Source organism: Tubulanus polymorphus, chromosome 8 (assembly GCF_964204645.1).
Source record: "Tubulanus polymorphus chromosome 8, tnTubPoly1.2, whole genome shotgun sequence".
Lineage (NCBI taxonomy): Eukaryota > Metazoa > Nemertea > Palaeonemertea > Tubulaniformes > Tubulanidae > Tubulanus > Tubulanus polymorphus.
Window position 1 is genome coordinate 13,680,665 of NC_134032.1, and position 288,358 is coordinate 13,969,022.

Here is a 288,358-nt window from a genome sequence, read left to right on the forward strand (position 1 = left end):
CACCAGTGACAGATTCTGCAGCACTCTTGAATCCAATTGTGGAATTTGTGAATGATTCTACACCAGGGGTTTCTGAATCAGTACAAAATTGCATAAAAGGTGAATATTTGCAAAAAAGGGAAGCCAAAAATGGGAATAAATGGTAATGGCTGATATCAAAATATGCTTTACTTTATCGGCATCAACGCTGAAGGAATGTTCTGTTTGTGAAGAGATGTTGAGAGAAGATATTTCAGCATCTAAAAACATGTAATAGATGGAAAACTCATTTCTAAAGATAATTGATGAATTCTTTAAAAGAAAATTGAATTTCGGTCAGCATACATACCACATTTCGATTGTAATCAATGATGAACTGTAAATGTCAGGGGCTTCTGCTGCTGCTGCTCAGACTTGATCAAAATAATGTTCTTTAAGGACTTGTTCATTACTTAGAGGATCAACCTTTTACATCAAGTTGAACTGAAAATAAAATAAATCATTTTTCATTAATTCATTTTCAAACATAGAAACCAATAGGAAGATATTCAAATTTCACTCTTTTCTACTCACATTCTGCAGCACTTGGATGTTAAGTTTACCAGAAAGTGTTTCACAAAGGGTAAATTCTGCAGCACTTGAAATCCATCTCTTATCGGAATGAACTGAAAATATAATGATAGATTCATCACAAATATATTTTCACACCTAGAAAACAAATGTGGTCCAAGATTACACATTTCTTCTCACATTGCGAAGCACTTCAATGCCGAGTTCATCAGTCTCTCACTGAGAGTTGATTCCACAACACTTGCATATCAAGTTGATCAGACAGCGTCTCACCAGTGACAGATTCTGCAGCATCCCGAATCCAAATGTGGAATTGTGAATGATTCCACACCAGGCATTTCTAAATCAGTACAAAATTATATAGAAGGTGAGTATTAGCTAAAAGTGGCGGCCAAAAGCGGGCATAATTAATGATGGATATCAAACTTATATGATTTACTTGGAATCAATGTCACATAAATGATCTGTTTGTGAATAGATGATGATATCGCACCACATCTGAAAGAAACAAATAAATGAAAAATACACTTCAACACATGATTAATGATTTCTTTTAAAACAAAATTGATTTCGGTCTGAATACAAACCACATTTCTATCGTAATCAACAATAGACAGTAAGAGTCGGGGGCTGCTGCTGCTGCTCAGGCCAGGTCAAAATGACGTTCTTTATGGACTTGTTCATTACGAAGAGAGGATCAACCTTTTACATGATGTTGAACTGAAAATAAAATGAATCATTTTTAATTAATTTTCAAGCATAGAAACCAATAGGAAGATATTCCAGTTTTACACTTTTCTACTCACATTCTACAGCACTTGGATATCAAGTTTACCAGAAAGTGTTTCACTAGGGGTAAATTCTGTAGCACTTGGAATCCATCTCTTATCGGAATGAACTGTAAATATAATGAAAGATTCATTTTTCACACCTTGTAAACTAAAGGGTGGATTCTGAATTTCCATTTAAAAATTTCTTCTCACATTCTGTAGTACTTAGATGCTGAGTTCACCAGACAAAGTCTCCCTGACGGTTGTTTCTACAATACTTTGATATGAAAGTTGCTAAGACAGCTTCTCACCAGTGACAGATTCTGCAGCACTCTGAATCCAATTGTGGAATTTGTAAATGATTCTACACCAGGCATTTCTAAATAAGTACAAAATTATATAGAAGATGAGTATTAAATGTGGTGGCCAAAAGCGGGCATAATTGATAATGGGTATCAAATTCATATATGATTTACTTGCAATCAATGTCGCATGAATGATCTGTTTGTGAATAGATGATGATATTGCAACTCATCTGAAAGAAACAAATAGATGGAAAATACACACTTCAATCAGATGATTAATAATTTCTTTAAAATGGAATTGAATTTCGGTCTGAACACAAACCAGTTATATTTCTATCACAATCAACAATGGACTGTAAGTGTCAAGGGCTGCTGCTGTTGAGGTCCCATTGATCAAAATAAAAATTTCTGTTGACTTGAGAGAATAAACCTCTTTCATGGTACTGTAAAAGAAAAGATTCTCAATAAATACATTTTCAAATTTAGAAACTGATAGGTACGGGTTTTCAATAATTACACTTTTACTCACATTCTGCAGCACTAAAATACCAAGTTCACCACATATTGTCTCAGTAGGGGTCGATTCTGTAGGAGATTCTGTATCCATCTTACATGGTACTGAACATAGAATAAGAGAGTTTTCACGAATTCAATTTCAAACATAGAAACCAATGGGGTGGATTTCAAATTCTTTGCATTTCTACTCACATTCTGCAGCACTTGGATACAATGCATACCGGACAGAGTCTCACTTGGGGGTTGATTCCGCAGCACTTGGAATCCATTTCACACGGCATTGACAACTGAAAATAAAATGACAGATTCATTTTGAATATATTTTCAAACTTAGAAAACAAAAAGAATTTTTAATTTCCAATTTTACACATTTCTCCTCGCATTCTGTGGCACTTCCATGCTGAGTTCCTCAGACAGTCTCACTGAGGGTCGAGTCTACAATACTTGCATATTGTTGATCAGTCAGCAAGTTGCAAGTTGATCAGCTTCTCACCAGTGACAGATTGTGCAGCACTCTGAATCCAATTGTGGAATTTGTGAACAATTCTACACCAGACATTTCTAAATCAGAACAAAATTGTATAAAAGGTGAATATTTGCAAAAAAGGAAGCCAAAAATGGGAATAATTGGTAATGGCTGATATCAAGCTGATATCAAACTTTGAAAATATACTTTACTTTATCGGTATCAATGTTGAAGGAATGTTCTGTTTGTGAAGAGATGTTGAGAGAAGATATTTCAGCACCTAAAAACATAAAATAGATGAAAAACTCATTTCTAAAGATGATATGACTTCCTTAAAAGAAAATTGAATTTTGGTCTGAATATACATACCACTTATATTTTGATTGTTATCAACGATGATTAGTTTCGGGGGGCTGCTGCTGCTAGACTAGATCAAAATGATGTTCTTTATGGACTTGTTCATTACATAGAGGATCGACCTTTAACATGACGTTGAACTGGAAATAGAATAAAACATTCTCCATTTATTCATATTCAAACATAGAAACCAATAGGGAGGATTCCAATGTCACACTATTCTACTAACATTCTACAGCACTTGAACGTCAAGTTTACCAGAAAGTGTTTCACTAAGGGTAAATTCTGCAGCACTTGGAATCCAACTCTCATGGGAACAAACTGAAAACATAATGAAAGATTCATCACAAATATATTTTCACTCCTAGAAAACAAAATGGGGTCCAAGATTACACATTTCTTCTCACATACTGTAGCACACCGATGCCGAGTTCACCAGTCTCTAACTGATGGTAGATTCTACAACTCTCGGATATCAAGTTGATCAGACAGCGTCTTACCAGCAACAGATTCTGCAGCACTTTGAATCCAATTGTGGAATTTGTGAACGATTCTACACCAGTCGTTTCTAAATAAGTACAGAATTATATAGGAGATGAGTATTATCCTAAAGTGGCAGCCAAACGAAGCATAATTGATAATGGATATCAAACTCATATATGATTTACTTGCAATCAATGTGGCATGAATGATCTGTTTGTGAATAGATGATGATATTGCACCTCATCTGAAAGAAACAAATAGATGAAAAATACACACTTCAAAAGATGATTAATAATTTCTTAAAGATGAAATTGAATTTCGGTCTGAATACAAACCAGTTATATTTCTATCATAATCAACGATTGACTGTTAAGCATCAAGGGCTGCTGCTGTTGAGGTCCCATTGATCAAAATAAAAATTTCTGTTGACTTGAGAGAATCAACCTCTTTCATGGTACTGAACTGAAAATAAAAGAAAAGATTCTCAAAAAATACATTTTCAAATTTAGAAACTGATAGGTATGGGTTTTCAATTCTACTCACATACTGCAGTACTAAAATACCAAGTTCACCACAGATTGTCTCAGTATGGGGTCGATTCTGTAGGTGATTCTGTATCCATCTTACTAACATGGTACTGAACATAGAATAAGAGAGTCTTCACGAATTCTATTTCAAACATAGAAACTTATGGGGTGGATTTCAAATTCTTTGCATTTCTACTCACATTCTGCAGCACTTGGATACAATGCATACCGGACAGAGTCTCACTTGGGGGTTGATTCTGCAGCACTTGGAATACATTTCACACGGCAATGAACTGAAAAATAAAATGGAAGATTGATTTTTGAATATATTTTCAAACTTAGAAAACAAAAAGGAGAATTTTTGATTTCCAATTTTACACATTTCTCCTCACATTCTGTGGCACTTCCATGCCGAGTTCCTCAGACAGTCTCACTGAGGGTCGAGTCTACAATACTTGCATATTGTTGATCAGTCAGCGAGTTGCAAGTTGATCAGCTTCTCACCAGTGACAGATTCTGCAGCACTCTGAATCCAATTGTGGAATTTGTGAACAATTCTACACCAAACATTTCTAAATCAGAACAAAATTGTATAAAAGGCGAGTATTTGCAAAAAAGGGGAAGCCAAAAATGGGAATGATTGGTAAATGGCTGATATCAAAATATGCTTTACTTTATCAGAATCAATGTTGAAGGAATGATCTGTTTGTGAAGAGATGTTGAGAGAAGATATTTCAGCATCTAAAAACATAAAATAGATGAAAAACTCATTTCTAAAGATGATATGACTTCCTTAAAAGAAAATTGAATTTTGGTCTGAATATACATACTACTTATATTTTGATTGTTATCAACGATGATTAGTTTCAGGGGCTGCTGCTGCTAGACTAGATCAAAATGATGTTCTTTATGGACTTGTTCATTACATAGAGGATCGACCTTTAACATGACGTTGAACTGGAAATAGAATAAAACATTCTCCATTAATTCATTTTCAAACATAGAAACCAATAGGGAGGATTCCAATGTTACACTATTCTACTAACATTCTACAGCACTTGAACGTCAAGTTTACCAGAAAGTGTTTCACTAAGGGTAAATTCTGCAGCACTTGGAATCCAACTCTCATGGGAACAAACTGAAAATATAATGAAAGATTCATCACAAATATATTTTCACTCCTAGAAAACAAAATGGGGTCCAAGATTACACATTTCTTCTCACATACTGTAGCACACCGATGCCGAGTTCACCAGTCTCTAACTGATGGTAGATTCTACAACTCTCGGATATCAAGTTGATCAGACAGCGTCTTACCAGCAACAGATTCTGCAGCACTTTGAATCCAATTGTGGAATTTGTGAACGATTCTACACCAGTCGTTTCTAAATAAGTACAGAATTATATAGAAGATGAGTATTATCCTAAAGTGGCAGCCAAACGAAGCATAATTGATAATGGATATCAAACTCATATATGATTTACTTGGAATCAATGTCGCATGAATGGTCTGTTTGCAAATAGATGATGATATTGCACCTCATCTGAAAGAAACAAATGGATGAAAAATACACTTCAAAAGATGATTAATAATTTCTTTAAAATGAAATTGAATTTCGGTCTGAATACAAACCACATATATTTCTATCACAATCAACGATGAACTGTAAGTGTCGAGGGCTGTTGCTGTTGAGGTCCCATTGATCAAAATAAAAATTTCTGTTGACTTGAGAGAATAAACCTCTTTCATGGTACTGTAAAAGAAAAGATTCTCAATAAATACATTTTCAAATTTAGAAACTGATAGGTACGGGTTTTCAATAATTACACTTTTACTCACATTCTGCAGCACTAAAATACCAAGTTCACCACAGATTGTCTCAGTAGGGGTCGATTCTGTAGGAGATTCTGTATCCATCTTACTAACATGGTACTGAACATAGAATAAGAGAGTCTTTACGAATTCAATTTCAAACATAGAAACTTATGGGGTGGATTTCAAATTCTTTGCATTTCTACTCACATTTTGTAGCACTTGGATGCAATTCAGCGAGTCAGCGAGTTGCAAGTAGATCAGCATCTCACCAGTGACAGATTCTGCAGCACTCTTGAATCCAATTGTGGAATTTGTGAATGATTCTACACCAGGGGTTTCTGAATCAGTACAAAATTGCATAAAAGGTGAATATTTGCAAAAAAGGGAAGCCAAAAATGGGAATAAATGGTAATGGCTGATATCAAAATATGCTTTACTTTATCGGCATCAACGTTGAAGGAATGTTCTGTTTGTGAAGAGATGTTGAGAGAAGATATTTCAGCATCTAAAAACATGTAATAGATGGAAAACTCATTTCTAAAGATAATTGATGAATTCTTTAAAAGAAAATTGAATTTCGGTCAGCATACATACCACATTTCGATTGTAATCAATGAGGAACTGTAAGTGTCAGGGGCTTCTGCTGCTGCTCAGACTTGATCTGAATAATGTTCTTTATGGACTTGTTCATTACTTAGAGGATCAACCTTTTACATCACGTTGAACTGAAAATAAAATAAATCATATTTCATTAATTCATTTTCAAACATAGAAACCAATAGGAAGATATTCAAATTTCACTCTTTTCTACTCACATTCTGCAGCACTTGGATGTTAAGTTTACCAGAAAGTGTTTCACTAGGGGTAAATTCTGCAGCACTTGAAATCCATCTCTTATCGGAATGAACTGAAAATATAATGAACGATTCATCACAAATATATTTTCACACCTAGAAAACAAATGTGGTCCAAGATTACACATTTCTTCTCACATTCCGAAGCACTTCAATGCTGAGTTCATCAGTCTCTCACTGAGAGTTGATTCCACAACACTTGCATATCAAGTAGATCAGACAGCGTCTCACCAGTGACAGATTCTGCAGCATCCCGAATCCAAATGTGGAATTGTGAATGATTCCACACCAGGCATTTCTAAATCAGTACAAAATTATATAGAAGGTGAGTACTAGCTAAAAGTGGTGGCCAAAAGCGGGCATAATTAATGATGGATATCAAACTTATATGATTTACTTGGAATCAATGTCACATGAATGATCTGTTTGTGAATAGATGATGATATTGCACCACATCTGAAAGAAACAAAAAAATGAAAAATGCACTTCAATAGATGATTAATGATTTCTTTAAAAGAAAATTGATTTCGGTCTGAATACAAACCACATTTCTATCGTAATCAACAATGGACTGTAAGAGTCGGGGGCTGCTGCTGCTGCTCAGGCCAGGTCAAAATGACGTTCTTTATGGACTTGTTCATTACGAAGAGAGGATCAACCTTTTACATGATGTTGAACTGAAAATAAAACGAATCATTTTTCATTAATTTTCAAGCATAGAAACCAATAGGAAGATATTCCAGTTTCACACTTTTCTACTCACATTCTACAGAACTTGGATATCAAGTTACCAAAAAGTGTTTCACTAGGGGTAAATTCTGTAGCACTTGGAATCCATCTCTTATCGGAATGAACTGTAAACATAATGATAGATTCATTTTTCACACCTTGTAAACTAAAGGGTGGATTCTAAATTTCCATTTAAAAATTTCTTCTCACATTCTGTAGTACTTAGATGCTGAGTTCACCTGACAAAGTCTCCCTGACGGTTGTTTCTACAATACTTGGATATGAAAGTTGCTAAGACAGCTTCTCACCAGTGACAGATTCTACAGCACTCTGAATCCAATTGTGGAATTTGTAAATGATTCCACACCAGGCATTTCTAAATAAGTACAAAATTATATAGAAGATGAGTATTAAATGTGGTGGCCAAAAGCGGGCATAATTGATAATGGGTATCAAATTCATATATGATTTACTTGCAATCAATGTCACATGAATGATTTGTTTGCGAATAGATGATGATATTGCACCTCATCTGAAAGAAACAAATAGATGAAAAATACACACTTCAATCAGATGATTAATAATTTCTTTAAAATGGAATTGAATTTCGGTCTGAACACAAACCATTTATATTTCTATCACAATCAACGATGCACTGTAAGTGTCGAGGGCTGCTGCTGTTGAGGTCCCATTGATCAAAATAAAAATTTCTGTTGACTTGAGAGAATCAACCTCTTCCATGGTACTGAACATCTGAAAGTAAAAGAAAAGATTCTCAATAAATACATTTTCAAATTTAGAAACTGATAGGTACGGGTTTTCAATAATTACACTTCTACTCACATACTGCAGCACTAAAATACCAAGTTCACCACATATTGTCTCAGTAGGGGTCGATTCTGTAGGTGATTCTGTATCCATCTTACTAACATGGTACTGAACATAGAATAAGAGAGTCTTTACGAATTTATTTTCAAACAAAGAAACCAATAGGATGGATTTCGAATTTATTGCAATTCTACTCACATTCTGCAGTACATGGATGCAATGCATACCAGAAATAGTCTTGGGGGTTGATTCCGCAGCACTTGGAATCCATTTCACACGGCATTGACAACTGAAAATAAAATCAAAGATTCATTTTGCATTTATTCTCAAACTTAGAAAACAAAAGGGAGAATTTTCAAATTACACGTTTCTCCTCACATTCTGTGGCATTTTGTCACATGAATAATCTGTTTGTGAATAGATGATGATATCGCACCTCATCTGAAAGAAACAAATAAATGAAAAATACACACTTCAATCAGATGATTAATAATTTCTGTTAAAACAAAATTGATTTCGGTCTGAATACAAACCACATTTCTATGGTAATCAACAATGGACAGTAAGAGTCGGGGGCTGCTGCTGCTGCTCAGGCCAGGTCAAAATGACGTTCTTTATGGACTTGTTCATTACGAAGAGAGGATCAACCTTTTACATGATGTTGAACTGAAAATAAAACGAATCATTTTTCATTAATTTTCAAGCATAGAAACCAATAGGAAGATATTCCAGTTTCACACTTTTCTACTCACATTCTACAGCACTTGGATATCAAGTTTACCAGAAAGTGGTTCACTAGGGGTAAAATTCTGTAGCACTTGGAATCCATCTCTTATCGGAATGAACTGTAAATATAATGAAAGATTCATTTTTCACACCTTGTAAACTAAAGAGTGGATTCTGAATTTTCATTTAAAAATTTCTTCTCACATTCTGTAGTACTTAGATGCTGAGTTCACCAGTCAAAGTCTCCCCGACGGTTGTTTCTACAATACTTTGATATGAAAGTTGCTAAGACAGCTTCTCACCAGTGACAGATCCTGCAGCACTCTGAATCCAATTGTGGAATTTGTAAATGATTCCACACCAGGCACTTCTAAATAAGTACAAAATTATATAGAAGATGAGTATAAGCTAATTGTGGCAGCCAAAAGCGGGCATATTTTATAATGGGTATCAAATTCATATATGATTTACTTGGATTCAATGTCGCATGAATGATCTGTTTGTGAATAGATGATGATATTGCACCTCATCTGAAAGAAACAAATGGATGAAAAATACACTTCAAAAGATGATTAATAATTTCGTTAAAATGAAATTGAATTTCTGTCTGAATACAAACCACTTATATTTCTATCATAATCAACAATGGACTGTAAGTGTCAAAGGCTGCTGCCGCTTAGGTTCCATTGATCAAAATAAATTGCGAGAATCACCCTCTTTCAAGGTACTGAACTGAAAATCTGAAAATTAATGGAAGATTCTTAATAAATACATTTTAAAATTCAGAAACCGACGAGAAGGATTTTCCAATATCACACTTCTACTCACATTCTGCAGTACTAAAATACCAAGTTCACCACACATTGTCTCAGTAGGGGTCGATTCTGTAGGAGGTTCTGTATTAATCTTACATGGTTCTGAAAATGGAATAAGAGAGTCACTTAGAATTTCTTGCAATTCAACTCACATTCTGCAACACATTGGATGTAATGCATACCAGACAGTCTCACTTGGGTAGATTCTGCAGCACTTGAAATCTATTTCACATGGCAATGAACTGCAAATATAATGAAAGATTCATCACAATGATATTCTCACATCTAGAAAACAAAAGTGGGTCCAAGATTACATTTTTTCTCCCATACCGTAGCACTCCGATGCTGGGTTCACCAATCTCCAACTGATGGTAGATTCTCTTGCATATCAAGTTGATCGTACAGCATCTCACCAGTAACAGATTCTGCAGCATTCAGAATCCAATTGTTGAATTTGTGAACGATTCTACACCAGGCGTTTCTAAATCAGTACAAAATTGTATAAAAGGTGAGTATTATCCAAAAGTGGAAGCCAAAAATGGGAATAATTGGTAAATGGCTGATATCAAACTTTGATAATATGTTTTACTCACTCAGAATCATTGTCAAATGAATGTCCGGTTTGTGACAAGATGTTGAGAGAAAAGATTTCAGCATCTAAAAACATAAAATAGATTAAAAAAACTCCTTTCTAAAAAGATGATTGATAATTTTGGTGTGAATAAATACCACTTATGATTTCGTTTGTAATCAGCAATGGACTGTAAGTGTCAGGGCTGCTGAAGCTGCTGCAAGCTAAATCAAAATGATGTTCTTCATGGACTTGTTCATCGCATAAAGGATCGATCTTTTACATGGTTTTGAACTTAAAATAAGATAAAACATTCTCTTTTCAAGTCATTTTGAAGCATAGAAACAAATAGGTTAGATTTCCAATTTGACACTTTTCTACTCACATTCTGCAGCGCTTGGACGTCAAGTTTACCAGACAGTGTTTCACTAGGGGTTGGATTCTGCAGCACTTGGAATTCATCTCTTATGGGAATGAACTGAAAATATAATGAAAGATTCATCGTGAATACATTTTCACACCTAGAAAACAAAATGGAGTATTTCAATTTCCAATTTTACACATTTTTTCTCACATTCTGCAGCACTTTGATGCTGAGTTCACCAATCTCTAACTGATGGTAGATTCCAAAATACTTGTATATCAACGTTGATCAGACAGCGTCTCACCAGTAACAGATTCTGCAGCACCCTGAATCCAATTGTGGAATTTGTGAATGATTCTACACCCGACATTTCTAAATCAGTACAAAATTATATAAAAAGTGAGTATTATCCAAAAGTGAAAGCCAAAAATGGGAATAATTGGTAAATGGCTGATATCAAACTTTGATAATATGTTTTACTCACTCAGAATCAATGTCAAATAAATGTTCTGTTTGTGACAAAATGTTGAGAGAAGAGACTCAGCATCTAAAAACATAAAATAGATGAAAAACTCATTTCTAAAGATGATTGATCATTTTGGTCTGAGTACATACCACTTATAATTTCGATTGTAATCAATTATATGAACTGTAAGTGCTTCTGCTGCTGCTGCTCAGGCCATATCAAAATGATGTTCTGTATGGACTTACTTGTTCATTACTTATAGAATCAGCCTTTTACATGGTATTGAACTGAAAATAGAATAAAACATTCCCAATTAATTCATTTTCAAACATAGAATCCAATAGGGAGGATTTCCAATTTAGCACAATTTCTACTCACACTCTGCAGCACTTGGATATCAAGGTTACCAGAAAGTGTTTCACTAGGGGTAAATTCTGTAGCACTTGGAATTCAACTCTCATAGGAATGAACTGTAAATATAATGAAAGATTAATTTTTCACACCTTGTAAACCAAATGGTGGATTCTAAATTTCCAATTAAGAATTTCTTCTCACATTCTGTAGTACTTGGATGCTAAGTTCACTAGACAAAGTCTCCCTGACGGTTGTTTCTACAATACTTTGATATGAAAGTTGCTAAGACAGTTTCTCACCAGTGACAGATCCTGCAGCACTCTGAATCCAATTGTGGAATTTGTAAATGATTCCACACCAGGCACTTCTAAATAAGTACAAAATTAAATAGAAGGTGAGTATTAGCTAAACGTGGCAGCCAAATGCGGGCATAATTCATAATGGGTATCAATTTCATATATGATTTACTTGGATTCAATGTCACATGAATGTTCTGTTTGTGAATAGATGATGATATCGCACCTCATCTGAAAGAAACAAATGGATGAAAAATACACTTCAAAAGATGATTAATCATTTCATTAAAATGAAATTGAATTTCTGTCTGAATACAAACCACTTATATTTCTATCACAATCAACAATGGACTGTAAGTGTCAAGGGCTGCTGCTGTTAAGATCCCATTGATCAAAATAAAAATTTCTGTTGACTTGTGACAATCAACCTCTTTCATGGTACTGAACTGAAAATCTGAAAGTAAAAGAAAAGATTCTCAATAAATACATTTTCAAATTTAGAAACTGATAGGTACGGGTTTTCAATAATTACACTTCTACTCACATACTGCAGTACTAAAATACCAAGTTCACCACACATTGTCTCAGTAGGGGTCGATTCTGTAGGAGATTCTGTATCCATCTTACTAACATGGTACTGAACATAGAATAAGAGAGTCTTCACGAATTCAATTTCAAACATAGAAACCAATGGGGTGGATTTCAAATTCTTTGCATTTCTACTCACATTCTGCAGCACTTGGATACAATGCATACCGGACAGAGTCGTACTTGGAGGTTGATTCTGCAGCACTTGGAATCCATTTCATACGGCAATGAACTGAAAATAAAATGAAAGATTGATTTTTGAATATATTTTCAAACTTAGAAAACAAAAGGGGAATTCATATTTCCTAATTACACTTTTCTCCTCACATTCTGTGGCACTTGCATGCTGAGTTCATCAGACAGTCTCACTGAGGGTCGAGTCTACAATAGTTGCATATCAAGTTGATCAGACAGCGTCTCACCAGTGACAGTTTCTGCAGCAATTTGAATCCAATTGTGGAATTTGTGAACGATTCTACACCAGGCGTTTCTAAATCAGTACAAAATTATATAAAAAGTGAGTATTATCCAAAAGTGAAAGCCAAAAATGGGAATAATTGGTAAATGGCTGATATCAAACTTTGATAATATGTTTTACTCACTCAGAATCAATGTCAAATAAATGTTCTGTTTGTGACAAAATGTTGAGAGAAGAGACTCAGCATCTAAAAACATAAAATAGATGAAAAACTCATTTCTAAAGATGATTGATCATTTTGGTCTGAGTACATACCACTTATAATTTCGATTGTTATCAATTATATGAACTGTAAGTGCTGCTGCTGCTGCTCCTCAGGCCATATCAAAATGATGTTCTGTATAGACTAACTTGTTCATTACTTAGAGAATCAGCCTTTTACATGGTATTGAACTGAAAATAGAATAAAACATTCCCAATTAATTCATTTTCAAACATAGAATCCAATAGGGAGGATTTCCAATTCAGCACAATTTCTACTCACACTCTGCAGCACTTGGATATCAAGGTTACCAGAAAGTGTTTCACTAGGGGTAAATTCTGTAGCACTTGGAATTCAACTCACATAGGAATGAACTGTAAATATAATGAAAGATTAATTTTTCACACCTTGTAAACCAAATGGTGGATTCTAAATTTCCATTTAAGAATTTCTTCTCACATTCTGTAGTACTTAGATGCTGAGTTCACCAGTCAAAGTCTCACCGACGGTTGTTTCTACAATACTTTGTTATGAAAGTTGCTAAGACAGCTTCTCACCAGTGACAGATTCTGCAGCACTTCGAATCCAGTTGTGGAATTTGTAAATGATTCCACACCAGGCATTTCTAAATCAGTACAAAATTATATAGAAGATGAGTATTAGCTTAAAAGTGGATGAAAATGGGTGAAAAATACACTTCAAAGGATATTTAATAATTTCTTTAAAATGAAAGTGAATTTCGGTCTGAATACAAACCAGTTATGTTTCTATCACAATCAACAATGGATTGTAAGTGTCGAGGGCTGCTGCTGTTGAGGTTCCAAAATAATGTTCATTATGGAGTTGTTCATTACTTAGAGGATCAACCTTTTACATCAAGTTGAACTGAAAATAAAATAAATCATATTTCATTAATTCATTTTCAAACATAGAAACCAATAGGAAGATATTCAAATTTCACTCTTTTCTACTCACATTCTGCAGCACTTGGATGTTAAGTTTACCAGAAAGTGTTTCACTAGGGGTAAATTCTGCAGCACTTGAAATCCATCTCTTATCGGAATGAACTGAAAATATAATGAAAGATTCATCACAAATATATTTTCACACCTAGAAAACAAATGTGGTCCAAGATTACACATTTCTTCTCACATTCCGAAGCACTTCAATGCTGAGTTCATCAGTCTCTCACTGAGAGTTAATTCCACAACACTTGCATATCAAGTTGATCAGACAGCGTCTCACCAGTGACAGATTCTGCAGCATCCCGAATCCAAATGTGGAATTGTGAATGATTCCACACCAGGCATTTCTAAATCAGTACTAAATTATATAGAAGGTGAGTATTAGCTAAAAGTGGCGGCCAAAAGCGGGCATAATTAATGATGGATATCAAACTTATATGATTTACTTGGAATCAATGTCACATGAATGATCTGTTTGTGAATAGATGATGATATTGCACCTCATCTGAAAGAAACAAATAAATGAAAATTACACTTCAACACATGATTAATGATTTCTTTAAAAGAAAATTGATTTCGGTCTGAATACAAACCACATTTCTATCGTAATCAACAATGGACAGTAAGAGTCGGGGGCTGCTGCTGCTGCTGCTCAGGCCAGGTCAAAATGACGTTCTTTATGGACTTGTTCATTACGAAGAGAGGATCAACCTTTTACATGATGTTGAACTGAAAATAAAACGAATCATTTTTCATTAATTTTCAAGCATAGAAACCAATAGGAAGATATTCCAGTTTCACACTTTTCTACTCACATTCTACAGCACTTGGATATCAAGTTTACCAGAAAGTGTTTCCCTAGGGGAAAATTCTGTAGCACTTGGAATCCATCTCTTATCGGAATGAACTGTAAATATAATGAGATTCATTTTTCACACCTTGTAAACTAAAGGGTGGATTCTGAATTTCCATTTAAAAATTTCTTCTCACATTCTGTAGTACTTGGATGCTGAGTTCACCAGACAAAGTCTCCCTGACGGTTGTTTCTACAATACTTTGATATGAAAGTTGCTAAGACAGCTTCTCACCAGTGACAGATTCTGCAGCACTCTGAATCCAATTGTGGAATTTGTAAATGATTCCACACCAGGCATTTCTAAATAAGTACAAAATTATATAGAAGATGAGTATTAAATGTGGTGGCCAAAAGCGGGCATAATTGATAATGGGTATCAAATTCATATATGATTTACTTGGAATCAATATCACATGAATGATTTGTTTGCGAATAGATGATGATATTGCACCTCATCTGAAAGAAACAAATAGATGAAAAATACACACTTCAATCAGATGATTAATAATTTCTTTAAAATGGAATTGAATTTCGGTCTGAACACAAACCAGTTATATTTCTATCACAATCAACGATGCACTGTAAGTGTCGAGGGCTGCTGCTGTTGAGGTCCCATTGATCAAAATAAAAATTTCTGTTGACTTGAGAGAATCAACCTCTTCCATGGTACTGAACATCTGAAAGTAAAAGAAAAGATTCTCAATAAATACATTTTCAAATTTAGAAACTGATAGGTACGGGTTTTCAATAATTACACTTCTACTCACATACTGCAGCACTAAAATACCAAGTTCACCACATATTGTCTCAGTAGGGGTCGATTCTGTAGGTGATTCTGTATCCATCTTACTAACATGGTACTGAACATAGAATAAGAGAGTCTTTACGAATTTATTTTCAAACAAAGAAACCAATAGGATGGATTTCGAATTTATTGCAATTCTACTCACATTCTGCAGTACATGGATGCAATGCATACCAGAAATAGTCTTGGGGGTTGATTCCGCAGCACTTGGAATCCATTTCACACGGCATTGACAACTGAAAATAAAATCAAAGATTCATTTTGCATTTATTCTCAAACTTAGAAAACAAAAGGGAGAATTTTCAAATTACACGTTTCTCCTCACATTCTGTGGCATTTTGTCACATGAATAATCTGTTTGTGAATAGATGATGATATCGCACCTCATCTGAAAGAAACAAATAAATGAAAAATACACACTTCAATCAGATGATTAATAATTTCTGTTAAAACAAAATTGATTTCGGTCTGAATACAAACCACATTTCTATGGTAATCAACAATGGACAGTAAGAGTCGGGGGCTGCTGCTGCTGCTCAGGCCAGGTCAAAATGACGTTCTTTATGGACTTGTTCATTACGAAGAGAGGATCAACCTTTTACATGATGTTGAACTGAAAATAAAACGAATCATTTTTCATTAATTTTCAAGCATAGAAACCAATAGGAAGATATTCCAGTTTCACACTTTTCTACTCACATTCTACAGCACTTGGATATCAAGTTTAATAAATACATTTTAAATTCAGAAACTGACGAGAAGGATTTTCCAATATTACACTTCTACTCACATTCTGCAGTACTAAAATACCAAGTTCACCAAATATTGTCTCAGCAGGGGTCGATTCTGTAGGAGATTCTGTACTAATCTTACATGGTACTGAAAATGGAATAAGAGTCACTTAGAATTTCTTGCAATTCAACTCACATTCTGCAACACTTGGATGTAATGCATACCAGACAGTCTCACTTGGGTAGATTCTGCAGCACTTGGAATCTATTTCAAATGGCAATGAACTGAAAATATAATGAAAGATTCATCACAAATATATTTTCACACCTATAAAACAAAAGTGGGTCCAAGATTACACATTTTTTCTCACATACTGTAACACTCCGATGCTGAGTTCACCAATCTCTAACTGATGGTAGATTCCAAACACTTGCATATCAACGTTGATCAGACAGCGTCTCACCAGTAACAGATTCTGCAGCACCCTGAATCCAATTGTGGAATTTGTGAACCATTCTACACCAGACATTTCTAAATCAGTACAAAATTATATAGAAGGTGAGTATTAGCTAAAAGTGGCGGCCAAAAGCGGGCATAATTAATGATGGATATCAAACTTATATGATTTACTTGGAATCAATGTCACATAAATGATCTGTTTGTGAATAGATGATGATATTGCACCTCATCTGAAAGAACACAAATAAATGAAAAATACACTTCAACACATGATTAATGATTTCTTTAAAAGAAAATTGATTTCGGTCTGAATACAAACCACATTTCTATCGTAATCAACAATGGACAGTAAGAGTCGGGGGCTGCTGCTGCTGCTGCTCAGGCCAGGAAGATATTCCAGTTTCACATTTTTCTACTCACATTCTACAGCACTTGGATATCAAGTTTACCAGAAAGTGTTTCCCTAGGGGTAAATTCTGTAGCACTTGGAATTCATCTCTCATAGGAATGAACTGTAAATATAATGAAAGACTCATTTTTCACACCTTGTTAACTAAATGGTGGATTCTGAATTTCCATTTAAAAATTCCTTCTCACATTCTGTAGTGCTTAGATGCTGAGTTCACCAGTCAAAGTCTCCCCGACGATTGATTCTACAATACTTTGATATGAAAGTTGCTAAGACAGCTTCTCACCAGTGACAGATTCTGCAGCACTCTGAATCCAATTGTGGAATTGTGAATGATTCCACACCAGGCATTTCTAAATGAGTACAAAATCATATAGAAGATGAGTATTAGCTAAAAGTGGCGGCCAAAAGAGGACATAATTGTTAATGGATATCAAATTCATATATGATTTACTTGCAATCAATGTCACATGAATGATTTGTTTGTGAATAGATGATGATATTGCACCTCATCTGAAAGAAACAAATAGATGAAAAATACACACTTCAAAAGATGATTAATAATTTCTTAAAGATGGAATTGAATTTCGGTCTGAACACAAACCAGTTATATTTCTATCACAATCAACAATGGACTGTAAGTGTCGAGGGCTGCTGCTGTTAAGGTCCCATTGATCAAAATAAAGCTTTCATGCTTTCATGGTACTGAACTGAAAATATGAAAATAAAAGGAAAGATTCCTAATAAATACATTTTCAAATTAAGAAACCGATAAGTAGGGCTTTTTCCAATAATAACACTTCCACTCACATACTGCAGTACTGAAATACCAAGTTCACCACAGATTGTCTCAGTAGGGGTCCATTCTGTAGGACATTCTATTTACATCTTGGTACTGAACATAGAATAAGAGTCTGCATGCATTTCATTTTCAAACATAGAAACAAATAGGATGGATTTCGAATTCTTTGCAATTCTACTCACATTCTACAGCACTGGGGATAGATTTTGTAGCACTTGAAATCCATCTTTCACAGGAATGGACTGTAAATATAATGAAAGATTCATTTTCACACCTTGTAAACAAAAGGGTGGATTCTAAATTTGCAATTTAACATTTCTTCTCACATTCTGTAGCACTTGGATGCTGAGTTCACCAGACAAAGTCTCCCTGACAATTGATTCTACGATACTTAGACATAAAAGTTGATCAGACAGCCTCTCACCAGTGACAGATTCTGCACACTCTGAATCCAATTGTTGAATTTGTGAATGATTCTACACCAGGTTTTTCTAGATAAGTACAAAATTATATAGAAGGCGAGTATTAGCTAAATGGGGCAGCCAAAAACGGGCATAATTGATTATGAATATCAAATTCATATATGATTTACTTGCAATCAATGTGGCATGAATGGTCTGTTTGTGAATAGATGGTGATATTGCACCTCATCTGAAAGAAACAAATAGATGAAAAATACACACTTCAATCAGATGATTAATAATTTCTTTAAAATGAAATTGAATTTTGGTCTGAACACAAACCAGTTATATTTCTATCATAATCAACAATGGGCTGTAAGTGTCAAGGGCTGCTGCTGTTGAGGTCCCATTGATCAAAATAAAAATCTCTGTTGACTTGAAAGAATCAGCATCTTTCATGGAATTGAACTGAAAATCTGGAAATAAAAGATAAATACATTTTCAAATTTAGAAACAGATAGGGAGGATGGATTTTCCAATAATTACACTTTTACTCACATCTATACTGCAGTACTAAAATACCAAGTTCATCGCACATTGTCTCAGTAGGGGTCGATTCCGTACTTGAAATCTAAACATGGCAATGAACTGAAAATAAAATGAAAGATTCATTTTGAATATATTTTCAAACTTAGAAAATAAAAGGAAGAGTTTTTAATTTCTAATTTTACACATTTCTCCTCACATTCTGTGGCACTTCCATGCTGAGTTCCTCAGACAGTCTCACTGAGGGTCGAGTCTACAATAGTTGCATATTGTTGATCAGTCAGCGAGTTGCAAGTTGATCAGCTTCTCACCAGTGACAGATTCTGCAGCACTCTTGAATCCAATTGTGGAATTTGTGAACGATTCTACGTTACACCAGGCATTTCTAAATCAGAACAAAATTGTATAGAAGGCGAGTATTTGCCAAAGAGGAAGCCAAAAATGGGAATAATTGATAATGGCTGATATCAAAATATGCTTTACTTTATCGGAATCAATGTTGAAGGAATGATCTGTTTGTGAAGAGATGTTGAGAGAAGATATTTCAGCATCTAAAAACACAAAAGAGATGGAAAACTCATTTCTAAAAATAATTGATGACTGCTTTAAAAGAAAATTGAATTTTGGTCTGAATATACATACCGCTTATATTTTGATTGTAATCAATGATGAACTGTAAGTGTCAGGGTCTGCTGCTGCGCGGACTAGATCAAAATTGATGTTCTTCATGGACTTGTTCATTTCTTAGAGGATCAACCCTTAACATGGTGTTGAACTGAAAATAAAATAAATCATTTTTCATTAATTCATTTTCAAACATAGAAACCAATAGGGAGATATTCCAGTTTCACACTTTTCTACTCACATTCTGCAGCACTTGGATATCAAGTTCACCAGAAAGTAGGGGAAAATTCTGTAGCACTTGGAATACATCTCTAATAGGAATGAACTGTAAATACAATGAAAGATTCATTTTTCACACCTTGTAAACGAAATGGTGGATTCTAAATTTCCAATTAAACATTTCTTCTCACATACTGCAGCACTCCGACGCTGAGCTCACCAGTTTCACTGAAGGTTGATTCTACAATACTTTGATATCAAAGTTGATCAGACAGCGTCTCACCAGTGACAGATTCTGCAGCACACTGAATCCAATTGTGGAATTTGCGAACGATTCTACACCAGGCATTTCTAAATCAGTACAAAAATATATAGAAGGTGAGTATTAGCTAAAAGTGGTGGCCAAAAGCGGGCATAATTGATAATGGATATCAAACTTATATATGATTTACTTGGATTCAATGTCACATGAATGTTCTGTTTGTGAATAGATGATGATATTGCACCTCATCTGAAAGAACACAAATAGATGGAAAATACACTTCAAAAGATGATTAATAATTTCTTCAAAATGAAATTGAATTTCGGTCTGAATACAAACCACTTATATTTTCATCATAATCAACAATGGACTGTAAGTGTCAAGGGCTGCCAGTGTTCAGGTCCCATGGATTGAAATAAAAATCTCTGTTGACTTGAGAGAATTAACCTCTTTCATGGTACTGAACTGAAAATCTGAAAATAAAAGAAAAGATTCTCAATAAATACATTTTCAAATTCAGAAACCGATAGGGAGGATTTTCCAATATTACAATACTACTCACATTCTGCAGTACTAAAATACCAAGTTCACCACACATTGTCTCAGTAGGGGTCCATTCTGTAGGAGATTCTGTATCCATCTTGGTACTGAAAATGGAATAAGAGAGTCTTCATGAATTTATTTTCAAACATAGAAACAAATAGGATGGATTTCGAATTTATTGCATTTCTACTCACATTCTGCAGCACTTGGGATGCAATGCATACCAGAAATAGTCTTGGGGGTTGATTCCGCAGCACTTGGAATCCATTTCACACGGCAATGAAAACTGAAAATAAAATGAAAGATTCATTTTGAATATATTTTCAAACTTAGAAAACATAAGGGGAGTTTATGATTTCCTAATTACACGTTTCTCCTCACATTCTGTATCACTACAATGCTGAGGTCACCAGTCTACAATAGTCGCATGTCAAGTTGATCAGACAGCATCTCACCAGTGACAGATTCTGCAGCACTCTGATTCCAATTGTTGAATTTGTGAACGATACCACATCAGGCGTTTCTAAAGTACAAAATTATATATGGAAGATGAGTATTAGCTAAAAGTGGAAAAATTGGAATAATTGCTAATGGCTGATATCAAACTTTGAATGTGTTTTACTCACTAGGACTCAACGTCAAATGAATGTCTGTTTGTGACGAGATATTGAGAGAAAAGATTTCAGCATCTAAATACATAAAATAGATTTAAAAAACTCCTTTCTAAAAAGATGATTGATAATTTTGGTGTGAATACATACCACTTATAATTTCGATTGTAATCAACAATGGACTGTAAGTGTCAGGGCTGCTGAAGCTGCTGCAAGCTAAATCAAAATGATGTTCTTCATGGACTTGTTCATCGCATAAAGGATCGATCTTTTACATGGTTTTGAACTGAAAATAAGATAAAACATACTCTTTTCAAGTCATTTTGAAGCATAGAAACAAATAGGTTAGATTTCCAATTTGACACTTTTCTACTCACATTCTGAAGCGCTTGGACGTCAAGTTTACCAGACAGTGTTTCACAAGGGGTTGGATTCTGCAGCACTTGGAATTCATCTCTTATGGGAATGAACTGAAAATACAATGAAAGATTCATCGTGAATACATTTTCACACCTAGGAAACAAAATGGAGTATTTCAATTTCCAATTTTACACATTTTTTCTCACATTCTGCAGCACTTTGATGCTGAGCTCACCAATCTCTAACTGATGGTAGATTCCAAAATACTTGCATATCAACATTGATCAGACAGCGTTTCACCAGTTACAGATGCAGCACCCTGAACCCAATCGTGGAATTTGTGAATGATACCACATCAGGTTTTTCTAGATGGGAACAAAATTATATAGAAGGTGAGTATGAATCAACAATGCCAGCCAAAAATGAGCATGATTAATAATGGATATCAAAGTCATATATGATTTACTTGGAATCAATATCGCATGAATGGTCTGTTTGCAAATAGATGATGATATTGCACCTCATCTGAAAGAAACAAATAGATGAAAAATACTCTTCAAAAGATAATTAATAATTTCTATAAACTGAATTTGAATTTCGGTCGGAATACAAACCAGTTAAATTTCTATCATAATCAACAATGGACTGTAAGTGTCAAGGGCTGCTGCTGTTAAGGTCCCTTTGATCAAAATAAAACTCTTGTCGACTCGCGACAATCAAACTCATTCATGGTACTGAACTGAAAATATGAAAATAAAAGGAAAGATTCCTAATAAAAACATTTTCAAATTAAGAAGCCGATAGGTAGGGCTTTTTCCAATAATAACACTTCCACTCACATACTGCAGTACTGAAATACCAAGTTCACCACAGATTGTCTCAGTAGGGGTCCATTCTGTAGGAGATTCTATTTACATCTTGGTACTGAACATAGAATAAGAGTCTTCATGCATTTCATTTTCAAACATAGAAACAAATAGGATGGATTTCGAATTCTTTGCAATTCTACTCACATTCTACAGCACTGGGGATAGATTTTGTAGCACTTGAAATCCATCTTTCATAGGAATGAACTGTAAATATAATGAAAGATTCATTTTTCACACCTTGTAAACAAAAGGGTGGAATTTGCAATTTAAAAATTTCTTCTCACATTCTGTAGTACTTAGATGCTGAGTTCACCAGACAAAGTCTTCCTGACAATTGATTCTATGATGCTTAGATATGAAAGTTGATCAGACAGCGTCTCACCAGTGACAGATTCTGCACACTCTGAATCCAATTGTTGAATTTGTGAATGATTCTACACCAGGTGTTTCTAGATAAGTACAAAATTATATAGAAGGCGAGTATTAGCTAAATGGGGCAGCCAAAAACGGGCATAATTAATAATGGATATCAAATTCATATATGATTTACTTGCAATCAATGTCGCATGAATGATCTGTTTGTGAATAGATGATGATATTGCACCTCATCTGAAAGAAACAAATAGATGAAAAATACACACTTCAATCAGATGATTAATAATTTCTTTAAAATGAAATTGAATTTTGGTCTGAACACAAACCAGTTATATTTCTATCATAATCAACAATGGACTGTAAGTGTCAAGGGCTGCTGCTGTTGAGGTCCCATTGATCAAAATAAAAATCTCTGTTGACTTGAGAGAATCAGCATCTTTCATGGAATTGAACTGAAAATCTGGAAATAAAAGATAAATACATTTTCAAATTTAGAAACAGATAGGGAGGATGGATTTTCCAATAATTACACTTCTACTCACATACTGCAGTACTAAAATACCAAGTTCATCACACATTGTCTCAGTAGGGGTCGATTCTGTACTTGAAATCTAAACATGGCAATGAACTGAAAATAAAATGAAAGATTCATTTTGAATATATTTTCAAACTTAGAAAAGAAAAGGGAGAGTTTTTAATTTCTAATTTTACACATTTCTCCTCACATTCTGTGGCACTTCCATGCTGAGTTCCTCAGACAGTCTCACCGAGGGTCGAGTCTACAGTAGTTGCATATTGTTGATCAGTCAGCGAGTTGCAAGTTGATCAGCTTCTCACCAGTGACAGATTCTGCAGCACTCTTGAATCCAATTGTGGAATTTGTGAACGATTCTACGTTACACCAGGCATTTCTAAATCAGAACAAAATTGTATAAAAGGCGAGTATTTGCCAAAGAGGAAGCCAAAAATGGGAATAATTGATAATGGATGATATCAAAATATGCTTTACTTTATCGGAATCAATAATGAAGGAATGTTCTGTTTGTGAAGAGATGTTGAGAGAAGATATTTTAGCATCTGAAAACATGTAATAGATGGAAAACTTATATCTAAAGATAATTGATGACTGCTTTAGAATAAAATTGAATTTTGGTCTGAATATACATACCACTTATATTTTGATTGTAATCAACGATGGACTGTAAGTGTCGGGGGCTGCTGCTGCTGCGGCTGCTCGGACTAGATCAAAATTGATGTTTTTCATGGACTTGTTCATTACCGGTTCTTAGAGGATCAACCTTTAACATGGTGTTGAACTGAAAATAAAATAAACCATTTTTCATTAATTCATTTTCAAACATAGGAACCAATAGGAAGATATTCCAGTTTCACACTTTTCTACTCACATTCTGCAGCACTTGGACGTCTGTAGCACTCTGATTCCAATTGTGGTATTTGTGAACAATTCTACACCAATAAGTACAAAATTAAATAGAAGGTGAGTATTAGCTAAATGTGGCGGCCAAAAGCGGGCATAATTTATAATGGATATCAAACTTATTTATGATTTACTTGGAATCAATGTTGTATGAATGTTCTGTTTGTGAATAGATGCTTATATTGCACCTCATCTGAAAGAACACAAATAGATGAAAATTACTTTTCAAAAGTTGAGTTATAATTTCTTTAAAATGAAATTGAATTTTGGTCTGAATACAAACCACTTATATTTCTAATCAACGATTGACTGTAAGTGTGAAGGGCTTCCAGTGTTCAGGTCCCTCGGATTAGAATAAAAATCTCTGTGGATTTGCGATTATCAACCTCTTACAACCTGGTACTGAACTGAAAATAAGTGAAAATAATAAATACATTTTCAAATTTAGAAAGCGATAGGCAGGATTTCTAATCTTACACGTTCTGCAGCACTAAAATCCCAAGTTCACCAAACATTGTCTCAGTAGGGTCGATTCACTAGGAGTTTCCATCCATTTTATTTGGTACTGAACATAGAATAAGAGAGTCTTCATGAATTAATTTTCAAACACAGAAACAAATAGGATGGATTTGGAATTTCTTGCAATTCTACTCACATTCTGCAGTACATGGATGCAATGCATACCAGACAGTCACTTGGGTAAATTCTGCAGCACAATGGATGTTCACCAGACGGTGAGTTTCACTGGGGAAAGACTCTGTAGTACTTGCAATCCTTTTTTCATGGCGCTGATCTATGAAATAGAATTCAAAATTCTTCATGAATACATTTTCAAACATAGAAACCAATACGGAGGATTTCCAATTTTACACAATTCTACTCCTCTCCTCACATTCTACAGCACTTGGACATCAAGTGCACCAGAAAGTGTTTCACTAGGGGTAGATTCTGCAGTACTTGGAATCCATCTCTTATGGGAATTAGCTGAAAATATAATGAAGGATTCATCAAGATTATATTTCCATATCTTGAAGACAATAGCAAGCATTTTCAATTTCCAATTTTACACATTTCTTTTCACATTCTACTAAATTCATTTTTCAAACAGTTAGGGCGGATTTCCTATCTCCAGTTTGACTCAGTTCTACTCACATTATGCAGCACTTTGAAGTCAAGTCCACCAGACAGTGTCTCGCTGGGGATAGATTCTGCAGTACTTGGATGTCAAGTTCACCAGACAGTGTCTCACTGGTGGTAGATTCTGCAGCACTTGAAAGTCAAGTTCACCAGACAGTGTCTCACTGGGAGTTGATTCTGCAGTACTTGGATGTCAAGTTCACCAGACAGTGTCTCACTGGGGGTAGATTCTGCAGCACTTGGATGTCAAGTTCACCAGACAGTGTCTCACTGGGGGTTGATTCTGAGCACTTGGATGTCAAGTTCACTGGACAGTGTCTCAATAGGGGTAGATTCTATAGCACTTGGATGTCAAGTTCACCAGACAGTGTCTCACTGGGGGTTGATTCTGAGCACTTGGATGTCAAGTTCACCAGACAGTGTCTCACTGGGGGTTGATTCTGAGCACTTGGATGTCAAGTTCACTGGACAGTGTCTCAATAGGGGTAGATTCTGCAGCACTTGGATGTCAAGTTCACCGGACAGTGTTTCACTTGGGGTAGATTCTGCATCAGTCAAGTTCACCGCACAGTGTCTTATTTAGAACAAATTCTGTACTTCGGATGTCTCATCAGCGTTGATTGCATCATCAGAAATTTCACAATTTGCAATTTTTCGCCGTGAATGAAATAAACGGAAGAGAAATCATGTAATAAAATCACAATCAATAAATATCCCAAGACTTTATAAGTGAACAGTAAAACTAAGTCAAGTTTGAATCCTTTAGCGCTAGAAGTAAGTCTCAAATATACAAAATGTCTGAATATCTGAAAAAGCCGACAATATGGATCGACAGAACATTTTGAGACGTGCATATTTTTAGCAGTTTTAAAACAAGTAAAAAGCATCACTCTGGTACATCCCATCCCAGGAATTGTCAAAATTTCTGACTGTTAAGTGTCAGTTCTTATAAATCTTGAGTTTTATTCCAACGAAAATACATTACACTGAGGCCACAATTTTGAATTGGATCACATAAAATATTCAAATATTTCTCCCTATGATTTTTATCCGTTATAACTTAGAAATTTCGAATATTCATCTAACATTCCAAATTCCTCGTCCGAGCTAAACTTATTCCAGTGGTTTACAAAGACGGCCGACACCTCTTTCTTTCTGTTTTGTTCTTTTTTGCGCCCGTGAATTACGCTTAAACATGTTCGAGGTGATTTTTTCAAACTGTTTTAAGGTGCGTCCCCGCAGACAACTGAGGCTAGGATAGAAATGCCCGTATCCCTTGACGCACAGGACTACCCTATCGAGTAAGTGATCATACACACGATACTCTCAGGCCCCGGAGTCCGCGGTTCAGTAAAGGAGCGTCCGATGCCCTGATGCTATCGTCCTCCCCGGGCGGCCTTTCGCCATCCCTGTCACCGAGCATATTCACTTTAAGGGCTACCACCCCCCTTACCGCCACCGCTATTTTTCTTCCCGCCGACTCGCAACCACAGAAATTAAGTTTAGCTCGGAAAAGGAAGAACCCGAATGGATTCAATCGGATTTATACGTGTGGTCAGGTTTGGGTTCGTATCCCGAGGCACCGAGCACGACGTATTTCGATGTGACCAGTTTGTCACTAACGTCACTGATTCTGAATAAGTTCCCGAAGTGAGATTAGAAATGAATCAGCGAAAATAGAGAATTTTGAAATCATAAGAATAAATATCTGCATTTTTATGTATCCAAAATAGAAACCAGTATTATTAGACCTCGTGATTGAACAAATGAATTTTGAATTTTGATAGTTATAAATTGGAAAAAGGTTTAGAATATTGAGCTATTTGACAACCACACGTGTGTCGATGTATTTAGTTAGAATTCACTCAAAAACAGTCAAAACACCTCATCGACAACTGGTCAAATTGTTGTCTTCACAGCATATCTTTTGATTCCTAGGTATTCGAAATCAAAAGGATTCAAACCTGACAGAGAAATTTATATCAATGATTCTTTGAATGATTTTACTCACCTTCTGCAGCACCTGGATGTCGAGTTTTCCAGTTCATCAGAGTTTAGCATCACACTGGAGGTAGATTCTTTAGCACTTTGGATGCCAGGTCAATCAGCAGTAAGTTCACTGGTGGAATAGAAATAGAAAAAAAGCTTAATAGAATTCAATATCTTGGAAATCTGGAAATTTTCACCAGATTTCACTGCATATACTCACCAGCTCTGGAGTCAGCTAGGGCTGTGGATGTATGACTCGAGGTCATATTGTTCAAAATGTGGACAAGTCCATACTCTGAAATGCCAAAAATACATTGGTTCAAATGTAAATATTTCTTGAGTCTGATTAGGGTATGCCCTTAAGAGTACCTATAGTATTTCGAACCTACACTAAGCATGAGTAATTTGTTCACTTATTTCTCCACAGTTTGAAGAATGTTTGTTCTCTCATCTTCGTTAGTAATGAAAAGCGTTCCCATCCGCGTAACTACGACATCACTACATTCCCACTTCTCTGACTGTAGTGTGGATTAGGAGAGGGAGGTTTTGGTTTGGAATGGGGAAGGGTACAGGGAGTTCACAGGTAGGGTAGAATGGGGCAATGTGATAAGGTTAGGTCTGGGTTGGATAATGCAGGGTGTTTGGTATGGCTGGGTTGTCGGATGATGAGTTTGCTAGAACTGATCGGGGGCGGTGTATATGGTAGGATAGTTTAGTGTAGTTAAGTAGGTGTGTGATAAGAGAGAAAGGGTGATGTTAAGGCAGTACAGAAGTGATGGTGGTAGGGTTAGGGTAGAAGGATGAAGCGGGGTAGGGTAATAGGATAGAGTAGGACAGGATGTGGTAGGGTAAGGTCTATTTTGGATGGAGTAGGGTATTTTTGGTTTAGTTGAGGAGAGGAACGAGTTTTCTGTGGTTGGGTTGGGATGATTGGGCCGTATTCAGCAGGGGGCAGGGATGGGGACCATTTTTTTCCCTTTTGGGTTCCTCTGCCCCCTATAAGTCAAAATCTTTGTACGGCCCTGGATGAATGGAGTCCTTAGAAGGGTATAGGGTAGTGATATTTGATAGGCATACGGTAAGAGGCAGTGTAAGGGTGTTCAGGGAGTGAAAGCACTGTGTGTTATGGGGCAGGGTTTGTCGATGGAACACAAATAGCATCTTGCACGCGAGTAGCAGAGGAGATCGCTGTATGAGGGTCCTCTGTGGATAGAATCACCACAAACGAAGTAGCTAACACAAAACCAAAGGAACCGGAGGGAATGGAGGGTGTATGGTAGGCACCTTTACCCTCAGACCAAGAGCTTATCTCGACACAAAGGAACACGCAAGATATCAAGAGATGATCCCTGGAAGATTCTGAATTCAGAGGCATAAAGAAACACCAGGAATTGACAACAGGAGAATCGACATCACTCATTGAGGCAAGTGAAGGATTTTTGAAGCAATGACGACGCAGATCTAAATATCCGAATATCTTTTATCCAACCCTATTACAAGCCTTGTAAGCAGCAAATGTTGAGAAAGAGAATTTCATAAGCCAAATATAGATTGGTTGTTTCGTTCAAGGTTTAACGCATAGAATGATTGATAACATCATTCAATTTATTTCTACCACTTCCATCCAGTGGAACATGAATCGCTCTCCGCTCTCATTCTATCTCATTTGTCATGCCATTTTTCAGCACATCGTGAAGAGGCAGAAGTACGCAGACCACTGCCCGCCATCTTAGCCTAGAGGGGACTACCCCACTTTTGTGCTTGGTGGCTTTAAGCTCACCTTTTTTTGAGTCGAGGTAGGAATAGACCACTGCCTACCCGCTAGGCGGACATTGCACTAAACCTTCGAATTGCTCTCGGACCCCACTCTTTATATTTTCCTTTTTTCATTTTCCTTTCATGGCTGGCATTCCTCGCTATGCATCAGTACCAACTGGCAGTAGTGTATAGAAATAGATTGAAGATGTTTGATACCAGAAAGAGAACTTGGCTTGAAATCCCCCTCAACAATTTTCTAAAATCAGTAATAGAGTTATCGTGAATAAATCATTGCCGATCAGAATCACTGGCTGCTGATATTTTTTGCATTTGCGGCATCATTGCTCCAACAAAAAAAGTCTCCATAACTTATTAATGAACTTATGAATTCAGCCTACTTATAATATATTCATCATCTGAATAGCCAACCTTCAAGAGCATCATTCTCAGCTTATCTTGCATGCTGTGTGTAACTAGAAAGGACTCAGGTTTCTAGATCATACTCGAGATATAGTTTATGAAATATTACGAGTAATGGAAACTTTTACAAATTAAACTCTAAAGACAATCAAAAAGCTCTGATCACTTAGTCAAATAAATTGAACTATACCAGTGGCAGATCCAGACGTGCAACCCGCCCCCTCATATTTTTTGCCGAGCAAAGAATTTTTTCAAGCCGCTATATAGATGTATATGAAAAAACTATATTTGCTGGATGTACCCGCAAATGTATGCGTTACGGAGGATTAACCGAATGAATCATTTTCTTTCTATTATATTGCAAAAGTACTGAATGCACCTCATTGCATCTATTTTTCCAAAATTTTCTGGGGTAGGGCCCCAGACCCCCCTAAATCGCTTTGGATTGGCTTCGCCATCCTGTTGTTGCTTTAATTTGTGCCAGCTTCCGCCTCTATCTTTATGCTCCATCGACTGTTGTGGTGATTTCCAAGTTATGGAAACTTTTACAAATCACCTCTAGACAATCAAAAAGCCACATTTAGAACGCGATGAACTCGAACAAACAATATATCTACTAGTAGTCGAATAAACACGCGTGTATACTGTATCATAATTGTATCATAAGAAATCCCGTTATTCGAATATTAAATAAAATCTGTTATTTTGAAACCACAATGTTTCGGATATTGACTAACAGCCATCGTCAGGTGGAATGATCAGAAACACAAGTAACAAAGTATATATAAACTCACAGAATGAAAAGTAGTAGAAGCTATGCGTCAGAATCAAAGAATAACAGACCAAGCAATAAAAACACAAGGGATACACCGTAGAAACCACAGAAATTCTAAACAGTTCGGAAAGTGTACAAATTATAAAACTAAAGCTGCGATCACACTAAGCGTTTTTGGCCTCAGCCAAATTTTAGCACTTTTAGCCTCTTTACACGGGTACCAGTTGCAATTCAAACACAATCATTTATCTCTATACTTTGGCTCGAGCCTGGTCAGTCGTTTAAGGCCCGGGCCAAATTTAGCTCGAGTCTGATCCATGCCAATTTGGCCCGGGCCAAATTGTCTCCGTGTGATCGCAGCTATAAGCCGCGATCACATGAGCATTTCTAGCCCGGGCCAAATTTGGCCTAGAACAACTGTTCACATGGGTGCCAAATGGGCTGAGCCTGTTTGGCCCAGGCCAAAGAGGTTGGACCAGGCCCGAGCCAAATTTTAGCACGAGACTACCGTGTGAACAGTTGTCCCGGGCCAAAAACGCTCATGCGATCGCGGCTATAACTTAGCACGAGACAATAGCCACGATCACACGAGGATTTTTAGCCCGGGCCAAATTTGGCCCAGAACAACTATTCAAACGGATGCCAAATGGGCCGAGCCTGTTTGGCCCAGGCCAAAAAGGTCAGACCAGGCCCGAGCCAATTTTCAGCACAAGACACCCGTGTGAACAGTTGCCCCGGGCCAAAAACGCTCGTGGGATCGCGGCTATAATCTAGCATGAGACAATAGCCACGATCACACAAGCATTTTTGACTCAGGCCAAATTTGCCCGAGCCTGTTTGGCCCGGGCCAAATTTGACCGGACCAAAAACATTGGACCAGGCCGGAGCCAAATTTTAGCATGGGACAAATGATTGCGTTTGAATTACAACTGGTTCAGGAAATGACCGACTTTGTTTCTGTGTGATCGCAGCAATAAGCCGCGATCACACGAGCAAATTTGTCCTGTTCACACGGGAACCAGTTGCAATTCAAATGCAATCATTTGTCACGAGCTAAATTTTAGCTCGGGCCTGGTCAGTCGTTTTAGGCCCGGGTCAAATTTGGCTTGAGTCTTGTCTGAGTCAATTTGGCCCGGGCCAAATCACCTCCGTGTGATCATAGCTATTAGCCGCGATCACAGGAGCATTTTTAGCCCGGGCCAAATTTGGCCCAGAACAACTGTTCACACGGGTGCCAAATGGGCCGAGCCTGTTTGGCCCAGGCCAAAAAGGTCGGACCAGGCCCGAGCCAAATTTTAGCAAAAGACACCTGTGTGAACAGTTGTCCCGGGCCAAAAACGCTCGTGCGATCGCGGCTATAATTTAGCACGAGACAATAGCCACGATCACACGAGCATTTTTGGCTCAGGCCAAATTTGCCCGAGCCTGTTTGGCCCGCGCCAAATTTGACCGGACCAAAAACAATGGATCGGGCCCGAGCCAAATTTTAGCATGGGACAAATGATTGCGTTTGAATTACAACTGGTTCAGGAAATGACTGACTTTGTTTCTGCGTGATCGCAGCAATTAGCCGCAATCACACGAGCAAATTTGTCCTGTTCACACGGGTACCAGTTGCAATTCAAACGCAATCATTTTTCACATCTAAACTTTGGCTCGGGCCTGGTCAGTAGTTTTAGGCCCTCGCCAAATTTGGCTCGAGTCTAATCTGAGCCAATTTGGCCCGGGCCAAATCGTCTCCGTGTGATCGCGGCTCAAACATTTGTCTCGTGCTAAAACTTGGCCCAGAACGAGGGTGCCACATCGGCCCGAGCCTGTTTGGCTCGGGCCCATTTTTCAGACAGGCCTGAACCAAATTTAGCACGAGACATTAGCCGCGATCACACAAGTATTTTTGGCCCAGAACAACTGTTCACTCGGATGACAAATGGGCCCAAGCCAAACAGGCTCGGGCCGATGTGGCACCCTCGTTCTGGGCCAAGTTTTAGCACGAGACAAATGTTTTTTGGCCCAGGCCAAAAAGGTCAGACCAGGCCCGAGCCAATTTTTAGCACAAGACACCCGTGTGAACAGTTGCCCCGGGCCAAAAACGCTCGTGCGATCGCGGCTATAATCTAGCATGAGACAATAGCCACAATCACACGAGCATTTTTGGCTCAGGCCAAATTGCCCGAGCCTATTTGGCCCGGGCCAAATTTGACCGGACCAAAAACATTGGACCAGGCCCGAGCCTTAGCATGGGACAAATGATTGCGTTTGAATTACAACTGGTTCAGGAAATGATCCACTTCACTTCTGTGTGATCGCAGCAATAAGCCGCGATCACACGAGCAAATTTGCCCTGTTCACACGGCTACCAGTTGCAATTCAAACGCAATCATTTTTCACATCTAAACTTTGGCTCGGGCCTGGTCAGTCGTTTTAGGCCCGGGCCAAATTTGGCTCGAGTCTAATCTGAGCCAATTTGGCCCGGGCCAAACCATCTCCGTGTGATCGCGGCTCAAACATTTGTCTCGTGCTAAAATTTGGCCCAGAACGAGGGTGCCACATCGGCCCGAGCCTGTTTGGCTCGGGCCCATTTTTCAGACAGGCCTGAACCAAATTTAGCACGAGACATTAGCCGCGATCGCACAAGTATTTTTGGCCCAGAACAACTGTTCACTCGGATGACAAATGGGCCCAAGCCTGTTGGGCCCAGGCCAAAGAGGTCGGACCAGGCCCGAGCCAAATTTTAGCACGAGACTACAGAGTGAACAGTTGTCCCGGGCCAAAAACGCTCATGCGATCACGGCTATAACTTAGCACGAGACAATAGCCACGATCACACGAGCTTTTTTAGCCCGGGCCAAATTTGGCCCAGAACAACTATTCAAACGGGTGCCAAATGGGCCGAGCCTGTTTGGCCCAGGCCAAAAAGGTCAGACAAGGCCCGAGCCAATTTTTAGCACAAGACACCCGTGTGAACAGTTGCCCCGGGCCAAAAACGCTCGTGCGATCGCGGCTATAATCTAGCATGAGACAATAGCCACAATCACACGAGCATTTTTGGCTCAGGCCAAATTGCCCGAGCCTGTTTGGCCCGGGCCAAATTTGACCGGACCAAAAACATTGGACCAGGCCCGAGTCTTAGCATGGGACAAATGATTGCGTTTGAATTACAACTGGTTCAGGAAATGATCCACTTCGCTTCTGTGTGATCGCAGCAATAAGCCGCGATCACACGAGCAAATTTGCCCTGTTCACACGGCTACCAGTTGCAATTCAAACGCAATCATTTTTCACATCTAAACTTTGGCTCGGGCCTGGTCAGTCGTTTTAGGCCCGGGCCAAATTTGGCTCGAGTCTAATCTGAGCCAATTTGGCCCGGGCCAAACTGCCTCCGTGTGATCGCGGCTCAAACATTTGTCTCGTGCTAAAATTTGGCCCAGAACAAGGGTGCCACATGGGCCCGAGCCTGTTTGGCTCAGGCCCATTTTTCAGACAGGCCTGAACCAAATTTAGCACGAGACATTAGCCGCGATCACACAAGTATTTTTGGCCCAGAACAACTGTTCACACGGATGACAAATGGGCCCGAGCCTGTTGGGCCCAGGCCAATGAGGTCAGACCAGGCCCGAGCCAAATTTTAGCACGAGACTACCGAGTGAACAGTTGTCCTGGGCCAAAAACGCTCGTGGGATCGCGGCAATAATCTAGCACGAGACAATAGCCACGATCACACGAGCATTTTTGGCTCAGGCCATTTGACCGGACCAAAAACATCGGACCAGGCCCGAGCCAAATCATCTCCGTGTGATCGTGGCTCAAACATTTGTCTCGTGCTAAAATTTGGCCCAGAATAAGGGTGCCATTTTTCAGACAGGCCTGAACCAAATTTAGCACGAGACATAGCCGCGATCACACGAGTATTTCTGGCCCAGAACAACTGTTCACTCGGATGACAAATGGGCCCGAGCCTGTTTGGCCCAGACCAAAAACGTCGGACCAGGCTCGAGCTTAATTTAGCAGTAGACAAATGATTGCGTTTGAATTGCATCTGGTACCGGAAATGACCCACTTTGCTTTATTTAGTATCAAGTGAGTGCATGCATGTGGGCGCGCTCGGTCTTATTAGGCACAGGCCAAATTTGGCTCGGGCCTAATACGCGCCAATTTGGCCCGGGCCAAATCGGTTCTGTGTGATCACGACACTAACCAAAATCTAATAGAGAGTTGATAATAATTGCTTATGTGGAGAAAAACCAGTATTTAAATTAGTAGATAAGTTGGATTTCGAAAGTTTAGAAATAAGGGCTGATTGCACAATTAGTCTCCTATGAATGTCTTTACAGGGATAAAACAAGTTGGCTATATTTCGAATTCTGAAAGTCAAATCGGTGATTAGATTAGTTGTTGAAACATGATTTGCTATCCTACCCTTCCTGTCTCTGGCTTAGGTTGGTTATGAATCAATTTCTTCTTCAATAAGCTGATTAAGATTACGTCCCGTCTCAACGGTGTACATCATATTGCAGTCTTTATACGGTAGGCCTATCTTATAGACCCCAGCCTCAATTAGCTCTATGTGGGGTGGGTTTTTTGGTTAAAACCCATCAGGTGGCGTGGTCACTTGGGGCGTGACGGCGAAAATTTTGAGATATCAATATTGTCACCTCAGGCGTGACTGACCTACTGACCTAATTGTCCGCTAGATGGCGAACTAGTTGTATGTGCACTATAGCATGCTTTAGAGCTGTCTTACGGTCGTTGAGATGCCCAAACACTGATGAAAGGTGGCGGGAATTTTTGTGCCAAAAATATTAAGAGTTTTTCTTTATTCCCCACCGAAAGCGATTTATGAAAAATTGGTGAGTTTCTTCCTGTGCCGATGGTGCTTAATGTGGATTTAAAGCGTTCCAAAGTAGGTAAATACGGGATTATTCTTTTGAGCTCTGCGTTTTGCCTAAGGTCATATTACCTCCAAAGTGAAAAATTCGGGCTGCGAAATAAGCTTTATTCAAAATTTTGTCTGGATAAGCTAGTTTCTTGACGGCAGTTGCCATGTGTTTGATTTTTTCATCTGAAAACATTTGATCTCAAATACGTAGAGCTCGAAGATATAATCCTGGGGCTATTCAAATGGCAATGTTCAAAGGAGTAAATGAGAAAAAATGAAGATAAGCTTCAGCATTAGTCGGTTTTCGATATAAAGAGAATTTCAAATTTGTTTTGAAAATATGAGTACATCGAGAAACGGGATGCGGTTATTTTCTTCCCACTCAAAATCGAAATTTAAAGTAGGATATGAAGAGTTCAAATAATGTAAGAACCCGTTCAAATTGAAATCGAGGGCAACTAAACAGAGATATCACCAACGTAACCGCGCAAAAGTTTGGATTTGCAATCAGTGTAAAGAGGAAGAATTTCACTTTCAACGTATTCCAAAAATAAACCAGCTAAAACAGGGGAGAGTGGATTCCCCATAGCCATACTAAGGTATGTTCAAAGAAATTAGAACCAAATTGAAAATGTAAGTTTTTTGTACGAAGTTCGATTAAATCCAAGAGACTATCAAAATCTGTGGTTTCTAGAGTATCCCTTGTGTTTTTTTTCGAAATGAAAATCAGAAGTAGGTTTCAACTCTCTCCTAAGAAAATCCAAAGTAATATAAGAGAATAGCTCGCAACATCAAAAGATATAGATAATTTATCATGCCCAGGACTAAGATTTTTTGACATTCTAAATCCTGATTATGACGCAAGTGGGCATTCGAAAATGAGCCAAGAACCGGTGAAAGCGTTCTAGCCAAATATTTAGAAAGTCCTAAGATGGTGAATCGCAATTAGATATGATCGGTCGAAGTGAATACGCCCAACATCAAAAGATATAAATCTATCATGCCCAGGAATAACTTTTTTTTACGGATCCTGATTATGACGCAAGTGGGCATTCGAAAATGAGCCAAGAACTGATGAAAGAGTTCTAGCCAAATATTTAGAAAGTCTATAAGATGGTGAATCGCAATTCGATATCATCGGTCGAAGTGAATACGCCCAACATCAAAAGAGATAAATCTATCATGCCCAGGAATAACATTTTTTTTACGGATCCTGACTATGACGCAAGTGGGCATTCAAAAATTAGCCAACAACCGGTGAAAGCGTTCTAGCCAAATATTTAGATAGTCTATAAGATGGTGAACCGCGATTCGAGATGATCGTTCGAAGTGAATACGCCCAACATCATTCGATATAAATCTATCATGCCCAGGAATAAAATTTTTTTACATTCTAATAAATCCTGATTATGACGCAAGTGGGCATTCGAAAATTAGCCAAGAACCGGTGAAAGCGTTCTAGCCAAATATTTAGAAAGTCTATAAGATTGGTGAGTCCCAATTCGATCCGTCGTAGCGGAGTTATCCTTCTTGTGAATTTTTTGAAGTCCACAGAGATAAGGAAGCGACGGTAACCGTTTTTGAAACATCGTAATCTTTGTAATTCGCAATAATGTCCGAAAGTCCTTTATTGAATTTGCTTTGCATAATTTCTGAGTTATTAGTATACGTCTTGGTTACTGAGGAGATCTCGTATTTTAGAATCATATGATTCAATATCCATAAGCACATTGCGGTTTCAAAATAATAAATTCTATCATATAGAATTAGAATTGTGGGATTTCTTCAATTATTAAGTTATCCACTTTTTACAGATTCTACAATTTGAACTGTAGCCAAAGATCTCCATTTCCAAAATAGGATCGTTTCCAAAACAGGTAAACCTGCTTAACTGAAAGCAATCATATCAAAACAATCAAAACGATTTTGATACTTCATTTCCCTTTCTGTCTTCAAGATGCGGAAAGAGTTTATACATCCAACAAAAGATGCGCCAATGAGTTTGATCTTGATTGTCGAATCGCGTTAAGACTATTCAAAGCAATAGTATTTCGACCTATTGCATACTTTGGAAATATGGCCCAGTTGATATCAAACTCTGGGAAAACCTGGGTCTCAAAATCCTTGGTATTAGTATAACATGCTAACTTGGTATTAGCGGCATTTACTATCTGTATTTCAAAAGGTTGTTCGTAACTTTTTGTGGCCAACCTTCCTTTTCAAAATTTGTGGCTTAAACTTTAAAAGCTATGAGTCCTTCTTGAAAGTATTGAGAGCAGATCCAGATACGTGCTGTACCAGTCATCATACTATATCGAAATGGTTGATGCTGGTACTAAACTATTTGAAATGACAATTTATGGCAACGTCTGACTTTCAAAAACATTGCCACAGTAAGGTTCCATGCGTTAGATAGCATTTCAAATTGCTATAGCATTTACACGTTCACTAATTAAAGAGCAAAATAGTATGAAATGATTAGATTTTCTGCGTTATTTTATTTTCATCTCTTTCATTTTTCGGTGATAGCAAAATCTATGATTTTCTCATTGCGTAATTTCTTTTTTGATCAGATATCTGAGTTCGGTCCATTCAAGTTCAACACGTTCTACCCTGCCCCATTTCACCTGGTCCTACAATGTCCTACCACCACTTACACTGCCTATTACCATACACCTATCAAACATTGTACTAGCATACCCTTCCAAGAACTACACCCATCCCAAACCCAACCACACGACCCTACCCCACCCAGAGACCTTACCCTATCGCATCCTCTCCTACTCTATCCTATCACCATACCCCACCTCACCCTCCTATCCGAACCCTACCACCGTCACTTCTGTACTGCCTTAACACCAGCCTTTCTATCTCTTATCACAGACCTACCGAACTACACTACCCTATCCTACCACATACACCACGCACCCCGTTATCAGTTCTACCAAACTCACCATCCAACCCAACCACACCAACGCACCCTGCACCATCCAACACTCGACCTAACCTTATCACATTGTCCTATATATCTTACCCTACGTGTGAACTACCTCTGTACCCTTCCCCATTCCAAACCAAAACCTACCTCTCCTAATCTATACTACATTCAGAGAGGTAGAAATGCTATGATGTCGCGGTTAAACGGATGGGAGTGATTATCAATACTAATGAAGATGAGAGAACAAACATTCTTCCAAATGAGGAGGAATAAGTGAACAAATGACTGTGAAGGCAATCAGTGTGACATGTACATCAACAATGAGTGTGAAACTTCTACACGTAAAATCTTACACAAATCAGACTGCATTGAAAACCTTTACAGCTCCTAGTGATAAATATAACTCTACTTATCTTTTTTTGAGCGATTCATTTTCTGTTGCTTCTTTTTGCTCCTTTTTTGCTCCTCTGTCGCTCCTGTACTGCTCTTGTTGCTCCTATGTTGCTGAAAATGTTTGAATGAATTAATTGGCTTGAATGGCATCATTGGCAAAAACAAATTAGTTTGTGAATCTATTATACTGCGCATTAACGAAAGCTATGAAGCGATCTCTATCGTTTACCGAAAAATTTTACAAAAAAACGATGTATAAAAGACTATCGAAATAGAAATTACTGAATTATATAAACCACTGTTTGGGGATGTCAGGAGCTCCTGGTGGTATCATCTCGCGGTGGAACTAAATCCCGGACCTCTGTAAAGGTTGCCAATATTTTCTCCAGTCATAATCTTGGGAAAATCCTCACGCTCTGAAAAATCTTGACAGTTGCCGGTTCTGTATTTTTAGCTAAGGGGTGAGAAACTTATCTTTGAACTTACTTATCTTTAAACTTTTGATGCTGCTTGGATCCCATGTTCCCATGTTGATACCATATTTTACTAATTTCGTGCTGCTGTTGCTGTTGCTGCTCCAAAGTCGACAGATGCTGCTCCTATTGACAGACCACTTGCAGATCCTGTTACACATGATGAATACCCTTAGTGAAACGATACCAGAAAACTCAATTAATTATTTCGATTTTCTGTAATGGTTGAAAGATCTTAATTCATTCTGATATGAAATGAATACTCACCAAACCATTCAGATTAAATGAAGATGCTGTTTTAATGTTAACTATTCAATCGATTTTGTTTCCAGTGGCTATCAATCTGAAATAGAGATACAAATTATTCTAAAAAAAGAAATCTTCACACTTAGAACTAACGGCAATGAAGACAATGAATACTTACTGTTATAACCTAAAAGTTTTTCGAAAATACCTTTCAGACTTGTCGAGACATCTATCAGTAGGGCGTTTTTGGTATCTGAAAACGAAAATTAAAGATTTTAAGATTTCCAAACGAAAATGTCAATTATCAGAATGAAATCAATTGAACTTAATGAGCAATTAAACTAGGCCAGAAATACAAGATTTGAAAACAAAATTCATTTCAGTTTTTCAGGAATGGTACTTTACACCTCCAACAAAATCTTACTACAAAATCATTAATTGTCACTTAAAATGAAAAAAAATTCACGAAGACACTGTTTTTAATACATTTCATATTCGTTGTATCTTAATTATATCTAAAACTTACCAGATATGTTAAGATTTTCTGACTTGGCTTTTGGCGGGTAATTATTTCTCACTACAGACTCTTCGCTGTTGTACGTGCGTTATACGTGGTGGCTGGTCGTCGAATGAAGCGGTGCGCTCTAACCATGCGTTACGATAAATCCGCTGTTGGCACAATACAATTTGGGCCGCGGCTATTGTGCGGAAAGTCGATCAAATCGTGACCCAAAATGGACACAATGATCGGACCGAAGGAGTGCCAAACTGTTCGAATTCTATTGGCAAACTATCTGTTTCATTATTTTATGCTACGGACGGATTTGATAAACCAGCTTCAGCCGGTTCAGAACTCGGCTGCAAGACTGAATAAAGAGGCAGAAATAAATATATTCACATCACTCTTTTTTCTAATAACTATATGTATTCTAGATTTTATGATATTGCATAAATAAGGCCTTATTAAATTGTGGTCGTTTTACATAAAACAATGTAATTAGTTACTTTATGCAACGGCACGAAAATTGACGGCCATCCTCGGATCAAGGTCTCCTTAATGCCAAATGTTATCGTACAAAAATATATGATGGTTTCTATATTTGCCTCTGTTTTGTCAGTGAAATAGTGTTCTCAGTTTTATTTGGTGGCTGTGGTAGTGTTTTCAAAACTCATTTCTATAAAAGACAAAACTGTATGTTGCCGTGTGTGTGAATAGTCAAGTTTTTCAAATGCTGCAGGGCCGAGACCCCGGCGGGATAATCGGATGGGAATGGGATAATCGGAATTTCTTAGGTTCATCCTGGGACTTAGGTCTCATGGGTCCGTTTCCACGTAAGGAAATTAGAATTCTAAATTGTTTTTGTTTGTTTGAGTGAGGATTACTAATTACTCGGCAGCCGTAGAACCTAAAGTCCAAACTACGTGATTTATTGTTAACAATTTAGTCCGAAAAGCGCGATTTAGTGTATAAGAATTCCCAGGGATACCGGAAGCGATCGAATTACGGTTGTTAGGGTAGTGCGTTTCGATTATTGCAATCAAGGATCAGATTCAGTTTTAGTCACAAATTCGAGCGAAATGTCGAGAACGTCATCAACTTTCCGCAAGCAGTCGCCTCTTAGGTCTTCCAAATCTGCACAGAAATCATTAGGAGGTCAGTAATTAGTCTAATCAACAGTTTTAACACACGTTTAAACCCCGTTTCTAAGGAGTACTTGACACAAAACGGGAACCTGCTCGGGCACCTGCTAGCTATACGATTTGACAGATCGCGAGAATTCGGGTTAAAAATATTCGATAACTGTCGTTAGAATAGTGGTTGCGATCTGATAGAGCGATTAAAGCGATTAAAATGCCAATAACCAGAGAGATTTCGCAACCAATCGGGGACAAGAGTCCCGATGTTTTGCAGTGGAAGGAGACTTTAAGGTCGCCTTCCCCGACACCGAAAATGGATCAAAAACTTCGTTCTTCATCGAGATCTGGTAAGAATTAATTCAAGCTGGCAAATCTTTCACCATCAATAGATTATCACTGCTGTATAAAAAACAATAGTTAAAGAAATTATAACAGATTTTGTCGCTATTATACTAACCATGTCACTTTTATAATACAGATAATAGTTTTGCCATCACAAATCTATTTTTCTAATAGATGTCGTAGGCCCTATAATAGTAGATTTCTCTTAATTGTTGGGATCATCAGAGGGCCCACATCGATGGACAGGGGATAGCAATTAGGTTTTATTTAATAAAACACATTGCTTTCTATTAAGATGCTCTGATGGGTGCATGGGTGTGTCCACTCACTCAAATGATCAGGTCTTTAACAATAAGTTGAAGAAATGGTGACTGACTAAAACTTCCGAGTTATCCTCATTTTCACTCCCCTCTTCCTCTAGCCTTTTCTCTGCCTCCTGGCCTGCACATTCAAGTTTTTCTCACTCCCTATGGGTCCAGTACCACAATTAGGCCCTATGGCTTAGTCCAAAAGAAGTCCACAAAGTTGGTCTTAATTGTAAGATTGGCTTAATACTAAGAATGCTCCGCTAATCCATAGCTGTTTGCTGGTCGTTAAATAGTGCTAGTTGCGTGATCAGTATTTGAGGTGCTGGTTTTCTATATGTGTTTATATTGAAGGTACATATTCCACTGATGTAGGTTTAAGACGCAGCAACAGCTTTGGAAGTCTGAAACGCAGCAACAGCAACGGAAATCTGAGAAAATCGGCTGCTTCGTTCAACGGTAGCAGGTCAGTATCGAAAACTGTTCATCTTTAAATTGTTCCGCAATTAATTTCTTCAAAAATTTTGAAAATTTGTTCTTCTTCAAAGCTGCAGGATTTTCATAGATCAGGGAATTTCGGATTTATTTAGCCTATTTTTCCTGCAGGAAATTCTGACTTTTCTTGAAAATCAGGGAATGCGAATATTTGGTGTCTCGTTATTCATGTGGGGAAACTCTTGATAAAAACAGCCCCTATCTCGTAATTCAATCGGGGAATTTTGGAATCCCTGATCTGTAAGAACCTTGCTTAACCTTTTTTATTCCAAAACCAAAATTTCAAAAAGAAAAACATCACTTTTTTAAATTTTGTATTATTTGTAGCGGTAAACTGAATAAGTCGATGGAGTTGTCGAACATCGAAGGGGAATACATCAAAAACCTTCAGAAACAAATCTATTTCCTCGAACTGGAATCAAACTATCTATATCCTTTTACCGATAAACGACTTCACAACTATCTCCACAACCTTACGAAATCTATAAAACATCGAAAATATTCACAAGTTTGTTTCCTTGACCGAGAATATCTACGCGGGAACAAGCTCGTAAAGCGACCAGCATGCATCCGATAATGACATCGGAGGCAGAGAGAATGCTTAGTAAACTCAGAGTAAGTAAATCAACAAGACTTTCCGTGTATATAGAAACTATTCTTCATATGGAAATATTTTTCTGACCTTCCAAATTATATACAAACTCTCAGTTATCAAATCATAAAAATTGTGTCCTGTCCAAAAGGATACATGTAATCAATAGCTCAATATTTATTGTACCTTAATGGTTTTTAGGCTAAAATAAAATGATATCTTGTTTCCTCTAATCGGCCGGTCATTTTGTAAACTGCAATAAAATCAGTTCATTTCCTATAACTGCCGGGTCTGTTATCGTAAAGCTTGATCATGATTGAAAAAAAAGTAATGTACAGGTTATAAAGGTGGCCAGCAGTGTCAACTGTTAAGCCCAGCATAAATGAGAAACAAGGTATCAATTTCCTTTAGCCTTACTTTGTCATCTTCACCCGTCAAGGGATTCGAACCCACTACGCTAAACCTGTTCGCCGAACCCCTTGACCTCACGAGTCGTTGGAGTCGTTACTAGCCGACCAGAATCCGGTTGTACCAATCACAGCGTTTGTAACAAACGATTTAAGGCTTCTATTGGGTTTCCCGTTAAATAGACCAATCAGCGAACGTTTTACTGAACAAGGAAGCATTTCGCAAATCGATATATGACGTCATGCGCAACAGCGCCAGTAATGAAATCACGCTTCGTTAGGCCAGGGGGCTGGTGGAAGCGAGTTCGGGAGTGATGCCGGTACCTGGCAAGCGAGGATGTACTTTCTGTGAAGAGCTGTGATGAAATTCATCTAGAACAGCGCTATGAGAAAATAATTTACTCTCACAGGGTCCCTACAACTACTTGAATCCTTGAAAACTCCTTGATTTTTGAATATACTTTTCAAGGTCCTTGAAAATCCTTTAATTTTGAGAAATATCCATAAACTCCTTGAAACTCCTTAAATTCTGGGAAAGTCCTATTGAAAATTTTCAAAAGGTCCTTTTCAGAAGACAGTGTATTCTATTATTCTTCATTGTGTGACTTGTGAGTGAAAGTTGTTTCACTTTGAGATTTAAAACATTTAAACATGTAAAACCAAAACGGCATACACAACAACTGATCAAAATTTGAGAAAAACATGGATTTTGTTTTTGAATTTTCGACTTTTTTTCCTTATATATGACCGCGAAAACCTCCTTGAATTTTGAAAATTACTCCTTGAAAATTCCTTGAAAAGTCCTTGAATTCTGGATACCAGGAATTGTAGGAACCTTGTCTCATATATTATTATTATCATTATTATTATTATTATTATTATATAGTAGATTAAATGAAATATACTCATGTCGTATAATTGATTTATGTTCAGACAATGCAGACAGAGTTAGACGGGTTACACCTGGAGAATCAGCGCAAAGAATCGAACCTCGATCAGCTCGGAACGGAGAAATACCGTCTGATGGACCGAATCAAAATCGACACGAGCACTTTCGCTAAAGAGCGCCGCCTATTGACCGAGGAGATCATCCAATTGAAGAAAGATAATAACGCGTTGGAACGCGAACTATCGCAGAGAGACGCTCAGATCGGTTTGCAACGCGACGAGTTGGAGAAAAACTCGACCGCGATTCGAGCCTCGGACGAGAGAGTTACTCTACTCCGTAACCAGGTAACAGGCAATAATCATTACTCTACTCCGTAACCAGGTAACAGGCAATAATCAATCGATGTTACAATGAATCAATTAGCTGTTGATCTGTAGGTTAATTAATTACCCATCAATTAGTCTGTAAATGAAAATCAATTGGATAGCTAATTACTCATCAATGAGTGACTAAATGATAATCAATTGTGGATTGCTAATTACTCAATGTTAGTAAGGTGAATTGACCTTGCTTAAGTCGGACAATCTGGCGAAAGTGATCCAAGTTAAGTGAAAGTTTTGTTTAAGAAACGAAAGAAAAATGTCAGGAAGTCGGAAAATAATTTTGTTTTGTCTGAATAAGTCAAAAGTCAAAGTTGGCCATATCTGAGTTAGGTGAGATTTACTGTATGTGAAATTATATTGTGAATGTCAATTATAATTGTGCATATTTATTCGTAGCTGGATCAAAGAATCGAACAACACAAAATGACGCAGTTAGCTTTAGAAGAGAAGAGAGCGGAATGTTTGAGAGTCGAAGCTCAACTGCGAGAAATAGAGGAGAAATACTACAGCAGTAGTTCAGCGTTAGCCGATAAAGCTACGAAAGATCTGAGGGTAAGCGATGAATCTCTTGTCCCACCCCATTAGAATTTCATACACACCGCTGCCAACCTCTGCATTCGGCAACGAATTGAATCGGTAACATTTGAATGAAATATGTTTGAATTATCAGAAATGAAAGTTATGATAACCATTGAAGAAACACTATTCCGTGTTGTAACGATATAGTAGAGAATCCCACACTGATAAAACGAAAGCCTATAACCTAATAGTCATCTTGATGACAATGAGGTTATAGTCGAAACGTCAAATGAATAAAAACACATCAGCTATATAGGAAACATTTTTCGGACTTCATCTTTCGTTTCATCAGTGTGGGATTCTCTACTATAGAAAGTTATGATCTTCGGTTACATATTTCTCATTTCCTACACATCAAACGTCTGAATCACATCAGTATTTTTTGGGACAAAATACTGAAAATCAGGAACAGTTGGCAGCTGCGCATACCCGGTACTCCCTCGGCAGTGCACTGGTCCACTAGGGCAGAGTTAGTCTCATGATGTCATCAGGTTCAAATCCCTGTGAGGAAGGATCTGTCTATGAAGGCAGAGTCTCATGACGTCCCTATAAAGGAGGTTATATTGACTAGAACAGTCTCAATATGTCATCAGGTTTGAATCCCTGCTGAGGGAGGATGTGTCTACTAGGGGCAGCAGTTTGTACTGTGACAGAATCTCACGATGTCATCAGGTTTGAATCCCTGCTGAGGGAGGATGTGTCTACTAGGGGCAGTTTGTACTGTGACAGAATCTCACGATGTCATCAGGTTTGAATCCCTGTTGAGGGAGGATGTGTCTACTAGGGGCAGCGGTTTGTACTGTGACAGAATCTCACGATGTCATCAGGTTTGAATCCCTGCTGAGGGAGGATGTGTCTACTAGGGGCAGTTTGTACTGTGACAGAATCTCACGATGTCATCAGGTTTGAATCCCTGCTGAGGAAGGATGTGCAGGGGTTTGTACTCGGGGCCTATTCTTGCGATGTCATCGGGTTAAAAATATCGAAATTCTAAATTGTCTAATTTTTCGACAGGACGAAATTCGAATGTTGCGACAGAAAATGAAGGAGACAGAAATGGCAGCCGATCAGGATCGGTATCTACGCACTAAACTGACCGATGACAGCAGCCATCTTGTACAAGAGAACGCTTTACTGAATCAACAAGTTATCGAACTAACTCGAACTATCGATCGCGTAAGAATCTGGGAAAAACTTTTTTTCAAATCACAAAGTTAGGCGAAATCTCTTAATTTAAGATTTGAGATGTCATTTATTTGACGAGATCGATGAAATTTGAATGATTTATTTCGATCTGATTCGATATTTTGTAGGAGCGTGATTTGAGAGAGAGTCAGGAGACTCGACGCAGCGCCGATTTCACCGAGTTATTGTCGGCTAAAGACGGTCAGAAACATTTACAACTGGAGATGAATCAAATGAGGGACGAGTTACAACGCGAACGAGAACTCAGTAAACACTACCGAGAACAGGTACGTAAGGTCGCGTGGAGCTCAAAACCTTTTATACCGACTAAAAGCTGCTACAGGGTCCCTATAGATCGGTCATTCCTGGATATAAGGAGTCCCTACAGATCGGTCATTCCTGGATATAAGAAGTCCCTACAAATCGGTCATTCCTGGATATAAGGAGTCCCTACAGATCGGTCATTCCTGGATATAAGAAGTCCCTACAGATCGGTCATTCCTGGATATAAGGAGTCCCTACAGATCGGTCATTCCTGGATATAAGGAGTCCCTACAGATCGGTCATTCCTGGATATAAGGAGTCCCTACAGATCGGTCATTCCTGGATATAAGGAGTCCCTACAGATCGGTCATTCCTGGATATAAGGAGTCCCTACAGATCGGTCATTCCTGGATATAAGGAGTCCCTACAGATCGGTCATTCCTGGATATAAGGAGTTAACAAGCAGGGTCCCTATAGATCGGTCATTTCTGGATATAAGTTTTCAAAGAGAAAATTTCAAATCACTTTCATATCCCGATTACAGCAGACTCCTGAATCAGTACGGTTTATCTCGGTAGACTGATAATTCGGTGGTTTTGTAAGCAGATTTTTATCCTATACACTACTTGAATTCAGTTTCTAATTCGGTAACTGTCTGATTTGGTTTAAATGGATATACTCGATCTTCTAATTCCCTATTTATATATCTTTCCAAATCACTTTCATATTCCTATTACTGTAGACTCCTCTCAGTAAACCATTAATTCAGTGGTTTTGTAAGCGGATTTTATACACCCGACTTGAACTCATTCTGTTTCTTATTTGGTAACTGCCTGATTTGGTTCAAAAGAATAGACTCGTTCCTCAGCGTCTAATTCCTTATTTATATATCTTGCGAAGTGCAGCTCTACAGAAAAATATTATCACACCTGCTTTGCAGCTATATTTATAACGATATCATTTTCTAGTTGGCGAAACAGGAACATTTATCGACGTCGACCGAATTGAACGCATCGACGACTCGATCCCGTCTGAACGAAATCGAGGCTCTACATCAGAACGCTGAAACCGAGAATACTCAGCTACGCAGAGATAAAATGTTGTTGGTCGATCATGTTGCCGATTTACAAAAACAGGTACAGCGCCATCTATAGTCTATAAATGACATCCCCTACATTACCGGTACATCATCCCTGTTCTTGTAAATGCATGACAGCGCCCTCTGTTGTCTGATGAATTTAATTCAGCACCCTCTGCTGTCCCCCAAATACAACATAACCCTGTATTTTCTTCTAAATGTGCTAAAGCGCCCTCTGTTGTCCCCCAAAATACAACAGATAACCTTGTATTTTCTTCTAAATGTGCTAAAGTGCCCTCTGCTGTCCCCCAAATACAACATAACCCTGTATTTTCTTCTAAATGTGCTAAAGTGCCCTCTGTTGTCCCCTAAAATACAACAGATAACCATGTATTTTCTTCTAAATGTGCTAAAGTGCCCTCTGTTGTCCCCTAAATACAACATAACCCTGTATTTTCTTCTAAATGTGCTAAAGTGCCCTCTGTTGTCCCCTAAAATACAACAGATAACCTTGTATTTTCTTCTAAATGTGCTAAAGTGCCCTCTGTTGTCCCCCAAATACAACATAACCCTGTATTTTGTTCTAAATGTGCTAAAGTGCCCTCTGTTGTCCCCTAAAATACAACATAACCCTGTATTTTGTTCTAAATGTGCTAAAGTGCCCTCTGTTGTCCCCTAAAATACAACAGATAACCTTGTATTTGTTCTAAATGTGCTAAAGCGCCCTCTGTTGTTGTTTTTTATAGATAAGAGATAAAGACGATGAAGTGTTGAAACTGAGAGCGATGTGCGGCACTGTCAGTCATCGGTTGGAAGATTTAGATCATCTCCAAACGCTCGATAACATCCGTCAATCACAGAAATGGGAGGAGTTTGAGAAATTAGCCGATACGATGAGATCATTGTCGCATTCGATGGCACTCGCGTCGAGTCCGAGACCAGCGAAATATGCAGAGTATTAATTACCAATAATAGGTGGCGTTAGTAGGTAAACCTACAGGGGTTTTATATTTACGAATTACAATCTATTTTTATCATTAGATTTTGAGGTTTTAGAAAATATAGAAATTTAATCTTAAAATATTAAGAAAATTGTATAGAATTTGAAAGGTGTTAATGTTTATTGTATTAAAACAGGGGCCACAGTTTCATAGACTTATATCGCGTGAATCATTTTGAAAATAAATTCAGCCGATAATTAGGCCAACTGGATTCAATTTGGTCCCCTTGCCTGTTTAGGTCTGGTTTCACAAAAATGATTAATGCCTTGAATCAATTATCAACAGTTGAAACTTTTTTTTTGTGAAACTGGACGCAGACCACTCTCACAATTCGAGGTGAAAATTTGGCTAGGGTCGAAACCGTCAAATTGAACAGGAAACTGCGGTCCTTATGTTTATAACGTTGTTTTTGTTGGTGCTTGTTTTATTGTAACCCGTCCAACTGTTAAGTAGTAACCAGTCCAATTTATTATTTACCATCCAGTTTTAATAAAAATATATAATTATCTGTTTATATCGATACATAGCTTGTCTTCTATGTAGTATATTGTATTAGTTTTATTGAAATCTATATCGAATCTTTACATCCTTTTAAACAGCTGAAAAATTTATTTATTTCAAAGTGGATGCTATTTTACTTGAGAGTCAAAAATATGACGTCAAAATTTGTTCGATTGAGAATTTAAATAAATTATTTGAATCGTGAATTTATTTCTTTGTAATCGTGGATATTATTCATATTAATATAGATTTATATTTTACGATAAAAAAAATTGTTGTTTCAAGAAGTTGTTTTTGGTCTTTGGAGAGGAAAAATATGTTCAACGTTTCAACGAAACGGCTCCGACTGAAGACATCTACAGAAATTTGAACTTTTGGTGTCTTGTTTTTACTCATTAGGGATCATTCATTTATTACGTACGCATAAAATTTGAATTTTTCCAACCCCCCTCCCCTCTGTACGCAAAATCGGCCATTCTTTCATATTCATTAAGCATTACAATACGCAATTGCACTTAACCCTACCCCTCCCCTAATGCATACGTAATATATAAATGATCCCTTAGTGGATAAGAAACAGCCCCCACTGAAGATATCTTACAATTTAATCAGGGAATATTTGGTCATCGACGGTCAGAGAATTATCAGGGAAACTGCATTCTCTATTCTGTAAGAACCATGAGTATATATGGCACCAGTCACGAGGAGACGAGCAACAACAACAGAAAATAAAAGTGCTTTTGATTCCTTTTATTCTTTGCATGATTCATTGTTAATATCATGATCAAGATCACTTTCGATCATCGCGATTAAAAAAAATATTCCACTAAAACGAGTCCCTGGCAAATACGCACCAGATTATAGTTTATCACAGAACTAACTACACGCGCGAGGGGTGTTTATTCTCCCAAATAAACACCAGAGGGCGCTATTACGATACAGTCTCGGGTCCGTGAGTCCAGTTCGGAGGTCGTTTCTCTAAGAAAGCTTTGATTCCTTCCTGACCATCTTTCAAGGACAGATTCGAAACCATAACTTGCTCAGCAGTTCTATAGAAAATATGATTTTTTAGATTTTAACAACGACCGACGGGCGGGAAGAGGGCAGGAGTAGGAGAGGGGTTTACCTGTAAGCTGATTCCCGATCGAGTCCGACCTGGGAGTAGAATGTAGCTTTACCCAACGCGACGACCATTCGACTCGTTTCACAAATACGATCGGCGATTTTCATCGTCTGAAATATCGTGAAAAATATCCATTTATCGCAAATGAATAAAATATCAACGACTTCTGTAATATCAATATTCGTATTTCACATATACCTCTGCATCTAATCTATCATTAGGGACGACTTTGTTGACCAAACCATGAATTAAAGCTTCTAAAAAAGAATTTCAACAATTTCGTCATCATTAAAGTCTAATGATGAGCGGTAAATGGCGCAAGTTCGATTTAATACCAACCCTGAGCTGTAATCGGTGTACCGGTCAGTAACATCTCCATGGCAACCTTACGCGGTACAGCGCGAGCGATGGCGACACCTGGCGTCGAACAGAATAAACCGATATTCACTCTTAAAAAAAAAAAACAGAAAAAAAGCGCTACTGTACAAAACCGCTGAAATAAATACTACAGGACTAAACTAAACATGGCAATTCAGAGGCGTAGTGTTGCAGAGATATGTGACTCTTAAGACCAAAAGTGGTCTTAACTTAATCGGGTCTTAACTTTTTAGATTGTTTATAGAACCAAAATGAACTTAGACTGGTCTTAAGTTGTTAGATTTGTTAGGATTAAGATGAGCCTAGACTGGGCTTAAGTTAAAGGATTAAGATGAGCTTTAAACTGGCCTTAAATCTTAAAACCATGACTGCATGCCCTCGACTGAATTTCGGACTATATCTTCGGAAGGATTTCGGGGTAGTAGTGTCTACGACAGCCACTGGGGGTCGCTAGTGTGAATACTAACCCCGGAGTCGCGAATTGAGCTGATTCCGAAACGACGGCCAAATCACAACTAGCGACGAGTTGACAACCGGCGGCTGTGGCTAAACCACGTACCTGAGCTATAACTGGAACCGTCACATCCTGTCAATAGATGAACATAAAATACAACACTATCGGTCTTCTAAACACCCTCCCCCTAATCACCACCCCCTAATGAATCATGAATCATGGCAGAATACCTGGACTAACTTCATTAATTCCGTACATCTCTGAAACAATTTCACGTGGAATCCTTTCCCTGATTCTGAAGTCTGAAAATAATTTTTTTTTAAATATATCATATTGAATATCAACCTCCAGGGTTCTATCTAAGGAATGAAAGCCACTTGCCCGGGGGCAAGCATATCTGGAATTTCGCTTGCCCCCTCCAAAAGCCACTTGCCCTTCACAGGCAGTCCGATTGGTGGCACTATCATCCGTTGTATCAAGTGGGGAAAAGGCTTTGTGACAACTTTTGCACGACTAGCCCTGCGGACAAGTGATAATGATTACCTACTTGCCCTGATGAGAATATACTTGTCCCGGGCGATCGGACAAGTGCTTAGATCGGACCCAGGCCTCAGTCAAGCATGTAAAGGGCAGAGCAAGAGACTAGGAAAAGTATATCGCTTTAAGGATGCATTCTAGGGTGGCTATTTCAACATAATTTCGAAACATCTCTTCAAAATTGAGGTCTGTTTAGACATAAATCACCCGTCCATTTATTAATCAAGGGAGCACATGAAATTTCAAAGTTGTGATAGACGTCTCAAAAGATCTATCGCCAGACCTGAGTACCTGATATCTCTAATTTGGGAAATTTTCACCAAAATTGAGACTCAAATAGTTGTTTGATTGAAAATGAACCGATGAAATAAAAACCCGACCGATTTCGAGAGTAGGACACATATTAGTACAATATCCATACTCAAACGTGGTAAACAGATAATAAGATAAAAACCCACAATGCACTAGTTACACCTGAAGATGATGTCTAGGGTGTCTATTTTATATTCTAGATTTTTTGAATAAATAAATTCTCGATTCTAAAATTCTTTTAACTTGCACATAGTGAGTTTTTATCTTAGTACACACAAATTATGATATTTTGGGGGAAGTTGGGCTGTTAAAATTAAACTACTCTTGAATAGCAGTTGTACTGGCGTCTGCTTTGCTAGATCCCCGGCCCTAAATCTCGGATATCTCAAATATTTACGATTACCAATTCTCTGAGATCGTGCCCCGATGAAAAAACATTCTCTTCAGCTTTGATAATGATCACTCTCAATTCCTCGCTGTCCATATTCTTCCGTATGTCGGCGATTAACGCCTCGATCATCGCTATCGACAACGCGTTCCTAAAATACAACAATACCATCCATCAATCAACCAACAAGATCATTGTCTGTGCAGATCGGTCATTCCTGGATATAAGGAGTTTACAAGCAGGGTCCCTACAGATCGGTCATTCCTGGATATAAGGAGTTTACAAGCAGGGCCCCTACAGAACGGTCATTCCTGGATATAAGGAGTTTACAAGCAGGGCCCCTACAGATCGGTCATTCCTGGATACAAGGAATTTTCAAGCCAGGTCCCTATAGATCGGTCAATCCTGGATATAAGGAGTCCCTACAGATCGGTCATTCCTGGATATAAGGAGTTTTCAAGTCAGGTCCCTATAGATCGGTCATTCCTGGATATAAGGAGTTTTCAAGCCAGGTCCCTATAGATCGGTCAATCCTGGATATAAGTTGTCCCTACAGATCGGTCATTCCTGGATATAAGGAGTCCCTACAGATCGGTCATTCCTGGATATAAGGAGTTTTCAAGTCAGGTCCCTATAGATCGGTCATTCCTGGATATAAGGAGTTTTCAAGCCAGGTCCCTATAGATCGGTCAATCCTGGATATAAGTTGTCCCTACAGATCGGTCATTCCTGGATATAAGGAGTCCCTACAGATCGGTCATTACGGCATATAAGGAGTCCCTACAGATTGGTCATTCCTGGATATAAGGAGTTTTCAGTGTCGTAAGGCGCTTATATCGCTATTAGCAACCAGTTTGACAACCAGTGGATGCATTGTTGAACCGAAATCTAAGGAATTTTGTGATGAGTGCTGACCTTTTCTTAGGGTTATTCAAAGTGATAGTTCGGATGCCATTTTTTTCAGTTGTCAAGACGATGGGTTCTTGTTTCGTAGTTTCGGCAGTTGACATCGTTCTGACTGCGCTTGTGGGACCGGCCGCCCGACTTGCCGGGCCTGCCGCCCGATACCAACCTCCAACAACTACCTAGATATTCACAAAAAACACAGCTTTTAACAAGGACTGTTTAGCAATCCCCGGAAATAGTGAAAAATGAATTAACAATGGACGTTTTTGTTCAACTGCGTGTCGTCCATTCTAATGTCTATTTCAACCTGACTTGAGAGCATTCCGGGTGGCCTAACTCGCTAATCTCTGGTAGTACATACCTGATAAAGGTCTTAGTGGGACCAGAAAGGACAGGCAGTCGACCTAAACCATCACTTTTTAATCCATTTGCAACTGTATTGAAGGATATCCAAAAAGTCTTCACTGAAAGGGGTTAAATGAAGAGAAGTGACTCCATGATTTGAAAGTTTAACAATATGTTTCCATGCCTACATACCAAATTTCAGTTGGTAGGCATGGAAACATATTGTTAAACTTTCAGATCATGGAGTCTCTTTTCTCTCATGAACCCCTTTCAGTGAAGACTTTTTGGATATCCTTCAATACAGTTTCAAATGATTAAATAATTTTGATTTAGGTCCACTGCCAGTCCTTTCCTGGTCTTACTAAGACCTTTATCAGGTATGTACTACCAAAACTGAGCGAGCTAGGCCACCAGGAATGCTCTCAAGTCAGGTTGAAATAGACATAAGTCAATGATCAATGGAAAATTTGATCATTACTTGTCGCTCTCCCCCTAGACTAGTAGAATGATGATGTCAACTTTGAATGTGGCTTTCCAGGCAATGTGTAGTAACAAGTTGAAATAGACATATGAAGTATCTAATTATCAGATGTTGTAAATGTAAAGGACCACGTCTTGGGGTCCCCTTATTACCGAGATGACGTAATTTACCAAGATGAACCGAGATGACATATTTATTTATTCCTAATCGATTTTTAACAATTGAAATCATATTATATCAGTAATTAATACCTTCTAGAGTCATACTTTTCCGGATATACATATTTATTTATTCCTTATCGATTTTAACAATTGAAATCATATTATATCAGTAATAAATACCTTCTAGAATCATTTTTTTCCGGATATTTTGTAAAAAAAACTTTGACTTCAAATACGTCATCTCGGTTAGCAATAAAATTTCAATGAATTTGATTGATCGATGATCTCATCTCGGTAAAGTTAAAAGTTATTTTTCTACAAAAATATCCGACAAAATATGTAAAATATGACTCCAGCAGGCATTTATTATTGATATTATATGATTACAAGTGTTAAAATCGGTAAGGAATAAATAAATATGTTATATTTCATGTCATCTCGGTTGATCTCGGTTCATTTCGGTAAATTACGTCATCTTGGAGGACCGCGTCTGGTATTCAGACTAAATGTGTTTCCTCGAACACTCAGGCTATTTTTACGACCCTGTAAACGGACGACACTAGCTATATTTACGACGTTTCATTCTGATTGGCTATTTCACGTTGCGCATGCGCACTAGGGTGCATGACTTAGAAAAATCAAGAGTTAGAGAAAATAGAGCGGATAGAGCGAGACTCGAACCCGGGCCAGTAAATTACTAGCACAGCATCATACCACTAGACCACCGAGCTCGCTGAAAACCACTCGAATGTTTTAACTAAATATAGCCTCACCTTACCCTAATCCTATCCCGAGGGGGTAAAACGGACCCTTACCCTAACCCTAAAACCCTCTGGACCCTCTTCTCACCCTCTTGACACTAATCCTCTCCTCTCTAGACCATAATCCTAAATTCAATATAAAACCGTCGTAAATATAGAATTTACGACCGCTTTACGACGCCGTAATATAATATAGCCACTTTGTTCCTCGAAACTGCTCTTCTATTCAATGGCAACTCCTCTTCCTTTCAGTTTAACTCGCACTCTCTCATTCCGTTGCCCTAGATGCCAAATATTGGCCATGCAACGTAGGTAACTAGAACTTGAACTTGAACTTGCTGCAAGTGCAAACAACCGGCGGTACCATATTTTCATTGAATTGATTATTAAATCAATTTTATTTCGTCTAATTACACAACATTTCGAAGCGGTTTTTGACTCGAAAGATTCTTCGATAGTTCAGACTTACATTGAATTTATCTACTTGAGTTGTCAAGCGCCTCAAACTTCGTAAACTCGCGGAGAAAAAAGACATTTTCTCTTGCTGTATGACCTGCTGTGTGTGATTGAGTTGACATCGATTGATTTGATCCAAACAACTAAAACGCGTATGACGGACTTTAAGTCCACGATCGGAGTTTTAGTGTCGGCTGGCAGTGCCAGTAGTCCGACGTCATTGTAACGGCGGGGATAATAAAACATTAAATCTGAAGAAATCCATTGCCATTTTCTATCATCTCCTTCTCTCAATTCTCCATCTCTACAATCTCAAGCTTCCCGGCTTTCACTTTTTTGAACGACTTGAAGAAATGTAACGGGCTCCTGGACTCGCTTTAAACCCAGGGGCGTGGGCGTACGCCCAAAGTGGGCCATGAGTTGGAGATCCTTGCATATTTGTGGATATATTTCTAATTTAGGTGGGGCGGCCTATCGGTGTCGTTGCTGCTCTATCCTCATTCTGAGTTTCCGCGTTCGATCCATCCTGGTATTGAAAGTTTTTTCAAAAACGAGTCGCGTCGTCGGCCGAATTAAAGTTAACCCGTCGCCACAGACGTCTTACTCAGCCTAATAGTTCCATTGCTAAGTGCCTTACTACCTACCGGTACATTGGTTAACAACCAACTAATACGTAAGCTTTATGAATATGGCTGCCGGCCTTCAGTTAAAATCTTTTGCTTCCTTATTGCCTCGAGTGCGCCATAACCAAATGACGTTTGATCGTGTCGTTCCTTAGCTTTTATGCAGGACCCAGTTCCACAGTTGTGAGTTAGAGTTAACTCCGAGTTAAAACTAGTTTATTTTCAATTAGTTGACTCTGAGTTAAATCTTAACTCAGAACTGTGGAACTGGCTCCAGATTAGCAAACCATCGAAAAAGCGTTAAATTGCACGGTCAATGAAAAATCGTTAGAATGATCATTTCGAATCAGAAATTGTCGTTTTATTTTTCGATCAAATACTTCATCAATGAAACTGGATCAAATTTTTCACGATCAGAATTTATTTCAAGATATTCGGATGATTTTTTGTTGATTCAAACATATGTAGACTCTGATTTATGTACTTATAATATCGAACTTTCTCATAAAGATCCTGTAAAGAAAATAGTTTCCGTTTTCGTTACTTCGCCAGTTACTCGAAATTTCGAGATATCGTTTACAAGTTTCATCTTGGGTTTTCCCCGCGCAATGCGCGCTCCATGTTCAAGTTTCAAAAATCCCGGAGATCGACGCTCATGATTTGCGAAGGCTTATATTCACTAAGCGTTTTTCGAAGTTCAGTAAGCCCCCCCCCCTTGCCAAGAAATTTGTTAAAAGTAGATGTTTATAAGTGATACCCTTGTTTCTTTGGACAATCATCTATGTCAAAAGGTAATAGAAATTGTGCTTGGTGAAAAATACGAATACGAATACGAATATTTATTACACTCCAACCATTCCCATGGTATATGGAGGAAAAAAAGTATTTACAATTATTTACAAAAACAGTAGATAAAAGCACTTTGAAACATAACAAACGTTATTACAACATACTATTTACACACTACCGGAGGGCCCCATATTTTCTTCAAATGTGCTAAAGCACCCTCTGTTGTTGTTTTTTTTTTTATAGATAAGAGATAGAGACGATAGGAGGCCCGGGATACTTGCGCCCCCTGGATTTGTTTGTGTCTAGCTTTGATTCGACTTACTTTTCACAACTTGAATCGCATCTTGGGCAGATACAACATTTACTACCCGGGGTAGTGCATGTTTCAGAATCGCGTGATTTACCATCACCAAAACAGTCAAGATTTTCTCTTCTACAATAATAGTAGTTATCGTCATCCTGGTAATTACATTCTTCACCGTCGACTTCAACGATACCACATTGCAACAATGTAATCATCATTACTAAACCAATCACCGTCGTCAGTTGGTAACTAACCATTCTGAAAAGAGAAAACACACATGGCTGCCAACCTCTGAAAAGTGCTATCAGTAAAAAATTGAATTTTTTTCAGGAAGATTTCATTGAAATATGAAAGAAAATGTTCAAATTAATCAGTAATCAACAGTGAGACCCTCAGTAACATTCATATATCTGTTCAAATTAATCAGTAATCAGCAGTAAGACCCTCAGTATCATCTTCCATATTTCTAATCTGCATCAAAAAAATCTAATCAGTATTTTCTTTTATAAAAAAGTAACAAATACTGCAAATCAGGAACTGATGGCAACTCTGAATACGTTAAGCTTGACGAAGGTTTAAATCCATAAACCAGCGCTCGATAATAATTCACCACTCCAATTTCTAATCAGTCGCTTTCATCGGTTTTTATCGTTTTGACTGTGTGTCAGTACTGTGCACGGAAACACGGAAATGTGGAAACAAACATCCATGCTTGGAAACTTTAATTGTTCCCGAAGAAACTATGTTTCTCGTTGCGCGAAAACGCACACGCCACAGGGAAACGCTCGCAAACATAGTCGACAAAAACCCACGATAAAAAAAAAACTATCTGGTAGCTTAACGTTTCAACTCAATTCTATGAGCCATTTTCAAAAACAGTATTTGAAAATGGTATTTGAAAAAAATATACAGTTTTTGAAAATGGCTCATAGAATTGAGTTGAAACGTTAAGCTACCAGATAGTTTTTCTTTTTATTGTGGGTTTTTGTCTACTATTGATATTGGACAGCCACTTGTCTATGGAAACCCAACTCGGAAACATATAACTGTTTCCGCGTTTCCTTGACTTAATGAAATAGGAGATGAGTATCACTTTATTTTACAACGTCCTGTTTTAAAAGATTTAAGAACGCAATTCATACCGAATTTATTTGTTTACCAGACATCCACAAATATCATGTATTCAATTGTTCACGCAAGTCAGTAAGAAAACTAGTTATGTACATGAGAACATGTTCAAAACTACTATTATAAGATATTGTTATCCTTTTCTTTTCCTGTTTTATATGTAAGGAAATATTGTAAGAAATTTTATCTGTGCTCATATGTGGAGCAAATAAAATCTGAATTTGAATCTGAAATAGTTGACAGATTCTTTATTGCTACGGATTCTTATCGCGCGATAGCGATAGTCCGGGCCGATAGTCGTACTACCGAAAAAAACTTTCTCGAGTCACCGACCTGTGTAGACGGTGCACGATATAAATACCGCATTAGCGAAAGGCGGCTTTCCGAAAAGCGGCTTATCTGGTTAAAATGTAGATTAAGTAAGTGACAAATAGTGTCTGTCAAGAACGACCTTAGAAGAATCGTATCAACCAGGTTCAACTGTACAAAGCTCTTTTATACAAAAAAGAGACAGAATAGGAAATAATTCAATAAGTTACACCGATTAACAGCAAAATTATCATAATTTCACCCCTAAAAATTGTCATACCATTTTCATTGAAGTTAACGGTCATCATAAGGGATTGACAAAATTTAAGACCTCGTCAGAAAAAAATACAGAACGGTTTCCCGACTGCTGAGTGCGGAGTCTGGTTTTTAGAAAAATAAACAGATTGATTGCAAAGTTGTTGATTGACTAAAATGAACGCAGAATCGTCACTTCATAAGTTTACCATATACGTGAGCTTGTCGCGCACTCAAATTCAGTTACATACGGCGCCAGTCTCAGTAAAAATGGACCTACCTGCTTAATATTTCGTCGTCGTCGAAATGTTTTCAGTGATGAACGAGAGAGAGTCTTCCTGCGTCAAACGGCTTTCTCGATTTACACCGAAATACGACGCCTTCTTATACACATTGGCGAACAATCATGATTTTTGGTGTCAATATCTTGATTTCTGATTTATGTCAGTTGCTCCGCCTCCAGATGACAGATCATAAAATGACACGAAACACACTCACAGAATAATTTTCACCATTCATTCGATATGAATCAATTTTCTAAAATTCATTATTTCATATATTTACAGTAAAATGTTCACGAAAAAGAAATGTACACTCTTATATGCAATTATGAATAATGCATGTAGATAATATGGCATTTGTATATTTTTATATCATTCTGTGGTCTTGCAATGGCGAATATAACAAATTAATTTCTGTAAAGGCCCTCGGATCTTCCAGTGGATCCGCTCATATTGCCGAATCAGTTTTTAGATTAGTTCATTTTGACTGTTTGGAACTGAGAGTCAAATTTAACTCAAAACGGTAGAACCGAGGCCTTGAACCAGTTGTATGTACGGTTTCATCCAAATTTTATGAGTTAGAGTTAACTCTGAACTCATGATCCAGTTCTACAGTTATGAGTTTGAATTAACTCTGAACTCATTATCCAGTTCTACAGTTATGAGTTAGAGTTAACTCTGAACTCATGATCCAGTTTCACAGTTATGAGTTTGAATTAACTCTGAACTCATGATCCAGTCCCACAGTTGTGAGTTAGAATTAACTCTGAACTCATGATCCAGTTCTACGAGTTTGAGTTGACGCTGAATTCATGATCCAGTTCTACAGTTGTGAGTTAGAGTTAACTCTGAAGTCAGGACCAAGTTCTACAGTTATGAGTTAGAGTTAACTCTGAACTCAGGATCCAGTTCTACGGTTGTGAGTTAGAGTTAACTCTGAAGTCAGGATCCAGTTCTACAGTTATGAATTAGAGTGAACTCTGAACTCAGGACCCAGTTCTACAGTTATGAGTTTGAGTTAACTCTGAACTCAGGAAAAATTCATTTTGCGAATTATTCGTTCGTTCGTGCACATCGCAGTCCGAGAGAATCCGGAACAGCACACAACATACAGTATACACTTAGTAACCGAGTTGTGCTAAGGATTTCCATAACTTAATCAAAAATCTAGAAATTTTTTGAAAATAATTTGTTTTATCTTCATCATCTTAAATCTTCTTTTACTCGGTCACTCGATCGGTTCTTACTGGCCTGATTCGTATCGCTCAGGACAAGTTTGACCAAGAAAGCGCAATAGCCGTGTGGTAAAAGCCATCGGTCAAAGGTTTTAACAAAGTCTACATCTGTTTTCAAAACTAACAACAAACACAAAATGCAAAAGCGAAATCTGAAAATGGCGATCAGGTACATTTCTTCGCAAGGAAAAGGAACTTTCTTCTGACAAAACTTGGATGATATCATTTTCAAATTAGTTTCCGTAAAAAGGCCCTCAGATCGTGCCGTGGATTCCCGGGTTCAGTTTTCAAATTAGTTCATTTTCACTGTTTGGAACCGAGAGTCAAATTTAACTGAAAACTGTTGAACCGAGGCCTTGAACCAGTTGTACGGCTGTGAGTTAGAGCAGTGTCGTATAGAAGAGTTAGTTAGTTGTGAGTAAGAGTTAATTCCGCGCGAAAAATTCGTTCGATAGGTCATCTCTTACTGTGGAATTTGATCCAGGGATAGAATAGAATAGAATATATTCTATTGCTCACAAAAATACATTTGCTAAGATCGCAAAAAGACAATGCAACATGTTATACATTATCAGAAACAAAATTCTGTGTTATATTGGATAGATGATAGCTAAGGCTAATATTTATCCAAGAATTCACAAACTTTGGGATGTCTGTCGTGAAATCACTTCATTGTGTTTGGCCACCAATATGACACGTAGTCACTTGGTTAAAGCACATAAGCCTGTATATAGCAGGCCTATAGTTCTCTGGGAGCGCTAGAAAAATCGATGCAGTAAATGACAGTGACAAGTAATCGAATTGCGGAGATAGAAAATCAGAAAACACCTGTTTTTGTTTTTCATCGTCGCTAACTGATGATGTAGGCTTTTATCGCAGAGATCGAAATCATTCCCCGATTTCCAGTAAACGCCGGTCGATTGGGCCGCTCTGTACCGCTCAATACCAGCCCGGTGGATTGCTGCTACCAGCCCGGGTGGATTGCTGCTACCAGCCCGGGTGGATTGCTGCTACCAGCCCGGGTTGATTGCTTGCTACCAGCCCGGGTGGATTGCTGCTACCAGCCCGGGTGGATTGCGGCTACCAGCCCGGGTGGATTGCGGCTACCAGCCCGGGTGGATTGCTGCTACCAGCCCGGGTGGATTGCGGCTACCAGCCCGGGTGGATTGCTGCTACCAGCCCGGGTGGATTGCGGCTACCAGCCCGGGTGGATTGCTGCTACCAGCCCGGGTGGATCGCCGCTACCAGCCCGGGTGGATCGCTGCTACCAGCCCGGGTGGATCGCTGCTACCAGCCCGTGTGGATTGTGGCTACCAGCCCGGGTGGATTGCTGCTACCAGCCCAGGTGGATTGCCGCTACCAGCCCGGGTGGATCGCTGCTACCAGCCCGGGTAGATCGCTGCTACCAGCTCGGGTGGATTGCTGCTCCGATTTCAATCACTCGTGAAATGAGAAACATGGTTTCGGGAAACTTAATGATCCAAGATCAAAAATGTTTGATTCCGTGTTCTGTTTTCGTGAGTCATGTGCGTTTGAACGAAGTCATCATCATCTTTTTGCAGTTCAACTTACATTAATCGCCATTTCTAAATGTCTTCTGATTTGATCAGTATCATAACTGTATAAAGATTGAGAAAATATTCTCATGAGACAGAATATAAGTCGTAAGTCATGTTCGGATTCGAAGAGTTCTAACACATGCCTATACGTGTACATATAATTGTGATGACACTTTGACAGGTGCACGTCACATTCTTTCGTTTTCAGTAAATCGATTTCGAAGCGAATTGTAAATGAATTTATGAAATGACATGCGCTTCCATTAGAGGAGAATGCATATTGCATCCTCGCTTGCCAGGGTTTGATTGTCGCCCGTTAGGCCTGGGGTTGTGTTGGCGTGAGCTTAGCGGGCGCAATCAAACCCTGGCAAGCGAGGATGGCATATCGTCGATTGATGAACTATACAGTGACGATATTAATCGGCCGCATATCTACCAAGTGAATAACATCTCTTGACCCAGTTCCACAGAAGTGAGTTAGGATTTGACTCATTGAAAATGAGCTGATTCTAACTCAGACTTAACTCCAACTCACAAATGTTGAACTGGGTACCTTCAGATTTAACTCACAACAGTGGAACTGGAACCAATTGTTAAGAATTGGTTAATTCAACCGTTTTGTGATTAAATTTCTTTTTCACATGAAAGTGGACCCTGCTGGATACCCACAAGAAACGTACGTAAAGGTCCTGCCATCAGTCATGCCATATATGCGCCTTACCTACCCCACCCCCATATGAGATCATGGGCGGAACATGCACAGGCATACGAGTAAATGCGGCTCCCCTCCCCGTCCACGTAAGAATGAAATTGACGGCCATTTGAATTCGGCCAGACGAATTTGTGATCTTCGATGACTGATTCAAAAAAGGTATAGCATATTTTCAAATTGTTTCCAAAGCAACATAAAGCGAAAAAGAGATATTAATTTCAATGATTAAAAAATGGAGAAAAAAAAATTCGACAATTAATCTTGAAATTTCGACGGCTGAAAAAATGACTTGGAGTTTTGCCATAAAATGATAACAAAAATGAAAATAATTTTCTTTTCAGAGGATGGATGAAACAGGCGTTTTATTAACCTCGATGATATCTAGTTTATTTGCAATTAGTCAACCGATGTGGTGGCGCTCATGGCATCATTCGTAACGGCGGAAATATTTACTATAACATTGTTATTTTGCTAATCTGGTATCTATCGGATGTAAATTGGTCAAGAAATAAATGAAATTAATTTCATCGCTTTCTGCAAATCCTCTCCGTCTCCACAGCCTCCATCTCTACAGCCTCCATCTTATACAACCTCCATCTTTACAGCCTTTATCTCTACTGTCTTTGATCGATTTACTTGAATTGTGATGATCCCTAAATAAACCCTAAAAATCTGTTGTGACAATTCTGTCAGAAATGCAGACGCTCACGATGGACAGCTGTGCAAAGTGAAAAACAACGGCTACTTTACAAAATCTGATGATAAAATAAATTGAATTGATTCCGGGTTTAGAAGCTTCCAGTTGATGTAAATCGAATAGAGTCGTAATACTTGGTTCCTCATTGCTTCTGTTACAGAGTTGAGCTATGATTATATAATCATTAGTGCATGTTTAAACATAATTTCGCTTCAGTTTTAAATATAGACCTCTAGAGTAGCCAGTAATCCTATAGCTGACCATATTTAGTTACGCAGTACAGTATGAGTACTGTTATTATACGACTCGTGTTGTTGACGCTGATAGCCGCTTCGGTCGTACTTCTTCTGAAACCTTTGACAGGTTTGGAAAGTCCAGAGAGACAAGATGATTTGCTCTAAATTGCGTATCGTAGTTTATTTCCAACTTGGAACTCCAAACGGTGTATGCTAGCTTGTAGCTAAGACATATATTCATCTTCTGTTTACATTTTTAGTTATATTTATATGTACAAGAATAAGTGATGAGTGCAAAACTATAACAAAGGTTGTCGGGTGACGAGACATGACATGTTTTTCACAGGTGCAACAGATAGAACAGTTTGAGCAAGACAGAGACATAGTTGGACAAAGACAATGAATGAGGTGCGACAGACAGATAAATAACAGGCTAATTAATAATTCACAGGCAACATGTAACAACAACTATAGACAAAGAAAATATGAATCTTACACTATAATACTGAGTCATGTAGTTTACCTCGGGAGTTGCGTAACCATCAGGCTCCGGGGAGAGATCTTACATCGAGTCTCTCCTCGTAAATAATCGGTCAAATGAAATACTAGTATGTAGAAACCAAAATGGAATACTTATGTGTTGTTTCTCACGGAGATGGCATCGGATTATTAATATATACACGATAAATGCGCATTTAAAGAGAATGAAAAGTCATCTTTAACAAAACCAATTCGATACAGAAATACTCTATAAACATTTCTCGGTCAAGTAGGTCTTCAAAAAATAGTTTTGATGATTCGATAAGATCGTAGATTGTTTACTTTATTTCAAGATATTCGAAAGATTTGTGTGTGATTTTCAGATTTTTCTTAATTCGGAGGTTACTTAAGAGGTCTCTTCCTCCATCCATCCTCTGAATAGAAAATAATATCCATTTTCGTTATTTTTCAATAATCGAAATTTCCGATAATTTTCTTAAATTTGGGAACCGCGCTTTGTTGTTCTGTGTCTGCGTAGCTGCGAATCTGACAAATTTGATTGTAAAGTGATCGAAAACGAAATTCACGGAATAAAGCGTTGACTTGACTTTACTTTACACAACCTGTTCCTTTCGGACATATATAACATTGACCAGGCTTGCTAGTATCACAGTAGTTAGCATCGAACTTTTCATGTTTAAGCTCATCAGTGTCCAATAACAATCACCTTTTTAACAAACATAGTAGTTTTTCCATCTTCATAGAAACAATCTCTTTTGGCTTCAACGATGCCAGATTGCAACACACATATCACCATTACTAAACCGATCACCGTTGTCAGTCTCCATCACAGTCTCCATCTCTCCAGGCTCTGGTAGATTTACTTAAAAATTGCGAAGACCCTTAAATGAAAATGCCCTACAAGTCTGTGACAGTGATTGTTGATAGACGGCCACCCCGTTCGCCCAGGGATTCTTCTCTCTTCGCACGTATTTTTAATTTAGGGGCTGCCTTTCTGCGTTGCTGTTCCAACTCCATCCACGCTTACCAGGTTTCCCAAAAACCTTGTGTTTAGATAATCCGCGTCACTACTTTTACATTTTTTTGAAAGGTTTTTCTCAAAACAGTTTGATAGATAAGTTATTTTAACTGAAACCAAAATCTTGTAACTAAAATTCTGTAACAAAGGTTGTAACGACTATGATGAAATCTAAATCCGAAATCTAATGATGAGTAATTAGTATAGTTTTCATTGGTGATTGATTAATTCCAAAAAATTAATTCTTCTCTAATTGAAATGTAGAAGAAATTAAATGCAGAAGACTGAATAAGAACTAGTGAACATTCTATGTATAACTATTGTTTGTTGCATCGGTCTATGTTGATGTCATTAACTTTTCGCCGATTAGAAAATTATTTTAAAAACCGGTAAAATACATTTCCATGACATTCGAATACATTAGAATAAATTTCCATTCCACCTGATGATGGCTGTTAGTCAACAGCCAAAACGTTGTGGTTTCGTTCTAACAAATTATCTCATATAAAATTGGAATTGTGGGACTTATTCAATTCAGGTAAAATACCCTTGTTCGAACGTCAAAAATAACGAATACTCTACACCTTGAAAATACCATTTGGGTTCAGACATTGCTTTTTTTATTTTTCAGTCAAGTTCTTCGATAATACGATAACACCAATTACACCAATTATCAGATTATTCGTTCGAAGTCTTTTTTAATTTCGTCATGAAATGTCTGAAAAAAAAAGTCTTTCGTTTAAGGTTTATTTGTCGGTGAGTCGAGCTATTTTTGTCAAATTTATGTTGTTTTATTTTGCTGACCACGCGATGCTCTTTCGTCTCTAACGCGGTTGCGCTGACAACCACAAACGTAAAGAAATGTAAAGTTCACATAGAATACAATGTTTGACTTGACTTACCTTTTACAGCTTGCGCCTATAGGACAGATACAACATTGATCTCCGTAGGAATCGCAATCGCCCTCCCTAGTTTCATATTTATGTTCCTCCGAGTCCCCATAACAATCACCGTTTTTACAAACATAGTAGTTATCATCATCCTGATAATTGCAAGGTGCTTTGGCTTCAACGCTGCCACATTGCAACAATGATAACACTATGACGATACCGATCACCATCGCCAGTCGATAACTAACCATTCTGAAAAAAAACTGAAATGATTAAGTCAGTAAGAAAACTAGTTATGTGCACGAGAACATGTTCAAAACTACTATTATAAGATATTGTTATCCTTTTCTTTTCCTGTTTTATATGTAAGGAAATATTGTAAGAAATTTTATCTGTGCTCATATGTGGAGCAAATAAAATCTGAATTTGAATCTGAATTAGTTGACAGATTCTTTATTGCTACGGATTCTTATCGCGCGATAGCGATAGTCCGGGCCGATAGTCGTACTACCGAAAAAAACTTTCTCGAGTCACCGACCAGTGTAGACGGTGCACGATATAAATACCGCATTAGCGAAAGGCGGCTTTCCAAAAAGCGGCTTATCTGGTTTAAGTGTAGATGAATTAAGTGACAAATAGTGTCGGCCAAGAACGACCTTAGAAGAATCGTATCACCTAGGTTCAACTGTACAAAGCTCTTTTATACAAAAAAGAGACAGAATAGGAAATAATTCAATAAATTTACACCGGTTAACAGCAAAATTATCATAATTTCACCCCTAAAAATTGTCATACCATTTTCATTGAAGTTAACGGTCATCATAAGGGATTGTCAAAATCTAAGACCTCGTCAGAAAAAAAATACAGAACGGTTTGCCGACTGCTGAGTGCGGAGTCTGGTTTTAAAAAAAATAAACAGATTGATTGCGAAGTTGTTGATTGACTAAAATGAACGCAGAATCGTCACTTCATAAGTTTACCAAATACGTGAGCTTGTCGCGCACTCAAATTCAGTTACATACGGCGCCAGTCTCAGTAAAAATGGACCTACCTGCTTAATATTTCGTCGTCGTAGAAATGTTTTCAGTGATGAACGAGAGAGAATCTTCACTGCGTCAAACGGCTTTCTCGATTTACACCGAAATACGACGCCTTTTTATACACATTGGCGAACAATCATGATTTATGGTGTCAATATCTTGATTTCTGATTTATGTCAGTTGCTCCGCCTCCAGATGACAGATCATAAAATGACACGAAAAACAGACACAGAATAATGTTCACCATTCATTCGATATGAATCAATTTTCTAAAATTCATTATTTCATATATTTACAGTAAAATGTACACGAAAAAGATACTCTTACATGCAATTATGAATAATGCATGTAGATAATATGGCATTTGTATATTTTTATTTCATTCTGTGGTCTTGCAATGGCGAATATAACAAATTGATTTCTGTAAAGGCCCTCGGATCTTTCAGTGGATCCGCTCATATTGCCGAGTTAATATTGCCATATTATCCAGTTCTACAGTAATGAGTTTGAGTTAACTCTGAACTCAGGATCCAGTTCTACAGTTATTAGTTTGAGTTAACTCTGAACTCAGGATCCAGTTCTACAGTTATGAGTTTGAGTTAACTCTGAACTCAGGATCCAGTTCTACAGTCATGAGTTTGAGTTAACTCTTAACTCAGAATCCAGTTCCACAGTTTGTGAGTTTGAGTTAACTCTGAATTCTTAATCCAGTTCTACGGTTGTGCTGAACTCAGGATCCAGTTCCACAGTTATGAGTTTGAATTAACTCTGAACTCTTAATCCAGTCCTACGGTTGTGAGCTAGAGTTAACTCTGGACTCAGGAAGAATCCATTTTGCGAATCGTTCGTTCGTTTGTTCGTACGTGCACATCGCAGTCCAAGAGAATCCGGAACAGCACACAACATACAGTATACAGCTAGTTATCGAGTTGTCCTAAGGATTTCCATAACTTAATCAAAAATCTAGAAATTTTTGAACATAATTTGTTTTATCTTCATCATCTTAAATCTTCTTTTACTCGGTCACTCGGCTCTTACTGGCCTGATTCGTATCGCTCAGGACAAGCTTGAAATAGCCGTGTGGTAAAAGCCATCGGTCAAAGGTTTTAACAAAGTCTACATCTGTTTTCAAAACTAACAACAAACACAAAATGCAAAAGCACAACGTAATCAAACTATTCGCTGTGATTTAGGTTCTCGTTGAAATCTTGAACACCTAATTCTTTTCGAGCGGATCCAGTGTCAACTAAAGGGGACCAAAAAGTGTCCATTTAAGAAATAAAGAACCTTTTTCTTAGCTTCATCGCGATTCCGTTCACACGTTCATGATGACTGTTTAAACTTCTTTGATAGTAAAACAGCTAATTAGAGCGACTATCAAATCTAAAAATGAATATCAAATGCGTAAAAACCTCACAATTTATGATTGAATCTAAAAAGTTTATTCAAACATTAGAAATATTTCGGGTGGATGCTACCACCCATCTTCAGTCTAAAAATATATCGTCCAAGCTATAGTTTGACTTTTCTGCTGAAATTATTCAGTTAGGAATGTTTGGGGATGGAATTTTCAAGGGTCGTCCAATTTTTAAGGGTGTTCGGGTCCCCATGGTCACCCCTGTACCGCCACTAGGGCATCTTCTGAAGAACAAAGGCATAATTTCAAATATTCTGGAAAATGACCACTATATTTTCTGCGAATCTGACCTTTGATTCAAATTTCATCTGTGGAGCTGTGCCACGCCATATTGTTTTCAGTTTGAGTTACTTTTAAGCGTCGGGTAAGTTTTTTCTCAATGGATTGAACTATCGAATCAAATCTCAACTCAGAATTAGGAACCGGGTCTAGGGAGTTTACAAACTTCGAGGGTCTGACACGTTAATTATTTATCGTGTTAGTCAAAATTTTGCTCAACTACATATTTCATATTGCTATGGAGAACTGCTAACATTTGCAATAAAATGACAGTGACAATAAATCGAAAACGAGATATGACTAGATATGAGGACACGGATAGAATTAAAATCAGAAAAGACCCGATGTATCCACGAAGGGTACTTGAACAATTAGCTAGCTCCACCCTACGTACTTAACACTGACAGGAGAATTATTTTTTTTGCCGCAGTAAATCGATATAATCGTACTAGGCGACCCAGTACGATGTGGAAAAAGCTGATTATAGGCGCCCTCGAGCATGTTCCAACATCAGCAATGCCACACCACACGGCAACATAATCCCAGGACCCGGTTTTATAGACTGGTATTAACCCAGGGGCTAACTCAATTCATTTTCAATTGAGTTAACCCCTGGGTTAAAAGATAATACCAGTCTACAAAACATGGGCCCAGGATGATATTATTTTGATTGTGTTCGTTAAAGGCGTTCATGATTTTTGGCGGCCGTTTGGAAATGTGGCTCAAGTCTCCGAGTGCCCAAACGGCCGATTACTACTAAAATACGAAATCATTGCAATCATGTGAAGATATTCATTAAATCCACATATAAAAAGAAAGGGCTGTGATTGGTATTAAAGCATGTTATAAAAGTAATTGAAAGATTCCTGAAAGATAGTGGAGATGGTGAAGTGTGCACAGGGAGGCGAACTGACCCGTTCGTGAAACCGGGCCCAGTGGATAGATACCATAGCAAATATGGACTTTCAATTGTCACCATGGTTAACTATAACCAATTTCTTTAGCAACTGACCGCTGTTCCGAAGACTTCCCAAAAGATACTACGGCAAAGGATGATCAGGAACCAGTCCAAAAGTTAGGAGTAGTTCATTTCAATGGATCATGAATTCTAGAATCAAATATCAACTCAAAAGTGCGGATCTGGGTCCAGGGAATTCACAATTCGATGGTCTTACACGTAAATCGCTTATTGCGTTTGCAAACCAATATGAGTTATGCATGTCGAAAAAGCACATGGTTGCAAGAATAAATGGAACTGATACCCGAGCGTTGGAATAATCTCTGCACACATTGACAGTGGAATCAAACGATGTATCTGCTCAGATAGAAAATCAGAAAACACCTGATTTATATCAATACACGTAAAGGATACTTAAACAATTAGCTAGCTACAACTACATGGACAGGTGGATTGTTTCACTGCGAGCTAGTAAAATCGATACAATCGTACTAGGCGACCCGGCATGATCGAATGATTAATCTAAAAAAGATTGTTGGTATCCACGACACACCACAAAATATCCCCAGGATGATACTATTTTACTTGCATTCGTTAAAAGGCCGCATTCATCACATCGGCGGCCGCGTCTGGTGCCAGGCCAAGGTTCGGGACACCGAGTATACGTCTCCACTGAATGAGAGGCACGAAATAAATCATGCAATATGTGAAGATATTCATTAAATCCACTTATGACAATACAATAGAATTGGTTGGATTGGTATTAAAGCGAGTTATAACGCAATCGCAAAGTTATCGAAGGATCCCACAAGCGCCGGACGACATGGTGATCAGGAGCTGACGAAGTGTGCACAGGGAAGCGAGTAAAATGGAGCAGCATAGTGTGCACAGGGAAGCGAGTGAAGTAGACGGCGCTACTGGATAATTTCGTCTGTTTCCGGGAAAATTTAAATTCACTCAAAATCCTCGTTTTAAACCTCATTTTACTCGTAATTAAGTGGCCTTTAATTCTTAATAAGCTCGATATTTAATTCGACCCTGTGTTTTTGATAAATTGAATTATGCTTCAATCGAAAATATGCAGTAAATCGCTTTGAAAATCACGAAAAGTAGAAAAACAAGAAGGCCAAATATCAATCATCGTACTACCTAATTTTATTGAATCGGTGACCGCGTCGCTCCGGCTGTTGTGCGGTGAAGATGGCAGTCAGTAGTGGAAGAATCAAAAGGAAATCTCTAAAACTTCTCGAAGCAGAAGGTCTTGGAGTTGAAGACATTTTCAGTACAGTAAAGTGAGTGCAATGTCGATGATGTTGTTTCCGCCGGTTGTTTTCAGTTTTGCAGTAGGCCTTGTTGCCTACCTGAGCTGAGTTTGAGAATGCACAACCTAATCGCAGCACCTTTCCCACTACTAGGTTCAGATGCTGTATCCTGAGGATTTTCAAAAAAAATACACCTACACTTCATCTAGAGGCGACCCTACACAGGCTACATATTGTAGTAGGGTGTATTTCAACTTTTACTTAGGCTGTTACCTGTCTCTGGTTTAGTTTTATGAACCGATATTTTCATTGGTAAAGACTCATCCAATTATAAAAGCTTACCACCAACGATTATGTTAATAATTTCAACTTAGCTTAAGAGAACGTTGAATGTTGCCCTTGCTCAGTCAGTTTCTGATTAGTCTTGTACCTAATGTCTATTTCAACCTGACTTGAGAGCATTCCGGGTGGCCTAGCTCAGTCAGTTTTGGTAGTACATACCTGATAGAAGTCTTATTAGGACCAGAAAGGACAGGCAGTCAACCTAAATCATCAGTTTTTAATCCATTTGAAACTGTATTGAAGGATCCAAAAAGTCTTCACTGAAGGGGTTAAATGAAGAGAAGTGACTCCATGATTTGAAAGTTTAACAATATGTTTCCATGCCTACGTACCAACTTCAACTTGGTAGGCATGGAGACATATTGTAAAACTTTCAAATCATGGAGTCTCTTTTCTCTCAGGAACCCCTCTCAATGCAGATTTTTTGGATATCCTTCAATACAGTTTAAAGTGGATTAAAAAACGATATTTTAGTTCAGCTGCCAATGCATTCTGTTCCTAATAAGACTTCTATCAGGTAGTTACTACCAAAACTGACTGAGCTAGGCCACCCAGAATGCTCTCAAGTCAGTTTGAAATAGACATTGGCCGTTATTCTCAAACAAACGGTGGTCAAAGTGCAGATCCGCACCTCTCGTGATTGAAGCAATCTGCTGAATGACAGAATCCAGGCTAAAATCTTTCTACTCTCTCTAGTGAAGATATCTTAAAATTAGCCGATGGCAATGTACTGAATTGCTGATGACATTTTGAATCTGAAACAATGATATTTCGTGTAATTGATTGAACCGTTTACGCGGAGAGGTGCGGATCTGCACTTTTACCCAAACGGTTGTAGGGAACCCGTAACAATAACTGGTATTCAGACTTCATACCCGTCTTAATGGGACCAGTGGGCAGTTGAGTTAAAGCATCGATTTTCAATCCATTTTACACACTGTATTTAAGGATTGCCAAAATATCTTGTTGAAATATGTGGTGGCTTTTTTGAGATTTTACCTGTGACCGTTTGAATATTTCAGGAAAGACGCGAATAAATCGCCCGCTGCGAAAAAACCGATCACAATCGCGTCGAAATCATCGGAACCGGAGCGAAAAAAACTGAAAATCAAATTGACACCGACGACGCCGAAACAACAACCGACTGCGGCGAGCGAGGATTCGGGTAAAAAATCGGCCGAGAAAAAAACGACGAAGAAAGTTAAATTGAATAAAGACGGTACGCCTAAAGTGCGCGGGGCAGAGGGCGCCGCGTGTTCGAATTTGAAATGTAGTATAGCGCCGACGTGTGGAGCAGCAGCCGTTCCTAGGTATCTATCTCTCCATCGATCTATCTCCCTCTCTTCCATATCTCTGATTTGAATGTGATGATTATATTTCCGTTGTTGTTTTAGTTGTTGTGGAAGTGGAAAGACGTCTCGATGGTATCACATCTCGTCCACCGATCATTATTGTAACATGTGTTTCGAGTATTTCTACCGACCGTAAGTCTCTTCAGCGTCAAATTGAAATTTTACGTGAAATCTTTTTCTGCTCGATTGATCTGATAAAGACCATGCTCGATTCAATATGGCCGCTTTAATATTGAATGGGTAGAAAATCGAGGTTGGGTGTAACAAATTTGACTACGACTTCTATTTGAGAGTCTGTATAAGAGGTCCAGACATCAAACTGCTCCCAAAAAATACAAATATGAGACCTGGGACCAGTTGCTCAAAAGTTGGTTAGAGTTAACCATTGGATAGTTGACATAGTGACAATTAAAAGTTCATTGTTACTTTGGTATTTATCTGCCGGTTATCTTTAACCAACTTTTGAGCAACCGGCCCCAGTAGTACTTTATAGGTTAACCATGTATGGAAAGTGTGTAGTAGCTTCAGCAGGTGATGAAAAGCTACTACAGTAGAACCTTATAATAATAATAATAATAATAATAATAATAATAATAATAGTAATAATAATAAACACGAATTTGTAAAGCGCCTCTTTCCCTGTGTACAAAGTTCAGCTGTGCTGTCAAACCTGATTATTATTACCCAGCTTCTGTTACCATTCCATAGCAGTCTTACTCTCTCTGGGGAGATACAACACCGATCAGCAAATCACGATCAGGCGTCGTCAGCCGGTAGCAAGTGTGAATTAATGCCTTGCCTAAGGACACTACAGCATAGCCGGGGTTCGAACACTGGACATCTCGATTGAGAAGGCAACGCCTTTAACCTTTAGGCCATGCCACTCCACTATAACCAACTCGGATACAACGATTCATCGGATTCTAACAAATATGAAATTTCGTCCTTAGTAAGACTAATTTCATACTGGATATAACGAACGTATCGGTTATAGCGAACATATTTTCTGGTCCTGTAAAGTTCGATGTAACGAGGTACAACTACACTAATACTATGGGTCTAGTTCCACAGTTCTGAGTTAGGATTTGACCCTGGGTTAAAACATTGAAAGTGAACTAACTTTAACTCAGAGTTAACTCTAACTCACAACTGTGGAACTGGGTCCTGGTAGTGTCTGAACTTAGTACTATTCGTCTGGTTGTATTTTTTGTAGGAATAAACGTGGTTATCAGGAGTATCTAGACTGGGTTCAGTTGTGGTGTAAAACGGCTAAGGCCGACGCTTCGCTTCGTATGTACATGACCGATCAGTTACTGTTAGAATGGATCCGCTGTACGCGCTGTAACAAGTGGCGCCGTCTGTCTAAACATAACGAACTAACCGAGCAGTTGATTCGTACGTACGTCTGTGAGGAACCGGAGAGGCAGGCGGGCGCTAAAACAACGGATTCATCACCGTGTGATACTCCGGAAAGCAAGGTAAGGAGAGTCAGGGGCAGGTGTACATATTATAGGAGTCAGCGGAAGGTGTACATATTGGAGTCAGGGGAAGGTGTATATATTATTGGAGTCAGGGGAAGGTGTACATATTATTGGAGTCAGGGGAAGGTGTATATATTATTGGAGTTAAAAGGTGTTATGTTATCAGCTTGGCAGGGTTTAGTGTTTAGTCTGAGCAGGTTCTGTAAAGAATCGGGGGAAAGGTGTACAGAGAGTCAGGCGATGGTGTAAATTGATGTAATTATCTGTATATTTTCAGTTTGTGCAATATTGTAAGGAACCCAGTTGGTTGAAGGGGTTGAATTTACCGTTACTTCTACACTATTCGCCGGCAGCGCCGTTCGTTACTAGCTACAAACCGGATCTAATTGGACTCAGTGCGACGTCTAATAACTATACCACCGCGCTGAAAAATGGTCACTTAACCAAAGGTACGTATGAGGGTGTATCATACAGTAAAACCTCCCTTTGTGAACACCTCCTGTTGTAAAAACTCTCTTTGCCTGGCACCAAATTTTCCTTAATCATTTTCAATAGAGCAGAACCTCCATTTAATGAACAGTGAACACCAATTTCTAGTACCACATGTGCATTTTACGTACCGGCACCTCTCTATAGTGAACAGTGGCGGTCCCATTCCAGAATGTCTACACCGTTAAAATTTGTGAATAGCTAAGGCTATCAGTATAGGTGTCATATACCATATGTGCATAACTGATGGTCATTTCTGTTTCTGTATCAACAGTTGTGAGTTTGTCCTGATGAGGCACTTGGCAACGAGGAGGAGAACCGTTAATCAAATTACATGGTTCCCACAGAACAGGGAAATTGGGAAAACCTTTGGGAATTTTGAAATAATAATTCCCAATTTGGGAATTTGAGAAATTTTCCTCAAATTAGGGAAATTCATTTACTTTTCACGTATTGCATTTGGCAAGAGCAACTTACTTCAGCGATTTCCTTTGAAAATCACCATTACCAACCAGTCACCGCTAAAATGTTGACTAAGATGATGGTATCTGTTCGTTTTATGAAGGTCTGATTTTCCATTTGGGAAAATTGAAAAATCACCTGTGAAATACTTGGGAAAAACCTGGGAATTTTAATTGATGTAACCGTGGGAACCATGAAATTAATCATTCTTACTGAATAGCGTCGAGTGACGTGGATATTAACCACTGAAATGTTGTCTATTTTTAGAATCGGGATTAAGTCCGTATTTCAAACCGTTTAACAAAGAGAACGAAACGGAGAAAGCTTTACGTTTAAAACCCGATAAACTTCACATAGAGGAATTGATGGAGTTTCCCGAGTACGAGAAATATCCGACCGTATACCTCGGCGTACGTAATTTAGTGTTATCCCTCTGGAATCTGAACTGTAAGGTAAGTTAGTTGTCGAGTCCACTCTCTTATGATTTATCTGTCAATCATTAGTTTTGTCATCAATAGTTCCGTCAATAGTCTCATGGTATAGTCTCAGGGAATAGCAAATCATAGTGGCCACCCCATGGTTGTGTCATGTGCTGTCATTCATTTTGAAGCTCCACCCACTTGTCGTCCAGAACTGCTGCCAACAGTTCCTGATTTTCAGTTTTTGTTATTATTATTTTGTTACATCGACAAGAAATACTGATTTGTTTGATGCGTACAGAAATATGAAAGATGTTACTGAGGGTCTTAATGTTGATTACTGATTAATTTGAACAGAAATATGAAACATGTTACTGAGGGTCTTACTGTTGATTACTGATTAATTTGAACAGAAATATGAAACATGTTACTGAGGGTCTTACTGTTGATTACTGATTAATCTGAACATTTTCATTCATTTACTGAAAAAGATTTAATTTATTACATATAGCACTTTTCAGAGGTCGGCAGCCATGCAATTATTGGTATGGTTAGCTCTACCATGTGTCATTCATTATTAAGCTCCGCCCACTGGTTGTATTTGTAGGAGTGGTTAACGGCCGAGGCGTGTGAACCGTATCTGATTTGCGGCGGTACCGTGCGTATTCACGTGTGTACGATACTGTTAGAGCGTATTGTACGATACCTCACGTATCGAGGTATCATCAATACGGGCGTGTTGATACCGCCGTCGTCGTGGTCACCGGTATTAACCGCAGATACGAGAAAGCGCCACCGTGTGGTGATAATCGGAGCCGGTGCGGCGGGACTCGGAGCCGCAAGACATTTACAGAATTTAGGAGCCGAGGTAAAACATTTGATTTAGAGATGGATATTTAATTTGATTTAGAGATGGATATTTAATTTGATTTAGAGATGGATATTTAATTTGATTTAGAGATGGGTATTTAATTTGATTTAGAGATGGGTATTTAATTTGATTTAGAGATGGGTATTTAATTTGATTTAGAGATGGATATTTAATTTGATTTAGAGATGGATATTTAATTTGATTTAGAGATGGGTATTTAATTTGATTTAGAGATGGATATTTAATTTGATTTGGAGATTTGATTTCTGGAGATTATTTAATTTGATTTCAAGATGGAAATTTAATTTGATTTAGAGATGGATATTTGATTTGATTTAGAGATGGATATTTAATTTGATTCAGAGATGGATATTTAATTTGATTTAGAGATGAATATTTGATTCTCTGCATTGATTCTCTGTGAAGAAAAACACAACACATGAGGTGGAATTTTTGAAATTTTCAAATCATCTCCAGGGCCCAGTTTCATGAAAAAGCGTAAACCTAAAACGGTTTAGTTTGAATTGTCGTCCTCATTGAAGACATTAAGTAGCCAATAACGATTACACCAAAAATTTGTATTAAACTTTTTTATGAAACCCAGCGTTTACAGGTATCAATCAATCAGCACTGAAAGGGTTAATTTTTCTATTGATGTTGCAGGTGCTGGTGTTGGAGGCACAGGATCGAATCGGAGGACGAGTTCACGACGATCAATCGCTCGGAGTCTGCGTCGGACGTGGAGCTCAAATAATCATCTGTTGCATTAATAATCCATTCTCAATGATGACCGAACAGGTAATTATCATTATATCTACTGCGGCAAGTGAGGATCCACCAGGTGGTGCTAGTGTGCAGTAGGACATTAGAAGCCTTTTTATGAACCAGCATAATCAGAATAGATTAGCTATTTAGATTATATAGCCGATTAGTATCAATTATCATAACCGGCTATGTTGGTTGATAAAAACACGAGGTAGAAATTATCCAATTATGGTGCACTCAGCAGCAACTCACTACGGAGAACACCATCTTGGTTGGATTAGATAATCGGCATGCTTGCTCGCCGAGCGAGTATGCTGGGTATGCTAATCGATTATGATAACCAATGTTCATAAAAATGACAGATTATGACATAATCCATGCTCATAAAAACGTTTGCATAATCGTGTACACTAATCGAGTGTTCATAAAAAGGCCTCAACTACTGTGGAAATAGAGGATTTTACTTGTAGATAGTGAAGATCCACCAGGTGTCGCTAGTGTGCAGTAGGACATCAACTACTGCGGCATTTGAGGATTCCACTTGTGTCAGGTGGCGCTGATAGTCTTCAATTTCTTCTACATTGCAAATTAATTAAATCAAACCAAAGATTGTCACGAGTGTTAAACCAACCGTCAGTCACCCCATCTGGTGTTACTGACACCAATTAAACCAATTAATTCTAGGTTGAAAGATAACTAGTTTGTAATTGATGTAATTGTTTGTAGTTGGATTTACCGATGAAACATATCCGCGAGAAATGCGATCTGATCGATGACAAAGGGAACGTGGTCGGCGATACGATCGATCGACGAGTTGATTTCCATTTCAACGCCATGTTAGACATCGTCGCCGATTGGAGGAGAGATAAACGTTTAAACGATGATTCAAATCTTTACGGTGATTATAACCTTTAATCATTACCTTCGTTAATCAATGACTATATATTTGATAAACCTTAATCCATTAATTGTTTGTTTCATCGATCAGATAAAATTGAAGAGATGCATAAAGATTTCCTATCAGAATCGCAGTTGAGTTTCTCAGAGGTGAGTTTCTTCTTATTGGAGTCAGGGAAAGGTGTACATATTATTGGAGTACCTACTTGCCCTGATGAGAATATACTTGTCCCGGGCAATAGGACACGTGCTTAGATCGGACCCTGTGTCATCTTTATTTTAACTCTTTGTAGGAAGAGCGTCAACTGTTTCAGTTTCACATCGGTAATTTAGAATACGCGTGCGGCACCGACTTGCACAACGTCTCCGCGATTCACTGGGATCAGAACGAAAGGTATCCGCAGTTCACCGGCGAACACGTTTTACTCGTTAACGGATACTCGCCGATACTCGATAAACTCGCCGCCGAGATCAACATCGAACGCGGGTGCCGAGTAACCGATATCGATTATACCGGCTCTGTTACCGTAGTAACGACAGCAGACGGCAAAGAATATAAAGCAGACAAGGTAAAAGATTCATCGGTATTCAGGTTCCCTACGACTCCTTGGTTCCTTTAAAACTCTGTCAGACAGAAAATACTTTCAGCGGTCCTTTCAAGTACTTCTTTGTCCTTCTTATGGAAAAGGTTTGGGCAAACATCATCTTTGTCCTTCTTGGAGTAATTTGCAAAAGAAAATGGTCCGCGAAAAATACATAAAAATGAAATTTGGAAGAACTTTTTCATCTTAAGGAAGGACTTGCGATCATAAAGAAGGAATTTGTGAAGTACCGCTGGAAACCCTGAGGGTGCTTGAAACTCCTTTGAATTTAACAAAATGCTCGAGACTCCTTCAATTTTGAGAAATAGGCAGTTAGAAATGTTTGTCATTTTTGTAATTGTACAGTAGACTTCGCCAAAATCTGTTCAGTTGAGATCAGGATTATTTTCAATACCCAATTAGGCGGTTACCAAATTAGAAAACGAGTTAATTGTGTAAAGGATAAAAATTTGGTTATGAAAGCTCTGAATTCTGAAAATTACTGAGATAGAGTACTGATTTAGGAGGAGTGATGAAAGTGATGCAAACTCTTCTCTAAATTTCGAAATTTTCTCCTTGAAAACTCCTTATATCCAGGAATGACTGATCTGTATAGATACTAAACACTAGAAACTGTTTATCTATTGTTGTTGTAATTATTAGGTGTTAGTGACGGTTCCCGTGACGATACTGAAACAACGAATGATTAAATTCAATCCCGAACTACCGAAACATAAACTGAAGGCTATTGATCAGATTGGAGCTGGAATTATCGAGAAGGTAATAAGATAGCGTCAGCCCTGGAGAAATTTGGGGAGATTGGGTGTTGGACCCTAATACTCGGGAGAAGGGGTTACCGTCCTTGAGGATCAAGGACAAATCTAGGAATTTGGGATTTAAAAAAAACTGGGAATTTTTTTTTTTGTTCGTCGGGGTTTTGTTTTTTTATAACATGGAAAAATCAGGGAAAGTTTTGAATTTTTGAATGGGAGGTAAAAGTGGCGCCGTCCTGTGATAGCTGTAGTTGTGTATGTATTATTTATTTCAGGTCGGGTTACAGTTCAGTAAGAGATTCTGGACGGTGAAAGACGGCGATTTCTTCGGTTATTTACAATCGCAGCAGTCTCATCGCGGTCTGTTCAACGTGTTCTGGGATTTAACTCCGAAGGTAACTGTCTAGAGAATATTCAAACACGGTCCCTACAACTCTTTGATCACTTTCAATTAAACTCCCTTCTTAACTGACAATGCTTTATTAATTAAAATGTGCTTGAATCTCCTGTTGTTTGAGTAAAATGCCTGAAACTCCTTTGAAACTCGGTCAATTTTGAGAAATAGGCGAAATACGTAACTCATTTTTTACTCGATGATTTTGTCTCTGAGAGTTTCTGAGATGTTGATTTGTTGTATTTTTAGGATTGTAAATCGTTTTTGTCTCTGAGAGTTTCTGAGATGTTGATTTGTTGTGTTTTTAGGATTGTAAATCGTTTTTGTCTCTGAAAGTTTCTGAGATGTTGATTTGTTGTATTTATAGGATTGTAAATCGTTTTTGTCTCTGAGGATTTCTGACATGTTGATGTATTGTATTTTTAGGATTGTAAATCGTTTTTGTCTCTGAGAGTTTCTGAGATGTTGATGTGTTGTATTTTTAGGATTGTAAATCGTTTGTATTGATGACGTACATCAGCGGTTCAGCGGTTCAGTTCATCAAAGATAAAACCGACGCGGAGGTCATCGAACTGTGTATGAAAACTTTACAGTCGATGTTCCCAAAACAGGTCGGTGTATATTTTATTGAATGCAGATGATAACATGAAAATTGTCCACGTATTTTTGCAACTTTAGGGCAAAAGGGCATTTTATGAATGTCCAAAAAGGCAATATTTAGAGTAATCCTGCACTGGAATGCACCAGTGTTATCTTCGTTGAAAAAGGGTACTAAAAATCGGATGCATGGTTCCCACAAACCTGTTCCCGAAACTGGTCGGTGTATTTTATTGGACGCAAATGATAACTTAAAAATGTCCACGTATTTTCGCAACTTGTTTTAAAGTCCCAAAAGGGCACTTTCTGTCAATGTCCAAAAAGGCAATATAATACTGAAATACACTGGTGTCATCTTCACTAAAAATCGGATGCATGGTTCCCACAGAACGGGGAAATTGGGAATTTTGAGATAATAATTCCCAGTTTGGAAATATTTGGGAATTTGAGAAATTTTCCTCAAAACAGGGAAACATTTAAGAAATTCATTTACATTTCACATATTGCATTTGCCAAGTGCATCTTTCATCAGCGAATTCCCTTGAAAATCATCTTTATCGACCAGTCACCGCTAAAATGTTGACTGAAGCATGAATGGTATCTGTTCATTTCCATTTGGGAAAATTGAAAAATTACCCAAGAAATACCTGGGAATTTTGGAACCTGGGAACCATGTGGATGACTTGTAGAAGTCACGTAAGTCCCCCTGGACCTGTTTCCACTGTTTCATCAGTTATTTCTGATTCACAGAAAGTTCCCGAACCGTCGCAGTATTTCGTAACTCATTGGAGATCCGATTCCGACAGCCAGATGGCGTACAGCTACATTCCCGTCGGGCAGACGGGTGAAATTTATGACGATATCGGCGAGCAGATCGAGGATAAGATTTACTTCGCTGGAGAGGTTAGTGTTTCTTGAGGGTGCCAGGCTAGAAGTCTCTACAGTACGAAGGGGTGTTGCAGAAGAACAATGGGTCAACAGGCAACTCCAGGATTCCACTTATGGCAAGCGAGTTACTCTGGCTTTCACGTTCAATTTTTTTTCTAGCTTTCTTTAAATGAATTAAGGATGAAACGATACCAATCAATGAGTGGAATAATGAATTCAATGTAAATTCAAGGGAATATATATTTGACGGGTCCAGTGATAATATATGGATTCGAGAGCCTGAAAATTCTGTTCAAAATTGATTGATAAAGCTAAACAAAAATGAAACCTTGTTTCTCCGAAGCGGTCTTGTAATTTTTGTAGATATGATAGAATTTGTAATCAGTTCATTTCTATGGCGGCCGGGTCTGTTATTCTAAAATAAATCATGATTTGCAAAAATTAATGTACAGGGCAAATAGGCAACCGGCCGGGTCAACTTTAAAAGTGGACAGAGCGGAGAAACAAGATATCAAATTTGTTTAGCCTTATGAACCAATTGCTCATCACGCTGGGCGAAATTCGGTTTTCGTATCTAGTCGACTAATGGCCGGAACTAATAACCAAATGCGCTTGATTTTCGAACTATTTCCGGAATATGGTTCCGACTATCGGACATTCGGTTTCCTTTAGTTCGACTATAGTCGACTAACTCGGATAACCGAAGGTGGCCCTATCTGGCGGTGCTTAGTTAATTGTGATTTTCTTGATTTTATCTTCAAGGCTACAAATCGTCAGTTCCCGCAGACAGTCACTGGAGCGTACCTAAGCGGAATCAGAGAGGCCATCAAAATCACCGAGACGTTACAACGACTCCAAGAACAACCCACCAAACCTACCGGATAGGGAAAAACCTACAGCCTTAACAGCAGAAAGAAACAGAGCCTGATTGAATCGTAGGGCGACCTACTGGATACCTAGACGATAGGGCTGAGCAGACTAAGGGATACACCTACTCACTGGATGGGAAGAGGACCAGATCGGCAGAATTCGACAACCTGGCTAGCAGCCTAAATTTTTTTCGTTTATTCTCGTGAGTCTTTAAGCCTCAGGGGCCAGGTCGCGCAGTCATGACATTAGTCAACTATTCTCTTAAATCCTGTTTTTGAGTTGTTTAATTGCCGCCTGGTTCCAGATCTGTTAAACATTATATTTCTTTTATTTGTTGGTTTACAACATGTGAATATTCATGGAATATTCATGGAGATATATATTTCATTTACAATTCACATTATTAACATTGTATTCATTTGATTCAATGCAAAAATGATGTCGTCGCGCGTCGTGTGTTTTATTGCTATTATTCAGGAGAATTTGCTCACATTATTTTTATCAATATTTTCTGTATCATTTATATCAGTTTATATACAAAACACTAATTGTAAATAAATAAATTTATGATCAACTGCATATGATAACGTATTTGTGATTTTTATTTAGGAAGTTTCCAGGAATCGGTTGCAGCCCTCAAGGCTGGACTCATATAATACTAGAAAGTAACTAGTTTGGGGTTATGAGGCACTCCACTGTCTTAAAGTTTGGTATCAGTGGTTTGTAGCAACTCGGCTAAATGCTAATTTTGGAGGAAGGCCCTGGGTTTCCAGCGGTCCTTCCAAGTCCTTTTGGAAAAACTTTACACAAACATCACCTTTGTCCTTTTTTACTCTTAAGTCCTTCCTTTTGATAAAAACGTCTTCCAAATTTGATTTTTATGTATTTTTCGCACGAAATTTTGTCACAAATTCAACTGTTGAAGTAATACTACTAAAAGGGCTCTTTAAGTCAGGCCTGTTAATTCAATTGTCAGTAAGATTGAATTAGCGTAAAAATAATTTTTTTAAATAATCTTTGGAGAGGATTTTCACTGTTTTTCAATGGCTTTGTTTCTTTGCAAAGACCTGAGGGTAAAGCGTTACTTCATCCAAGTTTGTCAAATTTGTAGTAAAAAATTGCCAGCAATATTTTGATCGTCACGTGCTGCCCCTATGTATGGCGATAGCGGTGAACGTGCGAACTAACTTGATAGAGCACAATTCCTACTGCGGCATGTGAGTAATAAATTAGTTCACAAATTCACCAACAACGATCTGTATAGAGGCAGCACTTGACGGTTATGATTCATCCCTCGATAGCTCAGTTGGTAGAGCGGAGGACTGTAGATTCAGACTAAAGTTTGCGATTAGTTCTTTTCCTAGGATATAAAGAGCCACGATGGTTCGAGCCCGGGACACCCCAGTACATCCTCTATTCAGCATCAGGAGCACTCTGAACCAGGAATAGGATCATTAATCACTGGGTTCGAACCCGGGACCCCCCTGTACATCCTCTTCAGCATCAGGATCATTCTGAATCAGTGTCAGTAATAACTGGGTTCGAACCTGGGACACCCCATGTACAGTATTCAGCATCAGGACTGACTCTGAATCACTGTCAGTAATTACTGGGTTTGAACCCGGGACACCCCTGAACATCCTCTATTTACCATCAGGACCACTTTGAATCACTATCAGTAATCACTTGGTTCAAACCCAGGACACCCCTGTACAGTATTCAGCATCAGGACTGACTCTGAATCACTATCAGTAATTACTGGGTTTGAACCCGGGACACGCCTGTACAGTATTCAGCATCAGGACTGACTCTGAATCACTGTCAGTAATTACTGGGTTTTCGACATTGTCACAACTGTGCAACTGGGACCAGTATCATTCCTTATACTGAGATTTTAAGACAATGCAGAGTGGGCTATCCTTGCTTGCCAGAGCTTGACTGCCTCCAACCAACGGAGTCGCACGAGGCTATACTGACAACAAACTTCAGGAGAACTGGAAAAAACCTCTGCAAGTGATAAGAAAAACCATTTAATTCATTGTATGCATGAATAAGTAATTTATTAGAAACGATTTAAACAATAGTGACAGGTGACAACTGACCCCGCCCTGATCCCTTAATGACAGAGACAGCCCCACCCTTATCCCTTGATGACAGTTATAACCCCACCCACTTATAACATCTCGCGCCTACGCATACGACACATTGTATCCCACCACCTTTCGTGACAATGAATCCCGCCCATTTATGACGACACAGAATCGCTGTACCGCTTAATTGAAATCTCATGTTTCCAAGGCGACAATGATCTCGATTACAACAATGAGTATTACAACAATGGCTTCGGTTCATTTAAAAACTGCGTTTATAATTCTACCAAAGCGTAGAGAAAATTTTGCGACATGATTCAACGACGTGGGAGAAATATAGTTAATTAAAAACATTCAATTCGAGTATCGTCTAAAAAATAACTAACAGAAATCAATAATAAAATATTAATCATAATCATTAATATAAATGCAGAATCGATCTGTATAATATGAATAATATTCATAAACACCAGATCGAGAGGAATGTGACCTTTATTATCAATCAACGATGGATATTACAATTAAAACATAATCTGGTTGATTGTCGGGAATGTTGTAACCTTAAGTCGGGCGTAGGTCGAATCGTGACTGGTCACAATATCAAATGCGATTATCAGCGCGAGTAGTCTCCATTGGTGGCAAGAGTTGGTCAGTTGCGGCTAGCAGAGACAAGGCACATCGTGTCACTAGTGGTACGTGTAGAAATTACACGACTGGCATTGCTAGTAGTCGCAAGGACGCATAGGTCGATGGTTCTTTGGGACGGGATTGCCACTGCCAGCGATCCAATATTCTATGCTACCGAGTTGCAAGATCGACCTACACCCATCTTTACACGCGGGAACAGTTTTTAAGAAATAGACTTTTCGAGATATTTATAACAACTTTTTAAATTTTATGAATAAATTAATAGATATTTGAATAATAACGATAACTGACCGTCGTTCAGTGATCAACACTTTGACAATTAATAAAACAATAATTAAATCCATAAACAGTGATTAATTAATCTCATAGTGCGTTAAGTATTTAATCTAATCAATAATAGTGTAATAACATAGAGAACCAGTTCACAGCCCTGCTTAACGCCCCTCATATACTAATACTGAACTCCCCTCTTAACCCTGTACTCAAAATTCTACGCATTTGTTGATTAAACACATCATTTAATTCAAATATTATGTCGATAATAAGTTTTCTCCGTGGCAAGCAAATTCTGGGGCAGTCGGATAATGATGATAGGTCATTATCGCATGAAATTATGAGTTGAAAAGTTGAAAAATTTCAACTTTACTTCTACCCAAGACGAGCAAAATTCCAAGGCAAATGTTTTTGCTCTCATCGTAGCAAACTATTGAAATGATTTCATCTATCCTATGGTGGAACTTTCCTTTGGGGATCTATGATAACTCACTTCTTTGCCACTTTAACCAACGCGATCTACTTGATTGCTACACTTTTTCCACTGGTTCGATAAATAAACATCAATAACAACTACCGAGTAATTTGAAAAACAAGTCGTTTCTATGCGGCTCAACAAAATTGTGCGATTTCGTTTTCAGCAAATGAAAAGTCTCGTGAGAAATCACACTTAAAATGCCCTCTGTTGGCAATAGGTGGAACTTAAGTTTACCGGGAACCCACGGAGGGTTAAAACATATATAGGTGATGAGATATTCATTGGTTCATTGTGGATCTGTGATAGGTCGATAAAGCTAACTTAATGCATCGATTGGTCAATTGCAGGTTTCCTAGTCCATGATTGGTCGATTTGTGGGATCCTGCTCTGTGATTGGTTGATGATTATGATATCACATCTTTAATCACCCACTCAGCGTTAGGATTCACATGGTACAGAGCTAACATTCGTGTTTTATGATGTAAACACCTTTCCCCTAAAAATCATCAATCAAAACAAATAATATGATAAATCGTAGAAATTTCCCAACGATTTCGATGTTTTTAATTCTCTCAGTGCTGAATAATTAATTCCTGAAAGTCCTGGTGATAATTTGAACATTTAAAAAAATCCCCACCCAAGTGTGTTGAAAAACGGGAATACTGCTATAGCGCGTCTACACCAAAGCTCGGTGTATCATAAGTTACTAATATTTCACCATTTGATACACCTGCTGCCATCTTTCAATAGAGACCAAATAAAGATGAAAACTAATTACGAATAACATAAATACACTGCGGTGCAGCGTACTAGCACTATCAAAATCCATCACCAATTTATACACTGCACTGCAGTGTAGACGCACTGAAAGGGCTATGGTATAAACGATAAAGCGATTGTTACCTATATTTCCACCAATTTCGTATAAATGCGTTAAGTCTTTAGCGAAACTCGGTCGTCGCGGTCTGACGTTTATTGAGCTGTCAGAATTTGACCGGCTGAAAAATAAAACAATTCATGGACTGTATTTGAGCTGTAAAGTGAAAGGAAGACTGGGAAGAGGGAGTGAGAGAGAGGCATAGATTGCGTTAGAGATGAACATTGAAAGTAAAGAGAGAGAAAGTGAGGACATAGACTGGGTTAGAGCTTAAGAGAAAGAGGAAGATAGTGAGAAGAGATGGGAGAATGAGAGGAATAGGAAAGAGGGGTGAGGAGTGAAAGGGGAAGAGAGATTGGAGATAATAGAGTGTCGAGAAGGAAAGGAGACAGAGAGCAGAAAAAGAGCAGTTGGAAGGGGTTAAGGGCTGGGAAGGGGAGACCAGGTTCAGAGGGGGAGACCAGGAGAAGTTAAGGGCTGAGAAGGGGAGACCAGGTTCAGAGGGGAGACCAGGAGAGGGTTAAGGGCTGAGAAGGGGGGACCAGATCTAATTCAATAAACTTACGTTCCAGCACCATTTTGAACTTTCATGAACTGACGGAATTTCACGATGACATCGAAAGCTGTAGTTTTATCATCGATTTGAATCGGTTTGGCAGTTTTACCCGTCGTCGAGCCGGCATGAGTCGTTACTCGGATTATATTCTTCTGATAATCTTCCTGAAATACACGAACAAACATCAAAAACAAATCAGTAGTATCTGTTTTACAGCTATCAATCCGCAGTTCGTATGAACCCCTTCAGTCAAGATCACAATCTTTAAATGAACTGATTGTCTTACTATATTATTAGTCTTCTGTTTTTAAGCATTTCTATTTAAAAATTACTGTAGATGACTGTATCAGAGTGGCTACTTTTATTTGACTTGCTTTTACCAAATACCAAACCATCACTATTCCCTGACATGCACATTATTTTCCCAGACATCTGCTTAGAATCCAATCAATTAACACAGTCAAATAAGTAAGACATAGGCGGAAACAGTTTGATTTTAGGCATAAAATTTCCCTGACTTTTCCCTGATCTTTAACTTTTTAACAAGTTTCCCTGACTTTTCTAAAGAAAAGAAAATTCCTTGACAATTCCCCGACTTTTTGACGAGAAGTAATTTCCCTAACTTCTTCTCTGATTTCCAGGAAAGTGGCCATCATGCATCAGACAGAAGATTCATTTTGCGCATAAATCATGATAGACTGAATTTATTTCAGAAATCATTACCTCATTTAAAATGGCAGTTTTTTTGTAAGCTTCTGATTTGTCTTTTTTCGTCAATAATTTCATAATCTACGAAAAAACAACAATGAAAAAGTTTCAATTAGAATCATCGCGGGACCGGTTACAGTTAAAGATATATCCCGTAGCGCCGGATTCCCGACCGGAATCTTACCGAACGTGACTTTTTAATTTGTTCGCTTTCGTACTGATGTCTGATTTGAGTAATCATAAAATATGGAACCTACAACGAAACAAATTCCATCTATCAGTCAAAAGGAAAGAAAAGGCATAAAGCAGCCATGTCAAAGGCCATAAGCGAGATCCCACTCTCGCTGTTTAGATATATTTGATGAAATATTCCCTTAAAGATGCAAATTCACAGTATGTGTCAAATTTGTAGGTTTTCTGTCTTCTGAAGAAAAGAGTAGCCTGAATGGGAATGGGAAGGTAGAGGTTAGGAGCCCTGAGACCACCCCCGAAATCCGCCCCTGGTATGCTACTTACGGTCCACAGTATATCCTGATATTTAATCAACATCCGGACGATGTTAGCGGTACCGGCGGCCATATTGATTTCGAAATCTTTAATGACGCTTTTACGATTGCCCTGCGATTGGCTGAGGAATAAGTTCGGAGCGATGATCATCGATACGTTGTTTATGTTCATTTTATTGTTGTCCTCGCAGGCGATCACCTCTGCCAGAAACCGTAGCAACAACTGACAACAAATTCAAAAGCATTTCATTAAATTTCGATTCTAAATAAATAGATATTTCAAATACTCAAGATTTTTCGCGTCAAATCTAGATTAATTCAAAAATCAAGATCCATCAGGTCATTTTCAACGTTCTAACTTTTCAGTCAAATTAATAACCCATCACAAAACATTCAGAAGTTTAGACTTACTTTAAGCATCTCTTGTTCTGTATTTGGCAGAAGGATTATGAGTAAATTTAGGGCTTTAACTTGTTGTTTCCGGTCTGCTATATCTACAAATATAATGAATGCCGTCTTTTAATGTTTCCTGGCACTGAGTATAAGCGAATGCGGTGAGGTACTCCGAGTACTTACTTTCTATCAACGCGAAGGCCTCGAGGTACTCGTGAGTGAGTAAAGGACTGGGTAATTCTCGTAAGTACTGTTTAAGTATAGCTGCCATGTCGTTAGGATGTACGTTCTCCCAGCTGAATGAACCGGTCTGGAATTTCTCTTCAATATCTGTTCTTAGGGCCTGAAAATAGAATCCAACAGAAAACTGTTAGATGATTGATAGAGAGAAGGGATATTGGAGAAGGTTCAGGTCCCCCTCATTATTGCAGTGGTCCAGACTGATGAACTCCTAAATTTTTACTTTTTTTCATATCCTTTCAATTGGCTTTTTTCTCACGAAAAATACAAGGATCACACATAATTTCAACAGATTTTTTACATTCTACGCAACATTCTTTTATAGATTTTTTCAAAGTAATGTTTATCCCGAGACCCTAAAGCAGAGTGTAGGATGATGAAGGGGAAATAGGGTAAAAAGAGGGTTTACGTTCACCTTTATTCTGGACGCTGATCCCGGAACCCTGAGCAACCCTTCCTCATGAAGACACGTGTTCATCAAATTATCAATTATCTGAAACGGACGAAACAATAATCGAAATTTTAGAACGCAACCAATTTTAGAGATGAACGTTAGTTTGGATGAGACGATATTTGTTTATTACCTGTTTAAAGAATAAAGGCACGCGTAGATTAGGCTGTTTACGGCGGTCCTGCTCCAGCTGTAAACCACACGATACACCAAACACTCCTGTATCTACAACAACAAAAAAAATCCTTTTTTAAAATAATGATAGAAATAATCAAACACGTTATACCGTAATCAGAGCGACGAAATTAACCTTTATTCTTTTTCTTCGATTTCCTCGCGTAGTAAACGATGTGATGCGAATCGAACACAGCCGTCAATTCAATTAAAGCCAATGATTTTATTCGACACAAATCTTCATTGCTCAAATCGTTGATTGTCGTACACCCGAGCGGTTCCTCTTTCAATCGAAAAACCTGAATGAAATAAACCATCACACCGTTTTGAAGAGGGGTGGTAGGGTTAAATGGGGTTTGAACTAATTACTGAGGTCATCGACGATCCACAAGGTGTCGCTAGTGCGCAGTAGGACATCAACTACAGCGGTAATAGAGGATTCTATGTGGCAAGTATGGATCCACCAGGTGTCACTCATGTGCAATAGGACATCCAACTACTGCGGCGATAGACGATTCCACTTGTGGCAAGTGAGGATCCAAAATACAGGTGTCACGTGTAGTCATCCGCATTTCTTCTACTTTTCCATTAAAATTGAATCAAATTTACTCTAGATCTTAAGAATCCAGTCAAAAATTGCTACAAAATGAACTTATTTAGACCCTTAACGTAAAACTGACTGCGAATCACGCCATCTGGTGGCAGCTACAGCTGGTATTAACCTACCGGTAAATCGCGTGGTTTTCTATTGCCAAATTCTAGTTTCTGATCGGGAGTAAGGAGGCCGCCGCCCTCGTCGATCTCAAACGATATCTCGTTATCGGTAATCACCGAGGTAATCGCCGATATCGAGTATCTATGCGGCGGTTGGTCGCGGTCTACGATCGTTCCCGTTGGTTGAATACTTATAGTCTCTATACCTACAACAATAATAATAGTTTTTCACAATATAAAATTCTCTCAAAGCTCTTAACAAAATATGGAGAAACATTTAGAATTTCTCTCGAGAAAAAACTATATATTCAATCTCACTGACAAGTGAATTACCAGGCCTTACTAATAAAATACTTCAACAGTCAAATTCTCGACACAATTGCGCACGAAAAATACACGAAAAAATAAAATTTGGAAGGACAAAGATGATGTTTGTCTAAACGTTTTCAAAAAGAAGGACAAAGAAGGACTTGGAAGGTCCGCTGGAAACCCTGAAGAACTTCTCTAAATAATGCTATTTTAACTGCCATTTCATAAGAAAGGGATACAATACTTTGAGTTTAACTGTACATGTTGATAAGGTAACTAACCAGTAGTTGCTAAGGCCTCCTCTACGACATCGTCGCCCGTTGCCGTCATGTTGTACTCGGCACGGTTTTTGAAGATGTGCTGACCTTTAGCGCTACCTCTACGCTTGTGTTTAGTTTGATCGGAGTTACGGAGGAATTCCGGAGAGACCGGAGCGCTAGCACTGTCTCCCGCTTGCACAGTTCCCTACATTAGAATAAACAATCAACTGTAATATTTTGTAGACCTCCAGGGCCCAGTTCCATAGACTGAGTATCAAAGTTATCCCTAGTGGTAAATCTTCAATCTGGGCGACAACCACCATAGTAACAATGAGAAACCATGGTTATAACTGACGAATTCCAAAATATTCCCAGGGACTATTTTTCTTCCACATCTATGAAACCCAGCCCAGAAGTTGTGAGTAGATACTATATTAAGTAGGCCTACATACATATGTATGGAGGTAAGAAATTAAGTAACATTTCAGACCTGCAGAGGTTATGAGGTATATACCTCTGGATCAAGGAGGTAATTACCTCAGGAGGTTGTGAGGGTAGGTTGTGAGAGGTGGTAATTACCTCAGTAGGTTGTAAGGAGGGTAGGTTGTGAAAGGAGGTATTTACCTCAGGAGGTTGTGAGGGTAGGTTGTGAGAGGAGGAAATAACCTCAGTAGGTTTTAGGGAGGGTAGGTTATGAGATGAGGTATTTACCTCAGGAGGTTGTGAGAAGATGCGCCTCACATCGACGTGTCTTTGGCGTTTATTTGAGTGAACGACGTGAAGAGTTTCAAAGCGACGTTTAACGGCCTCCGCCTGCTGACGAGTTAGAGACGAGAACTCCTGATTTAAAACTTCATCGACGTCGACGACAACTCCACTTTCTATTTCCGACACCAGGTGGCCGTAGCCCGCTTCTTTTAACCATTTAGACTCTTTTTCGCCTTCTACAAACGAAAATTTCGTAAGTCAAAAATATGCATCGTCAAATCTACAGCAGCGCCACCTAGTATATGAATATGTAATGCAGGTTCAGACTGGCAGGGAGATCCCACCAAATTCCCCTCATACATCCTTGATCCCTCAGGGGCCCTTCTCCAAATCATAAGATATCCTCAACAGGGACTATTCCTTATCACGAGGTTCCTTCCGCAAGATCCAGATTCCAAAGAACCAGACACAAAAATTCAAATTCCCTGACTTTTCAAGAAAGAGTCAGAATTCCATGATCTTCCTTGATCTATTAGAGCCTTGTTACCTGACAGCGCCACCTAGTGTATAACTAAAACTAAAACACGTACCATCGGGAGTTTTTGAGCCGCTCGTTTCTGTATCCTCGTTTTCGTGTTCGACGTCCAGACGTCCGTCTGTCAGACAAATACTCCCGCTTCGCTCGATATCTTTAAACTCGTTCCAGAAATCTTCGAGTAAATCTTTCGACGGACTCAAACCGGCCGCAAGTGTTTTATTGGACGCCATTTTGCAATTATTCGTAGTTCGTTACGACGGTGTGGAATGTATTCAAAGCGTACTGCGGCAAGTTATGATGATGGACGGCCCGATACGTCAACAAAAAAATGGACGCAAAATCTATCGTCTCCTCTTCCGGAGAATATCACATTCCATTTTGTTGGAAAAAATTCTAAAATTAGAAATAATCATTCAAATTATTTTTGAACATGTCTAGAAAACGTAACGTTAATTATGTATTTAAACAGTAAAAGGTTTAAATGCAGACTGTCACTCTATACTTGATCTCAACAATCAAGTTTCAAAAAATCTGAAATTAATCGTATCACTCTCTCTTCTTCGACTTTTTTGTCTTATCCTCACCCTCGGCTCGGTTTAATCTCCGACTAACCGCTGGACGTTGATGAGGGCTACAATAAGATATGAGAAATTCTACGTACCACGAATAAATCTGTGAGAAAAACATAAAAAACTCAACGGAAAAATCGATGCGAGAACTGTCAAAATGTAGTTCTATTAATTACTGATAGAGGGCACCAGCGGTATTGTTTATATTATTTTGCCCCATTTTTCAATTAAGTTACTGGATTTAAAGTTATCAATAATCACTAAAATTTACAATCTAATGCATATTTTGTCTAAAGGGTGTAGAACAATAATTTATTTCAAAAGAGTGTCCAGGTTTTTTTGTCCGTTTCCAATTCCGTTGTTCCCAGAATCCGAGCCCGTGTTAGTTCCAGTGGCCGGTTTTGCATCCGCGTCTGTTCCCGATGTTGTCCGATATCGATTCCATTTCAGTTCCGACGATCGGGTCCGCGCCCTCGCCATTGAGTCCGGTACGGCGTCATTGCGCTGTATTGTGGGAACCGGGTGACGTCATGCTGGCCGCTGATGACGGTTCTCTCTTTTCACACTTCTAACACGGATTTAACTCGTAAATGTGCCGTTTTAAACCGACAGGAATAATTTAGGATCAGATTTAGATGTTCAATTAGCGGTCATGTTTAAGTGTATGCCGATATTTCGCGCCTGTAATCGGCAGGTTGATTATATAGACCGCAGACACTGCAGTTTAACGAACGTTCCCGACGATGTTTTGCGGTATACACGAACTTTAGAGGAATTACTTTTGGACGCCAATCAAATACGCGATTTACCGAGGGTAAGTTGTCAAACTTCGTCTTTGGAATCGTCTTAAAACGTCAGAAATTCGATTTAAGCGTAGATTCGTCGACTGACAACTCGGTAGTTTCTGAATTGTTTCTGTGCGTGTGATTTTTTGCAGGGATTTTTTCGTTTGCTACAACTTCGTCGGTTGGGTCTAAGCGACAATGAGATTCAGAGAATTCCGCCGGATTTCGCTAATTTCATGAACCTAGTCGAATTCGACATCAGCCGAAACGGTAAGTAACGTCGTTGCGACTGTTTATACCGTCGAAAACAAATAGAGAAATCTTTTTATTTTCATCATATCGAATGTACGACCATTTTGTTTTTCGGCTCGGTTCATTATCGATTACGAGGGGTAGTAGGGTAGTCTTATCAGTCTTACCTGTTCGTATTGATGACATTCGGAAAGACCTGACACGCTTCGAATTTAACGTAAAGCAATTATTTTAAACGTTTTGACTGCGGGGATGGATTTTAGTTTTAGTCATAGTGTGTTTGTACTCAGTGAATAGGAGGTACACACCCCTGAGGCTATAGTGAGTGAAGTGACTCTATAGTTAGTTATGCGTCTAGGCATTCAGGGGGTGTGATAGCGTTTAGTGTGAGTAACTCTCCGTTGACAGCTGTTGATGTGAATAATTGAAAAATAGTTTACATTTGCGACTAACAGGGTTTTTTTTATAGATCAGCTGAAAATCAGGCAATATAGAATTTTTGGTGTCTCCTTGTTTTTGCTGGTGAGGAATGGCACGCGGAACCTCTCGTCAAGAAATGCCCCCCCCCCCCCACTGAGGATATCTTAAAAACTTAATCAGGGAATTTGAATTTTTGGTATCTTCTTGTTCTTGCTGATGACGAGTGACACAAGGAACCTCTTGATAAGAAACAGCCCTCACTGAGGATATCTTATAATTTAATCAGGGAATTTGAATTTTGGTGTCTTGTTGTTCTTGCTGGTGACGAGTGACACAAAGAACCTCTTTAAATAGAAACAGCCCCCACTGAGGATATCTTGAAATCTAATCAGGGAATTTGAATTTTTGGTATCTTGTTCTTTGCTGGTGGTGACCAGTGGCACAAAGAACCTCTTTAAATAGAAACAGCCCCCACTGAGGATATCTTGAAATCTAATCAGGGAATTTGAATTTTTGGTGTCATTTCGTTCTTGATGGTGACGAGTGGCACAAGAAACCTCTTGATAAGAAACAGCTCTCACTGAGGATATCTTATGATTGAATCAAGGAATATCTTATAATTTTAATCGAGTTTTTTGTCAAGGGTGAGAGAAAGTCTTGGAGAAATCAGGGAATTTTGGATTCCCTGATTTGTAAGAGCTCTGGACTAAAATAAGTTACCCCTGAGCCTTCACCCACCTGTCTTGAATAACGTGTAGATTTCGTCATCGCTGTTATCAGCCCCCCGGGGCGCGCGATGACAGGAAATATATTAATAGGATTTTCTTCCCCTCAGCTATCTCCCGCGCATGAACACGTAATAAGATCTTTTGCTCGATATTAAAAGACGAAAAATTAAAAATTCCGATTTTTCAGATCTTCGCGAAGTCAAAGTAAACTGGTTGATTAAAACCCTGAAAATAGATTATTTTCATGTCTTGACTGGAAACGGTTGAAATAAACGTATTAAAGACCTTTATAAACCTATTTTTTAGATCTTTGCAAAGTCAAAGTAAACTGGTTGATTAAAACCCTGAAAATAGATTATTTTCATGTCTTGCCTGGAAAAGGTTGAAATAAACGTATTAAAGACCTTTATAAACCTATTTTTTAGATCTTTGCCGTATCAAAGAAAATGGCTTTATTAGAATTTGTAAATAGTACGTTTTATTGATAATTAGGTTTTAAATTATTAGGTTCTTAGGACCTGTTTTGAGAGAAATTATAAACTGATCGTTAAGATATTGTCACATTGAAGAAAACGGGTTCATTTAAAACCCGTAAATTGATTAGTTATCGCTGTCGGTTAAAAAGGTTGAAATAAACCTTTATTGCGTAATTCGGCGACGATGATTAGTAGCGCTGCGTGTTTCTGGCAGGTACGCTCGGAGGAAAATGATTAATCAACTTCCGCGTAATAACTTACTTAGTTCGGCGTAAATTTATTAATCACGGGTTATTTTATGCTTGAACAATCGTCATCTGCGAATAATAAAAATGAGCAACGTTGACTATGAGTGACTGACGTATCCACCTCTCAGTGTCAGAGAACCCGAGTTCGACTGACGTATCCACCTCTCAGCGTCAGAGAACCCGAGTTCGACTGACGTATCCACCTCTCAGCGTCAGAGAACCCGAGTTCGACTGACGTATCCACCTCTCAGCGTCAGAGAACCCGAGTTCGACTGACGTATCCACCTCTTAGCGTCAGAGAACCCGAGTTCCTCAGATAATGTCGGTAACAAAAAGGTTCAAAATTTAAAATTGATTTTTCTCAGAAGTTCATATATGAAAGTACATATTCGAGGGTTCGCCAGAAAGCCAGCAAATTTATGAGTCAAAAGCCGTCATAATTTTAGATAACGTCTTTCATATCTATGACTATTCGAATGACACTCGATGTGAAAAATAAATAATGACTTGTAATGTGACAACTGTTACATTCTTATATTTTGTAACTAAAGCCGGCACTGATAGGGACTGGGGTGTGGGCTGCGGTGTGTTTACTACCGCGGTTTATTATGAAAGGTTTTTGTTTGTATCTGACATGTTTGACAGTAATTAAACACTACATCATCACGTAATGTTGTGTATGAAATGCTGATAGGTGTGTAACTAGACTACAAACGACTGTCTGTCTGTCTGTCTGTCTGCGTGTCGGATCAGTGGTCCCTGGTCTGAGCTCGAACGATTTTAACTCTCCCTCTGTACCTCACACCTGTGTCACCCGAACCCTCATCATATCCTCGATGCTCTCGTCAACCTCATCTATCCCTCACACCCTTGTCACCCTCCCCGTCTTTGATACCGTATATAGATGAATAGTTTTATCATGTTAGTACTACTGATATTATATGTGTGTGTTAGGACGGATGACGGCGGCCATCCGGTCTCTTTATGACTCTGAATTATGGCGATTACATTAATGCACTAATGCACTGTCATAATACACTCTCCTCTCTCTCTCTCTCTCCTCACTCTCCTATATTCTCTCTCTCCTCCCTCATTCATTCTCGTCTATCCCTCTCTCCTCCCTCTTTCCCCTTCTCTCTCCTATATTCTCTCTCTCTCTCTCTCTCTCTCTCTCTCTCTCTCTCTCTCTCTCTCTCTCTCTCTCTCTCTCTCTCTCTCTCTCTCTCTCTCTCCTCTCTTCACATGAAGGAATGCCGTCACTTTCTGGAATGTATTTATTTTATAGTTGTACAAATATTTATAAGAATCTATCCGACTGTGATGTGACACACAGAGTGAGAGAATGAGAAAGAGCTCCTCGTGCTCGAGTCTACATGGATAAAGATAGAGCAAGAATTTCAGTATGAAGATGAATATTTCATACGTCTCTTCTTTCACAGAGCTCAGTGTTGATAAATATTCAACAAACTCCAGCGTGTGCGTGTAGGGGAAGAGATTCGAGGACAAAGACATTTTAGTAATAAATTCAGATGAATTATTCACTGATCTTTAATGATTAAGACTAAGGGGAAGGGTGGATACATGGTTGGGGTAGGAGATACATCAGGCTGGTGGATAAGCCATAATATCAGCTAAGGTCGATAAGGGGTCCCATGAAAGCCGCGATCGCATAAAGCGTTTTATGGCCAAATTTGGCCCTGAACAACCGTTCACGCGGTGGTCGAGCCAAATTTAAAAACAAACTGACGAGGTCTGAGCCAATTTTAGCACGGGATTGCATTTTAATTGACTCTGCATTGTTTAGTATCGAATTGGTTTACACCTGAGCGCGCTCTAATTTAAGCGCGGTCCAAATTTGACTCAGGCTTGATACGTGCCAATTTGGCCCAGGCCGAATCATCTCCGTGTGATCGCGACATTAGGTCAGTGTTTTCAATAAGAGCCAGGTCCCAGACCCGTCTGTCGCTTGTAAAGAACCCGCCTGTTTTTTCAAACCAGCTTTCATTTCCGGGACTGTGACATATTATGGGACCCTCCTGTTTTTCAAAGGGACCCGGCTTGTTAATTTCTTATTGAAAACACTGTAGGTTCAGGCTTATAAACCAGTACTGGTATATGCATTATGCATGTACGTGTTCTGTGACATCAGGTATAAGCAGCGAGTTGCGTAGATACATCTCTTTTCAATGATAATTTCATTGTCTTTTTCAGATGTTTGCGAGATTCCGGAGAATATAAAGTTTTGTAAGAATCTACAAGTAGCTGATTTTAGCAGTAATCCTATTTCAAAGTAAGTTCCTGCACTTTCATACAGGTCGACTACGACGCTCTGCGGCGAGTGAGGATCATCGCTCAAACTTAGATCAATTAATGATCAGTTGATTAATCAATTAACCCTGTATAATACTAGAACTGGAAAGTGTTCAGTACTCAGGTGTTTGTAGCATTGATTCTGGCTCATATTCCTAATCATTCCATGTCTGTTACATAGTTGCATATGGGTTTAATTTGACTCAGAATCCAGTTCCATGGTTGTGTGTGGTTTATTTGACTCTGAATCCAGTTCCACAGTTATGTGTGGATTATTTGACTCTGAACCCAGTTCCACAGTTGTGTGTGGTTTATTTGACTCTGGATCCAGTTCCACAGTTGTGTGTGGTTTATTTGACTCTGGATCCAGTTCCACAGTTATGTGTGGATTATTTGACTCTGGATCCAGTTCAACAGTTGTGTGTGGTTTATTTGACTCTGGATCCAGTTCCACAGTTGTGTGTGGTTTATTTGACTCTGAATCCAGTTCCACAGTTCTGTGGGTTAAATTTGACTTGACAGGGCCCGATCTAAGGAATGAAAACCCCGTGGGGCAAGTAGTGGCAAGTATATCTGAAATTTCACCGTGAAAAATCAACATGCCATACACAGGCAGTCGACTGGAGGCACAATCATCTGTTGTATCGAGTGGGAAAAAAGCTTAGAGACGAGTGATAATGATAACCTACTTGTCCTAATGAAAATATACTTGTCCCCCCCCCCCCCCCGGGTAATCTGACTAGTGCTTTGATTGCACCCTGTTGTGCGGGTTGCTCTGTAGACCTAGTTCTGGTTCTGGACTCAGTTCCACAGTTGGTTTACTTTTGACTTGGTACCCATTGCCCCAGTTGTGTCGAGTTTAGACTGACTTTGGGTCCAGTTCGACCACGATTGTGTCGGTTGGATCCTGTACTCTCCCTCGGTTCCTCGGGAGAATTCTCTATTTGACCTGTCAACGGTAACGATGATATCTTGAGAGTCAATTATTCTGTATTAGGAGATCCGTACGTACGTCCAACTCTTAATTTATTAAATTGATTTACTCGTTACCGGATGGCCGCCAGATGGACAGCGTTGACGGATTGACACTTCAGTTTGGTGGTCGAGTAGTCAATAATTTACTCATTGAGTACATTAGTACAGTCATATATATATATATATATATATATATATCTGGAGAGAGAGAGAATCTAATCAACTGAAATTCATAGGTTACTCGATACAGGATTGTATTAATCCGCTGTAATGATCTCATGATTATAGATTAACAGCGTTCTGCTGCTCTCGAGTCCATACATACACTACTCTCCCCTCACCAACTCAGCCCCCTCAGGTGCAGGTAGTTGTATCATCTCTCGATCCTTCAGCAGTTTGTTAAGGAACTTCATCCCCTCGCGTTGTGTCATCAGTCTACACGCCCTACACCGAGCGGGGTACAAGATGCACTCGAAACTACAACAACCAAACTGTACTCTCAGACTCGGATAAATATCTCTCAGAACTCCTCCAGTTGGAGTATTGAGGTCTCCAATCCTCCAGATTCAGTTCCGAACTCCGGTCTCCATTCCTCCAGACTCAGCTCCTCTCTCTTTGAACCAGTCCAGTGGGAGTCTTGAGGTCTCCTTCCCTCCAGACTGGGCTCCTCTCTCTCTCAGAACCCCTCCAGTTGGAGTCATGAGGTCTCCTTCCCTCCAGACTCTGCTCCTCTGTTTCTCAGAACCCCTCCAGTTGAAGTCATGAGGTCTCCTTCCCTCCAAACTCTGCTCCTCAGTTTCTCAGAACCCCTCCAGTTGGAGTCATGAGGTCTCCTTCCCTCCAGACTCTGCTCCTCTGTCTCTCAGAACCCCTCCAGTCGGAGTCATGAGGTTTTCATTCCTCCAGACTCAGTTCCTCTCTGAACCTGTCCATTGGGAGTCTAGTTTAACTGATCTGCACTTTCCCAACTACTCTCTGATCAATGACAGCCCTCAACTACTGTTTTTATGGCCTCGTAAAAATCAGCAGACGATCTGAATATGAATTCAGCTGATACACAGAGACTGTCTGTACAGGGTGTCACTCAGTGTGAACCCTTTACCTGCGTCCCTCACCATCTGAATATTGATAGGTATTCCATCATGTGATCCCCTCTAGCTGAGCGCTATCACACGATCTGAATATAAATTCAGCTGAGAGACTTCTGGTGGAGGTGGTTCGGTATATTTCATCCAGCGATCCCCGATCCCTGCCACTCACTGAGTTGATCCCTATTTGGATTTTTATCTAGAAATCTGTTCATGTTGACTGTACAAATTTCATTATCTTTAATGAATATTTGTATGTCATAAACCTTCATACAATACATATATACATACATACATACATGTATGATGTATTTAACCTGCGACAGTAAAGATTATGAGGGCGCGTACCCCTCGTTCTCTCTCTCCCTCCTTCCCTCTCTCCCCTTCCCCTCTCTCCTACCTATTCTCTCCGCTCAGTCCCATTACTCTCTATGCATCACTCTCTCCGTCTCGCTATAAATCGCTCCCACTTTCTCCGTGTCTCTCGTCGAGGCCCGACTCGTAAATTGTGATTGATGAGTTTAAAATGTTTCTATTTAATCAACTTAGCTGTAACAAACAGTTTATTATTTCAACCTATTAGACCCTGAGTGTTCTCTACTCCCCTGCACTATCAGACCCCCTCTCCTAGAGCTATCTCCCCTCCCCAGCACCCTCTACTCCCCTGCACTATCAGACCCCCTCCCCTAGAGCTATCTCCCCTCCCCAGCACCCTCTACTCCCCTGCACTATCAGACCCCCTCCCCTAGAGCTATCTCCCCTCCCCAGCACCCTCTACTCCCCTGCACTATCAGACCCCCTCCCCTAGAGCTATCTCCCCTCCCCAGCACCCTCTACTCCCCTGCACTATCAGACCCCCTCTCCTAGAGCTATCTCCCCTCCCCAGCACCCTCTATTCCACTGCACTATCAGACCCCCTCTCCTAGAGCTATCTCCCCTCGTCCTCCGCTTGCGTCAACTGTTTCTGACTGTTTTCGTGTTTCATCTGTGAATTTATTTCTTCTCAAACACACACACACACACACGAGCCACTGTCGCCAGTCCTCGAGCTGCAACCACCAAGCTATAAAACAATCATCACCACGGTAACCACAATTTGTATATAACAATGCTATTTACGCGCGCGATGATGATTCGATGTTTATATCGGACAATATTCGAAAACAACTCGCAAAAACCTTAAAACCAACAATACGAATATCCGGTTTCTATGGTAATGCGTGCACGTTGGTTTCCGGTAGTTATAACAATAACCGCGTCTGTTCTACGTGTATAATATGCATAGTGTTTTATTCATTACAGATTACCGGAAGGATTTACGCAGTTACGTAATCTGACACATCTTGGTTTAAACGATATCTCGTTGGCGCGGTTACCGTCGGATATCGGCAGGTACGTCATTCATCGGCGGTCGTTTTTTTTTTTCTAGACAGGTCCGCCTTTTGTTATGTATTCGCCGTCAGGAATAATGATTAACCCTTTCAGTGCTGGCTAATTGATACCCTATAGTGCTGAAGATAATTTGAAAATTCTGAAAATATTCCACCCTAGTGTGTTGAATAACGGGTATATCACTATAATGTGTCTACACTGCAGCGCGGTGTATCGTTAGTTACTAATATTTCACTATGTTTGACAGGTGCTGCCATCTTTTCAGGAGAAATATTTAGTAATTACTAATTAAATCAATACACCGCAGTGCGGTGTACTAGCAAAATCCATCACTGATTCGTACACTGCACTGCGGTGTAGACGCACTGAAAGGGTTAATAATTCTTTAGGCTAAAAAGTATTGATCCCTCGTTTCTGCAGGATCCAGTTCCACAGTTGTGAGTTAAATTTGACTCCAGAGTTAGAATATTGAAACCCATTTTAAGTGTTAACTGTAACTCACAACTGTGTAACCGCGCCCTGATCTTTAAAGTTGACCGCCCTGCACATTGCTTTTTTTAAAAAATCATGATCACGGTAACCATAACGCATCCAGCAGCTATAGAAATGAACTGATTACAAATTTTTTGCAGTTTGTAGAATGATGACCCGGCAGAATTGTTTTCAATCTAAACTATTATTTTTCATGTCAAATTAGTCTCATTTTTTTGTGAAAACTACCATGATTAGACTTATCAGGTTAATTCTTGTCTAATTCCTGCCCCTGTTGTTGTTGTAACTGATAAATTACAAAATCGTTCTTATTTTTTTTCTTACAGTCTATCGAATTTAGTGACGTTAGAATTGAGAGAGAATTTGCTCAAGTTTTTACCCAACTCTATTTCACTTCTCGTCAAACTAGAAAGTCTCGATCTCGGCAGCAATGAACTGGACGAATTAGTACGTATATCACCCGCTAGGGGGCGTTAGAATTAGTACGCACATCTACCTCTAGAGAAAGTATTGTCAGGGGGTATCACGTCAGGGGGTATTGAAGTGTAGTATATCTAGCGTTACTAGCCGCAGGGCATGATCTCAATAGCAGATTCAGTAAGAGGGGATGTTAGGATTAGGTCACAACATTTTCTATCCCACTATGGAATTGAAATAGTATATTTCTATATTTCTACCACGTGTGTACTATCAATAATAATCTGTAGTATCTATTAATGATGCTTGATCCTCACAGTAAATCCATGTTTATCCCCCTCGGATTAACGGCGTTAATCCCTTCGGATTAATATCCCTCGAGTCAATGATGACTGCGCGATTAAAACCTTTCAGTGCTGACGAATTCATACCCTCAAGTGTCGGGAGATAATTAGAAAATTTTGAAAAATTTCACGCCAGTCCGTTTAGTAACATGCGTATGATTTCATTGCATCTAACTGCGATGTATTGTTACAGTGGAACCTCGTTACAACGAACTTCACGGGACCAGAAAATCTGTTCGTATAACCAATAGTTTATTATATCCAGTATGAAATTAATAGTTATCTTTCTAACTTGGGATGAAATTGTATATTTGTTATATCCGTTGAATCGTTGCATCCGAGTTGGTTATAACGAGGTTCCACTGTAGTACGTTGACATGTGCTGCCATCTTTTGATAGAGATAGTAATAACTGATTACATCAATACACTGTGATGCGGTGTATTATTAGTAAAGTCCATCACCGATTTATACACCGCACTGCGATGTAGACGAGAGGGTTTTTAAAGACGTACGATGTTTGTTACTTTCAGCCGGAGTGTATCGGGTCGTTACCGAATCTACTCGAGTTGTGGCTCGATACGAACGAGATATCGTATCTACCGCCGGAAATCGGAAATCTCAGGAAACTACAACAACTGGACGTATCGGAAAACAAACTCGAAACGTTACCGGACGAGTTGAGCGGATTAATCAATCTCACTGATTTACAACTATCTCAAAATCAGTTAGAAACGATACCGGACGGAATCGGTAAGTACCCACTATTCTCTGGGAGGGGTGGTAGGTCGAGTAATATCGATAGGGGTGGTAGGTTGGTACTCGTTAACCGGCGATATTCGATTTATTTTTCAGGCGAACTTAGAAAACTGTCCATTTTAAAAATTGATCAAAATCGTCTGCTGACCTTGACCCCCGTTATAGGAAAGTAAGTAGCGCCCCCTGTGGGATATGCCGTCTATTGGCAACATGAGTAAGAGGTATTTGCAAATTTGAATATTTTTTTCTTTCAGCTGTGATTCAATGACTGAATTAATTTTAACGGAGAATCTTCTTTCGGTAAGTGAATAATGAATGATTGAGACTCACAGCAGACTCGGGGTTCTTACAGATCAGGGAAATCAGAGAATTCTGACTCTATTCTAGAATTCCGACTCAATTCTTGAAAATCAGGGAAAAGTTGGGGAATTTAGATTATTGCAGTCTCATGTTGTTGCTGGTGACGAGTGACACAAGGAACCTCTTGAGAGAAACAGCCCCCGCTGAGGATATCGTAAAATTTAATCAGGGAAATTTTAGTCAAGGTTTATATCGTCATGATAATCACGGAATTTTGTATTTCCTGAGTTGGATAAGAAGCTTACATACTTTGAATCCACGGTGGAATTCCAAACTTTCAAGCTTTGCGAAATAAGAAAGATGGTTCAATATTTCGTCGCGATGTTTGAAATATTGATATACGGCTTTGATGAAAAATTCAATAAATTGCTTGTTTCTAACTATTGTAAATTAGCCTCGAGGCGTGACGACTGTCACGCGGCGAGCCATCTGTGTCATAATTACACCACTACGCGCGATGATTTGCGATTTTATTTCGGCGCGGAAATTATTCCGTAATAGAATAAATAGATTGTCGTGAGGTTTCGGGCACAGTTTCCAGGGTTCTTGCAGATCGAGAAAATCAGGGAATTCTGGATTGATTTTTGTTCCCTACAGGGAAATCTAGGAATTCTGATTTGTCTTGCAAATTAGGGAAACGTATTTGAATTTTTGATGTCTTGTTCTAACTGATGACCAGTGGCACAAGGAACGTCTTGATAAGAAACAGCCCTCACTGAGGATATCTTATAATTTAATCTGGGAATTTGAATTTTGGTATCTTGTTATTCTTGCTGGTGACACCACGAACCTCTTGATAAAAAACAGCCCCTACTGAGGATATACATGTATTATATTTTATAATTCAATAAGGGAATTTGAATTTTTGGTGTCTTGTTCTAACTGATGACGAGTGGCACTAGGAACGTCTTGATAAGGAACAGTCCTCACTGAGGATATTTTATAATTCAATCAAGGAATTTTTGGTCAAGAATCGGGGAAATATCGGGCACTTTGGGATGAAACCTGCATTTCTCAGAATTTTCTCTGATTGTAATTGTTACTTTACAGGAATTGCCATCTAGTATAGGAAATCTACGCCAGTTGACGAATTTTAACGTCGACAAAAATCGAATTTACGAAATACCGAACACAATAGGAAACTTAGAGAAACTCGGGGTGCTGTCGCTTAGAGACAATAAAGTTTTGTATCTACCGAACGAGGTCGGCAATCTGAGAGAGCTGCACGTTCTCGACGTCTGCGGTAACAGGTACGTTAATCATCACTAGGTGGCGACACTATGCGACTAAGCTTAATAAATTTGGAAAAATCGTACAAAATCATCAAATTGTGAAAATTTCAAGAAATATGTAAAAATATTTTATCCCCTTTTTATGTAGAGTTCAGAATTTACGCTCAAGCTGTGTTACAGTTGAACAGATTTTGTTTTAACTTTTACCCATTGTGATCAGTAATCGCCAAGGGTTATTGTATATTGATGGGAAAGCTAGAAAACATCCGAAAAACTTTTTTGAAAAAAAAAAGATAGAAAATATTGAACGGAAATTCCAAGTTGTTTTGTTGTTTGTTTTCTAGATTACAGTTTTTACCGATGAGTATAACGCAATGCAACCTGAAAGCCGTTTGGTTATCGGAAAATCAAGCGACCCCGATGTTGAAATTTCAAACAGATTACGACGAGAAAACCGATCAGAAAGTATTGACGTGTTTCCTCTTACCGCAACAAGGCTATCATCCTGAGAGTATGGGTGAGTGTTTAAAACATCCCTTAAAACCCCCTCACAATTCACTCCCCCTCATAAAACAAGGCTATCATCCTGGGTGTATGGCTCAGGGTGTTACACCCCTTAAAAAGTTGGAAAAACTTGAAAATTTTGAGGTAATATTTCTCGGGGAAATATTTCGAAATTTGATGATCAATTTTCCTTTAATCCTTTTGCACTTCACGTATCATACCGGTAGGTCTAGGATGTCAATTGCTCGTTGCCCAAGGACATCTTTCTTCGGGCATTTTCCGTAAATCACCTTAACCACTCAGTTACCACTTGAAGACGTTAGCCCCTGTATAACGATGGTATCTGTTCATTTCCGCAAAATACTCGGGGAAAATTTGAATTCATCTGACTGTGGGAACAATGTGTCTGTTTAACACAATGAATCCACCCCTCAAGGCTACTGCCCCTTTTCATCGACGGATTATATATGTGTATGTTATAGGTCGAAGTGGAATGCTAGTTTGTCTCACTACATTAGGTTTATATCAATATTCTAACAGTAAGATTTCTGCTGCTTCATTTGGGATGTTGGTAGTTTGTTTATTTGTTACTAGATGGCAGTACAGTTGTTTTCTGCATTTTCAATAGCAGTAAAGTCTTCAACAGATTTCTAGATATAGATTTTTAGTTTTATTATGGTTTTATTGGGGTTCTTACAGATCTGGAAAATTGGGGAATTTGAATTTTTTGGTTCCTTGTTGTTCAGGCTGGTGACGAATGGCAGAAAGAACCTCTTGTTAAATAAACAGCCCCTTCTGATGATATGTTATAATGCAAGCGGGGAATTTCTGGTCAAGGGACTGTCGAAATATGAGTGAATTTCAGAACTGTAAGAACCCTGGACCCAGTTCCACAGTTGTGAATTAGAGTTAAAGGGTAACTGACACTTTTTAAAAGATTTTCTACTTTTTACACTAAACGATATATTATAGTATACAATAAGGCTAGGTGATTTCATAATTGGACAAATCTTTTCAATCTAGTCAGAATTGATGATTTTGATGTTCGCGCACCTGTTCAGTGTATACATTGCTTCTGCTGAACGCGTGGTACTGTGTCTATTAATAGAACTACGTCACTAAAGTAACGGCTCGGAAATGATGTCTATAGAAATGAATAGGAAATAAGCTACAAGAGCAATTCAACTTAATTTTATACCTTTTTGGCATTCGAATTGAGACAAAATGCCTCTTGATTTTGAAAGTCTACATATTAATGATTATACTTAACTGTTGAATGGACCATATCCGTTCCAACTAAGCGCAAAAATAGGATTTGAATAGCAATCCATGGCATTTTCTAGTAGACAGCAGGGAACACGGATGTTTAAATCATCGTTTTGTAATATCATTTAGTGATAGTAAGTAAGATCATGGTTAGATCTAAGAATATTTTGACTAATGAACTGATGATGAAACTTAGACAGAATTAGCCGCAAGAATAATTTCAATTCTTTTCTTGAAATATACCTCGTATTGGTAGCGGCTTTGGTCACAAAATAAGAATATTTCCTCATCCATCCTATTTTAAAACTTAGAAATAACATTTGTGAAAGATTTGTGATGTAATCTATCAAAACTCTTCTGCAGCGTGAAACTTTAATCGAAAAACATTATTCCTTTGAATATTTGTTGTAAAGCTGTAGAAATTTATGAAAGTTTTTGTAGAGTTTTGAAGTGTTAGTTTTAAAACTAGGCCTACTTAGTCTTAAATGACTTTGAAAAATAGTAAACGAATATGAATCTATTTATTCTTTAGCGAGATCGAAATCTGTGATTACATAAGACACTGTAGTATGCTTGTGGTGCTGAACTATAGGTGAACTATGGAGCAGCAGTAACAGTGCTGAGAGCTTAGCATAGTGTACTTTAAAATAGCTTCATAGCAGCGGATTGAAATCTGCATCTTCAATTTGATCGATTTAGCCTATTCAAATTACTCATTGATTCTTTGAAATAGGTTTATGCAATAGACAATAGATCCTTTTAACTCCCTGGCCAGTTTCAAAGCTGTAAAACAATCTGGCATTGAGATATAACAGAAAATACACACAGTTTCCTCAAAATTCAACACATTTCTATAGACGCTATTTCTCAGCTCTGCCTGTAATGACGTTGCGGCGCGCACCTGCTGATTTAGCCGACGCTGAACAGAAAGCGATGTAAACAACGAAATGAGGTCAAAAATCTTGTTACAAAATCACAAATTGCGCGTTAACTAAACATTTTGGAACAGAACGGTTGAAGATGAGTGTATAGATCAATAGAATACATCATATTTTGAAATAAAAAAAAAAGCGTCAGTTACCCTTTAACTCTGAGTTAAAATGAGTTCATTTTCAATGTTTTAACTCGAGAGTCAAATCTTAACTCACGAATGTGTAACTGGACCTTGATTTCTAACCGGGACCCAGAGTTCCTCCGATATGTAGAGAATGAATTAAATTTTTTTCTCAGCTCCAAAATATAAGGATCCGATTTAAACGGGCGTTTTTTTTTTTTAAATATCGTTGTTGTTTGTTGTAGAAAATTTACTAAAAGGCAGCACGACGACGGATCAGGACAGTAGAATCAGCTGGAGCGAGGTGAAAGAACGCGCGCCGTCTGCTATCAAATTCGCATCCGAGGAAGAAGAAGATGACGAAAGAGAGGTTCGTGCACTATTATTATGATTTAATCAGGGAATTTGAATTTTTGGTATCTTGTTATTTTTGCTGATGACGAGTTGCGCAAGGAGCCTCTTGATAAGAAACAACCCCCCACTGAGGATATCTTAAAAATTTAATCAGAGAATTTGAATTTTTGGTATTTGAATTTTTGGTATCTTCTTGTTCTTGCTGGTGACGAGTGGCACAAGGAATCTCTTTATAAGGAACAGCCCCCACTGAGTGTATCTCAAAGTTCTATCAGGGAATTTGAATTTTTGGTATCTTGTTATTTTTAATGGTGACGAGTGACACAAGGAACCTCTTGATAAGAAACAGCCCCCACTGAGGATATCTTAAAAATTTAATCAGAGAATTTGAATTTTTGGTATCTTCATGTTCTTGCTGGTAACGAGTGACACGAAGAACCTCTTGATGAGAAACAACCCCCACTGAGTGTATCTCAAAGTTCTATCAGGGAATTTGAATTTTTGGTATGTTGTTATTTTTGCTGGTGACGAGTGACACAAGGAACCTCTTGATAAGAAACAGCCCCCACTGAGGATATCTTAAAAATTTAATCAGAGAATTTGAATTTTTGGTATCTCCTTGTTCTTGCTGGTGACCAGTGACACAAGGAACCTCTTGATAAGAAACAGCTTCCACTTAGGATTTAATCAGGAAATTTTTAGTGAAGGGTCATTATTACAGGTCATCCCCTTTAAAATATGCGAGCGTGCCCTCCACTATAGGTCACTCCCTTCAGTGACGTGCCCTCAGAACAGCTCTGCGAACATTGCTAGAACTATGAAAACTTTCAGAAATCTCAATCCGAATACCTAGAGGTCAGAAATTTCTGATATTTGAATGATGAAACGCTAAAAAAGGCGCCCTTTTGCCCAAAATTTTCAGAAATTTTGACTTTCCACTTTGATAATTAGTGCCTGTTGCCTTCACAAAAACCATAGGGCCTAATTCAATCGATTAAGATAATGAGTTACTGTCTGTCTACATGCGGGGGCAGCCGGGGGATTTGTGTGGCCAAATTCACCCGATTTCAAATAAAGTGCCCGTTGCTCTTTGTCTATTTATTCAAAACGATCCTAAATCCGCCATTATTACACCTTGTTGGAATATTGATACAGGATTTTGAGGTTTTGAATTTTTTTGTCATGTATTCTTTGTCTTTGCAGAGTCATTTCGTTCGGCACAACACTCCGCACCCGAAAGAGCTGAAAGCGCGTCACGCGAAGTTGTTCGATAAAAAAGCGGTCGACGGACAGATGATCCATAAAGTCCACGATAAGAAAAAAGAGGTAAATAAAAAAGATAGAAAGTTACGTCCGACTAATGGGATAGCGGCAACACCAGATGGCGCAACAAATCACTGGGTTACTCGTAGTGAAAATCAGTTCATTTTCAATGAAATCTGAACATTATTTTTAAAAAGCTTCCAAATCCGGAAATTATCAAACGAGTCATCGGATAGATATCAGATTTCCTTCCTCACTCAGTATATGGTATTGATATCACTAAAAAAAATTGATTTACTAATCAGAAAATTTGACTGAAGTTTATTGAAATGTCGAAGAAATTGAAGCGCGGTAACCCAGTGCCACTAGCGATCCTGGCGGATTATCACTGAATCCTCGCTTCCCTCAGTAGCCTTGCCGGTATCCCATTGGATGAAATGGGTTTAGTAAAAACGTTTTTGGACTAAAATCACATAAAATGGTGGAGGAGGGGATAAAATCGATCTTAATTTTGTTTAAATTGTTTTTTTCTAATTTCTAGGATAAATCGTTTATTCCATCGCGAGATCACGAAGTGTCGTTCGATGAAGAAGAGATGCCACCTCCGCCGATAATCAGACCTCTCTCGCGAGCACCGGGACCTCATCGATCCAGTACTTCATCATCGACAGGTTAATATTAACGCCACCCTACCTGTCTGTCTATCATTCCTGGTAAATACACCCCCTACATGTCTATTATTATTCAAATCATGAGAATATCAGTCATTAGTTTTCAGTCAGTCATTCCTCGTAAAAAAACACACCGCTAACATGTCAATCATTCCTCCTAAACGCACCCCTTACATGTCAATCATTCCTAGTAAACACGGCCCCTACTTGTCAGTTCTTTCTCGCTAATACTTCCCTGCGTGTCAATCATTTTTGTGAACTCACCCCTTACCTGTCAATCATTCCTTGCTAACATGGAAACATGGATCATTTCTCAAAAAATTAACCCTCTCCACTAACACCCCCTGTTCATCATCACTCGTAAACACCCCCTAATTCGGTTGTATTTTTGACAGGTGCTCCAGTCTCTCAATCTGTACCTCACGATGAAAAAGTGGCGACACCTGAACAGGAAAAAACGGTCGAATTCCAAGAGCCGTCAACTGCGGCGAGTGAGCCCGAGAAGAGAATAATAAAAGAGGTTCAGATCTCAGAGACGGAGGTCGAGGAGGTTGAAATGAGACCGAAACATCATCTATCATCACCAGAGGTCGAGGAATTTGCGTCAGATGAGGTAACTTCGCCTCGCGCCACCATAACCCCCAGCTTTGAGTTTACATCTCAATGGTAGCATCATTGAAAAAACACTTGTTCCCTTTAACTAACAGCGAATTAGAAACTGAGTTCAGTTAGTGTAAAGGATAAAAAGTTGCTTAAAAAACCACTGAATTAATGTTTTACTGAAATAAACAGTACTGATTTAGGAGGAGTCTACAGTAATATTTGGATTGAAAGTGATGCTGACGCTGCCTCAAAATTTGAAATTAACTCCTAGAAAACTCTTAATATCCAGAGACAAGTGATCTAAAGGATAAACCCTCAAATCAAGTGTTTAGCAGTGATTGAATGGTTATTGATGTTCTATTTATAGAATGGATTGTATTACATGGAGCGACACGTCGGATTTGCTGATCCGGACGCCGATCCGGACTCGGAGGATCACGATCACAGACTGCGTCGACGCGATACGCCGCATCATCTTAAAAACAAACGCATCACGCTCGCGGCCGGCTCGAGCGAGGACGCTCAATCGCGCGTTCGCGAAATCATGAAACAATCGTCGTTAGGTAAAGAGAATCGTATTCCTAGCAACCGCGATTCCACCGCCGAATCGGCGACCGAATCGGAATCGGCGGACGAGAAAATCGAACCAAGAATCAGCACCGACGTAAGTAAAAAAATTTTTGAAAATCTCTTAAAAAGTTTGAATTTTTGTCCCCCCAATTTTTTTTTTTTTTTCGAGAAAATTAGATTTTATGTCGAAATCTTTTTCATGATTTAGGAGTTTGTGTCTCATTTGTTCCCATAAATAAGATTCATGTCGAAAAATTTAGATTTAGTCTTGAATTGTTTTTTTTTGTAGTTCGAAGCGACTGCTAAATTCGACGATGCAGCCGCTCCTCCGCCGCCGTCGGTTGTGGCGCCACCTACCGCAACGATATCGATGCCAGCATCCGTAAAGATGGAAGCGCCGCCGCAACTGAGACCGCCGCCCCCTACGGCTGAATTAACGATTCAAGCCCCGGAACCGGCGTCTGTCGCGATGGAGTTACCATCACCGATATCACCGACCGGTAAAATAACGCCGGTCGCTACGAGCACGATGCGGAAACCGGCAGCAGCAACGGCGCCACCTGCGACGATTAAACCGACGCCAGTGACGACCTCGACCCCGATCAGAACGACGGCGTTACGATATCCGTCTGCCGAGACGACCATTAAACCCCCGACTACTCAACACGTTCCGATGGAAATACAAGAAGAACAATTAGAAGTGCGAATCGTGCGTTCGGCCGGTCAGGGGTTAGGAATCAGCATCGCCGGAGGTAAAGGTTCAACGCCGTACCGCGGAGAAGATGAGGTAAGATACGTTGTTATCCACTAGGGGGCGCTGTTATTAGGGTCTCATGTTAGTCTGATAAGTGCTTACTTAGAATTAGGACAGGTCCTGAGGCCCTGTGGCCGGTTCCAATGTCATGGCTTAGACTTAAGACCAGTCTAAGACCATCTTATAGTTTTAGAGCCAATCTAACAACTTACGACCAGTATTTAGACCACTTTTGAACTATAGTCTTGACTCTGGAACCAGCCCCTAAAGTGCTTAATTTTCATGTAAGATCCTGAAAGCGCGGAAAAGTACTTCCGTTTTCAACTCAATTCATCATGGGCAATTTTGTGATTACGTAGTCTAATCATCGATTCAGAAAAGTTCCATTAACACCAGGAGAACGTGCTCACTTCTGACTTAAACTGGGTGGCCACTTATCTGGAAGTCTGAGAAATTTCTTTTCTTCAAAAAAGTGGGGGAATTTTGTAAAAAAGAAAAAAAATGAAGAAGCTAAAGATCAAGGAAAATTCAGGGAATTTGTAAAGAAGCTAAAAATCAAGGAAAACTCAGGGTGTTGAAAAGTGCAGACCGTTGACTTATAAAAGTGCTGATTATTGCATCAAACCCTGTTTTGTAGATCATCCTATGCACTAGGTTTCCCCAGGGAAGTGTGTCATCACACTTCCCTGGTTTCCCTAATTGCTTAAGGGGTGATATACTGTTTTCCCACTTGAGGGCGTCGTGTGATAGGTATTTGTGTATTTTGTAGGCTATATTTATATCACGTGTAACGGAGGATGGACCGGCCGCTCGTTCAGGAATAATGGTCGGTGATAAACTATTATCGGTCGACGATAAATCGATGGTCGATAGCGAACACCATCTCGCCGTCGCCGCTCTCAGATCGGCCGGATTGGATTTAACTTTATCGGTCGCCAGGGATGTTTTGAAACCTCGCTCTTCGCTGGTGAGTTAAATTTTCTGTTCAATGCGCTCAACTGTGACCTCTGTAGGTCCCTGATTCAACTACGACCTCTTGTTATGGCCCTGAATCATCCGTCTTTTCCTTGATACCCCTTTGGCGGTCGCTCGCCTGGATAACAGGGAAAGGTCTGGGAAAATTGTTGACACGCGTAAAATCAAACAGTTTCCGTCTTATGTTTTCTATGTTTTGTAAATTGATTGGATTCCTAGCAGGTAATGCAGGGAAAATGTCTTACATGTTGCGGAATAGACAGGGAAAAAGTTAATCAAATTAAGGTGGCTACTCTGTCCAATCCATCTGTCTCATTCCGTTACACCCCTCCTGGTCGCCATCTCCTGCTCAGGGAAAAAAGTCGAGGAACAAGCTAATCAAATTACTCCTGGCTTCTATACCCCTGTGTCCTGGATACTTGGTTTTCCATTAATACCCTCCATTGGTCTCTTCATTTCTTTATTTCTGCTCCTCTTGTCTTCCAACCCTTACATCCACCTTACTCTTACTACTCCCTGCCTATTCACCTCCTGGCTCACAGTGCCTCTCTTCCTCCTGGCTCACAGTGCCTCTCTTCCTCCTGGCTCACAGCGCCTCTCTTCCTCCTGGCTCACAGTGCCTCTCTTCCTCCTGGCTCACAGCGCCTCTCTTCCTCCTGGCTCACAGTGCCTCTCTTCCTCCTGGCTCACAGCGCCTCTCTTCCTCCTGGCTCACAGCGCCTCTCTTCCTCCTGGCTCACAGCGCCTCTCTTCCTCCTGGCTCACAGTGCCTCTCTTCCTCCTGGCTCACAGCGCCTCTCTTCCTCCTGGCTCACAGTGCCTCTCTTCCTCCTGGCTCACAGCGCCTCTCTTCCTCCTGGCTCACAGTACCTCTCTTCCTCCTGGCTCACAGCGCCTCTCTTCCTCCTGGCTCACAGCGCCTCTCTTCCTCCTGGCTCACAGCGCCTCTCTTCCTCCTGGCTCACAGTGCCTCTCTTCCTCCTGGCTCACAGCGCCTCTCTTCCTCCTGGCTCACAGTGCCTCTCTTCCTCCTGGCTCACAGCGCCTGTCTTCCTCCTGGCTCACAGTGCCTCTCTTCCTCCTGGCTTACAGCGCCTCTCTTCCTCCTGGCTCACAGTCCCTGCCTATTCACCTCCTGGCTCACAGTGCCTCTCTTCCTCCTGGCTCGCAGTGCCTCTCTTCCTCCTGGCTCGCAGTGCCTCTCTTCCTCCTGGCTCACAGTACCTCTCTTCCTCCTGGCTCACAGCGCCTCTCTTCCTCCTGGCTCACAGCGCCTCTCTTCCTCCTGGCTCACAGCGCCTCTCTTCCTCCTGGCTCACAGTGCCTCTCTTCCTCCTGGCTCACAGTGCCTCTCTTCCTCCTGGCTCACAGTGCCTCTCTTCCTCCTGGCTCACAGCGCCTCTCTTCCTCCTGGCTCACAGCGCCTCTCTTCCTCCTGGCTCACAGTGCCTCTCTTCCTCCTGGCTCACAGTGCCTCTCTTCCTCCTGGCTCACAGTGCCTCTCTTCCTCCTGGCTCACAGCGCCTCTCTTCCTCCTGGCTCACAGCGCCTCTCTTCCTCCTGGCTCACAGTGCCTCTCTTCCTCCTGGCTCACAGTACCTCTCTTCCGCCTCTCTTCCTCCTGGCTCACAGCTCCTTTCTTCCTCCTGGCTCACAGCGCCTCTCTTCCTCCTGGCTCACAGTGCCTCTCTTCCTCCTGGCTCACAGCGCCTCTCTTCCTCCTGGCTCACAGCGCCTCTCTTCCTCCTGGCTCACAGCGCCTCTCTTCCTCCTGGCTCACAGCGCCTGTCTTCCTCCTGGCTCACAGTACCTCTCTTCCTCCTGGCTCACAGCGCCTCTCTTCCTCCTGGCTCACAGTGCCTCTCTTCCTCCTGGCTCACAGTACCTCTCTTCCTCCTGGCTCACAGCGCCTCTCTTCCTCCTGGCTCACAGTGCCTCTCTTCCTCCTGGCTCGCAGTGCCTCTCTTCCTCCTGGCTCACAGTGCCTCTCTTCCTCCTGGCTCACAGCGCCTCTCTTCCTCCTGGCTCACAGTGCCTCTCTTCCTCCTGGCTCACAGTGCCACTCTTCCTCCTGGCTCACAGTGCCTCTCTTCCTCCTGGCTCACAGTGCCTCTCTTCCTCCTGGCTCACAGTCCCTGCCTATTCACCTCCTGGCTCACAGCGCCTCTCTTCCTCCTGGCTCACAGTGCCTCTCTTCCTCCTGGCTCACAGTACCTCTCTTCCTCCTGGCTCACAGCGCCTCTCTTCCTCCTGGCTCACAGTGCCTCTCTTCCTCCTGGCTCGCAGTGCCTCTCTTCCTCCTGGCTCACAGTGCCTCTCTTCCTCCTGGCTCACAGCGCCTCTCTTCCTCCTGGCTCACAGTGCCTCTCTTCCTCCTGGCTCACAGTGCCACTCTTCCTCCTGGCTCACAGTGCCTCTCTTCCTCCTGGCTCACAGCGCCTCTCTTCCTCCTGGCTCACAGTGCCTCTCTTCCTCCTGGCTCACAGTACCTCTCTTCCTCCTGGCTCACAGCGCCTCTCTTCCTCCTGGCTCACAGTGCCTCTCTTCCTCCTGGCTCACAGTGCCTCTCTTCCTCCTGGCTCACAGTGCCTCTCTTCCTCCTGGCTCACAGCGCCTGTCTTCCTCCTGGCTCACAGTGCCTCTCTTCCTCCTGGCTCACAGCGCCTCTCTTCCTCCTGGCTCACAGCGCCACTCTTCCTCCTGACTCACAGCGCCTCTCTTCCTCCTGGCTCACAGTGCCTCTCTTCCTCCTGGCTCACAGCGCCTCTCTTCCTCCTGGCTCACAGCGCCTCTCTTCCTCCTGGCTCACAGCGCCTCTCTTCCTGGCTCACAGTGCCTCTCTTCCTCCTGGCTCACAGCGCCTCTCTTCCTCCTGGCTCACAGTACCTCTCTTCCTCCTGGCTCACAGCGCCTCTCTTCCTCCTGGCTCACAGTGCCTCTCTTCCTCCTGGCTCACAGCGCCTCTCTTCCTCCTGGCTCGCAGTACCTCTCTTCCTCCTGGCTCACAGCGCCTCTCTTCCTCCTGGCTCGCAGTACCTCTCTTCCTCCTGGCTCACAGTACCTCTCTTCCTCCTGGCTCACAGCGCCTCTCTTCCTCCTGGCTCACAGTACCTCTCTTCCTCCTGGCTCACAGTGCCTCTCTTCCTCCATTCCCCTGTATGTATATATAGGCCTATATAATATCCCTTCTATCTTTACCTTTCCCAAGATACTGCCTGTAAACACGTCTTCATTCCCTTCCTCACCCTCTTATCTCCTCCCTCTCTCTCTCACCCTGTTCTCATAAATCATCGAGATGTATAGGTAATTAGTAGCATATTTAGTTAGTTAATGTGTCGTCATTAGCAAGAGTACGGTATTAGTACATATTGAGACCAGCACGTGCTGCCATCGGGTGTAGAGTTGTTTAACTAGTCACCCTTGGTTGTTATTTGTTTGTAGTTTTAAGAGGGGCGATATATATATATATATATATATATATATATATATATATATATATATATATATATATATATATATATATATATATATATATATATATATATATATATATATATATTTACTTTAAGATGAATGCTGGTCCCCCTCTATTTCTCACTCTGGTGATAAATGTATATTTATCTGAAGCTTGTGAATTTGTGAAATAAAAGTTTACTTTGAAATTTCGAACACGTTTGAAGTACGTAGAGTTAACAGAAAGCTGGCTGTTTGGGTATATTTGAACTGTACAGGTCAGTTTACCTAACTGACCAAACTGACCGGTTACTATTTAGAAATGTTCCCAACAGTTCGCGCATAGTTTGTGTATGGCTTATAGAAATATGAAATAACAGAGTACTAGAATATCTTTTATTTTGATTCCTTATCTGAAAATCATGGGAAATTTGTTTGACCAGGTCTAAGTTTATCTCTGAGTGATTTGTAATATGTGTAAAGTCATTGGTGGTCAGCTGACCTGCAGTAATAGATCTGATTGGCTGGATAGAGTTACATGTCACAGGTGGTCAGCTGACCTAGTTAGAGCATTGATTGGCCGGCTAGGGTCATATGTTACAGGTGATCAGCTGACCTGACATTGAGAGCTATGGTTGGCTGGCTAATGTCACAGTAGAATTGTCATCGGTGGTCACCTGGTACAAAGTGCTGGGATGTCATTGGTGGTCAGGTGACCTAGGGATAGATCTGTGATTGGCTGACTATAGGTCTATGATGTCACACACACTCAGTCTCTTGCTGATTGCTATTTAACCCACACAGCTCAATGCTGAGTGTAACATCTTCCATCAGTCCTACTTAACCCTTTCAGTGCTGACTAATTAATACCCTATAGTGCTGGAGAAAATTTGAAAATTCTAAAAAATTCCACCCTAGTGTGTTGAACAATGGGAATACCACTATAGTGCGTCTACACCGCAGTGCGGTGTATCGTTAGTTACTAGTATTTCACTATGTTTGACACTTTCTGCCATTTTTCAATAGAGATAATTACAAATTACTAATTACATCAATACACCGCAGTGCGGTGTACTAGCAAAATCCATCACTGATTTATACACCGCACTGCGGTGTAGACGCACTGAAAGGGTTAATAGAACCAATAGAAAAGTCCTGTCAATGTAATTTCTTTACTCATTACAACTACTATTTCAGAGTAGTTTCTATATAATACTCATTTAAGACCCCAACTACTGATCCCAAAAATATCCAAATACTCTCAAATTCAGAATGTTTTCAAGTTCATTTTCATTCTAACTGCCTGTTATTTTTTAATTTCAAACTAATTTTTTGTGAAAACTAGTGCAATTAGACATTTAACATGACTTGTAACGGGTCTACACAATGTAGTGCCAATTTTCTGATTAAAATATATATCATAATGTTGATAATATGTAATACGAATACTCAATTATGAAGTATTCAACCATTTTAAGCTTAAACTAATTCATGGAACTGGACCCTGAGATCCATTTGGCCTCTGCTACCCTGACTTCTCTAAGAGCAGTACGATATCAGAGGCCTCCTACGCTGAATCAAACTCCTTACACCCTATTACACCTTATAACTGCTCTATTTATTGATATGATATTGTCTATAAGTATATTATTACGTGCTGACAGTAGGCGTAGCGCTCAGTACTGTTGTGACTGTCCTCAGGTAAAATTAGGCCAGTAATAATAAATACAAGTACTAAGGGTGTATAGATCTATAGAATGATATATTAAACACTCTCGACTCTTAGCTATCAGTGTGGGCCGTGTATGTGATAGACTGAGACACAGGTATATTCAGTTCTCATTCTCTGCTATCAGTTTAAAACCGGTAGGGGTTACACTAGAGTGGTCTGTCGGGTACTGGGGGTCGGTGGTTCGACTAGAAGGGTTTGTCAAGTCTCTAGGGGTCGGATTGGAGTGGTCTGTCAGGTACAGGGGGTCAGGTCAAAGTGATCTGTTAGGTACTGGGGTCAGGGACATAGCTATATAATTCTCATTCTCTGGATGGTGGGTTCAGGTTTCTGTTAGTGGGGGGTAGAGTTAGTGAGGGTTCAGACACATTCTCAGGTACTGGGGATTGGGGGTATAGGGGACTATCAGGTACTCGAGGTCGGGGTGGTCGGTAGTGGGTACAGTTGGATGGGGTAAGAGTTCGTGAGGGTTCAGACACAGGGGTATAGTGGTCTATCGGGTACCCACGGTGTGGGTACAGTTGGATGGGGTAAGAGTTCGTGAGGGTTCTGAGGCCTTCCCTCAGACATGAAACACGTGTAATTCATCCATTTCTCATTGTCTCACTGTTTATTCCTGTCAGTCTGATGGGTTTGAGAACAGCTAGTAAACAGGTTGTTATTGTGTTTATAGGTCGGTTAGGAGTTGATGAAAATTGTTGATAAACTAGTTACAGTGTTAAGGTTGTTTATCTTCTGGTTCCTAAACAGTCATTTGGGGAGGGGGTAGGGGGCAGAGTTTTGGGGGAGGGAGGGGGGGTTAGGTGATGATAGTGTGCACAATATTTGGACTTTTGATATCTGACTTGGGTCTCCGGGGTTTGGGATACAATGATTTGTTAGGCCTCAGAATCGTTTAGTTTTAATTATAATGAAATTTTTATGATTTTTAACCCTTTCAGTGCTGACTAATTATTACCCTATAGTGCTGGAGAAAATTTGAAAATTCTAAAAAATTCCACCCTAGTGTGTTGAACAATGGGAATACCACTATAGTGCGTCTACACCGCAGTGCGGTGTATCGTTAGTTACTAGTATTTCACTATGTTTGACACTTTCTGCCATTTTTCAATAGAGATAATTACAAATTACTAATTACATCAATACACCGCAGTGCGGTGTACTAGCAAAATCCATCACTGATTTATACACCGCACTGCGGTGTAGACGCACTGAAAGGGTTAAATGGTTTGAATAATTTAAATGGGATTTTATAAGTATTTACGATAGTTGTTATGTAGCCCTGCTGTTGCCCCCTACCCCTTTCACAGCACGGCAGTATTTGTATTCAGATGGCAGAAACTTAATCATTTCTCTGTTAGCTAAATATTATTACTCTTTCTGTCTCCTCTCTCTCACCTCTCTCTCCTCTCTCTTCTTCCCTATATCTGTGTCTCTGTATATCCTCATATAACAGCGTGGGGGAAAGTGGCTTACAATATCTGAAACCACCGACCGAGCAGCGAGCAGCGAGCAGCGAGCAGTAGCTCTGAGCAGCTCTCTCAGTGTTCTCTTACAGTAGTAGCGCTCCGCTCAACTCTTTCGTCCGTTTCTTAATCACAAATTTCTCACGAACGTTTCGTCGAAACTTTCTTAACCAAAAAATTCACGTCATCGATTTGTCTCTGTGATGTTCAATCGGAGCACGGATTAATATAACCGTCTGGATTATTGGATTAACCGCTGATTTAAAAGGATTAACGCGATGTCTTGGTGTTGTTTTCAGTCTAAAGGAAGTCGTCCTGTCAGTGTGGGCAGTAACGCTGAAGAGATGGATGTACAAGTTGAAGTAAGTATTCGATACAGATATATCTGAGATCTCAGATATATTAAAGATATCAAGGCTATGATATATTAGAGATCTCAGATGATCAGTAGATCTTGTATATCTTGATTTATCGCAGACCTGGCATTTATCAGAAATATCCAAGGATTAATTCGTGATCTCAAATAGGTCATGCATGATAGATCGTAGTGCTTGGATATATCAGAGACCTCTGAAAGGATAAATTAGAGATCTCAGATATATCATAGGCCATGCGTGATAGATCGTAGTGCTTGGATATATCAGAGTCCTCTGAAAGGATGAATTAGATATGTCAGATCCTGATCTATCGAGATATCTATGATCTATCTCACGCCAGTACATAGATGTTGAGACATAATTATCCTAGCTGGGAAGTTTTTAAAATTTGTCGGTTATGACATAATTTTTCATTGTTACTACGGTGGTTATCACCCAGGTTGATAATTTACTCCCTAGAGGTAACATATCGGCTGCTGAAGTAGCAAGGCTTTCAATCCCTTAAAAAATACATGAACCTCAGCCTGATTTCAGTGTAATCTTCTATTTTTGGTAAGGGCAGAGTATCTTTTTATAAGGGATGGTTGATTATCAAAGGGGTAGATGTAAAATGAAACGGGTGGCCGCCCTTCTAAAACATGTTGTGGTGAACACTGATCTTTAAAACGGGGCCCTGGTCTATATATGCTATCTGTATCTTGGAGCTCTTCGATATATCTGAGATCTCTAATTATTCAGCGATATGTTTGATATCATGTATTTTGATATATGCGGTCGATCTTATATTAATGAATACATACTGATGTTGTATATGATATTTCTAAAGCGATATATCAGATATTTTTTTGTTGTTGTTTTTGTTGATATATCCGATATTAATGTGAATTGTGATATATCTGATATTTGCAGACAATTGAAGTGATTTTAAAGCGAGACGATAACGGATTAGGATTCAGCATCGCCGGCGGACGAGGTTCCGTACCGTATAAATCCGATAACGAGGTCAGTAGTTTATAGGTGGCGCTATCTACGTTGTGTTGCGTGTGTTATTTTTTACTAATCTAATTTTTGCCTGTTTTTTATATTTTTATTTTGCTCGCAGCAATACTCATTTCTAGAGGTTAGTATGATTGTATTGTATACGGTATTTATAGCTGTATCTATCGGATAGTACGTACTAGCCGGGGGTTTAGCGTGTAAGAGAGAGAGAGAGAGAACTGTGAGAATTATCAGATATAAAAATAGATCTAAGTTTATTCAACTCGTAAATATTGTACGTGGATATTTGATAGTGTGAGGGGTTAAGGTTTGAGTATGGGGTGAGTGGAGTTAAGAATGGGAATGGTTTGAGAAGGGAGGTGAGTGTAGTTATGAGGGGTATAGTTTGAGTATGGGGGTGAATGGAGGTATGAGGGGGTATGGTTTGAGTAGGGGAGTGAATGGAGGTATGAGGGGGTATGGTTTGAGTAGGGGAGTGAATGGAGGTATGAGGGGGTATAGTTTGAGTATGGGGGTGAATGGAGGTATGAGGGGGTATAGTTTGAGTATGGGGGTGAATGGAGGTATGAGGGGGTATGGTTTGAGTAGGGGAGTGAATGGAGGTATGAGGGGGTATAGTTTGAGTATGGGGGTGAATGGAGGTATGAGGGGGTATGGTTTGAGTAGGGGAGTGAATGGAGGTATGAGGGGGTATAGTTTGAGTATGGGGGTGAATGGAGGTATGAGGGGGTATAGTTTGAGTATGGGGGTGAATGGAGGTATGAGGGGGTATGGTTTGAGTAGGGAGGTGAGTGTAGTTATGAGGGGGATATGGTTTGAGTAGGGGGGTGAGTGAAGTTAAAAGGGGTATAGTTTGAGTAGGGGGGTGATTGGAGGTATGAGGGGGTATGGTTTGAGTATGGGGTGAGTGGAGTTATGAGGAGAAAGGTGTTAGTGGAGAAGGTATAAGTGGGGTGAGGGTAGGCTAGTGCGTTGGGTTAGTGTAGTTATTTTGGGGTTAGGTGTTGAGATATGAATGGATTGAGGGAAGCTATGAGTGGGGATAAGAGTGATGATAGGGAGATGACTGTAGTGAAAGATGAGTGGATGAGGCGTGTGAGTGTTAAGTGGTGAGGGGAGTGTTAAGGGGTGAGGAGAGTGTGAGTGTTAAGTGGTGAGGGGAGTATGCTAGTTGTATGAAAACTGGGGATAGGTATCTGTTTTGCTTACGCTTGGTTTCTTATAAACCCCTCTTAGTCTAGTTCAATATCGGAAACTGTTACGGGCAGATGAATTAACGATAGAATTTTCTTGCCCTTTGAACCGCCCTCAATAAAACTTACATTCGCTTATTTTATTCATAATTCTAGGCTATATATATCTCGAGATTGACAGAAGGTGGCGTTGCTGCAGAGTGTGGGCAATTGCAGGTTGGTGATCGTGTCATAGCAGTAAGTATCACTATAATATCTCGATACTAAAGGGATATATTTGATATTTCAATATTCATGATTTCAATGTTTTGATACATGTATTTCAATATTCACCATTTCAATATTTTGTATTTCAAGATTTCATTATTTTGATATTTTTCAGATTAATGATATCGATATAATCGATGCCAGACACGACCAGGCGGTGGCGCTATTGACCGCGCCTGAATCGGAAATCAAATTAAAAGTATGCCGCGAACACCTATCGCCGAAAGACCAAAAACAACAACGCGACATTGTCCAGCAGGCAGCGACAGTGGCGCCCTCGAACTCGAATGTAGAAACTAAAAATCGTAGAAATGAAGACAAACAAATCAACAGCGACCGCATCGAAACAATTGAGTCGGTTCGACCGCTGTCAACGGCGACGACTTACAGTAAAAAACACGCATCGTACGTTCAACAAGCGCGAGATTTTAATCATTCGTCAAAAATAGATTATCCAACGGAAGTAAGTTCAATCACCAGTCCAAATCCTCATTGTATTCTTATCCACCAAACTACGAATTTGCTTAAACACGTCGGCGGCCACCGTAATGATACGATCCTGCCCTCTGTCAGTGTGACAGGAAGAAACATCTGTCCTTCCCGAGAATCAAACTCTCGATGCCTGGCGTCCAAGGCAGACGCTATACCGCTGAGCCAAAGGGAATATTCCCGCTAGCTGAGCTAGTAGCAACGCTGTTATACTCCCTGTCACATCAGTACTCGGATTTACCTTATTGATGGCAAAAGAGCAAGTCAGCCGTTTCTAAACTGACCAAGGAGTGTTGAAAATGAAGAGGAGTTTGTTTGCAGTGCCAGCCGATTAAGAACTGTGTCATTCCTGGTTGTCATAGGGCAAATATATCTTACTGAGAACAGTTATGAGATAATTTGCCAGCAAACGCAGCTTCTATAGATCTACAAGGGAGTTCTGATTGCGATTTCAACGTGAATTGATGTTCAATATGTTTTCTCTTTCAAATAGAAAATAATCGTCCGTAAGCCGGAAGGAGGACAGTTAGGTTTGAGTATAGTTGGTGGTATAGATCATGCTAGTCATCCGTTTGGTAATATAGATGAACCTGGTGTATTCGTTTCTAAGGTAAGTCGTTACTCCCCTGCTTCGTCCATCCGTTCGTCTGGTCTTAAGGGTCAATAATAACCTCCCTCCCTCGTTGATTTCAGATTGTTCCTAATGGTGCTGCTGCTCAAACTAATCTTAGAATAGGAGATCGTATTATGTCTGTAAGTTAACACGGGTATAAACCTTTTCTCTTGGCAAGTTATAACGAACAAGGGTTTTAACCTTTTTCGTTTCGTTATCAGGTGGGTGATGCAGATCTTACTCAAGCGACACATCTACAGGCTGTGATGGCATTAATAGGCAACGAAGATATTATACTACACGTCAGGCATGACCCGCCACCTACTGGTCTAAAGGTGAACTACTTGATCTAATTGTGATTCTAATTGAAACGTCGATTACGATTACGATTTTATTTACACTCCGTTTCCATGGAGGAAGAATATTGCAGTTATACAAATGTTTACAAGATAATACTTAAGTGATAAGATAAGATAGATAAGATAATTTTATTACTCTCCAACCATTTCCATGGTACGTGGGAGAAAAAAATGATTTTGTTTACAAATATTTACATATCGAGAGAAAAATGAATAACGTCAAAAAATTTTAAAAACTTAACAAGGTTATTTACAATATATACAAAAGTGATGGGAGTGATTACTAGCGACACCTGGTGGATTGTAACCACACTTCGCAGGGTCCTCATACGGTTTGTTTTTAATATTCTAGGAATACACAATACCGAAACAGAGCGGAGAGATTTTAGGAATAAGTATTAAAGGCGGTTCTCAAAGTCCCCCGGCGAACCCTTTGGATAAAAACGACGAGGGTATTTTTATATCGAAGGTACGTACGACACCTCAAGCGCCCCCTGTCGCTTCGTTAATCCTCGATAACAGTGTTTGGATTGCATGGGTAAAACGGGGAAAAACTCACGGGGAAAAACTTCGGAATTTCACAGTGATATTTCTTGGTTACGGAAATCTTTGGCAATTTGATAATTTTTCCCCTAATCTAGGAAATATTTGGAAATTCATTTTACACTTCCTTTAGCTTCGTTCCGGGATATCATACACTTGCCCAAGAACTACATTTCTTAAAAAATAATTTTAATCGGTCACCACTAAAATGTTGATGTTAAATGTTGATATCAATTTAAAAATTAACCGTGAATTACTTGAGAATTTTGAATTCATGTAACTGCCGGAATGATAAAAATAATGATTAAAAATTTTCAGATCAATCCCCAAGGAGCGGTTTATAGACATGGTCGACTGAATGCTGGTCAGAGAATATTAGAGGTATGTGTATATCATGCAGGTAGCATGGTCCTCTCCATCTTCCCCAAGCCCTCCCCTCTATCCCCTTCATCCCAGTTCTGAATTAATCAAACAATGACGTAACAATATTTAAAACTAACAATAGTTGAAACCTCAATATTATTCTACTAAACCTCAGGTAAAATTAGAATATCACTCTAGGGCTAGAATATTGAAATAAAACTAATTTAACTCCTATTGATTCAAAGAAATTTTACTGGGACTGGTCGCATAATCATGGCTTAGATTTAAGCCCAGTCTAAGCTCATTTTAGTTCTATAGCCAATCTAACAACTTAAGTTCAGTCTAAGCTCATTTTGGTTCTATAGCCAATCTAACAATTTAAGGTCGGTCTAAGATCGTCAATCTAATAATCTCAGGCTCGTCTTAAGTTTTGAAACTACTTTGGGACACAAGTCGCGACTGGGGGACCCTGGTTTGCCGATCAAGAAATAATCGCATGATAGTTACGTATATGTATTTAACGAATAGTTAGTGATGTGTTGAATGCATGATGAACTAATTTGTAGGTGAACGGACACAGTTTACTGGGAGCCACTCACGACGAAGCCGTCAAATCTTTACGAGCCGTCACCGATAAGTTAAATATAATGGTCTGCGACGGAATCGATGCTAGTCTATTCGATTTAAACAGTCCGACTGGTGGCGTTACCGCGTCGACCGGCAACAATCGCGGCCGTTCGAATTCGATATCGAGCGTCGATAATATCGACGAGGAAGAATCGTTACTGCATAAACAGGTGTGTAAATTTACCGCTAGGTGGCGCTGTATTTCAACTGTTCCGAACAGGGGCGCTCCGGTCGATTAGATACCCCCGGCTCGGTAAAGTTTTCCACTAGAAGGCGTTGCATGTTTGTTAGTCGAGATAAAGCATGTTTGTGTCGTAAAATTAACTTCAAGTACTTAGGGTTGGGCTAGAGGAGTGTTGAGACCAGAGTTCAGGTGGGGCTAGCAGTATAATCACAGGTACTAATCTTAAACTAAGTTTTACATCTTTATGCCATAAAGGTAGAGAAAAAAGTAAATGTAGCTGCAAAGCAGCGATAACGGGTTTTTTGCCCAGCCTTGTTCCTATTTTTGATCTTGTCTGGATACTGTGTACGCTGACGCAGCCGCACCACGTCATTGAAAATGAAGGGAATTTAGAATCCTGTTCAACGGTCAACGCAGTTTTATAAAAGGAAGGTCGACAAACTGTCAATTAGGCCTACTTGAAACTATGGACGACTAATTAAAGCAGACAAGGGTGAATTTGTTAGATACGGTGGGCGGGGCTAGGCAATAATGACTGACACATTATATGTGTATTAATTTTAGGAGGAGGAGGAATCAGAGTCTGATTTAAATATCTCATCTATTGAGAATCAGTTTAATCAGTGGGTAAATACACTAGTTACTATTTGTATGATATCAATGTGTGGTGTTCTATATCGGATTTGTGGATTCTGTGTTTTATTTGCTGCTAGTAACGCCCCCTGCTGGTCGAGGTTTACACCAACCCAGCTTCTTTGACACCTGTCTGATTTTGTTTCTCTGAGTACGGTAATCTGCTTTATTTCTGGGTAAGGGTTCACCTGTCCCCCAGATTCGGTTTAGTTGCTCATCTGGTTTCCCCCTAGCTGCGGTACACCCCAGCTATACTGTTACTGCAAGAGTTATATTATTTTATATCTGGAGCTGGTTCTGAGCTTTTTTTACTTATATAAAATATTTGGAATAGTTTAAATGCTGATCAAACAATGTTAACAAACAGAACTGGTTCCTGGTATTTGTAGTGTGTTATAGTGTGTAGTTTGATTTAACTGTGTAATCAGTAAAAAAATCCATTAAAAATAGGTTTTATGAAATTCTGACGTATTTCCATCTGAAATTCAAACGTAACCGTTCATATTGTTGTATTGTCGTTGTCTAGGAACAAGAAATCCTGAACGAAGCGGAAGAATTCGAACGCGAGGAAAAAGAAAGACAGGTGAGTTTTTTATGATAAGATTTGATTGATTTATACTTGATTGATAGAATTTAATCAGCGCCCCCTATAGTCTAACCTAGCTTAAATTACACCTGAAAGCATGTCACGAATCTGTCTACCGATCATTACGCAGATAGCGAGCAGATTTGGGCTGGTAGAGCAAGGGGTGTTACTGATCAGAGGGGGGTATTGATTTTACTCACAGCATGTGTTCTATCACCCCCCCCCCCAGATTCTCCAAGTCCTAGGGACGGATTCAGCGGGAGATCTTGCGAGGCTTTCGTAAGACCCTGCATGTTTTTATTGGCAGGCACATTCATTTTAAAGAGTTGCGTCAAAAGAGGCAAAAATGATTGAAAACAAATCCGCAGAATTAAGGCGCAATTTAATTTGAAATCTGGAAAAGTATATTTTTCGCTAAAGGGCACCGTTAATAGAATGCCCAATTCATTTTGGATTAATTTGCCTTTAAAGAATTGCTTAGACTTTGAAGTCATGCCGTGGATCCGTTCCCGACTCCGTCCTCACAGTCCGGTCTATAGTGCACCTACCGTTCGATTCCACCGATTCTCACGTCCTAGAATACTGTTATTATATTTCAGGAATCTATACGAAAGCGCCATCTGGAGTTGAATTCTGATGACGATAGGTCAGAGGTACGTTGAGAGCGCACTCTATAAATACGCAATCATCAACTATTATCGTTTCGGTAGCTCTCAATGGATCGGGGCTGTAACGACTGTACAGTAGCTCCCCCTAGGTCATAATGTGGTCAATAGGGGGCTCTGTACGTTGGTATAAGCGCTCTATTTTTGTGTGTCAGTTTTTCTATCTAAAGAACAAAATTGTGATAAAAAATCTTCTAGATTTTTATGTTAAAGGTTCATATATGGAAAATCTCCTCAGCACGGCCCTCGTCCTAAAAATCCTTCACCACGGCGATGAAACTCGTCTCGGTAGTTATCACTATAAAGAGGAACGTTCCATGCATGAATCCTGTATACTCTCCACTCGCTGTGGTATAAAATACACCTGATATACTGTTACACTGTAATACAATGTATAGACACAGCCAGCAGCAGCTACCCAGTCACACAATGTAGCATAATACGCACGATGTAACACGGCACAATGTAGTGATGTACCTTGACACAATGTAGCGATGTACTTTAACACAATGTAGCTGCGTACCAGAGCACAATGTGGGGGTGTAACATAGCGCAAGAATATTTAATAAGTGACTAGTTTGATGGTATGCAATGTAACTAGTTGTTTGGTATGAGACTAGTTAGATGGGGGTGCGGTATATACAATGTAGCTGGTTGCACAGTGTATATACAATGTAATTAGTCTCAGCAGTGTTTTATATCATGGTTTAGGGATATTTTCGCATGCTTTCGATGAAGGGTCTATGTGTAGAAGTATATCAAATGGTTTTCAGCTTAGCTTTTACTTGCGGTGGATGAAATTTTAGAAATGGTTTACGGATATATTCCTAATATGTAACAATCCAACGTTGCGATAGTAACTCGTAATGATCTAAAGGTTAGACCCGAGTCTTCCTGTTAATTAAGTTTTATTGATCTATGATTCGCCTAGATTCATCTTTTAGTGTCAAATAAAAGAAATTCTTTTAACTCTAAAGCAATAAATGATTATGTTTATTATAAGTCGAAAGTTGACGGGTTACCGTGTAATTTTTAAGACGGTTAGATTTTTAATTCGAATTTGAATTTTTAAAAATTCATTTGCGGAAAATATGAAAAACGGGGTTCGTACCAGTCCTTAAAGTCCCGGAAAAATTATGGAAATAAGTAAAATTTTTCAAGGCTTGGAAAAATTTTTTTTAAAGTTTCATTGTTATTTTTTTTGAAGCAATGGAAAAGCTATGGAGTTTTAGAAACCTGGTCTGCATAATTTTTGCTTTCAGTTTTAAGATTATAGGCCTAATTTTTGTTTTAATGAACTTTTAAATCTGCCTTAGCGAATATAAGGCGCATTCCTCATTAAGTAGTTATATGGAAATTTGGTAATTTGGCCCAGGGAGAAGGTATGACTGCGAAAAAGTACGAACCCTGAAAAATATCTGTGGCTCAATTCACCTAAGGAATTCGTTTAGTGATTGTAGCATTCATTGTATAGGATTAAAATAACTTATTGCATCGTTCCAGAAATGTTAGTTAATCAATATTGAACTTAATAATTGATTGATTATCATTTCGTTGCTTTTAGTCGATGGTTAAAAAGTATTGTACAAAAACGAATAAATGTTATAAATCAAAAAATTAGAGAAATTTTTATACCGACAAAAATTAATTTTATAACTACGTAATATATATGTTATGAATATTAAAAAATATATATATATATATCTAGAATTTATCGAAAAAATGTCTCGCATATGATTATCATCGGAACGGTCAATAGATGGCGCCGCAGTGTATAAACAACAATCTCCGCATAGTAGAATTTTAGATTTGTATGGATTTATTTTAACATAAAAGTACGTTATTTTAATTCCAAAACGGAATCATGATTATGATTTATGCTAAATGATTATGTAAATTTATGTGAATATATTATAGGACGTATACATCGTGGTGTGTGTAAAATGATTCAGTTGAATTTCTGGTCAGGCTGAAAATATACAATGTTAGAAAATACTGATGAGATACAAAGTCGACATCGCATAAACAGCTTTAATTATTATGTAAATGTATTTATAGTAAACTCCGCTTCTTTAGAGGAGACTCCGCCTACGTCTTCATAGTAGACACTGCCGACACTGTCTACCGCTATGGTTGACACTGTCTACCGCTATGGTTGACACTGTCTACCGCTATGGTTGACACTGTCTACCGCTATGGTTGACACTGTCTACCGCTATGGTTGACACTGTCTACCGCTATGGTTGACACTGTCTACCGCTATGGTTGACACTGTCTACCGCTATGGTTGACACTGCCTGTATAGTAGACGCATAGACACTGTCCTTCAATGGTAGACAGTATCAACCTCTGCTGCCTACGATAGACACTGTCTACCTGCCTAATGGTAGACAGTTTATGGTAGACTCTGACTGAATAGTTTGTGCATAGCCACTGTCCATCGATGGTAGATTATATATACCTCAAATACCGGTATAGACACTGTCTACGTCTTTGAATATAGACACGTACAGTCTTCAGTTGGCCTTGTCTGCATCGAGGATAGACACTCTGCCTGTACAGTAGTCACTGTCTACCTCTAATATAGACACTGTCCGTACACTAGCCTCTAACTGTGTCAACACCTCTCAACTCACTGTTTATATCATTCTTTATATCTCAGAAGAAACGGCTTAGTGCGCCACCTTGTATGAATCAGCAGTACCTGATTCCACGTCCGGTCCCGGTAAGTGATGATCACTCGCAGCCCTGCTAGATCCTACTACTAACACACAGCGGTGGAACCGTACGCACGTCGTCCTCGGTTACTGGCCCGATAGTCATGTCGTGCCCCGCTGTTACCATGGTTACTATATTGTTATTTATCGATTATGTTATCTATTAACGCGATTTATTTCGGCTTCTTATGAATTATAGAACAATTTTTTCCGATTATTTATATCTTTTTCATAGGGATACGTATATCCTGCAGGTTTGGAGCACTCCTGGTTCTGGTGGAGCATTCCTCCAGTTCTGAATGGAGCACTCCTCTCATATTGCGGCATGTTCATCACACACACACACTGCTATATCACTGCAACCCTCACTTACCAGTGTATCATTCATTCCAATCTCTGATGAAAGGTTTTTACTCAAAAAACTAACCATGCGCGTTTAAAAAAAATCTTTAAGAGTCATTACTGCATGTTATTTTTTCCTTTTACCGTAAATCTTCTAATATTTCTCAGTATCAAACCGGTATTAACCCTTTCATAACGGAGATGCTCAGATTGCTGTGGCATGCGGGAAATCCTCAGGGACGGATTCTTTATAGTCACTTGGCGTTCGCTCAGATTATCATTATTTTAGATTGTGTTGTATAGACTATTGTATCGTTACCATGGCAACTGCAGCCAGAATTGTTCTCGATGTAGCAGCAGATTCCGTCCCTGTCGATGATGATGTTTCAAATTTCAATAATCGCTCCTATAGTTCGTTCGTCGTCGTAGTAACCGATCATTTTAAAGTTAATTTTTAGAGATTTTTCGAGGGCGCGAAAAAAGAAGAATTTATAATTATTTTCTCAACACTAGTCGTTCTTACTATCTAACGCGCCCTCTAGCAGTCAATATCGGTACTAATTTTGCTATTCTGCATTTTAAAGACGGAATGACACTCACTCGCCTCAGGTGGTGTCTATCCTCATATGATCGATACACGCCGCGTCGAACTGTAAATATTTTTAAATGGAGAAAAAAATATTTGAATATTATTTAAAAATGTGTTACCATAATCATTATTATTATTATTATTACTATTATTATTAATATTATTAAATAATGAAATAAAATGTAAATATTTTCATGTAAAACAAAAATAAAACTGATTTGTTTGTATGATAATTTAATATATTTGATCATGATGTTCAATGCTGGATTTTTCTTCCCTTCCCCTCCACCTCAGGCATGTTGAGACTAAACCTTCCAGATCTAGTTCCGCAGTTGTGCGGTCTTTAATTGACTCTTTTTAGGGCGTCAGATTTGGTTTTGATCAAGCGCAGGGTCCAGCTTCGAGAAATAGTTTTTCTCAAAATTTTAGATCGTTCTCAATGAGGAAATTATAAACTAAACCGTTTTAAGCTTGAAATTTATTTTTCATAAAACTGGACCCAGGCCCAATTTCAAAGTTGTGAGGTTTGCCTCGCGATAGATATATTGAAAATGAAATAGTTCATCTAAAAAGAGTCAAACCTAAGAACTGTGGAAACAGGGCTAGACAAATTTTAACTTGGAAGCGTTGAACTGGATCATAATTAATGATCGACTAATATTTAGACTCTGAAGAAGTGGTTATCCGTAGGAGTGAGGAGTACTGCTGCATGGCGTTTAGTGGTATGCGTTAATCCAAGTGTGCTGCATGTCAGGATCCTGCCCTGGATAGTGAGGCCAATCATCCACAAAATCTACGTCATTTGAGATGTGAAAAGATGAAGACACCAGATGCAGAAATCCGGGATGAAGTTGATTGGAGACTGTTTATGATTGAGAAATTAAGCTTAGATATTTAGAATTTTAGATGAGATGTAATGGTATTAAATCTTTATTTTGATCAAGATGGTTTTGGTTTTCTATTCAGTTCTGCTTGCATGGTTTATTTTGGGTTCTTTTGTGGTTTTTATTTATCTCATTATTGGTGCATGTAATAGATGTTTCCTCTACTACTATTTAATTCATCATCACTTTCCTCCTCCCCTTTATCATCCCCCAGATGAAGCATGTGATACCTTCCTCTCGATGTAATCAGTTGGTATGCAACGAATCAAATTAAAATTTTCTCTAAGTTGCTGAGTTTTCTTTCCAAGTATTTGCAGTAGTTTTATGTAAATCAAAAAACGATAAGAAACATTTAGTCAATCCCCTTCATTTAGAACAAAATATTTCATTCAATTGTAGGATTCGAACCCATTCGACTATCAAATTTCGGATGGGTACTATTAGTTACCACACCCCACAGACTGACCGCCCGAACATCGATCGGGGTCGAATCCTGCATTTTGTATTGAAAAAATGACCTAAATTTACATTGTTGTACAATTTCATTTGATTCCCGGGATAAGTTTTGTGTATGATTTGTTTTATATGTATCTAGTGGAAACCAGGTCGCAATGTATCCAGATACGACGCTTACATGAAAATCAGAAAATCCATGGAAGAAAATCCGCCGAAATTTAATAAATCGGCAAACCGTCCAGCATCTTATCATTCTCCTGCCAAGGTAAGTGGGTAGGCAGTATCATCAGGGGGCGCGTGGGGTTTGAGATAAGCTCGGGCGCTTCTGGGGTGTGTGGAGCCCCATTATCCAGAAATTGCATATAAAAAACAAATCGATCAAACAAAATGCGCATTAATCACCTAATTACCATACAATCAACGGTTTCCTTTGTTACGATTAGAAAAGAATTATTCGAATGCGAAGATTTAAATCAAACGGTCCCCCTTTGGTAAAGTTGACGATTCGAAACTAAATCGCCTGATAAAGAGTTTTATTTATTACAATTGTCAGCTGGGATTTTCTATCTGAAATTGAAACAATCTTTCCGAAATAATGGCCAATCATCGTTTATGACAACGACGTTAAAAATGAGCTGAGTTTTTGATAACGATCTGGTGAAGTCGTGTCGTGATTTAACTGTGACACTGTAAACATGTTTTTACATTGTTACTGATGACGTATCACATTGCGCTAGCTATCACCCCCCATCCTGTAACTGACAATAGACTGTTCCCGGCCGCTGCTGCTGATGCTGTGACGACAAGTAATCTATGCGACAGACAGGCATCTACATCTTCCTAATACACAAACTGACCGTCGTCAAGGTCACCGTTTCTGTTCATATCGGGATTTACTGCGGCGGATTAAGGCGGATTATCTCCAGTTCAGTCCCACATAATTTTCTTCTCGGTGATTTTAAAATCAACACCAGCTTTATGGTAAGAAACAAAAAATCGATATTGTAATTAATCAAAAACGTAAATCAGGGGTTTATTTTTAGAAGCATTTTACGAGATTTAAACTAGATTTACTATACGGCCGGCTTAGCGATGAGTAACAACGTTTTATCCTATTTCGAAATTGTCTTCCGAATATCATGTTCGAAATTATATCTAAATCTATACCAATATATTGTTCCTATTTTCGCATTGAAGGTTCTATGGGAGGGGATGTTGTGGATCCAATTTGGATTCTAGTTCCAATTAGCTGGATAAGATTTGAAGGGTGAATTTATAGTAGAAAGATATATTTTGGAGGTTGATTGGAATCTATATATATATATATAATCATATTGGAAAAATGATAGATCAATATTATACCTCTTCAAACTGATTAGAACTCCCAGTTAGTACGGCTCCATATTCACACAGCTCAGCGGAGGAGCTGAAGTGATACCTGCAGCAAATCAGTACTGAGTGGAATAGCGCGTACCGTACCGTACATCTATCCCTGTCTCATCAACAGAAAGGGGAACGTGGAAGTGGAATCGATGTGGATTTACAACATAATTGGTTGAAATCGTGATCATTTATTCAACGTTGAAACAAAAATGTTGAATTCATGTTAGTTTTTCATCTAATCATATACAACCTTAATTTTACTATACAAACATTGAGTTTTAACATAATTTCAATGTCGTTAAAACCGTTCCTTCTCACTTGGAGGAAGGCAAAATAATATGCCCTCTCCACCGAGCATTTACGGAATGACTATTGGGTCAGAACGATTTACGAAAACCCCTATCCTCTGAGCAGAAAATTAGAAAAAGCCAAACTCCCTTAGTCTGATTATACCACAACACGATGTCTGAGCAGTTTTACAGAATATACTGTCGCGTCAGAAGCCGTTATTATTAGAAGGGCTTTGTGTAACCATCTCTGGGTGTTGATACAGCACGGCTTAGCTCTTCACTCCATCCATCAACTTCAATAAGACAGTTAAATCTTTCTACAATTGTCATTGCATCTTTGAAGGAAAATGAATATATTTCATATATCTTTATTGATAAAATCCTAATTGTCACACAAAGTCGGAGGAAATTACGTTCAGAATGACAGACGACCCACAGAACGAAGTCTGTCCCCTGGCTGTCTCGTGTAGCCACCTACGAATCCTATATGTCTCGCTATCGGAGGAAAAACTGTGATTGAAACCCTTAAAACGTGGATAGATTCGTTTGACGATGAAACCGGTGTTTAATTGATGCACTCGAGAAGCTTCTGTCGTCTGAATATCAGACGATCTTATTCGAGTTACTGCGCCGAGACATCTCCTTCCGCCGCCTACTCAAACATCGTTATATGTGCCAGTTCAATAAAGCTATCCTTCTTACTCTCTCTACTCTTTCCCTCTCTCTCTCCCCGTTTTCTCCCTCTCTCTCCATCTCTCTCTCTCTCCACTCTCGCCCCTCAATCTCTCCACTCTCACTATCCCCCTCAATCTCTCCACTCTGTTCTCACTCTCCATCTCTCACTCTCTCTCCAGCCTCTCACTCTCTCCATATATCCACTCTCACTCGCTCTCTCTCACTCTCTCCAGGGATCAGTAGTAATCCAGTGTTGTATCATTATCTTAGATATCTACATTTTGTGCGGCTTACTTGCCACAAATGGATGAAACATCGATTCCAACTGCAGACGATTCCAGTAGACATGGGAGTCTGCAGACAACAAACACATCAGATTTATTTGAGCAGTGGGCGGGGTGTAGTCTGTTGGGATCTCGACAGGATCTCCGGGGGTCGGGAGAGAAACAACCGGTTCAGTCCGGTCGAGACCTCAGCCAGACCCCGGACGAGCTTAAACCAGTGACTCGTCTCTGATAACTAGGACGTATAGTAAACCTAGTCCGATTCGGTTAATTAGTCATAGTTTAACCGGAGCATCGAGTCCCCGGAGTCTCAAGTCATTAAACACGCGGAGTTAAATACATTATGAGTCACTGAGTCGTATAGACACAGTCTCGAGATCTCTCTCTCTCCCCACGCATACACTGTGTGTTACGCAGTAACATCGTGACATCTGTTTGAATTTCATCCGTCGCGTTTACATTATTACATTATTCATTTTCGTGTCATAATTGCACACTGTGGCTCCAGAAGGGGTGTTGGGGTTACTCTCAACTGTAATCTGGATGCGGATCCGGGGCCAGTAGGGCGCGGACCCAGTATAGCTGTTGCCGTAACCGTAAGATCGTCGGAGTGGGGTGGGCCGCGGATTGTAAGGGATTCCAAATCTCTTATACCAAAAAGGTCAATCCCTACTCCTATCACACAACTATATATGTGCTTCGATTTCCGATTTCAAAATCAAACCCCCTGTTTCGCTCCGGGCTGGTCGGGTGGTGGGTTTGTAAAGGGACACCAATTAGAAAAAAATCAAACGAAAGTCACAGGGTCAATCCCTATTTTAAGATCAAAAGGTTAGAAAGATCGTCTGGACCTAGTAGGAGTTCCACAGTGTTGGGGAGTTAAGATTTGATCTGCATTGTTCTCGCAGTTTGAATATATAACGGGTATGATATACAGGACACGTTTCGACCCAACCATCTAACCCGTAATTATTGAGTATTTCTTTATAATCTCTTACACAGAGTCCAGTACAAGAAAAAATGTCTGAAAACGAGAAACTATCGTTTAAAGATAAACGGAAGTACTTCGAGAAAGAGATCGAACACGCTTCCGGTCCGTCACAACGAGGCGGCGAGAAAAAGTTTTCATATCTATCCGAAGACGAGGTCGCCAAACTGAAACAAGAAAATGGTAAGATTAAAGAGGACCAGGGCAAAATTTTGATCAGTGTGTGGCTTAGCGTCGTGGTAAAGTCCTCGACTGCTACCTATGAGATTGTGGGTTCGAATCCCTGAATTCTGTCACCGTGGCGTCTGTTAGCGATATTCGTGTTATACTCCTAACTTTTTAAAATGCTTTTATTTTTCTCCGTAGTATTTAGTCTTTTTTTTGCAAAAACATTATTTTGTCCTCCACAAACCGTGGAATTACGTATCTCACATTATCTTATCTTTCTCACCTTTTACCCGCGAGTTACTAAATAAATCAGTATTTGCTATTAGAAAATGTATTGAATAAATCATCAAAATCTTCATCTAACCAAAGTAGGAGATCATGATTTTGGGTATGAATTACTGCTTCTTATTGAACTACGCTCATTTCGCTGTGGTTATCCTTACGAGTTCTTTTTACAGATAAGAAAATGTCAAACATGTCTCAAGAGGAGTTGAGAAAACGAGTTTCAGACGAAATGTCACGTGACGAAATGGATAAAATGATGTCCAGGTAAAGTTCATGATATCTCAGATATATCGATTTATATATGATCGATATATCGAAAGTGATTGGTACAATCGATATATCCGATCGATTTATGTAATTGATATTTTTGAAGTCATCGATATACGAAATATCTGAATGATTGATGAAATTGATTGAAAGATAATCGATATTTCAAATTGAATGATTATTCATCGATATTTCTGGTATTTCCGATTGACAAATAATGAAATTTCGATGATTGATACATCTGATTGATTGATTGATTGATTGATTGATTGATTGACCAAATTGATCAAATATATATATTTCTCCAACCCGCAGCTTCAATGTTGGAAAACGGTAAAAGTTCAATCGTGAATGTTGTAAAAAACAGAGTTTTGTGTTGTAGATTTTTGTTGTTTTCGCAAAAAAAATGTTTTTAATGTTTAGATCGATTTTGATGGTGTCGTTATCACGTGGCTGGTTTGTGACAATGTGGGTTCGAATCCTTGATTAATAGATTCATTTCAAAAATTAAGACATTGGAAAAAGGGCTGTCTGCGGTCACCATCCCCCAGGTGGACGCCTCTTTGTGGACAGTCCTAGCCCCATTGGTGCCCTTAAAGGAACCCTACAAAAAGGTTCTTTGAAGACCCTTTAGGGGTTCTCCCTGGGAGGCAAGCCCAAGAAACCATAAAGGTTCTTAGGTAGAACCCTTTGTTCTAAGAGTGTAGGCTGTGCGCTGTGCTCGGGATTGGTCCAAATCTAATAGAATCCAAAAAAACCAGATAGAAATTCGATAGGAATATATATTTTCAGAAATCAATGAAAAGACATATTTTCAATTTTAGTGAAAGCAAAAAATTATCACCTTCGGAAGAACGTCAGAAGGAATTAGAAAAACGCTCTGATTGGCGGAAAGCTCGTATCCAATCGTTAGAAGAGGATGCACTTAGAGCCCAGTTAGTCATGTCTAAAATCAAATCTAGTTCTTCATCAGCTAATCAGCCCGATCATAACGGTTAGTATTGAGTTTTTTAAACTTGGAACTAAATCGTTTTAATAATTCTTTCGTTAATTCAGTTAATGTGAATTCATTGGTTCAACTTTTGTTATTTCTGCATTTTAGATAACGATAAACCTGCGAACATTGTGACATCACCGGATAGTATACCAGACGAACAGGTCAGTATTTAACGGGTGTAGCGAAGAGGGGGTTAATTTCATTATCTATACTCGATAGAAATCGATTCGATGCTTTACGATGATGTGAGCATCGAAATTTTATAATAAAAAAAAAATTAAATGATCTTTTATCTTGTTCACCAAAATTTACTCCTTGCACACACGTACGTGCATGAGCCCAGGGTTCGAACACGTGAACTACGATGTGCAAAGCCCGCAAGTTTCCACTACACCACGGAGTTGATGTGAATAACGAGGTCTGGAAGTTTGTCTTGTATGAGGCCAGTGACCAGTCAATGCAGTGACCAGTCAAGCTTGGCAACTCTATTCACTAACAATACCAAGTTTTCCGCCAATAAAGAAACATTTCGGGCAATTTGAAAATATACAAGATAAGAATGAATGCTGATAGAATCTGATAACTGAAAATAAATCTGTATCACCGACCAGCAAGGTGTTAGATCGCAATTTATTTGAGGGGTCGTTGGAAGGTCCAGTAGTTTCACCGAATGTTTCCTGGGGCCAGTTTCACACTGATGGCCTAGATTTAAGATCAATATGAGATCACGGTTTTAGAGCAAATCTATCCAAGAATAGTCTTTAGATTTAGGACCACTTATGGACTTAAGTCACGACTGTGCAACTGGACCGTCCTAAGTGGAATTATCCGAACAAAATGCTATTCGTCACGGCGTATCGTAAAATCTGAATTCCGAATCGTTCTCTTTTTTTCATTCAACAACAGGCGCCGAATTTTCCTTCCGATTATAAACAGTTAAAAGTGAATCAACGCGAGGGCGAGAAAAAAGTGAAGGAAAAATCGCGAGTGGTCGGCGAGAATGTGGTTCGTAAAATAGAGGAACACATCGACGAGGAGACAGGCAAGAAAACACTGAGAACCGTCGAGTACGTCGAGAAAACTATAGAACATGAGGTAGGTTTAAACCGAAACCCTGTAATGCTGTAATATATGTATATGTGACAATAATGTATTTTCTATCTCTGTGCTCGAAATTTTGTAAAGAAATGGAGCAGCAATGTTAATGATAATAATGATTTAATTCCAACGCTCGATCTAAGTGCTCGTAGCCTTGCTATACGTTTCAAATATTGACCAAAATTGCCCTAAAATGTATCGCGAGCGCTTGGAGTCCCTGCTAGTAATGTAAGAGGTACAACGTTTCGAGTGATCTAAATATAAATGTTAGTTAATGATAATAATGATAATAATTTATTCAGCCTAAAATCCATATAAAATATGCTCATTGGCTTTCCATCATATATAAAAAAGCCTTGTTGCATCATAGTTGTTTAGGTATCATATTTGTTGTTGTTGTTGTTTTCAGGTTGAGACAACAGAACAACAAATCGTCGAGTTAGAATTAGCGAGTGATGTCAATACTAACGGAGATCTGTAACATACAGGTAATTATAAAACCACTTGAAATCTGGATCGGTCAGGTAGGTCGATGGGTCCCTCTCAATACCCTTCAAGATTGCATCGGACCTTCCCCATCGCTGCTAAAGTTTTGCCTAAGACCCCGCGTGTCTCCACGCCTACCACACTCGATCGCGGATCCTTGTGACTTGATCAACCTCGCATCCTCCAGACCAAACACTCTTAAATCTTTATCACTTGTGCCCGTGAGCCTCGACCCTTCAAACCCGATCGATTTCCCCAAGCGCAACTTTGACAAGGAGATCCTCACGAATCCCTTTCAACCCAAACCATCTAACTGGAAGGCGTTGCTGTAACCTACCGATTAAACAACTGTGAAATGGTTTATTGGGATAATAGCTCGTAGCTGCAACTAATTCACTCATTCTTTCTCTATTTCCAGGTGCTACAAACAGAGTTCGAAACTTCTCTCGATTTAGAAATAAAGACTGAAGAATTTCTAATTAAAGCAATATTTGATTAATTAAAGTTTGTAATAATCTAGTCTATAATTCACGCAATATGTATCATCAATTATTATAATTACTTTGTATTCAGTTATTAATACTTTGTATAATGTTTGTTTATTTAATCGATTTTCGATTTCAGATTTTTGGGTTTAAATTCGGGTTTTCCTGGTTTTTGTACAACAAAAAACAAATCGTTGAACGAAATTGGTTTTTTTAGTTCGATCGGTAAAATCGGTAGTATTTCGCCTGGAACGATCTCCCACCCCTTTTTTATTTCGTTTATTTTCAATCAACACCGAGAAGAAGATATCGCGTCTTCTTCATAAATCCTATGATTAGGGGTGGTAGGTTGTTAAAAAGATGTGATGTAGCTTTTTGTAAGATATTAGTTCAAATTTCAGCCCACCCTCGGTTTTGCAACCCTCCCCGCGTCGACTTTACCCCATTCCAAATCAACGTATCATTGTAAATATTCGAAGATCCCAGAATTTTGTAAATAAATAGTCTAGAAGTTCGAAATGTGAATTATTTAAGTTTTCGGGGTGACCTCTGTGTTTTTGAAGGTCATGTGAATCTTGTTATAAGAGGTATGAAGGGGAGGTGAGATACGTAGTCACTCGGACTGCAGCGGTGGATTATTAGCATTTGTAAATCGTCTATAGATTAAAGCTAATTGTTATATTAAAACTAGTCTGTAAATAAAACTATCGTGTGTTTAAAAACTGTATTAAAAACTATTAAACTGACGAATGATCGTGTACGCATGCGCCAAAATAAATTCGAACATTTCCTATCTATAAACAAACCATTTCCGTCTCAATTATGACTGGGCCTGCTGCTATTCCATTTCAACTTGGAAGTTCTCTGGGAGCTAGTTGATAATGACCCAAAAGACTCCAACAGAAGGCCATTCACTCGGCGTTAAGACGCCTGTAGGCAAAGGTCAAATGACAGGATGGAGGCAAACGAGGCTGAATTGTGAGCTCCTGGGCCTACTGGACCAGGATCCGAAACAACTCGACCCCAAACTCTACATCGAGCCCCGTTTTCACTACAATCCCACCAGCCATCACTGGAGCAGGACATGACTTGAGAATGATGCACTGCCGCCCGGCCAACCCTCGCCAAGAAAAAATGAAACCGTGTGCCCGTTGTGGTTGGTGTACTTCTAAAATAGTTGTTTTTGATAAATATTGCTTCGGTGTGGTCGGGTGAAGACTTGCTGTCATGTGCTGCCGCTGTGCATATGGTTAACGGTTTATATATGAACTAAATATGTTCCCTAACAGCCTATAATATGCTTACTGCGGCATGCCGCCTTTTGCACTTGAATAGACTGGTTGCCTGTCCATTTCGTGACCGGTCACCAGTCTAGCAATGGAATTGATCTCTGCCGGATCCGAACGAACCATCACTTCGGTTGAACTATGAAACAATATAGAAAGTTACCTTTTAGTATTACACCAACCTCGCTGAACGAAATAATTCGAACGAAGATTAACTCAAACTGTACAATATATCAAATAAAGCTGTTTCATAATCCGATAAAGTATCTGATAGCAGTGAAGTTTGTGAATAAATACAGGATTCGAACCCTACATTTCAGTGTAGACAAGTGGCGCCACCTGAACTGTCATGGTGTTTTTTATGGGGTCAATGGATTATTGTAGTAGTTTTGTATTTTGACACTGTACGTAAGTAATAATCTAGTACCTAGCTGGGCCGTTACTACGGCTGGTATTCAGACTATGCAAGTAAGGCCTTGAAATAATCTGGAGTCTACTTTTTGTATGGGATTAATTTTTTGGGGATATTTCGCATCTTTTTGAACACGACGGCCGGCGGTTGGTCCTAATCAGTAATCTATCTTATTCTTATTCCTTCGAGATTCGTTTTGGTTTTATCGGGTCGGGTTTCTCTTACTTGACCAGTGGAACCGTGCAGTCTGAATAAACCATCAGTTTTTTTTCATAATCTCGTTCTGACGTTCACACTGTAGGCCTACCCAAGTATTGGCAACAAGTCTATACTTCAAAGAAACTATCAACTAAATCAATTTTAACAATATTTTTCCAGGTCATGATTGTCATAAACCATTTTAAAAATACTACTAGTAAAGATAATGCAATGTGGTGTTTTTCTTATAGAATACAGACAGAATTGAACTGGTACCCGCCCATTGCCAACGTGGTAGAGCTTTACTAGTCTACTGGGATATCAGAGTATTATTGCGGTGTGGTTACTACTAGTCTATGATTACGATTATTGATTATTGATGGTTGTTATGGATTTAGCCAATGATGTCATCGATTCTTATCAGAAAAAGGTAAATTTATGAAACACGCCCACGGCACAGTTGGTAAACCTATCTCTAGTTGAGTTTGGTTTGATAATGATTTTGCTTCTTTTTGTTTTTAGATCGGGACATACGACAAACAGCTATGGGAAAAATGTGTGGAGCAGCAGGTCATCAAGGTGTGTGTCGTACATCATTGATATTGGGAGGGGAGCTGTTTAAAAAGGGAGTGACTAATACTGGGAGGGGAGCTGTTTAATAGGGAGTGACTGATATTGGGAGGGGAGCTGTTTTAAAGGGAGTGACTGATACTGGGGGGAGCTGTTTTAAAGGGAGTGACTGATATTGGGAGGGGAGCTGTTTAATAGGGAGTGACTGATACTGGGAGGGGAGCTGTTTAAAAGGGAGTGACTGATACTGGGGGGAGCTGTTTTAAAGGGAGTGACTGATATTGGGAGGGGAGCTGTTTTAAAGGGAGTGACTGATATTGGGAGGGGAGCTGTTTAAAAGGGAGTGACTGATACTGGGAGGGGAGCTGTTGAAAAGGGAGTGACTGATACTGGGAGGGGAGCTGTTTAAAAGGGAGTGACTGATACTGGGAGGGGAGCTGTTTAATAGGGAGTGACTGATATTGGGAGGGGAGCTGTTTAAAAAGGGAGTGACTGATACTGGGAGGGGAGCTGTTTTAAAGGAAGAGGGTTAGGCCGGGAGCAATGATTTGTTTTGTAAAATGAATCCTTCTAATTTTTCTTTATGCAGAGAATTCGTGGCATTGAAAATGTTCCGAAGAAAAAAAGCAAAGTGAAAGCGGAATTAATCGATGTCGACCTAGTCAGAGGTAACAAATTCCAACAGTGCCCGTCACACAGTTCTCAACTGGGTTCCACTTGTTTGGACTCAGTTTTACAGTTCTGTTACTAGTTCCCTGATTACCAGTTTTACAGTGCTGGACCCAGTTTCAATCAGAGTTCTGGACTGGGTTTCACAGCTCTGGACCCAGTTCCACAGTTCTGAACTCGCTACCAGTTTCACAAAAAGGATTAAGGCCTAAATCATTTTAAGGTAAACTGAATTACCCCCTGTAATGAAGAAATTAAATCGATTTAAGAGGAAACCTTTTTGTGAAACTGGGCCCTGGACCAGTTCCACTGTTCTTGGATGAAATTTGAGTCATAACCCTGACTCTAAGAATGGATCTGATTTTGAACAAGTGGGGAATCTGAAATCCATCTATAAGGTATTAGAATTAAGGTTTATAATTGTTTTTTTTTGTTTTATCACTTTGTTTAAGGTTCATCATTCCCGAAAGCTAAACCTCAGTTCTCATGGATAACGGTAGCACGGATGGGTCTACTGAGAGTTTGTTTACTGCCGTTCTTCTTCAGATGGTAAACTATAAAAATTCTACGCTATCATCTCCGCCGTATTTGCAGTATTTAGAATAATGACGTTTTCTTCCTGTAGGTGGCGTGAACAGACGTCCACAAAGTTCACTTTGTTACTGGTTTTAATGTATTTTGTACAGCTGGCATCTATTTCAGTATTCACTTTAACCAACGATAAATCTCAGGTAAGAATCTCTCTCTTTCTCTCTCTCTATGCCTGAAACCTGCACTCCTTCAGACAATCAGTGCTTAGATTATATCACCATTCTTTTAATTATTGACTTCATCTGTGTTCGGGACTTCTTTTATTGGGTCAACCTTTAAGCTCAGCAGAAATGAGAAACAAGGTATCAATTTTTTGAGCCTTTAATCGAAAATGAACTACAAACATCAAACATTAGACATTTTATCAGCGCACTTTCAAAAACTGATCGTCCACTATTCACATGTGTTCAGAACATCACCAGAGTCATTTTTGATTGCCCACACTTCACTTGTGTTCAGTGCTTCACCTGAGATATTTCTAATTGAAAATAAACTACAAACACCAGAAATTATACATTTCATCAGCATACTTTCAAAAACTGATCGTCCACACTTCTATGGTAAATGTCTGAAGTGGAATAATCCTTGATATTGGCTTATTTCAATGATGAGTACTGAGTAATGCATTATATTTACGCGTTAGTCTAAAGAGTAAATAAATGCGTTGTTATTTCAGAATGTAACCGTCACTGATGTATTAACACCTATTTCAATGATGAGTACTGAGTAATGCATTATATTTACTCGTTAGTCTAATGAGTAATAAATGTGTTGTTATTTCAGAACGTAACTGTCACTGATGTATTAACACCTATTTTACTCATGTTGTTTATGAGTATCGTACACGCTCAAATCGTATCGACTCATTTCAACCATCACCGATCTCACAGAGGCGTTACCGCCGCTAGCAACAGCAGGAGAACGTCGACGTAAGTTTCTGAATCGTTTTATTCTGACAATTTCGTGCTGAAGATAATTATATCGTGTATCCTGCAGTGCGATGTATAGTGCAAGTACTCTGTATAATGCAAGTACTCTGTATAATGCAAGTACTCTGTATAATGCAAGTACTCTGTATAATGCAAGTACTCTGCATAATGCAAGTACTCTGTATAATGCAAGTACTCTGTATAATGCAAGTACTCTGTATAATGCAAGTACTCTGTATAATGCAAGTACTCTGTATAATGCAAGTACTCTGTATAATACAAGTACTCTGTATAATGCAAGTACTCTGTATAATGCAAGTACTCTGTATAATGCAAGTACTCTGTATAATGCAAGTACTCTGTATAATGTAAGTACTCTGTAAAATGCAAGTACTCTGTATAATGCAAGTACTCTGTATAATGCAAGTACTCTGTATAATGCAAGTACTCTGTATAATGCAAGTACTCTGTATAATGCAAGTACTCTGCATAATGCAAGTACTCTGTATAATGCAAGTACTCTGTATAATGCAAGTACTCTGCAGTGCTAAAGTAACAGTAATTGAATTTCTATAGTGCCCTTTTCACTGTGATACATACTATGTTCAACGGCGCTTTCCATTAAATTGGTAATTATTACCCCCAGCCTATAACTCTTAAACATTTATCAATCATCTCTCCCTGATGAGAATTAACATCCGAGCAACTCTATCAATGCTGATAAGTGATATGAAATATTTTGAGTTAATGCGAGAAATAGAACATTACACCAAAATTAAGCTTGAAGTTTCTGTATTCTCTAACTAGTTATCAGTCATCTCTCCCTGTGTGGAGAAGTAACATTCGTAACATTGCGTCAACCTCGCAGTACAGTGTATAACTGATGTACCACTATTGCGTCAACCTCGCAGTATAGTGTATAACTGATGTACCACTATTGCGTCAACCTCGCAGTACAGTGTATAACTGATGTACCACTATTGCGTCAACCTCGCAGTACAGTGTATAACTGATGTACCACTATTGCGTCAACCTCGCAGTACAGTGTATAACTGATGTACCACTATTGCGTCAACCTCGCAGTACAGTGTATAACTGATGTACCACTATTGCGTCAACCCTGCAGTACAGTGTATAACTGATATACCACTATTGCGTCTACCCTGCAGTACTAATGTATAACTGATGTACCACTATTGCGTCAACCCTGCAGTACAGTGTATTACTGATGTACCACTATTGCGTCAACCCTGCTGTACTAATGTATTACTGATGTACCACTATTGCGTCAACCCTTCAGTACTAATGTATTACTGATGTACCACTATTGCGTCAACCCTGCAGTACTAATGTATTACTGATGTACCACTATTGCGTCTACCCTGCAGTACTAATGTATAACTGATGTACCACTATTGCGTCAACCCTTCAGTAATAATGTATTACTGATGTACCACTATTGCGTCAACCCTTCAGTACTAATGTATTACTGATGTACCACTATTGCGTCAACCCTGCTGTACTAATGTATTACTGATGTACCACTATTGCGTCTACCCTGCAGTACTAATGTATTACTGATGTACCACTATTGCGTCAACCCTGCAGTACTAATGTATTACTGATGTACCACTATTGCGTCAACCCTGCAGTACTAATGTATAACTGATGTACCACTATTGCGTCAACCCTTCAGTACTAATGTATTACTGATGTACCACTATTGCGTCAACCCTGCAGTACTAATGTATTACTGATGTACCACTATTGCAGTACAGTGTTTAACTGATGTACAAATATAAGAGGGCGCATGCACTGAAAGGGTAAATGTGCTTCAGAAAAAAGAGAAATTTACAACATTTTGGGGATATTTTGCTAAATTTTTGGAGTACGTTTGATAAATGAAGTTCAAGATTTAAAATATTTATGTTTTTATTTACAGATCTTCAAAATCGACGAAATCTCGAAAAACAAACGCGACAAATGATGTAGACACCGGAGGAGGAGGAACTGGTGGAGGGAATGATGAGAAAGGCAGCAGCAGGAGCAGCAGCAGGCGATATTCTCTCAAAAACAGTAAACTGCATTCGTCGAAGGAATCGTTGAGATTGTCGCGATATTCGAAAAAATCATATGACTCGGACCCGTCGTCTAGTCGGTCGTCGCGGTCGTCACGACGACCGGAAATAACGATCAGCGCGTTGGCGACCGGCGTCGTCGACGACGTGCGTTTGAAAGCGTCGACGAAGTCGTTGATTTTACCGGCTGAAATAAAAAAAGCGGAAAATGAAAATCACGGCGTGGAAATAGAGAGCGAAAAAGAGCAGGAATTGTGCGAGTATAAATCACGCGACGGGGAACAGGAAGTGAGCGGTAACTATGACGAATCACTATCAGTATTAACCGAACCGATTGTTGAAACGGTCGGTGAAATCATTCTGCCTAGCAACGATGACAACAATGATTTATTTCGTTTAAACGATAGCGACGGATTATCAATAGCCGTACGTCATCGTCGCCGTGGCAACAACAACGACGATGACTCGATCGTTAAGACGAATTGTTGCCATAGCGATCAACATAGCGACGAAACAAAAAATGATAGCAGCATCGAGGCGGATCGCGCGGTCGCAACGACGATGACTACGATAGATACGGTGACCGTAGCGACGGTAGCTACGGATGTCGGTAGTCGTCGCGGGACGGTGAATAATGTACGTCGGCGTCGACCTCGCAGTAAAACTAACGAATCAAAACGCATCTCATCGGATAATCTGACGGTCGATGACGACATGAAGGAAAGCTGCACGGGTCAAACGAGTTCGTGTGAATCAGAGATTGAAATACCGGTTACACCTTCATCAGTGCGAGTAAGTGTGTGTGAGTGTGTGTGAGGTCGCTTATTGAGACCTCTCACTGTGAGAGACCTCTACTATTGAGAGGCTGCTTAGGGAGGTCGCTCATTGAGGCCTCTAAACTGTGACACCTGTTATTGAGAGGCTGCTCAGGGAGGTCGCTCATTGAGGCCTCTTACTGTATGCTCTCTTAACCTTTTAATCTGATACCTCTAGACTTTTGAGTGAGGTCACTCATTGAGACCTCTTTGATTGATGAGGTCACTTCATCTAGCTGTGTGACCTCTTAATCTCTCAACTTCAAGACCTCTTTCATTGAGAGACTGCTTAGTGAGATCACTCGTTGAGACCTATCTTTGAGAATGTTTTAAGTGATTTTTCTAAGGGAAACCTCAGTTGAGACCTCTAACCCTAACCTCTCGGCCTCATTACTCAGACGGGATCTCTCAGTGAGGCCTCTCAGCAGCAGGACCTCTCTCGGCCTCTCCCCATTGCGTGTGTGATTCCTGATCAACTGCATGATGCAAAAATTAAATTTTGCTATTGTGACCGTAATTGAATTTTTATCTAATCAATTAATAAACTTATTAATTATAATTTAAAATCAAAAATGAAACGACACATTGCTTTAAACGTTTTAATTTCTATCGTTCCGTTTTATAAATGAATTTAGAATATTTTCTGTTATTTCGAGAATCGTCGTCGTCGTCGTTGCGTTTGTGAATGTTTTGTGTGTTGTTTTTATTTTACAGAAATTTCCTCACGTTGTTCGACGTCACATATTGGATAGTTCATCCGACGTCAGTATTCACACTAATCCTTTAATCCCCTGCCGGATTATAAAAACTACTGTCTCTCTATAATCCTATTTAATCCTCTCCGCTGATGGATTATTTATATTTATACATATATATGTATAGAGAGACGCAGGCGCACAGTAACGCCCCCTATATACTGACTGACTGTACTGACATGCTATGAACGCTCTTCGCTATTTGAAATTAAATCGAATTTGCTTGTTTTCGATGAAGCCCCGGTTTCACAGTTATCAGTTGGATTCGAACTCTGAAAATGAACTGATTTCGACCTTTAGGGTTTGAATGCGATTGTAAGGGTTGAAGTCATCGGAAATGAACGACTTTAGACTGTAGATATTCGACTTTTGAGTCAGTTGACAATGAACTGATTTCAAGTTTGAGTCATTTAAATCTAGAGTTAGGTAATGGAAAAGAACTGATTTTGTTGAGTTTATGTCTTTTGACTGTTGACTTTACATGATTTGTGACTATATAATCGCTGTTACTCGATATTAGTCCAATGACTTTTAACTCTACAGTCAAATGACTTAAACTCTACTGTGAAAATTGGTTCATGGCCAACTGTAGAGTCAAATTTAGTTCATTTTCAATGAAATATTAAACTCACAACTGTGAAATTATGGGTACTGTGATTTTAGCTGCGATGATTCGTTAATATTTTGCTTTGTTGATTCAAATGCTTTGCTCTCTATATCCCCCCCCCCCAAATTCAATCTCTGCCCTGCCCACTGATGATTTGATTAAAATAATTTATAATTTTCTTAAATCTGATTTTGCTGTAAATTTACAGAACAATTTCCGTCGGCCCTCAGAATCCGAGGTACTATTTTCTGGGTGGAAGAATACACTATGTAGTTCGTAGTAGCCGCTTTATGCCTATGGTCAGAAAGTAGATCCTGATTATGCGTATCAATCCACCGCGCTATCGCTTGATGCATGTTTTAATAGCAATCTCGTTTGGTTCCGGTATGTGAAATCTAGGAATTGATGAGGGAAACAATTTTGCTTGGAATTTTAGCCTAGCTTGCTCTATCAACAGTCGAACAAATATTCTAGGATATACTTCTAGGTTTAGGTGACCCTTACTGGTGGTTCTAGGATATAGGTAACCCTAGCTGGCTTTTGCAGGGTCTGGGGTTGTGGGTTAGCTGGCTTGATTAGCTCCCGATTATATGTCACCCGATAAAAAACTGAAATTTCAAAATTTCTGTCGATTACAAACAGTTGTATTTCAAATGGATGATAGTTGGAGTAAAATGTGACCACTCTGATGTGTTGTATATGTTTATAGGGACCGATGTCGGAGAACGAATGGGACCGGATGAATTCCGATATGGCTACGTCGGATACGAGCTCGTGTACGAGCGGCAGTGAACTCTCAGACGATCACGAAACTTCATCTCACGACGATCCGTTTAATTTAGAACATCACAGCAGCGTTCAATTCGTAAGTACCTGGCGTTCAATTCGTAAGTACCTGGCATTCTATTCGTAAATACCTGGCGTTCTATTTGTAAGTACCTGGCGTTCTATTCGTAAGTACCTGGCGTTCTATTCGTAAGTACCTGGCATTCACTTCTTGATAAATAGGTTGTTCAAATTCGTGAGTACCTAGCATTCAATTCTTGATCACTAGGATGTTCTAGTTCATGAGTACTTGGCGTTCAATTCTTGATCACTAGGGTTGTTCTAGTTCATGAGTACTTGGCGTTCAATTCTTGACCACTAGGGTGTTCTAGTTCATGAGTACTTGGCGTTCAATTCTTGATCGCTAGGGTGTTCCAGTTCATAAGTACTTGGCGTTCAAATCTTAGTTTACTAGGGTATTGCAATTTGTAATTTACAGTATCTTGCATTAAACAAGAGTTTTCCAATCTGTAGATATCTTACGTTCAATATCTGGTGTTCAATTCTTAAATATAAGGGTGTTCACATTGCAGCATATCATGTACATATGTTTTATATTGTAGACTGGCACTGTTATTCATAGTTCTCATACTCAAGCGCATGATAGAGGTAAATATATTAGAATTCTGTGTTACATGTTATCGATTGAGGATTTTACTAAAATCCCCGTAGTGGATCGGATACGGAGGGGAGGGGGGTTAAGCTTTTGAGTAGTTTCTCTCCCCAGCGGGGGGAGTGGGGAGTACAGCCACAAACAATCAACAATCAAACCAATAATATAAATAATCCATGAATACATTTTACCTCTTTATCTATGTTTGATGATATCTCATACACTGTAGATGATATGAAAATGTTTGATGAAGCGCTCGGTCCGTATAAAAATCCCGCTCTATGAGTGAAAAAATGTCCGAAAAGTAACCTTGACATGACTGGTATAGACTGATATTATTCTTGGTATTTCGAGTTAATGAACAAGACCCACAGTTGATAATTTAACAATTTATTCTGACGGTTTTCGAAGTTTTTACTTAATTTCAGCATCAGAAAAACATTTCACTGATGATGAAGTTTTGATTAAACTCATCATGAGAAAAATGAAAATTTTCATTGTCGGTGAAAATGAATTTTGTTTCTCCGATGATGAAGTTTAGTAAAAACTTTGACAAAACTGTCAGAATAAATTGTTAAACCATCGACTATGTGTTTAGCTGATTATCACCCTTGAAATAGGAGTTTATTCAATGGTTCAACTATATCCGAAGTATTATCTTCTGTTCAGGAGAATAACGTCTCGAGGAAACTTTTCAGACTGAATTTTTCATTCTCTGCCTGGGATTCCTATACGATATTAGAGAGTTTGAGCGCAATGAAGTTTCCGGTTATTCTAGAACTGTAAGCGCCGCCGCTGAATATTATGCGGTTGTTTATATTTGCAGTGAGTTGTTATATTTGGGAAGATGAAGACTGTAAGAAAGTGGATTTAACAGTTTTAGACATCGGCTGGACGATTATTCAAAGAGTCGACAAAATGCCCGAAACATCCGACTACCTCATACTTGGATGGGTACTATCCGTCACCATGGCAATCATACCGGCGATATTCCGTTGCTACGTTAATCGCGGCCGATTGTTGGAGTTGGACGCTACCGCGGCTGCCGGTGTCGGTAACACTAATAGAGGGTTGATGAACGTGTTGTACGATACGTCGTGGCAAACGTGGTTGTTGATTTTACACGGGATGTTTCTGCGTCTCGGTTTGGGTTTTATATTCTTCTTTCTGTTGTCGGTCGCCGAACGAACTTTCAAACAGGTACGAAAAATTTGTTCTTAAACGCCTGCTCTTGTCGTAGAGGTAACTTCACGGGGTTCCTACAACTCCTTGATTCCTTATGAAGTCCTTCTAAACAGAAAATGCTTTTACAGGTGCTTGAAATTCCATTAAGTTTAGTAAAATGCCTGAAACACCTTTAAAGCTCCTTCAATTTGTTTAGAATTGGCCAATTAGAAATGTTTGTAATTGTTAAGTAAACTCTGCCTAAATCAGTACAATCGGCAACAACATTTTTTTACCCAATCAAAAACGTTAGTTCCGTTAGTGTATAGGATAACAATTTGCTCTGGTTTTCTGAGATAGAGAACTGATTTAGGAAGAGTCTACAGTAATTGAGATTTGAAATCGATGCAGACGCTTCCTATAAAACTCCTTATATTCAGAAATGATCTGTAACGACCGTTTAATTTGAATAATTTCAGCGATTGTTGTACGCGAAACATTTCTGTTATTTGACGTCGTCACGGCGAGCACGGAAATACGATTTGCCTCATTTCCGTTTGAACAAAGTGCGTAATATCAAAACGTGGTTATCATTGAGGTCATATTTAAAGGTAACAAACAATTCTTATCTTCTTATTTCATTTTGAATGATAAATGTTTCTTTTATTATCGAAAATTTTGGTATCGCTCTTCGGTACTCTTCCCCTTCAAACTATGTGCTGATAAAATCTCTTACATCTGGAGCCCGTTCCATAGTCGAGACTTAAGTTGAAAAATGATCTTAAATTTTAAGACTGGTCTTAAGTTGTTAGATTGGCTATAGAACTAAGATAGTCTTAGACTGGTCTTAAGTCTAAGCCACGACTATGGAACCGGGCCCTGGTGTAAAAAATTCGTGAATTTTCGCTCATGTTTGTAGTTTCAATAGATACAATGATTTTCAATAGATGATGTCTCTCAGGTGGAAGTACTGACCACATGTGAAGTGTAGATGATCAGTTTTAGAAAGTGTGTTGATAAAATGTCTGATGTTTGGTGTTTGTAGTTCATTATGAATCAAAAATGTCTCAAGTGAAATCCTGAATGCGTGTGAAGCCTGGACTTTCTAAAATTTGGAGGGTCTAAGGGGTGTACAGTGTCCATCCAAGCTGCTGATTATGATACCTGCAATCTAATATATTGAGCTATGAATGATTAATTTTGAATATTTGTATCTTAACAGAAACGTGGCCCTCAGAGATCCGTAGACGTCATCGTATCGGCTTCATTTCTACTGGCTGTAACTCTTGTCGCCCTGATGTGTGTGCAGGTAGATTATTAACCTTCTCTCCCCTACTTCCTACAATGAACTCCTCTCAACATTAACCCTCTCTCCTCCACTCCCTTTAAACGATGGTTTAAATATAAACTATCAATTCTTTCCTTCTAGTTATTGAAGGAAACAGAATCATTTTTGGACGAACTTTACAATTGGGAACTAGTTCTCTGGTGCTTATCATTGGCGACTTATCTGTTGAGATTCATGACGCTCGGGACGAAAATCAACCGCAAATATAGAAACTTATCAGTTCTTATCACTGAACAGGTAAAAAGTACAATTCAGTTATGGACATAAATATCCTCAAGTCTCGGTGGGAAGATCATTTTTTTGGCTACCCAGAAAATACCGAGATGACTTCGGTGATGTGGTGATGATTTAACGGAGTTTGACAGAATTGAGAAATATTTTTGAATTTGTACTTTCAGATCAATCTATATTTGCACATGGAACAAAAACCTCATAAGAAGGAGGAGCTGATGTTGGCTAATAACGTATTAAAATTAGCTGAGGATTTGTTAAAGGTAGGTTACAAATTTCAGTTTCATTTCTCTTTTCAGATCACTCCACGATTGAATTGTTGATTAACCGGTATTGTCTATTTGTAGGAATTGGAAAGTCCGTTTAAAATATCCGGTTTATCGGCGAATCCGTTCCTGTATAATCTGACTAAAGTAATAATTCTGTCGGCGTTCTCGGCCGTTCTAACCGAACTTCTCGGATTCAAATTGAAACTTTATAAGATCAAAATTAAAACTTAAAACGCTAATGATGATTGAGCAGTTAAAAGAGTGTTTGGCACCGACTGGCGTTCATGTATGTAGCTTGGCGTCAGGGATTCAAACCCGATGGTTATCCTGCTCAGATAGACCCAGTGCGTGTACAGTTGCGCATTGCACATTGTGGTGATGTGTCACGTATCTAAATGGGTTTTTCAGATTCGTAACTGGAGTGTTTAATTCTGTAAGTGGATGTCTTGCATCTGTAGTGGATGTCTTGCATCTGTAAGTGGATGTCTTGCATCTGTAACTGGATGTCTTGCATCTGTAAGTGGATATCTTGCATCTGTAACTGGATGTCTTGCATCTGTAAGTGGATGTCTTGCATCTGTAACAGGATGTCTTGCCTCTGTAATTAGATGTCTGGATTCTGTAACTGGATGTCTGGCATCTGTAATTGGATGTCTTGGATCTGTAACTGGATGTCTTGCCTCTGTAATTAGATGTCTGGATTCTGTAACTGGATGTCTGGCATCTGAAATCGGATGTCTGGCATCTGTAATCGGATGTCTGGCATCTGTAATTGGATGTCTGGATTCTGTAACTGGGTGCCTTGCACCTATAATTGTCTCGCACCTCCGTAGCCGAGGTATCACTGTAACACCTCCAACACACTATAGCAGTATTGTAGATTACAACTACCGTAAGAGCTGTATCGGCCAGTAGTATTGTGACCGCATTTTGTTAAGTAATAGAATTTGTCGCTAAATATAGACCGGACTGGTCATTTGAGATTAGTGTGAGTAATTTATTTAAGCAGAGCCGCTATCTATCAGTGGTTTGTATGTACCTATGTGTCGGTGTAACTGGGGTCTGTTTTGAAGTGTGAACATTGGATCTATTTTGATGCGTGACTTATCGTATGTTTTGATGCGGGGATGGGGGTCTATTTGGAGGAGGTCTCGAGCGAGCGGGACGGGGTATATTTAGTGATGTGTGAATGTAAATGGGGGGATATATTTTCTATTCGAGCCCCCTTTATTTACAACCTATTTGTGTGTTGTTCAATTGTGCCAAACTTTATTCTATCGTGTGTGTATTTTTGTCCAAATTTTGTGACGGACAGTTTGTAACCCCGCCCCCGAGAAAATGTGAACATTACCTTAGTTTTAGGATTGAATTCATTTCTCCTATAATTTTGCTTGTGATAACCCCCCTCCCCCCTCTTTTTGTATTATTCATTATTATATAAACTATGTGTGATCTAATTTAAACCTTGTTCGATGGTTATTATTAAGATAGAGGGCGCCTACCCCCAAATCAGATCTGAGAACATGGGTGCATCTAGGAAAATGGAAGGATGGGGTCCAGAAGAAAATAATAGGCTTTTCTCGGATAAAGCAGTCATGTCGAAGTACACAAATGAGGTTCCATCCTCAATATTAAGATGTTCTTTACGAAATAGTTGCTAAAAAGATACAAATTCCAATGAATATCATATTTGTGGGTTTTTGCTATCTCGGTCTTGCCGAAAAGGGCAAAGAGCGCCACCTAAATCCTTCCCACTGGGGAAAAAATCCTGGACTGGCTTTGAGTAAAAGGGATTTGATTTAAGGCCGACTCAACAGTATTTTTAGAATTTATTCATTTATTTATTTAACAATCAGTAGAACTGATATTTGTGCATTTCATTGTATTAGTACCCTGGTATTTATATTTGAATCAAAATTTAAACAAATGTGCCGACATCAGGGGCACTCTTCATTATTACTACTATTGGGGGCAGACGGACATCAGTTCCCGTTTATACCACCAGAGGGCATGGCAAGTCTTATAGCCCTCTAGTTGTTTAATATTGTATTTATGATTTAATACCTGTAGGACTGTCGTAGGTTTTGTTTGCTGTATTCTAATCAAATAAAACTGTTCAAGAAAATCTTTCGAGTTGTTGAGATTATTTTTTTAGGCTCGAGGAATCAGAAGATATCATTCCAGTGATACGTCGACGACTTATCCAAATTCGTAATTCAAAAATAAAACTTAAGACTAAAAAATAGTGATGGCTCATCCAAAATGATAACTTAACTTAGGCCAAAAAATTGATACATTGTTTCTCATTTCTGCCAAGCTTATAAGTTGAATTGGCTGGCCACCTATCAACCCTGTGTACATACTTAACTTTTAAATTCATGATCAAGCTACCCATATAACAGACCGGGCAGTTTTAGAAATGAACTGATTTCGAATTAATGCAGTAAACAATCGACTCGGCAAGATTTTGCGTCAAACCACCAAAAAGTCAGAACAAATCGGTTTGTTTTAAAAGAATTCTTTAATTTCAACTCGTTTTAAATTTACATCGATCGCCTTTAATGCTTTTAAAACGTTCCAACGATTTATTTTTCTGTTTTAATTTTTGCGTTCGTTTTTCCGATTTGCCGCCGATCGACGTGTACTCGACGTTGATCTTCCGTCCGCCCAACTCTGAACGATGCAACAATAAACCTTGCTGTGAATTTGAAAAAAAAGAAAAATCGAAACCCTTAAATGATGGAACTAAACTTCCTAACTCGAAGAAACTGTGGTCGATTTTCAAATCGACGGGAAAAGCACATTTCGACCCGAAAACGTCGTTCAGCGCGAGAAAAGACGTTTTCTCATCAGATCTTCCCCGTATCGAAAAAAAATGAAAATGTCGATGCGCAAAAGCAAGATTTACTCTATATTTCTTTTACCTTAAATGATTTTCCATCCGCAAATTCGACATAAGCAAAACCTCGAGGTTTCCCGGTTTCCTTGACTACCGGCAGACGGACTTTATTGACTTTGCCTACAACGAAAATAATGGCATTAAATACAGTACACTGAGTTCTTACAGATCAAATTCCGTGATATTTCCCTGACTTCCCAGATTAAAATAATGAAATATCCTCCGACCTCAGTGAGAGTAGTTCTTATCAAGCGGTTCACTGGGCACCACTGAGAACAACAAGACAACAAAAATTTGAATTCCAAATTTTCAAGACAGGAATCGGAATTCTCCGGATTTTTCCGGCAAGGAAAACAAATCTGGTATTCGCTGCTCTTCAAGAACCCATTATACAGTAGAAATTTGGTCTGGTGGCGATCAGAGTTGAGGCAATCGGGGAGTTACCTACAGGAACTCGTACTGACCGGCTGTTTGGAAATGTTTCTCTATTTTCTCGATCGTCGTCGTGAACGGTAAATTCCCTACGAATAAAACGTACAGTAGTTTCGATTTTTGTTTAATAGATGGCGCAGCCGCAGCGGGGGTTTTCGCCTAAAATTTGAAAAAAAACAAGAAACAATGATTTTTTACGATGCCCTGAGTTCATATTCATCTCTCGAGAAATAGTAGTTACCGGCGGCGTTTCTGATGAAAGTTCCGAGGATAGTTCTGATAGTTTTTCCGAGTCTTCGTTCTTCTTCTTTTTTCTCTTTTTCGCTGGTGGTGATGCTGCTGAAGTCTCTCCGTCGCCGTCCGAGTCCAACTTCGCCGGTTTTTTCTTCTCTTTCAGAAAAGTCGGTATGAATCCGCTTTCATTTTTCAGCGGTTGAGTTTTTTTCGATTTTTTGCTTCCTGCCCAAAGAAAATATCTAAAACAATATAACTTTTTTTATGAACATAGTTTTGTTGTCAGAGATCAAAGTTGGAATAAATCCATTGCGTTCATTCAGGCGCTTTGGTGGAAGCAATTTTTGATTGTCACAGCAAAAAACCGATTTTTGACAGGGCAGCGAATTTACTTCAATTCTGTAAAAATATGGTATTCAAAGAAAGAAAAACGTCATTCTGTTATTGTTGGAGCAGCAACTGTTCCAACGCCACTCTCACTAAATGACTCTGAAAACCAATAATATGGCAACGGACGTAACCCTTTGGCTTTGGCACTTCGACATTTTCTCTCTGAAAAAATTAATTATTCTACCTAAATCATAGTTGAAGTTTGTGTCGATATCTTTCTGTTTAGACTTGCTGCTGGTCGTCTGCTCTCCCTCTCCGTCAACGCCTTCTGAATCTCGTTGTTGCTGTTTCTTTTTCTTCATCCAAAATTCTAGTCTACGCTTTTCCCGATCCGTCGGCGGTTTCTTTGAAGAATTCATTTTAGATTCTTGCTGAGTGGGTTTAGTGGCGGCCTTAGTCATCATATTTAACAAGGTGCTGTGAATTTGGGAAGTAATTAACGATAAATAACTTTGTTAATCAGCAAAGTCGTAATAATTTTTCTTTTCGTGCATGCAAATATATAAGAAAACAAAATTGTTGTAACGTGGAGGTTACGATTTGTTCTTTCGTTGAGTGCTGCCGCTATGTATAACGTTAGCGGTGAAAATGTGAACTAACTCGACAGCACTATATTCTTACTGTGGCAAGCGAATAATCAAGTTAGTTCACATATTCGCCGTCGACGATTAGTATAGAGGCAGCACTTGACGGGTAAGATTTTTGTGAACGAAACCATTTCTCGTTAGATATCGCGTATAAAACGTTTAAATATCAAAACTCCGCAAGGAATATAAGCTCCCACGCTATGTACGTGATGACTATGCATAAATAAACAACAAATAGACATAAAACAAGGCTTGGACTTTCGAAAATGTATTATTTGACATGTAAGTCACACAGTCATGATTTATAGCAGTGTGTGGTGGCAGCACCGGACGGTTTAAACGCGGGCGGGGTCCAATTGTTTTTTCGTTCTAGCGAAAAAATGGCCACTAATAACCACAGCTCAACAAAATTGGTCAAATATCCGAAACTGATTTTATTCGGAGATTCGTTGACTGAGGTAAGTTCGAATGTAAACCGAGTTAATTGGGTAATTATCAATTAGTAATTCATAGCTAATTACAATTCAATTAAATTTTTGTGAACACATCACCGGAACGCCGGTGTATTTTCGATTGCAGTATGGTTTTGGTGAAGGCGGGTTTTTCGGATCGCATATCGCGCACTTTCTTCAAGGGTCAGTAAATTTTTTCCATATCATTTGCTCCGTGGTTTTTTAAATCAATTCATAGACTGTCATAGGCTATCAGGCCTACGTCCCATTTTGTTTCTTTTTTGGCCGGGCCGCCGACCGCCGAAGATGACCCGACCAAAATATGCGGCTTTGACTTTCGATTGATCTCAACGTATCCATATTATATTATTTTGTTCATGAATTGGTTCAAACCAAGTTTCTTTAATAAATTAAGTTGTTGCAATTTTTTTCCTCAAAATGTTCCTTGACTGCTCCTTGAACCACAATTTGATCTTGTTAGTATTTAAATTGGATCGATTTCATAGAAATGGATTTTTCCGTTGGTCCGTTTATTACGAGGTTAATTTAGATTGTTTTTCTGGTGCCAGAACTACCGCTAATAACGAACTTTTTTTCTGGTGCCCTGAGGTCCGTTTTAACAAGGTTCTACTGATTTCCAACGATTTCCTCAGTAATAGTAATTTAATTTCTATCGCGTCTTCAATCACTGTGGTACAATGCTCAACGGCGCTTTCCATTAAATTCAAGCCATCAGTCGTCTGGGGGGGGGGAGTATATCATCCGAGAATTTAAGATTTAAGGAGAGGGTTCAGGGGCAGACTTTGACTGGAGCAAAAAGAAATGAAAAGGGCATACATTCAAAAAGGCCACAACTTAAAACAGACAGCCAAAACAAGGGTTTGGAAAATTTCACACAATCTAGGCACTTGAGGGACCTTTATGAAAAAGTGAATTTCGTGCTATGGGCCGCTGTTCTATTAATATTAATTGCGGGTAGATAAAGTGCTCAAAAATGCCATCGTATTGGCGCACTGGGAAGTTGCGACGGGAGCATTCATGCCCCTTGCGCTCCCAGTCTGAACACCATCTCCGCGGTACATGTATCAGACCCATAGTCTCTGTTGAAGACGCTGTGACGTGTAGTGTATATTTTTATAGTCGTTGCGATGTCGTCTGCCGTGGATACTCGGGTTATAATACTCGCTGGTGTAAACTCGTTCTTCCGTCGATCGTTAACCGTCCTATGATGATTGATGATGACGTAGTTGCCGTGGTGATTTTCCTCGGCGCTAACGACAGCGTGGATAAACTGTTGAAGCCGAGCCAACACGTTCCCGTCGACGAGTTCGGCGACAATCTACGAGAAATGGTCGAATATTTACTGGTAAAAAAATTAAAAATTCGATTTAAAAAATTCACAACTGTGGAACTGAGCACGCGTTGTATCGGTATTTACTTAATTGGTGATATCTTGTTGACGCCGTTAGTGGAAATCGAGGGTTCTTCTGTATCAAGTGAGGATCCGCCAAGTGCTGTTGCGCGATGATGGCATCGACTACTACTGCGACGATAGAGCATTCCACTTATGGCAAGTGAAGACCCGCAAAATGATATCGTAGTGATATCGACTACTACTGTGGCAATAGAGGATTCCACTTATGGCAAGTGAGGATCCGCTAGGTTCGCGCTAGTGTTCAGTCGGTCTTCCGCGTTTAAATTCCAATTAAAGCAAGTAAATCATTTGAACCGCAGAATCAGTTCCGCAGTAAGGGCCCTGTACTATGTATGTTGTCAAATCGAAGGATGAACTAATTTTAACCCGCTGTCTCCTGATTATCACAAAGGGGGGATTAGCTGTGTTTCACAGATGATGAAGAGTCTCAAACCCACAATGAAAAAACCCTGAATCTTATTTCCTTGATGATAATGAGTTTTTCTTAACTCAGAACTGTGGAGCCAGGACCTGATTATCAATGTTTTCAATATTTACAGTCAATAGGTTTACGCAGAAATCAAATAATCCTCGCTTCGCTGCCGGCATTTGATGAGAAGAAATGGAAGAAACATTGTGAAGAGAAGGGTAACAAACGATTGTTAACAACCGATAGTTTCATAATCCTTATTCCTGGATCATACGTTTGAGCAAATCAGCAAATCGATAATGCAATGGCCAGTTCGGGAAGGGGGAGGGGGTGTGGTTGGTGTCCTAAATAAAATGTTAAGTCTTTGAAATTCCATGCTCAAATATACCGGTCGGACTGTATATTTTCTGAAGAAAGATCAAAATTAAGATTGAATAGCTGAAAAAATAACAAAATCCTGTTCTGGCAATTAAAGCTGTTGTAAGTGAATTGCGGCGTAGCTTAGAGAAAGGCCCCAAATTTCTGAAGTAGACAACCTCCCTCCTTTCCTTTGACCATGGATCCACCCCTGGTTGGTGCTTAGAATAGCAAAATAAAACACACTTTCGAAATAACCTCAAAACTACTCTGATGTTCACGACTATTTTGTAGGTAAGCCGTTTGGTAAATTTGAGAGCGCCGGACGTGGTTATTACGAGTCTTGTAAACAAGTAGCCGAATCGTGTGGAACTGAATTCGTAGATTTATTTCAGTCCATGCTGAAACAACCGGTAAAATTACATTTGAAAACTACGTCATTTACCCGATCATGGACTCTGTCGATGATCTCATGAATCGTCATTTACCCGATCTGAAACCACTAATGCATTAGTAGCGAAACGTAGTTAATAAATAATTAAATAATTACTATCAGTCTTTACGTTTTACCGATTTATAGCCTTATATACTAAACATTGTATCACATTGAGTATTACATTTCGGTATTAATGGATTGCAAATATTTCACCGGGTTGAGAATCAAGGAAGTAAAAAGTTTTTCCAAATGAATTGAAGTGTTATTTACGACTCGCATGGTTGGAATGAGTCCACCGGTACCGCGAGTCGACCGGCTCCGCGAGTCGACCAGTATCGCGAGTCGACCGCTACCGAGTTGAGCGAAGTCTACTGTAAAAGATGTCGTCATTTCTAGCTAACCCCGTTCGTAAACCCCTCAAGGGACTAACTGGTAAAACTTTCATCAGCGCGTTAATATCCTCGTCATTTTTTTTCGTAGGACTGGAAATCGATGTTGAACGACGGTCTGCATTTTTCCGAAAGCGGCGGGAAATTCGTCGCCGAACAGATGTTGAAACGGATTCCGACCGATCACTTACGGATAATCCATCCTCTGTGGGATACGATCGATAACGATAATCCGCGCGCAGTTCTTGATCAATGGTTACTAGAGATATCTGATAAACAAATAATTAATCAATAATCGATTATTTTCTTATCATTGGATCGATTTTGTTAGACACTAAAAGGTCAATTATTTCCTGATTGATGGCAAATTATTGCATAATTAATAATCAATTGTGAAATACCTCATAGTCAATTATTGACTTCTTAATAATCAATTGGTAGATAATTAGTTATTTGTCAATTATTTTCGAATGGATGGTAAATAACTGACTTTATACGTGTAGTCTCAATCATTCCCTAAATGGTCGTCAATCAATTGTTAATTAAACAAATTTCGACTGCCGTCTCCAGCTAGGAAAATGATGTAGAAATATATCTCAATGTCTTCTTATTTTCTTATGAATGTTAAAACTGGATAAATTGTATATCAGGAAATTCTCGATCCGGTTCAAACGGATGAGATTAATACGGATTATCCAGAAATTCGGATTAGGAATTCTATTCTATATATGTGCTGTAAATCGAGTGTACTAACATCGGTTTTAATGTTAATTTTTTTATCAATGTGTTTTTGAAATGTTTTCTGAAATCTATATACGACCAGTGGTAGCCTATCTGTTGAATGCGCACCTGTCACACCCTGCAGCATTGGTGAAACAGGTTGCCATACTTGCCAATTAACACCACCGGGCGTCCCATTTATACAACACTATTCAACACCACCTGGTGTCACATTTATGCACTGTTTAAAGCCGTTGTGACGTGTGTATATTCAAACATAATTTTTTTCTCGTAATAAACGACTTTATTTCTTCTATGAAAACATGTTTTTGGCTTTTCCGTTATTTCTTATGTCTGGGGAAAACGTAAATTTAGCGGACTCAAAATCCCCCTCGATGGATTGCTTGAAAACGTGGAATCTGGCAAGCATTTTCGCAACCACACTTTACAACACGTAGAAAGTTTATTGATCCGCACATAAATATGTACAAGGCAGGTATTTGCGCACATTGAATTGATAACTTGATAAAAAATTATTATTCTTAGAATACACACGTCCTTGTGTAATACTTAGTTTGATGGGGGTAGATTATACCGAGCTTTCTGGCTTTTATGATGTGAATCGATTTTATTTTTTTTTTAAAGTATAAATTTGCTTGTTTGAATATGGGGTTCGAACCGACCGGGTCAATGCCACACAACGCACATTTATATAAAAAACGCAACAACGAACAGAATCATGATGATATTTTCAAATTTCAACAATAGTTTTATTGATTGAAAACTTCACAAACGCGATTTATTTAGCAAACTTGACACGATTTTCGGCAGTTAGGTAACATATATCGCGGATTCTTTTTGCATTCGCCGATATTCGCCCAATAAGGACACTGGTCGTTATTGTCCAAACAATTCGGATTGGCTGTCGTGGTCGTCTGACCCGGGCAAGTACCTGTTTTGCAAAAATGACGAAAAAACGTTTGAAAATACTAGATAATCGAATATTCAAATCTACTTCTATGAATAATGACGATTTCATCGAAACTTACCGCAAGAGACCCGACAATTCGGTAACATGTAAGCCGGATTCTTCTTGCATTCTCCAATATCGGCCCAATATTGACATTGCGAGTTGTTATTCACACAAGGCGGCTCCGGATCTTTGGATTTAACCACAGCCCCGGTGAGAGGATCGGTCCAAGTGGTATCTGACGATATAACGATTTAATAATAATTGTAGGTTATCAAATCGTTGACGCATGAGCCTGGTATACGTCAACGGTTACAGTTGGGAATACAGATTTGAGAAAGTTTAAAATTCGAATATCGTTTTAAAGGGGAAACTGCTCTTAGATTAACACAATAGGTGGGAGGAATGAGATGGGGGGGGGGGGCTACGTGCTGTGTTTAGGGCTACAATCGAGGACTAACCTTTGTGCTGACACTTGCATTCCTTGTTCAAAAATGATTCTCCTCGGACACATTTTCCTTTCAAATTCGCCGGACAATGAGCTACATATAAAACATATGATCATCATTTATTATCGAAGTTACGCACAAACTTTTTTCTATGATAAATCGAACATATTCATATATGCATGTATGAAGGAATTCAAAACATGAAATTAGAAAGAAAAATTGATTTAAGAAGGGCTGTTGGGGTATGTCTGGACGCAATTCAGACATTGGCGTCGCAGTAGACCGGGTGCGCAGGTACATGCGCAGCTTTCCGAACGAAAACTGGCGGCACCAATCAGATTGCTCGTTGTATAATCGTTGAGGCAAATTTCAAGGAAGAACTATAAATGGGAAAACCCGGGCTAAAATAAAACGGGATATCTGATTGGCTAAAAATCACATCATCTGAACTGCGCATGTATCTGCGCACACGGTCGATTATGGCAGGGTTTCGTGCCGTGGCAATCTCGATGCCATCAGGTTCGAATCCCTGCTGGGGGAGGATGGTGCAGGGTTGTGTTGTAATAATTACCGTCACATTGATACATGAAGTTAGCCACTTGCGTGTCGGACCAAGCTAAAGTCTTTTTATGCCAAGTGTCCTGAATCAGATGTTCTTTCGATGGATCTTTAGCTTTTATCGTCTGCTTGCCTTTATCTGAAAACGCCTGAAAAATAAAAACTATTTCACGGAGCGGCGGAAGCTTATCTAATTTGGTCCGACCATAGGAATTTTTTTTCTCTTTTTTTAGTCTGATAGCTTGGCAGTCAGAAACGACCAATCAATTTTTGTTGACAAAATTTGTCACAAAAAAACCTGCTAGAAATGTATGGATTGAGAATCGGACAAATTGTCACCTATAAAACTGAAGCGGGTGTGTGATTTGAGCTAAAATTTGACCCTAGCAGTAGGGTTACTCGAATACGAATACGAATATTTATTACACTCCAACCATTTCCATGGTATATGGAGGAAAAGAAACGGTATTTACAATTATTTACAAAAACAGTAGATAAAAGCACTTTGAAACATAACAAACGTTATATACAACATACTATTTACACGCACTACCGGAGGGATCTATATACATCCAGACCTAATTTGATAAATTTAGCAAGTTTAAAAGTTGGATTTTTTAAAACATCAAGATTCCGAAAGGTATTTGAATTTAGGTAGCTTTCACGGAATACGATAAGTAATTTACAGTCAAAAATGAAATGTAGTTCGTCGCCTAAAACGTTACAGGTGGGGCATAATCTATCGGTTCTCGGTAGATGGAGATTTGACAATTTATTTACAGGTAGGAGATAAGATACTCGACACGCATACACATGCGACTCCTGGTGGACATAATCATTAAATCGACGCTCCAGGAATATCTGATACTAACCGTTGTACCGTAATGCATAATACCCAAATAATCATAATGAACTCCATAATTATTCACTTCACTCCAGGGCAGTTTATTAAACCAAACTCTCCAGGCGGGATTGACATTCTCGTAAATAATCTCTAAATATTCATCTCTGTCCGGAAGTTGATGTTCGTGTACCCAGCCAATCGCGTGACCTAATTCGTGAATGACGGTACCCTTATATCTACATCCGGGTCCTAGATTCAAGGGTTGTGCACCCCCGCTCATTCCTAGATGTGAATTGCATCTGAAAATAAAACATCATTAGAAATTATCGATAAATATATATAATTCAATAATTGATGATTATTTGATATTTGTTCTGATGAATTTATTTTCGCAGTGATCGAAATTTTTTCGCACGGTTTGTCAAAATGGCATCTATTCTATTGTGTGAATTGGACCAGCCGTCTGACATGAGATTAGAGACAGCCTATGGGGAGTGACTTGCGCAGGATTCAGCATAGTGTTCTGAACCCAGTTCACAGTTTTGAACCCAGGGCCCAATTTCACAAAAAGTTTAAGCCTAAAACAGTTGAATTGTTTTCCTCATTGATGATATGAAGTAACCACTAGCGGTTACACAAAAAAATTTAATTTAAACATTTAATTTCTTGTGAAACTGGGCCCAGCAGTTCCACAGATTTGAGCCCAGATTCGCAGTTCCGGAGCCCATTCCACAATTCTGAGACCTGGTTCAACAGCTCTGGGCCAGGTTTCCGCAATTCTGGACCATGTTCCACTGTCTCGATAAAGAATAACGTCGGAAATGGACTAATTTAAATGCAACCGATAATGTGTGGAGGTGGGGGTCCTGAGGAGGTTGTGCGAGGTGTGCGTTGTTCCAAATGCATTCTTCCGCCATTTTGCTTTCCATGATCAGTAGAAGATATTCATCGAATTTTCTTCAATCGAATTCTCACCCGACGCCGTTTTGGATTCTAATTCTATTTCTGGGATCATTCGGAGAAACTTCGGTGAACGTTAAACAAGATAGTTTCTCGTATTCATCCATAGCGGCGCGAATGTTCTTCAATTCATAGACGTCTGAAATAATAACGTAATGTCGATGTAATGTGATAGATGGCGCATGAGTGAAAGATCACCTTTGTCGTAACTTTTGGATTCAACATATTTTTTTAAATCATATATATCATTTTCTTATTTCTTATTCAAACTTTATAGATTGCATAATTTTGTTCTCCCAAATAAATCAAATTAGATGGAATGGCTAGTTTTCCGAATTCTGATAGATGGCGCATTAGTTTTCTTGGATTATAACTTCAGCACTCTAAAACGTACTGAAATCGCCGGCTTTGATGTAATAGTACACCTTAGCGTCCGGCCATCTTTTTGCCATGTTACTCGTAGCTTTCCTCTTGTTCCTGGATGCTGGGTTAGTCAGATACATTCTCACCGCCTGCTCCTCGCTGAGAACCATGTCGAATTCCGAAAGTATTTTTCCATCTCCAGCTGCGCGGAAACTCCCCGAGAACGCTATAATTAAATTGAAAAAGAGTGGGTGTTACGGTTGCTCCTGGGATGGTAGGGTTGCTCCTGGGGTGGTAGGGTTGCTCCGGGTGGTATGGTTGCTGCGGGGGTTGTTATCTAGATAAGTGGGTTTAGGGTACATACCTTCTTTTCCACCAGACGCGGCGAGAATCGCCTGATCAATGCTCTGAAACTGAGACACGTCATCTTCGTTCACTGGCACTGCCGAAATTACCTGCAATTCAAAATTGACCCTTCTTCTTATTCGATCAGTCCTTTGGTTCTTAATTTGTAACATCCTTCATTCAATTTTCGATTTATTTTTTTAGCGAAGCCCTGGGTTAGGACTAGCCCCAAAAGACACACTAGGACCCAGTTTCACAGTTATCAGAAATGCATACAGACGTAAATATTTTTGTTTGGTTTGAGTCTTTGAGTTAAGAGTATTTAAGATTGATTTTTCCTCAATGTTGTAACTCTCGACCGGACCTCGATTGGAAATAAAACTAACCTCGAGTTATGACCATGGTCACTATAGCGAAAGCCGGAGAACGCAACCAATTTTAGATTTGCTGAATATATTTTCTTATACTCAAACATAGTCCATGATTCATATAATTGAATCTGACGTTAGAAATTAATCTTTTTCAATTTGCATTTAATCGGGTGTATTTCAGGCTCCGTTCAGTTAAATTTGAGATTTAGAATCATTCTTTTTGCTTCGTAACAAATAAGTGAATTAATCAATAAAACTTACAGCAGCCGCAGCAGCGACGCAGAAGCAGACAATGCTGTATATCATGATGTATCAAACGATAAGAATTCCTTCGGTTCCGTCGACTATTTATCAGTTTTTGTTATCCACATTTTATCGGGGGTGTAATTTGTCAATTTCTCTTTTTCAACAAATGTTTGAAAACAAGTTCTACCGATAAGGACCGAATGATTGATGCCGTCTCCTACTGCTGACGATTCTCCCTCAGTTTAAAATCGATTTTTCCGTTTAAATACTATCATCGACATCGTTTAGATTCTGCGAATTAGTTTGTAAAAATTCAATATCTCATTGTCTTCTGGCCGTGGCCACGGTCTTTGCTGCAATGAATCTTTAATGCACAACAACAGGATCTGCCTTCATTTATCACTTTACAAAAGACCCTCGTGCCCGAGATACACACAAAACGCACGAGTCAGGGAAATTGTTTTAAAAAGTAAATAGTAATAGACAAGGTGTTTTCCATTTATGCCTTTTTGGAAATTTTTTGAAAAATATCACGCTATTGGAATAAATACAAATATTAGAAAAAAAAACAATTGTTATTTTATTCTTCACAAAGTCTCATGTATCAGTGCGGCCCGCGAGTGCTGTCAAGTTAGTTCACGAATTAGCCGCCAACGATATTTCTAGGGGCAGCACCTGATGGTCAAAATCTGACACAGATTCCATTTCAAACAAATAATCGATCACCACCCAAATGTTATTGAATAGAAATACATTTTTGTCAAAGAGTTTGATGCCTTTTTAAAGGAAACTATTCTGTTGTGGCAGTGTATTCATTCAGGTAAGCGGTAAAGCGGCGATGTAGTGATTACTCACATGCCAAAGGTCGGAATTAATCATTCCGTCGCGTTCGAATCCCATAATTATTAAGCGATATTTCATTCTTTGGCGAAATTTTCAAGTTCATATAAAAAGTTAAGATTGATCAAGGAAACGATGCAAAAGCGTTAAGTTTTTCATTTTTTCGTATCTTTTTAGCCAATAGTTATTAGTTTTGTGTCATTAATAATGGACTCTATAAAACAGGTTGATTCATTTTATTGTTAGTCAAGTCTTTGATTAAAAAAACCCAAATTTTGAATTCCTCAGTCCAAAAATGTTTCAGAATGTTCGACTGCTGTCGACTTAGATCAAAACCTCACCAGAAAGGTGAGTGATTCAATAAGAAAACCGCTACCCGACGACTGATCGCCCAGATACTGATCGCTCTGTTTAGAATTTATTTTTTGGCGAGGAGCAGTGCAACGCCGGACGCGGCTGATCTGACTGAGCAGTCACTGCTGATGAGGATGTAGACCGACTGATCCTCTCCAGGTAGCGCTAAGCTCACCGCCCGCATTCTTTTCCAAGGTATAAAATAATACAAATGCGAAAAACAGTTCTATTCACGAAAATTTTCTACTTTATTTATATCGACTATAACGAAAATAAACTTGACCAGAGTTCCGGTTTTATTCGATCGCACAAGTAACCATGTCGTTAGCATTTATTCAGGTATGGATTTGAAAATATTACAATATTCGATTAGGCTAAATGAAACCTAGAACGCGCAGCTCGGCTTATTGAGAACGATGTTAATGGATTCAAACTTGGCGCCTCGTCCGCCTTTGCGTGCGCCGTAACCGCATCTTGCCAGCCGGTGCTGCCATCTTTCAGTAGACAAGCGCAACAAAGCCGTATAAAGAGATGATGGCGCTTAGACGCGTTGATGAGAGAAAATCTTCCCGTTCTTCGGCCGAAAATGATGACGAGGACGCTCACGTATTCGTCTTTGATAGGCGTACTGGTAACAGCCCTGAAGTGAAGATCAAAACGGGCGGATTATTCAATTTCCATGATTTTGAAGAGCGTGTTATTGAGGTAATTTAGAAATCAGTTTCTCCCAGGTGCCCCCTACAGTCGAGTAGCCATAACTATTTTCACTCGACGGTGCTTCCACCTGTAATCCAGAAATGAAAATTATATTATGTTTATTAGCTTTTTCTCTATAATTACATATATTCTATGAATTTACAAAGAAAATAAAATGAAATTAAAGCATTACGGATCTTTGACCCATTTCAATCGTAATCCTAATTTTCAGTTGCTATTATGTTTAGAGTCTTCATCTAGATGTCAGCTTTAGACCATAGTCTTATAATAATTACAGTAATATTTAACCTTTAGTAAGTTACCAGATGATTCCTAATCCCAAATCTTGACTTGGTTTTTCACAGCAGAAACCAAATTGTTTTTGCGCTGGAAAATTTTTCAATCGACCTTTATTCTATTAGTTCAAATTTGTCTTTATTATGATTATTTTTACTGTATTTTATAATCAGTTTAATGATTTGCTGATTAATTAATGAAGAAAAAATTGTTATTAATTATTTGGTCACAATAATTTTTGTCAGCATTTGAATCTATCGAAGACCGATGAATTCGTGATCACAACAACGGATAGAGAAAAAATATACAGCAATGAAACCTGGGGTAGGTATTTGAAAAGACAACAAAAACAAACTTCAAATTTTTTGAAATTATCAATTTTATGAAAATTAGAATTCGGCATTCTAATACTCTGTCTGGAATGATGTACTGCCTCAAGCCCAGTTCCACAAGTATAAACACCACTTGCCCATTGGGCAAGCATATCTGAAATTTCGCTGGCCCCTGAAAAATCAACTTGCCCTACATAAGCAGTCTGATTAGTGACACAATCAACTGCTGTATCGAATGGGAAAAAGCTTTGAGACATGAAATTGCACTAGCGCAATGAACAAGGAAGTCTGATAATCATAACCTACTTACCCTGATGAAAATATACCGGGAAATCAGATAAGCACTTAGATTTCACCCTGCAATTATTGACCCCTGTTCTAATAAAGTTTCTGGTTAAGGTTGAGTGGAAGATTTACTCATTTTCAAATGACGTTAATTACGAGTCAATATCTTAAATCGGAACTGTGGAACTGTATCATCCTGAAAATATGACACTTGAGTTAAATCATTCTTGCAAGCTCTTAATTTGAAATAATTTCTTCCCAAATTTAATAGACTTTTAATTCTTTATTAGTTAGTATACCTGAACCTATCAATGATGCTACTTTCTTCAATAAGACCTAACCTCAAATGAGATTAAACATAAAAGCTTCCTTACTGACAATATTTGTAAATTTACATTTCCAGATAAAATCGATAAAGGTGATACTCTGTACGTATTGAAGGATGTGAACCAGGAGCTACCTGCGGCAGCGCAGGAGCGCGTCACTTATTTACCGCATTACGATACGATTGTTAAGGGCGGCATGTATGAATACTACGCGTCAGAGGGACAAAATCCTTTACGTAAGTATTCTAACAAATTAAGACCAGTCTAAGCTCATTTTAGTTCTATAACCAATCAAACAACTAGAGACCAGTCTTAGCTCATTTTGGATCTATAACAAATCTAACAACTTAAGATCAGTCTAAACTCATTTTGGTTCTATAACCAAGTTAACAATTAAGACCAGTCTAAACTCATTTTGGTGCTATAACAAATCTAACAAATTAAGACCAGTCTAAGCTCATTTTGGATCTATAACCAACCTAACAACTAGACACCAGTCTTAGCTCATTTTGGTTCCATAACCAATCTAACAACTCAAGACTAGTCCAAGCTCATTTTGGTTGTATTGCTAATCTAACAACAACTAAAGACCAGTTTTATGATTTTAGATCAAATTTTTTGCAACTGGCCCCTGGACTCAGTTCATTTCTCTAATTTAATTCTTATTGCATGATTCTGTATCATATTCACTAAGATTTAGAGGTCTTTTCGGTGTCTTCTCTATTTTAGCCTACGCGATTGCTGAGTTGATTGATAACGCTTTATACGCAACGGCTGAAAATACGGAAAAACGAACAATCGAAGTCCGTCTGGTGAGTGAGTCCGTGTCCGTCTGCTCTAACGACCTAAACGTTCTTGGAATTGCAGCCGAAAACTCAAAATTTTGCCCTTTCGAGCTACATTTGTTAATTTCCTATGATTTACGCGGTTCCCGCCGTTCCGAGGAATCGGGAAGAACTAAGGAATTTCAAAATAGTATTTCCCAGTTTGGAATTTAGGAATTCTATTAGATATTGCAAATATTTGGGAAATTTCATTTTACACTTCACCTGGGATGTCCATTACTAGCCCTCTAAGACAACCTGTTGATGTCATGTTGATGTCCCTGTGTGTTGATGATATAATGTTCACATTTACGGAGGCCTTTTAATAAAAAATTAGGCAATTTTGAATTCATGCAACTGTGGGAACAATGGATATAACTCGGAATTGTGGCATGGTTCCCACACAACAGGGAAATTGGGAAAAACTTGGAAATTTTGAAATAATAATTCCCGGTTTAAAAATATTTGGGAATTTGAAAAATTTTCCTCAAATCAGGAAAATTTTGGGAAATTCATTACATTTCACGTATCGCATTTGCCAAGGGCAACTTTCTTCAGCAATTTCCCTTGAAATCACCTTTATCAACCAGTCACCGCTAAAATGTTGACTGCAGCATGACATTATGTGTTCATTTCCATTTGGGAAAATTGAAAAATCGTCCATGAAATACTTGGGAAAAACTTGGGAATTTTGAATTCATATAACTGTGGGAACCATGCGGTGGAACTGCATCGTAAAAGGACAAAAATTTGTAAAAACCTAAATAATAATCTGAATATTTTGTTCCGCAGCATTTTGACGATACAACTCCGTCTAAGAACATGATTTGTGTAATCGATAACGGTAAAGGTATGAACCCGCGACAGTTGAATAACTGGGCCGTTTATCGACTGTCAAAGTTCAACCGAAATACAAAAGACTCTCGTAATAAAACCGGCGACGAATCGGGCAACAGGTAAGACGCTTACCATCGATAAAACACAGATATCTCAGGGTTTCCAGCGGTCCTTCCAAATCCTTCTTTGTCCTTCTTATAGAAAATGTTAGGACAAACATCATCTTTGTCCTTCTTTTTGACTCTAAGTCCTTCCTTTTAATAAAAAAGTCCTTCCAATGTTCCAAATTTAATTTTCGCAAGCGATTTTGTCACAAATTCAACTGTTGAAGTATTTTACTACTTAGGCCTGTTAATTCAATTGTCAGTAAGATTGGTCATACAGGAAAATGTTATCGGAATTATCCTGGAATGTTTGACTGGTCTACATGACTATAGTATTCCAGTGAAGGCATTGAGAAAATGCTTCCTTATGGGCCCTCATTTTACTAGAAAGAACAAAGTCCAAAAGTCCTTCCTTTTGAGTCTAAAATTGCCGAAAAAGTCCTTCTTAGTACTTCTTTTTACCCTGGCCTTACCACTGGAAACCCTGTATCTGCGTTGAGACGATAATATAACAACTAGAATCCCGCAATAAATGCAAGAAAATAGTAAAGTCTGAAAATGTTTCCTTGAGCAGGTAGTTTATTCAACTTTTCGTCTATATACTATTAATCATCTTCAGGAATACTGAGATACTACCAGCTCAAGGAAACATTTTTTTCGGACTAATTTTCTCGTCTTCATTGTAGGATTTTTGTTATATTAGGATACTTAGTTTTTTAATTTAAAATTTTTTTGTAATTTCTGTTTTACAACGTAGTCAATTTTCTTACCGAGAACATGAAGTCGGAAATGGAAACCGAACTTAAACAACCAAAAATTTTTTCAAAAACTGTTTCAATTGTTGTACTGTAGACTATGTTTAACCGTGTATCAATTACCTCAATAAGTCAATTTGAAGTGAAATCAAAAATGAGATACTATGAAAACTATTTCAGCTATCTATGTTATTGAATCATGAGAGAAAAAGTATCTGCCTCCCTATCTATCCTAACAGTCCTCTTTCTTAATTTCACCGATCAGAATCCGTTTGTCTGTTTTTTTTTCCTAGTGATAAAGAAGACGCGGATGATTCCAGTCAGACTGTGAACGCGCCTCGTTCGTTAAACAGCGATATTTCATACTTTGGCGTCGGTGGCAAGCAGGCGATATTCTTCATCGGCACGGCAACTCGGGTAAATACAATTCTACAAGATGGAAATTTTATGAGGCTATTTACGGTCAGGAAATTCAGGGAATTCCGAATTTATTTTTCTCTACAAAGAAAGGGAAGTGTCAGAGAATTTGAATTTCTGGAGTCTTTATGTTTTTGCTGTTTAGTGGCACAGCAGTGAGAAACCTCTTGATAAGAAACAACCCTCACTGAGGATATCTTATAATTCAATCAGGGAATTTGAATTGTTGGTGTCTAGTTGTTCTTGTTGACAAGTGGCACAAGGAACCTCTTGATGTGAACCAGCTTCCACTGAGGATATCTTGAAATCTAATCAGGGAATTTGAATTTTTGGTGTCTTCTTGTTTTTGCCAAGGATAAGTGGCAACAAGGAACCTCTTGATAAGAAACGGTCTTCACTGAGGATATCTTATAATTTGATCAGCGAATTTGAATTTTGGTGTCTTCTTGTTTTTGCCGTTGATGAGTGGCAACAAGGAACCTCTTGATAAGAAACAGTCCTCACTGAAGAATTTAATCAGGGAGTTTTTGGTGTCATGTTCTTGCTGGTGACATGTGGCACAAGGAAATTCTTGATAACAAACAACCCTCGCTGAAATCATCTCTTAATTTGATCAGGAAATATCGATTTTTGACGTCTTCATGTTTATTTTTCTCGTAGATGATCACGAAACCTAAGAATTCTCGAGACGTTCACGAATTGTGGTTGAGTAAAGAAGATTTCGAACGCAAAGAGAAAAACCGCGAAGCAATTTACAGCGGGGTCATCAGAAACAGAAAGGTACGAGATCTAAACTGGAACGTCGCATTGATACATGTTTGCCGCTGACCTGGAAAACTCAGGGAATCAGAAAAATCTAAGAAAAACTCTGGCAATTTTGTTGAATATTACAAAAAAAACCTGGAAAACTCAGGGTCCGGTTCCACAGTTCAGAGTTAAGATTTGACCCTGAGTTAACTCATTGTAAATGAACTAATTTTAACTCAGAGTTAACTCTAACTCACAACTGTGGAACTGGGTCCAGGGTATTTGGATAATTTGATTTAATTTTAATTTTGTTTTTAATCGTACAGCCTAGTACAATGCTCATTGTCGAGCGGAACAGAAAAAAAGAATTGTTACTATATACAAATTTTATCCTGATAAAAAAAATAATGAATATGAATGTATGATATGAAGTAGCCTGCACTCTTAGTGGATACAGAAGGATTCTATAAGTGAAGTGATTTCAATTTTCCCTTGGGTAATTTTTGATTTCGAAATTAAACGCTATTGTCAATTGACCATGTGTTTCGTTATCAATACGAGATTCAATGAAATATTTTTTGATGTAATATTTGGTGAAAGGTCAGGACCCAGTTCCACAGTTGTGAGTTAGAGTAAACTCTGAGTTAAAGTTAGTTCATTTTCAATGTTTAAACCCAGGGTCAAATCTTAACTCAGAACTGTGGAACTGGACCCAGGGAAATATCGGGGAATTTAGGATTTGCGTGAAGCACGTTTTGTATCGTATTTCACAGGCTGGTGACAACAGTCATATAAACACTGACGACGAGGTACAGCGTCAGTTGATCGAGGAGGAAACGAAAAAACCATCGGAGGAAAGTTTTACAGCCGTTCTCATACAGGGTATCAATCAAACTCACGTGCCGTATCTGAAAAACCAACTGAAGGAATGGACCAGACAACTGTCGTTAGTATAACTAGTTTCCCCCTATGATATCATTAATCGTTTCAGTGCTGACTCATTGATACCTGAAAGTGCTGGGCTCGGTTTCACAAAAAAGTTAAACTCAAATTTTTGGTGCAATTGCCATTGGTTACTTCATTTTTTCAATGAGGACAACAATTCAAACTTAACCGTGTTAGGCTTTAACTTTTTCGTGAAACTGGGACCGGGAGATAATTTGGCGATTTAATTTTGGGCCAAGTGTGTTGAATAACGGGTACGCCACTATAGCGTGTCTACACCGTGGTGCGATGTATTGTTAATAATATTTCACCATGTGTGACAGGTACTGCCATCTTTCAATAGTGATAAAAACTTATTACTTATTACATCAATACATTGCGGTGCGGTGTTCTAGCCAAGTCTATCCCTTATTTATACACCGCACTGTGGTGTAGATACACTGAAAGGGTTCATAGGTAATGGGGTACTCTGGCAATTGAGGGTTAGCCGCGTGGTTACTCTGATCTTCCGAGCTTAAATATCTTCAACACTTCGTTTTCAGTCATATTTATCACTATTATTTGCACGGTCCATCTGGCAACACGTCGGCAAATGACAGCAGTTTAACACAAACAGCAGACGGATTCAAAAACACCGATATCATCGTAAGTTTTCAAATTACGTATATTTTAGTTGTGAAATGTGAAACTGAATCCAGCAGTCAGTAACACAGTCATGGCTTAGATTTAAGACCAGTCCAAGCTCATTTTGGTTCTTATTTAACAACTTAAGACAGCATTCTAACTGAGCTCATTTTGGTTCTATAACAAATTTAAAACATATCCAGTCTAAGGTCATTTAGCCAACGTAACAACTTGAGAGACCAGTCTTAAGATTTTAGACCACCATGGACTCTTAGCCACAACTGTCTAACTGGGCCAAAGGGACTTGTAGAATGTGGTGTTTAAGAAACCTGGCCCCCAAATCCACCGTTGAATTTCAAAGTGAGAAATTTATTTTTTGCCAGATCCTGATTAGATTAGGTGAACTCATTTTGTACTTGAATTGAACATAGGGAACTTACCTTACCAAAAGTTGTTGATTATTTCTGCAGGTGAAGTTATATACGCGAGGTCAGGCGGAGCCACGTGTCGTGAATCTGCGTGAGATCGATGATGACATGCAGTCGTTGTATATTCAAACGGCGGTTTCCAGTTTCGAATTCAAAGCGACAATAGAAGGCACCGGCGTCGTCGAGGGTATTCTACGCTATCATCCGTTCCTGTACGAGCGAGAAACCTACCCGTCCGATGCCCTTGACCCTCGTGGTAAGTCGGCAAAATTGATGAAAAAGATGTAATTTTCAGTTGATATTTTAGGAACTGCTTTCCCTTTAGATTGTTATCTCTATCCAATCGCCTGGTTGTGGTTTTCGCGCGAAGAAAAATTGAATTTTAGATTTGCTCTTTTAGTAAAATCTGTTCTGATTGGTCCGTATAGGAGAGGTTTGGGTTAATTCTACCAATCAGAATTAAGGATGCTTGATTCCAATTAACTTGAATTGAAAAATCTGTTAATGGTGCTGGTATTTTTAGCAGCTTGTAGTGCAGAATGTCTTTCTCTGCTATTACCCGTTATTCTATGTGGGTGGTTGATATATTTTGGTGGTCATTTTCAATTCTATAAAGATTTTCCTTAGCTTATCTTTGATTGGATCCATTGGGCTTAGTTTTTAGTAGTTTTTAGAAAAAATGATGGTAAAGTTTGGTCCTATAAATCCCCTCTTTAGCCAGTGGCCCAACCTGCGGTTGACTCTGACCCAGCCTGTCACCCCTCCAATCCTCAATTGAACTGGTACGACCTTATCACCCTTGTAATCAGTCATTCCTATGGGGCAACTCCAACAAATCCGAGTTGACTGGATGCCTCCAATTTTACCCTTTAATTGATGACATGCTGACCAGTAATCAGACCTAAAAGTCACCGGTGGTCAAACCCCTGGTGCCAGTTACACAGACATGCCTCAAATTGAAAACCAGTCTAAGACCTTCTTAGATGTATAAAGTCAACAAAGACCAGTCTTAAGATTAACTTTAGATCATGTCTAGGCTGAAGTCATGACTGTGCAGCTGGGCTACCTACTGTAGGTCAGGTCTATGTTGACAAGTGTTTAAACCCCGCCTTCCTCTATCCTTAAAAACATATATGAAATTTGACCCAGATAAAGAACAGAGAGAGCGTTGAACTGACAACCCTTCAAACGGATCATTAAATGAATTCATAATTAACTCATTATCGTTTAAATCATTTTCAATCATCGCTTTCTGTTTCACAGCTTTGATGTCGTCAGGGCAACCCGGGGAAGGTAACAATGAAAACCCCCCTCTCGTCTATCGCTGGTCTCATCGCAATTCGATACCAGGTTTTACACAGTTCTCCCTCCTCCCCCCTCTATGTTTCGGACGAATTCTTCGTGAATTCGAGTTAAGAAATTAAGATTCGAAAATTCTAACATTCATATTAGAATCACATTTCTGATAAACTACGGCCAGAAATATCAATTGCGAATCACAATCTCTCTACCGGCCGCTTCTATCAGGTTTACAGATTATACTATTCCCGAATAGGTTGAGCGTATTCTGGTCAGAAAAGAATTCAGGAATTAATAGAGACCGATAGAAACGTGCCATTGCATTGAGTTATAGATTGAGATTGATGAAATGTTGCTTCCTTTATGATACAATCACAATGATGCGATTATCGCAAATTGTTAACCGAGTTTAGTTTTCAGTCTATAGAAATCGAAACCTCTAGGTACGAATTGCGATTGGGGCCTTTTTCGATGTGTTTTACTATGGCTGTATTTATTTTTAACTGTCATGATTATTTCTGGTCAACAATTTCAGCAAATCTCGCGTATAGACGAAAATTCTAATTTCTACCGGTTAAGATTTAACTGCTATTTTAGGTTTGAATTTGTAGCGAGGTTTTCTGCTATTTTTGCTGCCTTGCAGGGTTCGTAGCGGTCCTTGAAAGCGGTCGCGGAATAAGACTGGTCATGGAGGCTATGAACCCTGTCCTTGGTTTCTTCTTAATATAATGTGTTTCATACATACCACGAGTGTTTAACATGGAATGATGTGTTTTTTCTTTAGATTTTGTTTTATCATAATAATCCTCAGTTAAATGTATTTATTATGAAAATTCCCTCTTACCCCTAACTATTTGTTTGTAAAATGAGCTTAAACTGGTTTTAAGTAAGATTGGTTCAAGATGGATAAAATGAGCTTAGACCGACTGGTCTGAAGTTGTTTCATTGGTTGTAGGACTCAGACCGGTCTTAAGCTTGGACCCCTGTGACTGGTCCATCCCAGCAACAGGAATTTGAAGATTTTTGAATCCTTGGTTTCGATGAAACATTTCCTACTTGGCCTAAATTCAGATTAGAATTAATTTTACCTGCCCTCTCACCTGCCAGACATTCAAACAAATTATACAAACTTATTAATCCACCCATTTTTTTGTGTTTTTAATTTTTTTCAGTTTCTTCCGGTAACCGAACATGCTTTAAATAAGATTTTTCACAATTAATTTTCTATTGAAATTTGGCAGAGTCTAGAACTCACCTGAGGATCTGATTCCACTGTTAAAATGAATTCCACTGTTTTGAATGTTTTAACCGTCGAACCAAGTCTTTAACGTAAAATCCTTGATCTACGGTTCACTCAATTGTGCTGAATTGTGGAACTGGGGTTCTGCTCTATCCTCCTTTAAAACTAACTCATTCCACTCTCTGTATCCACCCTTAGTATCCACACATAATCATCACATCTCATTCTGCACATTTTTTTTAAAGAGTCAAAAGTTAAACCACATAAGGGTAATTGGTACTGACACTATTCTCCTAGCTACCAGAATTGCACCAGAAATAAGGGATCTATATTTTAATCACTTAAGATTTGCTTAATATTTCAATTGATTCAAATAATTAACAAACTTTTTTTCTCCAATCACTTTAACTATTTTCAGGTGCACAGATTCTTGATGGTACTAAATGAATATATATTTCTTTCAAAGATTTTTGAATATGACTTTCGTATCTACCTATTATCGATGTTGTACTACAACGAACCGAGTTCCAAAGTTCAGGTGGATAGTAATTGACTCCAGAAATCTGACTGAATTTACATCAGTTTGACTCATAACTACGGAACTGGGTTCAAGTTTCTCAACGAAAGATTTTTAACCCCTTCTTTTAACGTTTTCATAATTGTGACCCCTGCGTTCATCTTAAAACTTATGACAGGTTGAAAACATTGTTGCCCCCTCCCCCCATTCCCCCTTCATACCCGTATGCAACCTCTGAATAACAGCTCTGTATTTAATATCTATGTACATATACCTTATATTTACTACGGCTTGGATAAAACTTTAAACCAGACTCCGTGATTGGAAATTCACTTATTCTTACACAAGAGTCATAAGTCCAAAAACTGTTCACAAGTTGTTAGGATAGCTATAAATTGAACGAAGATGATCTTAAACTGGTCTTAAATTGCTGTGCAACTGACCCCAGGAGCTGAATTATTTTAAGTTTTATCCAGGTTACAACGTACACATTAGTTTTAGAATTATTTTATTTCATTATATGTTACCCTCTGCACATGTTTTTCTAATCTTTTACCTCAAATATTTTCAAACATTCATGTAATTGATATCGTAAAATCTAATTTGTCCTTATATGAGGCGTACACGGCCAAGTGTAAGTCAGTGAGAAAAATTACCGGAACCAATTATTGAATTTCGATTATTTTCTGTCTGTGTAAATTTCAACAACTTGAAAAAAAATTCAAATTTTCGCAAGTCATCTCTGTGTGAAATGGGCTTATACGTGCCTCTAAGTTGCTTCCGTGAAAATAGTGAAATTGAAGAAAGAGATGTTTATTTCTGAGTGATTGTTATTTTTGTTTGTAGCCGATGTGGACGCCGATGACGACCACGATTATACGGTATCGGATACTCGACCTGCGCGCGGTCGTCGACCGATATTCGAATGTTACTGGAACGGTCGACTGATTCCGTATACCAGTATCGAAGAGTAAGTAGTCATCAATCCTCCCCCTCCCCGCAACCCTGGGGCCAGTTGCACAGTCGTGACTTAAGTCAAAAAGTGGTCTTAAATCTTAAGACTGGTCTTAAGTTGTTAGATTGGCTATATAACTAAGTTGGTCTTTAGACTGGTCTTAAGTCTAAGCCATGACTATGCAACCGGCCCCTGGAACTGGGTCCAGTTTTTGGTCGAAACTGAATGAATAAATAAAAATAAAGTCAAAAGCTTCTCTAAGCCCGTTCAGTCGCTGTAAGCATTTCTGTTTTGGGTTGAAACCGAACAAGTTGTGGATTAAATTCTTCACACTTGATATTTCTGACATCCTACGATGCAGTGTATTATAAGATACTGTATTTTGCAGTTTTGAATGGTGCGCTATGCCCAAGAAAAGTAAAGTGGTCCCGGTGGAATGCTATAACAGGTAAGGATTAAGGTTTTCAAGTAGCATGAAAATATTACTTTTCTGAAACTTGGGAGACACGGTGGATTCTGACAATGAATGATGTCATATCCCAAAAATATACTCTCTTCTATACTCTCTTCTAAGTTATTTGAATCGAGTCTAGTTGATTTGAATCGAGTCTAGTTGATTTGAATTGAGTCTTGTTGATTTGAATTGAGTCTTGTTGATTTGAATTGTATCTTGTTGATTTGAATTGAGTCTTGGATTGATTTGTTGTAACTTTTTGCGATCTGACTGATCTATTTATTGATTATTTCAGGGTTTCCGGTGTTCTATGGACTAACGATAAATTTCAAGTATCGACGAACAAACTGACATTCATCGACCTTGAGATGAGGTTACGAGACAAGCAGGCGGTTTTCAGTCGTGTAGGAGGCACTGCTGGACACCACGTTAGTAGCCAATAAGATTCTGGAGTCAGTTACATAGTTCTGGGTGTTAAAATGACTCGGGGGTGGGGGGGGTAGGGTCGGGGGGGGATTGAGATCATTAGAACTTAGAACAATAACCACACTCAAACATGGTGAACGGATAATCAGATAAAAACCAACTATCTACAAATTAAAAGAATTTAAAAACAAGAATCTATTGATTCGAACAATCTAAAATATATAAAATACCTCACTCAAGGAATTATGTGTAATCACAAAGAAAAATCAGGGAAAACTGGACGGAAAGTGGCGCCACCCTGTGATAAGATTAAGATTTCAAATCTCTGATTTTATTCAGGATCGAAGAACCGCGATTGATAAAGAATTTCTCAACTGGTTGAAAGAATGCCACGAACAGCAAGACAAACAGATCAAATTCTGCGGTTTTCAAGGTCACGTTGTGCGCACCGATTTGCCGAAAAATAAGCAGACGCCGTGGGCGGAATACGACAGTATCGAGTGGGACGGGAAGATGTTTAAAACCGGGCAACTGGTAAGTGGAAAGATTCCCACGTGCTGGGGCGGATCCAGGGACTAATTTTGAAGAACTTGTCAAACCCCTAGAGGGCACTTCGATGTCTGAGAAGGAAACATAACTTGTAACTGGACCTCAAACCAGTCTCACAAGTCTCCAGGGGCCGGTTCCATAGTCAGGGCTTAGACTTAAGACCGTTCTTAAACCAACTTAGTTCTATAGCCAATCTAACAAGTTAAGACCTGACTTAAGATTTAAGACCACTTTTGGTCTTAAATCTTGACTATGGAACCGACCCCTGAATCTGCTCCTGACACGCCATGAGTGGAATACTCTATTGCCACAGTAGTTGACGTCCTTCTGCACACAAGCAACACCTGGTGGATGCTTGGAGTAGATCGCAAAATCCTGCTGAATGAATCATATTTATTTTATTTTCAGACTAAGATCGTTAGGACGGTACCGATCACGTACGGAAAGATAAAACGGTTTTTATTATACGGAGATCACGAGGATGATGTATTCGCGACGGGGGGCGATATGGAAATCTCACAGGAACCGTCTGCTTTATATGACGAACTGAAAATATTCCCGCTCGTTAAATTGGACCGACACGCGACGCAGACGGCTTGTCGTAAATATATCGAAGAGGAAGAGGCTCGGTGAGTTGATTTAAAAATTGAACAGTCGCCTGTTCTCGATTGTCAAAATCATGTGGCCACTGACCTGTCAAATATGGAAAACTCAGGGAATCAGAAAAAAATCTAGAAAGGGAAACTCCAAGGGATTTGTATATGGATGGAATGCAGACACCTTGGATGATGTGAATTTGGATGATGTTATTGACCATGTTTTTCTTTATCTATTATTTTTTATTTATTAAAAATGAATAAATTGTAGCATTTTAAACCTAGAAACTCCTCAGATTCACTCAGGGAATATTGCGTTTTAACATCGAAAACTTAGGGTTTTGTAAATGGTCAGAAAGTGGCGCCATCCTGTGCCCCGGTATCGTACTTAAATTTATCATAACCGGTAATCGGTACGTTTTATAGGTTACCGTTTCAACTGGAACTCGATTGGCCGGAGGGTAACGCCGTATCTGATGGAGAAAAACGCCCGGCCGGGCAAACAATCGGCGATATTAAAGTATCGATTCTCAATCGGAAGGGTGAAAATATCGGAAAGTTACCGGGCACGACCGGGCAACAGAAAAAACTCCTCGTCGAATTGAAGATCATCTGGCACGGTAGGTCTTCAAAAACATTTCATTGTCAAGAATTCTATATCGATCAATTATCTATCGACGGAACTGTTCGCTTGTTTGTTTCACAGCGCCATCTGGTGATGAAGTGATCGTATCTCATATAAGTCAACACGGTAAAAGTTGGCCGTATTGGTTCCGTAAAATGGGTGAGTACGTCTGCTGACCTTGAGAACACTTGTTTCTATTAGCGTAATAAAGAAAGGTCATTTGTAGTCATTTTGACTGCCTGGTGGCTATCTTTATTTGTCTTATACATATGGCAGTTTTCAGTTTGATTTATTTTCAATCATGTTGTGCTTCTTTTTTGTTGCAGAGAATATTAAAAATCTAGGCGAACACACCCTTCAGTTACAAGTCGTTCTCAACGAAAGTGGAGCTAATATTTTCGCCGGGCAAGAACTACCGTCGCATAAACTGACGTTTACTGTTACAGGTAAATAGAATTTATTCACTTCATAGAATTCATTCTCTTTTATTTTCCCTGCGGGGTGTTTGAACTGTATTACGTGATCCTTGCGCCGTACAAGAACTATTTATCATTGTTATTACTATTACTTCATAGACGCGAAACTAATAAATTTGAAAAAGTATTTACTTTTGGAAAAGTTAAGGATTAGACCTCGATTAGTGCTTACTTCTCGGGGAAAGTGTCGAAAAGTACAGGGAATTTCTACTGTCAGACGACTGAAACATTAATAGCCAAGAATGAATTTGATACCCAGGACCCAGTTCCACAGTTCTGAGTTAAGATTTGACCCTGGGTTAAAACATTGAAAATGAAATATAAGTTTAACTCAGAGTTAACTCTAACTCACAACTGTGGAACTGGGTCCTGTCTGTCTCCAACAGGGTTTTAAAGACAGGAATTGAACAAGGTTGAAGCTGTGTCTTGACGTGACAACGCGAAAAAAATTTCATTCGTCGCATTGTCATGTAGAAGTTTTTGATTGTTTTTTAAACAGAGGCGTCAGCTCAGAAGTTTACCGTAGGTTTATTAGACGGTCCATTCCGTATCGGTACGACGTTCAGTATTCCGCTCGAGTTCCAGGATGAGTACAATCACGCTACAAAACCAGATAAAAATAACAAACCAACTCTACACGCTACGTGAGTATACATCAATCCCCCTATGACATCATCGTTGGATCGATCTATGTATTGACCATTACAAAAATGATGACTTACATGAATCTCCCTATGACATCATCATTGGATCTATCTATGTATTGACCATTACAAAAATGATGGCTGCATCCAAGAATCCCCTTATGACATTATTAAATTGACCTCATCCCAAAAAATGTGGCTCCCTCATAATTCCTTAACTCCCCCTATGACATTATAAATTGATCTAAAGCTTATTAAAAAAAAAAATATGGCTCCCTCCTTAAGTCCCGCTTTGACATTATCAAAATGATTTAAAGTCCTGCCAAAGAAGATAATTCATTCCAATAATCGGGCTATGACTTCATCAATTATCTTAAGTGAAATAGAATGTTATATAGAAAACATGGCTACCATAAATCCCCCTATGACATCATCATCAAATTGATCGTTGTACAGAACGTTCCAAAATAGATCGATTAATTCCTTAATGACCGCACCAATCTGCAGCCTACAGACCGTGCTACCTCATTAATCCCCCCCTGTGACGCGTTCGATTTTACAGAGGTCTCGAATTGACTTACGAAAAAACGGAACTCCGTGGAAATGCGCTGATAATCAAAAACATCGTCGCTATGGGTACGGTTCCGATCAGCACCGGTAAAAACTTCAATTTGATCATCCGCGTTCCGAATCTGGCCGACGATTCGCAAACGTTGAAAATTCGTATGTTACCGGGACCGCCGCGTAAATTACTGGTGGAGCCGACGGCTGATACGATCGAAATAGAGAATTATTCAAATCTGGAGTTTAGAGTCGCTGTACATGACGTCGCGGGTAACATCACCTGTCAACCAAAACTTAAAGCTGTTTGTAAGGTACGTACCTATATCATGTGGATATATACCTATATCTTGTGGAGCGGTGTGGCCGAGCGGTTAGAGCGTTCGGCTCTGGGAAGCCAGGTCGTGGGTTCGAACCCCGTACATTGCCGTAATGTCCTCGGGCAAGACACTTGATCCTCATCGTCTCTCTCCACCCGGGAGTAAATGGGTACCTGGCACGATAGATGACTCTTGAGGGCTTGTTAGCAGTTCGGTGTTACTTCTCCCCAGGGAAAGATGACTGATACATGTTAGAGTATAAAATTGGCCGGGGTAATAATATCGAAAAATGTGAAGCGCTCTGAGCAGCCTGGCTGGATTAAGCGCTATATAAGACACATATTATTTTTATTATATTATTATCATTATAATTATCTTTATGATTATATTATTATTATTTTTGTTATTGTTATTATTATTATTATTATCAATGTTATTATTACTAGTGAGTTACAGTAGTTGCTATTGTTATTATCCTTGTATCCTCATCAATTATATCGTGTTCTTATTAAATCATGCACGGGCATCACCCCTCCTCATTAGGTACAGCCCTTAGGGCTTGGGGATATCCTACTTAAATGTATATATTCAGTAATCATGTGTAATAATTGTTATTAATATGTTATTATGCATTTGAGAACATTTTTTCATTCATTAAAACAAATGTTAAGATCATTTTGGATCTGTAATCAAACTTTGTCTATTCATGCGCATTTACGAACTGTCTGCTTTTGTTGATATTTACAGTTCACTGGTGCAGCTAATATCCCGTCATATTCGGTTGATCTGTCGGGCAGCGGTCAGGGTGTTCTCACCGGGGACTGTATCGTTCTGCCGAAACTAAAAGAGCCCGTTCAGATGAAAGCAAAAATTGACTTACAGGTAAGAAATAACGTCCGTTTAGAAAGAATCGGATTCGAGTCCTGAATTGCGAGTCACAGGGGTCAGATTGTTTAGAAAATTGTAATAAGATTTTGAAAAATACCTAAAAGAAATCATGAAAATATGTGTCAAAATATTTTGATCCTTTTTTATGCCACTGTGGAACTCTGAATTTATGCACAATCTGTGTTAAAATTTAAGAAATTATATTTTTTTATCCATCTCGATTTTGATCGGTAACTGCTTATGTTACTGGCATTCTATCTCAACTTTAAAAAATGTGAATAGAATTATCTGAAAATTTGTCGTGAATTTTTATCAATCTGATCCCTGCAGTTAGATTTGACTGGGTGGAGTTTCACTTGTTTTGATTGACAGTTTGAGCGTATGAATATTACAGGGTTTGAAAGTAGTTCCGTCTGTTGAGAAGTTGTTGTTTATTTACCCGAGCACGCGAGCAGCCGGACTGCAGCTGTTTTATAAAGATAATGATCGAACGTTGTCGATTCGACCGGGCCAAGAAATACACGCGATCGCCGGTGAAAATATTCGCGGACTCAGTAAGATAATTTTCATTATTCGTGCAACTTTTGTGTCTCTCGTACAGGATTTGACTCTTTGAGTTTAAAGATTGAAAATCGTTTACTAATTTTAACTCAGGGGTTATCTCAAACTCAGGGTCCAGTTCCACAGTTCTGAGTCAAGATTTAACTCTGAGTTAACCCATTGAAAATGAACTTTAAGCTTCGACTCTGCCACAACTCTAAAACCAATTGCACAGGCGGGTATTTGGATGTTTTGAAGGGGTTGACCTGAAAATTGGAACGGTCGCTTTATTTTAAAAGGGCAGGATTGGCAATGTGACGGCTGCAACGTGAAACGTTGTGAGGGTTCTGGTGACCATAGAAAATTTAGGATACAAGGGGGCTTTTCTAGGCCTTATCAGGTCCCATTTGTCTTTTTACGAAGGCATTTCGGAGGACTAATATTCTAATCTTGAACAGGCTGGACCAGTCCAACCCTCGGCTCAATCCGCCTTTGAATTGGCACAATCTATTACTGTGTTATAAAATTTTTTTGATTTTTTCGCAAAATAAAAACGACTGTTTGTGAATTTCTCGCAGCATTCCGTCTGATGGACGAAGCCGGACGTACGATCGAAATGGATTTGGACGTCGCGTTGAAGGTGCGCGTGAGCTGGACTCCGAAATTACTGAAAGACTACGTTCTGAAAGGACTTCTGCCGGATATTAAAGTACCGAACTCAACGCAGGACACGAAATATTGTCACATCACGTTCATCGACGGGTCCGGTTTAGATTTCTCGTTCAGCGTCGTGCCCGTGCCCGGCGACGCAGGTATATTGAAATGTAAATGTCAGGGAACGAACGTCATGAGGCTCGGAGAGATTTTGTCGTCGGAAATCACGATCACGATTAAAGATAAACATGGAAACGAAATAAAAGGAGTAAGTAGCAAAAATCATCTTCATCTTACTGAATCTGTCGAGTCATTAAGGTTGAGTTAACCGGTGATTAGTTGAAATGGTGACGATGAAAAGTTAATCGTTGCTGTATTTATATCAGGGGCTGCAGTTACTCAAAATCTGGTTACAGTTTAACCCTTTCAGTGCTGACTAATTAATACCCTATAGTGCTGGAGATAATTTGAAAATTCCACCTTAGTGTGTTGAATAACGGGAACACCACTATAGTGCGTCTACATCGCGGCGCGGTGTATCGGTAGTTACTAATATTTCACTATGTTTGACAGTTGCTGCCAACTTTCAAGAGAGATAATTAGTAATTACATCAATACACCGCAGTGCGGTGTACTAGCAAAATCTATCACTGATTTATACACCGCACTGCGGTGTAGACGCAATGAAAGGGTTAACTAGCGGATAGTTGACATAGTGACAATAAAAAGTTCATTGTTACTACGGCATTTATCCACCGTCATCTGAAACCAACTTTTGAGCGACTGATGCATTTGAGCCCCAGATTGATGTGGAAAATGTGAAGAATCACAAGTAATTGTTATATTTAGAGTATTTTTAGCGTATTTTTGTTTGTTTTTCAGTTGGGACCCAATGATTTGGCCGAACTCGAGATATTCGGCGAAGGATTAAACGTTTCTGAAGTGGAGCGAGATTTATCCGAGCTGGCGAACGGTTTCGTAATTCGAAATATCAAATTCGAAGGGGGTCAACTGGGAACGCGTGAGGTCAGCGTGCGATGGCGGGAACTGACCGACTACGTCCGTCTGCAGATGACCGCCGGCCGTCCGAAATCGGTAACGTTTCCCGGCTGGAATCTCGACAATCCGTGGAACGTGTACGCCGATCGCAAACTAACATGGCCGCTGATCGTACAACTGATCGACGAAATGGGTAACCCTACGACCGATCCGGACTCGAAAATAACCATCATAAAAGACAACGCGTTGAAGTTGACGCCGACGCCGATGCCGACTCGAGCCGATTCTCGAGGACAAGCAAATTTCGGTCATATGTTCATCTCGGGAAAACGCGGTTTATATCAGATCCAGGCTAAAGCTCTCGTCGGACGAACGGTTCTCATGGGAACCAAGTTGAAAATTAACATACAGCCGGACGCGACGAAACCTGTCAATCTCGAGGTGCAGTACGACGCCCCGCCCACTTATATAGTCGGAGAACCACTACCAGGTGAGGAAAAATAGTCAAATGATTGTTGTCAGTGACAGCTAGGAGTATCCAGTCACAGTCGCAACTTAGGTTATTAGACTGGCTGCTCTACAGTTGTAAGTTGTTAACAGGGCCCAGTTTCACAAAAAAGTTTAACTCAAATTCTGGTGTAACTGCTTTTGGTTACTTCATTTCTTCAATGAGGACATCAATTCAAACTTTTTAGGCTTACACTTTTTCGTGAAACTGGGCCCTGGAGTTAAATCAATTCATTTGCAATCTGTTAATTGTTAATTCCGAATTGTGGAACTGGATCCTGAGTTCTGACTGGCTTAAACCGGTTCCACCACTCTTGATTAAGTTTGATTCATGCTTATTCGATGTTAACTCATGATTGTGGAACTGGTCGGGTGTTTTGCCTGAGAACCTGGGTCCTCGATCATGCTGTAATAATTGAATATAGACTAATTCGAAAAATATGATTTTTAGCCTCAATTCATTGAATACCAGTAATAAGAGGTTGTTTTGATGTGAATTTCAGTGTTTACCGTGAAGATTATCGCTGAAGATGACTCGCCCATGTCGTCTGCTCAAGCTGCGAACCTCACTATGAAACTGTGGAAGGCTAACACATACATGCCTAGACCACCCCTCGATGTAAGTAGAATCTACCAAAACTTTACAAATCAGCGGGGAAAATAAGAGAAATCACGATTTATTTCTCTCCCTGCAGAGATATCAGGGAATTCTTACTTTCTTGAAGAAAAGCCACTGGGAGTTTTTGGTGTCTTGTTATTTTTGCTGGTGACGAGTGCCACAAGGAAACTCTTGATAAGAAACAACCCCCACTAAGCGTATCTTAAAGTTCTATCAGGGAATTTGAATTTTTGGTATCTTGTTGTTCTTGCTGGTGACGAGTGACACAAGGAACCTCTTGATAAGAAATAGCCCTCACTGAGGATATCTTATGATTTAATCAGGGAATTTGAATTTTTGGTGTCTTGTTGTTCTTGCTGGTGATGAGATGACACAAGGAATCTCTTGATAAGAAACAGCCCTCACTGAGCGTATCTCAAAGTTCTATCAGACTTGTTATTCTTGCTGGTGATGAGTGACACAAGGAACATCTTGATAAGAAACGGTCCTCACTGAGGATATCAGGGAATTTTGGTTTCCCTGATGTGTTAGAACCCTTAATTTTCATTCATTTCTAGTTTGAAGTTGCCTGCGAGTTAATTAGAATTACTAACAGTTTGTGAAACCTGGGCCCATAAAAAAACTGATACTTTCTTTTAATGCAATTTCTAATCAACAGGCTGTGTCTTACTCCCCGGACGCGAGACACAAGAACGAAAAAAATGGCACTTTTACATTCAGGTAAATCATCAAATAGTCGGGTTTAGGGGAACTGTGTGTTATTGGGTCATGATTTTGATATACATAAGTTGAAGACATAGTTCATTCTATTTGATCGATTCGCCAGACATAATGAAGACCCCCTCGCTGCCGCCCACCAGCTATCCCAGTAGCCGACTCAAGATCTTTAGTTAATTTCCTATGAACTTACATCTAGAATATTAATCTCTAAGGTTTTTCGCCTCTGCCGAATGGGAATCCTGGCTTGAATGATGAAAAAATTGAAAAACTCGAATTTATTTTTTTTTTATCACAGTGTGCAGAATTCAAACTTTCCAAGAATCATTAGTTTGGACATATGTATCGACAGTTCACTCTTTCTTCAAAAAATGATTTCATCTCACAAAGGGAATTTGAAAAAAATTTTCTTTTCCTCCTGCGAAATGATGCCCCGTAAACCAAGCTATTAAAAAAAAGGCCTTAGTCACGTCCTCAAAACTCTTGATTGGTCTCAAGGGTTCAAATATAGCGGGATTTTTATTCATCGTTCATCATGGATAGATTTCTATTGAATCCGAGAAGAAATGCGGCCATCGTTGTCCTAATGCACACTAGTGACACCTGGTGAATCCTCGCTTGCCACAAGCGAAATCCTTAATTGCTAACATTTAATGTAGAGTCCGTATTGTTTTTTTTTTCGGCTAGGCATATCCTGAGTGCAAATGCAAATGTTGAAATTTTACCGGAGATTGATTTTATTTTGTAGCGAGAAAGTGATTCCGGAGATTTGTGGCGGGTCGAGTATAATGTTCGTTTATCAGGACGCAAAATACGAAGTGGTCAGTCGTCAAATAGCGTTAAACGTCGAACCGGCGCCACCTGCTGTCATTGTACCGTATCAAAACATCGGTACTCCGACCGTGTCGAATACGTCGAAGGCGGCAAGTCGCAGCCTGATCAGAAATCTCAAACTTGAGTTACACGTGAGTCGAATTTCCCTTTTGAGAACAGATGGCTGCCTCCATTGATCACCCTACGCTATCATTGAATTGATATTAGAACACACAACTGCTTCCACAATCCCATCCCCTTACGATGTCATCAAATATGCCCCCCATTCGATCTATAATATACCTGTCCGCCGTGTCCAGAAATGATGGCTGCCTCCATAAATCACCTGATGACATCATCAAATAAATTCCAATCATAATTCACATCTGACCATCAATACATGTATACTGTGAAAGTGGTTGCCTTCACTTCAGGGAAATTACTGACCAGGAAAAACTGGAAAACTGAAAAATCTCAGGGAACTTGACAAGTTTTTCCATAACTTGGAAAACCCTGGAAATTTGGAGATGTAATTGACCATGTATTTCTTTATTAATACATGATTCAATGAATAATGAATAAATTGTAACATTTTAAACCTTCAAATTTCTCTGATTCACTCATTGAATTTTGTGTAATCACATGGAAAAATTTAGGGGACTCATAAACGGGCGGAAAATGGCCACGTGATGTCGCATGGTTCGTGGCTTGCGGTAAAATATCTAATAATTGTTTGATATTTCAGGATAAATACCATAATGTAACGGGTAGCGATGTAGACGGTTATATATCGGTGGAGATATTGGCACCAGACGGTGTCGAGGATATTCCTACGTTTGTAGGTAACACCAGAACGTTGCAGGTGCCGTTACAGCACGGTTTCGCTAATATATCGGTAAATATTAACTATTTCATAGAATAAAATCTTATACTCTGAAAGGAAATGAGTCCGAAAAGGTTTCTGATTTATTTTATCATGATAATCTTCAGGGCCCGGTTTTATAGACTGGTATCAACTTTAACCCAGGGGTGCTAGCTCAATTCATTTTCAACTTAGTTATGAAGATAATACCAGTCTATAAAACCGGGCCCAGGGCCCAGTTTCACAAAAAGGTTTAACTCTTAAATCGATTTGATTTCTTCATTAATTCAGTTTATCTTAAATCGATTTAGGGCTTAATCCTTTTTGTGAAACTGGGCCCAGGATTAAATACTTAGTGACAAAAAGAAATATGAAAATTAGTTACAGAGTTCCATTACCCAGAGGTTTTATTTTCTTTATCTATCTTGAGTAAAAGAAGACTTTTTGGCTATCCTTCAAAAGAGTTTAAAATGGTTACTTAATGACCACGAGGAAAAACAGGAAAACATGAGTCATTTTAGAGACTTTGTTTTAGAAATTTTATTGTGTTGTGGTGTCACTTCAAACCGATCGGCATTCTATAGCTTTGAGACTTTGAAATGTCCATTTATGGCTGTTGAACTAAGTGCAGAATTTTATTTAGTTCATGTCTAATACGTAAACAGATCACCTCCATAGTTCTGATATCTAACTCACTCGCGGTATTCTAACTCAGCTGTGGAACTGGGTCCTCTATTCAACAGACTTCGCTTAAAATTCAGACGCGATTAAACTAATTAATGAAATTGTTAATTACAGAGTTTAACGATCCAGGAGAATTCACCCGGCGTAGATGGCCAGGAATTCACGCTCGAATTGAAAGTTGTCAGTAACGATATTCCTAAAAACCAGTCGGTTCCACCGTATACAATACCATTCCTGTTCTATAATGGTAAGTACAACACTAACTCTTCTTACATGCCGCAGTAGGCTCAATGTTTTTATCTCTCCTCACTTGCCGCAGTAGGCTCAATGTTTTTATCTCTCCTCGACAGTAGGCTGAGTGTTTCTACGTTCTCCTTACATGCCGCAGTAGGCTCATTGTTTCTATCTCTCCTCACATGCCGCAGTAGACTCAGTGTTTCTATCTCTCCTCACATGCCGCAGCAGGCTCAATGTATTTATCTCTCCTCACATGCCACAGTAGGCTCAATGTTTCTAACTCTCCTCACATGCCGCAGTAGGCTCAGTGTTTCTATCTCTATTCACATGCCACAGTAGGCTCAATGTTTCTAACTCTCCTTACATGCCGCAGTAGGCTCAATGTTTCTATCTCTCCTCACATGCCGCAGTAGGCTCAATCTTTCTATCTCTCCTCACATGCGACAGTAGGCTCAATGTTTCTATCTCTCCTCACATGCCGCAGTAGGCTCAATCTTTCTATCTCTCCTCACATGCCGCAGTAGGCTCAATGTTTCTAACTCTCCTCACATGCCGCAGTAGGCTCAATTTTTCTAGCACTCCTCACATGCCGCAGTAGGCTGAGTGTTTCTAGGTTCTCCTTGCATGCCGCAGATGGCTCGATGTTTAAGTGAGAGAGATGTATGTTCTATGATGCTCACTTGCCGCAGTAGGCTAACTATCATACGTACAGATTATGAAGCATGTGTTCCACTGATTTACAGGCTTTATATTTACACTTGGCCTTCGTTAGAATCGCTCCTTTCCTGGAATACAAAAACCTTCGAGTCTTTAATTTAGAACCTTTGAAATAATAATAATAATAATAATATATTTTCTCATATAGCGCACCCCTACATGGTAATCGGTGCGCTTACAAATACAAATAAACAAACTTTTAAAAGTAAATATTCTGTTGCAGTTTATAACAATGCGTTGCTCAGTAACTGTATAAATCGGTTATATTTCTTACCCTGAGAAATGCCATGTTTGTATCGTGATATATCCATTGAGCGCTCGATATCCCGAACTGCACGGGATACACGTATTATCGTCGCGATATGTTAACACATGTAAACGGCCTTTCTGCGGCATAGGTGGCGCCGGTATAGTTACTAAAACCTACAAATACATATGAGCGGCCATTTTAGAAGCGTATGATGGGGAGTAGGGTTGATGGAGGGGAGAGGGGAATGAATGTGTTGGGGTTGTAGTTTATACAACCTGCTGAGAGGGGAAGAGGCTAGGTTAAGTGAAACTATATATTCAGTACAATTACCTGCTCGTTAAAGTTATAATTCCTACTCTGCCACAGGTGCACTATATGACCGACTGAGATGATATTATCGATCATTTTATTTCGAAATTTCAATTTCAACAATGATTCCTGGTCGACTTTCTCCAACTGAAATAGATAAAACATCTGACGTTTAGTTTAATGTGGAGTCCAGTAGCTACTATAACCAACTTCCGGGGCCCAGTAGCTACTATTACTATCCTCTGGAGCCCAGTAGCCTGTGTAGGATCCCGTGCGATAACCAACTTCTGGGGCCCAGTAGCTACTATAACCAACTTCTGGGGCCCAGTAGCTACTATAACCAACTTCTGGGGCCCAGTAGCTACTATAACCAACTTCTAGGGGCCCAGTAGCTACTATAACCATTTCCAGAGATTCATTTAAAATCCGACCTCGGGTCGGAAAAGAAAAAACAATTCTCTACCTGCATGATGATATCGGTAGCTGCATCAACCGCGTTCACCGGGAAATACAGTTTAATATTCGGGTCGAGCGAACATTGAAACAATCCTCCGGCCGGAGTGACCGTGAACTTATCCGGTTTCATACGGATCAAACTACCCCTGAGATCGGCTGCGTACGGGTAGACGTCGCGGGGCGATTCGTTCTGCAACGCCGGTATCAACTCGTTCACGGTACCGGTAGCCACGCCGTGCGATGATGTCATCAATCCGGTGTCGTCTAGTATAGCGGTTATACTGGAAATAAATGTGAATCAGAGATTTAACAGTTTCCTCGAGTTCGTGCATTAGTAAACATCGTTAAAACCGTTTTGATGTCAAGTTCGGATAGAAATACAAGTCATCGGATAAGTCATTGAATAGAAATATAAGTCAGGGTCTGGTTTATATCAATCATTGAATCAATAGACAATCAATCAATCATTAAATGATTGATGATAAGTCATTGAAGTCGTCTCCATCTTTCAGTCATAATTTGTTTTACCAATTCACTTTTAGTTAAGTCGTCATTTGGATAAGTTGTTACACTACTTAAGTTGTGTCTCTAGTGAATTGTATTTTCAATTCAATTCAAGTGTAAGTAAATGTACTTAGAAGCGTAAGTCGTTGTGTGAATAAATCAATAAGTGGAGTGGTGTGGCTGAGTAGTTAGAGTGCTTGACTCGTGGGTTCGAACCCCGTACATTGCGGTAGTGTCCTCGGGCAAGACACTTGACCCTCTATTGCCTCTCTCCACCCAGGAGTAAATGGGTACCTGGCCTGATAGATGACTCCTGAGCGCTTGTTAACAGCTCGCTGTTACTTTTCCCCAGGGAGAGATGACTGATACATGTTAGAGTATAAAATTGGCCGGGGTAATAATACCGAAAATGTAAAGCGCTCTGAGCAGCCTGGCTGGATTTAGCGCTATATAAGACACATATTATTATTATTATTATTATTATTATTATTATAAATCATCAACATAATCGTCGTCCTAACTAGTACACGACTTAGACTTAGATTTAGTTCATTTTCAATTCGTCGCTCTCAACAGACACAACTTGTCAAACTTTACTCTAACTACTTAAAAAACACGTACTGAAAAGGTCTGAATTAATAATGAATCGTGTGAATGAAATCGATATTGTTTAATTCGGGGTTAATGATGTAATAGCATGTTATACATAAATATAATCAGTGGCAGCCGTGGAGTCATGAGGGAGTTAGATCTCCCCCTGGGGAGTTAAGGGGTGCAGGTATCTATCTAATTAAGTGGGATGTTTATTTGTTATTTATGGTACCGAGTGCCTTTGCATAATTTAGCGATAATTTTCATTACCCTCACCTGCCCCCTTCACACTTTCAGCGGTATCAACCATCGATAATAAAGTTGTTAAAGATAAAACTACCTCTGTATAAACCCTCTGTCTAAAAACAAAATAACCTCGGTAAATCCCAGTTGTACAGTCTTTAATCTTTAGACTGGTCATCTAGTTGTTAGATTGGCTATAGAACTGAAATGAGCTCGGACTGGTCTGCGTTACTACGTTAGATTGGCTATAGAAGCAAATGGAGCGGAACTCTTGAACTGGTCTCCTAAACCAATCTCGTTTTAAAAACCCAATCTCTTCCGTTTGATGTTTTTCTATTCAATCGTTAATTTCTCGATGAAATTGAACCAGGGTCTGGTTTATATCAATCATTGGACAATCGATCAATCATTAAATGATTGACGAATCAGTTCGTTCAGCTCATGGCTCAGATCTGCTTCTTGTCAAACGGAAATCTGTATATCAGTCTCGGTAATCATTTTAACCATGGAACCAATTTTACTGTCCAAATTAACCCGATCAAAGTAAAGACAGATGACAACTAGGGTATGGTTTTGTACAAGCCCTGAGTCTTACGATACTATCAATGTTGAATCCCTGTAAGGGCGGGATAAGGAGTGAAATTTATCTATAAATCAAAGTATATCGTGGTGACTGGTTTATATGAAACGTGGGGTTGTGTGTGGGTTATTACTTACTCAGGTCTACTTGTACGCAGGAAGTTGCCTCTGTGTGATATGACTGGTTTCAGTAATTGATGTTGTAATAATGATTCTAATTGATTACACAATCCTAGTAACGTATAATCAGTCCGGACTGTGTCGTACCAGCCGCCGCCGCCGTTATTACGCAATATACTCTTATCCGATTCCACGGTGAACTGTCTCGATGGGCTTTTCTCGACGTTCCCGAGTTTGTCTCCGGGTTTTAGCAACATCCAGTTGTCATTTTCGGGCATTTTCCTCAAATTGTGTCGATTGACGATCAGGTCGTTAGGTGGCGCCACCGCTGCTGGGTATCGATGTCGATCCCAGCGTTCGATCGCGTCGTGACGACGACGTAAATCGTGCGCTCGATTACGATCATTGTTGCCGTCGTCGTCACGGTGATTGGTGTCGCGCGGCGGTAAAGCGGTTCGTCCGTTGGTGTGGTGATGAGGCTGTAGGTGGCGCCGGCGTCGTCGTGGAGGCGACCGGATGTATCTACGCGTTCCGGTCGCGCTGTTATCCGTCAGATAGGGGGAGCTGTCGCTGTCGTGTCCCGCTGCCTTCGTACCGTTAGGTTTTTGAGTCGGAGCCGAGTCCCACGAGTCGTAACCGCTGACGTCTCGTCGCGATCGCATCGTGCTCCGTTTCCCGGAAACGACCGGCGTTTTTCTCATCGTCTCGCCGTCGGAAACAGCGCCCCCTCGGTCGCTCCGTTTGATAACACCGTCGCGGTTTTCCCCGATCGCGCGTCGGCTACGATTAACTACTTCCACGTCGACAGCGTCTTCGTCCTCCGTCGACTCGTTTCGTCGTAGATTCATCGACCGGTCGAGCACAATCGGTCGATTCGAGATTTTGTTACCTTTGATATTGAGATATTCGAGTTTGACGAGTTCGTTGACGGATTGCGGCAGTTCGGTCAAACGATTATAACCGATATCGAAAACGCGAAGTTCCTTCAACAATTCGACGTCTTTCGATAGATATCGAATTCGATTTCGACTCAGTTTCAATTGTTGTAAATTCGTCAGGTTGCAGACGCCGAGCGGCATGTTCGCCAGCCGGTTACGATTCAGATTCAAATATCGTAGTCGACGCACCTGTATCAACGCGCAGTTCGTGATCTGATTTTCGGACGCGTTTAGATATTCGAGGTCGTCGAAATTACAGCTTAAACTCGTGAGTTTATTGCGTTCGACGCGCAGTGATTTGAGTTTGGTGAGTTTCGCCACGTGAGTCGGTAACGATTTGATCGCGTTCGACGCCAGATTCAAACGCGCGAGATTCTTCAACGCGAGCACGTCGTGCGGGAACGCGTCGAGGTGATTCGCGCGCAAGTCGAGATCGACGAGCTGTTTCAGATTCTGGATCTCGCGCGGTAGTCCGCGTAGCTGATTGCCGCCGACGTTCAGCGTTACGAGCGTTTTCAACGCGACGACCGTCGCCGGGAAAACGTCGAATCGGTTTTCGGCGATATTCAACGTCTTCAAACGTTTCAACGTTTGCATTGTCGCCGGCAGTCGCGTCAACCGATTCGCTTGTAAATCGAGAATCTTCAGATTCTCCAACCGCCCGAAGTCGACGACCAGATTCTCGAGTTGATTACGCGCCAGTTTCAGAACGCGTAGGTATTTCAGCTGACCGATTTGCGCGGGCAAAGCGCGCAGTTTATTGCACGATAAGTCGATTTCGCATAAATGCGCGCAGTTGGAAATAGTTTCGGGAATCGACGTTATTTGGTTGCGATGCAAATCGAGCACGCGTAATTTGCGCAGGTGCCCGACGTAAACGGGCACGGTTAGTATTCGATTGCGCGGCGCGCGTAGTACCTCGACGCGCTGGAAGTTGAACGCCTCGAGAGGTATCTCGCGAAGGCCGCGATCCGACAGGTTTAACTCGGTCCAGCCGCGTTGATTTATTGTAACGTTCATGCGCGTGATCGCCGAGTTGTCTTTATAAATCGAGCGCCACGTTTCCATCGGTAACGTGCGGTGATTGTTGCCGGCGCGGTGATCGCGACGTTTAGGCGCGCGTAAACTCCGCGTGATTCTCGTGTCATCGTCGTCGTGGCGATGGTTTGATCGCGGTGATGACATTGTTGGACCGTGATGAATGTAACTAGTCGGTAGGACGTTCAGTTTCACGTGAACCGTTGTGACATTTTTATTATTTTGCGTCTCATTCTCCGTCGTTCGTTTTCTGATCAAACCTTCGCAATTCTGAAAAATTTAAATGACACAAAACTTTTATATAACTTCATGCCCTCTGAGCCTTAACCCTCTGGACCCAGTGCCACAGTTCTGAGTTAGAGTTAACTCTGAGTTAAAGTTAGTTCATTTTCAATAGGTTAACTCAAGAGTTAAATCTTAACTCAACAACTGTGGAACTGGACCCTGCACGCTATAGTGCGGTGTATGAATCTGTGATAGACTTTGCTAATACACCGTATCGCGATGTATCAATGGGATTAGTGATTAATGATTATCTTTATTGAAAGGTTGCAGCATCCGTCAGACATTGTGAAATTAAAGTAACTGATGATATGTGTTGAATAACGCGCGTACAGCTATAGTGCATGTACACAGTGGTGCAGTGTATCATTTACTTATCATTTGCGGTGTATCCGTTACTTATATTTCACTATGATTGACAGGTGCTGCCATCTTTCAATAGAGGTAAAAACTAATTACATCATTACCCTGTGATGCAGTGTACTAGTCAAGTCTATCACTAATTTATACACCGCATTGCGATGTAGACGAAATGCACTGAAAGGGTTAAACTCTGTGAACTGTAGATCAAGGTTTCCTGCAGATCTGGGTTGTTTCCTGATTGAGTACGATGTACTGATTTCTATATAGCACTCGTCACTGATACATTCACGCTCCAGTGAGAAAAAAAGGAAGTCGTCATAAACTGATTTTCATCACACAATACAGGCGTGATCGGTCGTCGTGGTAACTATTGTTTCAGATGACAGAACTGAATTGGAATCAAATGTTTCTCAGATAGATTTAAATTCGGCTTTCAAACTCGATGACGTCAACATGTGATAAGTGGGTCACGCTACTGAAGTCATATCTACTTTTGATTTCCAATTTGTATTTCTAATTCAATTAAGTGTGTAAGTCATCTCTATTTTTGCGTCGCAATTTGTAATTCGCTCCGCTGAAGTGTAGGATATCGACAGAATGGTTCTTAGGTGATATTTGGACACACCCAACTTCGTCACTTCTCATTGACATCCGTCCCATTCCTGGAAATACTGACTGTATCTAATAGGTGTAGTTGATAGGGGGGGTTATAGTTTGTTATGATGGTGTAGGTGGGTTAAGTTTGTCACACTTTTAGCACTAGCTATAAACTGTTATTTATCATTGTATTGATACGTGTACTCGCCTTGTCACCCTGTTAAATACCCTAAGACTCCATTGAAGAAAAAATATTCACAATTATGGAAGAAAAGCTTCGGAATGTGATGTTTCAATTCAAACTGTTGCAGATTTTTCATAAATTATCAAGTTATCGACAGTTGCTAGTTCATCGTTGATTGTGCAATCCCTTATGTTACATTACTCAAATATATAAGCATAAAATGTATATATTCATATTGATTTCTTTTTTAATGAAGACATCTCATTAGGGTAAAGGTCCATAGATCATTCACAAACGGATCATTTGGGATCATCTTTTGGCAAAAACCCTTAAATTTGTTCAAATTACACCGCATCCTTGCCTGCTAAAATACATTAACATATTCTTAGATTTTCATGAATAACGGTAATATTTAGATTTAGAAAAATTCGATATAAATCTGTAATAAGGGTCCTAAATAAACAATAGATGGCGCAGTGTGTTACCTTGCTATGATATTGTTGTTGTCTCATGATATATATCTCGTTTTACTGCTGCTATTTCATGTACTCCGCGACGCTCTATGTTTAAGACATATCTCGGATATTTTATTGTGTTTTTTTCTCTCATATTTTATTGATTTCCTCCGGTGGACTAGTGACAGATTTGCCGATGGATGATTTAATACTTGTAGTTATAGTTGTAGTAGTAGTAGTAGTAGTAGCAGGCACTGGCAGGCAGGGGTTATAAGTTCGATTGTATTGGGCATTGCGACATATGCATCAAGCTTTTTGAGAAAAATAATTATTCCTTGTGAACGAAGAGTGTTGGGGGTGGGGCACTTGGAGCCCAATATGCATGAAATCTTGAACGAGTTTTACAGGGCTGAGGCTCAGTTTTATTACAAATTCAACAAATCAAGATCCAAAGCCGGTTGCGCTGTCAAGATTTAAGTAGATTTAAGATCAGTCTAAAATTTGGCACAGGCGAGTTCCAGCACCGATCTATTTTGTACCGATATGAACAGTTGGCGCAGGCTTTATCCGCAGGGGTCAGAAAAATGCTTGTGTGATTGTGGCTCCAAGCAACTGGGCTTGGGTCTTAAATTCAGAACTATAGATCGGACCGCCCGGTAAGTTCCTGAATTGGCGATGTAGTTTTTTAAATTGGAGATTCGATAATTTTTGTAATTTCTGTAACTCAGTCACTGTTCAGTAATACACAGCAGCAGCACCAGCACCAGCACCAGCACCAGCACCAGCACCAGCACCAGCACCAGCACCAGCACCAGCAGCAGCTGTGATACAGGGGTTTCTCAACACTACATCCAATAAAACCTTGTTCTACAGTTGTTTAATAATTAATCAGAGAAGTTGATTGAATTCTTCTGCTCTGTTCCTGTTTATGAATAAATGATAATTATATTCTCACTAGATCCGGTCCGACGGGTCCCTCTAGTACCTGCACATACCGAAAAACGGTTTCTTACTTAAGAATTTGAAATAGCTACTTGATTGTGTTGTGTGTTAAAAGAAAAACATCTTCATTAAGAATTTTAACAATTCTGCGACATGATCACCCCACGCACCCCAACCCCATGCATTCAATAGATAACTAACATAATTGTTTGAACACAAATCTTCAATTAACAACTGAAGACCCAGTTCGTCTAATAGAGGACCCAGATAACTAACATAATTGTTTGAACACAAATCTTCAATTAACAACTGAAGACCCAGTTCGTCTAATAGAGGACCCAGATAACTAACATAATTGTTTGAACACAAATCTTCAATTAACAACTGAAGACCCAGTTCGTCTAATAGAGGACCCAGATAACTAACATAATTGTTTGAACACAAATCTTCAATTAACAACTGAAGACCCAGATAACTAACATAATTGTTTGAACACAAATCTTCAATTAACAACTGAAGACCCAGTTCCTCTAATATAGGACCCAGTTCCTCCGTCGGTTGTTTTAATAGATTTGAATGTTTGAATTGAACTACCTGTAATTTAAAATCAAGAGCTCACTCCAACTCACAATTACGGAACTGGTCGGTTCTGAGTAGAACCGTCTTATCCCTATTGTTGGGTTTTTTTCATTCATGGAATTCAAAAGAAAAATTAAATTTGAAAACGCTTTTCAGATCTGATAATGATAACTATTTTATGGTTGTTTCTATTCCTTTCTCAACATCTCCTATAGAAATACTCTCAAAATCATAAAAATTTCTAGGTCATTCTTAATGAAACTGCCATTTATGATATAAAACTACGCTCATATTTGGTAAAAACTGCAATTAGAGATATGAGATTTAGTCTGGTTTTGATATTTCTGATATTGTGGGAGTTTTAATAAATTTGACAAATTGAAGAATCAGTTAACTGTCGTTGTATATATTCATCCCCTTACCTGTATTTATGTAGCATCCTGCTGTGAGTCCCAGTACGCGCTCAAAGACTGTCTCACTGCGAGCGCTGAAACTTTTACATCTATCGCGTCGCGTTCCAGTACCCCCGCGTGCACACGGTACGACGGGCAGCTCCGCGTGAAAACAACATAAATCTATATGTGAAGTAGATATATATCAGTTAACAGTGTGTGTGTGCCGGCCGCCGCTGCCACGGTGGTGGTGTGTTAAACAATTCATTCAATATTTATACCCTGTTATATTACTCACATATCTATAATGAGATGTATCACCTCTTTCTCCAGCTATCTGATTTATTTATTAGTATTTTAGTATATGTTTATTGGATTATTGATTAAATGTATTAATTGAAATATTTTAAGACGCAAGAAGGCGTTTGCCAGCCGTGTTTTAAGTTAAATTACGAGTATTTGAAAGATCTTATTGCATGGGCTCAGTTCCACAGTTGTATGTTAGAGTTAACTCTGAGTTAAAGTTAGTACATTTTCAATGTTTTAACTCGGAGTCAAATTAAACTCAGAACTGTGGAACTGGATCCTGAATCGCAACAATCTGAGCGGTCCCTAGCGCTTAGAGGAGACATCTAAAGTGGGTGGTACCTAGAGGATTCCTGCAGGCGTGTTGGAAGCAATTTTTTGATTGTCGCAGCCGATTTTTGACAGGTTCTAATATGTTGCCGCAGCCAATTTACTTTAATTATTTCGAAAACATGATATTCAAAGATGTTATTCAGTAAAATGTTATTCAGTAAATTTTTACAGTGGCTTTCGCTGCTGCAGTCGCTGCACTTCCAACACCACTTTCCTTAGTAGGTGGCTACTAGACAACAATCACTTCTGAGTGGCTCCTGGAGGACCCTAGTATGTGCCTCCTTGAAGTGGTGGCTCCTAGATGACTTGGTCCGGGCTTCCCTTTCTTCTAGTGGTTAGTTTTGTCATCCGCAGTAAATTCATGCATTCATTTGTATTTTACAGATGCGAAGAAACAAAGCCAGATGGCGGCACTGTCCCGAGAACGCGATCACCTCGTCCAGAACATCCGTGCTTACGAATCAGTGTTCGACACCAATCAACAGTTGATTAAAGAACTTAAAAGTATGATTCATTTATCCTTAGATTCATTCACACGATTGATTCGCTTGTCTCTTACCCTTTTCCGTGATCATTACCTATCACTGCCGGTCGGGAGGATTAAAATCAGTAGAATATCTCGGAGCATTCAAATTGATAAATCCTGAAAGGCTTGAGAAACTGGTAGACCCTGTAAGGGTTCAATGTTCAAACTGTTTACACTTCGGTCGACAATCAGGATTGCAGACATTGTCGACGAGTAGAATCGGTCGACAATCGGGGTTGTAGACATTGTCGACGAGTAGAATCGGTCGACAACCGGGAACCGATTTGTCGGTATGTCGGTTTGTCGGTTTGTCTTGAAAAGTACGCAGCCGGATTGCTCCTTTTCTATAAATGTATCTTTGAGCGGGGAACTATTCCACGCTATACTGGACTTGAACCGACCTGACTTGATAAATATGTTTACAAACTCAACAAGGGAAAAAATCTCAAATTAGAATTAAATTCTAAAATGATTAAAGGTGGTTGTTGATTTTTCTTTGTTGACAGTTTTAGTGAACGAAGCGACACAAGAAGAGCAACGTCTTGTAAAAGAATTACGTAAACTGGATATAACTCCCGACAAACTGAAAGATGTACGTATTACACTCACTTGCCACTGTTTCCTCTCCATTGATTATGCACATTATTCACGGTCCCTATAACTCCTTAGAAAAAATGCTTTTAAATGTGCTTGAAATTTCTTTAACTGGAGCAATATGCCCAAAACTCTTTTAATTTTGAGAAATTGGCAACTAGAAATGCTTGTAGTGGTACATCAAACTACGCCGCAATCTGGCACAAATGGGACCAGGATTATTTTACCCGATTAAGCGGTTACCAATTAAGAAACTTAGCGTATAGGATATAAATTGCTTACAAAACCACTGATTTATCAGTTTACTGAGATGAACAGTACTGATTTAGGAGGAGTCTACAGTAATTGGGATAATGATGATAATGAAAGTGATGCGGACACATCATCCAAATTTGAAATTTTCTCCCTTCAAAATTCCTCAAAAGCTCGTTATATCCAGGTTTGACTGATCAGTATGAACCGTGTTATTATTAATGCGAGTGATTTGTTTATTTCAGGGTGATATGGTGGAAGCTCTAATTTCCGTTCGTACGAAGGAACGTAATGAAGTTATGTCGATGCCCAGACGGGTTTGCGCCGTACCAGCTGCTCATAAAGATCCGGAAGTGCTCGGAAAGGTAAGTCGAGATGATTGCTCGTAGGGTAAATCGATATCGAGATGATTGCTCATAGGGTAAATCTATATCGAGATGATTGCTCGTAGGGTAAATCGATATCGAGATGATTGCTCGTAGGGTAAATCTATATCGAGATGATTGCTCGTAGGGTAAATCGATATCGAGATGATTGCTCGTAGGGTAAATCGATATCGAGATGATTGCTCGTAGGGTAAATCGATATCGAGATGATTGCTCGTAGGGTAAATCGATATCGAGATGATTGCTCATAGGGTAAATCTATATCGAGATGATTGCTCGTAGGGTAAATCGATATCGAGATGATTGCTCATAGGGTAAATCTATATCGAGATGATTGCTCGTCGGGTAGTAAATCACCCCTGATTGCCATCAAAGTTTTGATCATTTGGGACTAATGAAATTCATCGATTTATGGGAAATCCAAATTTAGAAAATTTACTGCAGTCCCCTGTTAAGAGAAACCTAGTCTCTGCACACCCCTGGTGTTGTTATAGCATTCTTCTAGGTCTATTTGATGTATTCGATTTATTCGATGTATTTTTATAGATTTGTCACCTGGCTCAAGTTGAAGATGAAGACGCCGCTCGCGTGTTATCGTGGCACATGTCGGCTGATATGGATTGTGTCGTTACTCACTCGCTTAGGAAGGTACGTTTAATCACAAACGAATAGATGAAGTTTATTTCTCAAGTATATGAAAATCAGAGCTGCCAACAGTTCCTGATTTGCAGTATTAGTTACTATTTCATAATGAGAAATGCTGATTTCATTTGTTCGATGCATATGAGAAGTATGAAAGATCTAACTGACGGTTTTACTGTAGATTACTGATTGATTTGAACAGAAATATGAAAGATGTTACTGATTAATTTGAACAGAAATATGAAAGATGTTACTGAGGGTCTTACTGTCGATTACTGATTAATTTGAACATTTTCTTTAATAATTCAATGAAATGTTACTGAAAATTTGTTACTGATAGTACTTTTCGGTGGTTGACAGCCCTGGAATATAAGTGTAAATTTCAATACACACGTTTGATTACGTCTGTTAGAAGTCAGTTAAAATACTGCCATCCATTTTACTGCCACAGCTTGATTCGCTTAACACCAACATGTACATATACCGCATCAAATAAATGTCACTGTAATTTAATAAACACCATTAGCACAGCATTTGATTGTTCGTGTAGATTTGAAACATAACAAAGGAAGACTACCCTCAGCCCTTCTATACCTGGGTTGTACCCTCTAAATAAAAATCAAGCTATATTGAATTCGTAATAATGACAAGTAATGATGATGAGTCAAAGAAGTGGTGAGGGGGAGGGTTTGGGTTGTGGAGAGAATGAGGTTGGCCTCTTATACAACACGTACTGATGGTATATGTACATTGATTCGTTACAGGCTAAAAATATCTACGAGCACACGTCCGGTAAACAGCAGGTCCTACCCCTCGAATCAATTTATAAAAAGAATCTCCCAGATTGGAATAAGTAAGTACGAGTTGTTGCGATACAATGGCGCGCAAACCTAAGGCGAAACAGGCATTCCTGATGCAGTTCTAGTAGACTCTTTAGTGAAAATAAGTTTAATCATCGGCTTTTAACTGACAAGAATTAGAATTCTCTGCTATTCTCCTGGAACAGAATCCCAAATGCCTCACCCTATAGCCGTAAAGGAGAAAAAATTGAATCCTTAAATCCCAGTTGGTGAGAATATAAAGCTGTCTCGTAAATCCTAATCTATATTATTTTCTCGCAGGCCGTTGCCACACGAACGATTTCGAGCGAACTGGAGTCCACCGGGAAATCCCGTCTACGCGCGTGAAGTTCTTATCTTTCCACACGAACCGGATAGCTGTAAACTAGGTCAGTATTACATGTACAACTAGGTCAGTATTATGTGTACAACTAGGTCGGTATTACATGTACACCTAGGTCTGTATTACATGTACAACTAGGTCGGTATTATATGGACACCTAGATCTGTATTACATGTACAACTAGGTCAGTATTACATGTACAAGGGAAATGTTGCAGAAATTTTCTTTAACCGCTCCTATGTTTCAATGAAGAGGCAAATAACAAGGATTTACGATGGGTTGATTTTATGTTTTCTACATCTAGAAACTCGAGTGAAAGGAATAATTGGCGATGGATAAATCTGAAACTGGAAATGTTTTGATATTATGATTTCAGTGTTTGGAATGTTACTCGGAGATACGATTATTCTCGACAATCTCGATGATGCGAACGCTTACAGACACGAGGTACGTATAACCATGTAGACTCTTATTGTAATAACATACTATCATCATCCCCTTATGACGTTGTCCTTAGTGTAAAAATCTATCACGTTTCAGTTAACGTGGCCGCCTCCATAAATCCCCCTATGACATAATCAAATTGTCTTCTGGGTGCAGTTCCACAGTTCTGAGTTAAGATGTGACTCCGGGTTAACTCATTGAAAATGAACTAACTTTAACTCAGAGTTATCTCTAACCCATGACTGTGGAACTGGGTCCTGGTAATTTGATCTATGGACCCTCTCAGAAAAGATGGCTGCCTCCGCATATCTCCCTATGGCACCATGAAAAATATCCATCGCCAAATAAACCATTGCCAAATTATCTTCTAGTGATTTGATCGAAAAGATGGCTGCCTCCGTCAATCCCCCTATCACATCATCACCAAATAACCATTACTTTATAGTCTTCATGAATCCCCTTATGACATCATCACGTTGTGTGTTTATATTGAAAGATCGTGAAGCACACTCATTGCCCGACGATATTGACTCGGTCCGGAGATCGTATCCGTAGTAACGGCAAGTTCGGTGGATTGATGAATAAAGCGTTACCGATCGAGAAGTTACGAGGAGCGATATTCGGTTCTCCGCTTCCTTCGAGTTATCACAAGATCTGCAAACAACTCGGTACGTGTGTTTTATTTCAAATATTTGAATATTCGTCTGGACTTACGGGTATAGACCAGTCTAACCCTTTCAGTGCTGACTAGTTAATACCCTATAGTGCTAGAGATAATTTGAAAATTCTAAAAAATTCCATCCTAGTGTGTTGGATAACGGGAATACCACTGTAGTGCATCTACACCGCTGTGCGGTGTATCGTTAGTTACTAGTATTTCACTATGTTTGACAGGTGCTGCCATTTTTCAAGAGAGATAATTACATCAATACACCGCAGTGCGGTGTACTAGCAAAATCCATCACTGATTTATACACCGCACTGCGGTTAAACATTATCTGAGCAGCTGATTTCATAGACTAATAATAGATAAACCGTGCCAAACTAAGTGCCATGTGAAGCATTGGTGTGATTATAGTTCTTATGGATCAAGGAATCTTTTTGGTGTCTTGTTTTTTGCTTTTGACGAGTGGCATGAAAAACCTCTTAGTCTTGATAAGAAACTACCCTCACTGAAGATATCTTATAATTTAATCTGGGAATTTGAATTTTTGGTGTCTTGTTGTATTTGCTGTTGATGAGTGTGTTACCCAGTTGTGTTACCCAGTTATTGAATAGTTATGGTATGTATAGTGTTTATATGGTATACTGACTTCAGTCTGTTATAAGCGTGAATCATTCAGTGTTTATACTTGACTTACCCTTATAAACTGTACCTATATAAATATCTGTTGACTTACCTCAGTGAGTCCCAGCCACAGTACTTTAATAAATGTACGTGCTTTGTAATATTATACGTCTGGTGTCGTCGTTAGTTTTATGGGTTTTAGTTCGACCCTGGAGCTTGGATCCGAAAAAGAATTGGGTATTTCGGCCCTGGAGTTTCATCCGTAACAAGTGGCATGAAAAACCTCTTAGTCTCGATAGGAACCAGCCCTCACTAAAGATACATTATGATTACTCAGGAAATTTTTGTTGGTCAAGGGTCAGGGATATATTGAGATACATATTTTCAATTCCCTGATCTACAGTAATCCTGCTATAAAGCAGGTCGTCTGCGGACTATGATGAATAACCATATTTTAGTGTTTATGTACGTATGATTTTCGACACGTTGAAGATAGAATGACCGTATTTTAGTGTTAACCTGTGTACTGTTGTATTGTAGATACGTTGCAGACGTATCACGACGCGATCGTGAAACGTGAACGAGCGATGGAAGAATTACACGAACAACAAACGCACGAAAACACGCCTGAAATGAAAGCGAAATATAAAGAGTACGAAGAGGCGCAAACGCATTTACAAAATATTGAAGGAAAACTCGGTAAGAGCCAAAAATAAGAGATTTCTGTTACGTCCCTGCAGCACTGAGGGTTACAGGGCTCCCCTCAACCCACTGAGGGCAACAGGCTCTGTCCTCAACCCACTGAGTGCTACTGAGGGCAACAGGCTCTCCCCTCAACCCACTGAGTAGTCACTGAGGGCAACAGGCTCTCCCCTCAACCCTCTGAGTAGTCACTGAGGGCAACAGGTTCTCCCCTCAACCCTCTGAGTGTCTCTGAGGGCAACAGGCTCTCCCCTCAACCCTCTGAGTGTCTCTGAGGGCAACAGGCTCTCCCCTCAACCCACTGAGTGCTACTGAGGGCAACAGGCTCTCCCCTCAACCCTCTGAGTGTCTCTGAGGGCAACAGGCTCTCCCCTCAACCCTCTGAGTGTTACTGAGGGCAACAGGCTCTCCCCTCAACCCACTGAGTGTTACTGAGGGCAACAGGCTCTCCCCTCAACCCTCTGAGTAGTCACTGAGGGCAACAGGCTCTCCCCTCAACCCACTGAGTAGTCACTGAGGGCAAAAGGCTCTCCCCTCATCCCACTGAGTGCCACTGAGGGCAACAGGCTCTCCCCTCAACCCACTGAGTGCCACTGAGGGCAACAGGCTCTCCCCTCAACCCACTGAGGGCAACCGGCTCTGTCCTCAACCCACTGAGTGCCACTGAGGGAATTGTTAACAGGATTGAGGTTTCTTGTTCTCCTCAACCCACTCGGAGCATAATTAGCAGGTTTGAAGGTTTTGGTTAACCAAGGGGGAGGCAAGAGAAGAACTTCCAACCGAGAAACTGCAGCCACCAGAAACTGCAGCCACCACGAACCTTGAGTTGATATTGTATGTGGAGCACTTGGCTACTCTAGCTCAGGGTTAAGCCCATAAATAATGGGAAATGTTTTGAAATTTTTAACTTTTGTGTTTTTAGGTGTGAAAATGTCCGGATTGAACACGCCACCGGTGAATGTACCATCTGCTCCGGTAGCGACACCTACATCGACGACGACAACGCCGCCGAAACGCGGTCGCCTGCGAGCCGCTACTTCCGCCGGAACATCGACCGGGCCGTCGCCCGCGAAACGAGCCCGAGCTTCGTTAAACGGAGCCGAGAATAGAACGACCCCGACTCGAACTTCGCGTCGGAAATCAGCCGCCAACTATAAATAGATAACTGACTTCAGTTGACTCCGGAGTCACTATGGAGTCATTTTAATCTCGTCAGTAAAGGATAATATTTTAACCAAGAAACACCATAGATTTGGGACCATGAGCAGCAATTCTCAACTGTTGACTCTGTATATAAACTATTGTGTTGTTTTACTGTGTCTGCGTAGATCGTGTCAGACGTCTAACGTACCCCCATAATCTAGGTATCAGCCTGGAACCAACTACATCCTTTTCAGACATTCATTTTAGTGCAGTAGCGTGACGTTGTACGATCAGTTTTTGAAGGTATGCTGATAAAATGTCTGCGTATTGTTCATTTTACGATTAAAAATGTCTCGGCTGAAGTAGTGAAACATGTGTGTCACCTGGACGAATCAGATAAGGTGATGAGGTATTGAATGTCTGGGGGTTTGCAGGGTCCAGGCTTCGAAGGTGTTGAGGATGCAGATTGAACAATTCCTGTCATTACAAAAATAAACCCACTGTAGTAAACATGTAACTGCTTACTCTGGTTGCCTCAGCGCCATTCAGTTGAATCTGTCTCAATTTCGAATGAAAAATTCTTGCAATGAAGTGTCTTTATTTCGAATGAAATACTTAACTATAATTTGATATGGATTTGAAACGTAGCAAATGTTAACCCTTTCAGTGCTGACTAATTTTTTCTCTAAAGCGCTTTAGATAATTTAGAAATTCTACTCCAGTGTGTCTATAACAGACATACGGCTATAGTGCGTCTACACTGCAGTGCGGTGTATCATTAGTAACTAATATTCCATCACGTTTGACAGGTGCTGCCATCTTTCAATAGAGATAGAAAGTAATTACTTATTACATCAATACACCGCAATGCGGTGTTGGCCTACTAGTTGAGTCCATCACCGATTTATACACCACACTGCAGTGCACTGAAAGGGTTAAATGATTTCAAAATTTTATTCATTCAAGTACTCATCTAATCTTTTTGTATGTAACACTGTATTTGTATTATATTTTCTAAGCATTTAAGATACTCACTTCCTCTGCCCCTTCGGCATTCGAGCGCACCTCCCAATGGCTTTGTGAAACTTGGGCCAAACGTCTTCTTGGGTAACTATAACTGTCATTGCGTTAGTTGTGTAATTATTAGAAGTGTTTTCAGGGATATTTTGGTCCTAAATTACCAGTCATACCGCGATAATTCATGAATTTAGCCATAAATATTGCTGACTAAATCCAAGTTTTATCTTAATTTATCTTGTTAATGTGTGTGGTCTATTCGTATTAAATCTCTAAACCCATTTTCACAATATTCGAGCAAATTTAGTTGTTTTTATTGTCGATTGAAAAACAACCAAATTCAAACTGCTCTGTGGAACTGTGCCCACAGTTTGTCTTAGTATACCTGTCATTTGTATGTATTGTTTTTGTATTGTAAAATGATTAAAGTGAAAATATATTTAATCAAGTCACTATAAAAACTGAGTTTGAAGAATTAGTAATTGGTATGCTGAACAGGGATGTCCTGGTTCGAACCCAGTCAACTGACATTAGTTCTGAGGAGTGTTGTGTAGTGGATGAATAGGGATGTCCTAGGTTCGAACCCAATATATTGATATCCTGTTATAAAGATGGGAAGAAGAGTCCTTTTGTACAAAGGATGCTCGTCAAAGGATACCGTATGGCTTCCAGGCATATTATAAATCCCCATTCCCCCAATCAATGATGTATTTTCGATTTTTTCAATTGATATATGATCGCCATCTATTAGAACTTAGTGGAACTATTAACTAGTACGACCATACACTAGTTATGCAAATGTGTGCATGTGCAGACTTAACATATTCGCCATCTACCAGATAACATGACAGTTACAGCACTAGGTTAGTTCGTGGAAGTTCCGTTACGAATACGTTAGTTGATTGGTGGCAGCACCATACGGTACCCTAGCGTGATTTCTGGGAACTAATAATACCACACCATATACAATTGATTAGTGCTTGGAACCAACGAAGACAAATTGGTGGCAGCACCATACGGTACCCTAGCGTGAATTCTGTGAACTAATAATACCACACCATACACAATTGATTAGTTCTTGCAACCGACGAAGACATATTGGTGGCAGCACCATACGGTACCCTAGCGTGATTTCTGGGAACTAATAATACTACACCATATACAATTGATTGGTGCTTGGAACCAATTAAGACATATTGGTGGCAGCACCATACGGTACCCTAGCGTGATTTCTGAGAACTAATAATACCACCATACACAATTGATTAATGCTTGGAACCAACGAAGACATTTTGGTGGCAGCACCATACGGTACCCTAGCGTGATTTCTGAAAACTAATAATACCACCATACACAATTGATTAGTTCTTGCAACCAACGAAGACAAATTGGTGGCAGCACCATACGGTACCCTAGCGTGATTTCTGTGAACTAATGATACCACATTACACAATGGATTGGTGCTTGGAACCAACGAATACATATTGGTGGCAGCACCATACGGTACCCTAGCGTGATTTCTGTGAACTAATACACAATTGATTGGTGCTTGGAACCAACGAAGACATATTGGTGGCAGCACCATACGGTACCCTAGCGTGATTTCTGAGAACTAATAATACCACCATACACAATTGATTAGTTCTTACAACCAACGAAGACAAATTGGTGGCAGCACCATACGGTACCCTAGCGTGATTTCTGTGAACTAATAATACCACACCATACACAATTGATTAGTTCTTGCTAACAACGAAGACAAATTGGTGGCAGCACCATACGGTACCCTAGCGTGATTTCTGGGAACTAATGATACCACATAACACAATGGATTGGTGCTTGGAACCAACGAAGACAAATTGGTGGCAGCACCATACGGTACCCTAGCGTGATTTCTGGGAACTAATGATACCACATAACACAATGGATTGGTGCTTGGAACCAACGAAGACAAATTGGTGGCAGCACCATACGGTACCCTAGCGTGATTTCTGTGAACTAATAATACCACACCATACACAATTGATTAATGCTTGCAACCAACGAAGACAAATTGGTGGCAGCACCATACGGTACCCTAGCGTGATTTCTGAGAACTAATAATACCACCATACACAATTGATTAATGCTTAAAACCAACAAAGACAAATTGGTGGCAGCACCATACGGTAACCTAGCGTGATTTCTGGGAACTAATAATACCACCATACACAATTGATTAGTTCTTGCAACCAACGAAGACATATTGGTGGCAGCACCATACGGTACCCTAGCGTGATTTCTGGGAACTAATAATACCACCATACACAATTGATTAGTTCTTGCAACCAACGAAGACAAATTGGTGGCAGCACCATACGGTACCCTAGCGTGATATCTGGGAACTAATACACAATTGATTGGTGCTTGGAACTAACGAAGACATATTGGTGGCAGCACCATACGGTACCCTAGCGTGATTTCTGGGAACTAATAATACCACACCATACACAATTGATTAATGCTTGGAACCAACGGAGACAAATTGGTGGCAGCACCATACGGTAACCTAGCGTGATTTCTGTGAACTAATACACAATTGATTGGTGCTTGGAACTAACGAAGACATATTGGTGGCAGCACCATACGGTACCCTATCGTGATTTCTGGGAACTAATAATACCACACCATACACAATTGATTAGTTCTTGCTACCAACGAAGACAAATTGGTGGCAGCACCATACGGTACCCTAGCGTGATTTCTGGGAACTAATGATACCACATAACACAATGGATTGGTGCTTGGAACCAACGAAGAAAAATTGGTGGCAGCACCATACGGTACCCTAGCGTAATTTCTGTGAACTAATAATACCACACCATACACAATTGATTAATGCTTGCAACCAACGAAGACAAATTGGTGGCAGCACGATACGGTACCCTAGCGTGATTTCTGGGAACTAATAATACCACACCATACACAATTGATTAATGCTTGGAACCAACGGAGACAAATTGGTGGCAGCACCATACGGTAACCTAGCGTGATTTCTGTGAACTAATACACAATTGATTGGTGCTTGGAACCAACGAAGACATATTGGTGGCAGCACCATACGGTACCCTAGCGTGATTTCTGAGAACTAATAATACCACCATACACAATTGATAAGTTCTTACAACCAACGAAGACAAATTGGTGGCAGCACCATACGGTACCCTAGCGTGATTTCTGTGAACTAATAATACCACACCATACACAATTGATTAATGCTTGGAACCAACGGAGACAAATTGGTGGCAGCACCATACGGTAACCTAGCGTGATTTCTGTGAACTAATAATACCACCATACACGATTGATTAGTTCTTGCAACCAACGAAGACAAATTGGTGGCAGCACCATACGGTACCCTAGCGTGATTTCTGTGAATTAATAATACCACACCATACACAATTGATTGTCAGAAATCACGCTAGGGTACCGTATGGTGCTGCCACCAATATGTCTTCGTTGGTTCCAAGCACCAATCAATTGGGTATGGTGTGGTGTATGGTGTGGTATTATTAGTTCACAGAAATCACGCTAGGGTACCGTATGGTGCTGCCACCAATATGTCTTCGTTGGTTCCAAGCACCAATCAATTGTGTATGGTGTGGTATTATTAGTTCCCAGAAATCACGCTAGGGTATCGTATGGTGCTGCCACCAATTTGTCTTGGTTGGTTTGAGCACTAATCAATTGGTATGGTGGTATTATTAGTTGACAGAAATCATGCTAGGGTACCGTATGGTGCTGCCACCAATTTGTCTCCGTTGGTACCAAGCACTAATCAATTGGTATGGTGGTATTATTAGTTCACCGAAATCACGCTAGGGTACCGTATGGTTCTGCCACCAATATGTCTTCGTTGGTTGCAAGAACTAATCAATTGTGTATGGTGGTATTATTAGTTCACAGAAATCACGCTAGGGTACCGTATGGTGCTGCCACCAAAATGTCTTCGTTGGTTGCAAGAACTAATCAATTGTGTATGGTGGTATTATTAGTTCCCAGAAATCACGCTAGGTTACCGTATGGTGTTGCCACCAATTTGTCTTTGTTGGTTCCAAGCATTAATCAATTGTGTATGATGTGGTATTATTAGTTCCCAGAAATCACGCTAGGGTACCGTATGGTGCTGCCACCATTATGTCTTCGTTGGTTCCAAGCACTAATCAATTGTGCATGGTGGTATTATAAGTTGACAGAAATCACGCTAGGGTACCGTATGGTCCTGCCACCAATATGTCTACGTTGGTTGCAAGAACTAATCAATTGTGTATGGTGGTATTATTAGTTCACAGAAATCACGCTAGGTTACCGTATGGTGCTGCCACCAATTTGTCTACGTTGGTTGCAAGAACTAATCAATTGTGTATGGTGGTATTATTAGTTCACAGAAATCACGATAGGGTACCGTATGGTGCTTCCACCATTATGTCTTCGTTGGTTCCAAGCACTAATCAATTGTGCATGGTGGTATTTTAAGTTGACAGAAATCACGCTAGGGTACCGTATGGTGCTGCCACCAATTTGTCTTCGTTGGTACCAAGCACTAATCAATTGGTATGGTGGTATTATTAGTTCACAGAAATCACGCTAGGGTACCGTATGGTGCTGCCACCAATATGTCTTCGTTGGTTGCAAGAACTAATCAATTGTGTATGGTGTGGTATTATTAGTTCCCAGAAATCACGCTAGGGTACCGTATGGTGCTGCCACCAATTTGTCTTCGTTGGTACCAAGCACTAATCAATTGGTATGGTGGTATTATTAGTTCACAGAAATCACGCTAGGGTACCGTATGGTGCTGCCACCAATATGTCTTCGTTGGTTGCCAGAACTAATCAATTGTGTATGGTGGTATTATTAGTTCTCGGAAATCACGCTAGGGTACCGTATGGTGCTGCCACCAATATGTTTTCGTTGATTGCAAGAACTAATCAATTGTGTATGGTGGTATTATTAGTTCCCAGAAATCACGCTAGGGTACCGTATGGTGCTGCCACCAATTTGTCTTCGTTGGTACCAAGCACTAATCAATTGGTATGGTGGTATTATTAGTTCACAGAAATCACGCTAGGTTACCGTATGGTGCTGCCACCAATATGTCTTCGTTGGTTGCCAGAACTAATCAATTGTGTATGGTGGTATTATTAATTCTCAGAAATCACGCTAGGTTACCGTATGGTGCTGCCACCATTATGTCTTCGTTGGTTCCAAGCACTAATCAATTGTGCATGGTGGTATTATAAGTTGACAGAAATCACGCTAGGGTACCGTATGGTGCTGCCACCAATTTGTCTTCGTTGGTACCAAGCACTAATCAATTGGTATGGTGGTATTATTAGTTCACAGAAATCACGCTAGGGTACCGTATGGTGCTGCCACCAATATGTCTTCGTTGGTTGCAAGAACTAATCAATTGTGTATGGTGTGGTATTATTAGTTCCCAGAAATCACGCTAGGGTACCGTATGGTGCTGCCACCAATTTGTCTACGTTGGTTGCAAGAACTAATCAATTGTGTATGGTGGTATTATTAGTTCACAGAAATCACGATAGGGTCCCGTATTGAAAATAGCGTTTCATGTCTTCGTTGGTTGCAAGAACTAATCAATTGTGTATGGTGGTATTATTAGTTCCTTAGAAATCACGCTAGGGTACCGTATGGTGCTGCCACCAATATGTCTTCGTTGGTTGCAAGAACTAATCAATTGTGTATGGTGGTATTATTAGTTCTCAGAAATCACGCTAGGGTACCGTATGGTGCTGCCACCAATATGTCTTCGTTGGTTGCAAGAACTAATCAATTGTGTATGGTGGTATTATTAGTTCTCAGAAATCACGCTAGGGTACCGTATGGTGCTGCCACCAATATGTCTTCGTTGGTTGCAAGAACTAATCAATTGTGTATGGTGGTATTATTAGTTCCCAGAAATCACGCTAGGGTACCGTATGGTGCTGCCACTAGTTAGCCTGTGGTGGTTCCAAAAACTAATCAATTTTTGTCATTTCCATAAACATATGTGTACATGGTATCCGCAGAATAGAGGATGAACTGGAATGTCCAAAGTTCTGGGTTTGAACCTGGGACGTCCTCGTCCCTATCAGGACTGCTGATAATCATATCTCATCGGACTGGATTCGAACCAGGGACAGTGCCATTTCAACCCCTGCACACTGTGCTCATATTTCACCTGGAAGGTTCAGCTCCTTTGATGCTGGGCTGTGAAGATACAAAATCCTAATTCACAATATACATCCAAAACGCATCATTAAAATCATTTAATTCATATCTTATATTTACACATTTTTACAAATTACTTTTTACAGTTTTTTTTTTACTACAACAAAATACCTGAAACATTTCCCTAGACCAGTTATCGAGCACTTTCAGTCTCTTCAACTTGAGTTTGAATGAAAGAACCCCTCACACATTATATTTATGGCTTCATTCCGGCAGAAATAGAAATAAATTCAAACTCTTTCATTTTGGAACAAATCACAAAAAGTTTTCCATTCAGTATCCATAACCAGACTAGGGGATGGCTCCAGTTAAGTGTTACATTAGGCTAAAAAAGATTGATACCTTGTTTCTCCGCTCTGCCGAGCTTAAATGTTAACCCGGCCGGCCGCCTATCTACCCTATACATTACTTTTTTTTAAATCGTGATCAATTTTACCATAACAGACCCAGCCAGTATAGAAATAAACTGTTTATAAATTTTATCATATTTTACAAAAATGACCCGTCCACTGCGGAGAAACAAGGTATCAATTTTGTTTAGCCTTATCCAAAATTCCTTTTTTTTTAAAACCTCATTTACGCCATTTTTTCTGTGAACTATACTGAGTCATCGGTTGTCCACTTACACCACAGGTTCCAACCCCCACTCGCCCGAGACTGTTCGTCGCCGCCGGTGATGCAAATATACTCTTCTTTGTTTTACCTTTCGTAACCTAAAATTACAAAGATATGATGAAAATACGTAAGATAATAAGCTCTGAAGTGAGATATATCTGTTGTAATGTATAGATTTCTTACAGTAGTTCATGCTGTCAATGATGGCAACAGATTTCACCAAAACGGCAAGATTACAAAGTAAACAGTATGATACAGTTCTTACAGATACTGATCAGACTAGGAGAACAGTATCCTTCCCATAAGCAGACTCTGTATGTGTCCAGACTGGTAGAGTGGTCATCTACCCATGAGACACTGTCCAGACTTAGAAAGGCCGAGTCAGAAAGGCCCAGAATCTGTTGCAAGAACCCGGAATCTGTTGTAAGAACCCAGAAAATAGCGAAACCGAAAATATTCACTCAAACCTTCGTATGAAAGTTGATCCATTTATTTTTCTCATGTTCTCGCTCTTCTTCCATTTGTTTCATACGCTGAGCTTTTTTCTGACTTTTCTTACGTTTGTACTCCCTCTGCTGAGCGATCCAGTCTTTCCTGCGGACAAACGAGATGAAAAATAATATCAATCACCGACAACAACAAAAATAGCGTCCAATTTGAGCACATTGTTTCTCTTTCAAGGCTTAAATAATAATAATAATAATAATAATAATAATAATAATAATAGTGTCATATAATATAGGGCACGTGTCTCAACTCCTCACTTCAAAAGCATGTCAAATTTGGTATTATTACTCCCAGCCTATAACTATTCCGTGTATCAGTCATCTCTCCCTGGGGAGAAGTAATATCCGAGCAGCTACTATTAGCGCTCGGGCGTCATCTATCAGGTACCTTAGGGATCATTCATTTATTACGTACACATGAAATTTGACTTTTTCAACCCACCTCCCCTGTACGCAAAATCTGTCATTTTTTCATGTATATCAAGCATTACAGTACGCAATTGCACTGACCCCCTCCCCTCCCATAATGCGTACGTAATAAATATATAAGCTCTGAACGTAATGATCCATTACCTTAATTTCACGAAATCCGAGAAAAGTGGTAAAGTCCTAAGCTATCATATCAAATGAAGGCACTCAATGATGCGTACAGTAGACTCAGCTTGCCTTCAATCTCACGTGACCAAAACTTACATTCGCCGAGGAGAGTAGGAGAGAGCTGGGTCAACATTACAAGAAACGGAGGGAATATTCTAAAATCCAAGACTCGGGTCAGTAGAGTCCGAGACACGTGATAATCCAGGTCAATAGGCCCTGTGACGAGGGACCAGTCTACTGTTATGATACGCGATATGATTATTGAATAATACAACTCTTACTTTTTCATTTTTTTCGGCCCAATCCCGTCCTCTCCTTCCGCTTTACGTCTATTTCCGCCCGGAGCTCGTTTCAGAGACGACAGCTTAAAATCGAAAACATCGAACAATAAATAATCGATTCCTCAAGGACATACCTCGACGCCCTGAATTCAGTAAGTTATACCCTTTTATTCGACAACCAAGATTAACATTTATTTTTAAACGTAACCAAAAGAAGCGATTTCTAGCATTATTAGCATTTACATAGAAATTATAATAAACGACCCCCTGTAACCGGAAATCCGATGAGAGTAGAGATATTTCTAATCGAAGGACATTTTGTGCCCAGAGCCCTGTCTAAACCTGGTCTAAAAATCCTTCCAAACACAACACTTACCAGTTACACCTATCTTTCAGTAATCACTGTATACTCGATTCAGTAACTGACACCACTATAATAAACTAATATTTTTAGAGGTTTTCGTTTTTTCTTACGGTTAAAGAATTTTTTTCGTTTGCTGTAGTAGTAGTAGTTGTCGAGTTAAAATTAATTTTGCTCTCGACTTGGGATGAACTTCACCCAGATCTGGTAGGCCTCAAATTCGATTCATCTAGAAAGCGAATCCTTGGACCTTATTATAAATAGATATGATCTATCTAATCGCTAGTATTAGAATTGAATTCGGACTTCAACAGTCATCTCCGCCAAACTCGAGACATTTAACTAATAAGTAAATAAAGTAGATAAATGGACAAGTAAATAAATTTTCTAATACCTCGGGCGTATTTTGTCGGTACCTGTGTTTGAGTTAGGTAAACCGCGTAATAAATACCGTATGTTTGCAGCCCCAGCGGTTCAGTTTGCACTACCTACCCTATAAAATTTATTCTTGGGAATCTATGTTCAATTACGGATTTCTTTTTTAAATTTGCATCCTGAATCTCTAGTTATTTACTCGAATTTCTCAAAACTTTAACAGCGATTTTATCAACGTTTTCAAACATTATAAACCAGACCTGGATGAAGTAGGTTTAATCTTGCAGGGGAGTTTAAGGGCTATTAGTGATTGAGGGCAGGTTTAACAGAACTTACCGGAACGATTTCCGTAATATCGCTGCTATCTGTGAATGTAACTGTACACGTGCCATCATCCAATACTTCATCGATTATAGCTTCATAATCACTGAAATAATTATACACTTTAATACAGATTGCAACACCGGTTATCCAGACGGATGACAAGCACTCAATTCTCATATTTATAAGCTTCGAATAATCGATGATCAACTTTCAAGTGAATTTTTGAATACCCGAATCCAGACATTACAATTGGATCAACTTACTATTCATTAGGTTCATTTTTTCTACTCAGAAATTGGTATAATTTTCATTTCATTTTTTCTTAAAGATTAGGTTTTTCTATTATAGAAGAAATAGAACGCGGAAGACCCAGTTAAATACTAGTGACACCTGGTGGATCGTCACTTGCTATAAGCAGGGCGACCACTTTCCACCCATTTACGAAACCCCCGAGATTATGTCATTAAACATAAAATTCTCTGAGTGAATCAAAGAAATGTGAAATCTGAATTAGAAAATAATCCTATTTTAACAGAGTGAGAATGTTTACTTACAATCCATCCGATGACCAAGCAGCTAAACAATAATCCCCGACTTTCCAGCCGACCGATTCAGTCAACTGAGGTCGACTAGCAACCGATTTCACTGCAGTCGACGTTGCCGTAGACGATGACGACGATTTATCAGCGGTCTCATTATCGCCGGTGGCGCCCTCTGTGGCCGCGACGGCTAACCCGAGTTCGTGTTGAGTGATCAAATCTTCGGTCAGGTCTAAAACTTCCTGAAAATACGTAACGTCAATGTTAACATCTTAATACAGGATTTTAGGTCTTTTAAAACACAATCATTAAAATACGGCCAAGTTTTTTAAGATGCCACCTACCTTTAAATCTTTCTTCAATTTGAGTAAGTCATCATTTCCAGGATCAGTTGTCAATGCAGCTTCCACCTACAGGGTTAAGTGAGGTCATTGAATTAATACAACGAGAAGGTTATGTAACTAACCCAGTCTATCCCGGATAACAGCAGTTAACCACTCTAGTCTATTTCTTTTTGTTCAAACCAGTATTGATAAAGCAGTTAAAGCATTGACATTCAATGCCAGAAGTGGTCACGTCAATGTAAAGAAACAGAAACCAGCATCTTTTTTGATAAGTCAGTAAACTGAATGGTTTGCATAAATCGATAAAGAACCGTCTTGCGAGCAGCTCGCAACAAAAACCAACTTTTCCAATATCATGGTGAAATAGGCCCGTACTCTGTGTGGTGCAGGCCCAGGCCCAGGGCCTGAGGGTAGCGGAGCGGAGTACGGTCAAGTCAGCCCACTGCCAACTCGTCCCAACCAACTTGGCCGACCAAGTCAGGGTAGCCGACTCAAAACTGACTTTTCGTTCTGTCGCATTTGTTTTGACTATGGTAAACCTGCTTAGGTCACAGTAAACCGATATAAACCCATTTCTACCACAAACCAATTTCAAACAAATGAGCCTCTTATCCTCGCTAATTCTGTATGTAAAAGCGAACCCGCCAATAGAGGGCGGCATGATCGACGCTTTTGCTACCAGAAAAAAAACAGCGATTTAGAATGGATTTAACGAAGTTTAAAAGCATCAAAATTCCTGTCAATCGCAATCGAATCTTAGTAAACAAATTAAATTAACTTTTCATCGATATCTAGAGTTTAAAACTGCCCGGCTTTTACCTGTTGAAGCTGTAATCTGTAACTATCGACATTCGCTTGAAGTTCCTCCGCCATTTTGATTGGTAACAATAACCAACGGTGGACGGACTTCGACACTAAACTGTGGACTTGGATTATATATTTTACGGGCTGAACGCCGGTCTACCCGCCGTTGCCAGAACCCGAATAATCAGAATTGGAACACGTGATTCTTAACCAGCTTGGTATACGGGGCGTACAATTGGGGTATTCAATGGTTTGCCGGGGTATTTGAACACGCTTCAGATCTGGACAGGATTCACTAGCTGCGTCACGTTCCTCACCGGTTTTCCAGAATTCGTGGGGTATAGCCGTATAAATCAGAGAAGGCAGAAAACCTCATATCATTGCTGTTTTGCGACTACATTTTTTGTTTGTGTTGTAAAATTTATTTATCCTTTCATCAGAAATACACCATACAAAATCTAGTTTGAGTAAACAAAGCCACATCAACTGAAAATTTAAATCTTATATTCAATTCATCACGAGTGACATGCATAATTTGAGCTGTACTAATTATAAAGAAGTGAATGATAAAAATAGTATTCTTAATATTGCAGCACCAGCACCCGATGCCAGTGAGTCCGAGGTTATATTGTGACGACCGCTTAAATAAGGTAAGATTTTATGGTACAATACCAACTAATAAAGATCAGTTTATACAATTCTAAAGTGTATCTTCTCGGGATACCAGATGTGTCAGTATCCCGCCGCGTCAAAGTTCGGTGGTGGTGGTATACCAGTTTGACTTAAAAGTTTCTAATCAAGAAAACACAATAACGAAATCAGAAATTTCTGTTATCCTGTAGGGATTATTTCATTTAGATTTTACGTATCCCAACAAAACATCTAAAAGCGATACCGGGATACTGCCGAAATCGAGCTCTAATAATAGACTCAATTGTAACTTTGACTGGCGTATTCTTAGAGCAGCAAAGCAAGAATTTCATACAAATAAATCTGTCTATATAAGATGGAGAAACGTCCCCACTCTTCTCAGTTACAATAAATAATCAATACCAGCAAATTATCAATTCTTTTTACATCACAGCACGTTGAATTACGCATAATTTTCGCATATTTAGCAACAAATTTGCATATGATAATAATCGATTTTGTACAAGCACCTTCATTACTTCATCAAATATTTACAACATCGAAGATGCATATTCATAATTAATTCAAAGGAAAACATCATTCTTTGATGCGGATACGAGCACCTAATCGTTCCGTTGAACGGTAAAAATCCCTGATTATCGTCGAATTCTTTCGAATTTTCTTTCAAAAACTGAAAGCTATTTTCCAGGGAAAGATAACGATCTCGGCCGGTTCATCGCTAAGCCGATTACGTTCAACGAAATTAAAGTCAATCTTAAGGATAATCCGCGTGGACTGTGTTACCAGCCGACCCACAAGTGCCGAGTGATAATAATATCACCAACGAACGCATTGGTACTGCGGTGAAAATGTTACCATAGTGATAGTCAACAGCAGGCAGTTTCATATCAACGAAAAACTCTGTATCCGGTTCAACTAAAGGAATTTGCTAAATTTGACTTCAGTCGGGAGCCAGATACTCAGCGCTCGATTTAAATAAATTTCACTCAATTTCGCGACACCTTGTAGTTGACGGGAATATCAGAATTGAGATCATCGTCTGATTTATTCTTCAAGTTCATTGATATTTATCTAATTAAAGTCCGTTGTAATTAATATTTATCGCGTCCCGCGAGCGTTTCTGCATTTTCGACTAAACCGTCTTCGTCTTGATCGCGTTTGCTCGTTGTCGGGCTACCGGCCGATTGTTGGTGTTTGTATAGTTTTGCTTTGTTTAACGACGGACCTGCAAAGACAAACGTGAATTCGGAAATTTGAAAACTGCAATTTTTTACACGGAGTGACTTTTCGGAATGCAGAAGGATACTGTCACAGTCAGGGGTGAGAATTTTATCACTGTTAATATTCAAATTACATGTAAAAAGTGTTTCAGGGTGGTGAGCTCAAGAGAATAAACCAACTTACCGGCATAACTGAGGAACACTGGTAGAAATACAAGTCCGTGCAACGCTCCGAATAGCACAATACCCAAATACATTCGGAAATAGAACACTTGGAACAATTGTGATTTCGAGAACGCTAGTACTATTATACCTCCTAACTTAGTCAGCGTAATGCCACTGAACACCTGAAATTCAAACAAGTACAAATATGTAAATAACATGTCATACTTCCATTGTTTTTTCCATAATCAGTGTTATTTTTCGAGGTTTGTCTCCTCTTTAAGTACAGCCAGTCAGACTTGGGGCAAATCCTGGACACATATTCGTACATTCGTGTATAATGTACTTATATTTGTGTATTTGAATTTGTTTTTTGTGTCCACAGTCGATATTTTTGATTTTCAACAGTTTCCGATTCAGGCAAAATTCCGTATATGTAGCGATTGTAGGACATTTATTTCATTAACGAAATCATCAGTGTCTACACTGTTTACTTACGGAGCTGCCCATGTGCGATAAGGCGTATTTAGCTCTGGCAACGCGTGATCCTTCGCAGCATATCGCAAAGTCTCTCACGATGTGAGAACAAAATTCTACCGATATTCCGACAGCCTACGAACAGAAAAATAAACATTATTTCAGAGTCTTGATTGAAGAATTACTATTTTCTCTAAAATGTGTGAAAAAAAGTTCGCAAATTGGATGAAATCTTACCATTACTAAATTAACGAGAGATATAGCGTTCAACGTTATATCCCATAAGTACATTAAACCGAACATGTTGACAATAATCATCGTTATGACGATGAGAACGACGGTAGCCGACCACAGGTCAAATCCGAGCAGAATGAACGTAACGCAGAATACAGCGGCGCCACATAGTAGCAGATTATACCACGTGTCGTGGACGATGAACAGATACTGTTCATAAAATACGTAGAATATACTGAAAAATGGAAAACATTTCAATCAGCGGACATGTTACATGTGAGAATGAGCAGACGGACATGTTACATGCGAAAATGGGCAGATGGACATGGTACATGTGAGAATGAGCAGATGGACATGTTACATGTGAGAATGAGCAGACGGACATGTTACATGCGAAAATGGGCAGATGGACATGGTACATGTGAGAATGAGCAGACGGACATGTTACATGTACATGTGACCAGACAGATTCAGCTATAAATATGCGGAAATAAATTTGAAATCTAACCTGTATGGGAAAACGCGGTATGAGTTATCGGTAACGTTGAGAGTTTTAGTGATATTATCAGCGATATCGTGAGCTGATTGAAGAGCGCGGATAAAATCTTTAGACGTCTTCAATATCGTATGATACGTCATAAACGACGTTGCTGTAAAACAAAGAAGATAACGTACAAATTTACTTGTTTTCTAACCAACGCTGACGGTCGGTTTGCAGGTTTCATTTTAAAAGAGTAATATTACAATTTATCCCAGCACCAGGGGCCGGTCGCATAGTCATGCCTTAGACTTAAGAACAGAGTCTAAGACCAACATAGTTCTATAGCCAATCTAACAATCAAGTCTTAGGATTAAAGACCATTTTTGGACTTAAGTCACGAATGCATCCCGCCTCAGTAATCTTCTTTATTTTAAGACGTCTCGACACTCAGGCCTTCTTCAGCGATACAACTGTTGTGTATCACCTGCGTATCTTAACGATTGTTTTACCAATTTTAAATTCACGCATCTCATTTTGTAAGCCTGAGAGCATATATATGGAATTATGGCAATAAATCATCATCATTGTTATTATCACTTTAATTGCTGAAGAAGACCTGGATATCGAAATGTCCAAAAATAAAGAAGATCCTTTTGGAAACTATGATTGCAGGGATGAATTTCATTTCTGGATTTTTTAAAACTAACCTCCGAGTTCTGTTTTATTATTCAGTAGCTCGATCGCGCTACCATACGCGGCATGACCCCTGTAAAAAAAGAAACAGAAAATTAGAATATAATTACTGAAAATATTGAAACGTTGAAATTTGATCAACAATGGCACGTACCCCTTGGTGCAAGCAACTCCAGGATTATCTTGCAAAAACCACGGAATATATTTCATGAACGAGTCTCCAACCGGGCGATTTTGAACGCGGCTGATGTCGCATTTGTGACAAACCTGCGAAGTGTTGGCCGGCTGCAAAACTGAATAAATAGAAAACAGTTCAACACGGTCCCTACAGATTGTTTAATCCTGGATATAAGGAGTTTGAAAGGAGAAAATTTCAAGGAAGCGTCTGCGTGACTATCATATCCCAATTACTCAGTAAACCAGTAATTCAGTGGTTTTGTAAGAAAATATCTATCTTACACAACTACTACTAAACTCAGTTTCTAATTCAGTAACCGCCTAATTGGGTGAAAAAAATTCATGGCTCCAAGTGTACTGATTCAGGCATTGTTTACCGTGCAACTACATGTACAAACATTTCTTAAGATCTATTTCTCAAAATTCAGTTTTGTCAGATTCAGGCATTCTGCTCAAATTAAAGAGTTTCATTCACCTTTAAAAGCATATTCTCTTTAGGAGTTTCTAAATAAAGGTGTTGTAGGGAACCTATTCAAATACTGAAGGGGTAGATGACTTGTAATCAGCCCATGGACTGAAAAAGTTTCATCGAAATTCGAAACAGAAAAAAAAATTTAACAACTCGAATTTCATATTACCTGTAGCGGGACAGAATTTATTTGGATCCTTGTTGAAGTATCGGCAACACGGGGGCTCACCAATCGGGGACGACCAATCGAAATAATCATCCAACCAGACAGAGGCTGGTACCGCAATCGACGTACTAGAAAAAATTCAAAATCAATTAAAAATGAAACTGATTAATTGAAGCTAGGAAGCTAAGGGATTTGAACCTGATGGCATGGATACTGCCCCTGATGACATCGAGACTGAAATTTGCCTCAGCGATTACACAACAGGCAATCTGAATGGCTTCGGGGCATGTGTCTGTGCATGGGGTCTAGTGTGGCAGAGTCAAACGATGCTATCAGGTTCGAATCCCTGCAAATGAAGCACGTGGCCGAGTCTGGTTATATCATCAGGTTCGAATGAGGGGGATCAGTTCTTTTGAATATCTAGAATTCTTGAGAATCACTTACTAAGCCGGGTCCTTAGCGGCAGTCATGATCTGACCGGCTAACGAGTCCTGCGGGCAGCCGCTGCCTCCGCAGATTTTGTTCTGTCCGTCGTGCGTCGTGTAGTCGTGGCCTCGCTCGACGACGAAGTAAACCGGCGGTCCGACTTTCAGATACTTCGACAACGATTCGAAATAATCCAAAACGAACGAATCTTGCGGCATCGACAGTTTCTGATCCAAACCGACTTCAATTTTCGACGTCATAGCGACGCATGCACAGAACCAACCGGCAAATACGATCACCTATTGAACAAATAAAACAAACTTTGTTAGTCGGATAAACACGGTGGCCATTTTTATTCGATATGATTTTCCCCGACTGTTCTCTGATAAATCTCTGAATATGTACGTAGTTTTCCTGACTTGATCTGTTCAAATCCAATCAATTAACAGTCAAATAGGTAAGACATAGACAGAAACTGTTTGATATTTTATCTAGCAATCTCAACAAATTTTCCCTGATTTTTAAATTTAATTTACAAAATTCCTCGAGTACTCTCTCATCCCTGTAGCGAAAATAAAATTCCTCGATTTCCAAATAAGTGGCCACCCTGATAAAATTTCAAGCGCCCAAGTCTTGGAGTAATGGAAATACTTTCACTCTAGATTTCATGAATACGCTCGACTATTGGTATGCGATAAGGGCATAACTTGTGGCAAGTGAGGATCCCACTGGTGTCAATAGTATCGGACAATGATGCCGAATTTCTTCTCATACTCGATAAAAATCTATCCATAATTTCTGAAGTTGTGCTACATATGAATCGTTCAGACTAATCAGTGTTTATTGTGAGACAAATTTGAATAATTACTAATGTAAATGCTAAAATCTAGATACAAGTAAATTTCGTTCATGGGAGGATTATCAATAAAATAAAGACTATAGATAGTGGAACCCCTTATAATGTTATCTTCGTATCATTCCGCGTAATCGGCCTTGAGGAGCTCTGCTGACCACGCGTTAACAATCTCAATGGTCAACTGATCTAAATCCCTATCATCATCAGCCATAGTGAAAATAAAGCTGATTTCACTGATAACAAGATAGAAACTTATAAGCTTTCTTGGATAAATGCTTGAAATACTGTGACGGAATCTACCTATTCAGACTATATAGCTGTCAAAAGTGTCTACCTACCACAAGAGCTCGGACCCAGTCAGCCATTAAAAATCTCGAGTAATAATTCTTGAAGAATTGGAACAGGAAGCCATCTTGATTTTCAAGGTTTTTCGTCGGCGTAGCTCGAATGCAACAAGCGATGTCGTACCTGTCGGCCTAGCAACAGAAAATTAAATCGAATATCGGTGTTTTCAATTAGACAACAATGTGTATGTTTCCGAAGACGTTACTAAGCGACTGTTACCGTACCTTCTGTCGGCGAGCGTCGAAAGACAGGAACGCGACAAACGTCGTAATTTGAAGGAGGAAATTGAATAAAACGGCCCCAGCCGCGTACAACGAAAACATCTTAACTGCCGGCATTGTTGTAAGAGCTCCTGTAACAATCAGATAATACTCAAATGAGAAATTATGTTTTTTTTTTAAAGTGAATCATCTTGTAGTTTAGATTTATTCATGAATTAATTTAATTGTTCTTCACTTGCCTAAAAAGAAGGCCAGCGACTCCGACGAACTGGTGAGTAACATACTGGGCCCAACTTTACCAACACATCGACCGATCAGCTCTTCCAAAGTGTCGGTACCTTGAACCGCACGCTGAGAAAAGAAACAAGTTGTTTTAGGACAAATTTTATCGTGAAAAATTTTTTTTTCAAATTCCCCGAGTTTTCACCGATAAGTTCGAACGCACCTGATAAGTTTGAACGAGGATGAAGATGTTGTCGACGCCGACGGCGAGCACTAAAAACGGCACGACTTCGATGATGATCAGAGTCATCGGAGTCCCGACGTAACTGAAAAATCCGAGCGACGCCCCGACCGAGACGAGAACGATCAATACACCAAACAGACCCAACGATACTTTAGAATCAATCTGCAAATAATCAGAAAACACGTCAGACTCGATACGAAAATATTCATCACTTTTTAGAAATTTCTTTTTCAATATCAGGTAAAACGCCTTAAATGATGTGTCACGAGCTATCCTGCTAAAATTGAGTTCAGATTCGTTCAACAAGTGACCTCCTGGGCTCAGTTCCATAGTCATGGCTTAGACTTTAGACTTTAGACCAATTTAAGACCATCTTAGTTCTATAACCAATCTAACAACTTAAGACCAGTCTTAAAATTTAAGACCATTTTTGGACTTTAGTCTCAACTGAGGAACCAGCCCAAGGGGCCGGTTCCATAGTCATGGCTTAGACCAGTCTTAGACTAACTTAGTTATATAGCAAATCTAACAACTTAAGACCACTTTCGGACTTAAGTCTCGACTATGAAACTGGCCCCTGGTCTATATGAAAATGAGTCCCTTTCCATAGATGAATGGCTGACTGACTCACTTGAAGAAAAAACTGCACAATTACGAAATAAATCTGATAGAGCACCGAAGCTTCGAGCCATCTCAGATTTATTTTCCGATATTATATCCTTATAACTGTAATATAACCGTTATAACTATAATCTTCATATGTAACTATCACTTAGTTTAAATTTTTTTTCTCAGGGCAATCCCCCTATCAGGCTCAGCCCCTGGGGCTTGGGGTTGTCCTTCTTATATATGTCTATTTATCTATGCAATTATATCCAAAGAAACTATGTTTATAGTCTTGTACATATTATAAGTAAATAAATCATTCATTCATTCAACTGCTCTTAGAAAATAAATCTGTACAGAAAATGGCTCATAGGAGTCGAAACATCAAAATTGTGGGTTTTTCTTCATCATCTTATGAATCTCAATTTTCCAAAGACAAAGTTCAGGTAAGTCTATGAACCTGGGTTGGTATGTATACTTACGAATACGCGTTCACAGTTGGTATAGTTTTCGCCGAGCGCCAAGGAAATATAAATAAACATAATCATGTAACTGATTAGAATAGTCAGCACATCCGATTTACTTTCACGAGCCAGTTCATCTTCGATCGATCTCTACGAATAGAAATACAAAATAATCACGTACAAAGTGAGAATATTGCTGTTCAGACAAATCAGGGGCCAGTTCCATAGTCATGGCAAAGACTTAAGACCAGTCTAAGACCAACTTTGTTCTATAGCCAATCTAACAACTAAGACCAGTCTTAAGATTTAAGACCACTTTTGGACTTAAGTCACGACTGTGCAACTGGCCCCAGGGGTTAATCTAAATATGAAATCCCACCCTGCGTGAGAAATAAAAGAACAGTTGTTGATACAATGAGATAAATAATTAGCTTTGAGAAATCATTCTTTCTTAGTGTGAGATTTTATAGTATGATTGCGACATGGACAGTGTGGTTTCATTCCCAGATATTTCTCTGACCCTTCAACCCGGATTTCACTGATTAGATTATAAAAACATCTTCAGTGATATCAAGAGGTTCTTTGTGCCAGTCGTCAACAGTAAGAACAAGAAGACACTAAATATTCAAATTCCCCGATTTTCAACAAAAGATTCAAAAGTCTCTGATTTTCCCTGCATGGAAAAATGATCCTGGAATTTGCCGATTTTCCGTGCTATTTAAGAACCCTAGAATATAGAAATACTAGGATTCTTACTCAATTACGAAAAGTTTGTTGAGTAAAAGCTACTTGAATGGTATTGATTACATTATCATAACTTTGGAAACGGGAACTGGAACCAGTAACAGGAGAAAAGAACGATAATTCTTAACTGAAAAATTAATTCTATGTAAAATTGATTACATAGTTATGTTACATGTTATCCGACTGATAAGGATAACCGAGGCTCAAGGTCAGAGAGTGAAAACCGGGTTACCAGGGGCGCGATATGATATACCACAACTATTCACTTTATAGCACACACTACTGATAAGATAAAATATGAATCCACTCAATTACCGGTATACTGTGTTCTAAACATATTGCCTTTACGTTACATTATTCTATAAAATTGTCCACTGAGACAATCCGTCCAACTAACATCAACAGTTACCGAATGGTCAGCAAGTTTAATCACAACTCTATTCAGGGCTCCAGTTTTACAACAAAATTCAATTTATAGAACTCAACCACTGTGCCTTAAAGATTACGAACTGTATAACTGGGTCTTCAGCGCAGGGACTGTGCCCTAGAGGTCTGGCTCCTGAGCCTGGAAATCTACGCATGAGGTTTAGAAAGTTGTGAAACTATTTCAAAAGAATGCAACTTTGTTAAGACGAGAAGATACACAATATCTGTGTATGATGATAACGAGAGAAATCCCACAATAACGAAGCCAAGATAGCCTTTGAACCCTCCGGGCTTTTTTTTAGATTACATTAATCTCGCACTACATCCCCTATTGTTTGTCGTTTGCCTTCTTTGTTTTCTTCCTTAGTGTTCAGGTTTTTGTTGTTTAATTACTTTAATCTTAATCCTTTAATCTTTATCATTTGTCATATTCTTGTATAAAAATCCTGTTATCTTATTTTGTTCTCAGTACGCCTGATGATGGCTAACAGTTGTTAGCCGAAACGTCGCTCCTCAAATATAATCATTCTGTTATAGAATTTTTCAATCTTGGCTTCGTTATTGTGGGATTTCTCTCGCAACTGTGTAACTGCATGCATCCTTAGAAGTCAAGAATTGGGGTTAGGATAGAAACCAAGTGGTTATTGTTAGAATCAGGGGGTGGGGGGGGGGGTGTGGGGCTGGTGAAACTCACCTCAGATGTGAAACTAATCACGAGTTTTTCGTTTTTCTTATCGTTTTTATACTCTTCTACGAATCGTACATACTCAGCTTCCCACAACATGGCCATCTTGTAAAGATCGGACGTGGCGTCGATGCTGTTGTTGACGGAGAACGTTATCACGAGGGCCGTCGCGTCTTTATAATTCTTACCCTTGAACCCGCCGAGCGCGACCCACGGAAACACCGGACCGCCGTACGTTCCTAGACACGACTGATGTAGATCGGGGTCAGACGTCACCGTCGGTCCTCTACAAAAATAAAAATTTTGGATTTGATTCCGAAGTTGTAGGATGAATTCCAGGTTCAATCAGCAATGTAAGCTAACTGGATCCATAGTACTAGGTTCTGGGACTATGAAACTATGTCCTAGTTCAATGAAGTCTAGTAGTTATCTTGAGTACAGTTTCATCAATTTTTGAGTTGCTACACGTATAACCAGTGCAGTAGTAACTCAATGATTTCAATGATTCACAATTCAAACTTGACTTGACCGTCTTAAACTAGACCCTTGGCCCATTTTCAAAGTCATAACATTTAGTGCTGTCTTGAATCTGAAGACTGGTCTTAAGTTGTTATATTGGCTCAAGAACCAAAATGAGCTTAGATTGGTCTTAATGTGTTAGGTTGGCTATAGAACCAAATAGAGCTTAGATTGGTCTTAATGTTAGGTTGGTCTTAAGTTTTTAGATTGGATAAAGAACCAATATGAGTTTAGACTGGATTTAAGTTGTTAGGTTAGCTATGGAACTAAGATGGTCTTAGACTGGACTCATATCTAAGCCGTGACTGAAACGACAACTAGCCCCTCTTCTCTGGACTTCAATACCCCACCACCAGGGGGCGGAATGAGAGGTTGTAAATTACTACACGCACACTTACTGCACGCAACTATCGAAATGTTTAATATAATCAGCGACGACGAAGAATCCGGATGAATCCGTGACCTCGACTTCGATTGCTGTTTTATTATTCTGCCACCAGTTCAACGGACTCATTATCGCGCACTCGTCGTAGTTCGGCGACAGCGGCTTGAAACAGATATCCTTCAAACCGATCGTACGATTGTACGGTTCGTACCAAACCGTCAAATTCTGTATCGATAACTGCAGCTCGAGCACCTGAAAATATCATCATCCGAGAAAACTAAATAAATATCAAATTCATATCGAATTCATTAACTATCAGGGCCACCTATTGCCCCTGACTTAAGAACGTACGCACAGAAGCTTTCTAAGGCTTTCTAAGGCTCTTTTTAGTAATCTCAAAATAAATAAGTCTTTTCATGAGGGAATAGTAGTTTAGCCCTAATCAGGGCAGAGTTCAATTATACCCAAAAGCAATAGGTACCATATACAACAAACTACTTTCATGTGAAAATTGAGAACAATTAGTTGTTTAGCTCTAATTAGTTAGGGAGGGCCGGAGTTCAGAGTGGGCTATGGAGGGAGAGCCAGGGGTTCTGAGAGGGCTATGGAGGGCGGGCCAGGGGTTCTGAGTGGGCTATGGAGGGAGGGCCAGGGGTTCTGAGTGGGCTTACCTTCAGTAGGAATGATTTCTCGAGCACGGGACCATAAGACGTTTTGCCGGAGGCCGGATAATTAGCGTGTAACCAAGCTGTGTCTGTCTGGTTACGAATGATCAACTGTTCAGTTCGGTAAAATGGTCTGCAACGCGTGCAAGAAAAACAAATACAATCACAATTAATTCACTTCATTCTCAGATTTAAGAAGTTAAAACACATTGCCCGACGAATACAAGTTATTTCGTAGTTCCGGTTCTGCCATCATTCCCAATAAAAACTGGTTTCGTAAATGATCCCTTTTATTCACTCTTCCCTGGCACACGGAAAAAACACAGTTCTTGATTGGCTGCTGGCAATGTGAACAAATTCAGGGCCCAGTTGCACAGTCTTGACTTAAGTCCATAAGTGGTCTTAAATCTTAAGACTGGTCTTAAGTTGTTAGATCAAGCATAGAACAAAGTTGGTCTTAGACCAGTCTTAAATCTAAGCCATGACTAAACAACCGACTCCTGTTTCATTCTCAATGCTCATTGGTCAGTTTTGAACTATGTAACAGCTCTATTGCCAATGTTATGTATAAATGAATGCTAGAAGAACGACGCTATTGTCGTGGGACGTATCGAAAATAAAACTCAATCATAGCACCATTTTAAATCCGAGTTCATCGAAGCTTGAGGAAAAAATCCAGGGGCCGGTTCCATAGTCATGGCCTAGATTTACGACAATTCTAAGACCAACTTAGTTCTATAGCCAGGATAACAACTTAAGTTCTATAGCCAGGATAACAACTTAAGTTCTATAGCCAGACTAACAACTTAAGTTCTATAGCCAGACTAACAACTTAAGTTCTATAGCCAGACTAACAACTTAAGTTCTATAGCCAGACTAACAACTTAGTTCTATAGCCAGACTAACAACTTAAGTTCTATAGCCAGACTAACAACTTAAGATCAGTCTTAAGATTTAAGACCACTTTCGGTCTGAAGTCTCAATTATGGAACCGGGCCCACGACAAGCGACAAACACGACACCAACTATGGATTAACTTGTAAAAGGGGCAATGCTGTATATAACACTACAGAGTGGCAGAGAATGTGTTAAATGAAAAACTTACGCAAATTTCTCGTTAAAATAATTACGTTCCAGTCGAGCTTGACTGTCGGGTGAGGACCACAATTCGACGGGATCGGTGATCACCTGGTATAACGGAATTCCGCACAGCAGTATTATAGTTACTATCGTACTGATACCGAGCACCCAGATCGGCTTGCGAGCCGCGAACGTACCCCATTTACTGAAAAATTTGAAAAATAAAATGCTCTTAAACAACCATTGACGAAACTCTAAAAATCTCGCGATAAGATAGTTAAAATAAAGAGTCCTAAATTTTCTTCAGTCAATAATTCATTTGACGTTTTAACTTTATCCGTTTTAACTAATCCCCAGGTAACTGAAATCAAGGGATGTTGAAAATTGAAAGTTGAGAGCGTTAAATGAATTTTTGATCTTTTCTATTATGGTTTTGCCCATCAGGTTCTTAATTTGCGATGTAATTGTATATGAACTGGATTAATTATAGATGATCTAATTAAACCAGTTCTGATCTACAGACCAAATCAATTTCAAATGATTAAGGGGGTTGTAATCTATAAAATGAATTTATCTCAAATTATCCCAATCAAACGGGTTCCAATTCATGAATCAAAATTCTCGACTTACTTGAAAGCTCGTTCGAGTTTCTCCTCGAATAACATGCCGATTTTCTCGATGCGTCCGATATCGCCGGCTTTTACAATAGGCGGCGGCACGTCGTGTCGATATTTACCCTTCATAACGACGGACGCGGTAAACCGGTCCGAGTCGGAGTCCGGCCCCGTCGTCGGCGTCGAATTCATCCCAAACGTGTCCAAAACGACGATGTGATACCACAATTGAACGGACATAAAAATGAGGAAGAACAACGCGTAAACGATAAACATCACGACGAACATACCGTCCATATTTAAAATCAGCCATTCGTACGGTTTGGGCGCCGGTGGCAACGGTACGCACACCTCGACGCAATCCGAACAGCTACACGCGGGCGTCGACGAGTCGACCGCTTCCCAACACGGGACGGTCGTTCGATTGAACGGCGACATCGTTTCGTTGAACGTCGCGTTCGCCGTGAACGTGAAATAAACCGGGAACGGCGTCACCGGATTGTTCATGCTGCCCTGGTAACCGAGCCAGTCGGCGACCGTGCATTCGTTCGCCTCGACGTTTCCGCACATCGCTCCGATCGCCGGAGCGTTTCCTCCGGGCATCTGAACGTTACGACACGAGTTGAACAATCGCTGCGAGTAGTCGTCGTCGACGATGTAGTTGACGGCGCCGACCTGCGTCCGCTTGTCGACAGACTGCGACGTTTTGTTGACGCTGAGAAACTCGCTCTGATACGGATCGCACGCCAACGCGCACCACAACTTGACGAAGTTGCGGTAACACGACGGACATCGACCGAGCATCTGTTTACCGAGTCCGATACTTTTACTCATCGAGATGATCTGCGACGGAGCGCAACAAGTCACCGGGTTCTTCAACGCTACAAAAATGAAAAAACATTTACAGAATGAGGTACATACTACAGCCTCAGCAGCAGCAGAGGCAGCGGCGGCGGCAGCGGCAGCAGCAGCAGGTAAAACCTGTTTGGAAATTCATTATTTTTAGAGAACTGTTCTACATAAATTATTCTATCTGTTTATGTTTCCAGCATTCAATCACTCAAAAATCACTGCTTAGTTTGAAGCGCTTGTTTTTTAAATGTCATATTGAAATAACTGCTGAAGAATGTTCCAATTTATGAATTGAAAAATATTATGAATTGAAGAATGATTTGCACTGTTAGGAGCACAAAGAAATTAAAAGGGTATATTTATGGTTAAAAAGGCTAGAATGAATGTACGCAGAGCACTGGGCCACGTTTCACAAAAAAAGTTTTACTAAAACTTTTGGTGTAATTGCCATTGGTTACTTAAACTTTAGGCGTTAACTTAACCATTTTAGGCTTAAACTTTTTTGCAAAACTGGGTCCTGGCCTTGTACAAGTAGTCGTACAATTTCAGCGCGTCTAAAAACTAACGTAGACTCTAAGTTGTGATTCATATATATAATCCCATGATATCATTTATTTTTGGCACAATTTCAACGAAGAGAAAATAACGATTCTAGTAGGAATAACTTACCAGTTCCGTTTTCATCTTTCACGTACCACGGACAGTACGTCGATAATGAAGCGATCGCGTCTTTGTCAGTTAACGGCACGGCTGCCGTGTTGTTCACGCAGTTCAACTGATGTTCGGGATTATCCGGAGCCGCCCCGCATTGATCGTACCATATACAATGACCTTCACCATTCGACTGCGCCTAAAAATAATGGAGAGAGAAATTACAATGGCCAGAAATCTGCTTAACCTCTTCGCTACCATAGGTAATGTAACACCCCTCACCAGGGCATTTTCCCATATTATGACATATTTTCGTGTTTTGGCACTGATTCGCCATCTATGAGTAAATAGTGTAACTAAATTGAAGCAGACGATTATTTAGTACGTCTATACACCAGCGGCGTAGTGACTGACCACACCAGCAATTGTAGTAAATGAATATATTTGCGACGTGAATATACGTCGTGCGTGGTAGCGAAGAGGTTAACAACGTTTTGAATTGCTGGTTAAGATTCATATGTCCAGAGCCCGGTTCCGGCCAGCCTGGTGCCATCGTGTAACTGGGTTTTGTTTATGAAAACCTAAAACTCTAATTTCTTCTGTAAATCTGAACCCTTGACTCAGTTGTTAGAAAGTTGGTTTAAGTTAGGCTAAAAAATAATTGATACCCTGGGGCCGGTTGTATAGTCATGGCTTAGACTTAAGACCAGTCTTAGACCAACTTAGTTCTATAGACAATCTAACAACTTCGGTCAGTATTTAGATTTAAGACCACTTTTGGACTTAAGTCACGACTGTGCAACTGGGCCCTGTTTCGCATTTCTGCCGAGTTTTTAAGTTGACCCGGCCGGGCGCTTATCTACCCTGTATATTACTTTTTTTTAAATCATGATTGACCTAACAATAAGAGACCCGGCAATTATAGAAATGAACTGATTACAAATGTTATTAGTTTACATTAGTGACCCAGCTGTAGGAGAAACAAGGTATCAGGGTCCAATCTAAGCACTTGTCCAATTGCCCGGGACAAGTAGGTAATCATTATCACTTGTCTGCCGGGCTAGTGCAATTTTATGCCACAAAGCTTTTTTTCCCACTAGATACAACGGATGATAGTGCCACCAATTGGACTGCCTGTGTGGGGCAAGTAGCTTTTGGAGGGGCAAGCAAAATTTCAGATATGCTTGCCCCCCGGCAAGTGGCTTGCATTCCTTAGATCGGACCCTGAGGTATCATTTTTTAGCCATCAGACATATATAAAATAGTTATTTTAACTGTTAACACAGTAATATGTTACTAACCTCAACTCCGACTAGAAAACACAATCCGGTCATCAAAATCCAGCCAATCATTTTGCACCCTTTGCTCTGCCGCGTCATGACGACAATACTCCAAATCAATAAACTAATTAATCGATGAATTATTAACTCAATTAAGAAACATGAATGTCGAAAATAGAGACGACTTTAGAATTTGTAGTCGACGAATCACATGAACCCGCGGTAGTGTGGAATGCTTCAATAATGACTAGTCTCAGATCAGCAGATCACAAAGTCCAAGTTAAAGAGGAACAAAGTTCAACAATGTTATTCAGCACAGCACATTGATCTCTAACTCTGTCTCTTGTGTGATCTCAGAATTATCCGACTTCTAGGTCAAATCTCAATTAGTAAAACAATTCAGGGCTATTCATTCGTCCAACCTGAAAAAAACGAAAAAAATTATTAATCATGATTAATGTAGCCTATCATCATTAACCAAATGCAGATTCTTTTTCTTACTCTAGACTTTTGACGCAGACGAGCACACTCCAAAAAAAAGCTGCAGTTTGCTGGAGGATCTTAGAAATTGAAAGACCTTTTTTAATGATTAAAATATATTTCCGGCAACCTGTCTGCATGACATTTGCTGATACGAAGATATATCATGAATAATAGTCTCAAAAATCTCGATAAGCGAAATACAAAACATGGAGCACCTGTCTAGCCTACAGGCTTTACATCAAAAACTGATAGTTATACACTGAACTAGGCCTATGATCATATACACTCTTCCCTACTCACTCAAACTCAACTGATGAACAAACAGCAAAATGTGGATGTGAAGACTGGCATTGATCTTTGCAGAGTAATCATTTTAAAAATGCATTCCTATCGATTGTAGCAGGCCGGGATTAATTGAGAGGTCAAAAATTCGTTACGTTTATATAAGCAGTATTTTCAAAAACAAATAAATGTTGATTGGATTTAACTTGATCGTTCGTTACTCTTCTCGGAGGATACGGAGGTTTTTCGTCTGCACGAATCTTCGACAAACGGATCCTAGATAAGAAATATATATATATATCAATACTGACCTCTCAATATTGAACATTGGGAACAACTGTTGATCATTAGTTTCGGTGTTTATGGCGAGATCAAAGCGGAATCCAGGAAGTGAATGAATATCGTACGATCACGATCAGTCACATGATAGGTCACATGATCTGCCGATCCTGGACATATTCGATTTTACTCGTCCATAAACACTACTTCAAAACATTGATGATGCTCAAAAACAGACTGCGGAGTTTCGTCTTGAGATATCTGTAATAGCATAAAGTGTGAATGAAAATATATCAAAACTGCCAAAAATTGCTAAAAGAGTTCTTCAGTTCTCTATCGGAACTGTAACATTCGCATTCGAATAGGCTCTGGTACACACTTGCCAGCAATCCACTCTAATAAAAAATTTCCAGTCTCGTGCTGCCTCCAGGTATATCGTTAACGACAAAATTGTGAACTAACCTATTATCCACTTGCCGCAGTGGGAATATTGTGCTTTCGGATTAGTTCACAAATTTACCGCTAATGAAAAGTATAGAGGCAGCACATGAGGGTCATTAGCTGTTACTGGCGGCTCGACGGGCCAACTAGAGCAGAATTTTTTTAGTCTTTCAAAGCTGCTCAATCAAATAACCTTTAGCTGTTGCTCCATTTTTATATATCATCCAACAATGAATTTACCTTCACTTGCGTCTCAGCTGTCCTGGTCATGAGAATAAAAAATGGACAAAATTGACTGAAGGAACAAGGCAAACAAACCACTGGATCAGTTAGCTAAGAAATTTGGATAGCCCAGGGGTCCCTGCGTATTTTTCATGTTAAGAATTGATCTAGAATTTTTCAATTCGTCCATAATTCAAAGAATCATCATCACTTATGAAACATGGGTTGGTTTTATCTGATCAGATAAAGATCATTATTAAGCCCCTTCATTCTAACAAAAAAAAATTATGCTGTAATTTATTTATCTTTATTTTACAATTCTACAAATTGTATTCACACACAAATAGCTTACAATGAAATGAATAAATAAATAAAACTAAAAGTGAAAAATAAAAACAATTTTTAGATTATTGTCTCTAGCCTGAATTTTTTCAAAAATAATAACACTTTCTAGGCTAGAATTTCAAGGATTTCACCAACTTAAAATGTGCTTAACCCAATGTCCTTAAACCTAATACCCTAACCTAAACCAAGCTTACAATCATTTATATTTTTCCTTCTATGACTCTATTCAACCTGAACAAGGGCTGTCATTTTCTAAGCAGAGACAGTTATAATCAATGATTTATGACCATTTTTGTTTTGAAATCTGCCCAACTGGGCGCTAGAAATTTTCATTAATTACCCCTATCAAAATGCCTTTAGTTGCAGAGTCGACCTACACCTAACTAATGTAAATGGTCCCTGTCAATCAAAGATAACAACAATGCTGCAAAGAAAACAGCCCTTATCTAATAACATTTGAACATAATCATTTTTTTACAAAAGAATATTTCGCGAATGATTTTGATAATGAGTCATGATTTTTACGACGGACAGCATTTTTCATGTATTCTAAATATTGTTCAGCAGTGGAATGTGTAATAAATAGCCTCGAAAATAAATACCTTTTTAGGGATGTTATTTTCGATGGCATTATATAACGACGATGAAATTCGAAAATTTTTTTCTTCCTTTTCTGGTTTTCTTAAATGTAATTTTCCTAATGACAATGAAGATGATGATGACGATGATGAAGATCTCTTTCTCGTTTTCTGGTTTTCCTAATTTGCTTTTCCTAATTCGATTTTTTTTTGTATAGCGCGGGACGAGTGATAGATGAAAGAGTCGATAAGCCCGGCGACCGTAAAAACACCGCCAATAATCGCGCAAACTCCCGTTAAAAAATGCAAAAAAGACCTGAAAATATTGAAAATTAAAAACATTTTTAGGAAATTTATTTCAGTTAAGCTTTTCTTGGTAGGATCTTTTAATTGGAGGAGGCTTTTTTTTACAAGTTATGTGAGGCTCACTTAACTATCAAAAAGAGGGACAAAGATGATGTTTGTCCAAACGTTTTCCAAAAGTAGGACTTGGAAGGATCGCTGTCAACCCAGTGCGGGTAGAACTTTACCATTGCAATTATTGTGAAATTCGACGCACGTAACTAATGATAATTTTAATGAATTGTTGGGTGCGATTCAAGAATATGGGACTATAGCAATATATATGCAGTGATAGTTATCAAATAAGTAATAATAATAATAGTAATTGATAATGATGATACATAATGATAGTAATATATATAGTAATTAATGAGGATTAGGGAACTAAACCTAACCTAAACCTAACCACTAGTCCCCTATTCTTGAATCTTACCAAGAGAGATTACAAAAATGTTTTACCTTCGTTTTTCAGTATATTTTACCATCATCGGTGATAGTTCATACTGTACGAATACCCCGGGTAGACCGTGCTCACCAGCGCCACCAAACGTGGTCGTCACCTTTTTCTTATGTTTAGTTACTGAATACTGATTCGTGTAAACAGTCTGAAAATTAAATCACATATTTCATTGATCGGTATAAAAAATCAATCTAAAATGTCCAAAATTTTGAAGGCAGAGCGGGCCCTCCTTAGTCATATTTTAAGTGAATTGAAATTCACTTTGAGTCCTTTTCCAATTTCAAAATATAATCTTACGTTTCCATTTGCTTTTACGTATGTTGTCGGTACAATTTTCACAAAATATTGATACATCAGAGATTCTGAAAAATAGAAAGTTGATTTTTAAAATTAAGTCGGGATTCGAACCCGATCGGTGCAGAAACATGCTGTGGTAAGTGAGAACTCAGAACTGTCATGGCGGACCGCTACTAAACGAACCGACAGAAATTGTACTTTATTTCATCGAATTAAAGCGCATTGAGTGAGTGTACAATCAAATTAATCCAACACAGGCAAGCGGGTTTAATAAAACAGCCCTCTAACGTTATCGAACTGAAAAGACATCGTCCATGTTTCACATAAGAATGCGTCGAAATAGCCAGTAACACCGCATTGCGATACTAGCGCCACCAGTAGACGAAGATAGACATTAAGCCCATATCAGTCGTGGTCGAAGCCAATAAACCTTGAGTCTCTGTCCAATCCATCATCACAAACCCTTAAAAACCTGCCTAGGAAGAAGTTTGCACCCTCCTCTTCTCGCCAACGGTTGGGGTTGATTTAAATCACTAATTTTATCCCAAATAACCGTATGTAGTGTTTCATATTTTTCAGTTAGAGTGATAGACATGCCAGCACCGCCCCCTAGTGCGTATACGACTCAACACGGAGGAGGGCAGCCGAGCTGTTTCTCAAAGATGAAAATGGGTTTCATGATTGGATTTTGCGTAGGAATGGCTTCGGGAGCTCTATTTGGAGGGTTCTCCTGTTTAAGGTAAGATTCCGGATCCCGATCCATCCAGCTCTATCATTGGTTCTTCACTACAGTCAACCCCTGATATACATCGGTGCAGAATGATTTTGGCGGTACACAGAGTATGGCGGTATATCGGGGGTGTTTTACTATGTATTTGTATAGAGATGTACATTGAGAAAACCTGGTGGTAGGCGGGGTGGCATCCTCGCTTGCCAGGGGTCCGGTATCACTCCCGAACTCGCTTCCACCAGCCTCACGACTCGCGATTTCATTACTGGCGCTTTTGCGCATGACGTCATATATCAACACGCGACAATACTCCCGCGTTCGCTACGTGTTCGCTGATTGGTCCATTTACCGGGAAATTCCATAGATGCCTAATGTCGTTTGTAACAAGCGCTGTTATTGGTACGACCGGATTCTGGTCGGCTAGTAACGACTCCAACGACTCGTGAGGTCAAGGGGTTCGGGGAATGGCTTTAGCAGAGTGGGTTCGAATCCCTTGACGGGTGAAGATGGCGGGGTGGTGGATATCGGGGGTTGACTGTACTTATGAATTATTTGGCCTTATTGTTTCGGTCATATGTTTCAATTGACTAAAACTGAAATTATGAAACAGTTTGTTTGAGATTTATTTATGATTCTACTCCAGATACGGAATGAGAGGTCGCGAATTGGTGCAAACGGTCGGTAAAACGATGGTTCAAGGAGGAGGGACGTTCGGTACATTCATGGCTGTCGGTACCGGTATAAGATGCTAGTCGGCATGTGACCAACAGTGGATACTCGCACTAAACCACATCACTCACAGGACTAAATTCGAACCAGTGCTAGCAGTTAGGATTTAAAGACTTTCGTTGTCGAGCGTAATCAGGAATTTATGATTTGTAAAAAAGTATTATTTGTAAAAATACATTTAGCAATTTATTTCATTTGATCGTTTAAATTTCTTTGTCAATTTCAACGAACTTCGAGGGAAGGAAAGTCTGTTTTCAATAAGCAGTTTGGACTCAACAACTACTGCCTCCTGTGTTCAGTACTTTCGCACAAGACATTTTTGATTGTAAATGATCTAGAAACACGAGACATTTTATCAACACACTTTCAAACACTGATTGTCCACACTTCACATGTGTTCAGGACTTCACCCGAGTCATTTTAATTGAAAATTAACTAGAAACACCCAGATATTTAGGCTGGCTCATGGCGACGACACGCAACTCAGCGCCTACCGACGCAACTGGGTTTATCGCTGATTAGCGGCGAACTCAACAACAATGGAATCAATTGGTAGATTTAGCCCCCTCACCCTCACTGGCTCACCTTCTTCTGAGACAATAACATCTGATTCTAGAGGATTCACTAATCCCGGGTATTCCTCACCGAATGACAATTTATAAATTGTATGAGACATATTAAACTGAAATTAGAGAAGACAAATTCTTATTTCATTGTGAATGAAATCACGAGATACCTGCCCTGATACTCGATACTTACTTTAACACCAGCCAATGATTGTAAATCGTGAACGTGTACGTGACTTTGTTGAAAACTTTTACCGGGAGCAAAATGAAAATTACCGGCCACCTGAAAAAACATCAACAAATCAATTCATACGTTATCAAAATATTCATAAATACTGCTATTACATTTCAGAGCCTCACAGTTCGAGTTTCAACTCACAACTGTGGAACTGGATCCCGGTCTAGTGTGGCAGGGGTTTGTGCCATGGCTGAGTGTAGCGATGCCATCAGGTTCGAATCGTCAACTGTCATTCAACTGGAGTCAAATTTTAACCCATTATTTATCGACCCGTCTCCACAATTACCTTATTTACTAATAAATATCCGTACAGTCGACAGCCTTCTTTTTTTTCCAGTTGTATTTTCTCGGCGTAGCCCTCACGTGAACACTGTATGATTGATTCAGGACTCGTAAACGCCCAACCTTTCTTACGATACGCTTCCCTCACATCCGCGCATGTATTACAGCATCTCAATGATAAATTCATGAAAATTACATAAATCTAGTTTTTTTTTTCAAATTTCTGTTCAAAACTTCACTCTTTTTATTGCACTCTCAGTTGATACAGGGGGCTAATTGTTTAACAGTACCCGGCCACCTGCTATTACAGGGACAATCTTGATTCTACCAGAAAATATTTCCACTTGACTGTCAGTGAAGATTCTAATTCAGTAAAGAAATCTTTCTTAAGAAGTAAAATCTTTCGCAAAAATAATTTTCCTTATTTCGACGATATTTCAATTCTATGCATTAATTAATTGTTTAAAAATCTTCACCACAGCATCACATTTGGTCAGAAATCCGAGGACCGTTTTTTCTTTTGATTTCCAATGACAGATGTTAAAATTGATGTGAACATCTGCATTAGCAGGTGACACCAGCTACAACCACACAGTCTGTGTGTGTGACACACGCAACATGTGTTAGTACAACCAGTCAGTAAATTCATACATATATCCTACTGTTTTATCCATTGTAACAATTATCAAAATATCCACCTCAAACTATGCCTCATTTTGTATGAAATAAAGTTGTAAAATATAGTTCTCACTTTAAATGTATTCACTTAATAAAGTGGAACCTCCTGTGGCTCGGGCCCCCTATTTTTTGCCAAAGATAACATTTTCACAACCTTGCTGAAGAAAGCTGCGGCAAACAGCAGCAAATAAATGCTGGTCACTTAGTTTTGAAAATGAACAATTTTCAATTTTTTCTTTTTTGGGGAGGGGGGTCACTTAGTTTTGGGATTACTCCAGATGCTCGGAAAATGAACAATTTTCAATTTTTTCTTTTTTGGATAGGGGGGGTCACTTAGTTTTGGATTCACTCCAGATGCTCAGAAAATTAACAATTTCTAATTTTTTAAGGGCTTCATTCCAGCGTATTTGACGCTAAAAGGTGTCGGAATTCACTTACTTCATTACAGCATTTTCCGCTCCGTAGCACGATTCACATCGATTCGGATCCAACGGTTTCTCCTGAAGATGATGAAAAATAAAATAAAAATATCAAACACCTTCGCGGAATCCGATTCAACACGATCAATTTTAGAGTTTGTTTTTAATTCTTCAATTTTTTCACGCTTACCAAAGGATCATTAGTTTCCTTTTTATCACTACCAACAGCTGAAAATAAAGTTTAGACAAATTACTACTTTCGATTTTAGAATAAAATTTTTACATTTTTTAGACCCGGTTCTAAAATTCACAGTTAATCCTAAATCTATTTAAGAGTTGATCCTTCTTTGTGAAACAGGATCAGTAGTCAGTGAAAACCTAGTTTCATAGTTTCATTCACACCTGACGATGATTTCTAGGGTGAGATCGAAACGTCGTGTTTATTATATATTTCAGATTGTTCGAAAAAATAATTCTTGATTTTAAATTCTTTTAATCTGTAGATAGTGGGTTTTTATCTTTTTATACTTTCATTGTTTTATGAATTTCTCATAGAATACATACTCTGAACGGCAGGAGGTTCGTCGGTGACCTGTTTACCGTTGATGTCTAAACGAGTTTTGAACAGATTTGCAGCGACGTCGATTTGCTGTTCGCCCGATACGTCCATAGCATCAATCGTTAAAACTGTAAAACAATCCGGTCAATAGTTACCGGTGTTCGGAGACGGACTAGTGTCTATTCCAACTCGAGGGTGTCGGATGGCCTAGCTCAGTCAGTTTTACTGGTACATAGGCCTACCTGATACAGACCCTTAAAGGACCAGAATCGGCTGGCAGTTCAACTAAAACATCAATTTCACTGATTTCAAAATCGAACCCCCTGTTTCGCTCCCGGCAGGTGTGGTGGGTCTGTAAGGGACACTCAATCGAAAAATCAAACGAAATTTACCAAGCAAATTAATAAATAACAGGGACAATCCCTATTTTAAGATCAAAAAAAAAATTTTTTTAATCCATTCTACTCAGTTTTGAAGGATTGCAAAAAGTCTTCATTAAGTCGGGTTGAAGAAAAGTGACCCGATGATTTGAACGTGTCACAACATGTTTCCACACCTACAAACTGTAATTTTCCGATGATTTGAAAAAAAACTTCAGTTGGTAGAAATGGAGACATGTATTGTTAAACATGATCTCTTTAAGAAAACGGTTTTCTTTTACCGAGACAACCCTATTAGAAGCAGAATTTTTGGCAGTGTTTCAATACAACGTAAAATGTATCAAAACGCTTTCTATGTTTCTGTTGAACCTCTTAGCTGGTCCTTACGGCCTATATCAGGTGCATGCTATGAAAACTGACTGAGCTTGGTCACACTTGACGTCCTTTCAAGCAAAGTTTTAATAGAATACAAATGAGAAATACTTACAAGAACAGGCGACTTTAGGAAACGTAACGTCAACGTTGATTTTTAGTTTTTTCTCTCTCATCACGTCGACGAATAATTCCGGCTGAACTTCGGTCGTCAGGTAGAAGTTCAATTCCGATAAAAACAACGTCAACATCAGAATTCCGCTGACGAGTGTCACTATAGAAATATCATAGAATAACTACTTACTGACCACGTTCTTGGTTTGAGAACAGGGGACAGTTGCTCAAAAGTTGCTTAAAGATAACCGGTGGATATATACCATAAGTATTTCATCCGGTTCCCCATTGAATCAATGAACACTTATAATTTCAACAATCTAAGCAGCAGAAACCCTAATTAGATAGGAGGGAGGACTGGTCACTGACACTGGTTGAAAAAATCCTAATTTTTGTTGAGACGTTGCCAGACAGCGGGCAAAACCAGCCACGTCAAGTATCAATGACAACCCCCCTCTCTACTATATAGGGCGCCTGGCTAGTTATGACAAGTCCCTGTGAACAGGTTGAGCTGGTCTAGAGAATGGGAGTAGAGGAAGAATGTAATTTTACTCGAGCAAAAACCGGTAACAGGGAACGGTACAAAAATCTAGATGAATAAATAAAATGTATTTGATTGAAATTGAATGTTTGTTTTTTAGGTAATTACCGGCCGCTCCGGAGAAAGTTTTCACTCTAAAATCCTCAAGTGTTTTAGGATAGGCGTCGAACTGACGCAGACGACTCATCACACTCGAGCTTGAATCCATTTTAATCTAGAAATCAGTTAAAATGCCGAAAAACAGAGAAAATCGTCGTGGATTTCCTCGAGTACGCATGCGCGTAACGCTTTCTCGCCTCCGTTCGAGGGAGCGCTTGATGAAGCGGAAAAAACGTAATTGGACTGTATTCAATAGGAGTAAGACAGCCGTAGGTGGCGGCACTGGCTGGTCAGAGTGAAAATCACACGGTTTACGGGCCGGACGCAATTGGAAAGTTCAAATGTATTAGTACATTTTGACAAAAAACTAGAAGAAATCTAGACGCCAAAAATTCAACAAAAGCATCTAACTAATCTAAATTAAATAACCATTAGATTTATTACTCGTCACGATTTAAGGACCTATAATACAACTGGAAACTTATAGACATAAAAAATATTGAATAATTTATATAATTCTAACAAGTTCATTCATGCTAATTAAAATATTTAAAGACATAATTGATACATTGCTATATCATTCGAATACTGGAATGAAAGGTTTAATATCATTAGGGTCTCAAACAACTTCCGTCATAACTTAGACATCTTGTTGAACATCGGTTTTATATACTTGAAAAACGAGGGATGCACCTGAAAAAGAAATTGACAAAATTGAAATTTTATTTCTTGAATGAATCTAAGCTCAAACCACTTCCAATGACTACGATCCTAGATTCAAATATTAACCCATAACTATAGACCTGGGCCCGGTTTCATAGACTGAGTACCATAGTTATCACTAGGGGTAACTCATAAATCTCGGTAACAACCATCATAGTAACAATGAGAAACCATGGTCATAACCGACAAATTTCAAAATTTTCCCAGAGATTATTTTGCTTCCACATCTATGAAACCCAGTTCCACAGTTGCAAATCAATATATATCCAATGAGTTAACTCCGAGTCAAATCTTAACTCAGAACTGTGGAACCGGATCCTGGATATCAAGGTTTATCGATATATACCTGTGTTTTATTGAGAGATGAATTTTGCGCCCACGTCATCAAATGTTTGTAAACTTGTCCGTCGTATCGGCCGAGCACGCTGTCTAGAACACGATCGTGAAAATCGAACGCGTCGACTAGCGCCACAGCGTCAGGTCGCAGTACGTCTAGTAGTTTCAATACACCGTCGACGACGGTCTCCACCTGACCCGAATTCATAAATCCATCCTAAAACAAGAACAACATCAAACTCATCGAATCTGAAAATCATCTCGTCTTCGATATACCTACACAGCCAGGGTTCTTACAGATCAGCGAGTCCAAAATTCCCCGATATTCTCATGATTTTCCTTGACTGAAAATTTTTTGGTTAGATTATAAAACGGGCCGTTTCTTTTTTCAAGAGGTTCCTTGTGCCACTCGTCATTAATTAGCAAGAACAACAAAACACCAAAAATTCCCTGATTGAATTATAAGATATCCTCAGTGAGGGCTGTTTCTTATCAAGAGGTTCCTTGTGCCACTCGTCATTAGCCAGAACAACTAGACACCAAAAATTCAAATTTACCGTCTTTTCCATGATTTTCAGGAATAGAGTCAGAATTCTCGGATTTCCCTGATCTATAAGAACTCTGTGTATCTATAGTACCTGTAAGAAGTCTCCCAGACGTTCTTTGATGTTGTAGACACCATAAAGCTGGAAAAGTTTTGTCAAAATCGTTTTGACAGACGGCTCAAGGTCACCTTGTTGCAGACAGTCGGCAAATGTCTTGACAATGAAATATTGGCAATGTGCCTGAAATAGAACAAACTCAGATATCAACATTGGCCATCTTTAAGGTAATACAAATTAAAATTTCTGAGAATATTTTCGTTTTCGTAAACCTTAGCGCCTTGAACTAGTTGTACGGAGCACATGTTCCACGCAATTTCTGATTGATTTCCTTCAAGTTTCGAATGTTCCAAGCGATCGTACATTTGTATCACCTCTCTACAACAAATACCAACATCATTGTCTTCAACGTTTCATTCATTTGGGATCAAATATCGAGTAAGAGTCTCTTCGAATATTACAAGTTTCAAACCTGAGTTAGCGGCAACGCTGGACTTTTAAATAATAATCTGGACCCAGTTCCACAGTTGTGAGTAAAGATTTAACTCAGATTCAACACATTGAAAATGAATTGATTTTAACTCAAGAGTTAACTCTAACTCACAACTGTGGAACCGAGCCCTATTTGTTATAGCCGGTATAAAATTATCAGAATTTTCCTGTTTTGGATGAAATTCTAGATTTGCTATACGGTAACAAATAAATTTTTACATCTGATTGGCTCTAAACATACCTCTGAGCGTTATGCTTGAAGGCGTCGACCAAACTGTGAATGTTTAAAGTTGAACTAATCGAGCATGATTGGTTGATATTATCGCTAATATATGCTACAGATCCTGTTAACTTCTGTCCGTTCAGTGCCAAACCTCGACACTTCACTAAATATCTGAAACGATGATGACAAATTTTGTAACCGACTGGTAACAAGCCGAATACAGATACTAAAGAATTCCAGTTGATAATAGTCAGTGACATTGATGATTTACCTCGGTAATTTAGAATAAATCTTATCACGGAAAGTTAAGAAAAAAATATTGGCTTACAGCACCTGCTGTCACCAGGATTCTTACAAATCAGGGATTGGGAATCCAAAATTCCCTGATATATCCATGTCTCTTGTGACCAAGAATTCCCTCATCAAATCAGAAGATATCCTCAGGTGGTTACTTTTCAAGAGGTTCACTGTGCAAAAGCAAGACATCAAAAATTCAAATTCCCCGATTAAATTATAAGATATCCTCAGTAGGGACTGTTTCTTATCAAAAGGTTCCTAGTGACTCTAAAAATTCAAATTCCCAAGGAATGGCGAGTCAGTATTGTCTGAATTTTTCCCTGCAGAGAATAGATCCGAGATTCCCCAGTTTTCTCTGATCTTTAAGAACCCCGAGTCTGTATTGTTAGCCATGCCCTCTACCTGGCAGTCTGTAAGTACATGACAGTATTTTCCCCCTCGTACGTCACGGCCGGGCAAATATCAGTGTAGATTTTCGGAAAACCGCTCGACCACGAGTAACCGTGACCACCGCAAGACGTACGACAAGTTTCTAATCCGATTGTTATAACATCTGACGTGAAAGCTTTCAAACCAGCGCTCAAAGCATGTAACTGGAAATAACGAAGAAATAGTATACTATCTATTTTTGGAACGACTATCGATTGGACGGAATGGGCCCAGCCAAGGCAGATAATAGCGTTTCAAAATATTACAGGTCAAATCAATTTAACTATTATGAAATTATACAATTCTGTTATTGTGACTAAGTCGTTAAAAATACAGTCATTCCCCGATTTTCCGCCCTCCCATTTACCGCCACCCTGCCTGTCGCTAGGATTTCTCAATGTACATCTCATACAAATACATAGTAAAACACACCCGATATACCGCTATACTCTTCATAATGACAAAATCATTCTGCACTGATGTGGGCGGTATATCGGGGGTTGACTGTAGGTTCATTTACAAACTCTGAACTGAACTGAATCATACTGAACTCACTAAACTACAGGGGCCAGTTGCATAGTCGTGACTTAAGTCAAAAATTGGTCTTAAATCTTAAGACTGGTCTTAAGTTGTTAGATTGGCTATGGAACTAAGTTGGTCTTAGACTGGTCTTAAGTGTAAGTCATGACTATGCTACCGGCCCCAGAACTTAGACCAAGTTATTTTTGTTACCTCTGGCACTAAATCGATTTCGCCGTTTTCAATTCGTTCTTGAATCGTGAAATACATTTCTCGCATCAGTCGTCCGACGACGAAAAACGTGTAACTAGTAGCAACCAACGGTAACAGTTTGTACTGTTGCGTTTTGTAATCTAATATTTGCGCTTCCGTGCTGGAAAGTCAAAAACAATACGAGGTATGAAAATAAAACGATATCGAAATATGAATTTGTGGCCATTTGGGCAAGGGAGGTCCTATGCCCACATTTTACAGAGTTCCTTTCCGAAGAATGTTTGTTATAGCCTAAATAATTGTAAACTTCATTTCAAAACTTTGATGTTTCAAAGAACGTTTTATGGTTGAAATTGTTTTTCTCCCGAAGTTCTTTCATAACCATAATGTTTCACAAAGTGTACGGATGGTTTTACATTTCAGAAATAGTGCTAAATATAAAATTCATTACAGAGGAACGTTGTTATACCTCGTAATTGTGACCCTACCTCTCTAACCCCAGAAATTTCATACGGGATACAATGAACTACCATATCAGTTATAACGCACAGATTTTCTGGTTGCCGAGAAGTTTGTCGTAACAAGGTTTATTTTAGAACTATCGGTTATAACGAACAGATTTTCTGGAGACAAGTTTGGGGGACTTGTACGTGTGACATAAGTCTTAAATGGCTTCTTCAAGTCACCCCTGCTTAATATTAAAATATTTCATTTAACTTCATTTTTATAATGTATAATGATATATTGTAATATCTAGTGGAAATAAAATATATTATTGCACCGTAATATTATCATCATAGTTTAACAACACCAACCCGGGAGTAATTTCCGATTGTTGTCTGACGGCGCTGTAACGCACGGCGATCGTGCATGCTTCACTGAGCGCGTTCGCGATATCGCTAACGAGCAACGATCGTATGAATACCATTGTTCCGTACGTCGACTTCGAGTGACCGGAATCATTCTTCACGTAAAACCCGTCTTTCGTTACCTGCACAACGACAACAACAACAAAAAATAGTCAAATATGTGGAGAATTGTAATTAACAAATCAACGCACAGTTTTCCATAAGTTATGATAGTGGTTGTGTATCTATCCAGGCAGTGTTATCCGTAAGCGAGAATTTGAAAGGGAGAATTTGAAAGTTCATTGTTAAGCGTATAACATCGTAACCGCTGATGTAGCAAGGCTTTTGATACTCCAAAAAATAAAGAAAATTCAAGCTTAATTTTTGCGTAATCTTCTATTTTTAACGTTAGCTGGATATATTTCGAAGCACTGATCAGTATTGATAGAATATTGATATTCACTCTGGTAGCGGCAGAAGATATTTCATAAAAGGTGGCTGATCTTCAGAGCGGTGGATGCGTAAATGAAAGGGGCGACACTGCCAGGGGTAAACTCTTCATCATCTGGTATATGGATTAACTAGGGCCAGCTACACAATGTAGAAATCGAATCGAATTTTTGTTATATGTTTTGGAACTCGTTTCTGGTCACTTCGAGAGTTTACCTTCGCGTGTTTCATCAGCATGTTCATACGCGGAATTCTCACTTCGTTTAAACTCATGAAGCCGTTATCATTCGTATTGTAACCAAATTTCGGGCCGATATCTCCTAATGTCACACCTAGAAAACGCAATCGATGTCATTCCAAAACTCTGGGTCCAGGGACCTGAAACACCCCCTGGTAAACAAATACAGCAATCAATGAGCTTGAAACTCACCGATCATAGAACATGTCATGAGCTAGAACTATGCAATTGACTGTGCATACAAAGTATGCATAAACGGTATATGGAATATTATTCCACTGCAGAAAAACAATAAATGTGTTTTTCGAAAATAAAACATACCGGGGTAGCCCATTTCAAATTTTGATGAGCTTCCATTTGGATAGTTTACCTGGTACAGGCTGATGGTTATCTGACCTTCGCGTTTGTAACATAAACGCATGAATCCCGTAACATTCACCTCTCGTATACAACTGAGCCAAAACAATCGCGTGATTCGACGATTTCCCCACTGCAAATAATTCGTAAAACTCACAATATTTAAAATCAAAAAGGAAAGAAAATTGAAAAATTTCCAGAATATTCTGAAGTACCGATAACGAGACGAGTAGTACTATATTCAGGTTAACTATTTATTTGACGCACGAGCTTTCGCTTCTAATGAATAGAAGCTTCATCGGGTGAATGAGTGATGAAGCCTCTATTCATTAGAAGCGAAAGCTCGTGCATCAAATAAGTAGTTAACCTGAATATAGTACTACTCGTCTCGTTACTTATTTTAAACCTGGTTAACACGGCTACTCTACGAATATTCTCGGAATATTCTTGTTTTAGCTTACGATTTCCGGGCCACCATTTTGTAGCGGTCAACGTCGGGCTATTCAGCACGAATTCCTCGGTGTTCGAATCGTAGGTGGCAGTTGTTTCGAGTCCTCGCAGGAACGTTCCTTGAAATGAAGAATAAAAACTTGCGACAAAATTTTCGCTTAAACCGTCAGAAATTTGAAAAAAAAAAAAAAACGTTTAACCAAAATCGTTCTAATCAAAAAAATGAGAAAATCTCACCATGGCCCATCTCGGTTTGAGCGTACGTCCCTAATATTTCGCAATTCATCGCTTTCGGCAGCCATTTTGCTTGTTGTTCCGGCGTCGTTTGATTCATCAAAGTCGGCAGAAACATCACGAAGTGAAGTCCGAACGGTGAATTCTCTCGATGAGCCACAATCCTGGAAACCGTACAAAACGATCGAACTTCAAGAAATCGACGATTTGAAGCTTCGTTTAACAACAAGCCAAGCAAAAATTAATGACATTTTTAGGGGGAAAACAGATTCATTCTAGGCCAGTGTTATAGATATATTCCAGACCCTAGAATTTAGAATCCTTAACTGGAAAATTTTCCCTAGAAGGTGCCTGTTCTATAGAAAACTGCAAAGATATTTTCATGGCTCCCTAGTTGGCTACGTTTTCCTGGGCGGTATGCTTTTATGATCGGATTACCAGCCGCGGTTTGTAGTAAAAGAAGAGGTTACTGCCATTAACAAATAAAACCCACAGTTAGATCTGTAAAACAGTTGATTTTGCTTACAGTTTCGAGGCTTTAACTAAGCCCCATCATCAGAGGAACAAAAACAAAAACTTTTTGTTCTTCTGATGATGAGGCTTAGTTAAAGCCTCAAAACTGTAAGGAAAATAAACTGTTTTTACAGATCTAACTGTGGGTTTTTATTAGTTAACTCTACACTGAGATAGATATCAGTTAATTGCAGTCAGGTTACTGCCGTATTGTTCCCCAGCCCCAAAAAACAGCACCCAATTACCGATCACAGATCTCAGTAAAATTTTACAGGGTCCCTGCATATCAGTCATTCCAGAATTCAAGGACTTTTCAAGGAGTTTTCAAGGCGAGTAGCGTCTGTATCCCTTTCATATCTCAATTACTGTTGACTCCTAAATCAGTACTGTTTTTCTCAGTAAACCATTTAATTCGGTAGAATTATGTGTATATAATAAGTAGACCCAGAGCCAAAAAATTGCCAATTTCTCAAAATTCAAGGAATTTTCAAGGACTTTTGGGCATTTTGCTCACATTCAAGCATATTCAAGTACCTTGAAAAATATCTTTGGTTTAGAAGTTTTCAAGGAATCAAGGAGTTGTAGGGACCCTGTTTTAGACTTTTAAAATGAACTAATTTTACTTAACGAATGATTACGGATCGTCAAAATGTACCTTTCATAATAATATTTATCTTCGGGTGAAGTTAAATCTAATTGTTTCAGTTTTTGTATTGCGTGGGTTCGTTTTTTCACCGATATATCGTACGCCTCGTCTCTCGACATGAAACACACCGGTTTATGTTTGTAAACTTCATCGGTTAAAGCCAAACTTTCTGAAAACATAATCAAAACATAACATATCATTCAATTTGATCGTTCGTCATAGGTTCAGGCGCGGATACAGGACTTTTTCCAGGAGGGGGTTCATAAAAAACGTTAATGTTAAAACTACCGACTAAAATCACTAATGATAGGGGGCCTATAGTATACGTTGTATTGTTTGGCCATGAACATATAATGATATGGTACCGATTTTGTGATACTGTCCTCTGGATCCGTGCCTGAGGTTAGTACCCTAATCGTTGGGTGGTAAGCATTTATAATCGGATGAGCTTAATATACCAACCTGATCGTGAAACTAAAACCACTGACAGGTTACTGACGGTTACTCACCAGGTTTTTTATGGCCTTTTTTATGTAAAATCAACATACTGATGAAGAAGCTGTGCTAAATTAGATAGTGCTATTATTTTCATCAAGAGCTTTGGCGATTAATAGCCATAATAGCACTAAATAAATGCAAAAAAGTAAATCTAAATATTTCTTGCGTAGCTTCTTGAATGCTTTTCTAATAAATTGCCATAGCTCACCAACATGTCTGCGTCTTTCCGTGTTCTCTTTAGACCCGTCGAGGAAATGAGTTAATTGAATCGAATTAAAAGTCGCCTTCTTTCTTTCTAACAGCAAATTTTTGTTAATTTCCGATTCAGGAGCTAGGCCTCTGACATCTGCCATTTTGTCCAGTCACATGATCATGATGACAACCCTGAGATTCAATCGCTCTAATAAAAAATGTCTATGTCTTTTTCAAATTGAATGAGCTTTATTGACGAAAAGCAGATTTCAACTGACAGACATGGCTATAAAACTAGTTTTTTTTACAAACATATTTGATTGAGCTTTCATGCCGTGATTTAGTTGGAGCCATCCCATTTGCTTGCGAGAGTAAGGATAAGAATTTTTTTCTAGGATAAATTAAGCCAGTTTTTTTTAAGAGAGCCAAACTAAACATATGCTGCGACCACTTCAAGTCAGAGTTTTGTGCAAAATAAGTTGGGTGCCGGTTAGCACAAATTTTGTTTCACAGATTTAATCCCCGCTCTATTTTCCCCGTGGACACCAAATTGAAAAAAATTTTAGTTTCTTGGATCGTTAAGAGATGGCGATGAGTATACCGATGGACTAGCTCATTTATAATCCGTTAGGTGGCGATGTCATCTCACTATTTGGCAATTAGGTTTTTTGACAACTCCTTATTACATCTTTCCTATGAAGCAGACACTGTACCATAGCCTCATTCTGTCGACAGGCGTAGCAGATCAGAGTATCCTGATTGCTGAATGTGGTTGGGGTCTATATTCCGAGGTGCTGGGGTTACATCTTCTTTCTTCACTTTTCCAAGATAAAACCAATGAATAAAAAGAAATTCATAGCTATTGGCTTTTATCCTCTTTCATTCATTTTTCACCTTCTGCTGTTTACAAATAAAATCCTGTTTTGAGAACAAAAATCCAAATGAACAAACAACAAATATCAAACAATCATAAAAGGTCATGTTTTTCCAAATGAATTTACACATATAAATACATCTCTATCTACATTTTTAGAACACACATGTTTATATGTAATCGTGTTCAAAATTATATACAATCTAACTCTTCAATGAAAATGAAAACATACAAAGTTTACATGACTTAATTAGACTTTGCCTGTTTAACATATTATAAAAATGAGATCATATGAAATCGCAAGTAGCTATTTATTATCACTGCTAGTTTATATTTAATAGATTGAATACATAACGCGAGTAACCATCATCAGTATCAGTGCAAATCACAAATTACTGATAAAATCTTCCAACAAAATCACCCTCACGATTTTTATAAGTTTTATCTTTGTAACCTAGACAAACCTGGACTGTGAAAAACTGGAATGTTTCACAATCACAAAAACCATCATAATATTTAAACATCAAGCCACTAGAAAAACAGGAATGTTTCAGAATCATAAAATTTTTCCCTTTACAGTTTTAATATAACTGTATTCATTATACAACAGTTTATCAAGATCTTTCTGTACCACAAGAAAAATCACACAAAATTCATCGTATATTTCCACATCAAATACTTCTATTTTATTGCTTGAACAACCTGAGTAATTATATATCAGCACATATATATACATATTCCTATGCGGACTTTCATAACCTGACCTTGAAACCTTAACTGAGGAAAATTCTTATAACAAGAAAAACGGGAATGTTTCATATTTACAAAAATCATCATAGTACTTCCGCATTTAGATTTATTTATGCCACACCACTGGAAAAACAGGAATACTTCAAAATCATCAGATTTCTTCCTTCATGGTTTTAACACTGTTTAACACAGTATCAAAATCTATTTGTTTCACGAAAATGTTTCCGATAATTTCACGCACAACAGTTTATCAAAATCTGTATCAAAACAACCAGAAAACCGGAATATTTCTTTCAATGATTATTCCATTTCTTTATTTTACAGTTTTAATCGTATATCACACTGTATTTATCAGAATTTTTGTGAACTCTTTTCTTACAGCTAAAAAACATTTTTCGACCAACACAAACTTCACACAAGAAATTCATAATCTACTTTTCAATGAAATATCTATACCATAGATTTCTATAGTCTATTCAAAATTTCTATTACTCTATTAAGGTTACTTCATTTTTCAGCAGTTTTTCACCGATCGACTCAAGAATTAAAGTCAATCAACTTCAATCAAACATTAAAGATTATTTGATAGATATTCAACCACACTAAAACAACATGATACGCTTTAAATCAATCTCTTGAATAGAATCGTATTCATAATTCGACAATTCAGTTTTTTTTTCAGTTATTCACTTATCAATCAATACTTACCTTTTCTATGTCCAGTCCATCATAATAAATATTCTAACTTCTAAAATTTACTGATTTACAATTCAATTATTCACCAAATATCCTAACAATCTCTAAACTCAAATTATTGACAGATCAACAGTTCAGTAATTCATCTACGTTTGTCTAAATCCTATTTCAGTGACTTATCAAATATCACATATAAACCTGCACTAAATTATTCTAAACTTGACTCAACTGTTAACTACCCGGTATTCGATTTATGTTTGTATTATTCAAATCCGTTAACTCAACTGCTTCTTCACAATATTCTTTTCAAATCGTCTAAGATATCTATGCCTTATTTTCTTAGAAATTTTTTTTTCTTTTCTTACAATAATATATTTTTTCCTTTCTTACAATATATCTTTTCTTTTCTTACAATAATATATTTTTTCTCTTCTTACAATAATATATTTTTTCTTTTCTTACAATAATATATTTTTTTTTTCTTACAATAATATATTTTTTCTTTTCTTACAAAATATATTTATTCCTTTCTTACAATAATATATTTTTTTCCTTTCTTACAATTTATTTTTTCTTTTCTTACAATAATATATCTTTTCTTTTCTTACAAAATATATTTATTCCTTTCTTACAATATTTCTTTTCTTTTCTTACAATAATAATATATTTTTTCTTTTCTTACAAAATATATTTTTTCGATAATTCAAGCTTTAATGTAATGTTTTAGGTTTCTCAAAATATGTTTTATGCTTAACATATCTCTCTTCATGTTTTCTACAATTTATTTTCTAATCATCTAAAATATCAATCCAAGTTTATTTTCAAATACAAATATTTTTCAACCACTAAAATCCTGAAGTCGTAGTCGTAGTTGTCGTTGCTGAAGTTGTCGTCATCGTCGATGAAGTGTTTACGAATTTTAAAACGAGTCTAATTACGCGAAGTAACCAAACGTAGTAACGAATGAACGAACGAACGAGGCGATTCAGCTCCTTTAACTCCTTCCACTACCCGATTACACAATGTACACTATTTCAACCAAATTTTTCTTTCTGGAAAATATCTCGAAATCGCAAGCGAGATGGAACGCTAGCGAGTAATTTGTGCACTGGAACGTTTGTGATTCGACCTGTTTCGTTATTACTCGCGATCGTGACGTATTGGACTATATACGACAGCCCTATGACAGATAGCGGGTTACTGGATCCATGATGGATAGCGAGTTACTGGATCCACCACAGATAGCGGGTTTCTGGATCCACCACAGATAGCGGGTTTCTGGATCCACGACAGATAGCGGGTTTCTGGATCCACGACAGATAGCGGGTTACTGGATCCACCACAGATAGCGGGTTACTGGATCCATGACAGATAGCGGGTTACTGGATCCTTGGTGTCTCAACTCAGTTCGTCTTGTTTGTTTGTTACTGATGAACATGACGTATTGTATCATATAAGCCTTTTCGCTGTGGGTATCATTCAACTTTCATACTCGATATCGCATTGTATGAGACGGTCCCGTAAGACTGGATAGCAGGTGACTCTCACGCATTTATATCAGATAGTCTATTGACTGATAACAGCAAACTCTATCATCAATGTTTCGATAGATTGAATTGTTTCCATATGTTACTTTACATCGCAAAATTGATGTATTGTAATCACATTGGTTTGGTATATTTTTTTCTGAATGCGATTTTCCACACTGTTCGGCACATCCTGCTTTACGGTTCATATCATTACAACAGCAAAATGTAGACACTGAAAAACAACAAAATAATCAAAATATAAATTTCAATCAGAGATAGATTTCAATCCGATCAAAATATTACAAAGCTACTAATTCGAATACAAAAGGAATTAAGAGAAAGTAATATTTACCTGATTTGCTTGAGTTATTTGTCCAGTTGACCGTAGATTTGAATTGATCACAGAGCAAGTTGACAGTTACTAATATATGCGCGGTGTCGACTTTGCGCTTAGACTGTCCCATATCATAACAGCAGCAAATTGTAGAAACTGAAAAACAACAAAATAATCAAAACATAAATATAGATTTCAATCCAATCAAAATGTTACAAATCTATAAAGTAATTCGAATACAAGGAATTATGAGAAAGAAATATTTACCTGATTTGCTTGAGTTGTTTGTCCAGTTGATGGAACTGATAGCGATACTGTCCACGAGACGAAACTGATAGCGATACCATCCACGAGACGCAGCTGATAGCGATACTGTCCACGAGATGCAACTGATAGCGATACTGTCCACGAGATGCAACTGATAGCAATATAGTGGATTTTGATTGATCAGATTTGTTCACACTGTACGACGTTGTTTTTGCGAAGCAGTGTTTTCCGGTTCATATCAACAACAGCAAATTGGAGAAACTGAAATGATAAAACAAAATATAAATACAGATTTCAAACACATCAAAATATTACACAAAACTACAAATTTTAAAGTGAGAAGTGATGAGAATAAGATAATTACCTGATTTGCTTGAGTTGTTTGCCCAGTTGACCGTTGAATGTTGGTGGAGTAATAAGACTGAATGACTCCAAGATAGAGTTGACATTAGATCTGACCATTGAGTCGACATTCAGCTGAGAGTAGCATTGACCACAGTTTGAGTTGACAGTACTGAGTTGATCGCAGTGTTAGATGACCACCGCCAATGACAGTAAATGATAGCAGAGCCAGTTTATCACGCGGTGAGTTGACAGTACATTCAGTTGACTAACGCGCGTTGACTGTAAATGATAGTAGAGCCAGTCGATCACGTGGTGAGTTGACATTAGGTTCAGTTGACCACCGCGCGTTGACGGTAAATGATAGCGGAGCGAGTCGATCACGCAGTGAGTTGACATAAGGTTCAGTTGACTACCGCGCGTTGACGGTAAATGATAGTAGAGCTAGTCGATCGCGCTGTGAGTTGACGAGTAAGTTGACCACTGAACGTGTGGTCATAGAGTGGATGTTGTATCAGGAGTTAACGGAGCCAATTAGTTGTTACTATGGTTACTATTGTTGTCCATCGTTGCCATTCCCGTTGTTGTCGTCATCGTCGTTGTTGATTTACAATATATTTTTTTTTCTTACATAATTTTTTTTCTTTCATTACACAAACGTTTTTTTTCTTGTTCGAACCCGAGTCGACTGAAATGTCGAACAATAAATAATCGTATCACATCGAGATTTTTCATAATTGATTTTGATGAAGTCACATGAGACTTGAAATAATGTTTACAGGTTCGGTCCCTGAAGATACACATTATTTCTACTAAACTGAAAAGTGTTAAAGATTTTATCATTTCTAAACACTTCGGGTTCTTTTGAACCGAGCATCAAATGCAAAACATGGAAACTAAAACATACATGATTCCATGAATAAGAAACTCCTTTTAGGATTTTACTTTGATGACAATAAATTTCACAAAAACTTCCCAACAAATTTTCCAAAGTTGAGAAGTTCGATATCAGGTTCCGTTTATGAAGTTATGAATAAGACATAACTTCATAACTGTTGTAGTTTTCGCTGAAAATGAAAGTATTTGATACCAAAAATAGCAGATTTTGATATCACACACAACTTGGTAATTTTATAGTGACAGGTTCGGTCCCTGTAAGCAGAGAAATGTTTGAGATTTCTCCTTAAAAATTTTGTACTTGTTCAAAACCAGCATCGAATACAAAACATGGAAACTAAAAAGAAATTCCAACAGGAAAATCCTTTGAGTTTCAATAATTTGATGACGATATGCCAAATTTCAGAAGTTCATTCAATATCAGGTCTAGTTCATGAAAATCTATGAATAAGACTTAACCTGATACTGTAGTCATTTTTTTGCTAAAAATGAAAGTAATTTGACGTTAAAAAATGGCAATTTAATCAAAAATGATGAAGAAATTATCCAGATTTAGAGAGCATTTTGACTGTTGCTCAACGTTGTTTAAAGTTCACCATCTGGCTCATTGGTAAGAGTAAACCAGATATAATAATCTGTGCAGTTTCAGGTTCGATTCCTGATAACAATTTCTGAAATTGGAAAAATTTCACAATTGTGTTTCCAACGTAGACACGAGATTTTATTCACGTGTTTCACTTGAGCTTTTCATTTCAATAAAAATAGGATTCTATTCAGGTAAAATTCCCGAATAATGAATGCCTCAAAATAATTTGGTCGTTTTTCAAAAGGCAATTCATTGGAAATCATAGAAGCTTCCTTTGTTAAGTTCAGCTTCTTGAGTTCGAAGACTCAAATCTTTCAACTAGAATTAGTAATTAGTACATTGCTTACGCATGATTTAACTTTTTGTGTTAAATCTGAACTCAGAACCCTATAGAACTGCGTCCTGCCGTTTAGTAATACATCATTATCATCCAGAATGATTTATCCACAGGTTCAAATCCTGTTGGCAAGAAAATTGAATTAGGCAAATAACTGAGATTCCATATTTAAATTCTGAAGGAAATGATAGTTTCATGGATCATGGATCAATTTGGTCTCGATTTCAAAGATTTGATAGACAATTTTGATATTTCAATAATGAACATTTGATCTCAATTTCATAGGATTGAGACGCACATTTGATCATTTTGGTCTCAATTTCACAGATTTGATATCCAAAATTCTTTGAGTATCAATTTCTCTTGAGTATCGACTTTGCGCTTCGACTGTCCCATATCATAACAGCAGCAAATTGTAGAAACTGAAAAACAACAAAATAATCAAAACATAAATATAGATTTCAATCCAATCAAAATGTTACAAATCTATAAAGTAATTCGAATACAAGGAATTATGAGAAAGAAATATTTACCTGATTTGCTTGAGTTGTTTGTCCAGTTGATGGAATTGATAGCGATACCGTCCACGAGACGCAACTGATAGCGATACTGTCCACGAGACACAACGGATAGCGGCACTGTCCACGAGACGCAACTGATAGCGATACTGTCCACGAGACGCAACTGATAGCATTACTGTCCACGAGACACAACGGATAGCGGCACTGTCCACGAGACGCAACTGATAGCGATACTGTCCACCAGACGCAACTGATAGCGATACTGTCCACGAGACGCAACTGATAGCGATACTGTCCACGAGACGCAACTGATAGCGATACTGTCCACGAGACGCAAAGGATAGCGATTCTGTCCACGAGACACAACGGATAGCGGCACTGTCCACGAGATGCAGCTGATAGCAATACCGTCCACGAGACGCAACTGATAGCAATACCGTCCACGAGATGCAACTGATAGCGATACTGTCAACGAGACGCAACTGATAGTGATACTGTCAACGAGACGCAACTGATAGCGATACTGTCAACGAGACGCAACTGATAGCGATACCGTCCACGAGACGCAACTGATAGCGATACTGTCCACGAGATCGAACTGATAGCGATACTGTCCACGAGACGCAACTGATAGCGATACGGTCCACGAGACGCAGCTGATAGCGATACCGTCCACGAGACGCAGCTGATAGCGATACCGTCCACGAGACACAACTGATAGCGATACTGTCCACGAGATCGAACTGATAGCGATACTGTCCACGAGACAAAACTGATCGCGATACCGTCCACGAGATGCAACTGATAGCGATACTGTCAACGAGACGCAACTGATAGCGATACTGTCAACGAGACGCAACTGATAGTGATACTGTCAACGAGACACAACTGATAGCGATACTGTCAACGAGACGCAACTGATAGCGATACCGTCCACGAGACGCAACTGATAGCGATACTGTCCACGAGACGCAACTGATAGCGGCACTGTCCACGAGACGGCAACTGATAGCGATACCGTCCACGAGATCGAACTGATAGCGATACTGTCCACGAGACGCAACTTATAGCGATACTGTCCACGAGATGCAACTGATAGCGATACTGTCCACGAGACGCAACTGATAGCAATATAGTGGATTTTGATTGATCAGATTTGTTCACACTGTACGACGTTGTTTTTGCGAAGCAGTGTTTTCCGGTTCATATCAACAACAGCAAATTGGAGAAACTGAAATGATAAAACTAAATATAAATACAGATTTCAAACACATCAAAATATTACACAAAACTACAAATTTTAAAGTGAGAAGTGATGAGAATAAGATAATTACCTGATTTGCTTGAGTTGTTTGCCCAGTTGACCGTTGAATGTTGGTGGAGTAATAAGACTGAATGACTCCAAGATAGAGTTGACATTAGATCTGACCATTGAGTCGACATTTAGCTGAGAGTAGCGTTGATCGCAGTTTGAGTTGACAGTACTGAGTTGATCGCAGGGTTAGATGACCACTGCGCGTTGACGGTAAATGATAGTAGAGCCAATCGATTGCGTGGTGAGTTGACAGTAGATTCAGTTGACTACCGCGCGTTGACGGTAAATGATAGCAGAGCCAGTTTATCACGCGGTGAGTTGACATTAGGTTCAGTTGACCACCGCGCGTTGACGGTAAATGATAGCGGAGCGAGTCGATCGCGTGGTGAGTTGACAGTAGATTCAGTTGACTACCGCGCGTTGACAGTAAATGATAGCAGTGCCAGTCGATCGCTACTTTAATCAAAACGTAAACGATCATAAGCGGAATATCGCGATGGTAGCGGATCCGGGTTCGACGGCGACGACGAATCGAGACAAGTAAAAGGATGGTCCGGGTAAAGCCTTTTACGAAACATGATCGAACAAAAACCATTTATGATTACAATAAAGCTCCACTGCGGCATAAAAATCCCTCAACTAACCCGTGGTATATCCCTGAACCAAATAAACAAGAATCCTATATTGGGCGGGTAAAATGTGATAATATGAGAGGAACAAGTTTATCGCGATATCAATATTAAAAAGTTAACAGGGTAAAACATTTCTTCACAGGAATGTTTTCATGTACAGTAAAAATATCAAGGTTACGCCCTCAGTTACAACTGATCTAAACATTAAGTCAGTTTGTATTATTGAATCTATTTACGTAAGATGGCAATTATACTGCGTAATGAAATCTGGTTTCAGTAAAAACCGGCGAAGGAATCTTCAGATAGATCGAAGGCAAAAAAATCTCAATGAAATCTGGTTTCAGTAAAAACTGTAAACCTTCAGCAATCTATTTCATCGCAAAATATCAGAGTACAGCAACACTCTGCATTCAACATTAGATCAGATTTTAAAACTTTTTACATAAGATGGCAGTTAAACTGCGTAATCAAATATGGTTTCAGGAAAACCGTAAACCTTTAGCAATCTATTTCATTGTGAAATAGATGAAAATATATATAGTTGACCTCATCATCACATTGTTATAACGGGTGGGTGGGGCCCCCCAAAACATATTGAAGTCCAAGGGCCCCCAACTAGATCTAATTGCCAAGCCACATAAAGATCAGTAATAATATATATACAAAGACCATCAACGGTCCACAGTTAAAGTGTCGCAACACTGCAACACATATTCGGATGATAATAATTATCATCATTATCCCGAGGCTCACGCCAAGTTATCGAGTTCAAAAAAGTGACTTGGCAATGTACCGCAGCGGAGAAAAAATCGATAAAAAACATCCCGGGACCCACCAAAAAAATAAAAGGGTACTTACTGGCAAAAGCAGACGCATACAGTCGACAGAGGCTCAGATCACAGCGCCACAGCATAAACCGTGGAACAGCGCAGAAGCAGTGAAGCACGGACAGAGGAGAGCATGGAAGAGGCGAAGGTATCTTCAGATAGATCGAAGGCAAAAAAAGGGTAACCAGCAGCAAAACACACGTAGTCAACTAATTTGACCTACGAAATAACGAATGAGTAGTCATATACTTGAACTAACGAATGAGTAGTCATATACTTGAACTAAGGAATGAGTAGTCATATACTTGAACTAACGAATGAGTAGTCATATACCTGAACTAACGAATGAGTAGTCATATACTTGAACTAACGAATGAGTAGTCATATACCTGAACTAAGGAATGAGTAGTCATATACTTGAACTAACGAATGAGTAGTCATATACCTGAACTAACGAATGAGTAGTCATATACTTGAACTAACGAATGAGTAGTCATATACCTGAACTAAGGAATGAGTAGTCATATACTTGAACTAACGAATGAGTAGTCATATACCTGAACTAACGAATGAGTAGTCATATACTTGAACTAACGAATGAGTAGTCATATACCTGAACTAAGGAATGAGTAGTCATATACTTGAACTAACGAATGAGTAGTCATATACCTGAACTAACGAATGAGTAGTCATATACTTGAACTAACGAATGAGTAGTCGTATACTTGAACTAACGAATGAGTAGTCATATACTTGAACTAACGAATGAGTAGTCATATACTTGAACTAACGAATGAGTAGTCATATACTTGAACTAACGAATGAGTAGTCGTATACTTGAACTAACAAATGAGTAGTCGTATACTTGAACTAACGAATGAGTAGTCGTATACCTGAACTAACGAATGAGTAGTCGTATACTTGAACTAACGAATGAGTAGTCATATACTTGAACTAACGAATGAGTAGTCATACTCTTTGAACTAACGAACACACTTAGTTTTACATCCAAGATAAAAGCTTGGTTTAGTTGTAGTGAGTATGTTGTAAACATACTTACATCAAAAATATTGAAAATATTCCTGGATAAGATGCAGAAAGCGAGTGCAACTTCATACATAGAGAAAGGCTAATGCCTGAACTTTTAACTTGAATAACTGCATCGTACTGTAAACTCATTAAGAATTACTACCAATTAATGAAACGAATATCTCGGCATTTTTATATATAGGGGTTATAGTTTATCTTACCCCAAAGTGAAGAAATGATTCTTGTGGAGCTTATCTTACTCCAAAGAGAAGATCCATGTATTACTAAATAAATAGGGGTTATATTCATCTTACCTCAAAGTAAAAGATTCTTACAGGAGCAGCTTGTCTTGTATTACTTATGTTATATTTATCTTACCCGTAGGAAAAATGAGATTCTAACAGGGGTGGCTTATCTTACCCCATAGTGAAATGATTCTGACAGGAGTAGCTCATCTTACCCCAAAGTGAAGATTCATGTATTACTAAATAAATAGGGGTTATATTCATCTTACCCCAAAGTAAAAGATTCTTACAGGGGTAGCTCATCTTACCCCAAAGTGAAGATTCGTGTATTACTAAATAAATAGGGGTTATATTCATCTTACCCCAAAGTAAAAGATTCTTACAGGGGTAGTTTATCTGACCCCAAAGAGAAGATCCATGTATTACTAAATAAAAAGGGGTTATATTTATCTTACCCTAAAGGTAAAAGATTCTTACAGGGGTAGTTTATCTTACCCCAAAGTAAAAGATTCTTACAGGGGTAGCTTATATCTTACCCCAAAAAGAAGATTGGGGTTTGAACTCAATGACTGAGCTCAAACTAGTAAGCCATCCCTCTCCTCAAGGATAGCTATGCTATATCATAACATACACCAAGCTTATCTTACACCAAAGTGAAACCTTTTTACAGGGGTTGTAGCCTTATCTTACCCCAAAGTGAAGAAAAGATTCTGACAAGTTTTTCTTTTATTACTAATGTTATATTTATCTTACCCGTAGGAGAAATGAGATTCTAGGAGTAGTTTACCCCTAAGTGATATGATTCTTACAGGGGTAGCTTATCTTACCCCAAAGATTCTCACAGGGGAAGTATGTCTTACCCCAAAGAAAAGATTGTTTGGGGTTTGAACTCATCTAGTTAGCCATACCTTTCCTCAAGGGTACTTAACATACATCAAGCTTATCTTACCCCAAGTGAAACATTTTTACAGGGGTTACATTTATCTTACCCCAAAGTAAAAATAGATTCTTACATGAACAGTTTATCTTTCCCCAAAAAGAAGAAAAGATTCATGTATTACTAAACAAGGGTTGTAGTTTATTTTACCCAAAAGGTAAAAAAACACTTTTACAGGACTATTTTATCTAGGTTAAAAGCATATATCACCACAAAGTACAGATTCATGCCTTACTAAACAGGGGTTGTAGCTTATCTTACCCCAAAGTAATAAGATTCTTACAGGGGTAGCTTATCTCACCCCAAAAAGAAGATTGGGGTCTGAACTCACAGACTGAGCTCAAACTAGTAAGCCATCCCTCTCCTCAAGGATAGCTATATCATAACATACACCAAGCTTATCTTACACCAAAGTGAAACATTTTTACAGGGGTTACATTTATCTTACCCAAACGTAAAAAGTTTCTTGCAGGGGTAGTTTATCTTACCCCAAAAAGTAGATTCATGTATTTCTAAATAAACAGGGTTATAGCTTATCTTACCTCAAAGAGTAAACAGATTCTTACATGAACAGTTTATCTTTCCCCAAAAAGAAGAAAAGATTCATGTATTACTAAACAAGGGTTGTAGTTTATTTTACCCAAAAGGTAAAAAAACACTTTTACAGGACTAGTTTATCTAGGTCAAAAGTGAAAAGTATATATCACCACAAAGTACAGTTTCATGCCTTACTAAACAGGGTTTGTAGCTTAACCTACCCCAAAGTAATAAGATTCTTACAGGAGAAGGTTATCTTACCCCAAAAAGAAGATTGGGGTTTGAACTCACTGACTGAGCTCAAACTAGTAAGCCATCCCTCTCTTCAAGGAAAGCTATACATAACATACACCAAGCTTATTTATTCATTTATTAATTATCTATCTTACCCGTAGGAGAAAAGAGATTCTTACAGGGGTAGCTTATCTTACCCCAAAGATTCTCACAGGGGTAGTTTGTCTTACCCCAAAATAAACAGATTCTTACAGGGGTAGCTTATCTTACCCCCAAAGAAAAGATTCACTGAATAAACAGGGTAGCTCATCTTACCCCAAAGTGAAGATTCGTGTATTACTAAATAAATAGGGGTTATATTCATCTTACCCCAAAGTAAAAAAATTCTTACAGGGGTAGTTTATCTTACCCCAAAGTAATAAGATTCTTACAGGGGTAGCTTATATCTTACCCCAAAAAGAAGATTGGGGTTTGAACTCAATGACTGAGCTCAAACTAGTAAGCCATCCCTCTCCTCAAGGATAGCTATGCTATATCATAACATACACCAAGCTTATCTTACACCAAAGTGAAACCTTTTTACAGGGGTTGTAGCGTTATCTTACCCCAAAGTGAAGAAAAGATTCTGACAAGTTTTTCTTTTATTACTAATGTTATATTTATCTTACCCGTAGGAGAAATGAGATTCTAGGAGTAGTTTACCCCTAAGTGATATGATTCTTACAGGGGTAGCTTATCTTACCCCAAAGATTCTCACAGGGGAAGTATGTCTTACCCCAAAGAAAAGATTGTTTGGGGTTTGAACTCATCTAGTTAGCCATACCTCTCCTCAAGGGTACTTAACATACATCAAGCTTATCTTACCCCAAGTGAAACATTTTTACAGGGGTTACATTTATCTTACCCCAACGGAAAAATAGATTCTTACATGAACAGTTTATCTTACTCCAAAAAGAAGAAAAGATTCATGTATTACTAAACAAGGGTTGTAGTTTATTTTACCCAAAAGGTTAAAAAAAAACACTTTTACAGGACTAGTTTATCTAGGTTAAAAGCATATATCACCACAAAGTACATATTCATGCCTTACTAAACAGGGTTTGTAGCTTAACCTACCCCAAAGTAATAAGATTTTTTTACCGGGGTAGCTTATCTTACCCCAAAGAGAAGATTCACTGAATAAACAGGTTAGCTTATCTTACCCTAAAGTAAAAATAGATTCTCACATGAACAGTTTATCTTTCCCCAAAAAGAAGAAAAGATTCATGTATTACTAAACAAGGGTTGTAGTTTATTTTACCCAAAAGGTAAAAAAAAAACTTTTACAGGACTAGCTTATCTAGGTTAAAAGCATATATCACCACAAAGTACAGATTCATGCCTTACTAAACAGGGTTTGTAGCTTAACCTACCCCAAAATTATAAGATTCTTACAGGGGAAGCTTATCTCGCCCCAAAAAGAAGATTGGGGTTTGAACTCACTGACTGAGCTCAAACTAGTAAACCATCCCTCTCCTCAAGGATAGCTATACTTAACATACACCAAGCTTATTTATTCATTTATTAATTATCTATCTTACCCGTAGGAGAAAAGAGATTCTTACAGGGGTAGCTTATCTTACCCCAAAGATTCTCACAGGGGTAGTTTGTCTTACCCCAAAATAAATAGATTCTTACAGGGGTAGCTTATCTTACCCCCAAAGAAAAGATTCACTGAATAAACAGGGTAGCTACCCCAAAGAGAAGATTCACTGAATAAACATGGGTTGTAGCTTATCTACCCCAAAGATTCTGACAGGGGAAGTATGTCTTACCCCAAAGAGAAGATTGTTTGGGGTTTGAACTCATCTAGTTAGCCATACCTCTCCTCAAGGGTACTTAACATACATCAAGCTTATCTTACCCCAAGTGAAACATTTTTACAGGGGTTACATTTATCTTACCCCAACGGAAAAAGTTTCTTGCAGGGGTAGTTTATCTTACCCCAAAGTAAGAATGGATTCTTACATGAACAGTTTATCTTTCCCCAAAAGGAAAAGATTCATGTATTAATAAAGGGTTGTAGTTTAAACACTTATACAGGACCATCTAGCTCAAAAGTGAAAAGCATATATCACCACAAAGAACAGATTCATGCATTACTAAACAGGGGTTGTAGCTTTTATCTTACTCTTACAGGCGCAGTATATTGATCTTTTACCCAAAAAGAAGATTCTTGTATCAATAAATAAACATGGGTATATCTTACCCAAAGAGATTCTAACAGGGGTAGTCACCCTAATAATAAAAAGATTCTAACAGGAGCAGTTTATCTTGCCCCAAAGTGAAAAATGTTTTTATAGGTAAAGCTTATCTTACTTCAAAGAAAGAATTCATGTACTACTAAATAAACAGGGGTAGCTTATCTTACCCTAAAGAGAAGAGGGGTAGTTTATCTAATCCAAAGTGGAAATATTTTTACAGGTGCAGTTTATCTAGGTCAAAAGTGAAAAGCTTATATTACCACAAAGTACAGATTCATGTATTGCTAAACAGGGGTTGATAGCTTAAATCTTACCCCAAAGTGATTCCAACAGGTGCAGTTTATCTTACTTCAAAAAGAAGATTCTTGTATTACTAAACTGGGGCGGTATTCAACTTATCCCAAAGTGAAAAAAGATTCGTATGATAATAACCGAAGCATCATTAACCGGGTATTGATACAAAAATAAGTGTTAGATACGCATATTCTCAAATTATAGACACCACACAAAAACCATAAGATTCTACTGCATTTGAATCGAACTATAACGTTGTCCGCCCTTCGCGGAGGAAATAGTAAAGGGCGCAGAATTCATACAGAAAACCATAGTTTCAACGACAGTCTTAATAACGAACCAGCTAAATTCTGGGAAGTAAAACCCATTTGGAAATATGGTTATGAACGTCCATTTCAATCGTAATCTAATTTTGCTAGATTTTAATCTAAGTTTGCTCCGAATTGGTAATGAACGTCTCCATTTCAATTCTAATGAAATAAATAATTTTGCAAAATTATCGAAGTCTAATTATACTTTTTCTTCCTAAGTTATAATATGGCTGCCTCCTCTTTAGGCTTTGTTTTAACTGATTATCGCGCTCTCAACTTCCGCGCGTTGAATGACAGAAGAAACTAAGCTATTTGTAACACAGCCAAGACGACTCAATGGTTACCGGGAAGAGCCCAGACACACTTCTCTATTCCCTAATAAAAATCTGGGTGCGGGTAACAAAGTTATTATAGGAAAAGACTTAACTTCGTTCTACTTTTGAGCAACTGGTTGTACTCAATCGCAGTCATATCCGTCGATGCGCGCGCTCTGGATCTCGACGATCGACACGCGCCATGCAGTTGCTGCAACTGACCGGTTGTAACTAGATTTCGATGTGCGCGGGGTAATCGTTCGGTAGCAACTAGTTGTCTCCAATCGCAGTGTCGATGTGCCCTAGGCTTAATAAAAATTTGAGTGCGGGTAACAAAGTTGTTATAGGAAAAGGCCAGCAGACTTAAAATTGGCCGACCTGAAGGAAAGAATTCTCAATGTCACCAATTGATGCAGATCTCTAGATAAACGAATGCGCACATCCTGTCGTGCTGAACGATAAATTTCTCAGCTATATGATATTTTATATCATTTTATAACTCATTTCTATATTTTCAACTATATTTTCATTTTAGGTTCTATATAAGTCGAAGAATCGTTGATCGTCATTTAAGATCCGCGCGATCAAAGAATGTCATTTCAGGTGTAGAAATGAAAAAGCGTGCCGCCATGTGCATGAAGAGGTTTAAACATCGACACATGAAAGTTAAGGCAATTTACAGCAAAAGTATGAAATATATAACTTTTACGAATCATAGAAGGAAACGAACAGCTGTACCAGCTGCCCCGTACCTGCACCAGCTGCAATGCAGGTTTTCTTTTATTGCACGCGCACCGATCATCATAGAAGACGTCGCCGTCCGGCTGTTCGTCGCGGTGGTTGTCGCCTCCCGAGGGGGAGCGACGCGGTGGCAGAGAGGACGAGATCAGCGTCGTAGCAGTTCCTGAGGTGGTGGAGGCGGAGCCGGAGCCGGAACCCGTGGTTGAACCGGACCTGGAGCCGGTAGTGGAGGATGAGGAGGTAAGAGGAGTTCCTCCTGCCCCCGTGGAGCCGTTGGCCACTGCCGCAGTTTCGGCGCTGGACAGAGTTCGTAGCGGTGGTGTGGCGCCTCCCGAGGGGGAGCGACGCGGTGGCGGAGAGGACGTGATCGGCGGATGGCTTTAGAGTTTTGCTGTACTCTGATTTCATTATCTACTTTGCAATGAAATAGATTGCTGTTGCTGATGTTGAAGGTTTACAATTTTTACTGAAACCAGAGAGACATAGTTGAGGAGGTAGTCATGGAGAATGAGGAAGTAAGAGGAGTTCCTCCTGTCCCCGTGGAGCCATTAGCCGCTGCCCTGGTTTCGGCGCTGGACAGAGTTCTAAAGAAGGTGTACTGAAAGGGCACACAAGCACTCGTGAGGGCACCTCAAGATATTAAAGGCGGGGGACTGGATCCGCCCTTGATATATTAATTGTTTCTCCTGATTGTTAATGTATTTCTTTATTTTATATTTTACAGTGGAACCTATATTAATTGAGACAGTGGAGGATGGTCCGGAGGACGTGAAAGAGGCCATAGACCTCTTTCACTTGAACCTTGGTCCTGTCTTGGACGACCAGCTGGCAGACCCCGTTCCAGCTGCTGCCTCCCCGGATAGGCGCCCTAGGCAGCGGACCCTCCGGCAGCCGCACCCTGCTGCGCAAAGGTGGTCCCGTCGTGTGGACGGGCGGCTGTGGGAGGGGGAGTTTTATATTATATTTTATATTTTACAGTGGAACCTATATTAATTGAGACGGTGGAGGATGGTCCGGAGGACGTGAAAGAGGCCATAGACCTCTTTCACTTGAACCTTGGTCCTGTGTTGGACGACCAGTTGGCAGACTGCAATCCTGCTGCTGTCAGTTAGGCGCCCTAGGCAGCGGACCCTCCGGCAGCCGCACCCTGCTGCGCAAAGGTGGTCCCGTCGTGTGGACGGGCGGCTGTGGGAGGGGGAGTTTTATATTATATTTTATATTTTACAGTGGAACCTATATTAATTGAGACGGTGGAGGATGGTCCGGAGGACGTGAAAGAGGCCATAGACCTCTTTCACTTGAACCTTGGTCCTGTCTTGGACGACCAGCTGGCAGATCCCGTTCCAGCTGCTGCCTCCCCGGATAGGCGTCCCATGCAGAAGGCCCTTTGACAGCCGCACCAGGAGGCAGCTATATGTAGAGGTGGTGAGGCCAGACTGTGGGAGGGGGAGGTTCCTCCCCAGGGGAAGCAACGTGTCGGCAGAGAGGAGGTGATCAGTCATGAGGCAGTTCCGGAGGTGGTGGAGCCGGAGCTTGAACCAGAGCCAGAGCCGGTTGTTGTGGAGGATGAGGTAAGAGGAGTTCCTCCTGCCCCCGTGGAGCCGTTGGCCGCTGCCCCGATGCCGCACCGAAGTGCGGGTGGTGGCTCGCGGTTCCGTGGGAGGAGCTTCGATCTTCGGATAGATCGAAGGCTCTCCTACAAGATTTAAAATCAGTTTTATTTAGGCGTGGGTACAGGGAGTAGATGAATCTGGATGATCCAGTAACAAGGTACAGGGTGGTGGAGCGAGAGCTGGAGCCACTTCATGGAGGAGATGCTAGTGGAAGTAAAGGTGGTAAGAGGAGTTTTCCGCAGAGCAATTAGCTGTTTTTGAATTTCCTCAGCTACAAAATTTCATGCTATTCCAACTGGTTATATTGTATGCATCTGTAATTTGAAATCTTATCGTCATTTCAAATCAAGATTGAAAGGATGTCACAAGAGTGTCCAAGATTGAAAGGATGTCACTAGTGTCCAAGATTGAAAGGATGTCACTGAAGTGTCCAAGAATGAATATGCACTGTGTGCATAAGGAGGTTATGTGGAAAAAAAGGATTTACAACCATCGGCAATTTGTATATTCTTTTACAGGCAAAACTTACAGTGACGGTGTTGGACATGAAAAGAGGCTATCAACATCTTTCACCTGAATTTTTGACCAATTTTGGACGACCAGTTGGCAGACTGCAATCCTGCTGCTGTCAGTTAGGCGCCCTAGGCAGCGGACCCTCCGGCAGCCGCACCCTGCTGCGCAAAGGTGGTCCCGTCGTGTGGACGGGCGGCTGTGGGAGGGGGAGTTTTATATTATATTTTATATTTTACAGTGGAACCTATATTAATTGAGACGGTGGAGGATGGTCCGGAGGACGTGAAAGAGGCCATAGACCTCTTTCACTTGAACCTTGGTCCTGTCTTGGACGACCAGCTGGCAGACCCCGTTCCAGCTGCTGCCTCCCCGGATAGGCGCCCTAGGCAGCAGACCCTCCGGCAGCCGCACCCTGCTGCACAGAGGTGGTCCCGTCGTGTGGGCGGGCGTTCTGTGGGAGGGGGAATTATGGGAGGTAAGCATCATCTCAACATCAATGAGATTTGATATTGTACTAACCAGGTGGCGATCGCGTCACCGAAACCACCATGATGGCGATCCCACCATTTACGCCACCAGATGGAAATTTTACGCTTCATTAGCTAATAACGAAAATGTTGCAGCCGCCGTGATATTTCAAGGTAAGACATATTCGATTTTAATCAATTAAATCTCGACATCGTCGAGAAGAAAATGCAGCCGTTGCAGCTGCCGCAGCTGCCCCAGCCGTCGATGCGACGGAAAATGGTAAGTATACACATATTCATGATCCTATTTTAGATATGTCCGTTTGTAGCCAGACATTTTTCGTGGATGGGTTTATATATACTTATGTAAAAATCGCAATCGGCAAATCTCATTTGCCCGGGCGGAACCAAGAATTCTAAATAAGAGCTGAAACGTTCGTATTTTCAGTTGTACATAATGTATACACGCATACCAAGCGGTCCAGTTCCAGTTAAGATTTGACTCTGTAGAGTTAAAACATTAAAACATCAAAACGAATTAATTCTATAAATAAATGATCGAAAATATCCATTTCGATTGTGATCAAATTGATAAGTTTAACTAGATTCTCAAAGTCCACCAGATGGCGATCCCACCAGTTACGCCACCAGATGGCGATCCCACCAGTTATTACCAGATGGAAATTTTACGCTTCATCAGCTAATAACCAAAATGTTGCGGCCGCCGTGACATCTTAAGACGTATTCAATTTTAATCAATTAAATCCTAACATCATGATTATTATTATATTATAGGAAGAAAATGCAGCCCCTGCTGCAGCCGTCACCGCCGATGATAATTATGCGACAGAAAATAGTAAGTCTACACATATTCATGATCCTATTTTAGATCCGTCCGTTTGTAGCCAGACATTTTTGGCTGAGCTGCCCAAACTGTTACTGATTTGTTGTCGCCGCACCTGCACCTGAACCAGTGAGCTCTAAACGGGCTCGAGTCGGACCAATTAAAGTAAGTTTGATTTGTGTCAAATCATTTTCAAGCTAATTTCAAATAAGTTTATTGATAATCTGGGCAGGGTTTTATAGACCACATCATTTTCTCCTAGGGGTAAATCCTCAACCTTCGCCCGATTTCATAGACCGGGTTTCAATGTTGCCCCTAGCTGTAAATCCTCAACATAGGTGACAACCACCATTGTAACAATGATAAACTATGGTAATAACTGACAAATTTTTAAATGTTTCCAATTGTCCGAGCGTTCGAACCACTTTTCAAGTGATGTTCACGTCTCTGCACCCACAGTTCATGGTTATTCATGAAGACTTGACCATTATTTCCTGTTTTAAGTCATGTAGATTATTATCATTGTGGTTCACCAATGATTATGAGGATATTCTATTTTTTTCAAAATCTGCATCGGAAAAAGAATTATCCCTGAATCTCTCTGGTCCTACCGAGCTAATTCTGATACCGAACTCTCCAAACAGTAAGAAATCATTGAATGCTTCGATGATTTAGTCAATGTTGATCGTTTTGTTTTTTCCAGAGAGACGAGATACCGCCGTTAAGGCGATCACCGCGGCTTAGATGCCGTAGAGTAAGTTTGAATCGTTTACTGAGTTAGTGGTATTCCAGATCTTATAACGACTTAGAGTAGTGCCTCCATTTTTAAGAGCTTTGAAATATCAAAATACTTTCAAGATCACAATGATTTCTAGTTGTGGTTATTTTTCGATCTCTTTCATCTGAACCTTGGCTGTGGGAGGGGGAGTTACGGAAGGTAAGCATCATCCCAATTTGTTTATTCAAGTCATTGATGAGATAAGGCGGAATACTGCTGCGGATCCACGGTATCTTGTTAATTTCTTAACGAAATGTAAGTACAACTTTTTGCACTTATACTCTCTTACTCTCTCTTTTCACTGGTCACATCATTTTTAAAGTACTGGCTGTAATGTTGTAAAACTATCTTGTTTTACGTTATCAATTGTTCGACCGATAATCAGAAGATTATGTATCAAAAGAAATCCTAAATTATCTCAAATCCTGACAAAACTTGAGAGTGAGAAGCAAAAAACATTTTCATGCCGGTATCATGGTTCCCTCAGTTATATCAATTCAGAATTCCCAAGTATTTCATGGGTGTTTTTCAATTTTCCCAAATGGCAATGAACACATATCGTCATGCAACAGTCAAAATTTTAGCGGTGACTGGTTGATAAAGGTGATTTTCAAGGGAAATTGCTGAAGAAAGTTGCCCTTGGCAAATACAACATGTGAAATATAATGAATTTCCCAAGTATTTTCCTGATATAAGGAAAATTTTTCAAATTCCCAAATATTTCCAAACCGGGAATTATTTTTACAAAATTCCCAAGTTTTTCCCAATTTCCCTGTTCTGTGGGAACCATACGGTATAATCCGCACATCGTAAACGGACGCGTAGCAAAAATCGAAAAAATAATTTGGTGTCTATAATATGAGAATGTACCTTTATAGGAATAACTAAGTATACATGCGACTAGACATACACATAACTAGACATACACAAACCTAGACATACACATGCCTAGACATACACATGCCTAGACATACACATGACTAGACATACACATGATTAGATACACACATGACTAGACATACACATGACTAGGTATACACGTGACTAAGTATTCAGGTGACTAGTCAGAGACTGCATTCGTGTTTTAATAGTTGTTATCATTGTTTCCAGAGGGTTGGAGAAACCTCTGGGGAGTTACTGGACATATCCCTTGAATCGTAGCGGTCTAACCAGGAAGATGACCATATCCAGACCAACCAGAATACCCGCTTTTGTACACCCTCTTACATCTTCCCATATTGCTGGCTGAATGCGTGCTCGAGGCGCGTGTTGGGCGTAAATTCTTGATATCTGCACCGGCAACGTGGACCTGAGTAAAGCTCAGCAACAATTTAGAGGGGAGTGGGTAGGCCAGGGAGGGAGTAGGGCAGGACTAAGAGGGAGAATTTGGGAGGGGAGCAGAAATGGGAGTAAGAGGGAGATAGAAAAGAGGTAAGGAAGAGGGCAGAGTAAAAAGAGAAGAGGATATGAGGGGGAGAGGGAGGGATGCAGGGAGGGAGGGATGCAGGGGGAAGGAGGCAGGGAGGGAGGGGAGGGAGGACAAGAAGAGGAAGTGAAAGAGGAGAGGCAGAGTGGAGGGAGATACAAGAGAGGAAAGGAGGAGGGCAGAGCATAGAGAGAAGAGATTAGGGCAGGGCAGGGCAGGGCAGGGCAGGGTAGGGAAGAGGAAAGGGAGAGAGGGAGGGTCAGGTATGGGAGAGGATGAGAGGAAGAGGGTTAGGGTAAGGAGAGGATGGTAAAGGAGAGAGGCAAGAAACGTGGAAGGGAGGAGGAAAAGAAGAGAGAGGAGGAGCAGGGTAGAGGATAGAGGAAAGAGGGAGCCAAAACTAGGGATGCAATATCCAGTTATACTAAGTGAAAATACCAAGAATTTGCGTGCCAAGATAAATGGGGAGGGCCTACAAAAAAAAGTCTAAGAAAAAAACCTAAGAAAACGAAATACCTAAAAAAAGAAAGTGTTTGGAAAAAAATCAGGAATTTCTGAAAATATTGTGACAAATTATGAATATTTTTGCTACATGATTTTTAAGAATGGTCTAAAGAGCAACGAACCCAGTTTCTCTTTGATTGGTTCTAACTCAATCCTAAACTGAATATCTTCGTGAAACTGGGCCCACATAGGAATACCAACCACCCCCACAACCCGAACCCAGCCTCAACCATGTCCCTACACCCCATCCCAGGTTTAATGGGTTTAGACGACACGCGTGAAGAACTAACAATCATTCTCGCAAAAACAGAACCAACATTCACTGTATACAACATTCACACACACACACATACTAAGAGAAGCTTCGTAATTGAAACGTTGAAATTAATTTCGAATATTTCATTCAATTAATGGATTCACAAAAAAGTATCAACTCCTTAAACGAGTTTCCAACGTTTTTGTTTAACGTTGTCTACGATCGAAACATTACGAATTGTTATGAAATCCAAACTACGAATCTATTTCAAATTTTCAATAACGTTCTTCTGAGAGAAAAAAAAGAAGACCAATCTTAATAATGATTATTTCAAAAATATTCTAAAATATCAAAACATTCTCAGTAGTTCCCGACGCAGATAAAATTTTGCCTAGAATTTTGCCTAAGTTAAACCTGATTTAACCTAATATATTTCGTCTGGGATCGATTTTTTTCGGATATTTCTCTGAATCATTTGAACACTTGCCTCAAGTTGGGCTTAAACGACAAGTGAAACTGTGTACTCTGAATAAAACATTATTTCCCATAATACATTTTACACTGTATCGAAGAATTGTCAACAAGTCTAACAGGGAGAACAATACTCATTTTTTTTAAAATAAATCAAAAATAAATTAAGTTCAGAAATTAGCCTACACCTTTCACGCCTAAATACTGAAATATTTTCCAAATGATCAAAATTATAATTTGTCGGCTTGAAAAAATTGGAAACACATTGTTAGAAATGAAAAAAATGGAGTCTCTTTTCTCTTATTCAACTAGAGTAGATACTTTTTCTATCTTTCAATACAGCATAAAATGGATATAAAAGCTAGTTCATTTAGACTGCATCGTTTCACTATCATATCAAGACCAAATTCGAGGCATGCGTTCAAAAGATTAAGAAAATTATCCCGAAAAATCTACCACAGACAGAAAAATATAAGACTTATGTTAGATAAGAAAAAAAAAAGAAAAAAAACCGAACTCCTTAAAATTGTAATACTAAAGCCTAAACTATCACTAAACCTAAACTATGAAAAAAAGGTAGAAAGAGGGGGGCCAAGATCTCGGCACAGCGAGCCAGGGGGGTTAGTGCACATCCTGCGCTCGCTAGGAGGGTACATGACCATCCTCCTGCAACCTCGGGAGGACCTCCTACTGCAGCCTCGTGCTACAGCCTCGGGAGATTTTATACCTCCTATTCCGTCACTTCTGACGGAAATACGCCATTGCCAGCTCTGGAAGAATGGGATGTATGTTTCGTGCGAGTTTATCTCCGGAAGGCCCGGATCTGCGGCCATCAACCCAGCACCGTACGATTCATATCGAGATATGACTAGTAACTCCGAGAGGTAGCCCAACCATAGAAACAATGATAGCAACTAGTAAAACAGAATACAGAGTCTGACTAGTCACAAGAATACCTAGCCACGTATATACCTAGCCACGTATATACCTAGTCATGTGTACACCTAGTCATGCGTACATCCAGCCATGCGTACATCCAGCCATATGTACACCCAGCTATGTGTACATCCAGCTATGTGCACACCCAGCCATGTGTACAACTGGTCATATGCATACTTAGTACCTGAATACATATGTACCAAGCACCTAACAGCACCTGCACCTAAAAGGATCTGTTCCTGTACCTGAGAGCATCTGCACCTGTACCTAAAAGGATCTGCACCTGTACCTTATAGTATCTGCACTTGGAAAATTGACCGCAATTTTTGCAAAGAGTAATTTTTACTCAAATTGTTGAAAATTAGAAAATATTGACGAGGCGAACACGTCGAAAAACGTTTGAAACGCAAAATATTGTTTTAGAAGAAATCGGTTTAAAAAAATGCCGAGATATCGATCAATGGTTTTTCGAATGATCTGAACTCAATTGAGCTGATTATCAATTTATCGACTGATCGATTTTCAACTGACTACTACGACCGAGTCACTGACTGACAAAGACTTACTGACAACTACTGAATATGATGACTTCGATGATTGAGTGACTACGACCGAGTCACTGACTGACAAAGACTTACTGACTACTACTGATCATGACTACTGTGATTGAGTGACTGCTACAGAGTCACCAATACTATTACTATTAATGACAAAATGACTACTACGAGTCACTGACTACAACTTAGTGACTACTATTAACCAAAAAATGACCACTACAACTGACTTATAAAGACTTACTGACTACTACTGATCATGACTGCTGTGATTGAGTGACTGCTACAGAGTCACCAATACTATTACTATTAATGACAAAATGACTACTACGAGTCACTGACTACAACTTAGTGACTACTATTAACCAAAAAATGACTACAAAAAATGACTACTACAACTGACTTATAAAGACTTACTGACTACTACTGATCATGACTACTGTGATTGAGTGACTGCTACAGAGTCACCGATATTATTACTACTAGTAACAAAATGACTACTACGAGTCACTGACTACAACTTAGTGACTACTACTAACCAAAAAATGACTAGTATGACTGTGTAACTTTACTGAATGACTACACTACTACTGCTGATTAACTGACTACTATGACCGATGAAAAAAAACTGTTTCGTTGAACTGCTGGTTACCCGGATACAGGAAGCAGTTGAAACGTAAATGACCCAGTGAAGCAGTGAACAAACAAGCCTACCTCGTTACTGGATCATTTACGATTCATCTACTCCCTGTACCCACGCCTAAATAGGACCGATTTTAGATCACGAAGAAGAGCCTTCGATCTATCCGAAGATAGAAGCTCCTCCCACGGTCCCACGGAACCGCGAGCCACCACCCGCACTTCGGCGCGGCATCGGTCGCTGGACAGAACTCTGTCCAGCGCCGAAACCGGGGCAGCGGCCAACGGCTCCACGGGGGCAGGAGGAACTCCTCTTACCTCCTCAACCTCCACGACCATCTCCTCTTCTACCGGTTCCGGCTCCGGCTCCGGCTCCGGGACCGGTTCAAACACCGGTTCCGGCTCCAGCTCCGGCTCCGGCACCGGCACCGCCTCCACCACCTCCGGAACTGCCACGACGCCGATCTCCTCCCCTCTGCCACCGCGTCGCTCCCCCTCGGGAGGCGCCACACCACCGCGACGAACCGCCGGACGGCGTCGTCTTCGATGCCGAGCGGTGCGCGTGCCCGTCTGCAAAAAAGAAAACATTCATTTACTAAATGATCGGTTGAAAAGTGATTTTTTACAGAAAATTTTCGGATCAGTAACCGAGCTGAAATAATGTAACAATATTCTAAAGGGTTAGAAAATAAAGCGAAAAAAAAAATGACGATGGCTCGCTGAAAATGAAAGTATTATTAAAGAAAAGATATTATAAGTGATTCACAAAAACTGTTCGTGTGAGAGAAATTGACATTCGAAATCAAAACCGAGAGAAATATAAAAAAAACATGAGATGATGCTTACCTCCCGTAACTCCCCCTCCCACAGCCGCCCGTCCACACGACGGGACCACCTCTGTGCAGCAGGGTGCGGCTGCCGGAGGGTCCGCTGCCTAGGGCGCCTATCCGGGGAGGCAGCAGCTGGAACGGGGTCTGCCAGCTGGTCATCCAAGACAGGACCAAGGTTCAAGTGAAAGAGGTCTATGGCCTCTTTCACGTCCTCCGGACCATCCTCCACCGTCTCAATTAATATTGGTTCCACTGTAAAATATAAAATAGAAAGAAATACATTAACAATCAGGAGAAACAATTAATATATCAAGGGCGGATCCAGTCCCCCGCCTTTAATATCTTGAGGTGCCCTCAAGATATTTTAGGAATTTCTTTTTCCATTTTATAAAGAAATATCAAGTATTCCCTCATGATGGCTATCGAATAGCCTCGGGCAACAAAATTTCAAAATTTTCTGGGGAGAAACACTTAAGACCCCTTTCATCCCTTCACGAGTGCTCATGTGCCCTTCAGTAAACCTTCCAAAAATCCTGGCTCAGCCCTTGTAGATTTACAGTGAACCCAGTGTAGCTAGTAATCTCATTAATACAAAATGGTTGACTTTCCACTTGAAGCGTGATTGATTGCCAATAATTTGTGACATCATCATGCAGCAGAATGTGGGATGCGGAAAGAAGACAATATCAGTCTCCATGAGTGACAATGATGGGCTGGTTGAGAGTTTAGGTTTGTCGGGACAGGGTTACTACAGTACAGCACAGAAGTAACTAAACATTTCATCATTGTATTGTTCAGTCACATGAACAAATAAATAGGTGTCATACCATCAGCGAACCATCACTTAACCATCAGTGAACCCCTGCCATAACCGCAAACCATGATTCATGATGATTTGAAAATAATTCTAAATGGTAGGCATGGAAACTTGTTAAAATTGATCTAGTTCATAAAATGCAGTCTATTTTCTCCGATTCAAATCAGTTCAAGAAGACTTTTTTGGCAATGCTTCAATAAACAGCGTAAAATGGATGCAAAAACGATGGTTTATTCAGACCGCGCGATTTCACTGGTCGTATTTAAACCAAATTTGATGAGGTATGTGTTTAAAACAATGAGCGACGTATGGTATATGGAGTATATTACTTAACTAATTACTTACTCACCAAATTACTCAATTAACCTTTTCTTCTCTGTATATATATACCCCTGTTTTTAGTCTCACACCTGACGATGATCTCTAGGGTGAGATCGAAACGTCGTGTCCTTATGTTTTAGATTGTTTCAATAAATAAATTCTCGATTTTAGAATTCTTTTAATTTTATATTTATTTTTTTGTAAATAAAGTTGGTTTTTATCTTATTAACCCTTTCAGTGCCGACTGATCAATACCCTATAGTGCTGGAGATAATTTGAAAATTTTGAAAAATTCCGCCCTAGTGTGTTGAATAACGGGAATAGCACTACAGTGCGTCTACACCACGGCGCGGTATATCGTTAGTTACATTTCTAGGCTGTACCGTCAATAAGACCCGGGGCTTGATGAGGCAGTGGCTGCGTTACTGTGGCAAGCGAGGATCAGCTCGTGGTTACTCCTCAGTTACCGTGCTTCAATTTCGTCGACACTTCCCGATTGAACTGTAGCCGACTCATCGCTTTATCAATACGCGAAAGTTGCTCGAACAAAAATTCATTTGATTATATTTGAATTTTGTAAGCCAAAAAATCGAGTTCGAAAAATAAACTAATTTCATCGCGTATCAACCAGTGTATTTTTGCGCCATCTGGTGTACGCAGCCAGTACCTTATTCAATGTACATTGAGGATACTTATCTCAACACGAGCGGCGGGGGGGGGGGGGGGGGGGGGATGAAAAATGATGTGATCAGTGGAAAGAGAGAGGAGAGAGTATAAATGCAAAAAGTTGTACTTACATCGCGTCAAAAAATTAAGTAAATACCGCGGATCCGCGGCGATATTCCGCCTTATTTCTTCGATGACTGTAAAATAAATAAATGAGAAAAATTGTTAGTATTTCATTAAATCATGGACGATCAATAGGAGTTTTACGACGTGGACAATACAGTCAAAGTCCGTTATACCGCCGCCATACTCCATCAGGAGTGACATGATTTTCGGCATTTTAACGTGCTGGATCCAGTTCCACAAATGAGTTAACTCTGAACTCAGAATCTAGTTCTACATTTGCGAGAGTTAACACTGAACTCAGAATCTAGTTCTACATTTGCGAGAGTTAACACTGAACTCAGAATCTAGTTCTACATTTGCGAGAGTTAACTCTGAACTCAGAATCTAGTTCTACATTTGCGAGAGTTTATTCTGAACTCAGGATCCAGTTCCACAGATGAGTTAGATTTAACTCTGAACACAGAATCCAGTGCTACAGTTACGAGTTAAAGTTAACTCTGAACTCGGGATCCAGGACCCAGTTCCACAGTTGTGATTTAGAGTTAACTAAATTAATCATCAGTTATCAACAGTAAGGCGCTCAGTAACATCTTTCATATTTCTGTTCAAATCAGAGACAAATTCAGTATTTCTTGTCATAAAATGGTAACACATACCGAAAAATCAGTAACAGTTTGGGCAGCTCTGCTAAAAATGTCTGGCTACAAACGGACATATCTAAAATAGGATCATCAATATGTGTAGACTTACCATTTTCCGTCGCATCGACGGCGGCTGCGGCAGCTGCATTTTCTGCCTATAATATAATAACAATCATGATGTTAAGGTTTAAGAAAACAACAAAAAACTTTGTCAAAATTTATGCAGTTTCTAAAAGCGTTTCGATAACACGAATCGTAATTAGAGAGATAATGGGGCTAATTCCCTATATGAAATCAAAAGCTGAAAGAGAGCCTGCAAACAAGAGCATTTCAAGAGCTCAACTAATGCAGCGCAAAGTTTCCAAACAAACCAAGAAATCACAATTTCAAAGTTTTTCTTGATTTCTTGTTATAGTACATTCGCCGTTTATGTATAGCAGTTCCGGTCCATTGGATAATCCTTTCATTATCGCTTTCATGAAATTTGAATAGTAGGGAACTGGCACGCCAGCTATCCCTTCAGATGGCACCGCTTAGGTATGTGAGACAATCTAATGGGACAGAAAGTGAATTTCACAGACGTCGTCTGTGCGACAAGAAGTCATCAAATTAGAGCATCGATATTTTGTCGCGCATCTCTTATTGTATTAATAGTGAGCACTGGATCATATCATTACGGTTAAAAATACCCGACTATTTGATATCTCTAATTTGAGTAGTTTTCACCTGAATATATGACAACGCAAGGGCTCTAATAACTTACTCTTCGGCGTCTCAGCCGCGGCGATCGCCTCAGCGGCGGTATCTCGTCTCTCTGGAAAAAACAAAACAATCAACATTGATTAAATCATCGAAACATTAGATGATTTCTTACTGATTGGAGAATTCGGTATCAGAATAGCTCGGTAGGACCAGAGAGATTCAGGGATTCTATATGTGAATAGCTCGGTAGGACCAGAGAGATTCAGGGATTCTATATGTGAATAGCTCGGTAGGACCGGAAAGGTTCAGGGATTCTACATATGAATAGCTCGGTAGGACCGGAAAGGTTCAGGGATTCTACATGTGAATAGCTCGGTAGGACCGGAAAGGTTCAGGGATTCTATATGTGAATAGCTCGGTAGGACCGGAAAGGTTCAGGGATTCTATATGTGAATAGCTCGGTAGGACCAGAGATTCAGGGATTCTATATGTCTTCCTGTTCATTGACGTGTCAGTAATGATCAACACATTCAGTGTATTTGATGCATTATAATTATTTTCACTTATAGTTCAAACTTACATCAGCTTGCGGCGGCGGCGGCGGCGGCGTCGCAGGTGTTTCAGTCTAAAAAGTAAAAAAACGATATTTCCATCGGTTATAAAAAGATGAAAATGATTCATTTCAACTTAACATAATAAAACTTGGTTCCACAGTTCAGGACCCAGTCCCACAGTTACAGAACCTGCCTCCGCAGTACTGTTCTGGACCCAGTTCCACAGTTCAGAGTTATGATCTACTAAAGAGTTACAGATGCTGGATCCTAGTTTTCCAGCCAATGATATTCAGTTAGTTCCGTGCGCTGGTCATCAAGCCGATTGTCATAAATTTCTAGATCTCTCCCTGTCCCGCCGCCCCAGAATTAGGTATTTTTACTTTTTTTTGGTTTAGATTTTTTGGTGCCACAAGATCCAAAGCAGAAGAATTCTACACTATTTTAATTCTTTTTCCGATGCAGATTTTGAAAACAATAAAATATCCTCATAATCATTGGTGAACCACAATGATAATAATCTACATGACTTAAAACAGGAAATAATGGTCAAGTCTTCATGAATAACCATGAACTGTGGGTGCAGAGACGCGAAAATCACTTGAAAAGTGGTTCGAACGCTCGGACAACTGGAAACATTTAAAAATTTGTCAGTTATTACCATAGTTTATCATTGTTACAATGGAGGTTGTCACCTATGTTGAGGATTTACCGCTAGGGGCAACATTGAAACCCGGTCTATGAAATCGGGCCACGGTTGAGGATTTACCCCTAGGAGAAAATAATGTGGTCTATAAAACCCTGCCCAGATTATCGAACTTAAAATGATTTGACGCAAATCAAACTTACTTTAACCGGTCCGATGCGTGCCCGTTTAGGGCTAACGGGGTCCTATAAAATAAAAACAAGTTGAAATCAACATCCAGAATTTTCAAACATATTTCTGAAGGAAATCTCAATTTCATATTATCTTAATAATCTTTGGTGAGCCACGAAAATGATAATCTACACAACTAAAAAATGGAAATGAATAATCATGAACTGCGGGTGCAGAAACGACAACACCACTTGCAAAAAGGGCTTCAACAAACTCTCCACAATCACAAATTCAGAGGCACGTACTACCATCGCGAAAATCTTGTGCCATTTTTTCCATTCCCAAAATAGATGTTCAAGCCATTTGGAAAGTGGTTTTTTTTCACATCGACAAACTCTCGTCGCAATCACAAATCATACTTGTCGTAAGCTTAAACTTTCACAAGATCCCGTCGGCAGGCGGACAGACGGAGAGACAGGCACACAGACGGAGAGACAGGCACACAGACGGAGAGACAGGCACACAGACGAACGGACTGTAAAATGATTTGATGAAATTCAAACTCACCGATGCCGGTACCTTGAGCTTCCTCTTCTATAAAATGAAAAAATCAACTTTAGTTTAACGACGTCAACAAAAATTCAGACATATTTCATCTGCAGTCGTTTGTGTTCAACTGTTAATTCAATAGAAATGTTCACAATATTTACCGGCACATTCACGCACGTGTGGAATTCATTTCTCTACATAAAAAGAAAAACAAGAGCTCAATTTAGCATTTATGAAAATCAGAATAAATTATCTCAAATCTCGCATTTTTTTAATAGCTTGGTTGACAAGGTAGACTATTGAAATATCATTTCCATATCATTTAAAAAAAAAAGAACTCGCTCAGCGCGATAAACACAGTTTTTGAAGGAAGAGGGAACTATCGATTGGGCAATATACATATGTCCAAAACAATGATCCTTGGAAAGTTCGAATTCTGCACACAAATGTGATCAAAAAAGAATAAACGTGTGTTTTTCAATTTTTCCATCATTCAAGCCGGGATTCTCATTCGGCGAAGGTGAAAACTTTTTTGCTCGTTTTCCACTGAATTTGTTCCACGGATGGGAGTAAAAAAAAATTCTATTTTTGTTTGACTTTTCTTCAAATTTCGGGAGGCGGTTCCCGTAAACCAAGCTATTATAGAAAAAGCCTCATCTGGTGAACCATCAAAAATAGTTATTATTACGTTATAGGTTGTTACTAATGATCGGATTTATGAGAACCACAACGGTATAGTGTACATTATGGAATAAAGTTCAAGTTTTTGTCAGTAGATGGCAGGCAGGTGGTATTTATAAAGTGACTGGGTGTCAACATGTGTAACTGAAATTGTCTATTGAAAACTTACGTCAATTTGCACAATACGCGCGATTTCCGATTCCTAGAAATGTAAAGAAAAAAAATTCTGAAATCAAGTTTTGAATAACTATACCACGGATGAAAGATTCCATGATCTAAATTCTTAGTTGACCCTCGCTTTAGAGACTATTTTGAGGATAATTGAACCGATGGATGCTGCGCGACATGATTTCAATATTCTACTAACTCGGTCTGAAGAACATTCACATCGATACAAAACTGTGACCGAGCCGCAACTTTTAAACATTCTTAGTTTCACTTAAAAACATTGCTTCACGCTATTATCAATACCAATTTTACGAATAATATGAACTCGGTAAGATGAATATTCGCATCGATACAAACTGTGACCGAGTGCGACTACTTTCAAACACTCTTTAGATAATACTGGATTCAGCTGCGATTAATTTAGGACCGAAGATACTATTGTACATAGCTTAATCAGTAGCGGATCCAAACTAGATTCCATTGTATTCCGGAATATAGTCGGAATAACATATTTTTTTTTAAAGTAACTCGATCCAACAGAATGTCCCAGATACAAGGAAATTAGATCATATTTCAAAATTTTTAATGGTTAGGACCCCTAAACTGCGGCAGCTGCAGCGGTCAGTCAGGCAAAAAATATCTTTAAGGAATATAGCCAAATTCACCAGTCCCCCACGGAACTGCCCCTAAGTAATGACATTTTAGAAT

General features: G+C 39.2%; 15 protein-coding genes across 31 annotated transcripts; 7 read left to right on the forward strand and 8 right to left on the reverse strand.

The window, feature by feature from the left end:
- The first annotated feature begins 40,848 nt into the window (after positions 1 to 40,848).
- On the forward strand, positions 40,849 to 49,124 carry LOC141909699 (uncharacterized). 4 transcript variants are annotated; one of them, XM_074800280.1, is made up of 10 exons: positions 40,849 to 40,995; positions 41,981 to 42,092; positions 42,449 to 42,550; positions 42,658 to 42,736; positions 44,054 to 44,353; positions 44,789 to 44,944; positions 45,986 to 46,147; positions 46,285 to 46,443; positions 47,389 to 47,556; positions 48,245 to 49,124. In XM_074800280.1, the coding sequence occupies exons 1-10, from the start codon at positions 40,920 to 40,922 to the stop codon at positions 48,458 to 48,460; spliced, it is 1,530 nt and encodes a 509-aa protein (XP_074656381.1). In that variant the 5' UTR covers positions 40,849 to 40,919; the 3' UTR covers positions 48,461 to 49,124. The 4 variants fall into 4 exon arrangements, with proteins under 4 accessions (XP_074656381.1, XP_074656382.1, XP_074656379.1 ...); XM_074800281.1 differs by having other exon boundaries at positions 42,002 to 42,092; XM_074800278.1 differs by lacking the exon at positions 40,849 to 40,995 and adding an exon at positions 41,013 to 41,326.
- A 611-nt stretch (positions 49,125 to 49,735) lies between these two features.
- On the reverse strand, positions 49,736 to 55,441 carry LOC141909668 (enoyl-CoA hydratase domain-containing protein 3, mitochondrial-like). 3 transcript variants are annotated; one of them, XM_074800231.1, is made up of 10 exons: positions 54,935 to 55,220; positions 54,556 to 54,628; positions 53,108 to 53,277; positions 52,208 to 52,343; positions 51,186 to 51,257; positions 50,969 to 51,087; positions 50,463 to 50,572; positions 50,322 to 50,380; positions 50,127 to 50,233; positions 49,736 to 50,049 (listed from the first exon to the last, which is right to left on the reverse strand). In XM_074800231.1, exons 3-10 carry the CDS (start codon positions 53,200 to 53,202, stop codon positions 49,932 to 49,934), a joined length of 816 nt encoding a protein of 271 aa, XP_074656332.1. In that variant the 5' UTR covers positions 53,203 to 53,277; positions 54,556 to 54,628; positions 54,935 to 55,220; the 3' UTR covers positions 49,736 to 49,931. The 3 variants fall into 3 exon arrangements, with proteins under 3 accessions (XP_074656332.1, XP_074656330.1, XP_074656331.1); XM_074800229.1 differs by lacking the exons at positions 54,556 to 54,628; positions 54,935 to 55,220 and adding an exon at positions 55,316 to 55,441; XM_074800230.1 differs by lacking the exon at positions 54,556 to 54,628.
- Positions 55,442 to 70,479: 15,038 nt separating this feature from the next.
- LOC141909571 (lysine-specific histone demethylase 2-like) lies at positions 70,480 to 82,536 on the forward strand. The gene is made up of 16 exons (XM_074800028.1): positions 70,480 to 70,825; positions 72,160 to 72,447; positions 72,532 to 72,621; positions 73,703 to 73,967; positions 74,248 to 74,419; positions 75,189 to 75,373; positions 75,948 to 76,208; positions 76,875 to 77,009; positions 77,703 to 77,874; positions 77,965 to 78,023; positions 78,167 to 78,442; positions 79,118 to 79,234; positions 79,503 to 79,622; positions 80,107 to 80,232; positions 80,969 to 81,121; positions 81,869 to 82,536. The coding sequence occupies exons 1-16, from the start codon at positions 70,734 to 70,736 to the stop codon at positions 81,989 to 81,991; spliced, it is 2,634 nt and encodes an 877-aa protein (XP_074656129.1). The 5' UTR covers positions 70,480 to 70,733; the 3' UTR covers positions 81,992 to 82,536.
- A 1,494-nt stretch (positions 82,537 to 84,030) lies between these two features.
- On the reverse strand, positions 84,031 to 92,633 carry LOC141909602 (rho GTPase-activating protein 18-like). Its single transcript, XM_074800102.1, has 16 exons — positions 92,561 to 92,633; positions 91,952 to 92,292; positions 91,365 to 91,597; positions 90,675 to 90,858; positions 90,097 to 90,290; positions 89,507 to 89,669; positions 89,330 to 89,421; positions 89,161 to 89,238; positions 88,689 to 88,848; positions 88,524 to 88,606; positions 88,123 to 88,335; positions 87,791 to 87,859; positions 87,622 to 87,687; positions 86,908 to 87,062; positions 86,369 to 86,463; positions 84,031 to 85,961 (listed from the first exon to the last, which is right to left on the reverse strand). Exons 2-16 carry the CDS (start codon positions 92,127 to 92,129, stop codon positions 85,870 to 85,872), a joined length of 2,055 nt encoding a protein of 684 aa, XP_074656203.1. The 5' UTR covers positions 92,130 to 92,292; positions 92,561 to 92,633; the 3' UTR covers positions 84,031 to 85,869.
- Positions 92,634 to 92,993: 360 nt separating this feature from the next.
- On the forward strand, positions 92,994 to 140,489 carry LOC141909853 (protein scribble homolog). Of its 8 annotated transcripts, XM_074800502.1 has the most exons (40): positions 92,994 to 93,282; positions 93,406 to 93,523; positions 97,589 to 97,667; positions 101,053 to 101,142; positions 101,961 to 102,081; positions 102,928 to 103,147; positions 103,250 to 103,322; positions 103,408 to 103,453; positions 104,564 to 104,763; positions 105,090 to 105,262; positions 107,815 to 107,939; positions 109,127 to 109,249; positions 109,728 to 109,857; positions 110,253 to 110,470; positions 110,828 to 111,124; positions 111,320 to 111,817; positions 112,554 to 112,751; positions 119,707 to 119,769; positions 120,694 to 120,786; positions 120,887 to 120,904; positions 122,133 to 122,213; positions 122,359 to 122,706; positions 123,226 to 123,342; positions 123,426 to 123,485; positions 123,567 to 123,680; positions 124,057 to 124,173; positions 124,566 to 124,628; positions 125,177 to 125,407; positions 125,986 to 126,048; positions 126,581 to 126,637; positions 127,240 to 127,293; positions 132,433 to 132,558; positions 135,928 to 136,096; positions 136,540 to 136,630; positions 136,949 to 136,966; positions 137,458 to 137,627; positions 137,736 to 137,791; positions 138,537 to 138,725; positions 139,138 to 139,216; positions 139,633 to 140,489. In XM_074800502.1, the coding sequence occupies exons 1-39, from the start codon at positions 93,121 to 93,123 to the stop codon at positions 139,207 to 139,209; spliced, it is 5,241 nt and encodes a 1,746-aa protein (XP_074656603.1). In that variant the 5' UTR covers positions 92,994 to 93,120; the 3' UTR covers positions 139,210 to 139,216; positions 139,633 to 140,489. The 8 variants fall into 8 exon arrangements, with proteins under 8 accessions (XP_074656603.1, XP_074656604.1, XP_074656606.1 ...); XM_074800503.1 differs by lacking the exon at positions 136,949 to 136,966; XM_074800505.1 differs by lacking the exon at positions 127,240 to 127,293.
- Positions 140,490 to 141,335: 846 nt separating this feature from the next.
- LOC141909641 (protein PHTF2-like) lies at positions 141,336 to 155,167 on the forward strand. 5 transcript variants are annotated; one of them, XM_074800176.1, is made up of 18 exons: positions 141,336 to 141,389; positions 141,847 to 142,025; positions 142,118 to 142,174; positions 142,755 to 142,833; positions 143,287 to 143,383; positions 143,460 to 143,565; positions 144,209 to 144,354; positions 146,297 to 147,224; positions 147,962 to 148,009; positions 148,818 to 148,847; positions 149,319 to 149,474; positions 149,998 to 150,043; positions 150,874 to 151,247; positions 151,691 to 151,822; positions 152,434 to 152,520; positions 152,641 to 152,796; positions 152,958 to 153,053; positions 153,138 to 155,167. In XM_074800176.1, the coding sequence occupies exons 2-18, from the start codon at positions 141,975 to 141,977 to the stop codon at positions 153,288 to 153,290; spliced, it is 2,742 nt and encodes a 913-aa protein (XP_074656277.1). In that variant the 5' UTR covers positions 141,336 to 141,389; positions 141,847 to 141,974; the 3' UTR covers positions 153,291 to 155,167. The 5 variants fall into 5 exon arrangements, with proteins under 5 accessions (XP_074656277.1, XP_074656276.1, XP_074656278.1 ...); XM_074800175.1 differs by having other exon boundaries at positions 141,337 to 141,393; XM_074800177.1 differs by lacking the exon at positions 148,818 to 148,847 and having other exon boundaries at positions 141,337 to 141,393.
- Positions 155,168 to 155,584: 417 nt separating this feature from the next.
- LOC141909880 (uncharacterized) lies at positions 155,585 to 157,534 on the reverse strand. The gene is made up of 5 exons (XM_074800554.1): positions 157,199 to 157,534; positions 156,632 to 156,849; positions 156,423 to 156,549; positions 155,984 to 156,078; positions 155,585 to 155,757 (listed from the first exon to the last, which is right to left on the reverse strand). The coding sequence occupies exons 1-5, from the start codon at positions 157,416 to 157,418 to the stop codon at positions 155,587 to 155,589; spliced, it is 831 nt and encodes a 276-aa protein (XP_074656655.1). The 5' UTR covers positions 157,419 to 157,534; the 3' UTR covers positions 155,585 to 155,586.
- Positions 157,535 to 157,686: 152 nt separating this feature from the next.
- LOC141909826 (isoamyl acetate-hydrolyzing esterase 1 homolog) lies at positions 157,687 to 162,096 on the forward strand. Its single transcript, XM_074800467.1, has 7 exons — positions 157,687 to 157,707; positions 157,975 to 158,059; positions 158,181 to 158,236; positions 159,194 to 159,419; positions 160,028 to 160,115; positions 160,549 to 160,667; positions 161,171 to 162,096. The coding sequence occupies exons 2-7, from the start codon at positions 157,982 to 157,984 to the stop codon at positions 161,372 to 161,374; spliced, it is 771 nt and encodes a 256-aa protein (XP_074656568.1). The 5' UTR covers positions 157,687 to 157,707; positions 157,975 to 157,981; the 3' UTR covers positions 161,375 to 162,096.
- A 451-nt stretch (positions 162,097 to 162,547) lies between these two features.
- Positions 162,548 to 166,980, reverse strand: LOC141909799 (blastula protease 10-like). Its single transcript, XM_074800426.1, has 9 exons — positions 166,921 to 166,980; positions 166,308 to 166,398; positions 165,975 to 166,169; positions 165,596 to 165,719; positions 164,649 to 164,919; positions 163,790 to 163,925; positions 163,231 to 163,311; positions 162,849 to 163,007; positions 162,548 to 162,751 (listed from the first exon to the last, which is right to left on the reverse strand). The coding sequence occupies exons 1-9, from the start codon at positions 166,963 to 166,965 to the stop codon at positions 162,603 to 162,605; spliced, it is 1,251 nt and encodes a 416-aa protein (XP_074656527.1). The 5' UTR covers positions 166,966 to 166,980; the 3' UTR covers positions 162,548 to 162,602.
- Positions 166,981 to 168,749: 1,769 nt separating this feature from the next.
- On the forward strand, positions 168,750 to 210,695 carry LOC141909581 (structural maintenance of chromosomes flexible hinge domain-containing protein 1-like). Its single transcript, XM_074800047.1, has 39 exons — positions 168,750 to 168,804; positions 169,338 to 169,416; positions 170,113 to 170,271; positions 170,765 to 170,847; positions 171,652 to 171,815; positions 172,849 to 172,972; positions 173,633 to 173,752; positions 174,493 to 174,665; positions 175,207 to 175,309; positions 175,759 to 175,972; positions 179,619 to 179,742; positions 180,116 to 180,175; positions 180,477 to 180,609; positions 180,947 to 181,141; positions 181,565 to 181,785; positions 182,179 to 182,372; positions 182,459 to 182,536; positions 182,704 to 182,823; positions 183,353 to 183,497; positions 184,060 to 184,372; positions 185,126 to 185,260; positions 185,661 to 185,820; positions 186,385 to 186,728; positions 187,343 to 187,949; positions 188,470 to 188,585; positions 189,244 to 189,305; positions 190,051 to 190,267; positions 190,861 to 191,010; positions 191,776 to 191,908; positions 202,461 to 202,580; positions 203,109 to 203,194; positions 203,694 to 203,813; positions 204,381 to 204,482; positions 205,241 to 205,329; positions 205,598 to 205,704; positions 206,035 to 206,105; positions 206,599 to 206,770; positions 207,931 to 208,089; positions 209,015 to 210,695. Exons 3-39 carry the CDS (start codon positions 170,232 to 170,234, stop codon positions 209,251 to 209,253), a joined length of 5,793 nt encoding a protein of 1,930 aa, XP_074656148.1. The 5' UTR covers positions 168,750 to 168,804; positions 169,338 to 169,416; positions 170,113 to 170,231; the 3' UTR covers positions 209,254 to 210,695.
- A 5,864-nt stretch (positions 210,696 to 216,559) lies between these two features.
- On the reverse strand, positions 216,560 to 221,344 carry LOC141909608 (survival of motor neuron-related-splicing factor 30-like). Its single transcript, XM_074800113.1, has 7 exons — positions 221,290 to 221,344; positions 220,471 to 220,536; positions 220,142 to 220,368; positions 219,600 to 219,690; positions 218,528 to 218,610; positions 217,611 to 217,737; positions 216,560 to 217,241 (listed from the first exon to the last, which is right to left on the reverse strand). The coding sequence occupies exons 1-7, from the start codon at positions 221,341 to 221,343 to the stop codon at positions 217,101 to 217,103; spliced, it is 789 nt and encodes a 262-aa protein (XP_074656214.1). The 5' UTR covers position 221,344; the 3' UTR covers positions 216,560 to 217,100.
- Positions 221,345 to 221,684: 340 nt separating this feature from the next.
- LOC141910159 (NPC intracellular cholesterol transporter 1-like) lies at positions 221,685 to 238,478 on the reverse strand. The gene is made up of 22 exons (XM_074800879.1): positions 238,366 to 238,478; positions 237,311 to 237,711; positions 236,028 to 236,208; positions 234,523 to 235,387; positions 233,918 to 234,097; positions 232,819 to 232,945; positions 232,161 to 232,399; positions 231,253 to 231,529; positions 229,407 to 229,538; positions 228,298 to 228,480; positions 228,092 to 228,203; positions 227,856 to 227,983; positions 227,625 to 227,762; positions 226,449 to 226,729; positions 226,008 to 226,132; positions 225,347 to 225,485; positions 225,207 to 225,265; positions 224,527 to 224,668; positions 224,022 to 224,253; positions 223,806 to 223,919; positions 223,330 to 223,492; positions 221,685 to 223,150 (listed from the first exon to the last, which is right to left on the reverse strand). The coding sequence occupies exons 2-22, from the start codon at positions 237,386 to 237,388 to the stop codon at positions 223,017 to 223,019; spliced, it is 4,029 nt and encodes a 1,342-aa protein (XP_074656980.1). The 5' UTR covers positions 237,389 to 237,711; positions 238,366 to 238,478; the 3' UTR covers positions 221,685 to 223,016.
- An 814-nt stretch (positions 238,479 to 239,292) lies between these two features.
- Positions 239,293 to 246,933, reverse strand: LOC141910160 (endoplasmic reticulum-Golgi intermediate compartment protein 3-like). Its single transcript, XM_074800881.1, has 11 exons — positions 246,735 to 246,933; positions 246,087 to 246,245; positions 245,225 to 245,347; positions 244,851 to 244,888; positions 244,680 to 244,741; positions 243,568 to 243,733; positions 243,237 to 243,326; positions 243,063 to 243,159; positions 241,019 to 241,083; positions 240,721 to 240,866; positions 239,293 to 240,235 (listed from the first exon to the last, which is right to left on the reverse strand). Exons 1-11 carry the CDS (start codon positions 246,832 to 246,834, stop codon positions 240,100 to 240,102), a joined length of 1,182 nt encoding a protein of 393 aa, XP_074656982.1. The 5' UTR covers positions 246,835 to 246,933; the 3' UTR covers positions 239,293 to 240,099.
- LOC141910161 (reactive oxygen species modulator 1-like) lies at positions 241,160 to 242,646 on the forward strand. Its single transcript, XM_074800882.1, has 3 exons — positions 241,160 to 241,244; positions 241,598 to 241,757; positions 242,392 to 242,646. The coding sequence occupies exons 2-3, from the start codon at positions 241,612 to 241,614 to the stop codon at positions 242,498 to 242,500; spliced, it is 255 nt and encodes an 84-aa protein (XP_074656983.1). The 5' UTR covers positions 241,160 to 241,244; positions 241,598 to 241,611; the 3' UTR covers positions 242,501 to 242,646.
- Positions 246,934 to 247,224: 291 nt separating the features above from the next.
- Positions 247,225 to 255,171, reverse strand: LOC141909505 (peroxisomal acyl-coenzyme A oxidase 1-like). Its single transcript, XM_074799910.1, has 14 exons — positions 255,002 to 255,171; positions 254,305 to 254,464; positions 253,140 to 253,300; positions 252,914 to 253,021; positions 252,466 to 252,585; positions 252,074 to 252,189; positions 251,375 to 251,550; positions 250,560 to 250,719; positions 249,801 to 249,991; positions 249,120 to 249,272; positions 248,659 to 248,764; positions 248,423 to 248,569; positions 247,795 to 248,001; positions 247,225 to 247,418 (listed from the first exon to the last, which is right to left on the reverse strand). The coding sequence occupies exons 1-14, from the start codon at positions 255,144 to 255,146 to the stop codon at positions 247,359 to 247,361; spliced, it is 2,010 nt and encodes a 669-aa protein (XP_074656011.1). The 5' UTR covers positions 255,147 to 255,171; the 3' UTR covers positions 247,225 to 247,358.
- Positions 255,172 to 288,358: the final 33,187 nt, after the last annotated feature.

Excerpts from the sequence above, each read along its gene's own strand:
- LOC141909880 (XM_074800554.1), bottom strand. The coding sequence starts at position 157,418 with ATGATGACTAAGGCCGCCACTAAACCCACTCAGCAAGAATCTAAAATG. Across the intron at positions 156,850-157,198 it reads AAACTTCAACTATGATTTAG|GAAGCAAAAAATCGAAAAAA; the intron begins GTAGAATAATTA and ends TTCTTTGGGCAG. Across the intron at positions 155,758-155,983 it reads CGGATGGAAAATCATTTAAG|CAAGGTTTATTGTTGCATCG; the intron begins GTAAAAGAAATA and ends TCAAATTCACAG.
- LOC141909602 (XM_074800102.1), bottom strand. The coding sequence starts at position 92,129 with ATGGCGTCCAATAAAACACTTGCGGCCGGTTTGAGTCCGTCGAAAGAT. Across the intron at positions 88,336-88,523 it reads CAGAACAAGAGATGCTTAAA|TTGTTGCTACGGTTTCTGGC; the intron begins GTAAGTCTAAAC and ends ATTTGTTGTCAG. Across the intron at positions 87,860-88,122 it reads ATCAGGATATACTGTGGACC|GTTCCATATTTTATGATTAC; the intron begins GTAAGTAGCATA and ends GTTTCGTTGTAG.
- LOC141910159 (XM_074800879.1), bottom strand. The coding sequence starts at position 237,388 with ATGACGCGGCAGAGCAAAGGGTGCAAAATGATTGGCTGGATTTTGATG. Across the intron at positions 232,400-232,818 it reads AGAAATCATTCCTACTGAAG|GTGCTCGAGCTGCAGTTATC; the intron begins GTAAGCCCACTC and ends TGATATTTTCAG. Across the intron at positions 223,151-223,329 it reads AGTGTTCCTCAGTTATGCCG|GTCCGTCGTTAAACAAAGCA; the intron begins GTAAGTTGGTTT and ends TTGTCTTTGCAG.
- LOC141909641 (XM_074800176.1), top strand. The coding sequence starts at position 141,975 with ATGGTTGTTATGGATTTAGCCAATGATGTCATCGATTCTTATCAGAAA. Across the intron at positions 143,566-144,208 it reads TAACCAACGATAAATCTCAG|AACGTAACTGTCACTGATGT; the intron begins GTAAGAATCTCT and ends TTGTTATTTCAG. Across the intron at positions 147,225-147,961 it reads TTACACCTTCATCAGTGCGA|AAATTTCCTCACGTTGTTCG; the intron begins GTAAGTGTGTGT and ends TTTATTTTACAG.
- LOC141910160 (XM_074800881.1), bottom strand. The coding sequence starts at position 246,834 with ATGGATTCAAGCTCGAGTGTGATGAGTCGTCTGCGTCAGTTCGACGCC. Across the intron at positions 246,246-246,734 it reads AACTTTCTCCGGAGCGGCCG|TGACACTCGTCAGCGGAATT; the intron begins GTAATTACCTAA and ends ATATTTCTATAG. Across the intron at positions 243,734-244,679 it reads GCGGAAAATGCTGTAATGAA|ATGCTGTAATACATGCGCGG; the intron begins GTAAGTGAATTC and ends TTTATCATTGAG.
- LOC141909608 (XM_074800113.1), bottom strand. The coding sequence starts at position 221,343 with ATGGCGGAGGAACTTCAAGCGAATGTCGATAGTTACAGATTACAGCTT. Across the intron at positions 220,537-221,289 it reads ACAGATTACAGCTTCAACAG|GTGGAAGCTGCATTGACAAC; the intron begins GTAAAAGCCGGG and ends TTAACCCTGTAG. Across the intron at positions 220,369-220,470 it reads AATTGAAGAAAGATTTAAAG|GAAGTTTTAGACCTGACCGA; the intron begins GTAGGTGGCATC and ends ACGTATTTTCAG.
- LOC141909571 (XM_074800028.1), top strand. The coding sequence starts at position 70,734 with ATGGCAGTCAGTAGTGGAAGAATCAAAAGGAAATCTCTAAAACTTCTC. Across the intron at positions 72,448-72,531 it reads GGAGCAGCAGCCGTTCCTAG|TTGTTGTGGAAGTGGAAAGA; the intron begins GTATCTATCTCT and ends TTGTTGTTTTAG. Across the intron at positions 78,024-78,166 it reads CGCAGTTGAGTTTCTCAGAG|GAAGAGCGTCAACTGTTTCA; the intron begins GTGAGTTTCTTC and ends AACTCTTTGTAG.
- LOC141909505 (XM_074799910.1), bottom strand. The coding sequence starts at position 255,146 with ATGGCAGATGTCAGAGGCCTAGCTCCTGAATCGGAAATTAACAAAAAT. Across the intron at positions 251,551-252,073 it reads TGCTGATGAAACACGCGAAG|GTAACGAAAGACGGGTTTTA; the intron begins GTAAACTCTCGA and ends GTCGTTGTGCAG. Across the intron at positions 248,570-248,658 it reads AACTAGTTCAAGGCGCTAAG|GCACATTGCCAATATTTCAT; the intron begins GTTTACGAAAAC and ends GTTCTATTTCAG.
- LOC141910161 (XM_074800882.1), top strand. The coding sequence starts at position 241,612 with ATGCCAGCACCGCCCCCTAGTGCGTATACGACTCAACACGGAGGAGGG. Across the intron at positions 241,758-242,391 it reads GGAGGGTTCTCCTGTTTAAG|ATACGGAATGAGAGGTCGCG; the intron begins GTAAGATTCCGG and ends ATTCTACTCCAG.
- LOC141909699 (XM_074800278.1), top strand. The coding sequence starts at position 41,194 with ATGCCAATAACCAGAGAGATTTCGCAACCAATCGGGGACAAGAGTCCC. Across the intron at positions 42,551-42,657 it reads GAACTGGAATCAAACTATCT|GCGGGAACAAGCTCGTAAAG; the intron begins ATATCCTTTTAC and ends GAGAATATCTAC. Across the intron at positions 44,945-45,985 it reads AAGCTACGAAAGATCTGAGG|GACGAAATTCGAATGTTGCG; the intron begins GTAAGCGATGAA and ends ATTTTTCGACAG.
- LOC141909826 (XM_074800467.1), top strand. The coding sequence starts at position 157,982 with ATGGCCACTAATAACCACAGCTCAACAAAATTGGTCAAATATCCGAAA. Across the intron at positions 159,420-160,027 it reads AAATGGTCGAATATTTACTG|TCAATAGGTTTACGCAGAAA; the intron begins GTAAAAAAATTA and ends CAATATTTACAG. Across the intron at positions 160,116-160,548 it reads GAAACATTGTGAAGAGAAGG|GTAAGCCGTTTGGTAAATTT; the intron begins GTAACAAACGAT and ends ACTATTTTGTAG.
- LOC141909799 (XM_074800426.1), bottom strand. The coding sequence starts at position 166,965 with ATGATATACAGCATTGTCTGCTTCTGCGTCGCTGCTGCGGCTGCT. Across the intron at positions 163,926-164,648 it reads TTATGCATTACGGTACAACG|GCGTTTTCAGATAAAGGCAA; the intron begins GTTAGTATCAGA and ends TTTATTTTTCAG. Across the intron at positions 162,752-162,848 it reads GAATTGTCGGGTCTCTTGCG|GTACTTGCCCGGGTCAGACG; the intron begins GTAAGTTTCGAT and ends TTTGCAAAACAG.
- LOC141909853 (XM_074800502.1), top strand. The coding sequence starts at position 93,121 with ATGTTTAAGTGTATGCCGATATTTCGCGCCTGTAATCGGCAGGTTGAT. Across the intron at positions 103,148-103,249 it reads AACGATACCGGACGGAATCG|GCGAACTTAGAAAACTGTCC; the intron begins GTAAGTACCCAC and ends TTTATTTTTCAG. Across the intron at positions 109,858-110,252 it reads CAGTACTTCATCATCGACAG|GTGCTCCAGTCTCTCAATCT; the intron begins GTTAATATTAAC and ends TATTTTTGACAG.
- LOC141909581 (XM_074800047.1), top strand. The coding sequence starts at position 170,232 with ATGTATGAATACTACGCGTCAGAGGGACAAAATCCTTTAC. Across the intron at positions 180,610-180,946 it reads GAGGCACTGCTGGACACCAC|GATCGAAGAACCGCGATTGA; the intron begins GTTAGTAGCCAA and ends GATTTTATTCAG. Across the intron at positions 191,011-191,775 it reads ACGGTTTCGCTAATATATCG|AGTTTAACGATCCAGGAGAA; the intron begins GTAAATATTAAC and ends TGTTAATTACAG.
- LOC141909668 (XM_074800229.1), bottom strand. The coding sequence starts at position 55,381 with ATGTCTTTTTTCTCCGCGAGTTTACGAAGTTTGAGGCGCTTGACAACT. Across the intron at positions 51,258-52,207 it reads GGCACGATCTCAGAGAATTG|ACTTCAGAATCAGGGAAAGG; the intron begins GTAATCGTAAAT and ends AATTATTTTCAG. Across the intron at positions 50,381-50,462 it reads TACACCGATTACAGCTCAGG|AAGCTTTAATTCATGGTTTG; the intron begins GTTGGTATTAAA and ends ATTCTTTTTTAG.